A 227,466-nucleotide genomic window follows, 5' to 3' on the forward strand; every position below is an offset into this window, starting at 1 on the left:
TAATCCCAGCACTTTGGGACGCCGAGGCGGGTGAATCACAAGGTCAGGAGTTCAAGACCAGCCTGGCCAACATAGTGAAACCCCATCTCTACTAAAATACAAAAAATCAGCTGGGTGTGGTGGCGGCCTCCTGTAATCCCAGCTACTCAGGAGGCTGAGGCAGGAGACTCACTTGAACCTGGGAGGCAGAGGTTGCAGTGAGCCGAAATCACACCACTGCACTCCAGCCCAGGACACTGCAAGACTCCGTCTCAAAAAAAAAAAAAAAAAAAAAAAAAGAGGAGTAGAGTCAACTGCCCCTGCACTATCTGGGACAGGGGCTCTAGGGGGAGGCAGAGGAGCATAGGGATGGGGGAGTGGGGCAGAGTGGACACCTGCACAAAAAAAGGAGGCAGTGAGAAGGGGCAGGGACAATGGAAGCTGGTGGGGAAGCAGAGACTGTGGGCCATCTGCCAACATCCGTTCTTCCCTCTTCCTGGACACACAACCAGACCACATCTCCCAGCCTCCTTTGCAATGGAAGGGACCTGGATCCCTAAACAACTGTGCCCAAAACTAGGGCCACTCACTCCACCATTGTTACATAGAAGAGAAATTATCATCTTTAAGCTGCAGCAGGGGTGGGCAAACACTCGCGCTGCCTATTTTTGTAAATAGTATTTTATTGGAATACATCCACGATCATTCATCTACATATTGTCCATGACTACCTTCACTCTACAAGGACCGAGTGGAGCAGTTGAAGCAGAGAAGATATGACCTGCGAAACCTAAACTATTTACTCTCTGGCCCTTTACAGAAAGTTTGCTGGTCCCTGCCCTACATCAGTATTGGATCTCTTTGTTACCACAGCCTAGCCCTCCCTTGGCTAATGCAGTACACAACCAACACTGCTAACAAGAGGAGATACATCGAAGTGGTTTTGTCTTCTTTTTTCTTTCTTTTTTTTTTTTTTAAGATGGAGTCTTGCTTTGTCACCCAGGCTGGAGCACAGTGGCACAATCTCGGCTCACTACAACCTCCATCTCCTGGGTTCAAGTGATTCTCCAGCCTCAGCCTCCCCAGTAGCTAGGACTACAGGCATGCACCACTGCGTCGGGCTAATTTTTGTATTTTTAGTAGAGACGGGGTTTCACCATGCTGGCCAGACTGGTCTCCGGCTCCTGACCTCAGGTGATCCGCCCGCCTTAGCCTCCCAAAATGCCGGGATTACAGGCGTGAGCCACTGTGCCCGGCCTTAATTTTTTTTTTTTAGAGGCAGAGTCTCGCTCTGTCACCCAGCATTCACCAATGGTGCAATCATAGCTCATGGCAGTCTCCAATTCCTGGACTCGAGCGATCCTCCTGCCTCACCCTCCTGAGGAGCTGGGAGTACAGGTGCATGTCACCATGCCCGGCTATTTTTTTTTTGTAGAGACAGAGTGCATAGTGAAAGCTCTCTCTGTGTTTTTTGTCAACTGTCACACCACAACAATCATCAACACAGAAGACTTCTGTGACCAAATATGGAGGGTTTTCCCCCACACACCAAGCAGTAGACCCCAGCCAGTGTCCTCTAATTCAGTCCCAACACAATCTATCCGGAGACAGTGTCAGGCCCCACAGGTTGAGGGCTCAGACCCCCAAGACTGCCCCCTCGCCCCACCACACAAACTAGTTGCAAGGCCAGGCCTCCAGAGCTTTTGACTGACCAGCTTCAAGTTTGGGTTCCCATGGCCCCCTCTTTGGGTTTGATTAATTTGCTGGAGCGGCTCACAGAACTCAGGGAAACACTTATTACATTTACTGGTTTATTACAAAGGATATCGCAGAGGATACAAACGAAGAGGCATGTAAGGCGGGGTATCAGGGAAGGAGTGTGGAGCTGCCATGCCCTCCCTGGGCGCTACACTCCAGGAACCTCCCTGTGTTCAGCTATCCGGATAAAAGCTCCCTGAACCCTGTCCTCTTGAGCTTTTATGGAAGCTTCTTGACATCAGCATTCTTTCCCCCAGGGCATAGGGTGGGACCCTTGCATGGGAGAGTCTTAAAATCCACAATCAGAAAGGCGAGGGAATGTTAGAGTGAAAAGAGCTAGGGAGAAGGTCAGAGGCTGCCCCTGAGGCCTAATGCACCCAACATTCTAACAAAAGACTGAAACAAGGGCTATGGGAGTTATGAGCCAGGAACCCTCTTGGACGAAAACCAATCTATTTCATAACACCACACTGGGTGTCCCTATGTTGCCCAGGCTGGTCTCAAACTGGCCTCAAGCAATCCTCCCGCCTTGGTGTCCCAAAGTGTGGGGATTACAGGCATTAGCCACGGAACTCAACCCATCAAAGTGTTTGTTTTTGTTTTGTTTTGTTTTCGAGACATAGTCTCACTCTGTCACTCAGGCTGGAGTGCAGTGGTGCGATCTCGGCTCACAGCAACCTCTGCCTCCCGGGTTCAAGAGATTCTCCTGCCTCAACCTCCTGAGTAGCTGGAATTACAGGCATGCACCACCATGCCTGGCTAAATTTTGTATTTTTAGTAGAGATGGGGCTTCACCATATTGGTCAGACTGGTCTCGAACTCCTGACCTCGTGATCCATCCACCTCGGCCTCCCAAAGTGCTGGGATTACAGGCGTGAGCCACCACACCCAGCCTCTCAAAGTGTTTTAAATTCAGTTAATAAACCACTTATTCCCTGGAAACAGCTCCTGTCATGGCACAGCCCACTTCAGGAAAAGTTGTACCAGGCAGCCTGTGAGAACATTTTCAATAGAAATGAGTGGACCAGGAACAAATTTTATTCCTACTCAATGGCTGTGTTTTCTTTGGCAGAAGCTAGACCAAGTTTCACATCACAGTTGAGAGGAGACGTGCATAGGAACTGCGTCATCTGGTTCCACACTCGCTCCAGTGATGTTTGAGCCCCAGCATAGATCAGCATGCCAGGAAGCAGCCCACCGGACCCACCCCTGATCATGGCACTGGACATTGTTTTCCGTGCTTTTCTCAGGCTGGTTTCTGCCTGTCCCAACCCTGGCCATGGCTGACAAGGGGCCCAGGGACACTGGAGCAGAGAGACCTGCTGGTCCTTGGGGTTTCTTGCAAGGTAGGACTCTACATCCTCCCTTGGGAACTAATTGATCTGTCAGTAAAATGTAAACTTCTGACTCCATGGGTCTGTGAATCAGCTGCCTCTAAAGGGAAATATCCCAGGAGTGATGAAAACTTGAAGATCGAGGATTGGATATAAGCTCAGAGGTGAAGGAGGGAAATTCCTCGGGTCAACTTTAGCGGACTGATCCACGGGGTCTGCCAAGAGACAGGAGCTCGAGGGTTAAACCCAAGCACTCGGGAGTCAGATGTATGAATCTGAATCTCAGCCTCTCGGCTTGCTGTGTAATCTCAGGCAAGTGACTTTTCTGTTCTGTAAATCAGGCTGATAGCGGGGGAACCTCTCTCACAGGGCTGCTACAAAGATTGCATGAGATTTTGCTCAACAAATATTAGCTGTTGGCTCCAGAGTTTAATACCTCTGATCACTACAAGCTTTGAAGGCAAGATAAAATAACTTCAACATGTGAGTACCAGGAGGCCTTGGTGAAAAGCAAGCCTGCCGGGAGATAATGCCTGGCTGGGTCAGGATTCTTGGTGCTTATTGACCACTGGGCACTTCAGAGCAGAACTCATCAAAGCCTCTGTATTGGGACAAGGGCTAGGGTGGAGGGGAGGATTGGGAAGGGAGAGGGGAGACTGTCCTTCTTTCTACTAAAAGTTACTGGCAAGAGAATGGGAATTAACCAGGCCTGGAAAAGTAATTTAGGTATTAGAACTTTGAACTCTTTTTTTAAAAACAAAAGACAAAAACAGCTTTATTGGGATATAATTGACAAATAAAAATTGTGTATATTTAAGGTGTACAACTTGATGTTTTGATATATGTACACATTATGACATGATCACTACCATCAAGCTAATTCACATATCCATCACCTCATACAGTCACTATTTTCTTCTTTGTGTGTGTGAGAGATGAGAACACTTAAGATCTATCCTCAGCCGGATGTGGTGGCTCACGTCTATAATCCCAGCACTTTGGGAGGCTGAGGCAGGCGAATCACGAGGTCAAGAGATTGAGACCATCCTGGCCAACATGGTGAAACCCCATCTCTACTAAAAATACAAAAATTAGCTTGGCGTGGTGGCGCGTGCCTGTAGTCCTAGCTACTCGGAAGGCTGAGCCAGGAGAATCGCTTGAACCGGGGAGGCGGAGGTTGCAGTGAGCTGAGATCGCACCACTGCACTCCAGCCTGATGACAGAGTGAGACTCCATCTCAAAAAAAAAAACTATCCTCTTAGTAAATTTCCAGTATATAATACAGAATTGTTAACTATAGTCCCACGCTATACATTAGATCTCCACAACTTATTCATATTGCATAACTGAAACTTTGTACCCTTTGACCAACATGTCCCCATTTTCCCGCCCCTGAGCTGCTGGCAACAGCAATTCTACTCTCTGCTTCTATGAGTTCAACTTTTTTAGATTTCACATATAAGTGACATTATACAGTATTTGTTTTTCTGTATCTGGCTTATTTCACTTAACATAATGTCCTCCAGGTTCATCCATGTTGCCGAAAATGTCGGGATTTTTTAAGGCTGAATAATATTGCATTGTACGTATATACCACATTTTTAAAATCCATTTATCCATTGAGGTACATTTGAATGGTCTACCCTCCTAACCAAGGCCAACCCTTTAGCCCAACTAAGCTCTTGGAAAATGCCCAAAGTTGCTGCAAAGCCCCTGGCTAAATCCTTCTCATCCTGAGACTCCGCTTCAGCGTTACCTCCCCAGGGAGGCCTGGGCTGGGTTTGATCCCTAAGTCAACCCATACGGCACTTTGCATTGTTAAAAGAAATACTTCAGCCAAATTAAATTTAAAGGAGTTTAATTGAGCAATGAACAGTCAGGCAGCCCCCAAATCACAGCAGATTCAGAGATACTCCAGCGCAGCCACATGGTGGAAGGAAATTTATGGACAGAAAGAGGAAAGTGACGTACAGAAAATAGAACATTTTCATATTGTTCAGTGAGTGTCAGGGGCCCCAAAGAATCATGATTCCACAGCATAATCACAGCTAACATGTATTTGGTGCTCTCTATGTACCAGGAATGGCATAAGTGTTGTCTAGTGAATTCACTCAACAACTCTGTGAAATAGTTTCCCTTCTCACTTGGTTTTTAGTTAAAAAAAAAAAAATTTGTAGAGATGGGGTCTCACTATGTTGCCCAGCCTGGTCTCAAATTCCTGGGCTCAAGTGATCCTCCTGCCTTGGACTCCCAAAGTGTTGGGATGACAGATGTGAGCCACCATGCCCAGACCCCTTCCCACTTTTGCATCTCTAAGCTGCCACCTTGCTGACCCACACACAGCTGTGGGTGAAATCCAATGGGCTCAGCAGCCATGAGCTAATAGCACTGCTCCTCCTGCGTAGAGAAAGATTTATTGTTTCGAACCTTTGACTTAGCTTAGAAAACAAAATCAGTAGGCCCCACTCTTCAATGTTTTTAAGGTATGGTCTCCCAGGTGGATTCTGAGACAGCTTTCATCTCTAGGGTTAATTAGGGTCTGGCCATTGCTCATGCGAAGATAGAAGACTAAAACACGCAAATCTAATGCCCCATCTTTGGCTTCCTTGGGAACAGGGGGAGGCTGGGGTGGGATGGAATGGAAAACACAGAGAAGCAAATAGCCCACCCAAGAAAGTGTGAGCCCTCCTGCCTTCACTACCTCTGGCCACCAAAAGAGACCAAACAAAGGGGCTAGGGGAAGGAAAGAATTGGGTGGGGGTAAAAGTGGGGGTCTTAGTAAACTCTAAACTCTTAGAAATAAATGTAGAGTTCACATTCCACCTGGGCTTCCAATGTCCTTCTCAGAGGCAGTCAGGGACCACCAACCAGGGAGCGCGTATGAGGGCTCAGCTTGGTTCTAGAACCTTTGTAAACTCATGCTTGCTATTTTGATGATCACTTACCTGATTTTCCAGAGGAAAACTAACCCAGGGAAGCAGGGAGGAGAGGCCCATGAGCCTGTGTTGGAAGAAGAGGAGGAGAGGTCAGCACTCCACCTTCAGCCATGTCCTAGCCAGAGAGGGGAGTGACAGCTTTCTCAAAGAGAGGAAACTGGGCAGATCCCTGAGGACTTGATCAAGGATGCAAGGCAGGGGAGCACAGGGGGGCTATGGGCTGAGAGGGGCCTGGAGGGTGGCAGTGGCTGGGCCTAGAGGTGGGCTCCGTAATGACACAGGGCTGGGGCAATGGAAGCGCCTAGCTCAGGAGCATGGTGGATGTGAGTGTATATCCGTCCACCCCTAGCTAGCAATTCACTAGCTGTGTGACCTTCCTCTATCTCCACTGATTGTTTCCAAGCCTGAGTTTCCTCACCTGTGAAATGGAGATAATCCAGCAATTGTGACGAGAAATGTGAGAAAATGCATGTCTGCAGCTATTACAGGGTCTGACCTGGAGTAAAAGCTCCATGAATGCCGGCTGTCCTGTGGCCTCCCCGACACGTCCCCCCTGCTGGAAGGCTTTCCTCACCATCTCCCTCATAAACAAAGCCAAGGTCAAGGCTGCAGCCCATGGTGAGAGCAGGGAGAGCTTGTGGGAAGTTCACTGCCCCGCCATGCCCCTGAATGGTGAGCCTCTTTCTTTGATGTGGGCTAACATCCGTGGACTCAGAGGCCCAGAAAGTGCGAGACACGCCAAGGCTCGGCCCCTGGGCGTCTGTTTCCTGAGCAGCCTGGGACACAGGTTGCCCTGGTGAGATGACCCACAGTCAGCACCCTAGGCCTTGGCATTATGCGGGCAGCTGGTATGAGCCCTGCCTCACCCTGCACAGAATTTGCCAGCTTCACAGCATTCCTGCCAGCCCAGCCTGCTCCCAGACCCAGCCAAGTTTCACTCAGGCAGCCTGCATTCCCATTTTGTGCGCCTTGTCCTGCCCAGAGGCACCGGCTGCTGAGGGAAGCATGAGGTCCTTGGAAAGGAGCTGCCCCAGCAGGCCGGTGTGCTGGGAGCCCTCAGCCTCTTCTACACTCCCGCCACCCCCAGCCCTGCATCCTGCCCCAAGCTGGCTGCCTGCCAGCTTCTCGGGTCTCATTTACTTACTGCTGTTTGTTTTGGAGGCTTCTGGGAAGCAAGGCTCCACCTGAGGAATCTTTGGCTGAGGGGACTTGTGACACCTGAGACTTTGAACTTTCAAGAAAACATAAGGCTCCGCTGGCCACTTCCCCGGGTGTGGGGACAAATGTCACTGCAGTGCCGTGGGCTTGCACCAGGCCCCTCCTCCTCTCCAAAGCAGCTAAGGCAGAGCTCATGGACAGGGACCTGCCTGAAGCAGCCGCCATCTGGGGGTTGACGGCTGCCTGGTCTCTTGCTCTATCTGGAAAAAGAAACCATAAGCATTTCATATTTATCTTATAATTCATTTGGATTTGTTTTCATATAAAAGTAATGTCTAAGGGAGGATTAGTCAAGTAAATTGTGCACATGTTCTTGTGATGACCTATTAGCAGATGCCACAGATTTACCCTAGTTTGAGAAACAAAGGTGAGAAGTATCTTTTGTAGACCAGGTGCGGTGGCTCACACCTGTAATCCTAGCACTTTGGAAGGCCGAGGTGGGTGGATTACCTGAGGTTGGGAGTTCAAGACCAGCCTGGCCAACATGGTGAAACTCCGTCTTTACTAAACAAAAAAAAAAAAAAAAAAATTAACTGGACGTGGAGGCACTCGCCTGTAGTCCCAGTTACTCGGGAGGCTGAGGCAGGGGAATTGCTTGAACCCAGGAGGCAGAGGTTACAGTGAGCTGAGATTGTGCCACTGCACTCCAGCGAGATTCTGACTCAAAAAAAAGGAGTATCTTTTGGAAAACCTCTGTTCAATAATTGACTTTTAAATGCACAAAAAATTGGAAATACACCAATTTTTACTTTTTTTTTTTTTTTTTTTTTTTTAGAGACAAGGTCTTGTTCTGTTGCCCAGGCTGGAGTGCAGTGACAAGATCATAGTTCACTTTGGCCTCAAACTTCTGGCCTCAAGCAATCTTTCCACCTCAGCCTTCCAAACCCCTAAGATTACAGGCATGAGCTACCCAGCCCAGACCTCAATTTTTAAAAATTGTAAAATGAACTTTTAAAATCCCTATTAAGGCTGGGCATGGTGGCTGACTCACGTCTGTAATCCCAGCACTTTGGAAGGCTGAGACAGGTAGACAAGGGGTTTGAGACTAGCATGGGCAACATGGTAAAACCCCATCTCTACAAAAAATAAAAACAAAACAAAACAAAAACACAACAATTAGCCCAGCATAGTGGCATGTGCCTGTAGTCCCAGCTACTTGAGAGGCTGAGGTGGGAGGTTTGATTAAACCTGGGAGGTCGAGGCTGCAGTGAGCCAAGATCATGCCACTGCACTCCAGCCTGGGCAATGAGGCAAGACCCTGTCTCAAAGAAAAAAAAATCCCTATTAAATTTGGTAGAATTGTAATTTAAGCAGGTTTATTATAGTGAGTTTGGAAAGAATAAAGAAAAAGAACTAAGTTACTCCCTCACACAGAGATAACCCTTTTGGTGTACATTTTGGTATATTTAAGATATCATACAATATATACTTCTTTGGTCATAGTTAGCACTCTTATCTAAGTATTTCTTCCCAATCAATCAATTAATGTTCAGCAAGATTTTTTATTTTTATTTTTTTGAGATAGAGTATCGTTCTGTCTCCCATTCTGGAGTGCAGTGGCGCAGTCTCGGCTCACTGCAACCTCACCTCCTAGGCTGAAGCGATTCTCATGCCTCAGCCTACTGAGTAGCTGGGACTACAGGCATGTGCCACCATACCCAGCTAATTTTTGTATTTTTAGTAGAGATGGGGGTTTCACCATGTTGCCCAGGCTGCTCTCAAACTCCTGGCCTCAAATGATTCATCTGCCTCGGCCTCCCAAAGTGCTGGAATTATAGGCATGAGCCACCGTGCCCGGCTGGTAAGATTATTTTTTATTTTTAGTGGCAGCATAGTCCACTGTGTGGACGAACAAAAGTTTTGTTTGTTTTTTGAGACAGAATCTCACTCTGTCACCCAGGCTGGTGTGCACTGGCATGATCTCAGCTCATGCAACCTCTGTGATTCTCCTGCCTCAGCCTCCTCAGTAGCTGGGATTACAGGTGCCCACCACCATGCCCAGCTAATTTTTGTATTTTCAGTGGAGACGGGGTTTCACCAGGTTGGCCAGGCTGGTCTTGAACTCCTGACCTCAAGCGATCTGTCCGCCTCAGCCTCCCAAAGTGCTGGGATCACAGGCGTGAGCCACTGTGCACAGCCTAAAAATTTTTTAACCGTTCATTTTTTGACATTTAAGTTGTTCCTATTTTTTGCTGTTATAAAAAACATTCAATAGCCACTTTTGCACAAACATCTTTGCACATTTATCTGAGCACATACTTAGGATAAACTTCATAAAATTGGAATTGCTGGGTCAAAGGATAAGGACATTTTAAGGTTGTTGGTACACCCTGCCTTGGCTGGTTTCTTCCTTTGCTTCTATGAAAACCATTGCCACCTTGAGATCAGGGACGTATTTGCCTAAATTTTCAGTAGTGCTATGATTTTGTCATTAGATGTTTAGATTATAATTCATCTGGACTAATCATAACACTAATAATAATATGAGGTAATACTTATTGGGTGGGGACTATGAGTTGGACATTGGGCTAAGAAATTCTTATGCATAATCTTACTTCACCCCTACTATTATGTTCAGGGAACTATTTTTATTTCATCTTACATAGGAAGAAACTAAGATTGTGAGTTTAACTTGGGATGAGGCAGGGATCTAGCTTTATTTTTATTTTCCTTTCTTTCTTTCTTCCTTCCTTTCTTCCTTACCTTCTTTCCTTCTTTTGTTTCCTTCTTTCTTTCTTTCTTTCTTTCTTCCTTTCTTCCTTCCTTTCTTTTTCTTTCTTTCTTTCTTTCTCTCTCTCTGTTTCTTTCTTTCCTTTCTTTTCTTTTTTAAAGACAGGGTCTCACTCTGTCACCTAGGCTGGAGTGCAGTGGCGAGATCTCAGCTCACTGCAGTCTTGACCTCCCTGGGCTCAAGTGATCCTCAGCCTCCCAAGTACCTGCAACCACAGGCACACGCCCCCCATGCCCGGCTAGCTTTTCTTGTGTGTGTGTATGTGGGTTTGTGTGTGTTTGTGTGCGTGTATTTTGTAGAGATGGGATTTTGCCATGTTGCCCAGGCTAGTAGCTTTGTTTTTCCATATTATTCCAACATCATTTATTAAACAATGAATCTTTCCATCACTGATTTGAATATCCCATTCAGCATACACTACCAATTTCTTTTTATACATAGGATCTGTTCCTGGGCCTTCTCTTCTTTTCCACTGAGCTGCCTGTCCTTTTTCCATTTCACACGGTTTTTTGTTTTTTGTTTACCACTGAAGCTTTAAAATGTATTTTACTGTCTGGGAATGCAGAACCACCCTGTTCTTTTTCTCCCAGAAATTTTATGATTCTATTCATACATAAATTTATTTCCAGGTGAATTCATTTTGTCACATTAAAAGTAAATCTTAGATATTTTTATTAGAATTGCATAAGACTTATGCATTTGGGCAAATGGCATTTGACAGTGTTGAGTTCTCGGTGTGGTGTGTTTTGCCTTTTATTTAATGTCCCTCAGTGTCATTCAGCAGATTTTTTGTTATGAGTTTTGCACAGTTCCTGTATACTTCATTCCTTGGCTTTGCTATTGTAAGTGGGAACTTTTTGCATTATATTTTGTGGCCAGTTCACCCTAGTGTATAGAAAGCTATGAAATGGGTACTAGTGTTTCTCGTTTACAGATGAAGGAGTAGAAATTAAGGGCACAGTGCCAGGTGAGACTCTAGTTGAGGACAGGGCTATTCAGAGGTGCGGCCGTGTCTGAACCTGCCTCAGTCATAACCACTCTCTTAGAAGGAAGCTGCCCGTGCTCTCCAAAGACAGTGTCTGGTCAGACCCAGCTTGGTGTCTGCTGCCTGGCTTGGTGCTCCTGGCTTGGTGTCTGCTGCCTGGACAGTTCCAGATTCAAGGGCAGCCAAACATTTCTGGGCAGCAAGCTCCCTGGCCTGATCAAGCTCTGGGCCATGGCTGTGCCCCGCAAACCCCAGAACCCAATAAAAGGAGTCCCCATTAGGTGGGCATGGCTGCAGGTGACTGTTGCACAGTAGGACTTTGGACCACTTATTTGAAAGCTGCTGTTCTTACTGTTCAGCATCAGAGAGAATTTGATGAACTCTATGGACTCTCAGACAAATGCCCCAAATGCTGTTGACACTTTCAGAGGATGTATGGACAACCCCAAAACACACCCAAGGATCTTGGGTTAAATTAATATTCCTGTGTTAAAACAATGGCCCAGACAGGGATTCCTCCAGGTGGGAGGTGCCCAGGGATGGGGTCACGTTCAGAGGACAGAAGTCCTTGTGTCTGTGTGACTTTGGATGGGTCACTTCCCTCTCTGAATCGTTATTTTCTCCATGAGAACAATATCTACCCAGTCTAGTTATGGTGTTGTTTGGGAATCGTCTGGTATCCTGTCTTGTGACAGTGCTTTGAAAACTGCAGTTAAGTAACACAAAGGTAAGAAATGACTCATGCCAGGAAAGGGAATAGCATGAGGCCCAGCTCTGATATGCAAAGGCCTCTCAGATTCTTAGAGAATATTATTGGCTCTCACACCACCAGCTGCTCCCAGTGAACTTGGCCTTCGCCCCCAGGAATGGCTGATAAAGGCCTTCACTGCTTTCCACTTCTGAGCTGATGGGACTGTTTTAGCTGACCCAGCTAAAACCATGATTAAGTGGCTGGATTTGGAAAAGAAGTGTTGGGGCTCATGGTTCACAGATACGTTTCTGGGTTGTTATAAAAATTAATAATTAGGCTGGGTGCGGTGGCTCACTCCTGTAATCCCAGCACTTTGGGAGGCCGAAGCAGGAGGACCACTTGAGGTCAGGAGCTCAAGACTAGCCTGGCCAACATGGCGAAACCCTGCCTCTACTAATAATACAAAAATTAGCCGGATGTGGTGGCTCATGCCTGTAATCTCAGCTACTCAGGAGGCTGAGACAGGAGAATCGCTTGAACCTGGGAGGTGGAGGTTGCAGTGAGCTGAGATTGTGCCACTGCACTCCAGTCTGGGTGACAGAGTGAAAATATGTCTCAAAAAACAAAATTAATAATTAATCCTCTCCTGCATGCTGGAGGGGAACTGCCAGCAGCCTCCGAGTTATGGAGAGCACTCCTGGCCACCAGGCTCCCCGTGAGTCCTGGCTCCGTGTGAGCCCAGGCCAGCCCTCCTCTCTACTGCCCTCCACTGGGTCCCCATGGTAAAATAAGGGGCTGCACTTGATGAAAGTGAATTTGCAACTGAAAAAATATGTAATAATAAAGCCAGATCCCTTCTAAGAGACTTTAAAGGTCTTCCAACTTGTCTTCTTCCTGCTCCCAGTAGATTATGTCCCCTGTCCTCATGCCCCAGCGTGAACTTTAGGCCCTGGACACATCAGCTTGCACACACATGTGTGTTTGTGTGGGGGTGGGTGGGTGTGCATGTGTGTCCTTGGGGGAAGCTGGGGGAAAGGGGCAAAAGAGAACCCTCACTGGGAACCTTTTTCTAAATACAAATGGCTGCCCCCTTCTCCCTGGGAAATATCTGAATGGGGTGAGGGATATACTGCTTTGGTCTTCCGACCATCCAGATCCCCATCTCCAGACTCTCCAGCCAGAGGGCAGGGCAGTAGGGGGACTGGCAGGACTATTTTGAACGCCTGGTTCTCAGAACCACCTCCCTGCAGTGCTCCTGTTCAGAGGTCAGAGGTGTGCAGCGTCCTTTCATCCTCTCCTTGGAGAGCAAGCCTGATGAGGCAGGGAATATCTTTCTGACTCCCCGGTTCCTGGCTCCATGGCAGGCATGCAACAGAAGCTCTCGGACAAATAAATGGGACCTTCCCCCATACTTTGCCTAAACCTTCTTATGTCCCTTCTCTGCTCCCTCTTTACCAATGTGGGTATCTCCTCTCCTCCCAACTTCTGCTCAAATTGTAGCTTCTGGGGATGCCTCCAGCTGAACCCCCAGGCCTCCCCAGATCTGTGGCCCCAGCCCTGTGTCCCTGCATCTTTGCTGATCCCAGCCAGAAGCTGCCAGGTATGCATTTTCATCAACAGTAGTGAGGACTATTTATTAATTTATTTATTTTTGAGACAGAGTCTTGCTCTGTCACTCAGGCTTGAGTGCAATGGCCTGAACTCGGCTCACTGCAACCTCTGCCTCCCAGGCTCAAGAGATTCTTGTGCCTCAGCCTCCCGAGTAGCTGGGATTACAGGCGTGTGCCACCACGCCCGGCTAATTTTTGTGTTTTTAGTAAAGACAGGGTTTCACCATGTTGGCCAGGCTGGTCTTGAATTCCAGACCTCAAGTGATTCATCCTCCTTGGCCTCCCAAAGTGCTGGGATTACAAGTGTGAGTCACCATGCCCAGCCAGTAAGGACTATTCGTTAAGCAGCATTATAGATCACCTGTGTATGTCTGCTAAAAAAAAAAAAAAAAAAAAAAGGGCACCCTCTCTACCCAGATGAGCAAAGGTATTTTTTCTGATACCTGTAACAAATCTAATATTGCCACAATTGCTACATGATTAGTGAGAGAAGCATTTGATAGGCTAATCAATTGATTGGTCTGGGGTAAATATTCAGTGAATCCAAAGTTCAACTCTAATGAGCCACTTCACTTCTCCTGGGCCCTCTTGGTAATGTGGTACCAGGAACTCTGGAAGTCCTCATGGCATTGCTCAAGGGAGTGGTGGGATGGGTCCCCAGCTGCTCTTTGCACAGCTCTCTGCTCTAGGTGACTGTCTGGTCCATGAGCTGGGCTGGCCCAGTCTGTCTCTGGCAATCCTGGGGACATCTGCTGTTGACATCCTTGGTGAGTGTAACCTCCAGCTTACACAACCCATTGGACACCTCCTCTGCTCTCAAAAACTCTGCTGACCCCCAAAGTATGGTTGTGACTCCCATTAAGCCCAAGACCCACGTAGACCCTATGCCCCCAGCCAGATCCTCATTGGAAACCCCCATGGGAACATACAAGAAAGTGGATCTCTTCCAGTTCCTCCCACATTACGTGGCATCAAGGGCTTTGGGAATGTCAAACCAAATACTCCCCTGTCCTCAGCAGAGCACCCTCCCCTTTCCCAACGCCCCCCCGCCGCCACCACCAGGCTAACGAAGTTCTAAATGGGGGTCAGGGCACAAAATACTCTGTGTTTGCCTTTTCTCTCAATCTATTCAACTGCTCACCCCACCCAACTCCCACCAATCCAGTCCTCTACCCTGGGACTTTAGCCTGCAGTAGGAAGATCAGCCCACGAGTGTGACCACCCAGGTCCCCAACCTCAGCCCATCTTCTTCCCAGTTTCCTGGGCCTGGAGGGGAGCTCTAATCCCTTTCAGTTTTAGCCTTGATATCCTTAACATCTTTGCCACTAGACAGTGGGCCACGGACGAGCTGCATCAGTATCCCCAGAGCTTATTAGAAATGTAGACTCTCAAGCCCCACCATGGACTTGCGGAACCAGGGCTTGTATGTTAACAAGGTGCCCGGGTGATTCACATGCACATTAAAGTCAGAGAAGCGGTGCTGGCTTGCAGCACATCCTGGCAGCGTGTTCTCCTTAGCTTATGTCAGACTCCTGGATCTGGTCCGCCAGGCCTGGTTCTTAATATGTTAGTGGAACTCAGCAAATTTAGGAAACCCTTCTCTCTCTTGTCAAAGTTTGACTTCTAGATGCTGCAGACTCAACTATCTTGCCTCCATGCCTTGGATGTCACTGGCTGCATAAGGACTTTGTCTTTCTCTTGACATTCTTGCTGTAACAATCCCAGTCCTCCTCAGTCCATTCTTCTTGAAAATGGCACTGGGGAAAGAGGCAAATATACAGAATGGAGAAAGAGAGAAACACATGAACATACTTGAAAACTACTCTCCCAGCTACAATAGCTTTTGCTGACTTGAGCTTCAAGTGATGCCAGCAGGCTACATGGAGGGTAGAGGTGAGAAGGGGTGGCACACACTTCACAGATGTCACAGAGGAGGACGCTCCTTCTACCACACTGTCCCTTGTCTAAGGACGCAAAGGAGAAAAGCCTTGCCTTAGCATCCAGAGTGGTTCAATATTACCTGAGCAAGTGAACTGCCTTTATTTTACAGGCCTCTAGGGCATAACTATCCATTTGCCCTTTTTTGTTTTGGCCACTAGGAAGCTTAGAGACAGATTTGTGGTCCAACAACGGTAAGTGTATGATCATGTCTAATTCTCATGCAGGACTGATCCCTGGCTTCACCCTAGCTTGTCTTCTTCCTCCTTGCTTTTAACATATGCATTTTATTATAACCATGTATTCGTATAAGCCACTTTAAATCTCTCCTGAAGCCAAGTGAAATAACTTTGTAAGTAGGTACTGTTCTAGGTCCTTGCCTATGGCGTATTCCCTCTTGATCTTTGCCATTGTTAACATCCCCATTGCACAGATGAGGACACTGAAGCGCAGAGAGGTGAAACAAGCAAGCCAGGCTCAGGGCAACGGTGAGTGTCCAAGCCAGGGTATCTCAGCTCTCTGTGTTCAGAGTTTGGGCCCCAGAAGGGACCACCTGGATCCTGTCTTGGCAGCAGGCAGGCCAACACGGCGCTGAGAGGGAGCTGAGGGGAGGTGTGGGTCAGATTTCTGGCAAGCCCTGAGGCTGTCAGTGAACCGCTGTGGGGTCCCCCCAGCATGTGCTTTGGGGCCACACCCTAATGGGGGTCTTCTTTATGTTATGACCACTCCTGCAGTTAATCAACCACAAGGTTGTTTTTTGTTGTTGCTGTTTTTTCTGTTTGTTTTTTTTTTTTTTTGAGACAGAGTTTCAGTCTGTTGGTCAAGCTGGAGTGCAGTGGCACAATCTTGGCTCACTGCAACCTCCATCTCCCAGGTTCAAGTGACTCTCCTGCCTCAGCCTCCCGAGTAGCTGGGATTACAGGCATGCACCACCACGCCTGGCTAATTTATGTATTTTTAGTAGACACGGCATTTCACCATGTTGGCCAGGCTGGTCTTGAACTCCTGGCCTCAAGTGATCCACCCGCCTCGGCCTCCCAAAGTGCTGGGATTACAGGCATGAGCCACCGAGCCTGGCCTTAAGCACGAGATTCTTAAGGATAGCACTGGGACCGGTGATTCTGTGACTGGAGCTGATTAACTGCTTTGTGGGAATAAGTAAGGGCTTCAAAGATGTGTGCCCATCTCGGCTGCCAGGCCCTGAGTTCTTGAGGTGGAAGCTGACTCTCCACCTTTCTGGCTGATCTAGGCAGGCTAGTTCCCTGAAGACTCAAGGTAAGCTGCCTTCTAGAATGAACTTGGGATGAAGGTAAATGATGACACAGGGCAGCTGTCTGAAAAAGAAAGGTTTATTTATCTAAACCAACAAGAAAGGATTCTTTTTAATTGGAAAAACAATTAAAGAATAGTGCATGTATTCAGATCCTATTTTTCCCAGTGTGTTTTTGTTGTTGTTGTTGTTGTTTTTGAGATGAGGTCTCACTCTGTCGCCAGGCTGGAATGCAGTGGCGCAATCATAGCTCACTGCAGGCTCCACCTCCCAGGCTCAGGCAATCCTTCCACTTCAGCCTCCTGAGTAGCTGGCACCACAGGCACACACCACCACGCCCAGCTAATTTTTTGCATTTTTGGGTTTCACCAGTTGCCTAAGCTGGTCTCGAACTTCTGAGCTCAAGTGATCTGCCCACCTCAGCCTCCCATAGTGCTGGGATTACAGGTGTGAGCCATTACACCCAGCCTACGTGTGTTTTAAATACACATACTCAGATGGATCCACTCAGACACACACACAGACCCCCATACACAGAGACACTCTATCCCCATCCCGCAACACACACACACACACACACACACACACACACAGAGTCTAGAAAGGACCACCAAACACCAAAGTGTTAATAGCTACTTCCGAAAGCAGAGATAGAAACTAGGCTAATGGGTGAGGAATGTTTACCTTTTAATTTTCACTATATATACTTTCCATATTGTTAGAACTTTTTACAACGATGTTGTCACTTCATGATTTAACTGTTTTGTTTTGTTTTGTTTTTTAATAGAGTGAATCATCTGTGAACACTTCCTGTGAACGTGTGACTATGATTATGGAACACTCTGTTGCATCAAGATGGCCAGAGATTGTCTCAGAGTCCAGGCAGTGGGAGGAGGGGGGATTTGTTTCCTGGCTGGGTGGTCGTAGGGCATCAAGGGATGAGCAGCTTTGGTTGTCTGGGATTTCAGCAGCTTGAGGGGAGCTGTAGGGCCCCAGAGCTGTCGCTGTGGCTGTGGTGTCAGAAATGTAAGCAAGGTGCCTCCATGGAGGTTAGCGAGGGTGCCCCTCTGAATGCCGGGTGGAATGCAACCTTTCGCATGGAGGAGGCCCTCAGCAGCTGACCTCTGTCTTCCCTGTGTAGAGGGAGGGAGGCTGAGGCTGGGGCTGAGCGAGGGGTAAAGTAAGCCACGTGTCTCATCAGCTAGCCTGCAGCAAGCACAGCCCTCTGGGAGGGCTGGTTCTATCCTCCTCCTTGGTGTGAAATCCATCAATCTAATAGGGATCCTTATTTTCCCAGCCACCAAGTCACAATGAGCAATAATCTCTTCTTGTTGGTGCATATAAATTTGCTTCATTCTTTTTTAAACAGCTGCCTTGTGTCGCCTTTTGCATTCAGCCCAAGTCCAGCCTAGGAGGACAGCCTTATCTTAAGTCACTGAGGGAACTAGCTTGCCTAACTGAAAGGGCTTTGCCCTGGAAGGAGAAGGGTCTTCTGGAAACATAAAACGTTTCAGGGGAGGGCAGTCCTGAATGAGATGGCTCTAGGGGGTGGGGGACACTGGACCGCCTGAAGGTACTGGGCATCTGGCCTGGGCTTTTGAGGAAATGCAAAGCCATGCTATAGATGATGCTGAGCAAAGGCGGGAGAGAGACGTGGGGGTCCTACCGGGGTCACTTGAAAACCCCTTCTCCGGCCTCCCCCACGCTAACCCATCTCTCCTGGCACGCAAGTCTGGAAAGGCCACTGGCCCTAACCATGCTGGCTCTGCGTCCACCTTCCTCTTCAATTCAAATGGCTTGGATAAAGCCATGGGTTATGACGCTTAACCCATCACTGTGGGAAACTGGATGACTTGGGGAACAAAGCCAACCTTTTGCTGTCTTGCGGAGGCAGGCAGTGGAGGGTTATTGCCAAAAGCCTGAGCTCCGGAGCTGTGATCTCTGAGTCTCAGTTTCCCCGTGTAAAATGTGATTCGAATGATACCTACTTCACAGGGGTATTGTAGGGATTGAAGGAAATAATGGGGAGAAGGCATTTATCCAATGCCCGGCATAGACTCTCGCAGTAACTCCCAGTTGCTCAGGCTAGTCGGGGAGGGTGGGACTGCGGCTCTAGCAGAGCCATGGCGCCACCTTGCGGTTCTGTCGGCCAGGACAGTCGGTTAATCAGATTCAAATCCAGTGACCCTTTTTCAAGCGCCTGTGAGTAGGCCTGTGCTGGGTTGAACTCATTATTATTTAAACATGTAAACTGTGTAATGGTAAGTACAGTGCTAGTGTCTAACAGAACATCTTGGAAAGATCTTACAGTGCGATGCTGGAGAAACATCGTTTGGAAGGAACCCGCTCTCCACGCCCCCATCAAAGGGACCCCCTTCTAAGCTACCATGACTGCTCAAATACCCCAGACGTTCCCAGCTTCAGCGACTAACTGGAAACAAGGTTTTGTTAGCTTAAGAGCAAGGAGAGGGGATTCATGATCAGATTTAAAATGTCTCCTCAGTTTCCAAGTCCTGCCATATTGCTTCTCCCAGTTTCACTCAAACCCCCGCTCCCCTCCCCAGCCCCCTAGCCCACCACTGGTCTGCTGTCTTTCCTCTCTCCGGACCCGCTCAGGTCTCCCATTCCCTTTGCTTTTCCCCTCCACCCCCACCTCCACTGTAACCTGCTATGGTTAGTCTCCTCCTCTTCCTGCTGCACCCCTCATCACCACCTCTTCTGAAATTGCAAGCCCCCACTCCTGCTCCTCTTTCCCACTTTGCTCTGCTCCTTAACGCTTATTGCTGACATGCCCTGTGGCTGATTAGTTGCTGACTGTCACGCCCCATTTGAAGGGGGCAGTGAGGGCAGGGATTTCAATGTTTCTTCATGGCTGTATCTTCAGCACCTTAAACAGTGCCTGGCTCATAGTGGGTGCTCAATAACTGCTTGTTGGTTGAATTAAGCCATGAATGAAAATAAAGGTGAAATCTGGGATGGGGAAAATTAGAGAAGTTGTCCAGCATGCCTCAGGTTTCAAAGTGAGAAGAAAACGTATTATTTTCTAAGGTAGAAAGGAGTTTCCTAGAGAAAGTGGTGGTTTCACAGCCGAGTAACCTGCACAGCCATACAGGACCCCACATGTAGAAAAACCTGGTATTAGGAAGGGCCTGGCACCTGGAGTCTAGTGCTCTGAGGCTGAAGTCTTGAAATTCTTAATACTTGTATCTTTATATTTATTTATTTATTTATTTATTTTTGAGACGGAGTCTCACTCTGTCAACCAGGCTGGGGTGCAGTGGTGTGATCTTGGCTCACTGCAACCTCCACCTTCCAGGTTCAAGAGATTCTCCTTCCTCAGCCTCCTGAGTAGCTGAGATTACAGGCGTCCACCACCAAGCCCAGCTAATTTGTTTTATATTTTTAGTAGAGACAGGGTTTCACCATGTTGGCCAGGCTGGTCTCAAACTCCTGACCTCAGGTGATCCACCCCACCTCGGCCTCCCAAAATGCTGGGATTACAAGCACGAGCCACCACGCCTGGCTACTACTTGTGTCTTTGAATTTGCCTTTTGTAAGTGGAGTCCAGTGGGACAATGGGAGCCTGCGTGGTGGCTCAGGGCCTCCCCTCATGCATGATCCCACCTCCCATCAGCCCCATAGACTCCCAGGATGATTCTCAGACCCCTCCCTACCCTCTAGTGCACTGGGCCCCACCCAACCTCCCCTTCCCATGACCAGAAGGGGCCTGGGCACAGGCAAGGGAAGGGTCAGCATTGAGTATCTAGGCTCCAATGCATCCCCAGGCAGGTCATGGCAGCAGCTGTTCTGAAGCCATTTCCCCTCTCCCCCATGGCAGCCCCATGGCATGTCTGGTGGCCATGTCTTGACAAGGGCCATCGAGGTACCCTGGTCCAAGTATAAAGTCCCAGCTTGGAGGTTTAAAGATCCTTGGAGGTGGCCAAACTGCCATGGGCTGGGGCCGTTGGCCTGTGCAAAAGGAAGATGCCAGGCTCTGCTCCTCCTGGCCTGGCATTGCATAGGTCTGGTGACTGGAGGAAAGGGGAACTGAGCAGGTGTCAGAGTCAGGGGTTCCCAGATGCCTGAGGGTCTGGTGTGTCTGTCTCCTCTGGTCAACTTGAGGCACCCTCAGAGAAGAGTCACAAAATATGAATTGTGAAATTCATTCCCTATCTCAGCTGAATGCTCTGCTATTTGCATTTAAAATCTGCATTGCACGACATAAATGGTAAAATTCATGCTAATCATTTAAATTTTTAATTTTTCTTTACTTAGAATATTAAATAGCAAATAACATCACAATAAGCAGAGAAAGAGAGAGAGAGAAACCTTGGAAGAAAGGGAAAAGCATTGTAGGTACCTTTCAGGGTACTTGTTTCCTGCTTTTCGAACAAGAGTCCCGCATTACCATTTTGCACTAGGTCTTGCAAATTTTATAGCTGGCCAGGAGTTATACTCAACATTCATGTCAAGGTGATTCTGTTAGGATTAAAGATCTGGTAATCAGTTTCTGATTGTGTTTGGATAGTATCATTTGTACTTGATGGAACTATGCTGCCAGCTGTGTAATAATCCTACATATATAAAGGAGCTATTTCCTCTCATTTATTATTAACCCTTTAAAACTTGGTCTTATTTCATTAAGCTAAAAGGACTAGCATTGCCAGGAAAATCTCACAAAGGAAAAGGCACAGCATAGACTGCTAATTTATACTAAAAGTCAGATATATACATATTTAAATATCCATCAAAATCCAAAATAACTTTCCTTCAAGGCTGAGATATGTCCCAACAAGTTTGAGCTTAGATCAGGTTTCTCAAAAGTGGCACTATTGACATTGGGAGCCGATCATAGTCCCAGGAGATACAATTTTTAATGCCATAATCCCGAATGTCATAATGCTGAAGTCCCAAAAGGTCAAAATCCATAAAGTCTAAAACCTGAAAATCATAATCCTGAAAGAGCAGAATTCCAAAAATGTAATTCCGGAAAATATAATTTAAAAATTCTTTAAAAGATATTTATTTACTTTTTTTTTTACATTTACATGTATTTACATTTTTAAAGGGAATTTATTTGAGAAACATATGAAAACACAGAACACTTCATAGGTCACTTTATGCAATAAAATAGGCAATAATAACATACATTTTTGTGCAAGCATAAACATTCATATATACTAATGAAAGTTGCATAATTATATCAGTAATGAACAGACAAGCCATATTCATAAAGAAATAGGTCATAAAGGGGCTGGGCGCAATGGCTCATACCTGTAATCCCAGCCAAGGTGGGAGGATTGCTTGAGCCCATGAGTTCAAGACCATCCTGGGCAAAACAGTGAGACTCCATCACAGGAGGCTGAAGTGGGAGGATTACTTGAGCCTACGAGGCCAAGGCTACATTGAGCTGTGATCACACCACTGCATTCCAGCCTGGGCAACAAAGTGAGACTCTATCTCAAAAAAAAAAAAAAAAAAAAAAAAAAAAAGGAAAGAAAAAAAAAGAAATAGGTCAAGAAGGGAAATGTAAATGCATATCCCCATGGTTGGTAAATGTGTGCACCCAGTTTTATGCCTTTGGTCATCTGAAATACCATAACAACCTAAGATTCTTTTGATGAGATCTATCAAAAACAGGATGGGTCACTACTGCATATGCAGCCACCTAAAGAGCCAAGATGTTCAAACATTTTACCTTTCACAAATGCAGATGTACAAAAAGGACACCTCTTCACTTACTGAGGATGCTTCAATGTTTTTATGTACAGGAACAATGCTTACACACAGTCAATGCTGTGACAATGTACTTTCATGGAGTCAAATTTGCAAAAAAACAGAACTTTCTAAGTCTCTACACAAATTATGCCTCCAGTATCAGAAATGATTTGAAGATGAATTATATAGCATAGCAAATTGTAAAAAAGAATGCCAACAATTTTAAATAGTGAAAAAAAAACATAAAACAGAAAAAAAAAAGATAATTTGACATACAAAAAAGTGTATTACAGGACTGGATTATGGGCAATTGCATGGAGATAGTCCATAAGAGCTGGCCAACCTCCACAATCATTAACTATATTTTAAAGTCTTGCATCATGAGGAATAGCTGCTTTTTCTCTTTTAGGGCATGGCTCTACTTGGAGAATATGTTCACATTCATTTTCTACATGGTGCTGTTCTTCCTGGCATTCTTCTATGATTCCATATACACTGACAGGAGCATTCCCTACTAAATTTCCCTATTTTCTGTGTCATGCTTCTGTGTTGTTTTGGGTACTCAGAAATCTGTTCTGCATGCACTCATTAGGCCACAGATTTGACAGAAACAGTACTGGTGATCAAACAGCAACACCATTGTGTATTTTCTTATCCTACCATGTACATATTTATTTTCAAAACAGTCAGTAACTTTGCTGACGTCTTCAGGCAAATGTGGCTTTAATTCATTAAAAGTTTCTAGAATGTCATCAGCTGGAAGGAATTCCAAGGCAGGCGAATGATACATTTTTTCCCCATCTCTTAATACATACTGTACACAAGGAAACACTCTTCCCCCACCCCCCACCCACCTGCCCTTTAAGAGACAGGGTCTCTCTCTGTCTCCCAGGCTGGAGTACAGTGGCTTCATCACAGCTCACTGCAGCCTCCACCTCCCGGGCTCAGACAATCCTCCTGCCTCAGCCTCCCAAGTAGCTGGGACCACAGGCACACGCCACACCTGGCTAACTTTTAAAAAAATTATTTCTAGAGACAGTGTCTCACTACATTGCCCAGGCTGTTATGAAATTTCTAAGTTCAAGAGATCCTCCCTCCTTGGCCACCACGCCCAGCTGGAAAGTGCATTTTTAAACTGAAGTTTTTTGTTTTGTTTTCAAGGTTACACAGTAATTTATTGAGAGCCTCCTCTCCCTGCCCTTGCAGTCTCTAGGTCACTTTTTCCGCTTGTAGATTTTGCACGCCAGCCCCAGAAAGATGGCTGGGAGCAGGGGCATTGCATACTGTTCAATGAGACCCATAATGTGGCTGTGGCTGTAACTGTCATCCTCATACTGCAAGAACACGGCCAGCAGATCTAGCTCCTCATATAGTGCCTTCTCCTGGACCACCTTCTTGGCCTCCTTCTGCCCCTAATTCTCCTTCAGGATCTGGTACTGTTTTGGAGTGGCCCATTGCAGACACTGAACCACCAGCCAGCTGCATTTGTTGTCCTAGATGGCAGTGCCAACTTTGTCAGTCACAGTGGAGTCCCCAAAGAGGTCAAAGTGATCATCCTGAATCTTAAAGAACTCTCCCATCTCCAGCAGGATCTTCTTGGCATTGGTGTGTGCCTTCTCACCATCAATGCCTGCCATATGCATGGCTGCAGCTATAGGAAGGTAGAAAGAGTAGAAAACTGTCTTGTACTTGACAATTTGTAATTCTTTTCCTTGAATCTGCGAAGATCCACATTGCCCTGGGGGTGCTGTGATGGGGTCCAGGGTCTGCCCAATCTCAGTCTGATAGGAACTCTGCAGGAAGAGCTCAATCAGGTTCAGGTAATAGGGCTGCTCCCAACAACAGAGCTTCAGCAGGCAGTAGATACATGCTTCCAGAAGCATAGCATCATTGACAGCATCCAAACCCACGCCCAGCTTCTGATACCAGCAGATCTGTCCCCAGTGGGTGAGGGATGAATCCGTGATGTCATCTACCACGAGGAAGAAAGCTTGCAGCAGTTCCACACACCAACCCACCATCAGGGCCCGCTGGAAACTATCAGCATCCTGTTTCCTTGGCTCCACCAGCTCCCGGAATGCTAAGCACCGTCAAACCCCGGTGATAACTTGCCTCCGATGGCATTGTACTCCAGGACCTCCTTGAGCTGGGCGATAGCATCTCCTGTCTCTGGGTGCCCCATCTCATCCTCAGTCAGCACCCTAACAATCCGGGAGAAGTGCTGAATGAAATCCTGTTTTTCTTGGGCATAAGCATCTGATTTTTGATCTCCATTCATTCTGAGGGAGGAGCAAAGGGCTCTATTCCTGGATGCGGGTTCCTGCTTCTAAACTGAAGTTTTTGTCATTGCTGTATCTCCTGGCCTATCTACTCATCTAATTTTCTATCAAATGCATTGGGCTGAATGGAAAAAAAACAAACTTTATTGGTAACACTTTGAAATTCACTTTTAGAAGCTTTGATCACACCTAATTCCAAATCTGTTGTTATGGTTTGGGGATTCAATCGAAAGCTATTTTCTTCTGCAAAGTGCAGCAAATCTTCAAATAATTGTTTAAATGACTAGATAAGTTCTAGAATCTTCAGAACCAACAGGGGCATGAATCATGTATAGTTGATAAAAACCAGTAGGGATAGTTTTGAAAGTGCCGTCCACTAGCCAAAATGAAAACATGCGATAGTTTTTCTGTTAGATTTAGTGGTAAATATAAGCAGTCTATCTTCTTCGACAGTCAAATCCCTAACCAAGAACAGTTTGGTTAATGAGTTTTGTAACACTGGAGGAACCTCAGTATCAGCAAGTGTCTTTGGTTCACAAGGTCGTTCAGCTTGTCGAATTTTATTCTCTGACAAAGGGCATTTTTTTAAGGCAAGCGTGGCACTATTCATGAAGGAGCAGAATTTGTACATAACTGAATAATTTGGCAGGAGAGATTTCTTGTACTTTTCACCTGAAAAGTCGCTTTTATGATCTTCAAAACACTAAACATTGAGGAAAGATATTCCCCACCTAGTCTACTGAGACTCACATATTAACCTCCTCTGGAAACACCCTCACAGACACATCTAAAATAATGCTTTACCAGATTTCTAGGGATTCCTTAATCCAGTCAAGTTGACACATAAATCAACAAGTTCACCCCTTATCAACTCGATATCCATCCACATCTCTTAAACCATACTTAATTTCCAAATGAAGACAATAACAAGGTAATAGTTCTGCCTAACATGATGCAATTATCCTGTATACAGCTGAAACGGCACTAATCCCTAACCTCAAATTCGGCTTTCAGGATTTTAACATCTGGGATTTTAATCTTTCAGGATTGTGATTTTGGAAGTTCACACATTAGGGATTCTGATCTTTTGGGATTTAAGACATTAGGGATTTTGGTCTTTCAGGATTTTCGCATTTGAGATTGTATCATTCAGGATTATGATCCAAACCCATGGACATTTTGTTGTCAGCAGCTGTCCTGTGCATTGTAAAATGTTTACAGTGTCCCTGGCCTGTACCCACTAGCAGCCAGTAGCACCCTACCCCAAATCATGACAATCAAAAATGCCCCCAGACATTGCCAAACGTCTCTTGAGGAGCAAAATCACCCTGTTAAGGACCACTGGCTTACATACATGGATTAATGAGATGGGAGGTAAAGCGCCATACAGTTTAGGACTGGAATGCCACTCCCTTGAGCATCAGATCCATGTTTCCTTCTGTACCCTACAATGAAGACCTACAAATCATAAACACAACTCCCATCAACTAAGAGACCAACAAATGCAAGACACATAACTACAGGGAAACTGAAGAATTCTTTTATTTAGTGGGAAAGAAGTAGGTAAATGACAGACAGCTCATATTCTGTTAAACAGAAAAAAAAAAAGAATACAAACATCACAGTGATGAATTTTCACAAAGCTAACAGATTTGAACTACAGAGCAATGGAATATTTATAAGCAAGATGTCATGGTATTAATGACCAAATTGCATCTAACTGGGTTTTCTAAGCTCAAAAACATTTAAAATCTCAGACTTAAAATTTAAATCTAGACATGACAATTGTAAGCATACCACTCAGTCATTTAAAACTATTCAGTGAGTGCTACTCTTCCTGCATAAATATTTTTTTCCTAACATTATTTTTTCTCCCAAGATTTAGAATGTCACATCTCATGTTCCTACTAGTAATCACACACAGGATTAAAAGCCCAACCAAGAAAGTATTCTTTTTATAATATGTTCTTAAAAGAAGAAAGAAAAATTAAATGTGAACATTTTGTACAATAGTTGCTGAAGAACAGTAAAACCAATTCCGAAATATCATGTGTACTATACAGAAAGGCATGGCTCATGGAACCAAGTATTCAACACTACAGCATTTGAATATCAGTCTTTAAAGGTTGGTAATATTACATCCTGTACACAGCTCTGTGTCTCTCTACCTGGCTAGCGCATGCCCAGGATCTGTCTGCTTTTCAGTTGGTAATTTTTCTCAATATCTGACAGGGCTTGAGCCCGCAGCTGGGCAGCGTGAAGCCTTTTCTTCAGGTCCTTGCACTTGGACTTAGATGTGAGCTGACTCTCAGAATTCTCACTCCTCATGATGTTCTCTTTACTTTCCCCACTGAAATGAACTTTCTTCTTAATTACTGAGGATGGAAGATTAAGAAGTTCTTTAGAAGGAAAAAGAAAAAGGGCTCTGAGTTACTTGAACAGAGTTCAACTCCTTCATACTTATACTTATCAAAAAGTATTTGCTCTTATGGCTCACATTTGAAATCTAGGTGCCTGTTTTATTTTCTCTGGGATAGGAGGTTAGGGGTGTAGGACTTGCAGAAATCAGCCTTTTAATCCACAGCATTGAAAAAATAATATTGGAATGTGCCAAAATTCAAGGAACATAAGTTTTATTCTCTTAACAACCAACAATCAATTTTACTCTTAAACACACTGAGTATTATGGACAACATAAAACTTTTGGAAATCAATGTTATTTATCTCTGTCCTTGAAAATAAGTGCCATTCTATGCAGAACACCTTACCTACAGAAAAGTGTAGAAGCAGAGGTTTTTTTCTGTCTTTGTTTTTTTTTTTTTTTTTAAATAGAGAACACCTACAGTTTTGGTTAAATGTTCAAGAACACTTAGTTCAAAGCATCTTAATGGACGAGAAATCTGTTTCCAAAAAATCTAAACAAATTCAGTGTGGAAAAGGTAAATCAAGTAAGAGTAGTAAAAACTGTAAACTATTCTTTACATGGAAAAAATAAATAATAATCATATTTACTTAAAGTGGCAACACTATTAACTGCTGACAGAATTACTGGGGGCTGGAGGCTTACAGATTCTAGAATCCTTTTATTTTTTGTGTTAAAGGAAATATGTTCGAATATTTACTGAGCTCATAGGATGGGCCACTGTGAACCAAACAAAGGCCCTATTCTAGTAGGAGGAGATAAACCAAACACAAACAAACAAGTACTGGTGGGGAATATTTGATGGTAATACGTGCTATTAGGAAAAATAGCTCTGGAAACAGGGACATGCTGGGTGCTGGGTGCTGGGTGTAATGATACAAAGCCTCATACAGCATTTCTGAAGTAAGAAGCCACAGGGCTGTCTGGATGAAGAGTGCTCCAGGCAGAAGAAATAGGAAAGGCTGGCACACAGATGCACTGCCTTCCAAGGGTCCTGTGACTTCCCGCTTCATACGTCGCTTCTGCTTCAAAGCAAACTGGATTGCTTTTAGACCTTATCTCCACTGTTTCAACTCTATCCACCTTCTTATTACCACAAATACCTTTACATTTGTAAGTCAACATTGTCTTACTAATGGGATAGTTTTATTTTGTTTTTGTTTTTGTCTGAGATGGGGTCTTGCCATGTTTTCCAGGCTGGAGTGCAGTGGCTAGTCACAGGTGCAGCTGTAGTGCACTACAGCCTTGGACGCCTCGGCTTAAGTGATCTTCCTGCCTGAGCCCCAGAGTAGCTGGGACTATAGGTGCGTCACCACACTTGGCTCTTAATGGGACAGTTTTATAAGAAAGAAAGTGTTTTAAAAACATTTTTAAAATTCTTCCATTAAATAGAAGAATGAATATTTCATCAAATACGAAAAGAACAGCTTTTAAAAAAGACACTGCTGCTTGCTGTGATGATTTCAATATACTTGTGATGGCTTCCTCACGTGTGGATTTTATAGCCCAAGGATGGGGAGAGAATATTTCCAACTGTCCTGAGTTCAGAATGGTACCCGCTCCCCACTGCTATGATGCTTATCTTATAGCTCTGATGTGTTCACTACTTTCAGCACTCAATACCCTAAAATGTCTGCTTGCCCCAGTGGATACTTGATTCCTATGGCTCATTTTAAATATTTGCCATGATTCACATATAAGTAGATTCCCATACTTATCTGTGTATCCTATAAAGTAAAACACATCATCCTTACTTAGCTATTTTCATCTTTTGCTCAAAGACTATCAGGGCAAATGTAAATAAACTCTTTAACCGAACAGCCATCCCCAACAGGGTCTTAAGTAATTCTCTGCAATGGGTTTGATGCATGAAATTCATCCAGGTAAAATTTTCTCCTCATTTTATCACCCTAATCATGATTTAAGTCTATTTTGTCTTTATGGATGACAGTGTGGAATCTATGAAAAGCCAGAATAAATATTTTTATAATATTGAAATGGTAGACTGCAATATTGGGAAAAAAGAAGGTATTTTAACAGAGATGAAGCCAAAGTTTCATATAATCCTTGTTTCATTTACTTCTATCAGTAGTTTCATTTCTTTCCATCACTTATTCACTACAAAGTTATTGTGATCATCAATCTAACTTAAGTAGGGTTTTTTGTCTGTTCCATTTACAAAATGCTGCCAATGCTCACTAAATTGATCACACTACATCTCAATTTATTAAAGATGGGAATAATAGCTTTCATATATGCTGTCCTACATGGAATAAGGGAGTTATAAAAACTCTAAATTTTATTGAAAATTCAGATGCTCGATTTTTGAAACCAACAACTTTTAACAGTTAGTTTGTGTCATAAATCAAGCAAAAAGATGTTTCACAGTTTGCATTTTACATAATCTTAAAGAGTCGATTAAATTAGATTGAGGGTTTCTATAAAATGGAGAATGTTAGACAATGGTTCACTGGTATATACGATAACCACATCTCAGTGCGGCAGAGTGAAGGGACAATGCCACACAAAGGCAGGGCCCTGAGAAAGCTGAATATCTATATACCAGACTTTAAATAAAGAAGGAAATGCAGAGAACATATGTAGATATTAAACAATCAAATTTCAACAAATATGTCTTTCAACTTGAAAGGGTGTTAGCAAAGATCCAAACGTGACAGCCTATTCTGCAGGTGGCTTATCATGCCTTTTAAGCCATGCTTTCTATGAAAAATGAGGCATGGCAATATTAAAATGTTTATTTTTACTTGAAATGCAGTTTATCTCTCTGAAATCTGAAACATACAATAGTTTTGTAAATGCCCTAATTTTTAAAAATAAGTATCGGCTGGGCACGGTGTCTCATGCCTGTAATCCCAGCACATTGGGAGGCCGAGGCAGGCGGATCACGAGGTCAGGAAATCGAGACCATCCTGGCTAACACGGTGAAACCCCGTCTCTACTAAAAATACAAAAATTAGCCGGGCTTGGTGGCGGGTGTCTGTAGTCCCAGCTACTTGGGAGGCTGAGGCAGAAGAATGGCGTGAACCCGGGAGGCAGAGCTTGCAGTGAGCCGAGATTGTGCCACTGCACTCCAGCCTGGGCTACAGAGTGAGACTCCATCTCAAAAAAAATAAAAAAATAAATAATGATAATAAAAATAAGTATCAATTACTAAACATGTAGTTTGATAAGGTAAAGAAAATCAAACATGAAATTCTATGACTCATTGCCTCAGGTCTATGAACCCAGGAAATAAATCATTGCTATAACAGAATTTTGTTTCCATTGAAATGCATATATTCAATGAAATCCATCTTAAAATTTGAGATTTGTAAATGAAAAGGGCTACCTAAGCCACTTTGGGAGCAACACTGGTGCACATTTCTTCATTTGTAGCACCAGCTTCTGTTGACCAAGTTGATTCTCATACCTGGATTACTTGCCAGAGACAGGAACTTCCGTTCCTTTAGCAAGCTGTAGTTCTTCAACAGATTTTCTGCTCTAGCCAGTTTGTCCTCTGCTAGTCTCTCACGAACACAAAGCTCCTGTTCTTTCTCTTTAAAAAGAGAATGGACAAAGAAAAAAAAATTAACAACTGACCTTGACTAAAAAACAATTTACATTTGGCAATCTTATCACTACTAGCATGCCTGATACTGATAAGCAATGTTTGGGGAAAGGATTCTCACTATGCCTCAGTCAACCTGATTATGTTAGTTTTTAATTGAGTGTTTTAGTAGGCTGTATGTTATCTTAGATTTTCTTGAAAGGACTTGTTTAAACAAATACAAAGTTAGCTTCAACCTTTGGTCATCTTTTGTGGGAGTAACTCATTTGGGAAAACAAAAAACTAAAGCTATCTCTGCTCTTCACTGAAGATAAGCAACAGCTAATTTTCAGGGCATGATCTGGCCTCACAGTACAAAAATCTCCTTCTTCTGGTTGAATGACCACACCCAAACAAAAGAAAAAAAACACAATTCAGTTAGGTGGTAGTTCATAGGATTAGTATTAATAACAAATGTTACTATTTATTCATGGCCCCAAATTCAGAAAGTATTCAGATTTCAGTTGCTATATGAAATTATGGCTGGTCACAGTGGCTCACGCCTGTAATCCCAACACTTTGGGAGGCCGAGGCAGGTGGATCACCTGATGTCAGGAGTTCAAGACCAGCCAGGTCAACATGGCAAAACCCCATCTCTACTAAAAAATCAAAAATTAGCCAGGCATGGTGGCAGGCGCCTGTAATCCCAGCTACTCAGGAGGCTGAGGCAGGAGAATTGCTTGAACCCGGGAGGTAGAGGTTGCAATGAACCAAGATGGTGCCACTGCACTTCAGCCTGGGCAACAAGAGTGAAATTCCATCTCAAAAAAAAAAAAGAAAAGAAATTATGAAACACTGGGGAAAGTTATAAGAAAAAGCTTTCTTATTTTTTACAGAGGTTTCCAAGTAAGTATAGGTTGTACCTATACAGTAAGCATATCTCACAGGACTATACAATATTTCATTATTTAAAGCCTGGATTGGGCATAAAGCTGCAGAAGTAAAATCAGGTGAGTCATGAGGGTGACAGGTCACAAATACGACCCCATCTCTCGTCTCCTGATGTTAAAATGAAGAACCTCACTCTGTAGCTACCTTGCATAACCCTAAATGCTTGCGAGTAGCTCTCATCTTGGTGGAGTAGACACACTTTCAATATCAAAACTAAATTAGCATCTAATCAGTTAATACTCATAAGTCAATGTTAATACCCACCAGAGTATTATTTATAGACTTAAAATATCTTGTATCTAGATTCTCTATTGAACTGCCTGAACAGACCAGGTGTGGTAGGTCACACCTATAATCCCAGCACTTTGGGAGGTAAGATGGGAGGATCACTTGAGCTCAGGAGTTCAAGACCAGCCTGGGTAATATAGTGAGACCCCATCTCATTTTCAAAAATAAAAAGTTAAAAAAAAAGAAAAGAATTGCCTGAACATATCTCATCTACATACTGTAGGGTTTTAGACCTGGAATTCTGTTGGAGTGGCCATTTCAAAAGACAAAAGTCATGGTTTTTTATTATGGAAAGCAGCAATTTTAAGACCTTCCTTTACAGTGGGAAAACATTAGGGTATTCACAGTAGAGACGAAAAAGAAAAAAGTAACTCTAGAGTAAAATACAAGGCTATCGTATTAGGGCCATCACAGTTAAGGCCCAATAATATATAACTAGCAACTGATCTCAGAGAAAGATGTCCAACATGAAGGTGCCAGCAAGCCTGATTATTAAAAAGTCTAAAATACATATTTTGGTTTCTCAAGTATTTTTCAAAAGCTTCTAATAAGATCTGTATGTATAAAATATTCTGCTCAAAGAGATATTCAGACACATCAAAATAACCCACTTGGTAGTTCTCCTTTGCTTTGACCCCCATTCAGACTTACGCTCCAATCTTTCTTCTCTTGCTTTGAGAGCTCGCTCTCGCTCCTGTAACTGAATTTCCTTCAGTTTCAGCTCACTCAATACAGGGCTGGAATCCTGCGATTTTTCTGGCTCTCCTAATTGTCGCCCTCTTCTCTCAAGATTTCTTCTTTGCTCGTCTGCAACCAAATCTGCTATTAAAGGGTTCTCAAGAATTTCTTCAACAGAAGGTCGATGGTAATCCTGGGGAAAAAATACTCAGTATTATAGTCAGATTGCATAACAGAATAGTCCTCCTAAGACAGCAGTTAAAATAAAAGGACAAAAATGTGTTTCCAAGACAAAAGAAAGGACTCCTTTATGGCTAGGTCTTAAAAACTTGGAAAAATAAGTTCACTGGTGGTTTTAACTCATGAGGTTCTGGGTCCACAAGGTAATGCAGATGTTAACTTACCTTTTTTCCCTTTTCCCCTTTTCACCTTTCTAAGAAGGTTCAATCCCTGAAGATTGGCACATCTTGTGCTGGGGCTTGGTAGCATTGCTAGGGTCTGTTTTAGGGGAAGTACTGCCCTTGCATTTCTAAACTACATTTAGCAAGATACTCTCTCACTGACTCTCAATCCTGTCACTTCATCTGTATCCTTCTCTGTGATCCTACGGCATTTTCCTTCTTCTCTTATGTCAGCCTGGTCCCCAGAACATCTCCTTCCCCATTCTATAGCCAGAGTTTTTCCACATAATCTCTTTATTGATTTTCCCTCTGTTTTTAGCTGTCCTCCGTCCGCCCTCCATCACCCCTCCCCTTCTTCTGGTCTTTAATCTCTCAATTAGAGCTAGAGGCAGAGTAATAAACTCTTATTTCTGGCCCCTTCCCTCACTACCTGCCACTGTGAGGTAGGCAAGGACAAGGGGAACGAGAATTTGAATTCTTTTTGCAATCTTTCCTTGCTACCGACCATCTGTTAGCATGACAGAGTGGGAGGAGAAATAAAGAAAGCGCAGAAGGTGGGCCAGCAAGGATGTGCAATTTGCCAAATTTACATATGTTTTCACTTGTGTTAACACAGTAAATTTAGCTAAGAAAGTATATTTAACGTTTCTTCAGTCTCCATTGATCTACAAGAGAGAATGTATGCTCTGACACTTAACTGACAGCTAGAAACAGACAATATATCATCTTATCATCTTTACCTTTAAGTTTAACATCCTCGTAATAATTTCATTCAATTCATCAGAGTAACGGTATGGAATTCGCCTGAATTTGCCTTCTCTGATTTTCCCAGCGAGTTCTTTCTGGCTAAAAGCTGTAAATGGAGGCCTAGGGTTAAAAAAGAAGAAGAAGACGACGAAGACATTTTCAAATTGTAAAAATGAAAATATACAATAGGAACTAAATCAAAAGCACAGCTTAAGCTCCAGTTTGTATTTAAGTTTCTACTTCTGGGATTTTCTTCTTATAAGTAAGTTTCCCAACCTTGGCACTATTGACATTTGAGGTCATATAATTCTTTGTTGTGGGGGGCTGTCCTGTGCATTATAGGTATTTTGTAGCCTCCCTGCCCTCTACCCTCTAGATGCCAGAAGCACTCCCCAGCTGTGATAACTAAAAATTTATCCAAACATCATCAAATGCCCCATAAGAGGCAAATTTGCTTCCCTTATCCCTAGTTGAGAATCACTGCTCTACAGAATAGTTTCAAAGGGAAAGAAAATGAAAAGAAGAACAAAGGAAAAGAATTGGAGCTCTTCCCTGCTCTACAGATCCCCAGACCTCTACCCGAGTCTTGTTTCATTTCTTCCACATCCTTACAGTAGCTTTACCTTACCTGCCTGACCTATGTGCTCTCCCTTGAGCTAAGTGTCAATCTAATAAGAAAGCACCTAACCAGCCAAGACCCTTGAACAGTCAAGACCCAGCCTCATGGCTTATAGTTTTAATTTGTGAATAGTTTCTTTTAGCCTGTTCATCTATCTACCTTAATTTTACCCAGGGTACAATTCTTTCAGACTTGAATATACTTTCGTTAGCACAGAGGCTCAAAAAACTGAACCCAGTGAAATGTGACAAACAGTACAAACCTTAGACTAGGAATCTGTCTTCATCATACTTACATTAATGCACATAACTCATACAGCAAGCAGCCCAATGACCAGATATCTGATTTCTCATTGTAGGACATGCGATTCATTTGTTCCTATACAGGGAAAAAGGGTAAGAAAGTGGAAGGTGTTAAGAGTTTATTTTGTTTTGAAACTTAAAAAACACATTAAATTACTCCTGAGATAAAAACAGAACCTCAAAGTTTTTAGCTTATACTTTATCTTGAAATTTATAATGGAAAAAAGGCAATGATCTTGTTCCAATACACTCCATCATACATAATTCATTCACTCATTTTCCATTCACAAATGAAAGTGCTTAGTATAGACTAGGCACTGACAATACAGAGGTGAATATGAGAGACTTCTACTCTCAAGGCAAATTAAGAAACACCATTTTAAAAGAACTAGAGGAAATTTAAGAATAGTCAAAATATGTATCTAGTCCACATTTAAATGGATATAGACATAAATAGCTAATTGAATTATCCATTTATATTTTGTCTTAGTCCACTCCATAAATCACAGTAGTAACTAATATTATCCTTACCTATTTTATTGTTTGCCTTTCTTCCACATCTACAGTAACAACAGCCTACCAGAGCTCCTATTCTCAACAGAGGGAATAGAAGCAATCTCTAGTGGCTGGTTAGTGTTTTAAAGTCCAACTGGTGAGTCTGATGCCACTTTTTGACAATCAGTGCCTTAGGAAAGCTGAACCACTCTAATTACAAGGGCAGGAGGGAAAAGGAACAAAAGAATAGGTTTCAAATTTCCCAAGAACCACTTCTGGATAATTGTCCTTTATGTTAAAAACATTCTATTTGGAATTTGATACAGTGAGAAAATGGTACTGTTCTGGCTATTTTTAGTCAAAACCAAAATCATTAATTTACAAAGTTTTATACTATAGTAAGATCTGTTAACATAATTTATAAATATTTGGAAAATCCTAGAAAGGTGAACTACTAAAATACTAACAAATATTTCTTCATCTTTATCTGTTCAGATGTTATATACTAACACATTAGTGCTATCACAATTGACTTAAACTTTTTAAAAGCCATCAGACAATATCTAATAACAGCCATAAACATTTACCCCAGCAATTTCATTTTATGAGCTACACTCCAAGGAAATAACCAAAAAGGAAGAAAGAATAATTCATACAAAGATATGCAGAGCAGTACTTCTAAGAATGGTGAAACATGTTGGAAACAAAATATCCAGCAATAGAGGTAATTGGTGAGTGGACTCAGCAAGATATTTCAGGGATAGGCAACAAAAAAATAAAATGTACAAAAAGTTAACATTGTAAAAACATGCTATCTGAAGTGAGCAAACTTCCTGAGCTCTGATTCTGCATACACAAGAATCATTTACAGAGCCTCTTAAATGCAAAGTCTAAAATAAAAAGTAAAATATTAAAAAAAAAAAAAAACAGAGTTCAAGAACCCACCCAGAGATCGAAATTCACTCGATGGATTTGGGTTTGGGTTTGGGACCCAGAACTCTGCATTTTAAACAAACACTCCAAGTGAGTCTGATGCAGATAACTAGGACCTACACATTGGGAAACAACTCTTGAGGGCAAGGACAAAATCCATTTCATTTTTGTAATCCTTGAGTTTAATGCATCATAGTCATTCCATAAAAGCTTGAACTGAATATGCTTTAATTTGCATGAATGCTCAAAAAATTGAACCCAGTGAGAGATGACAAACGGCGCAAACCTTAGACTAGGAATCTGTCTTCATCATACTTACATTAATGCACATAACTCATGCAGCAAACAAAAACTGATATAGACTTTATTGGTCTGGTGGTCCATGTGGAAAAATATAACAGTATTTTCAATTCTTGGCTACTAGATATTACTAAACAAACAGAAAACTCAATTTCCCTGCTTCAGAATGCTTAACATTAAAAGATGTTTTGGCTGGGCATGGTGGCTCACGCCTGTAATCCCAACACTTTGGGAGACTGAGGTGAGCAGATCGCTTGAGGTCAGGAGTTCGAGACCAGCCTGGTCAACATGATGAAACCCTGTCTCTACTAAACATACAAAAATTAGCCAGGCATAGTGACATGCACCTGTAGTCCCAGCTACTCTACTTAGGAGGCTGATGCAGGAGAATCCTTTGAACCTGGGAGGCAGAGATTGCAGTGAGCCCAGATCGCACCACTGCACTCCAGCCTGGGCAACAGAGCGAGACTCTGTCTCAAAAACAAACAAACAAGAAAACAAAAATAAAAGATGTTTTAAAAAGTAGCTAAATTCTGAAATACTTACAGGAGACATGTAATAAGGTGTGCCAACAAATGTTTTTGCAAAACTCGTGTCATGGTTTAATATTCTAGCTAGCCCAAAGTCTCCAAGCTTGACGTTTTGCTTGCCATCCAGGAAAACATTGGCTGGTTTCAGATCCCGATGCAATACGGTATGACCACCATCACTTCGTCTGTGGCATTCCTTCAGGGCCAGAGTCAACTGAGTCATCACTCGAAGAACAAACTCTTCATCTAAGTATTGCCTAAAACCAAAGCAGTTATACAGCATATAACTTCTAAAAAAATCATTGCCAAGATGGGATGATATAAATTATCCAGTGTACAAATAGGGAATTTATTTATTTATTTATTTATATTTTTTGAGACAGGGTCTTACTCTGTCACCCAGGCTGGAATGCAGTGGCACGATCATGGCTCACTGCAGCCTCGACCTCCCAGGCTCAAGCAATCCTCTTGCCTTAGCCTCCCAAGTAGCTTGGACTACAGGCACATGTCACTATACCTGGCTAATTTTTGTAGAAACAGGGTCCCACTATGTTGCCCAGGCTGGTCTTGAAATCCTGGGCTCAAGTGATCCTCCCGCATCGGCCTCCCAAAGTGTTGGGATTACAGGTGTGAGCCACCACACTCAGCCTATAAATTGTTATTTTGATATAAAATATGGGTGTTGATTCACCAGGAATTTTCTAAAGTACTGTGGACCTACCAAACAAATACAAATACACTCTTCCATATTACTGATCCTAAAACAAGATGCTTAAAATAAATGAAACTAGACCAATTTCAGCTTACATTTTTAAAAGATTATGCTTACCTTTCCTTGGTTCCCTTTGTAATTACACTAGCCAGATCCCCTCCTTCACAATATTCCATTACAATGTACAGTGTTGTATTGGTCCGGTCAATAATCCGATCATAGTAACGAACGATGTTTGGATGTTTCAGTTCACGAAGCAAATTCACTTCAGAAACAAGCATCTGTTTCTCAGCTTCTGTCATGGAGCCATAGTCAAGTTCTTTCCAAACTAATATCTGAAATAAGAATTTCCAAGGTATGAATGAACTCATTATGCTCAAAAACAAAGAATGAAAGTTCCAAGATTTAACAAATTACCTCCCTTTTAATTATATCCTACAATCAAGGTCATTATCTAATTTAGTTCAATGAACTTAAGGAGCTGTGAGTTTACTTCCATAATCTTCCTCCAGTTCTAAGCAGTAAATGTATGTTGTGGGGAGACAAACGGGAATGAGGCACATGAGGACTCCCCCAACCCCTACCCTCAGTTGGTTAGTGGGAAGTTGGCTAAAAGGTACTATAGTCAAAATTGGGGTGAAGGTGGTCAAAGTCCCTGCCCCATTCCACCCCAGTCGTGTTTTCCCAGGATGAGACACCTTGGTAAAGATCCCTCCATCAGCAGCCAGGCAGTTTCCTGTCCAATGTTACTTTCTGTAAAAGTTCTACCTATATACATTGGGAAATATGAATCCAATAATCCTAATAATGGATATTTTGAGGGAGTCTGACTGCAGATACAAAGCTTCGGGTTCTGGTAGTCCTGCCCCTTTCTTGTGCCTGAGAGGGCCACTCTTAGAGCTCTAAAAACAGCTCAGGAATTAGTTACCTGTCACCAATGGAAGGTCCTTAGCAAGCCAAAGCAGGAGAAAGAGAGAAATGGGGAGAGAAACGGGAAAAGATGGAAATACATATATCAAAAGAAGCGGTCTCCCATCCTTTAAGCCACCCAGGACAGGCTGTCAGATGCAGACCCAGGAAAGACGGTTTAGTCTTCCGGGCACCCATTTCCTCAGCCCTGTCGGTTCCCTTCGGTGGCGCAGGGCGCTCGCCCCGAGGCGACGAAACCTAAGCAGGGGCAGGCGCAGGGTAGGTCCCACGCTCACCTTGCCATCACTCTTCCTCCGGATCTTCTGGCAGCGGCCGTAGGAGCCTGTGCCAATGGTGTACAACACTTCATAGTCCTCAGCCCGGGAAGGCATGGCCGGCCAGTCGCCAGAGTCGCGCTGCCTCACGCAGGTTGCGCCGCCAAGTGCGGAGCTCCAGGGACCAGGAACTCCAGGGACCTGGATGGAGAAGCCCCCGAGCAGCACTGACCCGCCACCCCTGCCTTGGGCCCCGTTTAACCGTCGCGGGCCCTGATCTCGCAGTCTATTGGCAGGCGGTGGGCCGCTTCGCCTCTCTCATTGGCTAAGAAGAACACAACAATACCCTAGGCATTTTGGGAAAAGTGTCACTAGGCAACCGCGTCGGCGTCTGCTTTTAACCTGTGGGAGAACCCGGCGAGCTAAGCCAAACGGAGGGCGGGAGAGAGGAAGCGGCAGCTGGCGCCTCTCGGCAACTCTAACCCTCTGATAGAGATCGCCAAGGTAACCGAGATCTAAGGTCCTCCCCTCAGGCTTCTTTGCACACCGCTTCCACCAGATGCCTTCTGACCTTTGCACTCTGGCCCCTCACACTACCTACTCTCCCCGGCACACGCATTCCTCGCTCAGGTTCCAGTACCCTGAACCTGGGTGGGGTCACGTTGAGGATATGCTGAGAGCTGAATACAAATTAGAAATACAGACTCCCGGGTGGGCGCGGTGACTCACGCTCGCCCGTAACCCTAGCACTTTGGGAAGCCGAGGTGGGTGGGTCGCTTGAGCCCAGGAGTTCAGACCAGCCTGGGCAACAGGGCAAACCTCGTCTCTACTGAAAATACGAAAATTAGGCCGGGCGCTGTGGCTCACGCCTATAATCCTAGCACTTTGGGAGGCCGAGGCGGGCGGATTGCTCGAGGCCAAGAGTTCAAGACCAGCCTGGCCAACATGGCGAAACCCCGTCTCTACTAAAAATGAAAAAAAAAAAAAAAAAAGTAACAGAGCATGGGGTTGCAGGCCTGTAATCCCAGCTTCTTGGGAGGCTGAGGCATGAGGAATTGCTTGAACCTGGGAGGCAGAGGTTACAGTGAGCCGTGCGCCACTGCACTCCAGCCTGGGCGACAGAGTGACACCCAGTCTCCAAAAAAAAAAAAAAAAGGAGAAATACTGTCGCTCTCCTACCAAGTACTTTACACGTCTTGTCCCGTTTATGTGTGCCAAATACACAATTAACCCTATCGACAATACTTCATTGAACACAGATTCTCTTTTACGCACCCACACACCAACGTTCTCAGCTTACCCAGCCAAATGAACAGCCCCATGTTTACCAGGGAAGGAGGACTTAGAGGCCTCCATCCAGGGCTTGTTAGAGGAATATGTAAATTACCAGAAAGCTAATAATTTGGAAATGCATGAACAGGCCAGTTTTCTTTAAATATCTGTTCAGCAAAGGATTAAAAGACACCTGATTTTCTATTAATAAGAATTTAAAAGCTCTTTATGTAAAAATAAGGGACTTATTACATGCCCTGAATATAACATAAGATAATTGGAATTGCCAACCAGGAGAATTTTTAAATTAACATTCAAGGGCACTGTCTTACCTCAGGGGAATAGGACCAATTTAGGTTTCAAAAGTTATGTAAGGCACTGCAAGTGGCTGTGTTAATTAGCATCATTTTTTTATTTTTGTGCCTCTTACAGATTGGTATCCATAGAGCTTGCTGTGGTTTGAATGTATCCCCCAAAGTTCATGTGTTGGAAACTATTCTTAATGCAAAAGTGTTAAGAGGTGAGACCTTTAAATTGATTGGGTTATGAGGGCTACCCCTCACGAATGGATTAACGTAATCACAGGAGTGGGTTATCTTGAGAGTCGGTTGGTTATAAAAATGAGTTTGGCTTTCCCTTGCTGTTTCTCTTACCATGTGATGCCTTCTGCTATTTTATGACCCAGAGAAAAGGCTGCTGCCAGATGCTACCCCTTGATCTTGGACTTCCTAGCTTCCAGAACCGTGAGCCAAATAAACTATTGTTTATAAATTGTCCAGTCTGTGGCATCCTATTATAGCAACATGAAACTGTATAAGACAGAGCCCTGGCCGGGCACGGTGGCTCACACCTGTAATCCCAGCACGTTGGGAGGTCAAGGCGGGTGGATTACGAGGTCAGGAGTTCAAGATCAGCCCGGCCAACATGGTGAACCCCGTCTCTACTAAAAATACAAAAATTAGACACAATGGCAGGCACCTGTAATCCCAGCTACTCGGGAGGCTGAGGCAGAAGAATCGCTTGAACCCAGGTGGCAGAGGTTGCAGTGAGTGGAGATCACACCACTGCACTCCAGCCTAGGCGACAGAGTGAGACTCCGTCTCAAGAAAAAAAAAAAAAAAAAAATGAGCCGTTTGGTTATCCTGCCCCAAATCCAGTCCTGCACCTTCTCTCTGGCCACTTCTGCTTTTGCTCTAAACGCACACTTTCTCAGTTCCTCACCACCACCACCATCTTTGCACCTGTGATTGCATTTGTCCAGAATACTGTCCAACCCACTCCCTTATCCACTCCAGTCATGTCTGCCCAGAGGACATAACGTGTCCTTCAAGATTCAATTCCAACTTTTTCTCCTGTAATCTGAGAAGCCTCTCTGGCGTACTTGGACAGTCAATCCTCCATCTACAGTGTTCATAGACCACTTTATACATAAATCAAAACTTATCATTATTTGTTTACATGGCTCTCACAGTAGCTGAACTCCGAACTGCTTATAGCCAGCATAAGTCCTGTAATAGAGAAGGCATGCAATAAAGCTTCGTTAAATAAAAATCTGCGAAAGCCCCTTATTAATAATTATGCAAGGATTTTGAGTGGGCCCTCAAGTACTCAATTGCCAAATGCCCCAGCTCTAGGCAGAGACGAAATATCTGGAAAGGAGCCATCCCAAGAGTATGGAATGTGGCTCCTACGCACATATGCTCATTTAACAAGTATTTATTGAGCACTTGCTATGGCCCAGGTATGATAGGTATTGACATGCTGGCTTTTCATTTAAAAAAAGACAGTGGAGCCCCAAAGACAATAATAAAGAGTAGCACAGGAGGCTGGGTGTGGTGTCTCATGCCTGTAATCCCAGCCTTTTGGGAGGCCGAGGCAGGCGGATCACCTGAGGTCAGGAGTTCAAGACCAGCGTGGCCAATAAGGTGAAACCCCGCCTCTACTAAAAATACAAAAATTAGCTGGGTGTGGCCAGTATGGTGAAACCCTGCCTTTACTAAAAATACAAAAATAGCTGGGTGTGGTGGCACGTCTGTAGTCCCAGCTACTTGGGTGGCTGAGGCAGGAGAATCGCTTGAACTTGGGAGGCAGAGGTTGCAGTGAGCCAAGATTGCACTACCACACTCCAGCCTGCTCAACAGACCGAGACCCTGTCTCAAAAAAAAAAAAAAAAAAAAAAAAAAAAAAAAAGTCCGGGCACGGTGGCTCAAGCCTGTAATCCCAGCACTTTGGGAGGCCAAGGTGGGCGGATCATGAGGTCAGGAGATCGAGACCATCCTGGCTAACATGGTGAAACCCAGCCTCTACTAAAAATACAAAAAAATTAGCTGGGTGTGGTGGCAGGCGCCTGCAGTCCCAGTTACTGGGGAGGCTGAGGCAGGAGAATGGCGTGAACCCGGGAGGCGGAGCTTGCAGTGAGCCGAGATCGCGCCACTGCACTCCAGCCTGGGCGACAGAGCAAGACTCCGTCTCAAAAAAAAGAAAAAAAAAAAGGGTAGCATAGGAATCACTCACATGACAAACCCTAAAGGTTGGCCAGAGTTAGCCCGCATCATGAGTGAGGGCAGGACAGCCCAGCAGAGACCACTAGACACCAGAATAGAAAGAGACACTGGGAGATGAGAAGCATGTGGGAGTCAAACAGGGACAGGTTACAGGGAACATCCTTTCCCCTATAACTTCTTTCCTTTTTCCTTCATATTCCATCCATTCTTTAAGTCTCAGCTCATGCCCAATTTCTTCTCTGAAATTTTTCCTGATTGACTTCAACCCACTATGATCTATCTTCTAATTACTCTTAAGAGTAATCAACTGTGTTTTTACTCATTTAGAATTATACTAGGCCATATTACTAGCTTCTCATGTGCATGTATCTTCTCTGCCTTATTAAATGGAAAATTCATCCTCCAACAAGTATAAATAGAGGCTGAGTCAGGTGCCAGATGCTGAGGATACCACAGTGAATAGGACAGACATATAGTCCTGTAGGTGGAAGAGATGGATGTAACCTAAGTACACAGAGAAACTCCACTGTGACAAATTGTGGCAAGAATTAAGAAGAAAACAAACGAAGAACTGAGATGATTCCATTTAAACAGAGAAAGAAGATGAGCAACTCTATAAGAGTGGGGCCAACCCTTGAACTTCTCGATAACCACTCTCCCCACACCCATGGTCTAATTCACTGTCTTCACACTTTTCTTGCTAACTGTGCTCATGTTGTCAGTTTTCATTTAAATTTGGTGAAATCTCAAATAAGAGAGTATTTGCACTTGCATTTTCTCCCACAGGCACTCTGTACATGTCCATAGAGACACTGATTGCTATTATTATTATTTTTTGAGACAGGGTATCACTCTATGGCCCAGGCTGGAGTGCAGTGGCACGATCACAGCTCACTGCAGTCTCAACCTCCTGGGCTTAAAGCAATCCTCCCACTTCAGCCTCCTGAGTTAGCTGGGATCACCGGTGCACATCACCATGCCTAGCCAATTGTTTTAACTTTTTGTAGGGATGAGGTCTCACTAAGTTGCCTAGGCTTATCTTGAACTCCCGGGCTCAAGCCTCTCAGCCTCCCAAAATGCTGAGATTTCAGGCGTGAGCCACCACGCCTGGCCTGATTAATTTTAATTTTAATTTTCTTTTTCTTTTTTTTTTTTTTTTTTTGTGATAGAGTCTCACTCTGTCACCCAGGCTGGAGTGCAGTGGCGCCATCTCGGCTCACTGCAACCTCCGCCTCGCGAGTTCAACAGATTCTCCTGCCTCAGCCTCCCGAGTAGTTGGCACTATAGGTGCAGGCCACCATGCCTGGCTAATTTTTGTATTTTTAGTAGAGACAGGGTTTCACCATATTGACCAGGCTGGTCTCAAACTCCTGACCTCAAGTGAACCACCCGCCTCGGCCTCCCAAAGTACTGGGATTACAGGTGTGAGCCACTGCATCCGGCACCTAATTAATGTTTAAAAGAAGCTACTTGAAGATTAATGAGCATCCCAGACTTAATGTGCCAAAAATCAAGTTCCTGATCTTCATCCCAAATTTGTTCTCCTCTCCATCTTCTTAGTCTCCAGTAACTAATGTATCTGATTTTGTTGCTGTTTGTTTGATTTACTGCAGTATTCCCAGCACCTAAAATGTGCCTGGAACAAAGCAGGAACCCAGCACTTGTACATCAAATGAATGGATGAATGAACAAAGCCATATTTCATTGCCCTCAGCTTCGTTTTTTTATGTTGCATTAAAGACCCACTAGAGGGCTGTACATCACTGCATAATAAACGAGGAGCTGGCGCCTGCGCGGCAGCACTACTCCGCCTGTCCCTACAGGAAATCCCCAGATTTGCATGTGTAGAATTTAAAATCAGACAAGACATTTGTGTATAAGTCTTATCTCCACAATTACTTGAAGCAATTTGAAGTCAGGGATTATGGCAATTCTTTCGAGTGATTAAAAAAGATTTCTAGAAAGAAAAAAGGAGAGATTCTTTGTTTATAACAATCAGAAGCTAAGAGATGCTTTTAAAAAAAAGATGCATGACATACTATATGCTCAACAAATAACCACGTTCTAGAACAAAGAATGAGGTGTTAGGCAGACTGTTCTTAACAGCCACATACCACGTGAGATAAACAGGACAAGATGTAGACTGAGAGACAGCTTCAGCTAAATGGCAGGCAGCTGGAGGATATGATGAGAAGAAAGTTATCTTTGAAACCAAACAGTGTTTAGTTAAGAGCTCCATCACATTTTAAAAGGCAATAGTTTTGAATTTATACCCAAGGGTACAAATTAGGGAAAAACATTTCTTTTCAATATAAGGATAAACTTTCAGACAAAGACAGACATTCATAATTTTCCATGTTTTTTCCTGTTACTTGTAAATTCAGGATATTTGTTATCTCTAAGAATATTCATCACCTAAATGTGATAAGACAAATGTTAAAACTAATTATGGACGGTGAGGCCTGCTAGAGTCTGAATGCTTGTGACCTCCCTAAATTCGTATGTTGAAACCTAACCCCCAAGGTAATGGTATTAAGAGGTGGAGCCTCTGGGGGAGTGATTAGTGCCCTTATATTAATACAAAAGGCCCCAGGGAGTTTGTTTGCCATGTGTTTGCCCTACCATGATGTGAGGACACATAGAGCATGCCATCTATGAGAAACGGGCTCTCATCAGACACTGAATCTGCTGGCACGTTGACCTTGGACTTTCCAGCCTCCAGAACTGCAAGCGATAAGTTTCTGTTATTCATAAATTACCCAGTCTAAAGTATTTTATTATAGCAGCCTGAACCACCTTGCACAGGACCATAATGTGTTTCTAAGGGACTTAGGAGGTTTTAGAGGACACGCCTACCTTTTCCATCGGGGGCAGCACAGTGATGGTAGGAGCAGTGAGCTTGAGCTCCAGGTTCCCAGGCTCTTCTAGTTCTGTCTTCTTTGTGTGTTTGTTGGTTTGTTTGCTCACTCTGTCACCCAGGCTGGAGTGCAGGGGTGCCATCTTGGCTCACTGCAGCCTCCGTCTTCTGGGTTCAAGCAATCCTCCTGCTTCAGTCTCCCGAGTAGCTGGGATTACAGTTACCCGCCACCATGCCCGGCTAATTTTTGTATTTTTAGTAGAGGTGGGGTTTCACCATGTTGGCAAGACTGATCTTGAACTCCTGACCTCAGGTGATCCTCCTGCCTTGGCCTCCCAAAGTGCTAGGATTACAGGCGTGAGTCACCGTGTCTGGCCTAGTTCTGTCTTAATGAGTTATGTGACCGAGGGAATCCATTTCACCTCACTGGAACACTGGGCTGTTTAGTCATTGGTCTGACCCCGAATGACAATTTTTGTTAAGTAGCTATGTCTGCATTAGCTTTTCAACATCCCTTCTCTGGGCTCTGTAAAATGAAGTTGTTGAACCCTTCCTGCTCTAAATGTTGTGATTCCATCCCCTCTCACCAAAACTTCACTGGAACTGCTGTGTAAATCAGCTCTCTCTATGTAGTATGATAATTGCTCTGAAAGAGCTTTGCCTAAAATGCAAAGAGGAGGACCCAGATTCTGATAAAGATGGCAGGGCATGGGGGTCAGGGCAAATGTTCCTGGGGAGGTGACACTTGAATCCCATCTAAAGGAGCAGTTGGAATTAGGAGAAGGGAAACTGTGGGTAAAAGCATGGAGGCCTGCTGTGAGCTGCAGGTTGGGTTGGTGGACCAAAGGGTACCTGTGGTTCGTTACCTGTAAGACAGGTGGATGGACAGGTGAGCAGGAAGACCCAAGAGTTGAGGAAGTCTACTGAAGGTGATGGACTCACAGTGGAAGCTTTGAGCAGACGAGCACTACTAGATGTGTGCTGTAGAAAGACTTCTCTGGTAAAGAGTGAATGCAGGGCATAGGAATACAGCGTGGGAAGCTATCGCAGCAACCCTGGGGAAATGACACTGGCTAAACTGAGGCAATGGCTGTGGGAATGAAGAGGGGAGTCCAGAAATGCCTGGAAGGTGGGTTAGATGAGACATGGTGATCAACTGTACATAAGGTAAACGGAGGGAAATTCCTGGCTTGAGTGACCAGATGGATGGTAGCGTAGTTCACCACAGGAGGAAATGCTGGGGCAGGAGCAGCTTGGGTAAAGCTGATACTGAGTTCATGTTGAGCCCCAAAGGCCTATGAGGAGCTAGCTGGCCAACACGCAGTTGGATACAAGGTCTCAACAGATTGGTCTAGGCCAGAGACAGAGAGCTGGGAGGTGATAACAGAAGCCACGTTTGAAGATGAATATGCCCCAAGAGTGGCAGAGCAGGAAGGGAGAAAGGAAGGAACCCTGGAGGTTATTCTGTGCAAGCAGAGGAAGAAAACTCAGTGAAGGAGACCAAGGGAAGCATCCAGGGGAGTAGGAGAGAATATGGAAAAAATTGTCACACAGGTTCCCATAGAAGAAATGGTTTCCAGAATGCAGAAGTGGTCCATGATGCCAGATGTTGCAGAAAGAGCAAATAAGGTAAGGGCAGAGTTGTAAACACTCGTTTGGTCATTTGGAGAGTATAGCAACCTCCCTAAGAGCATTTGCAAGTTGAGTGGGGCTGAAGCCAGCCAGCAGAAGTTACAGTGGGACAAGATAGTGAGGGGGGTTGATAGAGTGTGTGTGGACAGCCTGGTCAGCCTTCCAGAGCAGCTGTGGGACCTGCCCTCCTGCCTGTTTGCACCTTGTTCCTGTGCCCCAGGAGAAAAAGAATCCTGCCCAGGAGGCCTCCCACCCCGACATAGGAGGGCACCACCCACATGGCATCAGCCTGCAGCTGATTTCATATTCCATGCTCATGACATAGTACCTTATAGGACATGTCACAACTCACGCCTTCCCCTTATCCGCCATCGGTGAGTTCCCCAAGCAAGCTGTGCCACCATGAAAGTGGTGATCACACCAATCTGAATGCAACCCAGCCCAGACCTTGGGAAGGGCTAAGGGAGTGGGGAAAAGGCGACAGGTGGCTGAGCATCTGCTTAGTGTGAGGAGGGTTCAGAAGGAAGTCAGTGATACAGGGCAGGCAAGGTCGAAAGTGGAGCGTAGCCTGCTGGGTTCCTGGCTTTGCCCAGGAAAGAATTCAAGGGCAAGCCAGAGGTAGAAGAAAGCTTTATTGAAGAAGCAGTGTTACAACTCCATGACTGCTCCTGCGGAGGAGGGCTAACTTAGGCAGGGAGTAGCGGCTCAGGGCAGTTTTGCAGTCATATTTATGCCCACTTTTAACTGCATGCAGATTAAGGGGCAGTTTATGCAGAGATTTCTAGGGGAGGGGTAGGCACTTTTGGGTCATTGGGTCATTACCATGGAAAGGGGTGGTAATGCCCAGGTGTTGCCATGGCTACAGTAAATTGACATGTCTCAGTGGTGGGCATGTCTGATTCAAAGCTGCTTTCACCCCGGCTCTGTTTTAGCTAGTCCTCAATCTAGTCTGGTGTCCAAGCCCCACCTCTGGAGTCGAGTCCCACCTCCTACCTCAAGACAAGAAACTTTTGTTTTGACTTTCAGGGGATAGAACAGAAAGACATAAGCACCGGCATGGGCCTATTCCACAGCCAAGGCAGGCAATGAGCTCTCAGGTACTTGCAACAAACTCGAGTGTGCATTCGGTCCAGGAGGAAGAGCCCGCACCCTTTTTTGTTGCTGTTCAGTGTTAATCCTTCGGTGGAACCCACCAGGACAGCAGTCTCAGTGCTGTTGTTTTTGACAGGGAGAACATCCCAGGGCAGAAAGGAAAGCCTAAAGCTACAGCCTGTTCCTCTAGTTCTTAGAACAGCTGGTTACTGAGCTCTCAGGCCAGACACTGGGTAAGCATCATCTTATTCTGTTTCACAACAGCCCATAGGAATTTACCAATGAGAAACTTGAGGCACAAAGACCTTAAGTATTTGACTCAGGGTGGTGAGTGGCAGATAAAAACTGAAGACCAGCTGGGATCTACTCGAGATTCAAGATCTTGAAAGCTAGCTTATGTGGCTTACCTAGTTTAAGATGTTGGCCAGGCGCAGTGGCTCACACCTGTAATCCTGGTACTTTGGGAGGCTGAGGGGGGCAGATCACAAGGTCAGGAGTTCAAGACCAGCCTGACCAATATGGTGAAACCCCGTCTGTACTAAAAATACAAAAATTAGCCAGGTGTGGTGGTGGGCACCTGTAGTCCCAGCTACTCGGGAGGCTTAGGCAGGAGAATCGCTTGAACCCAGAGGGCAGAGGTTGCAGTGAGCCAAGATTGCACCACTGCACTCCAGCCTGGGCGACAGAGCGAGACTCCGTCTCAAACAACAACAACAACAACAAAGATGCAGGGGATTTTTAAAAAAACAACAGCAAAAACCCAATTTCCAGTTTAGGTTCTGTTGTGATAGCTGTGCTGTGAGGCCTGGCATCTAGCCTCTGACCAGACTTCACCATCCTTGCCAGATCCCGGAGAGCTTGTCCACTGCAACAGTGCAACACGCTAAGGGCTGTGTGGCGGCACAGGGGCTCTGAGCTCCTGACCTGAGTCATGGGGACCTGAAGGCTGACACCCAGCCCTATACCTACAAGCTGGGTGAGACCCCTGGCAGTTGCCTACACCCCTGCTGAGACCCAGTACCTCCCTGTAAAATGGGGGAAATAATGCCTGCCTCACAGGGTTTCGATGAAGGGTGAGTGAAATAAGGTATGTAGTGTCTGACGTGCTTAGATGCCCCAGACGCAATAGCTACTATGGTTTTTAGTATAATTATTTTGGGGGAGGAATGAAGTCATAGAGGAAACCTAACACCCCAAGCTTTCTGCTGACTGTTGAGGCACCGTAATGGGCATTTTACACAACCTCCAGCAGGGCCGCCCAGCCAGCGTTTCTGAGGGTGCACGCTTCCCCAGCTGGCCTGGCTCTGTCACGTGGCTTCTGCTCTGCCTGTCCCCATGTGGCATCCTGCCCCAGGAAGGTCCTCAAACCTGCATTTAGGGGCATTTGAGTGTATAGCTGTCCTGTCAGCCCAAGACAAGGGGAGCGAGGCCAAGGCATGAGCCTTCTCAGGGTGGTTTTCAGTACCCCCCCCAGCCAAGAAGCAGATGTGAGCTGCTCCCAAGTGCCCGCACTCTCCTGCTGCTGCTCCTGTCTTCTCTCTCCCTCTCTCTCTCTCTCTCTTCTTTCTCGTCCCCCTTCAGCTACCCATTTAGGGCAGAGAGGCAGTAGAGGGGCAGCTGAGGAGAGGACAGGCCTTGGTCCCTGGCTCTCGAGACCTAATTTCTTCCCCAGTACGCCACAAGTTCCAGAACTGGCCTCACTCAGATCTGAGACACGATGCAGAGACCTCTCTCTCCTCTTCTTTTTCAGGAAACATTTGGAAACCCCTTGGAGGAGATCTGCCACATGGCCTCCAGTGAACTGTAGACTCCTGCATAGCCTTCCAAAGTTCTTCATTTGGTGAATATTATGAGAAATGACACGTATGACTTTCTCCCAAATACGTGGCTTAAACCCAAAGTACAGTGAAATCAGAACTGACCACACAGAGTAATTGGGGCAAGGGAGTTATTTGTGACACAAAGCCCTCATCACTTTATAAAAGTACTTGCTACTGATTACATTGAAAACCAGTCTTCCTGAGTAAAACATGTTTTTTGTTTTGTATCGTTTTTGTTTTTGTTTTTTTGAGACAGAGTCTCACTCTTTGACCCAGGCTGGAGTGCAGTGGTGCGAACTTGGCTCTCCGCAACCTCTGCCTTCTGGGTTCAAGCGATTCTCTTGCCTCAGCCTCCTGAGTAGCTGGGATTACAGGTGCCCGTCACCACGCCAGGCTAATTTTTTTGTATTTTTAGTAGAGGCGAGGTTTTGCCATGTTGGCCAGGTTGATCTTGAACTCCTGACCTCAGATGATCCACATGCCTGGGCCTCCCAAAGTGCTGGGGTTAGAGGCATTAAGGGAGGAGACCACCCCTCATATTGTCTTATGCCCAATTTCTGCCTCCAAAGAAAGAAAAAGTAAAAACTGAAAGGCAGAAATGAAATCCACAAGCAGACAGCCCGGTGCCACACCCTGGGCAGATCGACCCCTGACCTAATCGGTTATGTTATCGATTACAGACATTGGATAGAAAAGCACTGTGAAAATCCCTATCCTGTTTTGTTCAGATCGAATTACCGGTGCATGCAGCCCCCAGACACGTACCCTCTGCTTGCTCAATCGATCACGACCCTCTCACACGCACCCCCTTAGAGTTGTGAGCCCTTAAAAGGGACAGGAATTGCTCACTCGGGGAGCTTGGCTCTTGAGACAGGAGTCTTGCCAATGCCCCCAGCCGAATAAACCCCTTCCTTCTTTAACTCGGAGTCTGAGGAGTTTTGTCTGCAGCTCATCCTGCTACATTTCTTGGTTCCCTGACCAGGAAGCGAGGTGACTGGCACATGGTCGAGGCAGCTGCTTAGGCAGCTTAAGCATGCCCTGTGAAACATCCCTGTGGGGGACTCCGACCAGCCCAGGCAACGCGGATCCTGAGAACGCTCCCGGGTAGGCATCTGCCCCTGTGGGATGCCTCACCAGAGCAGTGTGTGGCAGGCCCCCGTGGAGGACCAACACAGTGGCTGAACACCGGGAAGGAACAGGATCTTGGAGTCTGGACATCTAAAACTTGGTAAGACTAGTCTCGAGAACTTGCCCACTCCATTTGAGTGGAAGCGTGGCCTGATCACCCATGACATGCATTTATCAGCACTTTGGTTTTGGTTTTGGTTTTGGTTTTGACTTGGTTTGAATTGCTTGACAGGACAGGTATTGGAAACTTGCCCACTCCATTTGAGTGGACGCGTGGCCTGATCACCCATGGTGTGCCTGTACCGGCACTTCGGTTTTTGTTTTTGACTTGACTTGGATTCCTTGATACTTTGGTTTTGGTTTTGACCTGTCTTGGATTTCTGGACACTCTGATTTTGGTTTTGATTTTGGTTTGATGCAAACTGCAAAAGTGTGTGTGTGCCCTTTTTACCTGTTCTTTGTTTTGTGGTGTGCTTGTGGTGTGAGCATGGTGTTTTGTCTCAAGGAAGCATAGGTCAGGCACAAATAAGCCCACCCTACTAGGAACTACGGTGAAAAATTTCAAAAAAGAGTTTAAGGGAGACTATGGAGTACGGTGACACCAGGAAAACTTAAAACTTTCTGTAAGACAGACTGGCCAGCATTAGAGGTAGGTTGGCCATTAGAAGGGAGCCCGGACAGGTCCCTTGTTTCAAAGCTATGGCACAAGGTAACCTGTAAGCCAGGGAACCCAGACCAGTTCCCGTACATAGACACTTGGTTACAGCTGGTTTTAGACCCCCCGCCCCTAACACAGAGTGGTGGAGAGAACAGCAGAATAAGCGCCTGGCAGAGGCAAGGAAAGACCAACAGAGAGAGAGAAAGGAAAGAGACAGACAGGAAAAGAGGCAAAGAGAGAGAGGAAGAGACAGAGAGGAAGAGAAAAAAAAAGAGAGAGTCAAGGAGAGAGAGAGAGAGAAAGAGAGAGGCAGAGAGAGAGGAAGAGACAGGCAAAAGGAAAGTCAGAGAGAGACAAAGTCAAAGAGAGAAAGAAAGAAAGAGATATACAAGTAGTTAAGAAAAAAAAAGTGTACCCTATTCCTTTAAAAGCCAATGCAAATTTAAAACCTATAATTGATAATTGAAGATATTCTCCATAACCCTATAACACTCCAATACCACTTTGTTGTCAGTGTAAACAAGGGCATATCCCGAAAGCACTGAGGGCTTCCTATCAAAAATCCTTAACCCGGTAACCCGCAGATGGACCAAATGCATTCAATCTGTAGCAGCAACTGCTTTGCTAACAAAAAAAAAAAAGTAAAAAAAATAACTTTTAGAGGAAACCTCATTGTGAGCACACCTCACCAGTTCAGAAGTATCCTAAGGAAAAAAAAAGGGAAAAAAAGGGGGGGCAGAATTTATATAAAAAGAGTATTATATGGTAAATTCTTGTCCTGAAATAAATTAACTGGTTGTTTAAAGAAAGAAATATTTGTAATAAGTCAGAAAGTTGAGGCATGTCGAAGAATTGTCTGCAAAAGTCATGAAAGAGAAAAATGTTATAAAAAAGAATTTATGCAAATAATGTTGTATAATTTAAAAGTAACTAGGCCTCCTGAATGTAAAACTATTTTAAAAAAACAGTTTATGTGCAAGGTGTATCAGAAAAGTAAAATATACCTTTAGTAAAAGGATTATAAGGAGGCATAAGAATGCACATTTTTACCTACATTAAAAAGTTTTTAAAAAATTATTGTTTTGAAGATTTAAGCAAGTTTTAAAACGTTAATTGTAAAGAAAATTCTGTGTGTAAACATATTAGCTAAAGTTAAAGAAGTATCATCCAGTTTTTCTGTGAACTGGACATTAAAGTAAAAGCATAACAGGTTTTTCTTAAAGCACCAACCTGCTCTTTCACAAAAATTATAAAAGGTTAAAAAGAGTCTATAAAATCTTACCTTATGGTCAAACATTAAAAATTAGATAAATATGTCTACAAGGTTTTATTAAAATTAGGTTTAACATTACTAACACACTAATATAAAGATAAAATTTAGCTTATCTGGTATAAAAATCATATGAGAAGCATTGTTAAATGTAAAATGGTATTTGGCTTTCTTTGTTTTAAAAACTAATAAAAATAGATGCTAAAGGAAATTTCTCAGTTAAAAGGCACTAAGGACTATAAAGTCCACTGCCAAGGTCCCCACATATAAAACAAAAGGTCAGTTTCTTAAAAATTATATACTTGGTTTATCTTCCACTTTCCTTTCTCTCAAAAACTAAAAGTCTTTTAGCACATGTACCACCCCTAGAATTTCTGGTAAACCAGCACCAGCCTGAAGATCACGTTCTCATCAAACGGTGGAAAGAAGAAAAACTCGAGCCAACCTAGGAAGGACCCCACCTTGTGCTGCTAACCACCAAGACTGCTGTTTGTACAGAAAAAAAAAAAAAAAAAAAAAAAAAGGATGGACTCATCACACCCGAGTCAAGAAAGTGCCACCTCCTCCAGAGTCATGGGCCATAGTCCCAGGGGAAAACCCTACCAAACAAAAGCTAAGAAAAATTTAACTCTTTTCCTCTATTCTATTACTCTTTCTTCTTTCCTCGTTCTATTGCTGACCATCTAGTTATTAACATAACCAAGTCAATTTCGCCTCAAACTATTGCATTTAATGCTTGCCTTGTTATACCCTGTGGGGACTTGCCAAGTCAAAGACAGCTTTCTTCTTCAGAAAAGTACTTCTGTCCCTCCTGACTCTCCTCAGACTGGGAATTAGTAAACTGAACCATTTAATCCCGGGAGATTTCGATAAAGACCCCAGTGCCAACCAGGAGTCTTGCCCCCTGATGTGCAGCTTGCATGTCATAGTTGGACCAACGTTCTGTGGACCACTACAGAACAAGGATGGACTGCCCCAACCGGTTTTTGTAATTTCCTAAAACCATACATTCATTTTACTAGAGGATCATAGCAGTTAAAGACTTAAAACAAACTTTAGCAATTAAGACGGGATACCAAGATGCAACTGCCTGGTTAAAATGGATCAAATATTCCATCTGCATGTTAAACAAAAGCAATTGTTATGCTTGCGCACATGGCAGGCCAGAGACCCAGACTGTCCCCTTTCCACTAAGGTGGTCCTCCGTCGACCAGGTGTGGGCTGCATGGTAGCTCTTTTCCAGGATTCTACAGCATGGAATAATAAGTCATGCCAAGCTCTCTCTGCTATATCCCAAAGTCAGGCACCCTGCAGGTCAGCCCCCAAGGGCCATCCAGCTTCCGTCCCCCAACACTAAGTTCACTTCGTGTTTCTCACGACAGGGAGGAAACAGCATTCCTTGGAGACCTAAAGGGATGCAGTGAGCTTAAGAATTTTCAAGAGCTTATCAATCAGTCAGCCCTTGTTCATCCCCGAGTGGATGTGTGGTGGTATTGTGGTGGACCTTTACTGGGCACTCTGCCGAATAACTGGAGGGGCACTTGTACTTTAGTCCAGTTGACTATCCCTTTCACCCTGGCATTTCATCAACCAGAAGGAAAAAAAATAAGACATCATAAAGTGAGAGAAGCCTCCTATGGGTCTTTCGACTCTCATATCTATTTAGACACAATTGGAGTCTCACGAGGAACAGCAGATCAATTTAAAGCTTGAAATCAAATAGCTGCAGGATTTGAGTCAATATTTTAGTAGGTGACAGTTAATAAAAATGTAGATTATATAAACTACATCTATTACAACCAACAGCAATGAGCTTTTCATGAGTTAAAAAAAACTCATGTCAGCCCCAGCCCTGGGGCTACCTGACCTGACAAAACTCTTTGAACTCTATGTGTCAGAGAAAAAATGGCAGTTGGAGTTTTAACCCAGACTATGGGGCCCTGGCCAAGGCCAGTGGCCTATCTCTCAAAACAACTAGACAGGGTTTCCAGAGTCCAGCCCCCAGATCTAAGGGCCTTAGCAGCAACAGCCCTGTTAGCACAAGAAGCAGATAAACTAACCCTTAGGCAAAACCTGAATATAAAGGCCCCCTTGCTGTGGTAACTTTAATGACTACCAAAGGACATCATTGGTTAACAAATACTAGATTAACCAAGTATCAAAGCTTAAAATCCCCACATAACCATTGAAGTTTGCAACACCCTAAATCCCACCACCTTGCTCCCGGTATCAGAGAGCCCAGTTGAACATAACTGTGTAGAAGCGTTAGACTCAGTTAGACTCTAGCAGGACCAACCTCTGAGACCATCCTTAAACATCAGTAGACTGTGAGCGGTACGTGGACGGGAGCAGCTTCGCCAACCCCTGCAAAGTGACTCTGAAGAAGATGACAAGCCCTGCTCCAGTCACACCCGGAAGCTGACTGGTCCACGCACGGCCGAAGCATGAGAAAACTCATCACGGGACTCATTTTCCTTAAAATTTGGACTTTTACAGTAAGGACTTCAACTGACCTTCCTCAGGCTGAGGGCTGTTCCCAGTGTATGCATCAAGTCACTGAGGTAGGACAAAAGGTTGCTACGGTCCTATTATTTTATGGTTATTATAAGTGTACTGGAACTCTAAAAAGAACTTGTTGGTATAATGTTATTCTATACAAGGTATGTAGCCCAGGAAATGACAAACCTGATGTGTGTTATGACCCATCTGAGTCTCCCATGACCACAGTTTTTAAAATAAGATTAAAGACTGAGGACTGGTGGGGGCTTATAAACAATACGAGCAACGTGTTAGCCAAAACAGAAGAAAAAGGGGTGCCCAAAGAAGTCACCTTAAAATTTGATGCCTGTGCTGTCTTTAATAGTAATGTTAGAAATAAGGTGTGGTTCTCTTAATTAGAAAAGAGGCTATATGGCAGAAAATAAGTACATCTGTCATAAATTAGGACTGTGTAGAAATAAATGTAAATACTGGTCTTGTGTCATTTAGGCCACTTGGATTTAAAAAAAATGAAAAGGATCCAGTCCACCTTCAGAAAGGAAAAAATGGCCCTTCCTGTACTAAAGGGCAATGTAACCCCTTAGAGCTAGTAATAACCAATCCCCTTGATACTCGCTGGAAAAAAGACGAGCATGTGACCTTAGGAATCGACGGGGCCGGACTGCATCCTTGAGTAAATATCTTGGTTCGAGGAGAAGTTTACAAACGCTCTCCTGAGCCAGTGTTTCAACCTTTCTATGATGAACTAAATGTGCCAGTACCAGAAATTCCAGGAAAAACAAGAAATTTGTTTTTGCAATTAGCCGAGCATGTAGCCCAGTCTCTCAATGTCACTTCATGTTATGTATGTGGAGGAACTGTAATAGGAGATCAATGGCCATAGGAAGCCCAAGAATTAGTACCTACAGACACAGTTCCTGATGAATTCCCGGCTCAAAAGAATCACCCTGATAATTTCTAGGTCCTAAAAGGCTCAATTATTGGACAATATTGCATAGCTAAAGAAGGAAAAGAATTCACTCACCCTGTCAGATGACTTAGTTGTCTGAGACAGAAACTGTATAATGGTACCACAAAAACAGTCACTTGGTGGAGTTCAAATCACACAGAAAGAAATCCATTTAGTAAATTCCCAAAGTTGCAAACCGTGTGGACCTACCCAGAGTCACACCAGGACTGGACAGCCCCCACTGGATTATACTGGATATGTGGGCAAACAGCTTATGCCAGATTACCTGGCCAGTAGGCAGGTAGTTGTGTTATTAGCACTATTAAACCATCTTTCTTCCTACTGCCCACAAAAACAGGCGAACTCCTGGGCTTCCCTGTCTATGCTTCCCGCGAAAAGAGAAGCATAGCTATAGGAAATTGAAAAAATGATAAATGGCCCCCTGAGAGAATCATACAATATTATAGGCCTGCTACTTAGGCACAAGACAGCTCGTGAGGATACCGGACCCCCATTTACATGATCAACCGAATCATACGGTTACAAGCTGTCTTAAAAATAATCACTAGTAAAACCAGCAGAGCCTTGACTATTCTGGCCTGGCAAGAAACTCAGATGAGAAATGCTATCTATCAAAATAGATCAGCTCTCGACTACAGCTGAAGGAGAGGTCTGCAGGAAATTTAACCTTACTAATTGCTGCCTACACATAGATAATCAAGGGTAAGTAGTTGAAGACATAGTTAGAGATATGACAAAACTGGCACATGTGCCCGTACAAGTGTGGCATAGATTTGATCCTGGGGCCATGTTTGGAAAATGGTTCCCAGCACTAAGAGGATTTAAAACTCTTATAATAAGAGTTATAATAGTAATAGGAACCTGCTTACTGCTCCCTTGTTTGCTACCTGTACTTCTTCAAATGATAAAAAGCTTCATCACTACCTTAGTTCACCAAAATGCTTCAGCACAATGTACTATGTGAATCACTATCGATCTGTCTTGCAAGAAGACATGGGAAGTAAAAATGAAAGTGAGAACTCCCACTATTGAGTGAGATTCTCAAAGGGGGGGAATAAGGGAGGAGACCACCGCTCATATTGTCTTATGCCCAATTTCTGCCTCCAAAGAAAGAAAAAGTAAAAACTAAAAGACAGAAATGAAATCCACAAGCAGGCAGCCCGGCGCCACACCCTGGGCCTGGTAGTTAAAAATCGACCCCTGACCTAATTGGTTATGTTATCTATAGATTACAGACATTGGATAGAAAAGCACTGTGAAAATCCCTATCCTGTTTTGTTCCGATGTAATTACCGGTGCATGCAGCCCCCAGACACGTACCCCCCACTTGCTCAATCAATCATGCCCCTCTCATGTGCACCCCCTTAGAGTTGTGAGCCCTTAAAAGGGACAGAAATTGCTCACTCGGGGAGCTCGGCTCTTGAGACAGGAGTCTTGCCAATGCCCCCGGCCGAATAAACCCCTTCCTTCTTTAATTCAGAGTTTGAGGACTTTTGTCTGCGGCTCATCCTGCTACAGCATAAGCCGCCAAGCCCGACCATAAAACATGTTTTAAATTAGAAGATGTTCTTTGCACTTTTGTTTTTCTGGAGGAATGTCATGGTACACAGAGTGAAGACCTAACTTAAGGAGGCCTTGGAGCCTGTCAAGCATACAATGATTCAGGTCTGTACCGGGCTGTGGCACTGCCTTCACTCCCCTCCACCCTGGGCAGAGGCAGAGGGCAGGAGAATCTGGTGAGCTGAGGCCACATGTCCACCTGGTGTGGCTGGTGTGGTCCACACAGCTGGAATGATAAAAGCACCGCACTCATCCGTGCCAGGCCCGGTGCTACTCATGCTTCTCCTTCACTCTTCACCACATTCCCAGGACTGAAGCATTGGTTTATTCCCATTTTCCAAAAAAGGAAACTGAGGCTCATAGTGTTTAAGCCTCAAGCCTCAGGCCACCATGAATACTTCTCATCTGCAAAAGAGAACACCCAAATGTGCCCACCCACCCTACAGATTCTTGGAGGTCTGGCTCACTTATCTCCAAGAAAGCCCCCTCTGGACCATCCAGAAGCCACGAGATGGTAACAGTGCTTCCTCTGCAGGGGCTCTGATCGACCTTGGGTCTGCAAGGGGTAGCAGTCAGGGGTCACCTGAGCCTAGCTCAGTGGGTGTGCTCCTCACACTGCATGACCGCATGCTGTGGGTGGGCCTGTGCACATGTGTGTTTGTGCACACAGAGGAAACGAGTGTAGGCGGGGATCAAGGTCATTTTTACAAACAGAAAAGCTGCAGCATCTCCATAACTCAGCTTGTGGGCTAGACAGTCACCACAGAAAAAAGGAAGCCAGACCAAAACTGAACCACTGGACTACTGCAAGCCCGCCCCAGCAGGGAGCCAGTGCAGGACCCCTGTGAGAAATGGGAACTCTGTACTATCTTTATAGCTTTTCTATAAATCTAAAACTCTTCAAAAATAAAGCATTTATTAACAACAATGACAACAAAAGCATTGACTAAGCTCTGTGAACTGAGAATTTTGTTCTTTACCAAATGGGGATTTCTAACACATCTTTTCAAGTGGTTTGGCAGCATCTTGGAGCTTCCCATTGCTAACAGCGTGCTAATGACAACTGCCCTTAAAGGAGGCCTCCTGCAGAGCGCCCGCTGCCCCCGTGACCCTCCTCCAGCTGTCTGTGAGATAAGAGTAGTGATAACATAGCTGCTCTTGGAGGAGCATTGTGTGACGGCCAAGGCCCAGAGGCCCCGAAGAGGAGGCACTGTTACCATCTCTATTTTACAGATGAGGAAACCCAGGCTCTAGAGGGTGAGAAAATGCCAGAGCTGGACCTACAGTTCTGCCTGATTCCAAAGTTCAAATCTTAACCACTGCTAAAGAAATAAAGCGGTATATATACATATATACATATACACACACACACATACATACATACATACATATGTATATATATATATATACACACACATATACATGCATACATATATATATATATATATATATTTTTTTTTTAATTGAGACACGGTCTCACTCTGTTGCCCAGGCTGGAGTGCAATGGTGCAATCATAGTTCACTGCAGCCTCAAACTCCTATACTCAAGCAATCCTCCCACTTCAGCCTCCTGAATAATTGTGATCACAGGCACACACCACCATGCCCAGCTAACTTTTTATTTTATTTTATTTTTGTAGAGGCAGGCTCTCGTTATGTTGCCCAGGCTGGACTCAAACTCGTGAGCTCAAGCAATGCTTCTACCTTGGCCTCTCAGAGTGCTGGGATTACAGGTGTGAGCCACCATGCCTGGCCTCATATATTTTATAAATATGAAGGCTCTCTGTACCTCATCCCAAAGGGTGTGGTTTATTACCATCTCTCAGGATTTTACACACTCAGGAAACCCACATACTTCGAGTTCTAGGAACCAAACCCATAGGCCAGAATATGGCTGCCCTCCAAAAAGTACTGTGTGCAGTCTTTGTTGTGAAGTGCCTTCTCAGGGTGGCCCCAAGGTTTTCCCAGACTCTTCCATATTGGTGAGGTTCTGTGTGTCTCCAGGGCTGTCAGAGCCCTCATGCCTCAGCCATCCCTGTAAGGGCAGGAGGACAGGCACAGACAGGTAGACACTGACTCCCTTTCTACCTAGGTCACATGGCACATGGCAGGGCAGACAGGACCACATCCAGACCAGGGCTGTGGTCACCAGGGAAGTCCATTAAACCACTGCATTATGTGACATTCTCTAGAAGGCACCTGGGCAGGGAGGCCAGGGCAACTTAGGTTTAGGGCCAGGTTAACTGCCATGGCTTTTGGGGAGAGAAAGTGACCTAAAATATATAGATACAGGAATTTAATACAAATATGACAGCACACACTTGAATATGATTTGTAGGTTCTGACAACTCAGATGAACCTGGCTTTTCATGAAATCAGCGCTAACCAAAGCGGGCATGTATAGCAATGGGAGCCCTTTCCTTCATCCCAACCTAGATCATTCCCTAATCCCTTTTCTATCCCATCCCACTCAGAACTCAGCTCTCAAGAAGCTCAGTTTCATGATGACCTTGAATTTAATCTACCTTCCCTCGGTGCTTTAAGAGTATTTTTTCTACACTAGATTGATTTACAATGCCTTGTTTGTTTCTTTGTAAGCATTCTTGAGCCTTTCTCAGGCGTCTATGTCAAGGCTTTACCTAAACTAATTGTATTGGGCCACAGCTGTGCACAGGGTAACCAAGAATTCTGGTCTCCCTGGGACCATCCCAGGTTTCAAGTCTGGGCAAACCTCTCAGCCCCAAGAAAACCAAGAGGGTTGGTCAGCTTAGCTATGAAGCTCCTCTTCAGAAGCCTTTCCAGCTGGTCATAGCTAGAGCAGTATTGTCAGTAAGTGGTGTAGACCCTCACATGTGGTCCTTGGAGAGCAACAAGGTGTCCCCTGGGAGCTTATTAGACATGCAGACTCTCAGGCCCCACCCGGCCCTGCTCATCAGAATCTGCTCTTCAGCACAGTCCCTGGGGGCTCCTATGCTTGTCACAGTGGAGAACAGCTGTGCTGGTGGGGAGACTTCCTGCTGAGAAACACAGTGTGGATGACATCTGCTTTTGAGGCACACTTCCAGGGGAGTCCCCCATTTGAACTTAGCCCAAAGCTTTTGGGAAGCCAGTAAAGCACTAGACTAGACCAATTTGAAACCATCCTAACTGGGGCAGAGATCAGTGATAGTCTCCAACAAGGCTCAGGAGGGCTGCAGGCATGTAGGGCACCCAGCAGAGCCCCCACACAGGCCTTTTCTCTCTGAGAATGCAAGGGAAAGAGAGGAATGGCCTCATATCTGCTCTAATTATACATACATATATATATATGTGTGTGTGTGTATCTCTATATATACACATTATATTATATATATACATTATATTTTTTATATGTGTGTGTATATATATATATATATATATATATGAAATTTTTTTTTTTTGAGACAAGATCTCAGTGTTGCCTAGGCTGGAGTGCTGTGGAGCAATCACAGCTCACTGCAGCCTTGACCTCCAGGCTCAAGCAATCCTCCCACCTCAGCCTCTCCAGTAGCTGGGACTACAGGCACTCGTTGCTAGGCCTGGCTAATTCGCTTTTATTTTTAGTAGCGACGGGGTCTCACCATGTTGCCCAGACTGGTCTCAAGCTCCAGAGCTCAAGTGATCCTCCTGCCTCAGCCTCCCAGAGTGCTGGGATTACAGGCGTGAGCCACTGCCACGGGCCTCTAATTTGCATATAATGACAAATGATTCACAGGTGTTGGCACCTTAACTATTGTTAGCTAGAAGTTATTTTTGACACCTCATTTCTGATCTTAATACCCTGCAGTTCTCAACTTGGGTGTTTATCAGAAGCTCTATAGAGCTTGTTGTTGTTGTTTTAAAATGCCTGGGGCACACCTCATACTTCCTGATTCAGGGTCTGTGGTGAGGGTCCAGGTTTCTGTAATTTGGGGATGTCCCCGGGTGGTTCTGAGGGGCACCCAGGGACAAGGCCACCAGGAGAGGATCCTGCGCCGCGTTCAGCCCTGGCCTCTCGCTGCCATGCTGCCTGTAACCAGGTGGGGGCGCCCTCTCCCTCCTGGAGCTGAAGGGACAGCGCCGCCGCTCACCTACCTGGACCCGCACGCTCTTTTTTGCAGAGGGAGGGAGGTGTGGTTTATGAGTCTGGACTCCGGAGAACTCAAACCCTCGGGAGGCCTAGAGACTGCGCAGTGTCCGGATATAGAAATATTGACCCCGTTACTGAAACAGTAACAGCAGACTGCAGCTTTTCATGCACAGAGATGTTCCCGAAGGTGCCACGGGGCCTGTTGGCCCAGGCCTGGGAGTGCTTTCTCAGAGCCCTTCACTCTGCACTTCAGTTTCCGCCCCCCGCCCCCCGTCCCCCGCCCGCTATGACTTGACTTTGAGAAGAGCTCAGGTGAGGTGAAGGCTCAGTGCAGGACTGTGGGACTTTTTCTCATAAAGTGTCATGAAAGCTCCTCCTAGGAGCCTTTGTGGACACAGCCTCCCCTACGGTGCCCTTGGGGCTTTAGAGGTGAGCTTCCAGGGGCCGGGCGACCCGCACTCCCTTCCCTCTAGACCAGATGGAACTGAAGGCGCTGCGGCTGAGGAGCTGCCTGTGGAGCACAGAGCGGGGCACAGCGACAGAGAGGGCAGGCAGGGGGCCTGGCTCCAGCCCCGGCTTCCTAGGAAGTTGTGACCCTACGGCCCTCTCGGGACTCAGCTGTCCTTTCCATGTAGGATGGGTTGGTGCAGGTGATCTCCGCCTTGTGCTCTGGCTTCAGCAAGCCGTGATTCCCCGAGTGCTTTCATGTGGAGAAGGGTCCCTGTCCGCTAATGCCCCGGCAGAGAATACACGCAGGGCACATGCGTGCAAACAGACTTAGGACCCAGGTTCTGAGGAGTACGTTCCGGAAAGCTCATCTGCCCTTCTTCCCTGCTGGAGGCACAGGCCACTCCCACCCCAGCAATGGTCCCAACACTGGGGACTCTCACCCATCAATGTCCTTGATGTGCCAGGCACTGTGCAAACTCTTTGCACATGAATCTCACTCCACCCTTCCCACAACTCCATGAGGAAGTATCACTATCCCCATTTTGTTTTATCTTAGTTTTAGAAGACAATTTTTATGTCAGTTTAAGCTATCAAATGTACCAGGTCTGCTGAAATGTATAATTTTTGCCTTTTTCCCTGTTGGACTAAAATAGGGCCAATTGTGTCACCATTTGGCTTATAAAGTATCAAGCATTTTTCCATTAAGAATGAACAGATCACCGGGTGTGGTGGCTCATGACTGTAATCCCAGCACTTTGGGAGGCAGAGGTGGGCGGATCACAAGGTCAGGAGTTCGAGACCAGCCTGGCCAATATGGTGAAGCCCTGTCTCTACTAAAAATACAACAATTTGCCGGGCATGGTGGCGTGCACCAGTAGTCCCAGCTACTCGGGAGGCTGAGGCAGAAGAATTGCTTGAACCTGGAAGGCAGAGATTACAGTGAGCCCAGATCGCGCCACTGCACTTCAGCCTGGGTGACAGAGCAAGACCCTGTCTCAATAAGAAAAGAAAGAAAGAAGGAAGGAAGGAAGGAAGGAAGGAAGGAAGGAAGGAAGGAAGGAAAGAAGAAGAAGAAAAAAGAAAAGAAAAGAAAAAAAGAATGAACAGATCTCCCCAGCACTTTGGGAGGCCCAGGCAGGAGAATCGCTTGACCCCAGGAGTCCGAGACCAATCTGGGCAACATAGTGAGACCCTGTCTCTACAAAAAAAGTTTAAAATTAGCTGGATGGGGTAGCACATGCCTGTGGTCCCAGCTACTCAGGGGAGCTGAGGAAGGAGGATCTCTTGAGCCTAGAAGGTCCAGGCTGCAGTGAGCCAAGATTGCACCACTGCACGGCACTCCAGCCTGAGAGATAGATCGAGACTCTGTCTCAAAAAAAAAAAAAAAAAAAAAAAAAAGATGAACAGATCTCAAGGTGGGACCAAATTAAGATTGGATTTTAAATCATCACCAAGTATTTAACACCTCTTTATCACATAACTGATTACCCTTAGAGGAAACTGAACTCTTCTAGAACATCAGTTACAGGCATGATTCAGTGTGACAGTGCATCGCAAAACAATGAATTCTAGGGTTTTTTGGTTGGGTTTGGTTGTTTGGCTGGTTGGTTTTTGTTTAGTTTTGTTTAGTTTTGTTTTGTGGGATTGGTTGTTTTGTCTGGTTTTGTTTGTCAAAAATTCTGGACATAAATGGCTCAAGATTTTGCTTAAAACTGCTGGAGCATCATCAATATATATTATTTCAAACTGCACCCTCACCTGCCCCACCCACCCTTCAGCCTCTGGGAATGGGAGTTGGGTGCTGGATTTTGAGGTCTGTGAAAACTCTTGAACAGTGAGATCTGATGAGCTTCTAGACTACAGAACACATGGAGGTGCTGGAGGGTGGGTGCCCAGAGAGGACGTGGAAGCCCTACCCCCTGCCCCACCCCTACCTCGCCCTATCCATCTCCCATCTAACTGTTCCTGAGTTGTGTCCTTTATAATAAGCTGGTAAATGTAGTGTTTCTCTGAGATCTGTGGGCCATTGAATCTGTGGGCCATTCTAGCAAATTATTGAGCCCAAGGGAGGGGGCCATTGGAACCGCTAACTTATAGCTGTTTGGTCAGAAATACCTGAGACCCAGACTTGCCATTGGCATCTGCAATGGGGGCAGTCTGGTGGGACTGAGCCCTGAAAGTGTGGGATCTGACAGGAGCTGCAGCTTGATAGTGTCAGAATTAAATTGTAGGACACCCAGTTGGTGTTGGAGAATTGGTCACTGGGGGAAATAACCCAGACCTCTGGTGTCAGAAATGTTGTGTGGGTGTAAAGAAACTGTTTTTCTCATCTACCCAAGACCTTGTTTTCTGGCTAACTCCTACTTGACCTTCAAAACCCAACTCACGGCTCACCTCCTGGGGATCCTTCCCTGATCCCCAAGGTGCGAGGTAGGTGGTGCTCTTACGTGTGTTCCCTGAGCACAAGCACATGTACTTACCTCTGTCAAAGCACGGAAGACACTAAATGGCCATGATCAATTTTTTTTTTTCTCTCTGAGTCTTAGAGAGCAAGACTGTGTCTTAGACAACTTGGGATCCCAACACCTGGAACACAGCTTGGCACATCACAAATGGGTAGTTTTGGTTTGTCAGTTCGATTACCTTGTATAGAGCCAGCGCTTGGAATAGCATGAGGTGTGGAAAGGAGCTGACGTGCTCACCTCATCAGTAAGGCGGCACAGCATGCTGGCACTAGTATGGGCTTTGCAAACAGTCAGACTTGGGTCCAAATCTCTGCTTTACCATAACTCACTAGTTGTGTGCCTCTGGGCAAGTGTTTTAACCTCTCTGAACTTCAGTTGTCTGGACAAGCAACCAGGCGAGTGAATAATGTAACTTGCGATAAGGAGGAGGGAGGAGCAGGTCTGGGGAGGAGGATGTCATTCCTGCAGCCTTCTGACTGGAAACTCCTGTAGACAATGGATAGATGATCTGGGAAGAAGACATTAGAGATCTGGGGTCACCAACAGGTAATGACAGTGGAAGCCACAGAGGTGAGTGAGGAGGAGGTGTCTGGAGGGGCAGGTGGAGGGGAGCCTGCAGGGTAGAGTGAGGTGAGCAGAGGGTCACAGGCGGACAGTCACCAGCGAAACAGAGTGTGCGGGGAGGGGGTCTCTATCTTCATGACTTTGCCAAGCTCCTATTCTGATGAATCTGAAACCAGCTAAATTCTGCAACATTCATTAAATGAGGAATCTAAAATAGCTCTCCAATAAATGATTTATGTAATTATTGGCTGCTGCTTTCATTAGGAGCTGTTGTTAACAGTGTTAAAAGTGAGGGTTTTTTTTAGCCTAATTGAATGAGAAAGAAAATTAGAATAGAGGAGCAAATTAGAGGTGTCCTCTTCTCCCCGCAATCCTGTGCAAGTATAAACACTGCCCACTGTGATTGTCTTGGAAGGAAGAGATGGGGGGTGGTGAAAGGGACTGAAATAGGGCCCCTAGGGCATGAGGAAAGATAGGTACCAGACAGCAGCAGCTCAACCTGGCCCAGCTGGGTCCATTTCCCAGAAATGACCTTCCTTTCTTTCTGTGCCAAATGAAAGAGGTAGTGGCGGGGTAGGGGGGAGGGGGTTATAATTTGTACCCACGATGGGACAGGCCCAGAAAGGGAAGTCCAAAATTGGAGGAGAAGCCATTCCTCTGGCCACTTTTGCTCTCGCCACGAGTGCAGCAAGCAAGGCTCTCTGAGGCAGCCTCCTCGGAGGACAGCTGTGTCCAGGACCTGCAGCACCTGAGCCAGGGGGCTTTACCTGGCCCCTCAGGCCCTCAGTCCTTATCTACCTGTCCAGGGAACAGCTGCAGCTGCATAAAAATTCCTGGGTGTGCGCCACTGCACTCCAGCCTGGGTGACAGAGCGAGACCCCATCTCAAAAAAAAAATAAAATTTCCCACAGTAAATGCGCTGCCTGGGACACATAGTCCCTGCTCACACAGCCTAAAGGTAAAGAGCTATGGAGAACAGGAGCCTCCCACGACCTTCTCAGCAGGCCTCACAGGTCACAGCTTCCCACTGCTTCCAACACAGCTTCCTAACAGACGAAAAGCCATTCAACAGAAGGCCTCCAGAAACTAAGGGAAAAGACCTATGTTTGTAAATTTTGCCTAGAAGCACAACTACTAACTATACCTCTGTTATGGGTTGAATTTTGTCCCTCAGAAAAGATATGTTGGAATCCTAGCCCTCAGTACTTCTCAATATGACTTTTATTTGGAAATAGGGTCTTTGCAGATGTATTTAGTTAAGATGAGATCATATTGGAATAGGATAGGCCCCTAATCCAATATGACTGGTGTCCTTATGAAAAGGAGAAATTTGGCTACAGACACACACACACACACACACAACCCCATGTAAAGATGAAGACAGATTGAGATGATTCGTCTCCAAGCCAAGGAACTCCAAAGATTTGCCTGCAAACCACCAAAAGCTAGGGGAGAGGACTGGAGCAGATTTCTCCCTCACAGCCCGCAGAGGGAACCCACGCTGCTGACACCTTGATCTTGGACTTCCAGCCTCTTGGACTGTGAAACGCTAAAGGTCTGTTATGTAAACCTCCCATTCCATTCTGTGCTACTATGTTACTGCAATCCAAGCAAACGAATGCATCTCTGTCCAGATTACTGTGTGGGCAGGACGCAGAGCGTTACACCTTTCACACCTGTGAAAAGGGGGCCTCTTTCAGAAGGAAGGAGGGGAAGCTGAGTTTCCCAGCTTCCCCTTGTGGTTTCTCTATCCAGCCAAATTTTGCAGCTGCTCCCAGCAAGTCACATGTGTCCCTACTCCACGATCTGCCCGTGACTGGCTCTGCACTTGTTTATTCACTTACTCATATTTCTTTGTCCACCTGTGCATTTGTTTTTTCGTTCACCCAACACATTCTCTTGCCCACACCTGTATGCCAGCTGCTGGTCCAGTTGCTGGGCACACAGCGCGAACAAGACAGAAAAGAGCCATGTCCTTGCGGAATATTCATTACAGTGGGAGGAAAGGTCACTGATTAAACAATACTGACATCAGCGTAAAATGACAATGGTGGTTAAGTGCTGCCCATGACAGCAAGTGGATGCAAGAGCAATTAGCTGGCTGTCTTCATCGCCCAGCTAACCCTGACTTTGCCTCTGGCCTGTTTGTGAAGCCTGTGCTTCCATGTGAGGACAAAGACCACTCAGGTGTAGAAGAGCCTCATTGTGCTGTTAAGTGTTCTGCCGGTTGCAAAACATGCATCTTGAGCACAGATGTGAGCATTAGTTTGTGCCTGTCCCCACTGCAGCAGTGTTTTTGGCAGATGACTGAGGGATGCTCTGGCTGAAGTGGCAGGGATGCATGACACCCTTTAGGGAGTGGATTTCCTGGATAAAGACCAAACAGTGATAACACTAGAGGGTTGTAAAAGCCCCAGGTGGTCTCTGCAGGAAGCTTGGGACCCCAAGTGTAGTGCAGCACAGTGCTCTCAAAGGGTGGGTGCCAGACCAGCAGTACTGCCTGAGCTTTTAAGAAAGGCGAATCTGGCCCCATGCAGACCTAATGATTCAGGAACTGGGAGGGCTCAGCAGGTGGCTTCACCATGCCCTCTGGGGGCCACTGATGCAGGATGCTGATGCTCCTGGAAGTTGAGAAGCCTGGGACAGGGTACAAACATGGCTCTGGGGATAAGCAGACTCCAGTTTAAGAACTGGCCTTCCACTTACTGAGGCTTAGTTCTCTTATCTTTTTTTTTTTTTTGAGACGGCGTCTCGCTGTGTTGCCCAGTCACCCAGGCTGGAGTGTAGTTGCATGATCTCAACTCACTGCAACCTCTGCCTCCTGGACTCAAGCAATTCTCCTGCTTCAGCCTCCCAAGTAGCTGGGATCACAGGCGCGCTACCACACCCAGCTGATTTTTGTCTTTTTAGTAGAGACAGAGTTTCACCTTGTTGGCCAAGTTGGTCTCGAACTCTTGACCTCAAATGATCCACCCACCTGGACCTCCCAAAGTGCTGGGATTACAGGCATGAGCCACTGTTCCGGGTCCATTTCTCTTATCTTTAATAAGGACATAAAAATAGCACCTAACTTCTAGTACTGACTTCTAAAATTGCAAAGATTACATTAGGTAATGCATGTCAAGTGCCTGGGACCTAGTACAAGTTCCATAAACATTAGCTAGTTATTATTTTATTAGAATGATAATTCTCCTGTGTGCTTATGGAGAACAGGCCTACTTAGCCTAAACATTGGAGCATTAGGAGGTTATCAAGCAAACCTCAGTATAACCATAGCCCTTTCTTGAGCTGGCTGCCTGCCTGGCCCTGTGCTCTCTGCCCACCAAGCAGAACTGGTGAGGCCGGAGATGCTTCCTGGCTCAGCACCTCCTTAGCCCGAGGGCTTATAGGACAAGAGTTGTCAGGAATCTGGGCCTCAACTTGCTCCAGGAACTGCAACCTACGATCAGGCTACATTTGCAAACTGTCATCACAACACCAGACAGTTCAAAATCAGTGCCTCATGCATGATCTAAACAAGGGTGTTGGCTTTGTGGGGAGAAGAGGGCACAGGAGAGTGACGTGCTAAATAGGTATGTGTGAAGGGCAGAGTGCCATAGAGTTTTCCATGGAAGAGCCTCAGCACTCCAGGGATTCATGTGCCAGAAAAGCCGAGTGTGTCTTGCCTCTTTGACTTCTTGATTCGTTTGTCCCTTTAAGCATCCCTATTTGTTTACCCAAATAGGAGGTTGCTCTAAGCTGTAATAAAGCTCTCAGCTGTGCCACTGCAGAGGACAGCTGCACAGGCAGGTCAGAAAGGCCAAGGGAGGCTTGCAAATGCACTGAGCTAATTTCCAGAACATGCACATTCTGTCCACCCCACTCCTCTGTACTGAAGTTTTAACTGAGTGATACTGGAGGAATCCTCCTGTGTCTATAAGACTTCCAGGGCCTACAGGGCTCAGTGGCTCATGCCTGCAATCCCAGAACTTTGGGAGGCTGAGGCAGGTGGGTCACATGAGGACAGAAGTTTGAGACCAGCCTGGGCAACATGGCGAAACCCTGTCTCTGCTAAAAATACAAAAATTAGCTGGGCATTGTGGTGCACATCTGTGATCCCAGCTACTCAGAAGGCTGAGGCAGGAGAATTGCTTGAACCTGGGAGGTGGAGGTTGTAGTGAGCTGAGATCACGCCACTGCACTCCAGCCTGTGTGATAGAGAGAGACTGTCTCAAAAAAAAAAAAAAAAAAGACTTCCAGGGCTGGTTGCATGGTGCAACTGACTCACGGACACACCTGCTTCCCCCACTTGGGGCCCAGGCACAGCCTTGTCAGAGGACACAGAAATGGGTTTTCCTCAGCACCTTCTAAGAATTCCCTGGGAGGTTGTCAAGTTGTTGGGACAACATATCGGGTTCTCAGGTTCATCCTGTCCCAAAGGAGGAGACACAGACCAGTTTGGAGACGTCTTAGTCTGTGTTGTGCTGCTATAACAGAATACCTGAGACTGGGTACTTTATAAAGAACAGAGGTCTTACGGTTCTGCAGGCTGGGAAGTCAGAGGCGTGTGAACCAGAACAACTCCATCTTGAATAGGAGCTGGGTAAAATGAGGCTGACATCTACTGGGCTGCATTCTCAGATGGTTAAGGCATTCTAAGTCACAGGATGAGATAGGAGGTCAGTACAAATGCAGGTTATAAAGACCTTGCTGATAAAACAGGTTGCAGTACAAGAGCCAGCCAAAACCTGCCAAAACCAAAATGGCAACGGGAGTGACCTCTGGTCGTCCTCACTGCTGCACTCCTACCAGCACCATGACAGTTTACAAATGCCATGGCAACATCAGGAAGTTACCCTATATGGTCTAAAAAGGGGAGGCATGAATAATCCACCCCTTGTTTAGCATATCATCAAGAAATAACCATAAAAATGGGCAACCAGCACCCCTCAGGGCTGCTCTGTCTATGGAGTAACCATTCTTTTATTCCTTTACTTTCTTAATAAACTTGCTTTCACTTTGCACTGCGGACTCGCCCTGAATTCTTTCTTGCGTGAAATCCAAGAACCCTCTCTTGGGGTCTGGATCGATACCCCCTTCTGGTAAGATGTTTCTGGTGACCACAGAAGCGACTATACAGCAGAAACCCCCGACCCAAAGGCTGACTTGGGGTAAGTGGTGGGGTCCAATAACATCTTTCTCTTGGACCACAAAGGGGACAATACTGAGGAGACCCCCGACCCAAAGGAAATAGACTGTTGCACTGATTGGAGGACTTCGGGTAAGTGGTGGGGTACCTGGGTAAAGAATGGGATTGGGTTAGAGGCCCAACTTAGGGGGGTTAGAGTCTCTCCTAAGACAGAGTGGGTTAGAGGCCCCTCTTAATAAAAGGCAAGGACACTTTACCAACCTCGGGTTAGAGGCCCAACTTAGGAGGGTTAGAGTCCCTTTTAAGGTTTACGGGGTTAGAGGCCCCTCTAAGTAAAGTTCCTCTCGGCTAAAAACAGATTACTGCTAATTAATCTGCCTTGCACTCTTTGCTGATAGCCGTGGATGACGGGGGTAGGCAGGTACAGGATCGTGGGACTTTGGCAGCTTTTTCCTCCCTAAACGGGGAAACTTGAGAGCTGATGGGATTGCTGGGAAAGATCCCTTTGCTACCGACAAGCGGCCACCTGAACTTTTCATTGTCGGCTGCAATGAGTGGGTCTTTCTCTGGCCTTCCTAAGCTCTTCACCTTCCCCACCCTGCCACAGCCAATACTTTCCTTCTCTACTTTTCCTTTCCTATCTTTCCTGTTACTCAGTGCAACCATCTTGCCCAGAGACCACGTGTTGAAACTCCAAGCCAGAGGCTGGATTAAAGATGACGGGGCCTATCTGGGGGCAAATTTAGCCCTTGCCAGTTTGATATTGGGTGCTACGCAGAGTGGATAATGTCTATGTTTTATCACACGTATTTTGCGATGGCCAGAATGAAAAAAAATAATTTTCCTTTATGATGCAACTTGGCCCTCAGGGTGATGGTGCCTCAAGCTGGATCACTAGGGCTACTCAGAGAAAGGGAACGCAGAAGCCTGGCATGCTGACAAAAGGGTAAGAATTTCTTACCAGTCAGATTTCTGGCTTCTCTCTCTCTGTGCAAACAGTTGAATGAATGGTTAAAAAAAAATGAAATAAATCAGTGTTTATCTCCTCTGTAAAGTTTTGATTAATGCGAAAAAGAATTCTAAGGCTAGTCTTAAGTTGGTGTATTTTGCGCTATGAATTCGTTTTTCTGTGTTGAAGGGTACTCCAGGATAAAACACGGGCTTAGAACACCTGTAAGCCCACTTTTCAAGATGACCTGCAAGCTGGTCAGTAACAAACTTGGCTGCAGGTCCCTGAAACAACCAAAAAAGTTGGATGAAGTCTCCACCTTGTTTTATGTCCTTGGGAGCTTGACATTTTAACCATGTGGCCATACTTTCTCTTGGTCTCCGCCTTCCAGGGAACAGGAATTTTAGGGTTCGTATCATAGTTAGCTCTAAATATCATATGAGATAGTTAAAAGCCTTTGCAAACTCAAAATTAACTACTCTAGACTCCTTCTGGGAAAGCACCTGGACACGGCCCTGTGCTCTAGCTCAGCAGTGAAGGTTTTGCCCTTTCCGGTGGTGATCTGGGTTCAATTCCCAACCTAGAAAGTAAGTTGTTTCTGGTTTAATATCTTCGTGACCTTGTCTGTTCTCTTCTCCTCCACAGACTATCCTAAATTTTCCTTTCTCTAAGCACCTGGGAGGTTACCTTTGGTAAAATTCAAAAGCCAGAAATAGCCATTTGGCATAAGAAATTCTAAAAGTACTTTATTAAAGAATGCTATGGTTAAAATCAGTTTAATTAAAAGCGAATATTCAAGCTCTAACAGCCTGGACCCCTTGGGAAAAGCAGGAAGCATCAGAGATCCCTTTCCTGGCCCCGTTTTTCCAACGGCTCCACCATAAAGCCAGTAATCCAATTAAGAAACAAAAACTAGCAAATGAAAAATCTTACAACTACCGTAGTAATCTTCTTCTGCCTTTCTGTGTAGCTATATATGTGTTGTGTGTAATGCTTATATAAAAGAGCTCTACTTAATTGGCTTAAACAAAAATAAGCACTTAAATATTTTGAAAGCAAAATAAAAACTGTAAATAAAAATTTAGTAATCTTTGGGAAATAAAAACAGCTTTAAAAATTATTGATAAGCAAGGCATGGTGCCTCGTGCCTGTAATCCCAGCACTTTGGGAGGCCAAGGTGGGCAGATCACTTGAGATCAGGAGTTCGAGACCAGCCTGGCCAACATGGCAAAACCCCGTCTCTACTAAAAATACAAAAATTAGCCAGGTGTGGTGGCGCACACCTGTAATCCCAGCTACTCGGGAGGCTGAGGCATGAGAATCACTTGAGCCCAGGAGGCGGAGGTTGCAGTGAGCCAAGAATGCACCACCGCACTCCAGCCTGGGTGATAGAGCAAGACTCCATCTCAACAACAACAACAACAACAAATTATTGATAAAAACATTTAGTCTAAATTATGCAGGTTAGATATTAAGTTGTTAAATGCTTTAAGGTCATAAACTCCTTCTTCTTCTTTTTTTTTTTTTTAGATGGAGTCTTGCTCTGTCGCTAGGCTGGAGTGCAGTAGCATGATCTTGGCTTACTGCAACCTCCACCTCCTGGGTTCAAGAGATTCTCCTGCCTCAACTTCCTGAGTAGCTGGGACTATAGGCATGCGCCACCATACCCAGCTAATTTTTGTATTTTTAGTAGAGACAGGGTTTCACCATGTTGGCCAGGATGGTCTTGATCTCTTGACCTCGTGATCCACTCGCCTCAGCCTCCCAAAGTGCTGGGATTACAGGCGTGAGCTACCAAGCCCGGCCTAAACTGCTTCTTTAACTTTTAAAAATTGTTCAATTTACCTACCTGAAAGCCATTGGATTCTAGATAAGGCCTGGGACATGTGGAATTAGCCATGGCCCCTAACTATACAAAGAAGATTATAAAGAAAGAGATTTTATATAAGAAAGGATCTTGTATGGTAAATTCTTGTCCTAGAGTAAAATGAATGGTTGTTTAAAAGGAGGGCAAGTCAGAAAGTCTGAGAATGTCTCAGATGGTCTGTGTAAGTCGTGAAAGGATTTGTGGAAGGGAATTTATATAAGAAATGTTGTACAATTCAAAGGTTGTTTGGCCTCCTAAATGCTTCATAAAATGCTACCATGACTCTTACTGTACAACTTTCCTGCTTCAGTAAGGTAAGGCCTGGGGACATGTGGAGTTAGCTTGAATAGGTTAACTCTCCTAGCTGTGCTAGAGCCTCAGCCCTTAGTTGCACTTCTGCCTGGTGTGTCCTAGGCTAGACTCCACACCTAGTACACAATTAAAAGCAAAATTGCTTACTAGGAGAGTTAACCTATTCATCACCGCTATTCAGCCTGAAGAAGTGACAGAAGATGGATCTTTGTCCCTCTGCAACCCTTAGGATTAAGGGATCTCTTATAAAAGGGAGGGGGTCAATGTCAGGGGCATGTGAACCAGAGCAACTCCATCTTAAATAGGAGCTGGGTAAAATGAGGCTGAAACCTTCTGGGCTGCCTTCCCACACAGTTAAGGCATTCTAAGTCACAGGATGAGATAGAAGGTCAGCATAAGGTATAGGTTATAAAGACCTTGCTGATAAGACAGGTTGCAGTAGAAGAGCTGGCCAAAACCTACCAAAACCAAGATGGTGACGAGAGTGACCTTTGGTTGTCCTCACTGCTACACTCCCACCAGTGCCACGACTGGTGTTTACAAATGCCATGTCAACATCAGGAAGTTACCCTATGTGGTCTAAAAAGGGGAAGCATGAATAATCCACCTCTTGTTTAGCATATCATCAAGAAATAACCATAAAAATGTGCAACAAGCAGCCCTCAGGGCTGCTCTGTCTATGGAGTAGCCATTCTTTTATTCCTGTACTTTCTTAATAGACTTGGTTTCACTTTGTACTGCGGACTCACCCTGAATTCTTTCTTGCTCGAGATCCAAGAACACTCTCCTGGGATCTGGATTGGGACCCCTTTCCTCTAACACAAGGTCAAGGGGCCTGTATCTGGCGAGGGCCTCCTTGCTGAATCATCCCATGGTGGAAAGTGGAAGGGCAACAGCGCACTTGTGGGAGAGAGAGCAGGACATCAAACTCACAGCCTCAAGCTCTTTTCTAATTGGCATAAATCCATTCATGAGGGTGGAGCCCTCATGACCTAAACACCTGCCATTAGGCCCCACCTCCCAACACTGTTGCATTGGAGATTAACTTTCCAACATGTGCTTTCATTTTCTAGGGGACACGTGCAAACCACAGCAAGGCCCTTGACTGCTGGGATGAGGTCGTGGCAGGTTGGGATGCAATGGCCTTACTTGAGGCTGATGGACCCTGGGCCTGTGTGTACAACTTGCTCTTGACTTAGGTTTCCCTCTGCAGGGGCTCTGATCCCTTCCCCCACCCCACCCCCTCTCCACCGCTGCACCAACAACCAGCAAAGGCTCCAGTACATTCCCCATGTGCTCCCCTGGCTTCCCCATTGGGGCTCACAAAATGGGGTGAAAGAGCTAATACCCCAGCAAAAGATATGCCAGGCCAGGGTCAAACCAGAGGGAAAAAGAGTTATCTATCCCCTTTGACCTCACATTCAGATATCAATTTTCTCTGGTCATGCTGATTTCTGTTTTATTATTTATGTTTCTTTTGTTACTTGGATTCTTGAAAGCCACCTAAACTCATTTATAAAAAAAGACAGACTTTTTTTTCTTTTTCTTTTTTGAGACAAAGTCTCATTCTTGTCCCCCAGGCTGGAGTGCAATGGCGCAATCTCGGCTCACTGCAACCTCGCCTCCCAGGTTCAAGTTCTCCTGCATCAGCCTCCCGAGTAGCTGAAATTACAGGCATCTGCCACCATGCCCAGCTAATTTTTGTATTTTTAGTAGAGACGGGGTTTCACCATTTTGGCCAGGCTGGTCTTGAACTCCTGACCTCAGGGGATCCACCCGCCTCAGCCTCCCAAAGTGCTGGTAATCCCAGCCCAGGCATGAGCCACCATACCTGGCCCTCTTTTTTTTCTTTTTAAAGTAAGTCTACTCTTATCTCAAAAGCAGATACAGTGTGATTCTGGGGGAGAAAATTATCCCCTAGTATGATGGGGCACAGTTATGTCTAAGACATATGAGAAGGTGGGGGGAGCCTGTGGTGTGTTGACCGCTGTGCTCACTTAGCTTCCAGAAACATCCTTTTACCTTATTCCTCTTCCTTCTCCCTGTTGCTGCCACCTGCTTCCCCTATTCCCCATCCACAGAAGGAGGGTCAGATGCCGCTTGGGAAGAGACAGTTCTCTCCTGCTATTGCTTTGCCCCTCTGAGAGTTCTCACAGAGGTAAAGGAAGAGGGAACCCCCATCTCATGGCCCCCACCCAGGCCCCTCATGCATAGGCCCCACAAAGCTCCTGGTGCACCCACCCTCACACGTGCTTCTGAAACCCTCCTCTCCCCACCTCACCGCAGCCTCAGGCCCCTCAGTGGCCCTCAGGCCTCCCCCTCGCCCCTTGTGTCTGACTCAAGCTCCCCAGCATCCTGTTGGATCTGACGCTCTCTCCCACTGAGAGCCCGGTGTAGGCTGCCAATCCCTGTTGGTAATAAACCCCTAAACCTGACTCTATGCCAGGCAGACACCTGTGTGATGGGGCTCCAGGCTCTGGGTCCATGTGACTTCTGTCCCGGGAGGCAGCCTATGGCACCGCGCACAAAAGCCTCCAGGCAGGAGCCCACTACTTGGGCTTAAATCTGCCACTTAACTGTGTGCCCTTGGTCAAATCACCTGACTGTTTTTTGTTGCTTGCTATTGTTTTTAAATTTTATTAAAATACACACAACATAAAATGTACCATTTTAGCCATCTTTAAGTGTACCGTTCAGTGGCATTAAGTACATTTACAATGTTGTTCAAATTACTACCATCCATCTTCAGAACGCCTTCCATCTTGCAAAACTCTAACTCTAGGAAATTCTGACACAGTCTCCAACACGGATGAACCTTGAGGACGTGTGAGTCGGTCATAAAAAGACAAATATTGTGTGATTCCACTTACATGAGGTACCTAGAGTAGTCATGTTCACAGAGGCAGACAGTAGCAAGGATGCCAGGGCCTGGGAGAGACAAGAGCAGGGAGTTGTTAAACCGGCACAGAGCTTCGGTTTTGGAAGATACAGAGCTCTGGAGGTTGATTACACAACAATGTGAATGTACTTAACTCTAATGAGCTATACACTTAAAAATGTATAAGGTGGTGCCAGACGCGGTGGCTTATGCCTGTAATCCCAGCACTTTGGGAGGCCGAAGAGGGCGGATCATCTGAAGTCAGGAGTTCAAGACCAGCCTGGCCAACATGGTGAATCCCCGTCTCTACTAAAAATATAAAAACATCAGCCGGGCATTGTGGCGTGTGCCTGTAATCCCAGCTACTCAGGAGGCTGAGGCAGGAGAATTGCTTGAACCTGGGAGGTGGAGGTTGCAGTGAGCCGAGATCGTGCCACTGCACTCTAGCCTGGGCAACAGAGCAAGACTCCATTTCAAAAAAAAAAGTGTAAGGTGGTAAATTTTATACTGTGCATTTTTCCACAATTAAAACATTTTAAAAACCCTGAAACTCTGTACCTCATCTCTTTTTTTTTTTTTTTTTTTTGAGACAGGGTCTTGCTCTGTCACCCAGGCTGGAGTGCAGTGGTGTGGTCACAGCTCACTGCAACCTCTACCTCCCAGGCTCAAGTGATCCTCTTACCTCAGCCTCCCGAGTAGCTAGGACTACAGGTGTGTACCACCACGTCTGGCTAATTTTTGTATTTTTAGCAGAGATGAGGTTTCACCATGTTGTCCAGGTTGGTGAACTCCTGGCTTCAAGTGATCCACCCACCTCATCCTCCCAAAGTGCTGGGATTACAGGCATGAGCCAGTGCGCCCGGCCCCCTCATTTCTTTTTGCCTCTATTTCGTCATCTGTAAAATGAGAATAATAAGAATATCTACCTCCTAGGGTTGTGGTGAGGATTGGCCCAGGGAATCATTTTCCTTGGTGCCTGGCCATCTAATTGCCCTTGTGTTGGTGATTATGTTTCATGTTGAGAAGGGCAGGAAGCAGGTGTAATTAGACGATGAACTTTTCTGAGGAAGCAGATGGGGTGGAGTTGTAAGAAGGAAGTCCATTCCGAGTCCTTGGGCATCTACCCTGCAAGAGACAAGAGTTCATCAATGTTTATTTGAACATCTGGATCCCAGGAGAACTGCTGAGTTTTCCTAATTATGTAGACTCTAATAATTTTGAATTTGTGATCATTTATAAAGAGAAGGCAGACGTTCCTGAGTCTTTAACCAGGCAACAGTGAGGCTGACCTCATTTTTGACACGTACTAGACACACACTAGGTTGAGTGCAGAAAATATTTCTAAATTTCTTTCTTTTTTCTTTTTTTTTGAGACAGGGTCATACTCTGTCACCCAGGCTGGAGTACAGTAGTGGAATATTGGCTCACTGCAACCTCTACCTCCTGGGCTCAAGCAATCCTCCCACCTCAGCCTCCCTGGTAGCTAGGACGACAGGTGCACACCACCACACCGGTTTTTTGTTTGTTTGTTTGTTTGTTTTTGCATTTTTGGTAGAGATGGGGTTTCACAATGTTGTCCAGGCTGGTCTCAAACTCCTGACCTCAGGTAATCTGCCCACCTTGGCCTCCCAAAGTGCTGGGATTACAGGCATGTGCACTGGAGCCTGGTAATTCGGTGATTTCTAAATTTCTTAACATAATAAACTGCCTCCCAGACCTTCAGCAGGGGTTTCTAGGAATATGGTTGCGAATTATCTCACCTTCTAGTTAAGCAGATATTCACCGATATTTTTTCTTAATTCATTCTTTAAAAAAATTTTAATAGTTAATTTTGGTAAAATACACATAACATTTACTATCTTTATTTTATTTATTTATTTATTTTTTGAGACAGAGTTTCACTCTTGTTGCCCAGGCTGGAGTGCAATGGCACGATGTTGGCTCACTGCAACCTCCGCCTACCAGGTTCAAGTGATTCTCCTGCCTCAGCCTCCTGGGTAGCTGAGATTACAGGCATGTGCCACCACGCCCGGCTAATTTTGCATTTTTGGTAGAGACGGGGTTTCTCCATTTTGGTCAGGCTGGTCTCGAACTCCCGACCTCAGATGATCCACCCGCCTTGGCCTCCCAAAGTGCTGGGATTACAGGTGTGAGCCACCGCGCCTGGCCTATCTTAACCATTTTTAAGTGTACAGTCCAGTAGTATTAAGTGCATTCACATTGTTGTGCAAACCATTTAAAAATATATATTCATAAAAAGTCTCATGAGTCTCATGAAACTATAAAATGTAATTACATTTAATAAAAAATTTTATTAAAAGGAATAAAATAGCCAGGTATGGTGGTGGTGCACCTGTAGTCTCAGCTGCTCTGGAGGCTGAGGTAAAAGGATCACTTGAGCCCAGGAGTTCGAGGCTGCAGTGAGCAATGATTGTGCCATTGCACTCCTAGCCTGGGTGACAGAGCAAGACCCTGTCTCAAAAAAAAGCAACAAAAAATCAAAAACTAACAAAAAGGAAAAAAAATCATACCTTTAAAATCTGGGAGATGTAGACCCCAATTCCGTGGAATCCCACCATACCAGCCAGAGGCCTGGACTCTCCCCTCCTCCCAGTACTCACCACATGACTGGGAGGGGGCAACTGAGCAGGGTCCTCATTCTAAGGAAAGATCCAGCTGTAGATAAGCAGCAAAAGTAAATGAAGCAAAGAAAGGAGATTACTCCAAGGGGCTTTACAGCATCTGTTAAACCAAATGTTTTCTGACATTTGCAATAACTCTCTTGGGATCTTACTCTGAGGACAATAATGACCTCATTTCCCCCTAATTTCCTCCTCCAGCCAACCCTCAGGCAAGCCTGGGACATTCTCTTGAGGTGAAGGGATTGACAGAGCCTGAGGCTGAGAGGGGTGAGGGGTGGGAGGCGCTGCCTGCAGTCCAGTCCTGCAGATGTATATGTGCAAGCGAGTGGGCTGGCACACTGCCACTGGGAGAGAGACCTCCCAAGCCCCTCAGTGCCTCATCCCCTCCCTCTGCCCCCATCCTAATGTGGTGGCCACAGCACTCATGCTGGGAACCTGGAGACACTGGCTTTTCTTTTTTTTCTTTTTTTGAGCTGGAGTCTTGCTCTGTTGCCCAGGCTGGAGTGCAGTGGTGCAATCACAGCTCACTGCAACCTCTGCCTCCCGGGTTCAAGTGATTCTTCTGCCTCAGCCTCCTGAGTAGCTGGGGTTACAGGCATGCACCACCATGCCCAGCTAATTTTTGTATTTTATAGTAGAGACGGGGTTTCATCATGTTGGCCAGGCTGGTCTTGAACTCCTGACCTCAGATGATCCGCCCCCCTTGGCCTCCCAAAGTGCTGGGATTACAGGCCTGAGCCACTGCACCTGGCCAACATCAGCTTTTATCTTTTAGTTTATAGCTTTACTGAGATTATAATTGACGTACAATAAACTGGACATATTCGAAGTATACACTTTGATAAGTTTTGACATATGTATATACCTGTGAAACCATCACTACCAGATAGTGAACATATACATCTTCCCTGAATGTTCCCTCCAGCCTCTTGTAATCCTTTCCTGCCCCTCAGTACCCCAGCCCCTTCCCCCCCACTCTCAAGTAATCACTGATCTGCTTTTAAATTATAGACTGATATTCTTTTATAGAATCTTATATATATGGAACAGCACATTATGTACTTTTTTCAGTCCAGGTTTTTTCACTCAGCATAATTATTTTGATATCCATCTGTTGTTGCACATATCAATGGTTCATTCCTTTAATAGCCAAGTAGTATTCCTTTGTATTAATATACCATAATTTGTTTATACATTTCACTGCTGATGGACATTTGGGTTGTTTCCAGTGTGGGGATGATATGGTCTGGCTCTGTGTCCCCACCCAAATCTCATCTTGAATTGTAATCCAAATTGTAATCTCCACATGTTGGGGGAAGGACCTCATGGGAGGTGACTAGATCATGGGGGCAGTTCTCCCATGCTGTTCTCATGATAATGAGTGAGTTCTCACGAGATCTGATAATTTTATAAGGGGCTTTTCCCCTCTTTGCTCTACACTTCTCCTTCCTGCCGTCATGTGAAGAAAGATGTGTTTGCTGCCCCTTCCACCATGATTGTAAGTTTCCTGAGGTCTCCTCAGCCATGTGAAACTGTGAATCAATTAAACCTCTTTCCTTTATCAATTACCCAGTCTCAGGCAGTTCTTTATAGCAGTGTGAGAACAGACTAATACAGGGGACATCACAGATAAAGCTGCTATGAACATTTGTGTACAAGTCTTTGTATGGACACATGCTTTTATTTCTCTTGGGTAAATACCTAGGAGTAGAAAGGTTGGATCACATGATAGGTGCATGTTTATTTCAGAAACTATCTCATCCTTTTCCAAAGTGGTTGTACCATTTTATAGTCCCACCAGCAGTGCATGAGAGTTCAGGTTGCTCTATATCCTTGCTAGTATTTGGTACTGAAAGTCTTTAATTTTAGACATTCTGCTAGGTGTTTAGTAATAACTCATTGTGGTTTTGATTTATATTTCCTTAACAGCAAATAATTTTGAGCATCTTATTTGTCATCTGCATATCTTTACTGGTGAAGAGTCTATTTAAATCTTTTGCCTATTTTAAAAATTGGGTTGTTTATCTTTGAATCTTGAGAGCTTTAAAAAATATAACCTAAATACAAGTTCCTTATTAGATATAAAACTTGCAGTCTGAGATTTGTCTTTTCATTCTCTTAACAGTGTCTTATGAAGAACAGAAGATTTATTTTTAAAAGTCTAATTTATCTATTGTAAAATTGTATGGATCATATTTTGGTGTCATGTGTAAGAAATCTTTGCTTAACAGAAGGGCACAAAAGTTTTTCTTGTGAGTTCCTCCAGATATTTTGTAGCTTTGGTTTTACATTGATCAATTTTGAGTTAATTTTTGTATAGTAGTCCCTCTTTATCTGAAGTCTTACTTTCCACAGTTTCAGTTACCCATGGTCTGAAAGTATTAAATGGTAAATTCCAGAAATGAACAATTCATAAGTTTTAATGTGCACACTGTCCTGCTCCGTCTCACTAGAGTTGTGAATCAGCCCTTTGTCCAGTGTATCCACACTATGTAGTATGTATGCATAGGAAAAAACATGGTCTATACAGTATAGGGCCCTGTACTATCCCTATTCAGGCATCCACTAGGGGTTTCAGAATGTATCCCCTTCAGATAAGGGGGGTGCCTACTGTATATGGTAAAAGGTATGAATAAAAGCTTATTTATTTGCATTTGCATATCCAATTGTTGATCATCGTTTGTTGAAAATACTTTTTTCTTCATGGAATTGCCTTTGCACGTTTGTCAAAATGAGTTATGTATTGTATTTGTTTCCTAGTGTTGCATAGCAAATTACCACAAATTTGATGGCTTAAAACAACAGAAATTTATTCTCTCTCAGTTCTGGAGGCCAGACATCTGAAATCGATGTGTCGCAGGGCCACCCTCCCTCTGGAGGATCTAGGGGAGAACCCTTCCTCGCCTCTTCCAGTTTCTAGTGGCTCCAGACATTCCTTTGCTTGTGGTAGCCTCCATTTTTATAAGGCCATCTAGCCATATGGCTCTCAGTGTGGCCCTCTTCTTATAAGGATACCTGTCATTGGATTTAGGGCATATTCAAAATGCAAGATAATCTCATCTTGAGATCCTTAACTTAATTACATCTGCAAAGATCCTTTTTCCAAATAAGGTCATTTTCACAAGTCCCAGTGAACACATTTTTTTGGGTGGGATATAAGTCAATCCACTACACACATTTATGTGCAGGTCTATTTCTGGATTCTTTTTTTTTGTTCCATTTGTCTTTTCTGTCAATATTACACTGACTTAGTGTAAACTGTAAGCAAGGTATGTCTCTCCATTTATTCAGATCTTTTAAAATTTATCTCAGCAATATTTTATAGTTTTCAGTGTACAGGTCTTTCACATCTATTATCAGATTTATCCCTTTTAAAAAAACTTTTATTTATTTAATTAATTAATTTATTTTAGAGACAGGGTCTCCAGCTTATCATTCAGGCTGGAGGGCGGTGGTGCAATCGTAGCTCACTTCAGCCTTGAACTCCTGGCCTCAAGCAATCCTCCCACCTCTGCCTTCCAAACCTATTTCATATTTTTTATGTGCTTAAAAAGGGTACCTGATGGGGTTTGGCTGTGTCCCCACCCAAATCTCAGCTTGAATTATAGCTCCCATAATTCCCATGTGTTGTGGGAGGGACCCAGTGGGAGATAATTGAATCCTGGGGGCTGTTTCCCCCATACTGTTCTCATGGCAGTGAATAAGTCTCACGAGATCTGATGGTTTTATAAGGGGAAATCCCTTTAGCTTGGTTCTCGTTCTTTTTCTTGCCTGCTGCCGTGTAAGACATGCCTTTCACCTTTCACCATGATTGTGAGGCCTCCTCAGCCATGTGGAACTGTGAATCCATTAAACCTCTTTTTCTTTATAAATTACCCAGTCTCAGGTATGTCTTTATCAGCAGTGTGAGAATGGACTAATATAGTACCATTATTTTAATTTCAATTCATTGTTAGCATATACAAATACAATTGATTTGTGTATACCCACCTGAATCTTGCAATCTTGCTAAACTCACTTATTAGCTCTAGTAGCTTATTTGTAGAGTCAATCAGATTTTCTTCATATAATCTGAGAATAAACAGTTTAACTTCTTTCTTTCTAATCTGTGTTTCTTTTCCTTCTTTACTTATGCATTGGCTGAAGTCTCTAGTAAAATGTTAATAGAAGTGGCAACAGCAGACATTCTGATGGGCTCTTGATCTTAGGAGGAAGGCATTCAGTCTTTCACCATTAAGTCTGATACTAGTTGTAGGTAAGGTGACCAGTGAGCTCGGTTTTCCTGGGACTGAAGGGTTTCCAGGGATGCACAACTTTCACTGCTAAAATTGGGATAGTCCTGAGCAGACCAGGATGTTTGGTCACCCTACTTGTAGGTTCTGGGTCTGTTTCAAGGATTAATTTTCCTCCTCATTATGGGTTGTATTTTCCAGTTTCTTTGCATGCTTGGTAAGTTTTTCATTGAATACTGGACATTGTGAATTTTACTTTTTGGATGCTGGATTTTTTTTTTTTTTTTTTTAAACAGAATCTCACTCTGTCACTCAGGCTGGAGTACATTGGCACAATCTTAGCGCAATGCAACCTCCACCTCCTGGGTTCAAACAATTCTTGTGCCTTAGCCTCCCAAGTAGCTGGGACCACAGGCACATGCCACCATGCCAGGCTAATTTTTGTATTTTTAGTAGAGATGGGGTTTCACCATGTTGGCCAGGCTAATCTCGAACTCCTGACTTCAAGTGATCCGCCTGCCTCAGCCTCCCAAAGTGCTGGGATTACAAGCATGAGCCACCACACCCGGCCTGGATATTTTTTGTATTCCCATAAATATTTTAAAATTGGAATTTTGTTCTGGGATGCAGTTAAACAACTTGAAACAGTTTTTTTGTTTTTATTTTTTGTTTTTTGTTTTTTTTTGAGATGGAGTCTTGCTCTGTCGCCCAGGCTGGAGTGCAGTGGCACGATCTCGGCTCACTGTAAGCTCTGCCTCCCAGGTTCACACCATTCTCCTGCCTCAGCCTCCCGAGTAGCTGGGCCTACAGGTGCCCGCCACCACACCCAGCTAATTTTTTTGTATTTTTAGTAGAGACGGGGTTTCACTGTGTTAGCCAGGATGGTCTCGATCTCATGACCTCGTGATCTGCCTGCCTCGGCCTCCCAAAGTGCTGGGATTACTTGCCCAGCCTTGAAACAATTTTATATTTCAGGTCTTCAAGATTTGTTAGGTGGGATGAAAGCAGTATTTAGCCTAGAGCTAATTCTTTTCCACTGCTGAAGCAAGATCCTCCTGAGTACTCTCCCCAATGCTCCGTAGATGATGAATTTTTCCAGGCTGACTGCTGGGGCTGGAAAGTAGTCCCAGCCCTGTGTGAGCTCTGGATACTCCTCTTTTATCCTTTTGGATGGTTCTTTCCTTGCACATATGCTGGTGAGTTCTCTGCTCAATACTTGCAGAGAAGGCTCTGCAGATTTCTGGGGTTCTCCCTCTGTGTGACTCTCTCCTCTTGGGTACTCTGTTCTGTGTGCTGCAGCTGCCTCAACCTCCCCAGACTCCCAGCTCCTCCTCACTTACAAAATCTGCTGGGCTCCACTTTGGTATCACTTCCCTGCACATTTCTCTCCCAAGACAGCAAATAGGGCATTGTAAGGCTTGCCTTGTTTGTTTCCCATCTCTCAAGTATCACTGTCTTTTGTTGCCTGACACATAGGGTCTTGGAAACCATTTCTCCTATATCCCTCCATTGGGCTAGGAGCTCCCAGAGGGCAGGGGCTATGCCTTTTTTTTTTTTTTTTTTTTTTTAATCAGACTGGGTGCTACTTGAGAGCAGGCAAGATCTAAGCCTCTTCCTTCCTCCTCATCCTTCCCTTAGAGCATGCAAAACAAGCCCATTCCAACAGATACTTAACGCCATAGCATTTTATGGAGTGGTTATTCTCACCCAAGTCCATGTTTGCTTTCATGTGACACAAATTAAGCTTCAGTCCCTTCAGTCCGCTGTTTCTTCCATTAGGTGGCTCCTGAGGTTACACATCCTCCAGGAAGTCTTCCTGGATGGAGAAAGATGATGTTTCTTGCCATGTTATCAGCCCAGGAGTTTGCAAATCCTCTTTCCTTTGTTTTCCATTATCACAGAGAACGCCTCAGAACTCCTCTCCCCAATCTCAGGTTTCCCCAGGAACATTTTAATCAACCCTACCAGTCCCATGAAACGTATGTGATTTACAGTTCAAATAACTTTGGGAAGTATTGCTGGCCACATCTCACCCATGAAGATTCACAGAGCATATGATGATTTTAAAGACCCTGATAAGTATGGTAGTACCGAAACCTGTTTGCTTTGTTGACACGTTTCCTAAATGTATTTGATCCCATTAACTCTTTTTGCTCTCAGAACCTCTCTGGATTATTTATTATTCCTAGGAACATACTTGAAGGAACACTAAACCAAATCATCATGAACAAATATGAGATTCTTCTTTTTTTCCCTTTTCCCTGAGAGCTCCAGAGATTGCATCAGATGAATGTTTGTTGGGTAAATGGTTAAATGAAATATGTGAAATCATTCTCAACAACCCATTGTGATTGTAACTGCCCTCATGGATCAGGTTGGATTACCCTGGGACTGCCCTCGGTCTCTCCCACTGCAGGTGCAGCTGCTCCCCCTACCCTGTGTTCTTCAAACCCCACTTTAGTTCATTTCCTCCTGTTTGGAATTGGTTGAATGCAACATGAGTAAGGCTGTGTGCGCAGACTGATAAGAATGCAGCTGAAGGGCAGCACCACAGTATTGCACAAACTCAGGGGACACCCTGAAGTGTCCCTTGGAGTTGTAAGGGAGAGTCTACAAGTAGAAGCTCCATGGCTTTGTCATTTCTAGATCTCTGATCATACTATTCTTCTGCTTGGAATGCTGTTCTGCTCATTTATTTGTCAAAATTCTATCCAACCTTCATGGCCGGGCCAAATACTAACTCAATGAAATCTTCCTAGGTTCCTCAGGCGGCATTAGAATCCTCTATGTCCCCCCATGGCTTATCAGAGTCTGTCTTTGAACATGATTAGTTGTGTCCAGGCTTTTCTCCCAGACTAGAGTATGTATTTCATAAACATAGGAGCTATGTCTTACTCATTTCTGGATCTCTGGTTCTTAACACAGCACCTGGCCTGGAAGAAGCTCAGTGGTTGTTTCAGGAGTGAATGAATGAACAAGTGAACTGACACCCAGTGGAAACACAAAAGAGCAGGCATTCTCAGCCCTTCTGGGAAAGTCTTAGGCGTAGCATAAAATAATTTTCAGGAACTCATGGCAGACTGACAAGGGAGGAAGAAAGTTTGGGACATTAGGGCACATGTCCATGTGTCATCTCTGGGTAAAGCCAGGGAATTGGTGAGGCCCAGTTCAATGTCCAGCCTGCTGTGTGGATGTCGTCATGCTGCTGGACATTAAAACCTGGTACATGAACACTCAGTGTGTTTGCAAAAAAGGATCCAGAGTGCACACAACTATGCACACTCATGTATGCACAGGGACAACTTAGGCAAAAACAGGAACTGTCATACGTGATCACACCCACATGGATATCTGCAAACGTACACTTGGATGGCAAGCCATGCAGAGATACTTGTAAAGTGCCCATGAACACACACACGCTCAGCAATCTTTGTGGCCCAAGAAACAAAGCTGAGTGTGATAACGGGTGTTAAGGGGCAAGGACATGAGAGCCCCAAGCAAACATCTGAGCTCTCTCTTGATCACCAAAGTCAAATAAAGTTGTAAAAGCTAAATGTTGAACTACTCCCCACCCTCCTTTCTCTTTTCCAGAAAGTAGGACTTCAGGCAATAGGCAGGCGAGATCCTTACAGCTATTGCCTCCTATAAGGAGCACAGCATCCTGTGAGGATGCCAAGCAAGCAGCAAGCCAGTTCAGACCTTTATTTGCACAGCTCTGCACTAGATGGTAGGGAGGCCTCAGGGAGGTGGGCAACTTCCATGCTAATCTTCAACTTTGGGCCATGCCCCTACTGCAGTGGGGTTAGTTCTGCCTCCTGTTCAATGCTTATATCTTGCCTGTAATTCGTTCCAGCTCCTATCAATAGCAATCATGGTGGGGTGTGTGTGTGTGTGTGTGTGTGTGTGTGTGTGTGTGTGTGTGTGTGTGTTTGTGTGTGTCCATGTCCTCTGTCTGGCCAGGAGCTTCCTAAGAGCAGGGGTCATGCCTCCCACAGTTAGGCTGAGCATCTCTTTAGGGGAGACCATGCCTCTCCTGGGATCCTCCAGTGGGAAAAAAGCATTGTTTTTTGTTTGTTTGTTTTTGAGATAGTCTTACTCTGCCACCCAGACTGGAGTGCAGTGGTGTGATGTCAGCTCACTGCAATCTCCACCTCCTAGGTTCAAGCGATTCTCATGCCTCAGCCTCCTGAGTAGCTGGGACTACAGGTGTATATCACCGTGCCCGGCTAATTTCTGTATTCTTTTGGTAGAGACGGGGTTTCACCATGTTGGTCAGGCTGGTCTTGAACTCCTGACTTCAAGTGATCCTCCGGCCTCAGCCTCCCAAAGTGCTGGGATTACAGGCATGAGCCACCATGCCTGGCCAGAAAAAAGCATTGCTTTTTCCTTGTCTTCACACTCGCCAAGGGCCCTGAATAAGCGTGGTTTCTGAGTCGGGTTTCTGTCAATGATCTGTTGCTGTCTCACCCCTACAGATCTTTTGAGAAACGCTTGCTGCAGATAGCTTTTCACATGGGGCCCTCGTGAGCCATCAGACTTTGGGATTCAATCTTTGGCAGGCTCAGAGGCCTGCAGGCCTGGGAACTGTTGCCAGCTCAATCCTAGCTGCAGCACCCCAAGGGCTGAGCGCTCTCAGGTTTCTTGGCATATTTGGATCGCTAGGGAATTGTTGAGAACCTGAGATTTCCTTAATAATTTACATCCATGTTCCTCCCTTTACAGGATCACAGGGCCCTGGACAACGTCAGTGAACATTATCCTGGGGTAACCCAGTCTCCTAGGTCTGGTAACAACAACAAGGGAAACAATCCAAAGGATTACCTTGAACTCTGGCCAGCACCGTGGGAGACTTGGACCTAGTGAAGGCCGGTGACCCGGAAGGGCCCCTTAACTCTGGCCAGCACCGTGGGAGACTTGGACCTAGTGAAGGCCGGTGACCCGGAAGGGCCCCTTAAGCTCAGTAATGGGCCTCCACTTGCTGGGAGGTAAAGGGTAATTCAGAAAAAGAAAGCCAAATGCTTTGGGAGACTTAGGAGAAAAGATGGAGGCTCTGTTTTTCCCAACCTCGTAGCCTGGTGGGAGGCTGAGTGAGGTTACTCTCACCTTCTAGGGCACTGTCTAAACTGGAGTGTCTGTTGGTCATTCTTGTGCCTTTTCCTTCCACCTGTGCTCTGGGACCTCCCCTTGTCCCATGGTTTTGCTTCTACTCCCTCCTCCTCCTCTCTCTCCACTGGCTCCATCCCCTCAACATAGAAACACTCCAGGTCTTTGGAATGTTAAAGTCCCTTTTGTCCTTCCAGTTGCTACTTTACCTCTGTCCTTCCCTTCCTGGATAAGCCACTGGAAAGTGACTAAGGACTCTATCCCCTTCCTCTCCTCCCACTGCCCACTGCCCCCTGGTCTCCTCCTCTTGCTCCACAGAAGCAGAGCCCCTCTGTGATTTATTTTATTTTTATTTTTATTTTTTTGAGTTGGAGTCTTGCTCTATTGCCCAGGCTGGAGTGCAGTGGCACGATCTTGGCTCACTGCAAACTCCACCTCCCAGGTTCAAGCGATTCTCCTGCCTCAGCCTCCCAAGGAGCTGGGACTACAGGCATGCACCACTAGGCCCACCTATTTTTTTTATTTTTAGTAGAGCCAGAGTTTCACTATGTTGGCCATGCTGGTCTCAAACTCCTGACCTCAGGTGATCTGACCACCTCGGCCTCCCAAAGTGCTGGAATTACAGGCATGAGCCACCACGCCCGGCCCCCTCTGTGATTTAAATACCCAAATACATCACAGACACCTGGGTGTTCCACAGGAAACTACAAACTTGATATTCGTCAAAAGCTGATTGAACACCTCCTCTGCACCAGACATTGAACTATAAAGTCAATACAATGAGGGTCAAGAAGCTTATGACTTGATGGTAAACAGAGATGTAAACTGACTATTACCAGTCTGGTTGCTAAGGGATACAATTGATATATGCCCAGATGTTATGGAACCCAGGGAAGACCATTGTACTGGGAGAGGAAGAGCAACTGGTCCTTCAGAGAAGGCTTACTGGAGGAATGGGACTGGAACTGAGGTCTGAAGGATGTGTAGAAAGTGAGAAGAAGAAATTGGGATTTTGGATATGGAATGCTTTCAGTTTCAAATGACAGAAACCTTACTCAGGCCAGAGGAAGCAAACCAGGGAACTGTATAACTGGGACGACTGGGTGAAGCTGGCCTCAGACACACAAGCATTCAGGTTTGCGGCTCTCCTCAGACTTACCTCTGCTGCTTCTTCCTCTGTGTTGGACTCATTCTCTCCTAATCAGGTTAGCTTCCTCCAGGTTTCAGGGGCAGGAGGGCCCTGGCCACAGGCAGTTCCAGGCTTATATTAACCGAGTTTTTTGGCTCCAGAAAAAAGAGAGAACTTTCCCAGCACCCATATGTAAAATCCCACGGAAGGGCTCTGATTGGCCCAGCTTGGGTCATGTGCCAATCCCAGGTCAATCACTGTGGCTGGGGGATGGGTACTGTGACTGAACGGGCCTGGATCTGCTACCCAGCACTGGGAATAGGGGACAGGATACTGTGGTTGGCAGTTCCATTAGGACCACATGGAATGAGGGGGGATGCTGAGAACACTAAAGCAACAGATGTTCATAACAGAGAGCTTTCTAGACAGAGAGAATCACACATGCAAAACCATTCAACAGCCAGGGAACGTGGCTGAGAATTACTAGTAGTTTTGTGTTGCTGGAACTAAGGATGAACTTGGGTGAGTGACAAGAAATAAACCTAGAGAAGAATGAATGTGGAGGGCCATACATGCTAAACAATAGAGTGTGAATGTTATCCTGAAAGCTATAGAGAATCTTTCAAAAATGTTATATCAGATATTTGTATGATCAGGTTATATTATTTGTGGAAAAATCCTTTTGCCCATAGATCTATTCTCTTGCTTTCTTCCTTCAGTTAATGGTATCCTCCATCCCTGCAACGTCATGAACTAGAAACTGGGGGAATCTTGGGGCAATTTCCCTCTGCCAAGTCCTTTTTGGGGCCCCTCTCAAGGAGCCATTCCTTTCTATTCTGTGACGCTGCCTGTGTCTGTTCAGGCCTCTGCCTGTTCTTGCCAGGACTACTATGGTGGGCCCCCCTAACTTGTACCAAGGCATCTGCTCTTTCAGGGAATTTCCTGTTCCCCAACCTAGCCTGGGGCAGACTGGTTCTCTCTGCTTTGGTAGCTAATACGGTTGGATGTTTGTCCCTTCCAAATCTCATGTTGAAATGTAATCTCCAGTGTTGGAGGTGGGGTCTGGTGGGAGGTGTTAGGGTCATGGGGGTGGATCCCTCATGAATGTCTTAGTGCCCACCTCGCAGTAATGAGTCTCATTCTATTAGTTCACAAGAGAGCTGGTTGTTTAAAGAGACTGGCACCTTCTCCCTTCTCTCTCTTGCCCTCTGTCACCATGCGATGTGCCTGCTCCCGCTTCGCCTTCTGCCATGATTGTAGGCTCCCTGAGTCCTCACCAGAAGTAGATGCTGGCGCCACACTTCCTGTACAGCCTTCAGAACCATGAGCCAAAATAAACTCTTTTCTTTATAAATTACCCAGTCTCAGGTATTTCTTTTTAGCAATGCAAACAGACTAACACAGTAGTCCATATCCCTCTCCTAGCAGTTATCACCCTGCCTCATAACCATTTACCGTCTGGCTCTGCACCGTGTGCTGTGTGTGCATATGCTCTAAGGATGCTCTGTTTTCACTGCTCAGCCCAGCTGCAGGGATAGCACCCAGTGCACTATAGATATTGCATACACGAATAAACCAACCCCAGCCCTTTAATAAGATTGGCAAATGAAAGCACCCTATAGCTTTAAAAAAAAAAATAAGAAAGAAAAAAGTTCTAAGGCCTTAGTGAACCACTCTGAAACAAAGGTTTTTCCTCATCAACTTCCAAGCTTCCAATGCTCATGTTCTTTTTTTTTTTTTTTTTTTTTTTGAGATGGAGTCTTGTTCTGTCAGCCAGGCTGGAGTGCAGTGGCATGATCTCGGCTCACTGCAACCTCCACCTCCTGGATTCAAGTGATTCTCCTGCCTCAGCCTCCCAAGTAGCTGGGATTACAGGCATGTGCCACCACACCCAGCTAATTTTTGTATTTTTAGTAGAAACGGAGTTTCACCATGTTGGCCAGGGTGGTCTCGAACTCCTAACCTCAAGCGATCCCCCTGCCTCAGCCTCCCAAAGTGCTGGCTTACAGGTGTGAGCCACTGGGCCAGGCTCATGTTCTTTTTCTCTATCCTTCTCTCTCCCCTATGTAACTCTCTACCTTGTCCGACTATGCATGATATAGAACTGAAATCTGCAGTGTGTGTGGATGTATGTGTGTGAGTACATGCAATGCTTTATTTACCTGTTTTAATTTGAAAATGTGAATAGTCATGTAGTTTTTCTGAATTGTGTGGTGAGTTTGAGTTTTAATTTTCATATTACAATAGCCCTTGGTGGTTTTAATTTTCATATTACAGTAGCCCTTATAGTAGGAATACACGTTTTGTATTCCTAACATAGCTGTATAAAAAACACTCCTTAAGCTATGCACAGGCGTGCGCGCGCACACACACACACACACACACACACTCATAGTCACTCACTCTATCCTTGTTGTCCATGTTACAGGTATTGATGTAAAGTCCTTTAAGTATTTTTGTAAGAAAACGTTTCTAAGTTGAATCCTCTGAACTGAATATCGTGCCATAGAAAAGATATTCTCAAAAGCATCTCTTTGCAGCTCATGGGACTGAAAACATCCATGGGCTCAGCACAAATGCACCTAACACATTCCACTCCTTTTTCAGAGGTAACCATACGGAAATAAATGATAGGAATAATGCCGAATATATTTCAGTTATTTAAAAGCAAGTTATTTACATACTTAAGTACTTTGAGTACACAGAACAGCACCTTGACTTCACTTCTATTTGTTTATTCTGTTGATTTTAAAAAAATTCTGTCTGCTTTTTATGTAATGGGACTTTTATTATCAGAGTTGAATTCAGTATCTATTGCTTTGTAACAGATTACCCCAACATTTAGTGGTTTCAAACCACACGCGTGTATGATCTCCCAGTTTCTGTGTGTTGGGAATCCGGGCATGGCTTCGCTGGGAGACTTACCCAGCTGCAGTCAAGGTTCAACTGGGCACTGATCCGCTTCTAAGCAGTTGGTGGCAGGATTCAGTTTCTTACAGGCTGCTGGACCAAGGGCTTCAGTTCCTGGTCGGCTGTTGGCGGAGGCCACCCTCAGTTCCTGGCCATGTGGGCCTCTCTAACATGGCAGCTCACTTCATCAAAGCCAGCAAGAGAGAGAGCCTGCATTACAACCTCTTGTGACCTAATCACAGATGTGATATTTCATCAACTTTGCTATATTCTACTTGTCAGAAGCAAGTTACCAGATTCAACTCACACTCAAGGGAAGGGAATTACACAAGGATATTAGTATTGAGATATGGGGGGTCATTGGGGAAAATTTTAGAAGTTGGTCTTCTACAAGATGAAGCCATTAAAAAAAGAGACTATTTGAATATGTCACCTTTGCTCTTTTATATTGAATGAGAGCTCCATCAATACTTTTTTGTTAACCCCCTGATTAAAACACACTGGTTTACTTAAATACTTTATTCTCAAATATTAAATGGAAAACAAAACATGATTTCTTTATTTTTTATTTTTTTTTTAGATAGGGTCTCTTGCTCTGTCACCCAGGCTGGAGTGCAGTGGCACAACCATAGCTCACTGCAACCCTGACCTACTGGGCTCAAGCAATCCTCCTGCCTCAGCCTCTTGAGTAGCTGGGACTACAGGTGTGTGCCACCATGCTCAGCTTGATTTCTAACATTGCCCGGCTTGATTTCTTTTTTTTACTGATCTCTTCATTACCAACATGAGCTAACATTTATTTTTGCAATGCGATGATAATTCAGACTGCTGTGGTTGCCAGTGACAGAAGACAAATGTGAACCTGTTTAAGCAAAAGAGGGAAAAGGGGAAATACGTTGGCTCAAGTAACCAAGGCATGGGAAGGGCCTTAGGGACAGCTGCAACTAAGATCCCCAGGTCCATCAGGCCTCCCTCTGCAAGCCCTGTGTCTGCTCTTCTCTCTGAAGGCCTTGTCCTCGTGGCCACCAGCAGCTTGATCTCCCAGCTTTGCCATTAGGATGGAACTGAGACTCACACTGTCAGGCCCTGATGTCTAAATTGCCAATTGGCTCTGTTTTCCTCAACTTGAATCACACACCCATCTCTGGACAAGTTGAATGCAGTCAAAGGTGTCAAGGGTTGGGCCCCAGGGAGCCCCTGTGCCAGGAAGAGGGCCCTACTAGAGCATGGTGGCCGCCATGGAGCCACGTGATTGGAAAAGGCCAAAGCTGATCTGCCAGAAGAAGAGAGAGGAGAGCTGGACAGGCAAGATAGCAGCTCTTTCCTGCCCTCAGTGTCTGTCTTCCTTGCACATAACATACATACAAGGTGTATGTACGTGTGTAAAACTTGGGTGAGGGCTGGGCACTGTGGTTCACACCTATAGTCCCAGCTACTTGGGAGGCTGAGGCAGGAGGATCACTGGAGCCCAGGAGGTTGAGGCTGCAGTAGGCTATGATAGTGCCACTGTACTCCAGCCTGGGCGACAGAGAGAGACTCCATCTCACAAAACAAACAAACAACAACAACAACAAAAAACAAAAAACTTGGGTGGGGAAACAGTCCTGGAAGAGGAATTTAAATCTGGGATCTATTCCCACCAACTAACTATATAACCATAGGCCAGTTAACTTCTCTTCTCTAGACCCTGGCTTTCCAACTTATATAAAGGCAATAATAGTACTTGTCTTTCTTGCTCCAGTGGGCCACTGCAAAGATAGAGTGGGTTGAATAGTGTCCCCCTAAAATTCATGTTTACACCTCAAAGTGTGACCTTATTTGGAAATAGGTTACTTGCAGATAAAATTAATTTCGGATCCTAAGAGGGAATCATCCTTGTTTTAGGGTGGGCCCTGAATCCAATGACTGGTGTCCTTAGAAGAAAAGGAGAGAGCACAGAAAGACTCAGAGAAAGGGGTGATGTGCAGATGGAGGCAGAGATTGGAGTGATGTGTGACAAGCTGGGGAAAGCCAAGGATTGCTGGCAGGCACCAGAAGCCAGGAGAGGCCTGGATGGTTTCTCCTCGACAGCCCTCAGAAGGGTCCAACCTTGCTGACACCTTGATTTTGGACTTCAGGTCTCCTGACCTGTGAAAGAAAAAGAGTGTTGTCTGAAGCCACCAGGTTTGTGGTAATTCATCACAGCAGCCCTAGGAGAGAGATTAATACCTAAGATAGAATGAAAAGTGTGAAAAATGCAGTGTCATGGGATCAAGGATGTTATTACAGCAAGCACAGTGATTACATAGGCTCTATGAAACTCACAGTTACTGTGCCTGATTCAGAGCACAGATCTGTGCCTATCTGTTGCCACACCTTAATCCAGTCAGCAGCCATCTTTCATTTGTGCAGGAGTGACCTGCAGCTTGGAAGTCAATGTTCAATGAGAGGCAGATGTGAAATGGCCTCAGTACCAGCTCAAGATTCTGTTTACTGAGTGTTTGCTACATGCCAGCCATTGTTCTAGGCACCCCATGAGCACACTGTGTGCTTGGTGCTCTTCTGCAGACAGGGGAAAAGGCACAACAATTAGTACATGGTTGAACTAAGATTTGAATCCAAGTGGTCAGGCTCCAGAACTTGTGCACTGACCGCCTCGCTATGCTGCTTCAAGGCAGAGGAATCATCCCTTCCTGATTCATTGGGCACAATACAGCTACCGCCAGAGCCCTGGGCTGCCAGCTGGTCCTTCCTCCTCCCTCTGTCTCTTTCCCCATTACCTAAGGGGAGAACAGGCTCTGAACTCCCACGTTCTCTAACCCAAGTCCTGCTCAGGCCAACCCCTGCCTTTCTTCCTCTCACTGGATGTCTAGCCCAGTAGCAAAATATCTTTTACATAGGGAAATTAGCTGGTTAGAAATACGAGCCAGCTATAATCCAGCTCAGGTGCTTAATGTCAGGTGGGACAGAATGAGGGCCTGGAGGAGCTCTGGATGGGCCCCAGGCTGGGTGGTAGATCCTGTTACTCACGGGGAGGCTGGGTTCCTGCAGCATCTGCAGAGCAGGGCTGCAGGGGGTGCCTTCTCAGTTTCTAAGCCCTGAGATTCCACATTTCTCAGATCCCCTTTTACAACTCTCACAACCAGAAACATCAGCTGCCTCTCAGCCTATACTCCCACCTCTGTGGACCCTGTCTGCACACCCAGCCTCTCTTGCCACAACCCAGTTCTGTCTGAATCCTGCAGAGGTTCCCAAGTGCCCACCAACCTTCAGGGACCTCATCCAGTTTAATTGCTTCTCAATTTCTCTCTCCAATTCTGACACACCCCTGAGCTTGATTCATGTATTCATGAATACATGTCCTTAGATATTTAGCAAGTGTGTGAAACCTAACATGGTCATAATTGTCCTGCCCTAGTCATCCCCATCTCAGCAAATGGCAACACAATCCATCCAGCTGTTTCAGCTCAAAACCCCGGAGTCATCTTAATTCCTCTCTTTCACTTTCTACATTTAATTCATCAGCAAATCAAGCTTAACTCTTCCTCCAGAATAGACCTGAATCTGTCTCCAGTGCCACAACCTTGATGGAGGCTATGCCGTCTCAAGCCTGGATAGTGCAGTCACCTCCCAACGGGACCCCCACTTCCAGTCTGGTCACTTTGGCTCATTCCCCACACAGCAGCCGGGTATCTGTGAACACCATAGATCAGTTTCGTTGTTCCACTGAAAACTTTCCAGTGACTTTCATGGAACTAAGAATCAAAGCCACAGTCCTCATGTGGCCCTCAGGGGCCTTCTCTCTGCCTCCTCTTTTATTTTTATTTTTTAAATTCTTTTGAGATGGAGTCTCACTCTGTTGCCCAGGCTGGAGTGCAGTGGCGCCATCTCGGCTCACTGCAACCTCTGCCTCCCAGGTTCAGGCGATCCTCCTGCCTCAGCCTCCTAAGTAGCTGGGATTACAGACATGCACCATCACGCCCAGCTAATTTTTGTGTACATATATATATATATTTTTGTTTGTTGGTTTCTTTTAGTAGAGATGGGGTTTCACCGTGTTGGCCAGGCTGGTCTCAAACTCCTGGCCTCAGGTGATCTGCCCGCCTTGGCCTCCCAAAGTGCTGGGATTACAGGCATGAGCCACTGTGCCCGACTCTCTGCCTCCTCTTGTGTGATGCTTTCCTCTTCCAGTTGCTCCACCGTCCAGCTGGGCTCTCAATCTGCCCCAGCCATGCCCACCATAGCTTTCCCACCCCAGGGCTGGTGCCCCTGCTGTCCCCATCCCCTGGAATTCTCTGCAAAGGTCCTCACGTGGCTGCCTGCTTCTTGTCATTGGGTCTTAGCTCAATTGTCACCTCCCCAAAGAGCCTCCTGGATCACCAGCCCCCTTCCAATCATACTCTAATCTATCCCCACTTGATCTTCTTTATTGCACTTATAAATAAAATTACTGTCCTTCCTCATTATTTGGGGTAGCTATGCTTTATAAAGTCACCATGAACACTGAGCTAGTGAGTACTGAACTATCGGGTAAATGGAGGTTAGGTTTTTGCAAGCCACTGGCAACAACATTTCCATCCATCAAGCAATATATAACCTTGTTTTATGTGTGTTTCTGCTTAAAGACACCTTAGTTAATACAGTTGACCCTTGAACAATGAGGGAGTTAGGGGTACTAACCCCCACTGTGCATGTCAAAATCCATGTAGAATTTTTGACTCCCCAAAACTTAAATTACTAATAGCCCACTGTTAGTTGGAAGCCTTACTGATAACATAAACAGTTGATTAACACTCGTTTTATATATGTATTATATATACTGTATTCTTATTACAGTAAAGTAAGCTAGAGGAAAGAAAATGTTATTAAGAAAATCATAAGGAAGAGAAAACATATTTACTATTCATTAAGTAGAAGTGATCATCATAAAACGCTTCATCCTTGTCTTCACCTTGAGTAAGCTGAGGAGGAGGAAGAAGAGGGGTTGGTCTTGCTGCCTCAGTGGTGGCAGAGGTGGAAGAGGTGGAGGTGTTGGAAGGGGCGGCAGGAGAGGCAGGCACACTTGGTGTAACTTTTATTGAAAAAAGTTTGCATATAAATGGACCTATGCTGTTTAAACTCGTGTTGCTCAAGAGTCAACTGTGTATACTGCTGATTCATTTGTAGTGAACTCACGGCCAACAGCACTAACTCACACCTGAACGAAGCTTATCTAACATACGTATTTTCTCTGTCGGGCCTGTCACTGCTTCCTTGCACTCAGAAACACGAGACAGCACTTCAGCACTAAGCTTGGGGGCCTTTTTAAATAGTGAACTCACCAAATAAAAACACAACAATGCAAAAAAACTGCAGCATCAAACAGACCGTGAAAAGGATGATTGTTTATGATATGAGAGCAGAAACAAGAAGGTCTCGAGCAACTCAAAATTACTGCTTCTCTGCACTTCCGCGAATGACTCCGAAAGTCTGTGAGTATTGATTTTGGTGTTTCAAGTAAGTTTCATTGAGTGGGCAAATTTGCAAATATGGAATCTGTGAAGAAGGAGAGTCAACCGTATTTTATTCAGTTGTTTTCCATCTCTCCTGAGTAGAATACACGCTCCAGGAGACCTTGTCTGTTTTGCTCCCTACCGTATGCCCAGCACCTGGCACAGTGCCTAGCATGCAGTAAGTACTCAGTACATATTGACTGAAAGGAAGTGGAGAAGGAAGAATAAAATAATAAAGTCCAGGCTCCTTTTCACTCCCGATGATTGGTGATGCCTGTGCAGGAAGCTCCTGCTCCCAGAGAGACCAGAGGGCCACTGCCCACCTTGTCCCTTCACACAATTATATACCATTTCAAACCACCACCATGGTTCTTTGGCTCCTTCCAGGCAACCTACGTCTTCCTTCCTTTCTTTGTCTCTCTACTGCCCATCTATACGAGCCTGCATGTGCCAGGGAGTCAGTGGCCCCATGCTTGGGAAAGACTGCCCGCCCTTGCTTTACGCTTTCTCAGCTTTCCCTCCTTCCCTCTAGGTGCTTCTTGCGTGGTGCAGGAACAAACGTGCCACCTCCTTCATCTGGCCAGCTCCCCAATCCCGGGCTGTCTGGTCCCCTGCTGTCTGGCTCCTCCCTTCAGGTTCCTGCCAGTCCTCCCAAGACTTCTTGACATTTTCTTCTTCCTTTCCTGGGACTCAAATTCCACTCCATCCCCTCCCCTTTTCTTTGTTCTGACCCATAATAACCTTAATACAACCACCACCACCATAATGGTAAGGACTAATGTACTCCTGCCTAGGAAGAGGGTGAGTATTTATTTTGTGCACTAACTCTCAGATGTTCCAGAAAATGTTTCCAGATCTTGTCTCTGCCTCCCGGTCCACATTAGGCCTGATGAAAGGATGTGTGCTGTGGAATCAAGGTAGAAAGCTTTTCCCCCCAGTCATTACCCCCCGCATCTCTGCAGCGCTTGACCATCTAGCACGCCCCTGTGTAGAACCATTCGCATCTAGCGTGACCCTCCTGGGAACCCGGGAGGCAGACAGGGCAGGCATAATAACCTCCTTTGTCAGATGAGTCACGAGATGAGTCACAAGAGGCGACAGAAAATCAAGGAGTTTGCCCAAGGCCACGGAGCTCCGAAGAGCTGGATCTGCGCATTCCTGGCTCTGAACCAGGATCAAGTGCCCCTGCAGGCCTGAGACAACCCACAATCGGCCTGTTTGAGTGTCCAGTTTAGACTCCAGACCAATGGGAGTTTGCCAAGATAATAAGTTCCACATAACAAAGCCCACTGTGTGTGCCACGGGAGAGCGTAGGAGAAGGCACAACAGCAGCAAACGGTGGTTATTAAATGTTATGTTTACATAAAACTCCATTGGTTAGAAAATTCCATTCTCAGGTGCGATTTCATTTGATCTCATGGCAGCTGATTATTGTCTCAAGATGTGGAAACTGAGGAAATGTGACCCATCTGGCTAGAAAGGAGCTGAGCTGGGGTATTTCCCTAAGATTCCTGTTTCCTATGCCTGGATCCTTCCCCCTCGAAGACTGATTAATAACTATGATCAGCTTGCTTCTCTGCTCGAAGATTCAGGGGTTCTGGCCTGGGTAGTTTGCCAGCCCATTTCTCAGAACAATGTGGGAGGCAACAAGGGCCTAGAAAGTGGTTTCGAGGAAATGTGGCCAAGAAAGAGGGCCTTGGGGATGGAAGAACTTGGCAAGGAGATCTGAGCTGGCCTGCTGGATCCAGAGCAGTGTCAGGCAGGCAGCCAGGTGGAGCCTGGATGCGAGCTGCTGCCCGGGCGACTGAGGATGGAGGCAGCACGAGTCTCCAGCATCCTTCTGCCAGCAGTGAAATGTGCTCTGAACCTTTCCCTGAGCTTTGTGCCTCCCTCTCTAGGCAGCCCCTAGGGATTAACCCCTGCCCCAAAGCCCTTCAGCATCGCCACAGCTAATCTCTGTGATGCCATCTGCACATGTCAACATGTGACTGTAATGGTGGCAGAGCTTGTGTCCCATCTCTAGGCCCCTTTCCAGTCTACCCAGTAGACACATTCTGCAAACACTAGCTGACTGATCCCACCCCTTTGTCCTGCTTTCTTGTGCAACCTGGTTGTGGTTCCATGGTGTGACTGCACAGTGGGTGGGAAAGGGGGCAGCTCAAATAATGGACAACTGCAGTCAGTGAGGAAAGGAAGGGCACGTGAATTCACAGAGCACCACAAATGTTATTTTGTTCACAGACCTTGCAGACCCCACCCCATGCTGCACTGGGAGGCTGGTTCCTCGGGAAGTCTGGTGGCCCCTGTGCAGATGTCTTAGGCGCCCCTGGCCATGTTCCCTTGGCTCAGTGTTCAGCTGCCCTGTGGCAGGTGGCTCCTGCTCCGTGGGACTCACGCTTACCCCAGGCAGCATCTTTCCCACACCTAGGGCCTTTCAGCTTCAGGCCTTGAGGCTTCTCTGGTGCCATGGGAGCCTTTTCCACCCACTGCAGGGGCAGCCCTTAACCACCGGGGGATGGTCGGTGGATGCCTGGTCTCCTGGCCTTCAGGGCACAGTTCTGGGATGCCTTGGCGGGCTGAGCTTCCACACCCTACAGTTTGCTACTCACATCTCCTCCTCTCTAAGAACATCTTGTGCAGTGCCTTGGCAGGAGGGACAACAAGGGGACATGGACCACCCCCAGGGGCCTGGCTCCTTCCCATTCCTCATTTCCTCCTTCGTGGTTCTCATGACAGGGCAGCCTTCATGAGGTGCCTGCGTTTTACTGCTCTTCTGTTGCCGACTTGAAATTCGTAATGCTCTTTGAACAGGGAGTCGCATTTTCATTTTGTACTGGGTCACACAGACAACGTAGCTGGTCCTGCCTGGTAGTTTGCTGCTTGGGGAGAGGCCTCTGTAAGTGATGAGAGCAAAATGAGACCTGTCCTCTGGCCAAGCTGAGCTCATTGTTTCTTCCCTCCTCTGAGCACAACAGAAACCCAGGCACAGTGGGAGCTTTTATCAGGGTCCCTGTGACAACGGCGCATGGAAGTTGGGGGCTGGGGGGAGACAGGCCTTAGGGGCCAGGGGGAGACAGGCCTTAGGGGCCAGCTGGTCCATCCCCCAACCAGAGTGGGTTTTCCCACCCAGCACCCTGGCACAGGCTCACCCAGCCTCTTTGTGAATTCTTCTAGTGACAAGAAAGGGCCTTTTTTTATTTTATTTTATTTTTTTATCGTGGACTCGAATTGTCATTGCCCCTCACTCTGGTGAAGTGTTACAAGGTTCTCCAAACCCTTCCATGAGGATTATCTCACTGGATTCTCACCACCCTCTCCTTGTGCAGCAGACATTTTCTAAAGAGTGGAAATTAAGGAAATTCCGGTAATTTTCAGATTAGCAGCCCTTGCACCTCCCACTCAGCCTTTTCCCTTCCTTCAACCAGCGATGGAAATCTCACCTAGGAAGCCTTTCAGCCTGTCAAAAAAGAAAAAATGCCTCCTAATTCCTTGTACTAAATTATTCCCTCCCCGCTCCACCCTGGGCTGTAGGTAATGTAATGTCTTTTTTCAGATGTCCTTCACTTTGAATAACAGTCAGAAAATGGCATGAGGTAGGCAGCCTTTTCATAGGCTTGTTAAATGTATTAGACCCCGGTGGAAAGATGGGAGAATAAAGGAGGATCACAGAGCCTCCCTCTCCTAGTGATGACGGTAGAGCACACACCTTTTAAAGTGCCAGTCAAGGAAAGAAACAGAGGCTTCTAAAAGGCTGTGGCTTTTACGCCACCCCCACCTGGAGGAAATACGCCCACCAAGAACATCCTGAGCACTTCACCAATACCTGTCAGTTAGGAAAGCGACTGCCAGAGGGGATGGGCAGGGACGGTACCCAGAGTGGAGGTCCCCACCAGCTTTAGCTTATGTCTTCCAGTGGGCTGCAGGGTTGAGGGGAAAAGCTGGAGCCCATGCCAGGAGCAACCCAGGCAGAGGAAGCCTCACCATGAGGCCCCCCTGGGGTACACTGGCAGACAGACACACACACTGAGCCTTGAGATGTCTGAGGCTGAGGCTGTGGCAGGAGCCCCTGGAAGGAGACACATGTGTCCACTCCCACAGGCCCAGTGCTCCTCCTGCTAATGCAGCTTACAGCAAACCCTCAGATCTTTACTTTCACTTGCTTCTTGTCTGTGGTTTGCAGATTCCTAGTACCTATGCTCTGCCCACCCATGCCTGCCCCTCCTCTCCTCCCACTCTCCCCTAACAGTAAATACCTTTCAAATGAGAAACCCTCTGAGCACCCCTGCTTGCTGGCACCCTCTGTGCTAGAATCTCCTGCTGCAGTCAGACAGGTACCTGGGCGGGGGGTGAAGGGGAGCTGGAGCTGGGCTGGTGAGGTAACCCTGCTGTCCTTCCTCTCCAAGGCCTAATAAAGAGGAAGACAGAGTCTGAGGCAATGCTTCCTGTGACACCAGGTTTCTGCATCCCTCAGACATCGCTCCAATGACAATTTCAATTATTATTCCTGATCGGACATGGCACAGATTCTGAAGGCTGGCTTTCAGTAATCAGCTGTTCCATTTCTCTGCCTCCAAGAAGAAATGCTTTATTAATTCCACATTCATTAACTCATTCATTCCCTTGCTTTTTCTAGCCATCCTTTGGGAAAACAAGGACGGGTCTTCTTTATAATAAGCTAGCCCAGAACCACTCTGAATATCGTAATGCCTGAGCAGCCATCTCCATATCCATGAGTTGCTGTTTATGCCAAGCTTCCCACCAGATGATGGTTTGAAGTATTTCCAAATCTTCTCTAAGAGAACTGTTCCATAACCTCATCATGGCCCTGAAGCCTCTCTCTCTTGGAATTCCCAATTTCTGGTGTTACTCTGAAGTTCCGTGAATGGTGGGCTGGACAGCTTGTTGGATATTTGTCTGGGGAATCAAAGGCTCTTAGGGCCAGATGGGGCTTTGAAACATCACCTGCTTCTCATCTCCTCACCCCCACCCCCAGCAGGGCAGAGTTTCGAATACACACCTGCTAATCCAGCTTTGCCTCGTTTCTTTGTGCTCTACCATGATAACCTCAATAGCCATAAGCAATATCTTATTCTAATCTGCCCACTTCCTTCTGATACCCACTAAGAACTGAGCACCCAGAACTTACCACTGGAAGGTAAAGTGTCAATTCTCAAGATATAAACTTCTGAGACTTCTGCAACTAGAAAGGAGAAAGGTTTTCAAAATTACTTTCAATTTCCTGAAGCATTAGGACACTTTCAATGTAGTTTTATATTTAGAATCATATGAATTATACAGAGAACCGTGGGCTGGTGGACAGCTTCCAAATACTAGAAATTATATTTCCCTCCATTTTGATAATTAGTTCAAGGTCTTCACCACAAGTGACATCATGTCTCAGAAGCAAAAATAGGTCCCTATTAAGCCTATGTAATGTCTTGTCTAGTAGATCTGATTTCCTCTTTATGCCCCCGTCTCCTCACCTTCCTAATTGGCGCTCCAACCTCAAAGCTTTTTCTCACTGCTGTCTGGAGCCTTAGATATATTAAATATAGTCTGACTGTGTGGGGTTAGGGACTTGGCTATGCTGATTGCATGTGTCTAACTTAAAAACCAAGAGACCTAGGGCATGATAACAGCTCATTGCAGCCTCAATTCTCTCAGGCTCCAGTGATCCTCCTACTTCAGCTTCTCGAGTAGCTGGGACCACAGGTACACACCACCATGCCTGGCTAATTTTTTTTTTTTTTTAAGTAGACACGGGGTTTCACCATGTTGGCCAGGCTGATCTCCTGTCAGCCTGGTGTCAAACTCCTGGGCTCAAGTGATCCTCCTGCCTTGGCCTCCCAAAGTGCTGGGGTTATAGGCATGAGCCACTGCATTGGGTATGCATGGAACACATCACTTGCAGTTTAGGCACATCTCAATATGAGAATAACTTACATCCTCTGTTAAACCCAGTTGGGGTGAGATAAACACAGCCTCCTTACTGCACATTCAGTACAATGTGCCAGTGTCTTATGTGCTTCCTGTATATAATCTCACTTAATACTGAAAAGAAGTCTTGGCCAGGCATGGTGGCTCACGCCTGTAATCCTAGCACTTTGTGAGGCCAAGGTGGGCGGATCATGAGGTCAGGAGTTCAAGACCAGCCTGGCCAACATGGTGAAACCCCGTCTCTAATAAAAATACAAAAATTAGCCAGGTGTGGTGGTGCACACCTGAAGTCCCAGCTACTCAGGAGGCTGAGGCAGGAGAATCACTGAACCGGGACCCGGGAGGCAGAGGTTGCAGTGAGCCGAGATCACGCGGCTGCACTCTGGGCTGCAGAGTGAGACTCCGTCTCAGAAAAAAAAAAAAAAAGAAGTCTTTGAGCGTTTCCCATTTAACACATAAGGAGAGTGAGGTTGAGAGGATAAGAAACTTGCCAAAGGGCCAAGGTCGAATTGAAGTCCCCGGTTCTGCTGCTCCTGGGCTCCTACTTGGACAAGCCCTTAACACTTGATGGCGCCATGACAGAGGGATATTCGGGCACTAGTGGCCATCGTGGCCTAGAATTTATTACCTACTCTAGTTCCACACTAGAATTCAGAAAAGAAAGAAACTATTATGAGATTGAAATCTGTATCCCCTTTGGTCTAACATAAAAATGTTCTTTTTATCTTCTACTATATAGGGCAAAATTTTTAAAATGCACTTCACTTCCACATCCAAAAAAAAAAAATAATTAATTTCAGGGCTTTTTTCATGGTTAATTGTATCTCTGCAGCAGCTGAGAGGAACATTAATAAAAATTATCTTTTGGGGTTTTGGGATTATTAAAATTGAGGATAAGGATGTTATGGAAGCTTTAGCTTCTAGATCCATCGCCCTTTTAACAAATATACTTGTTCCTTTAGATTTCACTCTTATTTACGAAATACATAAATCTGAACCAAAGCAATATGCTGTTTTGGGGAAAATATATGAATGCAAATAAAAGAAAGCTGATTCTAGTCCCCACAATTCTACTAAGTAGCCATTTGATGCTACCAGCAATGCACCAAAATTGTATCAGAGTGAAATCTGCCATCCCAAAACAAGGTGACTACTTGCTCTGAAATTCTAAGAGCCAATCAGTCATGCATCAATCGGTGCCAAAAATAATATAATGTCCAAACAAAACCTCCATTCTTTTAGCTAGGTGTCCATTTGATTAATGTGACTTATACGAATGAGGGATGGATCAACAAATCTAATCCTCTTAAGGTATTTGGGAACTCGAAATATTTCTAACTAATGGAAATTATGGGCAAGCCTGCCAAAGGGCAAGAACTCTTTTAGACCCATCTAGTGTTCTTTATTCAAATAGCTTAGGAATTTTTTTTTTTTAACTGTGGTAGCTGATCTTCAAAGACAGCTCCCAATGAAGCATGCCTCTCAGTATTTGATAGTATTCTACCCATTTATAGACCTTCCCACATTGAATCTGGACTGGCTCTGTGACATGTTAACTAAAGGAATATAGCACCAAAAGTGACTCTGTGCCAGTCTTGGACCTATGCCATTAAGAAGTCCTGGTACCTTCTACTTCTGTGAGCCCTGAGCTGCCATTGCTGCCACTGTCCCACACTAAATATATCAGAATTCAATACAGCCAACGCAGGCCCAAATGCACCATTTCTAATGCCATCCTTTGTCCTTACTGAAACAAGCATAAATCAGAGAAACACAAAAAGCCTGATTGTGGGCTAAGATGCCTTGATTGAAAGAAGCTTCTGTGTCATCAATATTTTGAATTGTCCCTTTGTCACCCTGGAGGGGCATCCCTACTGGCTGAGGTATGCCTTTCCTCAGTAAAATGGGCAGTTATCTGAAATGGGAGGTGGGATCTTTTACAGGTGAGTTCCCAGGGAAGACACTCTGGGTCAGAGTTCTCATGGAAGTTGATTTCTTCCTTGGAAGTGTTTGTGTATCAAGGATATATGTACCTGTTTGTGGACAGCAGGCTCTGGTCTTCCTTTTGTCTTCCAGCACTCCTGGCTTCCTCTTCCTAGCACTCCAAGCTCTTCTGATCTCTCCACTTCTAGGTACCTATTTGCTTTTCCCTCAACTGTCCATCAGCTGGCCCTGATAGTGTGCACTGCTAAGAAACTGAAGGTAAGACCCTTTTCAGGGAGATTTTCCCATCAAAAATGCAACAAGGAAATAAAGATGCAACCACTGATATTTTAAGGGAAGTATCCCAGTGCCAGGTTTTTTCAATGACACCACACAGACAGCTGCTACAATCAAAGAATGGCTGAGTGTTCTCTTGCCTCGGTAAGTCAACAGTGAGAACTTTACCATCTCCATCTCTAGTGCTCCCACACCCAAAAGGCAAAAAGTATTCCAAAGTGGGGCACTAAAATCTTTCCAGGGGAGAACTCAGAAATGAGCTCTGTGATGTGCTCCTTGCTCACTAGTAGAAAACATTGTTCCAGTTTCTTCCTTTGTACCTACTAGAGAGTGCTTTTCTGATCATGAAAGGGGCCCATCTCATTTCCAGCGGTTAGCCAACCCTCCTCCCACGTTCCATATGTCTGTCTGTTTCTATGTGATCTGAACTGTTGAGACTTGGTTTATGTTTCTCAAGCCTCTAGGAGTTAAGAACAAGGTTACCCAGATCCTGAGAGGTAAAAATTTATTGATTTCTATCATATCAGCATGTTATGATATGGTCACGCCTGCTCATACAGCTGACTTCTTAGAGCCAAAAGAGAATTTTTTTCCTTTTAAAAATACATTTGTTCAGCAGGAAAAAACATTTTAAAAACAAGCATTTTCATATTAAGTGGAAATTAAAAACAATGGCTTTCCCCCCGCCAACTCATGAGGAATAGGGCTGGTCAGCAATAGATCTCTGAGTGCTTCCAATTTGTTTTCAGGCCTCTGTCCCCAGTCTGTTCCTTGTCTTCCACAGAAAGTAGTTCCAGGGGAAAAAGAAATTAGAATCTCACCAAAACAGCAGCCTAAATACAGATAGAAAAATAAGAGGTAGACACGACTGTAACGATTTAACTCATTTGGTAGACTGTGCAAGATATTTTAATATTTAAATTTTTCAGTGGGATTTAAACAATTGTTTAAACATCAATAAAACAATTGATGTTTTAAATGCTAACATCTTAGAGATGCCTATACCACAGTTTACTTAGCTTTGAGAAATGAAAAGTATAAAGACAACTTTAGAAATATGCAAGCTTCCCATGTATTTCAGTAAATGTTTTCTTTCTGTCACATTCTTCTAAATCAAAAGTTCGCTGTGTAGGACTGACATTAATGCTTTTCCTACCCTTTAAAGCCCTGGCCAGGGTCAGTGATAGGAATTTCCTGAGTTCAGCAAGTAGATTAACTATGAGAAGTTTATTCAACACTAATAGTTAAGAAAAAAAGGATGGGGCAGTGGTGTGCTGGATACAGCCCCTACTGATTCCCAAGACCCAGTGGTCACATTTTAGAATTTTGCCTGCAGTTGTTAAGCATTGGTTATGAAAATTGAATCATATAAATTTACAATTAATGTTAAAGCTAAAAGTGGTTTCGGCTTAATGAGTCTAATATGTACCATGGTAAGAAACAGTTTTAACAGTAGATCACGTATCAGATTGAATGATAATAAATTTATTGGGAAATGAGTTAGATTTGGACAGTCTGCCATTTTTCAAATCACAGTTGAAAGACAATCAATCATAGGTTGACTGTAGGAGTTGAGCAAAAAGCAATTAAGTATCCTTTTAAAAAAGCATTTTAGTTCTTTCCTGAGCAACTAAGTATACTGTGAGAATCAACTGGCTATATGGGATTTACAATAAAGTATTTGTATCTTATTATTTGTTAATTGTGTTATATGTTCTTGCTATCAGCAAAATTTATAACAAACATGTATAGTTGAATACATAATTTTCTCCCAGAAGAGTGAACTGCTAAACATTTACCAGCACACCACTGGATTGGGAGAATGGGGAGAAAGGGGGAAATATTTTTAAACCAAAGAAGGAAGTCTGATGTTTTTTCATTTGGTTTTTCAGTTTGCCTTCAGCATCCAACTGCCACAGTGTGCTTTAAGTACTTGCCTGCAGATATTAATGCCCAAATAGCTCTGGTAAAACACACATGCCCCATCCCCACTGCTAAGAATTAAAAGCACTTTAATTGAAAAAAATCAACTTTATTTTTTCTAGGTTTAAAAAAAATAGAACCAGCTATTAATTTTTGTTGAGAAAATGCTTCTTTTGGTGTTCACATCTAAATTTCTGAAAAGGTGATCTGGTTACCAAAATCATCCCAAATGCATTCATAAACCAGATCCACGTGTGACCAGCCCTTTACAAAAATTAATTACAGTTGCCACAGCCTTTACATTCATTCTTATCACACGTTACAACATGCAGATAACACAAAGAAAGGTCAACAAGCTGAAGTAAACATTACAGCATCAGGAAAATGAAAACCCATCTGTATAAAATAAATACAATTTTATAATAACTGTAAAGAAAATGAAAGCACTTAATAAAAATAATGGCAGTTGAAAGTATAACTGTCTCATCACCCGATCATAAAATAAGTTACTGTAAAATGCATAGACTCCTTACACGTAAAGAATTTGTGCATCACAGTCATGTGTTCAACAGTTTTACACAATAAAAATAAAGCCATTCAAGATATGTGTGCATACTTTGCAACTAGAATACACTTAAAAAACGTTTGCTCTTTAAACTGTCTTAAAAAAATATTAAATGTAAAAACCCTCAGATGGAAATTTTGCAGAAAAACCCATATTTTATCTTCCATGTGGCTACAGTCACCCTTCCCCAACAGTTCAGCACCCTCAGCTTATTCCCAGGGTCCAGTTCCTAATTGTTGGGGATTGGCGCAAAATGATTACAATAAAGCACCAACCAATGACTGCTCCAGAGAATGCCCAGCCCCTCTGTGATCTGGAAATCTCTAACTTAGATGGTTTTGGTCCCAAACATATTAGTCTCTACCCTTCCTGCTATCCACTGCTGCTTTTGACTTTGTCCTTCATATTAACAGATATAAGGCTCATAGCACTGCAGAGCAAAAAAACATAACAAACCATTTTTATCCATCCTCTGTGGACCAGAGCTGAACACACTCATAATGGTAACTCTGGAGTGAAGTCCTGTGTAATGACTTCAAAAAAAGAACAAAGAAAACAATTAACTCTTCCTACTCAGTAGTGCAAATAAAACATTTTCTTTTCAAATATAAAAATAATCCAAGAAGACTATCCATGATTAAAGGCTACTCTCTATGATTAACCAGGTCCAACTAGTTCAGAAGAGTCTTTAAGGAAGTGATTGTCAAAAAACACTCAGACAAATCCACAAGAAGTGGGCAACATGAGCAAAGAATGAAGACGCTTCTTAACATGAATCCAAGACAGCAACACTAGAATAATGTTCCCAGGTTTACATTTGGTGATTTCAGATTTCATTTTCATAAAAAGGCTTGAGAACAATGCCAATACTGCCAATTTTTGATTATTCAGGGATGCTTTTCTAACCCATAGATTATTCAGGCTTCTGTATTTCCTCTTCCTGATAGCTGTCTTTCCGCATCATTTCACTACTCATTAACACAGTCATAAATATATAGGCAAAAAACCCCTAAGAAACAACTTAAATCATTTAATTAGTAAGCGTCCCTAGAAAAAAAATGTCTGATGAGAGTAAGAATTCAAACTCCTAAATAAAAGTAATTTTTGATTTACCTATCATTTATTACCAGATTATCTATCCAGAAAGTAATCAATCTAGTAATCCTTCCTTTATAGTGGAAAGTTAAGGATTGGTTGTAATATTAAAGACCAATAAGATAGATCTGAACTCATAGCTATCTTCTTTTTTAATATACTTTTGGAATTCTCAGTGAATTTGTTTGCTTGCCCAAAATATTATTTTCCATTCTGTAATTTTTCTTTACCTTCCATTACTTACAGGTTTCTCTGCAATTTAAGTACAGTTCACCACCAATAATTGTTTCTGAAGTTAAGGGTGACCTGCTGGCTTGGTCACTTTTGCAGTGACTGGACCTGCCTGTGGCCAAGCACATGTTCCATCACTGTAACTCATCAATACCAAGATTCCAGCAATGGATTCTCAACCTTGTCTGCTGTGGGAATCTAGGCAGTCTAGCCAAGACCAAGAAGAGCTGAGCTTCTACAAGCTATTGATATAAAACTGGCATAGTTTTATCTTCTTTCCTCTTGACAAAATATATATACTTTAAACGTCCTTTCATCTCCCTTCACAAAGTACAAATTAGGAACTTTTCTTCAGTTTTGTACAGTGGCATATTGCTGCTTCCCCAGATTGCCATATAAGAATACTGATTCTCTCTTTACCTTCTCTAGTGCAAGCAGGAGAACTCCAGTTACTGATAAGGAAAGCACTACCAATGCTTTCAAACATATTTTGCAAACAGAAGAGAGAGAACATGTTAAAGAATCAAAGAAGGATAGGGCAGATCAAATACACATCTATTTACAACTCACGGAGATATTTAAAAAAATTAACTCACATATCTATTGGCATTTGTCACCCTGGAGACTGTGAAAATGACACCGTACTTGAAAAGTAAAGCATCTTATAGAATAGTTTAATGTGTACAGTATATTTAACAATATCATGTTCCTTTGGAGCACAGTGATGGCAAAAGTGGCCCTCAGCCACATTTATGTATGCATGTTCGCATTTATTTTTGGATAGGAGAACTGGTCACTCTACCCTGTGGCTTGCTGTAGCAATGAGGAAAAGGTCTATCAGCTAGGACCGTGCATGCTGTATTTGACAGTGAGCAACTTCTCCCCCAGATGGTTGACTAATCCCTCAAGTGAACAATTTCATTTCATCCAGTAATTTAGTGGTGCTTGCTGGGCCTCAAACAGAAGCATCATTAAGCTTCTATTGGGCTTTCTGTCATCATCCATACCTCTAAATTGAGATTGGTTTCATTTATTCACCGACACTGTAGAACACATAATGAAATGCTTAGATTTAAAAAAAAATTGCATTTTATAACAACCAGTCCCCAAACCAAACACATTAACACTGTCTTCTGCATTTTACCAGTAGTAGTATAATATTCAATGAGGTATTTCAGTTAATGCATCATTCTCTTTCACATATGCACTGAGTTATCGTAAAGATGAAGCTGCTGTGGGCTTTTATTTGGTGTTGCTTTACCTTTCCCACATAACTGGGGAAAATTCACATCTTTTCTGTTTTTTTTTGGTTTATTTAAAAATAGAAAACAGCAACCTTTTTTTGTTTTATAGCCTACTTCTCAAAATTGTTGTGTGATTAGTGACAACGGGGGAATCTACAATGCTCACATCACAGTAAACTACCACTGACTTACTAGGATCTTAATAGTCTTACAATCCCAAACAAAAACCCTACTCATCTCACTGATGCAGTACCAGCACTTTTGGAGAAGGGTGTGGTTCTCTTATGAGGTAAATTGTACAAACATCGCAACAAATTTCTAAAAAATGTTTTCTAGAAATAGAAACTTGACTTTACCCTCTTCAAAAGCAACTGGAGGCCGGGCGTGGTGGCTCACGCCTGCAATCCCAGCACTTTAGGAAGCCGAGGTGGGCAGATCACCTGAGGTCAGGAGTTCGAGGCCAGCCTGGCCAACATGGTGAAACCCCATCTCTACTAAAAATACAAAAATTAGCCAAGCATGATGGTGGGTGCCTGTAGTCCCAGCTACTCGGGAGGCTGAGGCAGGAGAATCGCTCGAACCCGGGAGGCAGAGACTGCAGTGAGCTGAGATTATGCCACTGCACTACAGCCTGGGTGACAGAGTAAGACCTGTCTAAAAAAAAAAGAAAAAAGAAAAAGCAACTGGAAGAGATTGGGGGGAGCCTTATGTGCTGGTATCGTTCCTAATTACACTCACCCTGACAGGGGCAGCTCCTTGATGTAATGATTCAACAGACTACTGTCTGCACAGGTCCTAGGGGTGCCACATGAGAACCTGTCACCATTATAAGCCACTAGCTCTTATTTTTCTATAAACTAGCCTATTTCCCCTTAAACTGATCATTTAAATGTTCTATAGTAATTTGTTTTAACCATCCCCAAATGCATTTAGTGCCAATGTCAAAATGGAAAAAATAAAGCCTCTGAGCTGCAATAGAGGCATCACGTCAGGGTGGTGTCCAGGGCAGGATGGCGCTGGAGAGCACTGGCAGGCAAATAAACACACAGAGACAAGACAGTTCTCGAGAACCTCACACACTGCTATGCTCCCATTTGTTTTCAGGCTATATTACTAATCCTTTGCTATATCTGCATCTCAAAAAAGTGCATTTTGCAAAATTATCAATTTATGATATGCCTCTGATACAAAATGAGAAGTCAGATAAGGAAAAGCACGAGTGTATGTAAACACAGTGTTGGACTGAGCTAGCCTTTGTAAAGAACACATCCAGTACCAGAAGGGGTCCAGTGGACACTGCTTTTCCCCCACAGAGAATGTCAATATTCTAGAGTTTGTTACTGCAACAGACTGGAGTTTGTTACTGCAACAGACTGGAGTTTGTTACTGCAAACGACAGGGAAAGAGTTCTTCACGAGGTGCCAACCAGCTCCCCTCAAGTTTACTGAGTTGGTGGAAATGTGGGCGTTCTAGAGAACTGCCCTAATATAGACTACAGCTAAGAGGGATGAATATAACTTTCTGAGCTTCAACTAAATTGTCAAGTATAACTGGTGGCAACAGAATTTCTCTCAGATAGTCTTCTAGGATGATTTTATGATTTCCTCTTCTCCAAATGTGATGTTTGCTTAAATATGTGATAGAGTGTATCTTTTTAAAACATGTTCTTAAAATATATTAGCAGGTCATTATATTACTAATCCTCATTTTAGTAGATTTTAAAATATCCCAAAGGGGGATAAATATTAATCCATCCATTGAATTTCTTTTGCTTTTTTTTAAATATATTCTGATTTGCACATGTAAAATAATGCACACTTATGAAAGAAAGTCTGAACTCCTACGGTGACCTTGACAAGTCCACGTCAATTCCTAAAACAGGCAATGGTAAAAATACTGAATGATGTTGTACCACATATAGCCTGACAAAAATGCAAAAGACTGTATGAGAAATATCCACAAGTTGCTGAGGGTCATCTCCCTGGAAACAGCTTCCTTATGGCCCTTGGAAGGTGGAAAAGCTCCTAAAAGACAAGATAGAAATATTAGTTTGTTTTACTGTAATGGTAGGTCTCCTGGAATAAAAGTTGAATATTAGCTTAACTACATTTGTACATGTTAAAGCACCTTCAGTGACTTTCCAGTGCCCCAGAGGAGAGATTTTATTTGAAATACAATTTCTGTACTACCTAGCCCCTTCTTGCCTCTGAGCCTTTGCCTTTTCTCTGCCTGCAATGCTGTCCTCCTCCACTTAATGAATAGCTGGCTCATGTGCATCCTTTCCATATCAGAAAAGATATTCCCCCTCCCATCTCTGTTTATCTCCTTCCTGGAACTTTTTCCAATTGGTCATGATCCCAATTATCTTTCTTTCTGCAGACTTGTTTGCCATGTCTCCCACTGGAATATAATCTGCATGAGAGCAGGCACTCTAGCTGCCTTGTCTCTGCTGGATCCCTAGAGATTCCCACAGTGATCAGGACCCAGGATTATGTGAGATTGACATGAAATAATTTCTGAAATAGCACACTTTATGCTGATTCCTCTATTTACAAATTTTTTGTCAAAAAAGTAGTTGTATAACACTGACATTATTTTTAAAAGGCAATATGCTTTATGAAATGTATCTTAATAATAAAAGAAATACAAAGTAAACAGATGTCTTTAAATTCGTTTCTGGAAAGGAATGCTAGATAACTTCATACAGCAATATTACCTAAGGTCATCTTGATAACACTCATCAGCATTTCAAGCAGTCTTTGTCCTTGCTGATAATCCCCAGGGTAAGCTGATTCATGAGGGGATTTGCTTCTCACAGGCAATTTACAGAGTGCATTTTCAAGTTTCAAGATCTAATATGCAAACAGCTTTCTTTAAAAGAGGCTTTCATTACTGTTGCTATAATTTAGCAACTATTTAAAGGTTACTGTGTACCTGTTTCATAAAAATGTGATAAGAGGTCTTCTTTTTCAACAAACCGCTGATAGAGCCAAGTGGTAAGGTCATCAGTCTCCAGGGGTACATCTTTAATTGGAAAGATCCTATTAAGGGTTAGAAGAAAAGAACAAAAACTATTTAGTTCAGAAGTCAAAATCATTCAGAACCACAACTTATGATGAAAAGCTGAATAAAATTGTGTTGTCATCTTTTGCTTTAACAAGGGTTGGTTTCTTCAGCTTTTCAGGTATCTTGGTTATTAAAAATTGTTGATTACACAAGAGAGTTAATTTATGCATTAATTCAAACATTTACTAGTCTACTATGTTTAGGTCCAGTGTTAGATGCTGAAAACATACTATTAAATTACCTTATATCTATGAATAACTACAGAGAATAATTATGTCTTCCCATGTTTGTGGGTTTAAGTAGAAATGGTATTTAGAACAGATGAAGTTTTAAAATGCAGTTAAATCAGGATGTTCAGTCATTTAGTTAAATGTCAGGCAATATTCTTTTGGTGGGAAAGTCTGAGAAGCACAGAGACTCTGCCCAAATCGGTAATATCAGTAGTATCAGAGATACTGCTTTCATGAATAGGGGTAACTTTTACCGGTTGGGAGTGGCTACCAGAACACTATTCTCAAGATCTGAGACCATGTCCTGACTCACCAGGAAACACGATTGTGATTAGTGATACCCATGGACTGAGAGGGGACAGGCAGCATGAGGACTACATATTTGCTGACCTTGAAAAATAGTTTTATTTTTTGTTTTCTAATTTAGTGGGGGATTTTTTGTCCCCTTTATCAAAGGTATAAAGGCACATGGTTTAAAAAGTCAGCAAAAAATATATTTGTATGAAAAATGGGAGTCCTGTCCCTCTTCCCTTCATTTCTGCCCTCCCCAGAATTGATTATCACCTCTTTTAGCTGATTATCTTGGTATTTATCACCATGTTTCTTCTGTTTTAGGCCTTCTCTACTGACTTCCCAGTATGGAAGATGAGGATGAAGTTCTTTCCTCTTCCTATTCCCATAACATATGCACATTCTTCCCATCTTCCCAATACAATTGTAGAGTAATTTCAGTTAGCTCAATATTAGGCATTTATATTAATACAATCATGTAAATATATTCATTGCTAAGCCACGGAGTAAATCGTGGCTACTTTTCCTTTCTTTACCAATTTTTATTTTCCCTGGATTGAGAAATTATGTATCATTTTTCATTTGCTTAATTTTCCATGTACATGTAACAAATTCAACCACAAACTCTCAGGCAATTGTCTATAATCAATGCTCTAAATCAGGTCTGTAAGCTTTTTTTTAAAGGGCCAGACAGAAAATATTCTACGCTTTGCAGGTATAAAAATAAATAAAATTTAAAAGCTATTGGAATCCCCAAAACACTTTAAATCTTGAGAGAGATGTGACCTTGATCTGAGTCACGAAGCATGTAGTTGCAACTTCTGCTTCTTATAGATTAATTCTCCTCCTCATTGTTCTTGTTCTGTAAATGACTAGGAGACACCAGAGACCAGACCTCCTGCCCTTCTAATCTCTGACCTTTGTTAGAGATTAACTACCTCCTTTATTGTCCTGTACCTAACTCAGACCAGATGGTACAAAAGACCCCACGACAGTTACACCTTCGGTGGGGAATGCTAAATATACCTTTCTGGAAAGAAAAAGACCACCTTGCCCAATCAGATCACTGTAACTATGCATTAAACCTTATGTAGAAAGGTGTTGAAATTTTGTTAAGCTTCCCTAAACCTTTTCTATATAAACAACCCCAAACTTCTACACTTTGGAATACTGACTTCCAATTTTTGGAATCTGTGCTTCCTGGGTGGCTGTCCTCAAGCTTTGTGCCTAATAACCTTTACATTTGACATATTTCTTGAATCTTGTTATTTAAAGTTGACACAGGCTATACTATCCTGTCACAACTACTCAATTCTATCTTTGTAGTATGAAAGCAGCCAGAGACAATGTATAAATAATACACAGTAGCTGTGTTCAAATAAAATTTTATTTAAAAAACAGGCAGTGGGCAGGCAGACCTGTGGTCTAAATCTTCCTCCTAAGCAATCCCCTTGCATCAGACATTCTTTCAATTTCACCTTCCTAAAGAAATTTCACCCAGATGCTGCCTGTAGTCTCACATTAGGAGGTCCCTTCACCATTGTCCTGGTGAGTCCCTGCACTCCTAAATCGAATAGAATGTTAACTATACCTCATGTCTCTTTCACTGATTACTTTTGATGAGGACATCCTTTAGCAGTTTCTTGACAAACAGTATTTGAAATCTTGGAGGTCTGCCAATGTCTTTTTTCTGTCCTCGAACTTGGTTGATAGTTTGGCTAGATATAGGATTCAAGGTTAAAAACCATTTTCTTCCATCTCTTATCTTTCTGACCTCCTTTCTGGAAGATTTCTTATTTAACTTCTAAATGTTTTATGGAGTTTTTATTTCCTTTATTGTATTTTATTTTTTTGCTTTTTTTCTTTTTATAAATGAATAAATTGCTCACACTCAGGTCTTTTTAATTTTTAAAGAGCTCCTATTGTTCTCAGTCTTTTTTATAGTATGCTATTATTGTATTATTGCTACAATATCTTATGTTTATAATAAGTTTTTTAAATTATAATGGAAATTTTTAAACATTCACAAGAGGAGAGAAAAAGGTTAATGAACCCCCATGTACTATTAGGAATTCTAGAAGCAGACCTTGCCCTGTATAGTCTGGTCCTCCATGTCACCTTCTTGTGTTTGCTTTAGTCTTTATCTTTCAAGAGTTCAGGTCCATTAGATTACTAGTTATCTGACATTCTTTGTTGTTCCATCACATTTACAGATGTGGGACTGAATGGCTGATTGAAAGCTCTCAGCTTACAAGTGGAGTCTGTTGCCTGTTACCCTCACTGAGGATTATCTCGGCTGGGCCATTAAAATTGGTCTCTTCTCTTAAACTCATCCCCTTCCCCAAAGAAACATCCTCTGATTTCCTGCTTAGAGAGTGAAGGCCCGATTGCTAGCTTTCCGGTAGCCAGTGAGATAAGAGGGCTGGGAATCTTAGCACTCAGCACACTGACATCACTTCACCATGCTGTTTTAATTATGAGACCTCTGCCTCAGTTGTATCTGTTGTTCCTCAGTCCACAGAGCCCCTATTTCCCTCTCCAGAGTAAGCCTCCAATGTTTGCCAGGGTAGGGAAAAGTAATTACCCAGCTGTGGGATATAGGGTAGGGGCTGCGGGATCTGCATTCTTCTTAGATTTCAACCAGTCTTCCCAAGTTTAGTAATGCTTTCAACCTCATTTCCACAGGTGCTGATGCTGCCAGACTTTTGGAAGTTCTATGGTATAAGGTTGGCTCCTGGCTTTCCCACAGCTGGCTTGGGGTTCTGTTATGTTATTTACTGCTCGTTCTTTTTTCCAACTTCCCAACTTTTGCCGCCATTGTCTTTCAGGCTGTTTTCCTCATCCTTGTGGGTTTACACCTTTAAAAACCCATTTAGTGTTATTTTATGGGGGTTTTAGGAGAGCAGGAAGTAAACATAAGTCCAATCTACTATGTCTTTTGAAAAGTTCACCTGTTATTTCTGAAAGATCTAAGATGATTTGCTATCTTTGGCCAGGGCCTACCACTTATCATTCTTAAAGGGGCCTCCATTGCTATTTTGGGTTTAGGCAAAATGAGTGTTAGTTCCTTACTAGGGATTTGAAAATTATAATGATGCATACCATTATAAAAACATCTTAGGCCAGGTGCGGTGGCTCACACCTGTAATTCCAGCACTTTGGGAGGCTGAGGTGGATGGATCACAAAGTCTGGAGTTCAAGACCAGCCTGGTCAAGATGGTGAAACCCCGTCTCTACTAAAAATAAAAAAAATTAGCCAGGCGTGGTGGCAGGCGCCTGTAATCCCAGCTACTAGGTAGGCTGAGGCAGAGAACTGCTTGAACCCAGGAGGTGGAGGTTGCAGCAAGCCGCAATGGCGCCACTGCACTCCAGCCCAGGCGACAGAGTAAGACTCAGTCTCGAAGCGACAGAGCAAGACTCCGTCTCCAAAAAAAAAAAAAAAAGCCAGGCGAGGTGGCTCACGCCTATAATCCCAGCACTTTGGGAGGCAGAGGTGGGTGGATCACGAGGTCAGGAGATTGAGACCATCCTGGCTAACACGGTGAAACCCCGTCTCTACTAAAAATACAAAAAAATTAGCCAGGTGTGGCAGCATGCGCCTGTAGTCCCAGCTACTTGGGAGGCTGAGGCAGGAGAACTGCTTGAATCTAGGAGGTGGACGTTGCAGTGAGCCAGGATCGCACCACTGCACTCCAGCCTGGGTGACAGAGCAAGACTCCGTCTCAAAAAAAATAAAAATAAAAATAAATAAAAAATTTTATAGTATAGATAGTAGAACATGATGTTTAGACCAGCAAATAAATATTGAAAAAAAAATCAGAAAAGAATATTACTTATGAATTACATTATAATGATACCTCTTTCTCTTGTTATTTAAACATTTAAATATCAGATTGGGGGAGTATTTTAAAACCCAAATTTAAGTGCGAGTAGACAGAAAAAAAATAGAGGAAAGAAGGAAGGAGTGTGGCATGAAAAATCTATTAAAAACCAATTTGAAAATCACACAGGGCTGGGCATGGTGTCTCACACCTGTAATCCCAGTACTTTGGGAGACTGAGGTGCAAGACTCCATCTCAAAAAAGAAAAAAAAAAAAAGAACTCACATGCTTTTGATTAAAATTTTACTTTCAAAAATTTGAAAGGATGAAAGATAACCAAAATAGAGTCTTATTTACACAGAAAATAACTCTCCCATTCTTAATAACCTTCTATCTCCCAAAATACAATACTACATTGCTCTACAGCAGTAATATAAAAGCGTTTTGGTTGATGAAATATTTTAATGGAGTGGGAGATCCTAAGGTCCAGAAACTTCAAGTTTCAGCTTGCTGCTGTAAAATCCCCTATTATCTGCCTCACGCCTATAATCTCAGCACTTTGGGAGGCCGAGGCAGGTGGATCATGAGGTCAGGGGTTTGAGACAAGCCTGGCCAATATGGTGAAATCCCGTCTCTACTAAAAATACAAAAACTAGCCCGGCATAGTGGCACGTGCCTGTAGTCCCAGCTACCCGGGAGGCTGAGGCAGGAGAATTGCTTGAACCCAGGAGGTGGAGGTTGCAGTGAGCTAAGATTGCACCACTGCACTCCAGCCTGGGCAACAGAGGGAGACTCCGTCTCAAAAAAAACCAAACCAAAACAAAAAAAATCCCCTATCATCCCTTATTATTACAACTTGAATTTACCATTGTTCTGAATAAGCTAACAACAGAAAGATGAATTAAAGAATGTCTTTTTTTTTGTCTCACTCTGTCACTCAGGCTGGAGCGTAGTGGCATGATCACAGCTCACAGCAGCCTTGACTTCCCAGGCTCAAGTGATCCTCCCACCTCAGCCTGAGTAGCTGGGACCACAGGTGCGCATCATCATGCCCAGCTAATTTTTTTGTTGTTGTGTTTTGTAGAGACGGGGTTTCCCCATATTGCCCAGGCTGGTCTCGAACTCCTGGGCTCAAGAGATACACCCTCTTCGGTCTCCCAAAGTGGTGGAATTGAGTGAGCCACTGTGCTCAGTCAACTTTTAAAAAAAGAAAAAATATTGGAAATGCTGATGCCACATAAAATCATCCTATAGGTTAGCATTCGTAGCCCTTTTAACACCTTTACTCCTAAGTAATTTAAAGATCTCTTTCAAACTAAACATTTTTCCTCTGCATTCTCCAGCTCAGGTTCTGATATGCCTCACTGAGTGAGTGAGTGGGACTCCCTGGCTGAGATTCCCTTCTACAACAGTGTTTGCTTTGTTTTTTTTTTTTTCTCTCTTTTTTTTTTTTTCCACACATGGAGAGTCTTTGCTTTTTGGGCACAATTAAAATAATCCCAGAAGACAGTGTGGCCTAGTGATTAAGCATACAAACTATCACGCCAGGTGCGGTGGCTCACACCTGTAATCCCAGGACTTTGGGAGGCTGAGGTGGGCAGATCACGAGGTCAGGAGCTCGAGACCAGCCTGGCCAACATGGTGAAACCTCGTCTCTACTAAAAATACAAAAATTAGCCAGATGTGGTGGCAGGTGCCTGTAATCCTAGCTACTCGGGAGGCTGAGGCAGAATAGCTTGAAACTGGAAGGCGGAGGTTGCAGTGAGCCGAGATCGTACCACTGTACTCCAGCCTGGGCAACAAGAGTAAAATTCTGTCTCAAAAAAAAAAAAAGCTATTGGGCAGACTGCCTGGGGTTGAATCCTGACTCTACCACTTGCCAGTTGCGTGACCTTGGGAAAATTGTTTAACTGCTGTATGACTTACTTCCCTTGTGTTTAAGATGGGGCTAATCATATTACTTACCTTACAAAGTTGCTAAATATGTAAAGTGCTTACATATATACATATATTTGGCATATGATAAACACTCATACAAATGCTAGTATTGGTTGTGCTGATTAAGTGCCAGATCATTTAAGGTCAGCATTATTGTGCTTCCAGGTTTTTTGGGTTCAGCAATAGTTGTAGTGACTGCACTGGATCTGCAGGTGTCATGGGTTTAGCATTCCATGACTATTTTCATATAGTCAGATAATAAAGTCAATACCAAGAATTTAAAAGATGAAGTCTTGACAGAGATTCTGAAGACGCTGTTAATATCAATATTGATGTAATCAGAGGAACAGAGACAAGGAGATAAAATTTCAAATGAAGAGTCTCTGCCTAATTAAACAAGTTTAACTTTCCATCTCTTCAAAGGGTAACTTCCATCTTTTGAATTGTAAGAAATGCTCATGTTAGAAAAGATGTCTCAATAATTTTATTGCCTCCTCTTTGTGCCCCCTACATTTTAACCAAAAATTCCTATGGTGGGAAAGTTATAGGATATAGAAGATCCTAAGTTTGCTTTGATAGGCTACTTCGCTTGCAGTATATATGAAATTCTACAGAATTCAGCCACCAGGCAAACATGTTTCCATGGAAAAATGTTCTGTGCTCACCATATAATGCTAGGCTTACATCTCCTCACCCTGCTGTATCTTGGCTCCTTGGCTGCAAAAGGCCAAACTCCTGCCATCATGTCCATTTGAAGTGGATTTGAAAAGATGATTTAAAAATAGTTTCATAAAGTGCCTTTTCCTAACTTCTTTTCTAAGAAGTTTCCAGGTATCTGGTTATATGAAATAGCCATTTACATATAAGGGTTAGGCTCAATTTGAGTCAGTGAATGATTGAATGTCTGTACCTACCAAGGAACCTTACAATTTTAATTTGCAGGTAAAAGACAAATTAATGCAAATAGTGACAATTTTGTTTTTACCTTTCCTATGTTAACACTTTTATTTTTCTTGTCATATTGCTCTGGTAAGAACCTCTAGTACAGGGCCGGGCATTGTGGCTCACACCTGTAATCCCAGCATTTTGAGAGGCTGAGGTGGGCAGACCACAGGGGTCAGGAGATGGAGACCATCCTGGCTAACACGGTGAAACCCCATCTCTACTAAAAATACAAAAAATAAACCGGGCATGGTGGTGGATGCCTGTAGTCCCAGCTACTCGGGAGGCTGAGGCAGGAGAATGGCATGAACCCAGGAGGCGGAGCTTGCAGTGAGCCAGGATCACACCAATGCACTCCAGCCTAGGTGACAGAGTGAGACTCCGTCTCAGAAAAAAAAAAGAACCTCTAGTATAATGTTCTAGTACAGTGATAATAAGCATCCTTCTCTTTCATTCTTAATCTTTCAGGGATAAATATTCAACCAATTAAGTATATTATTTGCTGTAAAATTTTTTATAGATACCATTAATCAGATTAGCCTTAATAGAAGAAATTCCCTTCTATTTCCAATTTGCTAAGAGTGTTTTCTTTTTTATCATCAATGAGTTGCATTTTATTAAGAATTTTTTTATCGATTGAAATGGGTATGTAATTTTCCCCTATATTTTGTTAATATGAACTACTTTGATTGATTTGAATTTTAAACCAACCTTTCAATCCTAGGATGTATGCTGTCACTATATAACATTACATATTTTAATATATATTGCTGGGTTTTATCTTGCATCTATAACCATGTAAGAGGTCTGCCTGTAAATTTTCCTTTCTTATAACATCTTTAGTTCAGGTTTTGGTGTCAATGTTATGCTATCCCGATAAAACAAGCTTAGGAAGTATCCTTTCTTCTTCTATGCTCTGGAAGAGTTGTGTTTAATGTCCTTTTACTATTTTGTTTTGGTTTTTTTAGAGACGGGGTCTTGCTGTTGTTGCCCAGGCTGGTTTCAAAGGATTCTCCTGCCACAGTCTCCTGAGCAGCTGGGAATACAGGTGCACATATACCATACCCAGCTCCTCTTTTTAGTAACTATAAGATTTGTAGTGATATCCCCCTTTTCATTCTTGATATTGGTAATGTAGTTAACAGTGTTTTCAAAGAAATGAAATTTTCTGGTATTGCTATTTCTACCATATGTTTCCTATTTCAACAAATTCTCCTTCATTTTTCCCGCTTTCTACTGTAATTGGATTTAATTTGCTTTTCTTTTTCTTATTGAGATAAATATTTAGATTACTGATTTTTAGCTTTCTTACTTTCTATAATATTAGCATTCTAAGGCTATAAATCCTTCCTATGCATAGATTAAGCTACATCTCACAACTTTTGATAGATAATATTTTCATTATCATTCTGCAAACAATATTTTTGAATTTTCATTGTAATCTCTTAATACACAGTAAACATTAAATTCCTCTTATGCTCTACTGATAAACAGTTTCTCATCTTTTGTTATTAGAAACAATGTGGCAACAAATAGCATTATACAAATGTTCATTCATATGTAAGTTTATAGGATAAATTTCCAGAAGTGAAATTGCTGTGTCAAAAGCTAAATGTAGTAGTAATTTTGAAAGATATTGCTATATTATCTTTATAAAGATTGTACCAATTTATATTTTCATTAGCAACTTGTGAGACTGATTCTTACTGAAAGATTTTTAAATTGGAGAATTACCAAGTCAGAAGGTTCTCACTTAGGTATAGAGGATGGCTAGTAGTGTTTCTTAACTAACTGGGCTATGCCTGACTGGGGACATATTCGTGGAAATCCATCCATGAAGTCTCTTTAAGAATAGAGATATCGGGCCGGGCGTGGTGGCTCACGCCTGTAATCCCAGCACTTTGGGATGCCGAGGTAGGCAGATCACCTGAGGTAGGGAGACCATCCTGGCTAACACAGAGAAACCCCGTCTCTACTAAAAATACAAAAAATTAGCCAGGCGTGGTGGCACATGCCTGTAGTCCCAGCAACTCGGGAGGCTGAGGCAGGAGGATCACTTGAACCTGGGAGGCAGAGGTTGCGGTGAGCCGAGATTGCATCACTGCACTCCGGCCTGGGCAACAATAGCAAAACTCCGTCCCCCCAACCCCCCTCAAAAAAGAATACAGATATATTGTGTTTTCATTTCAACATTAATCTTCATTAATAAAAACATTCTGAATCATAAGATAAGTATCTATAATTAAGTACTACCATTGGAATTTGGTGCCTATATTTATAATAATTTTGGTACAAAGCAGTACTAAAAAGTAAAGGTCCAGAAAAGTAAATGGGTGCATACTTAAAAGCAAACTCTATTTTCTCACCTCTTAAAATTGATGACCTCTGAACTATGTATGTATGGGGCAGACTCCGAGCAGAATAAAGCTCCGCAATTCTTAGCTAATACATTACGGTTCTAGACAGAAGGGTGCTCGGAGCAACATAGGAACTATTAACTATTCAGGAAATCTAATTGTTTCTTTCTCTTTCCTCCAATTTAAATGTCCTTAAATGTTTGGATATTTAGGAAGGTCAATTAACTTCACCTTGATATTAGAGGCATGTCTTAAAATTTAAAAATCAGATTTTTCTTAAGTGAAAGGTATTACAAATTACTGAGTTTTTACTTTTAGATAATTTAATATGGTCTTAACACATTTTTGCAGCCTATGTAGCGCTTTTTTAACTATTCACCTTTACCATCCTGAGTAGCAGCCAAATACTTGAATTACTTTTTGACTCCTAAAACTATTCTATTTCTGCTTTGTTGACACTCACTGCTTAGTATAAAAGGCTTATGCATGCCACCACTTGCAGGAATCCTCTCACCAAGGGAAAGGATTATCTAGCTTTTCTTTAAAAAACAAAATAAATTTATCCCAAGCAAATGTCTGCCAATCTATTATCACTCAGCCAATTCTGGTAGTCTTGGCACCCTTCTCATTAAAAACCCATGTCAGACCTGTCATCATATATCATTCTCTTCATGACAAGTATTGGGGTGTAGCAATGGGCTCATAACCAATTAGGGCCATGGAGATGATAATGAAAGTTCTGTGGGGCTTTAGGGAAAAGTTAAAGAGGGATTACAAGAAAAAAAAATCTATTTTTTCTCTTGTCTTTATCTTCATGGAAGTGTGAGGTCTTACATTTCCTCAGAGCTACTGGCTGAGGATGAAACCAACACAGAGGAAAGCAGAACTGGGAGAAACAGAGCTTGAATCACCAGATTAAGTACATCATCCTGTTCTATTTTCAATGTCCAATTATGTGAGCTAATAAATTCCCTTATTGTGAAAGTCTGTTTGAATTGGACTTTGAGTTACTTAGAGATACAAATAGTTAGCTTGGCTTTTAAGGTATACCAAAATCTGAACTCAACTTTCCAACCATATTTCCCAGAACTTCAATTTATGTATGCATATTACAGACAACTTATTGTTTCTAACACGTGTGCTATACTTCCATAGTTCTGTGTGTTTGTTCATAGTTACTACTGCACAAAATGCCCACCCATCTACCAGTCCCATCTCTAGCTACCTAAATTCTATCCACCATCTTCTAAATCCTAAAATAAATAAAGCTTCCATAAAGTTTCCTCTGGTCTAAGAAGGCCATAGTCCCAGTGGTTAGCACAGAATAGGTACTCTTTGTAAGACAGATAAAAACTTGTTGACTCACATCAGATAATACTTGCAGTATGTAATTACTTTATAAGATTAATTTAGCTTCTGTTAATATAAAATTAGGTCTAATCAACTTAAGGATAACTTAGCAAGGGCCACAGGGCTAAAAGAGATCTCAAAATAGTATCTAAAATATCTTTATAAGGAGAAAATTGACATTAAAAATAAAGCTGAATTAAAGCTGAATTAAACAGAAGAACATTAAAAATAAGGCTGAATTAAACCGAGGAAGTTTGGGTTTACCAGTTGAATTCACAAAAGAATGCTGGTGAAGTATCTATTGCTTCAATGGGGTTGAACACGGGGACGGGGCTATGTGTTGAAAGACAACCTCTTCTACCATCTGCCCAGAATAGCTGGGATATTCTCTTCTCTTAGGAGACAGCCAGGAGGGCAGAACAAATGCTCCCTCAAGAGCAATCTACTTCTATTACTCTGATTGGTCACCATAGGATTAAAATATTAAAATGACTAATCCCCTAATATGGCAAAGGATTAAATACATTGAATACCAGTCCTCTTGAAATCAAATCAGAGGAGTGCTTGTGGGATTTAAATAAGTAAATACATATACACCAGAAATAAACCTTTACAATACCAATAGCTACCCAAATGAAAAACTAGCTCCTAATTTTCAAGAAATGAACATTCTTATTATCAGTAATTCAGAATGTGCTCTTAAATAGAGAATATACTACCAAAATCCATAGTCAGATTTAAAAGCACTAGATGAAATTACACTTTCAAAAAAAATGTAAAATAATACTTAGCAGCTGGCACCCCCTATACTGGAGTTGGAGCATTTGAATTTTTACGTCAAGACTCCAAAATGTGAGCTGACAAACAACATGGCTAAACCCTCAATTCAATTATGTCAAGATTGTGTAAGGAACTAAGCACCGAAGAAGATTCTGAAATAAACAATTCCTGCTTTCAAATAGCTAATCATCTAGCTGAGGGAAAAGAAAAGTAACAACCAGAATATGATAAATATTGTGTGAGGATTTTAGAGAACTACTGCGTGAGTTTAAATGAGGGAATGTGTGTATCTACTTATGGCATGGGACATATAAAAGAGATATCACTTGAATTTGGCCTAAAAAAGTAAGAAGAATGCTATGGTTTGAATGTGTTTGTCTCTGAAACTCAAGTTCAAACTTAATCTCCAATGTCAGTATTAAGAGGTGAGGCCTTTAAAAGGTGATTTGGTCATGAGTGTTCTGCTTTCATGAATAGATTAATCCATTCAAGGATTAATGGATTAATGAGTTATCAATGGAGTAGGTTAGTTATCACAAGAGTGAGTCTGTTCTAAAAGCCACTTTGGCTCTCAGCGCTTCTCTCTCACCCTGTGATGCCTTCTGCCATGTTATGAAGCAGCACAAGGCTCTCACCAGAAGCCAACTAGATGCAGCCACCTGATCCCAAGATCAGCCTCCACAACTGTGAGAAAGAAACTTACATTCTTTATAAATTACATAGTCTCAGATATTTTATTACAGCAATAGAAAATTAACTTAGATATAGGATTTTTTTTACTTTGTTAAGTAACATACGTATATAATTTCTAAAAGTCAAAGCATACCACAGGGTAGACAACAAAAAATGATGGCCCTATACTTTCCTCCCTCAGACACCTGTTTCTCAGATACAACCCCTCTGTTTCTTTTGCTATTTCCATATAGATTATAAATGTTTTAATAGCACTATTTCCAGATTATCCTATTTAAAATTTATTTGTTGGTTTCCTACTACGGCAGGTAAGAATTTGACTATCTTAAACCATTGTCCTCTTCTCCTTCAGCTTCCTCCTTCTCCTCTCCTAGATAATTAAAAATTCCTTCTTGGGCTGGGTGCCATGGCTCATGCCTGTAATCCCAGCACTTTGAGAGGCCAAGGCGGGTGGATCACCTGAGGTCAGGAGTTTGAGACCAGCCTGGCCAAAATGGTGAAACTCTGTCTCTACTAAAAATACAAAAATTAGCTGAGCGTGATGGCATGTGCCTGTAATCCCAGCTATGTGGGAGGCTGAGGCAGGAGAATCACTTGAACCCAGGAGGCAAAGGTTGCAGCAAGCTGAGATCATGCCACTGCACTGCAGCCTAGGCGACTAGAGAGAGACTCCATCTCAAAAAAAAAAAAAAAATCCTTCTCAGTGCCAACTGTCTTTTGTAACTGTGTCTATGATTATACCTATTAGTTTGTGCTCTATTTATTTTCTCATGTGCCTGTTTTGTCTAACAGACTGCGCTATTCTCAGCTTTGCACCCAGTGTATAAATCAGTGCCTAGTCCTTAGTAGGAACTCAGGTTTGCTGAACAGAATTAAATTACAGTAATCTGTGAGCACAAAACTTTATGTGGTGTCATCTGTAGACAATCATCAATGTTCATGGACACTACCAGGGTTAGTGTGGCAACAATAACTCAGAAATCCAGAAACTACTTGTTACAAAAAATAGATTTATGGACAAAAACAGAAACTGTCAAATTTAACGTATCAGAATATCTCCCAGCATTCAATTCCCAGAAGTTTTACTTTAAGCCATTATCCTGAGCTAAGCTGTTAGGCCTAACAACATACTAAAATGTAATATTTATAGCTTCCCCCTGGAACTATTAGAACAGTTTAAAAAAGAAATCACTCAGTTATCTGAAAATAAATTTCAGAAACTCAAATATGAACTTTTACCTACTTTAATACAGGAAATAAACCAAGGCAGGTATTTCCAAAGACTATACAGGTAGCAAACCTAGGGACATACCAGCAGATACTTTTGAGTGACTTTAAAGTTTGTGTAGATAGGAAGATGGCAAATACTTAGCACCTAGGCCACTGCTTCCCCTTCTCAGTCAAGGATAACTGAGCCCTCCTCTTGAGCCTTGTTCCTTGCAACAGTCAAGAGCCCTCAAAATGCCATTTGGAGATACAAACAATGAGATGGCATTTTTAGAACTGGAATTTATTATATCTTTATTAATTTTATATCCTTTGAGACACACAGTAAGATGCTTAACAAATGCTTGCTGATTGAGCAGAAGTGAACTCTCCGGTAAGCAAAATCTGACATTGGTTTCTCTGCTTAAGAGAATCACTATTACACTTTCCATGTGTCTAACGATGTTTTTAAACTTTTTATTTTGAAATAATTTCAGACTCAAAGAAAAGTTGTAAAAATAGTATAAAAATTCTCATATGCTTCACCCAGATTCCCCAAATGTTAATATTTCTCACATTTGCTTTACTTTGTCATTCTCTCTATCCATATCTATTTTTTCTGTCATTTTTTTCACTCAAATTTTGAGAATAAGTTAAATGAAAAGGTTAGACAAAAAGATCTAGGTAGTCCTTCCATTTCTCAGATTCAATGACTAAGTAAAAAATAAACAGCAATTATCAGTGAGAATTATGTTTAACCATTGTCCAATTAAAATTAAAACCCTAGGAATTTTTGTATTTGGGGGCATAATATTTCCAACAAAACTATATTAGAAAATAAGAGGTATTTTTGGAATAACAATGGCACTTTGCTAGACCTTAAGAAGACCTAAAAGTGAAAAAGACATGGTAAACCCCCAAAGAGTCAAGGAGGTGGGGAGAGAATTCTTTATTTCCAATGCTTATTTCCAGTTACTTACCAAATTATAATATTTTCAAGATCATATTATATCCACATTCATCTATTGATAATAACCCAGTAAATTAGCTTTGTCTGTTATTATTTTAGTTCTATGTGTATAGGTTAATTTTTCATATCTGGGCTAAGTCTAGACTGGGCTAAGGGATGCCCAGATAGCTGGTAAAACATTATTTCTAAGTGTGTCTGTGTGTGTGTTTCTGGAAGAAAATAGCATCTGAATTGATGAATTGAGTAAAGTGGACACTCCCTTCCCCCGCAATGTGGGAAGGCAACATTTAATCCATTGAGGGCCCAAGGAGAACAAAAAGGTAGAGGAAGGGCAAATTTACTCTCTCTGCTTGAGCTGGGCCATACATCTTCTCCTCCCCTTCAACATCAGTGCTCCTGGTTCCTGGGCTTTCAGACTGAGACTGGGACTTACACAGTTAGTACCCCAATTCTCAAGGCCTTTTGACTTGGACCAGGACTTACACCATCAGCTCCCCAGTTCTTCGGCTTTCAGACTTAGACTAGAACTGACAACGTTGGCTCCCTTGGTTCTCAGTCCTTCAGGCTTGGACCGGAACGACACCACTGGCTTTCCCAGGCCTCCAGCTTACAGACAGCAGACTGTGGGACTTCTCAGCAGCCATAATCACATGAGCCAATTTCTCATAATAAATCTCTTTCTACATATCTTTATACAGATGATCCTTGACTTACAACGGGGTTACATTGTGATAAACCCATTGTAAGTCGAAAATGCATTTAATACACCTAACCTACTGAACATCATAGCTTAACCTAGCATACCTTAAATGTGCTGAGAACATTTACATTAAACTACAGTTGGGCAATCATCTAACACAAAGCCTATTCTATAATAAAGTGTTTAATACTGCACACAGATGGGCATTTTGTAGAGATGATGGGATGTGAAAACAAAAAACACAATATCCAAAAAGTACTGGCAACACAGTACACTGTGGAGTATTGGTTGTTTACCCTCATGATCATGTGGCTGACTGGGAGCTGCAGCTCACTGCCACTGCCCAGTATCTCCAGAGAGTAGTGTACCGCATATCACTAGCCTGGGAAAAGATCAAAATTCAAGATTCAAATTGTGGTATCTACTGAACGTCTATTACTTTCACACCATCATAAAGTCAAAAAATCATGAAGTTAACTACCTTAAGTCAGGGACCATCTATATGTCCTATTGATTCTGTTTCTCTGGAGAACCCTGACTTATTATGGTAACATAAAAAATTTCTTTCATGTATACTTTTTCTAAATATCTGAAATTAGGCATATCTTCCAATTAGAGAATAGAAATTTTACCTTATTTGTAAGGATGATTCACCTGATTCTTCAACATCATTACAGAAACACAGAATTTGATTCACAATATAGCTAAACCTCAATTAAGACCACTTATTTCATGTCTCCATCCTGAATGACATCAAACTGAAAAGTTTTTTTCTTTTTTTCTTTTGAGACATGGTCTCACTCTGTCACCCAGGTTGGAATGCAGTGGCATGATCTTGGCTCACTGCAACCTCTGCCTCCTGGGTTCAAGTGATTCTCCTGCCTCAGCCTCCCAAGTAGCTGAGATTAGAGGCACATGTCACCATGCCCAGCTAATTTTTTTTTTAGTAGAGATGAGATTTCACTATGTTGGCCAGGCTGATCTCGAACTCCTGACCTCAAGTGATCCATTCACCTCGGCCTCCCAAAGTGCTGGGATTACAGGCATGAGCCATCATACCCAGCCTGAAAAGTTTTATTAGTTTTTTTTGAAGCAAAGGGGGAAAACCTGCTGGTGTGGAAAATAAAAACTTTTAGGCAGTGAACATTTAATAACAACAGTGAAGCAGAACTAAAAACTTGTTTAAAGTTAATATGTAATTTTCCATTTTCCAACTGGTAGCTCTGAACAGTGACTGATGGCGAAAAACATACAGACTTCTCTAGGGAAGAGCAGGATATGGAGGCAAAGCAATAAAAAACAAGTGATGATAAGAAAAGCAGAAAAGAAGAAGAAAATTATTAGATAGCTGAAGTAGAGATGAAATTATCAATAATTATAAGCAATGATAGAGAAAAGTCCTAGCATAAGAAAAACTAAAGATAGGACACTGTTTCCTTCTACTGGGGAAAAAATGAAACTATTAGCTCAAAAATCCTTAAAGGCAATATTATCATTAGGTGAGTAATTTTGGGGCTGGGGCTGAGGGTGGCAAAGACCTGAACATATATCATTACTGTACCCGAGGGTGTATACCTTAGAGTTACTCTCAGTTATTACAAAAAGTTGACCTAAAAGTTGGTCCCCAATATGTTGAATAACTGATTTTTACTATATTAATTTTATTTTACTTTGTTCTAACTTTTATGTCAAAAAAGAATTATGTAAATTAAAATCTCTTAAAGCTCAGTTTTAAATTATGGATAAAACACTAGAATATGAAAATCTAGACTATGTAATTTGAGTATTTCAATATCCTTGATTTAAAAGGGAAAAACCTATTTAGTATCTTATTAAATGGTATGCATTTGAAATGTGAGCTTATTAAATTTTTATACCTACCAGATGAAAATGCTTTTGTTGCAATTATTCAAATAGTTATTAAACCAAAATCCTAAATTCTGTGGGCAATTTCTTTTTTGAATTAGTTATTTTTAATTGAAGAATACATGCATATTGTAAAAAACACTCAAATAGTACAATGAAAAGTACGAGTCCCTCCCCAGAGGCACCCACTGTCAACAGTTGAGCTCTAACCACATGGCAGCCACTATGCTGCCTGCTCTTTTTTTGTGGGGCAGGGAAAGGAACAACATTTATCGTTTAGACTTTTGTTTGAAGTGCTGCCTGCCAAATGTCCAATTAAATTATAGCCAGTGCATTATTACATTGATTTTAAGATGTCTCCCAATTTCAGAGACGTTAATATGTGTCAAAACACATATCTCTATCGTGTGGTTTTCAGAGCTTAATTCTGGTATCTATGGTGTGACATTATCTCTATGAAATGAGCTTTGAATACCATTTTTATAATGCTCAAATACAAGAAATATCATTAGAAAATCATCCCAAATCCTCTTAAGCATATTAGACTGAGGGGAACAACTGCAATTTGAAGTAGGGTGGTAAGAGGACATTTGAGCAGGCCTGAAGGCAGTGATGGTGATTTTCATACAGATTTCCAAGGGAAGACTTCTCGTGGAGGAGGAAACAGTCAGTAGGAACATGAAGTAGGAATACGTTTGGGATGTTCAGTAACAGCAAGAAAGCCAGTATAGACACAGGGGAATGACTAAGGAGTAGAAGGAAGAGGTCAAATAAGGCCTTAGATACCACTCTAAGACTTCAGGGGTTTTTAGATGGGAAGCCATGATGGAATTCTGAGCCTAGCACAGACACAATTTGACTTTTAAAAGGAGCACTCTGGATACTATGTTGGAATTCTCCAGCGGACAAAGGTAAAAATAGGATGACACACTAGGAGCTTATGTAGTAATCTAGGAGCAGGGTAGAGGTGATAGTGGCTAGGACCAGGATGAAAAGAAGTGGTCAGGGGATATGTATTTAAATTTAGAAGCAAAAAGATTTCCTGACTGAGTGGATGTGGAATATGAGAGAAAAAGAGGAGCCATGGACGACCCCAAGGCTTCTGATCTAAGTGACAGGAAGGATGGAGGCTGCTATCAATAATGAGATGGTAAAGGCTATGAAGGAGTATATATTTTTAGGAAAATCCACAGTTCAGTTTGAGAGAGTGTTATGGGAAAGGGGTCCTGATCCAGCCCGCAAGAGAGGATTTTTGGATCTCGGGCAAGAATTCAGGGTGAGTCCATAGACTAAAGTGAAAGCAAATCTATAAAGAAAGTAGAGGAATAAAAGAATGGCTACTCCATAGACAGAGCAGCCTTGATGGCTGCTGGCTGCCCATTTTTATGGTTATTTCTTAATTATACGGTAAACAAGGGGTGGATTATTCATGCCTCCCCTTTTAGACCATATAAGGTAACTTCCTGACATTTCCATGGCATTTGTAAACTGTCATGGTGCTGGCAGGAGTGTAGCAGTGAGGAAAACCAGAGGTCACTCCTGTTCCCATCTTGATTTTGGTGGGTTTTAGCCAGCTTCTTTACTGCAGCCTGTTTTATCAGGAAGGTCTCTATGACCTGTATCTTGTGCCATAACCTCTTATCCTATGACTTAGAATGCCTTAACCACCTGGGAATGCAGCCCAGTAGGTCTCAGCCTTATTCTACCCAGCCCCTACTCAAGATGGAGTTGCTCTGGTTCAAATGCCTCTGACAAGAGGACTATTAGACATACTAGTGAAGGAGTCAAACACTCAGAAATAAAAATCTGTTAAGTATATTCCTTTGAAGAATACATGATATTTTTAATGCTCTCATAACAAAAAATAATACACAATATTTTATTTAGTCATCCCTCTACTAATGGACATTTAGATTATTTCTAATTTGTTACTCTTACAAAATATCTTGCAGTAATATCCTGTCTTTCTCTAGGATATATAGCCCCAAGTAGAACTGCTATGTCATAGATAATTTAAAATATTGCTAAACTGCTCTTCAGATTGGCTGCATCGATTTGTGTGTGTTAATTTCCCTAAAAGCTCACCAATATTTGATATTGATGAGTAAAAAATAGTATTTTGCCCTGTTTTGCATTTCCCTGATCTTTTCATATATTTTTATTTCTATAAACAATGAAAAGTCTTTGTGTCTTTTGTACATTTTTCTTCTGGGTTTTAAATACTATTATTGATTTGTAAAAACCATTGAGCTGTTTACATACATAGTCATGTGCCACATGACATTTCAGTCAACGACGGACTGCATATATGACAATGGTTCCCGTAGATTATAATGGAGCTGAAAAATTCCTGTTGCCTAGTGATGTCATAGTCATTGTAATGCCATAGCACAATTACTTTATTTTTAAAATAAATTTAGTGTAGCCTATGTGTACAGTGTTTATAAAGTCTACAGTAGTATAGGGTAATATCCTAGGCCTTCACATTCACTCATCACTCACTGACTCACTCAGAGCAACTCCCAGTCCTACTAGCTCCATATATAGTAGGCGTATCATTTTAAGACTCTTTTATACTGCCCAGGCACCGTGGCTCACACCTGTAACCCTAGCACTTTGGGAGGCCAAGGTGGGTGGATCACTTGACCCCAGGAGTTCAAGATCAGCTTGGACAACATGGTAAAGCCCCATCTCTACTAAAAATACAAAAATTACCTGAGCATGGTGGCACATGCCTATAATCCCAGCTACCCGAGAGGCTGAGGTGGGAGAATCACTTGAGCCCAGGAGGTGGAGGTTGCAGTAAGCTAAGATTGCGCCACTGCACTCCAGCCTGAGCAACAGAGAGAGAGACACTATCTCAAAAAAAAAAAAAAAACAACTTTTATACGGTATTTTTACTGTACCTTTTCTATGTTTAGATACACAAATACTTACCATTGTGGTCCAATTGCCTACAGTCTTCACTACAGTGATATGATGTACAGGTCTGCAGCCTAGAAGCAAAAGGCTATGCCATATAGCCTAGGTGTGTAGTAGGTTATACCATCTAGGTTTGTCTAAGTACACCCTATGATGTTCGTACAATGATGAAATCACCTAATTTCACATTTCTCAGAAGGTATCCCTGTCATTAAGTGACACATGACTGTATACTCAATACTTATTTTTGTTATGTGCACTTCAAACACTTTATTGTGTCTCTTGAACACTCTAGTTTTTAGATTTTTTTTTTAATTGGACATTTTATTTTTATTCACTTATTTTTATTATTATTATTTTTTTGAGACAGAGTCTCACTCTGTCACCCAGGCTGGAGTGCAGTGGCGCTATTTCAGCTCACTGCATCCTCCGCCTCCTGGGTTCAAGCAATTCTCATGACTCAGCCTCCCGAGTAGCTGGGATTACAGGCGCTCACCACCATACCAGCTAATTTTTTGTAGTTTTAGTACAGATGGGGTTACCACATTGGCCAGGCTGGTCTCAAACTCCTGACCTCAAGGGATCTGCCTGCCTCAGGCCTCCCAAAGTGCTGGGATTACAGGCGTGAGCGACCGTGCTGCCCAGCCTAGTTTTTAGTTTTGATGTACTCATATTTATCTTTTCCTTAATGACTTATGACTTCTGATTTCTGGGTCTTGTAAGGAAGGGGTACCCTACTTGAAGACATTAAGAGTCTCCTATATTTTCTTCAAATACTTTATTTTTATTTTTTAGAGAAACCCTGTTTCACTATGTTGCCCAGGCTAGCCTCAAACCCCTGGGCTCAAGCGATCCTTCTGAGTAGCTAGGAATACAGGCACGGGCCATTGCACCCACCCAAATACTTTAGGGTCCCATTATTGTTGTTGAGATAAAATCCACCGGGAATTTATTTTGGTATATGGTATGGAGTAAAATTCTAACTTTTCCTCCCATATTGTGAATCAACAGTCCCAAAGCCATTTATTGGATAGTTTGTCGTTTCTCCATTGATACGAAAGGGCTACTCAATCATAACGTGAGTTCACAAATAAATCTAGACCTGAACTTTCTAATCTCTCCATTGATGTGGACTTCCTCCTATAACTACACTGTTTTAATTACATTAGTGTAACTAAACTTGACATCTAGTAGGAAGAACTCCTTTGTTTTGTTCATCTTCAAAACTATCTTAGCTATTCATTTATCTTGACTCTCTCAAATGAATTTTAGAACCAAATTTTTGTCCAGTGTCTTGAAAAACCATCCCGAATTCTGTTTGGAATTACGTTAAATTTATAGGTTAATCTGGAAGAACTGTCATCTTTATAATATTGAGTCTTCCTCTCTGTGAACACAAGTATTATCTTTCCATATATTCAGGTCTTTCATGTTTTTACATTTTAGAGAATACACAATGAAATATTTACAAATAACATTATATGATGCCTGAGGCTTGCTTCAAAATAATCCACTGGGGTCTGAAAATAACGTAGAGGAAATAACATTGACCATAATTTGGCAATTGTCGAGGGGGTGTGATGTGCACATGAGATTTCATTTACAAGTCTGAAATTTTCTGTAATAAAAAGATTTTGAAGGAATAACTATTTCTGAAATCACAGCCCCTAAAATGTATAAAAACTCATGACTGTTTTGTTGTCTTAGGGAGTAAGGGTAAAAGCAGAAGGAAAGACCAAAATGATATATTAATCAAAAATACATACAGGTTTAGGCATAAGATTATGAAATATTATTCTCTGTTTTTAAGTTTTGGTAATTTTTCTCATAAATAACTTTTCCCTCATCTCTTTGACAATAATTCTCACTGTGCAGATGTAATTTTAATAATACTCTGCAAACTAATGTAGGCTATGTATGTGCCCAGCCATGGAAATTGCTAGATCACAGAGTATGTGCATTTTCACCTTAATAAGTATAGTCAATTAGTTCTCAAAGTGGTCACAGTAGATTATAATCTCATTAGCAGTATATATGAGATCACCTTTTCCCATATCGGTGTCAAAGTCACCATCTTTGATTTTTCCAAATCTGATCGGCTTGAAATGATATATCATTTCTTTTATCAATTACAAATACCCTAAAGCAAATATGTCAAAATGTTAATGTTTGTTTACCCTTGCTAGACAGCATATGTATCTTTAAAAAATATTAATATTTCTTTTCCAAATTAATTCCCCCTCCCCAAATTAAAATAAGTTATTTCCCAAAGTTCATACTTGAATGCCTTCTCCCAAGTAACCAAAGTCCTAATCAAGTTACACATGAAAACAACACCTCTGCTTTTAGTAATCTATCTATGCCACTACACTTATGGTTATATCTTTTCTCAAGATTTTAAACATGAAAAGATAAGCTACTTCTGCACAAGGATCGTTTTCTCTAACTCACTGTCCTAATTGAAGTGAAATGGACATTTATATCAAGGACAGACATTACTTTTGCCTTTACCCCTATAAATACTCTCCCTGTAATTAAAATCTAATCATGTTTAATTTTCCTATTAACCACTGAACAGCAGTGCACTGTGCCCACTACTTGCTTAGCAGGAATAAGCTGTCTTCCAGTTTGATAGAAATAAAAAGAGGAGAGGAGGAGGAAAAAGTTCTTTACTCTCAGATGTTTCCCTTAGGTAAGTCTTAGTTCTTTTAAAATAAGCATTACTTTTGAAAAAGTTCAATAATGTAGTTGTATGCATGCTAATAAAAATATTTACCTAGTTAAACAATAAATAATATTGGTAAGAAATGAATTTTTTAAAAAGCATCTTTTCTCTTAAAGTAATAAATGGCTGAGATACAATATATGGAGAATGCTATTTATAAACACCAGACTTACCAATAATCTATCATTCTTTATATATCTTAATAATGGTGCTTTATATTTACAAAGTGCTTTGTGTTTTTTAAAAGTCTTTTTTTTTTTTTTTTTTTTGAGACAGAGTCTTGATCTGTTGCTCAGGCTGGAGTACAGTGGCACAATCTCGGCTCACCACAACCTCCATCTCCCAGGTTCAAGAGATTCTCCCGTCTCAGACTCCTGAGTAGTACACCACACCTAGCTAATTTTTGTATTTTTGGTAGAGACGGGGTTTCACCATGTTGGCCGGGCTGATCTTGAACTCCGGCCTCAAGTGATCTGCCCATCTCAGCCTCCCAAAGTGCTGGAATTACAGGCATGAGCCACTGTGCACAGCCTGAAAGACTCTTTTACCTGTACATCATTTGCATCTCACAACAATGCATCCGCCAAAGTCAGGGCAACTTCTGGCCACCAGAGTCCCAGCATTAGCAAAGTTGCCTGGGCACTTAATCACCATTTGCCACAAATTTTCTGAGGAATATGCTCTAAATGCATGCCCTAAAAGTTCAATTTTTGAAACACAGCAATACTACCTATTTGTAAGACAGGCTCTAGTATACAACTCTGTCACAAATGTTTACTTTCTCATCTATGTGGTATTTTAAGTACTTCAGTAGTATTTTATATAAAAATAATGTGTATTTTATGGTGTTTCATATATAACATGTCATCTCTTCTAGAAATCCTAAAAACCAACATAAGCCTGAGTAGTAAATTAACGGAGAAAACTGCTATTGGAAGAAATAAACAGTTTCAGAGTATTTAAAATAAGTTATTACATTCTTTTGCTTTTTCCTAAGTGTCAGTACAGAAATTTCGAATCAAGAAAAACATTCTGCTCCACATTCTGGCAATCTAGATATTCTTTTTCTACTTAAATAATTTTTTTTTAAAAAAAAGAACTTATTAACACAGTATGAAGGGAGTTTTACTCTGTGGGAAAACGCCACTTTTGCTCAGAGATCTCCATATACTTGCTTGTCACATTATGTTCCAGTGAGGTACAGAACAGGTAGTGGAATTTATTTGGTAGCTTGGACTATAATTTATAAGAAGTGAAAGTAAATGTATTATAGAAAAATAAAATCTAGCCAGGCGTGGTGGCAGGTGCCTGCAAACCCAGCTATTTGTGAGGCTGAGGCAGGAGAATTGCTTGAACCCGCAAGGCAGAGGTTACAGTGAGCCGAGATTGTGCCACTGCATTCCAGCCTGAGTGACACAGCAAGACTCTGTCTCAAAATAAATAAATAAATAGACAAACCACTGATTAATGTTAAATAAATTATGCTAACTATATTGTTTCCCAAGTGAATTCTGACGGTAAGGAATGCTATTGCATAACAATGTAATATCCCAGCCACCCAGAGCCACATTTTGTGGCTCTCAGCAGACACCAAGATGTACTACATAGGAGAGGACAGTTATTGCCCTCTATGAAATCTACCTAAAATATAATAAAAGTATCTCAAATATATAGAAACTTATTATAGATTTAATACTTATGAATTGTTAACCTTTCTCTTAATCTGTACTTTCAACTGGGAGTTTCTCTTAGAATTGTTTCATGGCCGGGCGCAGTGGCTCATGCCTGTAATCCCAGCACTTTGGGAGGCCGAAGTGGGTGGATCACCTGAGGTCGGGAGTTCGAGACCAGCCTTACCAACATGGAGAAACTCCATCTCTACTAAAAATACAAAATTAGCCGGGCATGGTGGTGCATGCCTACTGTAATCCCAGCTACTCAGGAGGCTAAGGCAGGAGAATCGCTTGAACCTGGGAGGCGGAGGTTACGGTGAGTCGAGATCACACCATTGCACTCCAGCCTGGGCAACAAGAGCAAAATGCCATCTCAAAAAAAAAAAAAAAAAAGTGTTTCATTTAATTACTACTACCTATGAATTTGTTTTGATTTGATCCATAATAACTGCCTTTTAAGTGGTACTAATGTTCTAGGACTTATCTATGTTGGCTCTTTTTTTTTTCTTTTAATTACAGAACTCTAGGCTTCTCATGCTTGTCAGCTCTATAGATAACATTTTACCAACTACATTATTTCTTTTAAAATGGAGAAATTAAAATACATGAAATATCTTAAGTGGGATCTAATAAAAGCTGAGCAGGATGGATTAACTACTTTCTGACTGTCATATGTCACATTTCCCAAGATTACACTAAAAAACTAGCAACAGGCCAGGCGCATGGCTAAAGCACTTTGGAAGGCCGAGGCTGGCAGATCACTTGAGGTCAGGAGTTCGAGACCAGCCTGGCCAACATGGTGAAACCCAGCCTCTACTAATAATACAAAAATTAGCCAGGCATGGTGGTATGTGCCTGTAATCCCAGCTACTCGGGAGGCTGAGGCAGAAGAATTGCTTGAACCCAGGAGGTGGAGGTTGCAGTGCCCACTGCACTCTAGCCTGGGCGACAAAGTGAACCTGTGTCTCAAAAAAAAACAAACTAGCAATAGTACTGACTTGCCCAGCTATATACCAAAATCACTAAGTGATCACTTCAGTTAAATTCTCAAGAATGAGGGCTGCTTTATTTATTTATCTTTTTAAGTCTGCTAAGATGAAAACAAATCCTTTCTACATCATGTGAAACAAAATTGGCTGGTACCATATGGCTTAATGTTCTAGAGTTCTGGAGAAATTATGCTTAACTGCAGAAAAAAAAAAAAAACCTTCATGAATAGTTTTTCAAATCTCCCCATAGGTGAAGATAAGGAAGCCAACACGAAACAAAACTACAATTTTTTAGTGAACTTTATAGTTTCCAGACAACCTTTTCCTACACTTTGGGCACCCACTCCCCACTTTAAGCAGTTGATACTACCCAGTTTTTCTTGCCAACCTCCTCACATTACAAGAGAAAGGGATCTAATCCCAATTATTTATATTATTAACATTTGTATATATAATGTGATTTCTAATGCTGCATTTAAAAAATTTTATTGAAACACCTTGTCCTTGTTTAAAATTTTTAAAATATAACCAAATGAACGAAAATTCTGAATTAAAACCATTCTTTCTTTCCCTACGCCCCTTGGTGTCCTGATGGCCAAAAACAATATACGAGAAGTCACTCTACAGTTGATAGACACTATTCCTGGGAGCTGCTAAAGACATGGCCCAAATCCCCTCTCACAAGTTTCTTGCAAAACCACAGTACTATCCTGACACCAGGATACCTCTGTTCTTTCTTGCTGTTTTCATTTGCTCTCCATTTCTGAACACAGGTACTACCTCTCCTCTAATATTGGTTAGACACTAATCTTGATTAAACCCTGGGAAGAAAAGAAAAGTATATCTCCTCACTTGTCCTTGGTAGTTGCCACGGGTTGAGGTCTTTCACATGGAAACATAGTAAGGCTAAAAGGCCTATAAAGTGATCAAAACCAAACAGGCCTTATCATGAAGCCTATGCTTCATACAGATACCTGTCATATTTATATAAACTCCTTAAAAAAACTACATTAAAAAAACAAGAAGCTAGCATAGATAGTCAATAAATGTTCTTGCTACTGTTGTTTATGCAAATGACATATTAAAATGTTAAAAATTTAAAAGTGTAAGTCATAGCAAAATTACCAATTTAATCATTCAGAAAATCTTATGTGGATTAATGATTTAAAAACAAATTCAATTTCTATCACAGGTGTGTGAACCAGAGCAACTCAATCCTGAATACGGGCTGGGTAAAATGAGGCTGAGACCTACTCGGCTGCATTCCCAGATAGTTAAGGCATTCTAAGTCACAGGATGAGACAGGAGGTCAGCACAAAATACAGGTCATAAAGACCTTGCTAATAAAATAGGTTGCAGTAAAGAAACCAGCTAAAAACCACCAAAAGCAAGATGGCCACAAGAGTGACCTTTGGTCATCCTCACTGCTATGCTCCCACCAGTGCCATCACAGTTTACAAATACCATGGCAACATCAGGAAGTTACCCTATATAGTCTAAAAAGGAAAGGCACGAGGCTGGGCGCGGTGGCTCACGCCTGTAATCCCAGCACTTTGGGAGGCCGACGCAGGCGGATCACAAGGTCAGGAGATCGAGACCATCCTGGCGAACACAGTGAAACCCCGTCTCTACTAAAAATACAAAAAATTAGCCGGGCATGGTGGCGGGCGCCTGTAGTCCCAGTTACTCGGGAGGCTGAGGCAGGAGAATGGCGTGAAGCCGGGAGGCGGAGCTTGCAGTGAGCCGAGATCGCGCCACTGCACTCCAGTCTGGGCCACAGACTGAGACTCTGTCTCAAAAAAAAAAAAAAAAAAAAAAAAAAAAAAAAAGGAAGGCATGAATAATCCACCCATTATTTAGCATATCATCAAGAAAGAACCATAAAAATGGGCAACCAGCAGCCCCCAGGGCTGTTCTGTCTATGCAGTGGCCATTCTTTTATTCCTTTACTTTCCTAATAAACTTGCTTTCACTTTACAGACTCGCCCTGAATTCTTTCTTGCTCAAGATCCAAGAACCTTCTCTTGGGGTCTGGATCAGGACCCCTTTTCTGTAATATCTCTATTAATACATACCTTCTTAACCCAAGTGAGTATATATTTATCCTTGATGTTTGCCCTTTGAGTTAACTTTTACTCAAAAGTGTCAGGCAACCGAATAATCATAGTGCCTCTAGAATATCACTTTTAGAGATCTTTATAACTGAGCGAAATACCTACTTCAAATGATATTTTAATATTAAAAATGCAGCATAAGAATGAACTTGAGCCAACTATTTCTACTGTGTGATTAAAAACTAAATATTAAGACATTCATACTATTCTGAGGTAGTATTGTTGGATATATACTGAGTACTAATATAGAATTCTTACCTGTAATGTACATGTGTGACTGTTGGTTTCCTGTATCCAAGGATCCAGGTTTGAATATCTATAGGTTCAGCTTTGGGATAAGCTATCGTTGTATCTATTATCCACTGGAGGCCTTTTGATTTGCTGTCTGAGAACAAAGAAAAAAAGACTTAAAATTAAATCAACTTTTATATTATCTGCAGCAAATAACATAGATTACTTGACCAGTGTAAGATATATCACTATACCTTTTGCATTAAGAAAAATTCTAAGGATGAACTTTGGTGCTCCTGTTCTATAACACTCTTCAGAAGAAATTAAGGATTACTTATGTTATAAAATGGATGAACCTCGAAACAAAGAACACTATTATCTACTGGACATGCACCATTCAAGTATCTGATACAATTATGCACTATGAAGGTCTAATTTATATTTAACACTCCTATAAAAAACTAACCTATGAAAAGGTCAGAAGCTAAACTCACATCACAGAAACAAAAAACAGACTTCGAAACAAAACAAAATCATTCACTAAATATAATATAATATAATATAAACACCAAGACTTATGATACTGAGGATGGGCATTAATAAATATTGGAACATGGCAACAAAATTAAGCATTCTTTATGTACACATTTTGTTGCTGCTCTTGTTTAAGACAAAGCAGGCTGGGTGCAGTAGCTCACGCCTATAATCCCAGAACTTTGGAAGGCAGAGGTGGGCGGATCACCTGAGGTCAGGAATTCAAGACTGGCCTGGCCAGCGTGGTGAAACCCCATCTCTACTAAAAATACAAAAAATTAGCCGGGTATGGTGGTGCATGCCTGTAGTCCCAGCTGTTTGGGAGGCTGAGGCAGGGCAATCACTTGAACCCAGGAGGTGGAGGTTGCAGTGAGCCAAGATCGCCATCACTGCACTCCAGCCTGGGCACAAGAGCAAAACTCCGTCTCAAAATAAATAAATAAATAAATAAATAAATAAACATAAAAAATTGGCTGGGTGCAGTGGCTCACGCCTGTAATCCCAGCACTTTGGGAGGCTGAGGCGGGCAGATCACCTGAGGTAGGAAGTTCGAGACCAGTCTAACCAACATGGAGAAACCCCATCTCTACTAAAAATACAAAATTAGCCAGGCATGGTAGTGCACGCTTGTAATCCCAGCTACTCGGGAGGCTGAGGCAGGAGAATCGCTTGAACCCAGGAGGTGGAGGTTGTAGTGAGCCGAGATCGCACCATTGCACTCCAGCCTGGGCAACAAGAGTGAAACTCCATCTCAAAAAGATAAAATACATAAAAAATAATTAATAAATAAATAAAGCAAAATATCTCCCTCAGTTTTAGCAAGAGTTATATACACAGAAAGCAATAAAGCTTCCTGCCCTTTGGAAGGTACAACTGGTGACTACTGTTGTAGAGAGAGGATGGTAAGTTCTGCTAAGTTTGATCCTTTGCACACTGTTTTTATCCCAGCATGGGGTACAAAGGTGAGCGAGAACTGAGAGGGGAAACATCACAGAGGATACTGATGGCCAGACTTTAGAGTATAATGGTCCATTCTTTATTTGAAGTATGTAAGAAATCCCTAAAAAAAGAGAACTAATTTTCAAGCATAAGTTCAAATGTGCATTAGGAATCAATGATATATTACTTTTGTATGTCAAATAATTTAAAACTGGCCTTAAATTCTGTAAAGATTTTAGAATAACATTGTGAAGGAGAAAAATATACTTGTAAAACAAGTAAAAAATTAATTTTTAAATAACATATTGCTAAATCAATGGAGTTTATGTAAAGAAACACACTTTACCAAGCTACCAATGATATACATGCTGAAATGTTTAGGAGTAAAGTATACTAATGAAGTTTATTTTTAGACACATTAAAAAATGAAACAACCAAGATGGATTAATGGATAGATAGAAGGATGAAGAGATAATCTAGTTAGTCAGCTCACAGATATCCACTGCAAAATTCTTTCAACTCTTATGTATGTTTGAAAATTTTTATAATTAAATGATGAGAAAAAACACCAAAATTCAGTTTAATATCTGTTAAATCATGTGATAACAAAAATACTAATCCTTTTAATCAGACAGAACTTAATTTTGGTATATATGTATGCATCACATATTAAACACAAAGGCATGGTTTGCGTATACATGGCATAAAATGCTAGTGAATATAAATGCAAAAGAAAATAAAATGCAAAATACCAAAATATGGAAAAGAAAATAATATAGGTAAAACTAGTTTTCAAGTACACTTATAATTTTTCTTCTAAACAGGTAGAATGAAAAGCTTTCAGGTAGGATTAAAAAATAAACTACTCTGCTTTAGTTATAAACTAGTTCTCTGTAAAAGAAAACAACCATTTTTCTTCACTATTATGCAGTCAGTATAACAACTGCCCCTACATTTGAGATCTAGACCACTACAGGGTATTGACTGGGTGGAACTATTTTAGAACAGCAGTCTTTATTAGTGCAACTAATCCTGTTTGGAAGACATTTGCCTTCAAGCTTTGGCTCGGCTGCCATTGCCACAGTGTCTCTCCAGTAGTGAAACTATTCTGAACTTTCCTTTTCTATTAAAAGACTCTTTCAATTTGTCTTTTTAATAGATGATGAAAGATTAAGAGAGCTGACTGCCAAGCAGCTGCTTGGGAAAAACAAATAAAAGGAAAACTCAGTTAAATCTGAGTTAAATCACAGACATTATTTCTACGTCTGGTCCTGATTGCCACTTAAAAACACATTGTTTCTGAGGGCCAATCATTTCAATTCTTATTTTATTTTATTTAAAGAATATGAATAGAAATAGCAAAATACTGCAAAGGAAACAGGCCTAGTGAATGCCTTTCAGCTTTCTAACTTATAATCAGACTTTCACAGTAGTATCTTAGATAGCTTGTTCAAAACAGTCTCCATGCTATGGGCACAAATATCTTCTGCAAAACTTTGTAATTTACCAGACTATCTGCAAGATAGTTGCATCTCTGAGAATGATTTGCCTTTTCCTGGTGAGAAGGTAATACATACATATTATTTTTAAAAATGGAAAATTCAGAAAAGCATTAATAAATAGAGAAAAATAATACATAATGTTACAACTCAGAAAAGCAATCACTGCTAACATTTTGGTGTCTTTCCTTTCACGCATTTCCTACTGCCTTGTTGTTTACAGACTTGAATTCAAATCGTTTTCATAAGAGTTGTATGTTTGTCCACCCTATTAACATAAGAGCACAAACGTTTTTCCAAGCCAATACAAACACTCCATAAACATCATTTGTAACAGCTGTGTTGTATTCCGTTGTATGGATATTTGATAATTACTAATCCATTCTCATTTCTGGCTAATTCCAATTTTTTGGCTATTATAAATAATTGGCTATTATAAATAATCTGTAATAAACTTCTTTGCCTGCATTTCAGATTATTTCCTTTTGATAAATATTTGCAGTGGAATAACTGAGTCATTTATTAACACTTAATGCTCTTAATACTATCAAATTGCATTAAATTAGTTCTCTGCATTAAAAACAAACAAGGCTGGACATGGTGGCTTACACCTATACTCCCAGCACTCTGGGAGGCCAAGGCAGGAGTATCACTTCAGGTTAGGGGTCTGACACTAGTCTGGTCAACACAGTGAGACCCCATCTCTACAAAACAACTAAAGAATTAGCCAGGCATGGTGGCATGTGCCTACAACCCCAGCTACTCAGGAGGTTGAGGTGGGAAGATCGCTTGAGCCCAGGAATTCAAGACTACGGTGAGCTATGATCATACCACTGCACTCCAGCCTGGACAACAGAGCAAGACTGTCTCCCAAGAAAACCCAGAAAAAAAACAAAAACAACAACAACAAGAAAAACCCCAGAAAACCAAAAAGCTTTCTCAATTTGATAAATGAAAATATGTATTATTTGATAAATGAAAAGATTAGTTTTTCAAACATGTTATTTCTATAGTTATATCTTTTAGCCTAGCAATTCCACTTCTAGGAATCTGTACTACAGAAATAGTTCCACCAATATGTAAAGATGTTTATAAGAATGTTTACTGCAGCGGTGGGAATGGCTCCGTATAAGTAGGACAGGAGAAAGATATCTTTGACTTTACGCATTTCTGTATTATTTGAGTAAATTATTATAAGCATGGACTACTTTTGTAAATGGAAACTTTTTTAAAAAATTACAGTTTCATCTTCTCCCTATTATTTTTAACAAAAATTATAAATATAAAAAAGAACAATGATCATCTTCTGTAACTCCAGAAAATCCTTTAACTCCAACAAGGTAAAAAATGCTAAAAACCATCATACCTAATTCTTTAGCATCTCCTCCTGCTGGACTTCCATTTTTCTGTTGTGCTACAAGTGCATTCAAAATAATTTTTGTTGCCCCAGACCTTGGCAGAGTAACATTTGTAAGAAATGGCAAGTTATTTTTCTTGGCAAATGCCTGACTTGTTTCTCGCCTCTTCCTGAGGAAGCCCCCTTCTGGAAACAAAACAATCCATTTTCGATCTCTGCTCCTGTAATTATTTTCTAAGTGCTTCTTGAGAAGCAGCAGCTGTTGGTCACGATAAGATCTTCCCTAGAAGGTACACACACACGTAATAAGTACAGGTATATCCAAAATTAAAATGCCATAAAATTAAACAGAAATTACAGCTTCTAAATTAAAATCCAATCACAGAATAGAATAGTGATTCCCCCACCCCACCCCAACTTACTGCCCTTTTTGACCACAGGGGTAAAAAGAGAGAAGTTATTAGCATTTATATAAATAAACCTTTCTTTCTGAAGGAAAAGGAAATTGTTCTGATTGCCCTTGAAAGTGCAGTCATTCATCAATTCAGTCACTACTTACTGAGTGCCTGCTATGTGCCACGCATTGTCCTAGGCACTAGACATAGAGGAGGAAATAAAGAGACTTTCATGGAGCTTACATTCTAGTTTGGGAAGATGGTAAATGTGGAGTGCAAATTCAACTAGTAATATGTGTTAGGAAGAAAACAGTAAAAGGATAGAAAGGGTCAAGAGGGTCAGAGAAAGCTGCTATGAGGAGGTGACATTTGAGCAGAACTGATAATGTGAGGGAATAAGTCATGTGAAGATGCAAGCCATAATATTCCAGGTGACAAAACAAAAAGGACAAAGGTCATTTGGTGGGAACGAGTATGGCATGTTCAAAGAACAGCACCAAGGCCAGTGTGGCTGAAGTGTGATAAACAAGGAAGTCAGGGGTAGGAAATGAAGCTGCAGAGGGAGGTGGAGACCAAATGAGAAAAGCCTTATGCATGGTAAGTAGTTTTGGAGAGGACATCTTTGGATAGTTTTGAACAAGGAAGTGTTATAATCTTATTTCTGTTTAAAAAAATCTGACCAGCCTGGGCAACATGGTGAAACCCCGTCTATACAAAAAATACAAAAATTAGCTGGGTGCGATGGCACATTTAGTGGTCCCAGCTACTCAGGAGGCTGAGGCAGGAGGATCACTTGTGCCCACAAGTTCGAGGATGCAGTGAGCCCTGATGGTACTACTGTACTCCAGCCTGGGTGATAGAGTGAGACCCTGTCTCAAAAAAAAAAAAAAAAAGAAAAAAGAAAGAAAATCTGCTGGTTCCTGTGACCAAAAGACCACAGGAGATAAGTTAGAAGACTTGCAGTATTCCACACAAGGGAATTTGATGAGATTCAATTATATTGTATTGATAACAAGTAGTTACATTTAGGAAAAATGTGAAAGTAAAGCTAAAAAAGACATTCTAATGGACTGTATCTTAGTTGAGAGGGAAAGAGAGAAAAGAAGATGACCTGAAGTCTAAAAAGAAGAATCCAGAAAAATTTGTAGGAAGGCCCAAAGCTTACAACTAAATATCACAAAGGTTCTTTCTTTTTTTTTTTTTTTTTGAGACAGAGTCTCGCTCTGTTGCCCAGGCTGGAGTGCAGTGGTGCGATCTCGGGTCACTGCAAGCTCTGCCTCCCGGGTTCACGCCATTCTCCTGCCTCAGCCTCCCGAGTAGCTGGGACTACAGGCGCCTGCCACCACACCCGGCTAATTTTTTTTGTTTTTAGTAGAGATGGGATTTCACCGTGTTAGCCAGGATGGTCTCGATCTCCTGACCTTGTGATCTGCCCCCCTTGGCCTCCCAAAGTGCTGGGATTACAGGCGTGAGCCACTGCGCCCAGCCGGTTCTTTCTTTCAGTGTGATCAGTTTGCCAACATTTTCCAGCCAACAAAATTACAGAAACTCCTCAAAATAATTAGTATGCTTTCAGTCTTTAGATCAAATGTATCCCAAATGCAAAACATGTAAGACATTTTGTTAGTCAGTTTGCTGAAGTGAACTGATTATGATTAAGATAGCTATTAAGTTCTCAAGATTATACGTAAAATATTTTTACTATTCTTGGAAAAGCTTGTCAAAATGGTCTAGTAGCAAAGTCTCAAGAGAATTTTTCTTTTAAACATTAATGCTTTTTCCCTTCCTTCCCCTCATGTTATAGATTTTTATTACTAATCTATCGGGGAAAAACACGTTGCTCTTTAGAAATAAATTTGTAAACTTTCCAGAAACTTCGAAATATAATCTTTATGTATGCAAAACTTCACATAGTAATCACAAGAAAATATTTTGGAGTACCTAATTTTCAACTTTTATCTAAAAGTACACCGATAATCTAGTATAATTTAGCCTCTTTTTTTTTTTTTTGAGATGGAATCTTGCTGTGTCACCCAGGCTGGAGTGCAGTGACGCAATCTCGGCCCACTGCAACCTCTGCCTCCCAGGTTCAAGCGATTCTCCTGCCTCAGCCTCCCAAGTAGCTGGGACTACAGGTTCATGCTACCATGCCCAGCCAATTTTTGTATCTTTAGTAGAAACAGGCCTTCACCATGTTGGCCAGGCTGGCCTCGAACTCCTGGCCTCAAGCAATCTGTCCACCTCGGCCTCCCAAAGTGCTGGGATTACAGGCATGAGCCACCGAGCCCAGCCCCTCTTCTTGATGCCTGATGATCATCATTAGAATCAACTGTTACACTACACTGTAAATTCAATTATTTCCTAAAGCTGGAAATGAGGTAAGGTGCTCAGCTAGCTTTTCGGATCCCTGAGACTGCTAAGCTTTCTAATTGTTGGTTCCGCTGCCTTCTCTGAGCTATTACACTAGGATCTTTGTTAAGTTGTCCTGATCAGTTTATTTTGTCTTGACCTTGTGTCCACTCCCCATTGCCACTTCTTGTGGTTCCAGGGTATGCTTATATTTGTTTCTCTGCTCAGAAGAACAAAGGATGTTTCCAAAATGAAATGATATAATGTCCAGTACATAAAACTGTCTGGAGTAAAGTACATGTGTTTTGTGACACTTATTTTCACAGAACTTAGAAGTTTCTCTACTCAATTCCAGCTTATTTCTGAATTTGTGGTTCTTGGAAAAGGCTTAATTAGATTCACCAATTATTCATTAAGTAATAATTATGTGCAAAGCACGGCACAATCCAGGTTGTTAAATATGTAAACACCAAATAACTGTGGTATTGTCATGCATAAAAGCTCGTACATACCATATTTCAGTTATCCATTCTGGTGAAAATAAAGCATATAATACTAGTAACAAGTCAAGAAAATAATGTAGTGCTGATAAGAGGCTATCATTCTTCTTCCTACACTAAACTATTCCTAATGCTTGGGACTTCCCAATTCACCTTCCTCCATCAAATCCATACCTATTCTTTAAAACTTGTGCCAAATATCATCTTCTCTGAAGTTTTTCTGGATTCACATAAAACTGATATACTTATTTTTCCTACTATGAATTCCCAAAACATCTCCCATTATTATTATTACATTAACTTATTTATTAATTTATTTAATAATCTGCCTACTAGTAATTTAGATATCTACTATATTATACAACAGTGCCTTGTAAATAAAAGTAATAGTGATACAATAGTAGTAATCAAGATAAAAATGATGATGAAGGTAGTAGGCACTGTTCTGAGTGCTTTATAGCTATTACTTCATTTAATCCCCACAACAACCATTGTGGGGGATACTACATATTATTCAAGTTTGGAAAACAAGAAACTTGAGGATTTAAATAATTTGCCCAATTCACATAGCTAAGAAACTGAATAGTGGGGAATGTTTACTAAACTAAAAATGTACCTTCTAAATGGGAGAAGAGTAGAGATTAGAATATTTGCATTTTAAGTATTTTAATACTTATCCATACTCAAATTTAGATTGAAATAAATGGTTAGGGAACAAAGATTCCGAGAAAGAGCTCCCTGAGCCTGGCACAGTGGCCAGTGGCTCACACTTGTAATCCCAGCACTCTGGGAGGCCAGGCGGGTGGATCACTTGTGGTCAGGAGTTTGAGACCCTAACCAACACAGTGAAACCCCATCTCTACTAAAAATACAAAAATTAGCTGGGCGTAGTGGCATGCCTATAGTCCCAGCTACTCCAAAGGCTGAGGCATGAGAATCACTTGAACCCAGGAAGTGGAGGTTACAGTGAGCCGAGATGGTGCCAATGCACGCTAGCCTGGGCGACAGAGCGAGACTCTGTCTCTCAAAAAAAAAAAAAAAAAAAAGCTCCCTAAGACTGGTTAGAAGCAGCCCTACCTATTATAATTGGTTTTGTTATACCTCTTTTTATAATCAAGAATCAATTTGACCAGGCTATCACTGCGGGGAAAAAGTGCTCATTACTTACCTGTCTTATAAAGAAGTCTCCATGAACTAGAGAAACAATTCCAAAGTTTGTGTACTTAAAAATATGATCCATCAACCACATCATCTGAGCAACAACCTAAAATATTTAAAAGCAAGAAATAATATTGGATAGAAGAAACCTGACTATAGTTGAGCTGAGTCTCCAAGCTTTAAATATAATCATCCAAGCATACTTTTAATTAACCAAAATATCTTAAGTCTAACTCTATTTCTACAAACAAAGCACAGTTACTAATAGTGTCTACATGAAAAATTACAGGTCTTGATTCCAAGTCTTCGAATCCTAAGTCACAGGTACATATATCACTATATAAAAAATGAAACTCAATTAACTTCTTAAATTTGGACTTAATGATTTCAAATTTGTTCTACCCCAAAGTCTCTGATAATTCTTATATAACTTACAAAATTATTTTGAAACAATATAATAAAATGGTTAAGTTATCAAACAAGACTATATATTTAATGAACATTCACTGTGGCTTTATAAAATCTGAGTGTAGCTTCATGGCAAAGTATAAAAATGTAGTGTCCCAAATAAAACATTTAAAAATTAATAGAATGATTTACATATTCTATTATGAAGAATATTTATTAGTTTATGTAAAATCATGGTCTTTGCCAGGATAAAAATATTTGTAGTGCCTCAGTCCTTAAACAGAAAAATATTATCCACTGCTGATAAGAGTTAATACCAATATTGAGGGCAGAAGACTTTCTTTCACGCAAATTTAAAAATTAAAACTACAGGCCAGGCACAGTGGCTCACGCCTGTAATCCCAGCACTTTAGGAGGCAGAGGCAGGTGGATCACTTGAGGTCAGGAGTTTAAGACCAGCCTGGCCAAAATGGTGAAACCCCATCTCTACTAAAATACAAAAATTAGCCAGGCGTGGTGGTGCGTGCCTGTAATCCCAGCTACTCGGGAGGTTGAGGCAGGAGAATTGCTTGAACCCGGGAGGCACAGGTTGCAGTGAGCCAAGATCGAGCCGCTGCACTCCAGCCTGGGTGACAGAGAGAGACTCTTTATTAAAAAAAAAAAAAAAATTAAAAGTACAAACGGGATCTAATTAATGAATCGGTTAATTGTTCTTTCCTGCTGAGGAAATAGCATTCCTTGTTATAAGCCTTAACTAAAGTGAAAGCTACAACCTCAGTCAAGAATGCAATAAGCTCTACTTTGGTTTCCCAGGGGAACAGTAGATGTAAACATCATCTCTAAGAACCAACTGATGTGAACCTACACATATGGAAAAAACTAAAACACTGATATCCATGTGCTGCTTTTATAAAAGCATTATAAAAGCCCACAGATGATATAATATTACAGCTTCTGCCTTAGTTTTCCAGCTACACAACTCCTACTCCATCAGCTTTACAATATTAAATCTTTTTTTAAAAATGAAGATATATGCCTAGTAAAGAAAGAACTGATTCCTCAATCAATTAATATAGAGTAAGATAATCACCAGCATCCCATCTTGTTTTGCTTTGCAATGATGATTACAGTACTATGTTTAAATAAGCTGAGATTTGGACTAAATGAAATTTGTTGAACAGTGTCCCCAAAACAAACAAAAAGCAGTGGATTCAACCTATAAAGCATTTTAGCTTTAGATACATTAAGAAGTGTAGTTGTAATTTATTGACTTCTGGGTTTTAAATGCCAAATAACTAGCTTTTATATTTAACCTTTCATTCATGGTGGATTTATCTCTTCAGTTAGAAGGGTCACTTAAAACATAAATTCAGTAAAGATACCCAAACTATTTCCTGAGATTTGTAAGGACAGCTCTGTTCCAACTTATTTTAGGGGAAATGTTATAAGTCAATAAATGTTTATAAAACATTTAATAAAGTTCTTTTGACAGAAATAAAAATTCTTAGTTTTATCATAAATTGTCATAAAAGGCCAAGACAATTCACAGACACTTATTATAAGGGTACCAGGCTGGGCACGATGGCTCACGCCTATAATCCCAGCACTTTGGGAGGCTGAGGTGGGCGGATCACGAGGTCAAGAGATCGAGACCATCCTGGTCAACCTCGTCTCTACTAAAAATACAAAAATTAGCCGGGTGTGGTGGCGGACACCTGTAGTCCCAGCTACTCAGGAGAACTGAGGCAGGAGAACTGCCTGAACCCAGGAGGCGGAGGTTGCAGTGAGCTGAAATGGCACCACTGCACTCCAGCCTGGCGACAAAGCAAGACTCTGTCTCAAAAAAAAAAAAAAAGTACCAACACTTTCAGAAAACACAATTAATCCTTTGTTTCATATTCTTCAAAAGAAGGATGAGTAAACATAAGCTGCCTAAATCAACTCTGTCAATGTTTGATAGGTCTGTCCCTCAGAACTTTTCCATTATTTCTAAGAGACAAAATCAATCTATATCAATTATTCTTTATCTGGATGCACAGATTTTCTACGTATCAAAACATCGTCTAGAGACTTAAATGACTGCACTCTTTCTGTCCTTTTGAAATTATAATAAGGTCAATGGTTTTCCATTGGGTGAGTATGGAAACTGCAGGATAATTTTGGTCCTTGTGACAACAAGGACTAAGGAGTGCTACTAGCATTTAGTGTGTGGCAGTTGGGTACACAAAACGTCTGGCAATGCCCAGGACAGTTCTCAGCAACACTGTTGTCCTATTAAAATGCCAACAGTACTCCCACTGAGAAACTAATGGGGGCTTCAAGAAGTCCCCTGAATTCAAAAAGCTATGTTATAATTATATTACCATCAAAGCAATATTTTTCAACTGGCCCACAATATAGCCTTCCTTATTTGAAGGTATCCATAAAGTATAAAATAAATCAAGTAAACATTCCTACTAGTGAATACAAATTATATTGCTCTGTAATTATTAGGCAGCAGGGAAAGATTATAATGCTTCCACCCTTATATTCTGTTACTCCTTTATGAAAGAAAATAAAATATTCTTCTAGATTTCAAAGTATTCAATATTATCAGAGCATTATTTAGTATTAACTAATCTCAAAATAAAAAAAAATTACTTGGGATAGAAAAATGAACCTAGCCTAACTAACTTAAATATTTTTATAAAGGCAAACAAGCCAACCAAACTTTCTTTTGTCCACATGACTGGGGAATTTTAAATTACCTAATATTCTAGTTAATACAGTTATCATCTATGCCAAACTGGTGTTAGAATACAGTTAGACATATTTATATTGACCATTTTAATCACGAGTTTCAAAAAACACTTAAGGACATTGTAGGCCCTCAGGATAATCACTATAAATGTAATGATCCTATCTGTAAGAGTTACAATGTTAACTAATTGGAGATTCTCTTTTATAGAAAGCCAAATCAACTAGTTTTGCAAAATTTTAACGTCATGAACTTAGAGGACAGGCAATAAATATTATTATAAATGCAAATATATCTACATGGTGATACTCTTAACAATTCAAGATCCTGAATCTAAGAAAGGATTTAATTTTTCCACATTCCAGTGAGATTATCCCTCTGCTTTTCAGATAGACAAGAAAAACAGATTCTGCAATAATAAAACATATTTTTATTTAATCTCCTCTCATTTTCTGACCCTACCCTAACCTAGTGAATCAAAATCTCTGGAACCTAAACACACCAGGGCTTATTCTCACTTTGATGTTTTTGCCAAGATTGTTTCATTAAGAAAGAAGTCCTTGCTTTACCAGTCTACCTAAATTCTACTCATCCTTCAAGGCCAAGTTTATGTCCTCTCCCCTTCATAAAGTTTTCTATGTCCATGAGGTACACAGTGCACTTACCCTCCACTGAAGCCATCTCACTTGTCAATTAAGTATTGTTTATGGCTCATGCCTGTAATCCCAGTACTATGGGAGGCCAAGAGTGGGTGGATCACCTGAGGCCAGGAGTTTGAGACCAGCAGCCTGGCCAACATGGCGAAACCCCGTCTCTACTAAAAATACAAAAATTAGCCAGGCATGGTACCCGTGCCCATAGTCCCAGCTGCTTGGGAGGCTGAGGCACAAGAATTGCTTGAACCCAGGAGGCAGAGGTTGCAGCAAGCCAAGATTGTGCCACTGCACTCCAGCCTGGGCAACAGTGCAAGACTCCATCTCAAAAAAAAAAAAAAAAAAACAAACAAACAAAAAAAAAAAACAAAAAAAAACATTGTTTGTGATACCCTTCTTCTACCTGCCACTAGGCTGTCAGCACCTTGATAAGATGAATTGTATCTTACAGGATGGTGTTTACACTTCCTATAGTCACTGATCATAACTACTAAGCCCTTAATGAACTTCCATTAGGTCACACATTAACTCCATTAATTTATACACCTTATTTAGTTTTCTATGAACATAACCTCTTTAACTTCTAAGGTGATAATTCTCCTAAGGCTAAAGACTGAATTTATTTTTTAAATCCACTCAGTTTATAAATATTTATTCTATCATAAGCAATATTCCCCCAATCTTTTGTTTTAGAGATGGGGTCTTGCTGTGCTGCCCAGGCTGGAGTGCAGTGGCTCTTCACAGGCATGATCCCACTACTGATCAGCACAGGAGTTTTGGCCTGCTCCATTTCCACCCTGGGCTGGTTCACCCTTCTTGTGTGACCTAGTTGTTCACTGCTCCCAGGAGGTCACCATATTTATGCTCAACTTAGTGCAGACTGCCTATCAGCATAGAGAACTACAGCCCAAACTCCTGGGCTCAAGCGATCCTCCTGCCTCAGCCTCCCGAGTAGCTGGAACTACAAGTGGCACCACTGTGCCAGGCTAAAGCTGCTTTTTGTGTTTGTATTTTTCAAACTAGCAATCCACTGCTTCACCTCCAGACAGCCCTCAATTTGAACTATATTAACCTGCTTTCCTCCCAGTTACTATTTTTTAAAACAGTCTTATTGAAATATAATTCACATTGTCCCAGTTTTTTTTTTTTTTTAAGTCTCTACATTCCCACTTCTGGGTGACTTAGAATGATATATTTTTTCTTTTAATATTTTCTAAATTTTTATTTAAAGTATACATATTAAAGTCTATGTCTATATTTCAAAGCACAGTAAGATATTTGAATTGATTCCCTTTTTTTTTTTTTTTTTTTGAGATGGAGTCTTGCTCTGTTGCTAGGCTGGAGTACAGTGGCGTGATCTCGGCTCACTGCAATTTCTGCCTCCCGGGTTCAAGCAATTCTCTTGCCTCAGCCTCCCGAGTAACTGGGACTACAGGTGCACACCACCACGCCCAGCTAATTTCTGTATTTTTAGTAGAGATGGGGTTTCACCCTGTTGTCCTGGATGGCCTCGATCTCTTGACCTCATGATCCACCCACCTCAGCCTCCCAAAGTGCTGGGATTACAGACATGAGCCACCATGCCCGGCCAAATGGATTCCTTTTTAACCTTCCTTTCTGGATGTCTATCTACTGCCTTCAGGGTAGCTTACCAGTCCTTTGTCCTGGAGGCACATCATCAGTGTGCACACATCTCCTGTTGCCTGATGATTCACCAACATCACTGCTTCATCTTTTGAAACTGCTTTAATATCTTCTCCCCATTCCATCACTGTAAGAACAAAAAAGTTTCAAAGCTGTCATTTTAAAGATTTTTATATTATCACAAACCTTATATTAGAAAAAATGATGTATATTAATGATGATATGTCACCTAGCTAAAACATCCGAAAGTTTAGAACTAAGTTTATTTCCTGTGCAAATCAGAATGTTAATATAACTTTTATAGAGCCCCCAAATATACATTAAAATATAAAATTATCATTATTTATTTATTTATTTATTTATTTATTTATTTATTTATTTATATTTGAGACAGAGTCTAGCTCTGTCACCCAGGCTGGAGTGTAGTGGTGCGATCTTGGCTCACTGCAACCTCTACCTCCCGGGTTCAAGCAATTCTCCTGCCTCAGCCTCCCAAGTAGCTGGGATTACAGGTGCACACCACCACGCCCAGCTGATTTTTGTATTTTTAGTAGAGATGGGGTTTCACCATATTGGCCAGGCTGGTCTCAAACTCTTGACCTCAAGTGATCCACCTGCCTTGGCCTCCCAAAGTGCTGAGATTACAGGCGTGAGCCACTGTGCCCAGCTATGGTCATACCTTTGATCTAGAAGTTCTATTTCCTAGAATTTATCCTACAGAAACTTGTTCAAATAAGCAAAGATATATGTATAAAGAATGTTTATCACAACTTAAATGTTCACCAACAAGGGAATGGACAAGAAAATTATGATGTAATAGGAGAGTATAAACCCGTTAAAATAATGGAGGATATCTCTTATTCACTAACCCAAAAAAGATGTATTATCAACTAACAAAGCAAATCACAAAACAGTAAATATAGCATGATCCCATCTTTTTAAAGCAGGAATACCATCCATGTGTTGTTCAATGCACTGAAAAACGTCTAGAAAAATAAATTTCAAACTGTTAATACCGATCATCAATGAGAGGTGGTTCCCAACCCTTCAGATTCTATTTTATAAGAAAACATTCAGACATAATAATGCATACTTTCACCTTAAAATAATAAAACTAATACAAATGCCAAATTATTTGAAGTTATCAGATGAAAAGTCACTGCGCCAAAATCTATACGTACATTCTAAGGGAAACAGTGGTATTTCTATGTAGTTATGCCTCATTTCATTTTATATTTATTTTTAACTTTTTTGAGACAGGATCTTGCTCTGTTACCTTGGCTGGAGTGCAATGGTGCAATCACAATGGCTCACTGCAGCTTCAAGCTCCCTGGGCTCAGTGACCCTCCTACCTCAGCCTCCCAAGTAGCTGGGACTATACAGGTGCATGTCACCAAGTCCAGCTAACTTTTGTATTTTTTTTGTAGACACAGGGTTTTGCCATGTTGCCCAGGCTGATCTCAAACTCCTGGGCTCAAGCAATCCACCGGCTTCAGCCTCTCAAAGTATTGACATTACAGACATGAGCCACTGCACTCGGCCACCTCATTTTACAGTAAATTTATGTCAAGCCTCAGTTTTCAAACATCAGAATTCTGCAAAGAATCTTCTAGCATTTTTTGATATGAATTATCAAAGGCCAATTCTACATTAGTATTCTTTACCCTAACCTTATCTCACTCACTGCTGCAAGGAAAGAATTCAAGCCACCTGTGTGTAAAAGCTCAGGATGAAATAGGGATAGGGAGACCTGTTTAGAAGCCAATTTTGCACTATATTTCAAAATTAATAAATGCACAAACCTTTTTACCTAGGAATTCTACTTCTAGAAATGCATCCTACAGATATACTCATTTATGTGCAAAATGACATGTACACAAGGCTACTCACTGCAGCTTTGATTGTAAAAGCAAAGATGAAAACAACTAGAAAGAGAAGCTAACTCAAATTCATAGAAATGGTGGTTGCCAGGGGCTGGGGGAGGGGGAAATTGTTGTTTAATGAGTACAGTGTTTCAGTTTTACAAGATGGAAAAGTTTTAGATATCGGTTCCACAACAATGTGAATATACTTAACAAGACTGAACTGTACACTTGAAAAATTAAGATGGTGAATTTTATGTTAGCGTATTTTACCACAATTAAAAACATTTTTAAGGGAGACTACCTAAATAAATTATATCTATGCAATGGAATATTATGCAAACATAGCACTTATGTACTAAGATGAAATGATATACTTTAAGTAATAAAAGCAAAGTGTAGAATAGGATGATGGATGCCACTAGTTGTGTTTTTTGTTTGTTTGGTTTTTTTGTTTTTGAGACGGAGTTTCGCTCTTGTTGCCCAGGCTGGAGTGCAATGGCGTGATCTCAGCTCACCGCAACCTCCGACTCCCAGGTTCAAGCGATTCTCCTGCCTCAGCCTCCCAAGTAGCTGGGATTACAGGCATGCGCCACCACGCCCGGCTAATCTTGTATTTTTAGTAGAGACGGGGTTTCTCCATGTTGGTCAGGCTGGTCTTCAACTCCCAACCTCAGGTGATCCGCCCACCTCGGCCTCCCAACGTGCTGAGACTACAGGCCTGAGCCACCGCGCCCAGCCTAGTTATGTTTTTAAAAAGGACAGAGAATATACTAACCAAATGAAAACTCCCCATATGCCCCTGTTGACAACCCTCCAATGGAGACACACGGACATACAAACACACAAACACACACACACATGCACAACATTCTTTCATTAATACAATCTTCATTCAATAAATCAGCATCAGGCATGGTTAGGTGTTGTGGATATAAAATAAGTAAGAACATTTCAAGTATTATTCTAAAGTGAACAGCAGTTAAAACTCAAGAAAAGTCTAGCTTGGTTCTATAAATAGTGGGCTATTAAGAGGTAATGTGGACAGTTTTCTGGCTCTCCATCTGTATTAATAGATGTCTCATCACCAAATAGTCCTTTAACGCAATCTGTGCTACATGAGTGGAAAATACTAGATACCTAGGCCCATGCAGTGGGAAGGCATATATGTCAATATAACTGCAAATAAGAATAAGTTTTTACATAAAATATATCTTACCTGTTTGCTTTATATAAATCAGATAAATCTAGTAAGTGTGACTGGTTTAAATATGAAAACATAAATTGAATTTGGAACCCTCTGTACTGGGTTGAACAGTATACTCCAAAAATTCATGTCCCCCCAAAATCTGTGAATCAAGATGAGGTCATACTGGATTAGGGTGGGCCCTAAACCTAAATCCAATAAGACTGGAGTCCTTATAAGAATAGGAAAATGTGGGTCAGAGAGACACACAGGGAGACCACCACGTGATGACAGAGGCAGAGATTGAAGTGACGCACCTACAAGCTGAGGGACACCAAGGATGGTGGACAACCACCAGAAGAAGCTGGAAGAGGCAAGGGAAGAGCCTCCCTGAGAGTCTTTCGAGAGAGCATGGCCCTGCTGACGCCTTGATTTCAAGACTTCTAACTTCCAGAACTGTGAAAGAATAAATATCTGCTGTAAAACCCACTTTGTGGTAATTTGTTATGGCAGCCCTAAGGAATTAACATAACCCCTCCCTCAATTTTCCCCATCCTCTCTCTTCCCTTTCCATTCTATTTTCCCCAAAATTATAGTCTTTCTTTTCTTATCAAGTATAGGAAAAGAATTGCATTATCTTTTAATATTCAGCACATTATATATAATCTAACATTATGTATTATAAATGGTTTTTAATTTTCACTTCTAAATACTTTCAGAAATTATACTTTAAAGTATAATTATTAAGAGTTAATCCACTACATGTTTTATCTCTCAATCAGAACTTAGCCAAAATTTATTTTCAGACCAAATGTCAATTTACCAAGACTCACATAGCATGCTGAATCAAAAAAGTGAAGGTGGTCAGGTGTGGTGGCTCACGTCTATAATCCCAGCACTTTGGGAGGCCAAGGTGGGTGGATCACTTGAGGTCAGGAGTTCGGGACCAGCCTGGCCAACATGGTGAAACCCTGTCTCTTCTAAAAATTACAAAAATTAGCAGGTGTGGTGGCATATGTCCGCAATCCCAGCTACTTTGGAGCCTGAGGCACAAGAATCGCTTGAACCTGGGAGGCAAAGGTTACAGTGAGCCAAGATTGAGCCACTGCACTCCAGCCTAGGTGACAAAGCGAGACTCTGTCTCAAAAAAACAAAACAAAACAAAATGAAGGTACCTAGATCAACTTTTCTTTCCTTTTCTTTTTTTTTTTTTTTTTTTGAGTCAGGAACTCCTGGGCTGAAGCAATCCTTCTGTCTCAGCCTCCCAAGGTGCTGGGATGACATGCATGAGCCACCACACCCAGTTTGGATCAACTTTTTGCCAAGAAATTATCCTGAGGTAGCAATAAGGTCGTGTTGAATTTTATAATAATTCTAATTTTATTCAACAACAAATTTAATTTCCAATATATATGGTATTCTTCTTTTAGAGCATAATTTAAGGACCACTATTAGAAAGTTAAATGACCAACAAAATCAGTATTAAAATGTTTGTAGTGAAAGAGCAATTTATTACACAGATGAAGTAGCTATGCTCCTCAGATTATGCCTTGCTATTCCAGGACCAGTAAATATAGTAATAAAGCTAATATCTTAACCAAGGGATAGAAAAGAAATTATGGATGTCTACAGTTCTTACACTGCACTTGATTAGAAGAACAAAAATATTCTAACACGCTGCTCTATGAAATGAATTCTCAAAAAAGAATTGGGTCAGGTCCACTATTTCCAAAGGGAAAAAGGACAACTGAATAAAAACTGGAGGAAAAATTTTCTAATTGTAATAAATTTTAAAATTCTTATTGAAAACCAAAGCTAAAGGTTATCATCTACTACATACACACAACACACACACATACACACACACATTCTAACATGTATATCAATATACTTTTCCCAAAAGTTATAGATTAGAATTAATCTGGACAGTTCACATCTCAAAAAGAAAATAGAAACAACCCATCAAAAACTCCTTAACAACAGTGACACTAAAGCCATTATACTGGCCTACAAAACAGAATTAACAGAGAGAAGAAAGGTTGCTTATTATGCCCGCAAGCTGATGCAACAAACTATTTTATCCTTCTGTGTCTTCATTTTCTCACTTATGAAACAATAATATCATTAATGCTACGTAAACATGTTGCAAAAATGAGGAAGATCTAATTGACAGTACCATAGAGATCCTGAGTAATGGGATTAAAGTCACTTTTGGAATCACTAGTAACTAAAAGAGCCCTATGCCTACTGTGTCATATGAAAATCAGTCTAATAGTAAAGATTAAAGAGCCAGCTGGGCACAGTGCCTCATACCTGTAATCCCAGCACTCTGGGAGGCCGAGGCAGGAGGACCCCTTGAGGCCAGGAGTTCAGGACCAGTCTGGGCAACAAAGTGAGATCTGTCTCTATAAAAAAATTTAAAATTAGCTGGGTGTGGTGGCATGTACCTGTGGTCCTAGCTACTCTAGGGGCTAAGGCAGAGGATCTCTTGGGCTCAGAAGCTCAAGGCTGTAGTGAGCTGTGATCATGCCACTACACTCCAGTCTGGTTGACATATATAGACACTCTCTCTAAAAACAAACAAACAACAACAACAAAAAACAAATAAAAAATTAGAGAGCCAAAATAATCCATAAGTGAATTTCACATAGCTGGAGAACTGTGGCTTTCAGCAGTCCAGGTTTGAGGCAGACAGGATTGGATTCATCCAAGGGAGGGTGTTAGTTCATTAAAAGTGGCCATGAGAGAGTGGCTTAAAGTACTGATTAATGGAGTGGAGACTGGTGAGGAAAAGCAGCCTTGCAAACAAACAGCTGACTACCTAGAAAAGAGAGGGAGGGAGGGCAATCATACATAGAGATGCTGATGCCACCCCCATCTCCATAACATTCTAGTCAAGCTTCCCAAGGGAAGGCCCAGACTTTTGAAAAACCTCCTAATACATACTTCTAAATAAGAACCACTGGAATTGAAGTGCTGATAAGTTTAATTTTATTTTTTTTTAAGCAAGTACATTGTACACACTAGGAAATCATGGTCAGTGTCCCTTTGACTCTTAAATTTTAAGAGGTTAAAATTTGAGAAAGCAAGGCTCAAGAGGTAGCTTTTGGAGGGGTTACATAACTAAAATAATAATAGTAGCAGATATTATTAAATAGATATATAAATAATAATCTTAATAGCTAACATTTATGGAATGTTTATTATGTGCCATGCACTAGTACTTAGTAATAGAAAATAATTTACATTATTTTCTGATTTAATCTTCACAAAATTCCAAATATGCAGATAGTATCATCCCCAATATGCAAATGAGGAAAATGAGGCACAAAAGGTTAAGCACTGTTTTCAAACTTACATAGTTAGGAAGTAGGGGAACTGGGATTCAAAACCACAATATCATATTGTCACTGCTGGCATGCTTCATGTCAAAGAACCTTAAGGACAGGAACTTGGATAAATGCCCTTGCAGCCCCTAAAGTTGCCCATGATTATGCCAGGGAATAGGGTGGACAAGCCAAGTCCCAAAGTCCTCAACAAATAAGGATGGTGGATGGCAACAATAAGGAGGGGTAGAGAGGTATATAGCCAAATAATCAAGCATTTTTCTCAATGACAGTTGAATAATAACCAGGTCTAAAGGGGCAGGTATCTAAGAAAAAAAATCAACATTGTCTTTGGACCCAGATGGGATTGTCTTAAATATAATATGCTCAATACAGAACTGGCTCTTTTCCCTAGTCTTCCCCATCTTAGCAAAGAACACTGCTGTTCACCCAGTCATCTGAAGATGAAACCTAAGACTATCTTTCATTTCTCCCTTTCCTTAATCTTCCACATTCAATCCATCTCTAAGTCCAGTGGACTCTACCTTCAAAATACATTCAGATCCTCTATTTTTCTTCTTCTTACTACTACCATTCTTTATTATTATTATTATTGAGACAGAGTCTCGCTCTATTGCCCAGGCTGGAGTGCAGTGGCACAATCTCGGCTCACTGCAACCTCCACCTCCCAGGTTTAAGTGATTCTCCTGCCTCAGCCTCCCGAGTAACTGGAACTACAGGTATGTGTCCAGCTAATTTTTTTTTTTTTTTTGTATTTTAGTAGAGATAGGGTTTCATCATGTTGGACAGGTTGGTCTTGGTGATCTGCCCACCTTGGCCTCCAAAGTGCTGGGATTACACGTGTGAGCCACCATGCCTGGCCCTCTCTACTACTACCATTCTAATCCAAGCCACCAATAACTCTTGCCTAGACTTCTGCAATGACTTCCTAACTAGTCTTCTTGCTTCCACTCCGCCTATCTATGTAAAACAAATCTTTAGAATTCCAATTTCAAATATCATTAAAATCAGAAACACCACTGTCAAGCATGAATTAGGGAAGAGCAGGAAAATCAAAGATAATAACTGGGAATTAACTTTCACTGTCATTAAGATTTAGTTTAAGTTAAACTTGTACTGTTTTCAAAAGGGGAGCTAGTGGCATTTTGGGTGAAGCAATTCTTCCCCCTACAGCTCATCAGTACTGCAAAACTTTTAGCTTGCCTGGCCAATAGTCTGTTACAATCCAAAAGGTAATTCCAAACATCCTGACTCCACCCCAATCTCCTTTGAGAAGCACTAAGTTAAAATTATGTCAATATAAGCCTGTGGTAAAATCAGGGTGAGGTTAAATAACAAGTGAGAATCATCCTAACAACATTAGGACTAAATAAACACACGTTTATAGCAAACAAAGATCCATCTCTATGATTCCCTTCCCTTCACCCACTAAGCTCCCAGGATATGGCAGCCAAGAGTTTGGAACAATCTCCTCTAGGGAATTTGATCACCTCAAGAGGAAAGACCTAAAAATACTGACATTTGGGGTTCCCCAGTGAAATATTCCAATAAGATTACCCTACAGTGAGGCTCAATGTTGATAAGCCACAGCCACTTGCTTGGCTACAAATCAACATTTTAATCTCTCACTCTTAAAACAAGAACAGACAGTTGAAGGGGATGAGAAAAGCAGATGTGTGAAGGGCTCTATGTTATCCCCACTTCCAGCTTGAAACAAGGCATAAACTCCCCATGCAAAAGTTACCCTCCTGATACTAGGAAGAAAAGAATATTCTTATCACCAGGAATGGGGAGTCAATGCAGGGATGAGTCTGCACAACAAACCGTACTAAAATAATCCTTTCCTTCCATTAGTTTCCCCCATGTAGTTCCTAGTCACTTTCCTACAATTTGCCACCCTTAGAAACTCAAAACCCTTTCCTTCATCCAGTCATTTCTCTTCAATTTATTACCCTTTGTTAAAATGGTATATAAAGCCAGGCTTGGTGACTCACACCTGTAATCCCAGCACTAAGGCCGAGGTGGGAGGACTGCTTGAGCCTAGGAGTTCAAGATCAGCATGGGCGACAAAGCAAGACCTCATCTCTACAAAAAAAATTTTTAAAAGAACTTAACTGGGCATGCTTATAGTCCTAGCTATTTGGGAGGCTGAGAAGGGAGGATCACTTGAGCCCAGGAGTTCAAAGCTACAGTGAGCTATAATCACGCCACTGCACTCCAGCCTGGGAGACAGAGCGAGACCCTGTCTCTTAAAAAAGGGAAGGGGAGGGGAGGGGAAGAGAGGGGAGGGGAGGAGAAAGAAAAGAAGGGAAAAGAAAAGAAGAGAAGAGAAAAGAAAAGAAATGGCACGGTGGCTCACTCCTGTAATCCCAGCACTTTGGGAGGCTGAGGAGGGTGGATCACTTGAGGTCAGGAGTTCGAGATCAGTCTGACCAACATGGTGAAACCCCATCTCTACTAAAAAAAAATTTTTTTTTAAATTAGCCAGGCATGGTGGCACACACCTGTAGTCCCAGCTACTTGGGAAGCTAAGGCAGAAGGATTGCTTGAAACTGGGAGGTTAAGGTTGCAGTGAGCCAAGATTGCACCACTGTATTACAGCCTGGGTAACAGAGTGAGACTCTGTCTCAAAAAAAAAAAAAAAGAGAAAAAAAGAAAGAAAGAAAAAGGTATATAAAATCCTGAATCTAAATGCTTCTTTGGAGTTTTCACTTCTTTTCTATGAAGCCCCCTGTGCCACATAAAAAATGCTAACATCAAATAAAATGTGTATGCTTTTCTCTTATCAATCTGTCTTTTGTTAGCCTAATTAGGCTAACAAAACAGGCGATAGCTACGAAACCTGAGGGCAGAGGAAAAGTTTTTCCTCCCCTACATAGTCATGTATTGCCGGAGACCTGAAAAAGGCTGTTAATGTGAAAGAGAGCAAAGCAAACAGAAAAATAAAGAATCTGAGGAAACAGAGGCATTACACAAAAAAGAAAACTTCAAGAGACCAGCATTAATATCTATATTGAGGTAAGAGATGAGATGATGATAATAACCATGAGACAAGAATAAGAAAAAAAAGGACCTGCTGGAAATTAACATAATTGTAAAAATAAAAGTCTCAATAGAAAAACCGAGAGATAAAGTTGAGATAATCTTCCAAACACGAGATTTAAAAACAAGATGAAAAACAAGAGAAGACTTGAACATTAGAAGACAATTCCACAAAATCCAGCCTTCAAATAACAAGAGTTCCAGAAAAAAGAACAGAGAAAAAGAAATCAAAGATGTAGTTAAAGAGCATTTGAGGGTGTGGATTTCCACTCTGACATGGGACATCAAATGGCTAGCACAGTGGATAAAAACAGACCTATACCAAGACATACATCCCCATGAAATTTCAAAACAATAAATCAAAGAGAAGAGCCAACAAACTGTCAGAAAGGAAAAAGAGGACACATATAAGGATAAGGAATCAGATTAACTTGGAATTTCTCAATAGCTTCTGAAAGCAAAAAATATTGTAGAGATTATTATTAAAATAATAATGACTTCAAAATTGTGAAGAAAGGCTGGTCTAAAGGTAGTGAGTTATTTCAACTGATTGTTCACAAAGACTGAACTTGTTTTCCTCACTACTGCACTTGACCTGGGGAAAAAAAAAGAGAAAAAAAAATTCCAAAGAAAAACTACTTTCAACCCAGAATTCTCCACCCAGCCAAATAACCAATCAGGTGCAAGCACAGAAAAATATTTTCAAGTGTGTGACATTTTGAAAAATTAACCTCTTGCTCTCATGAAGATATTGGATGGTATGTTTCACTAAAATGAGAAATAAACCAAGAAAGAGAAAGACATGTGAAAAAAGAAATTGGGAACACAGCCAAGGAGACAGGCAAAAAGGATTTTCAGGATGATAGGGAAGGAAGATAATCAGGATGTCGGCTGTATACCAGGCTTAGTGGATAACCAGTCCAAATTGGAGCAAGTTAGGCACTTCCCAGACAGACTTTCCAAAAAAGATGAAATTGGCAGAGTAGCATCTGAATGACTTAAGAGGAGATCTAAAAATGAAAAGGAGTTGGGGGTGAATTAGTGATCATTTCATACCAAAGCAAGCAAAAGAAGAAACAAAAATTATTAAATCTAGGAACAACTCTGTGCAGGAAAGTAAAAGTGAACAGTTTTATACATAGCTCAGCTCTGAGTAGATTTACATCTTCATAATAAAGAAAAACTCCAAATACTGACACTACCAAAATTACAATAAAATTCAAATACAAACTAGAAAATGTATTTATTTTTCAGTTTTTCTTTCTTTTTTTTTTTTTTTTGACACAGTCTTGCTCTGTCACTCAGACTGGAGTGCAGTGGCACAACCTTGGCTCACTGCAGTCTCCACCTCCCATGTTCAAACAATTCTCCTACCACAGTCTCAAGAAGCTGGGACCGCCAGCATGCATGACGAAATACAGCTAATTTCTGTATTTTTAGTGGAGATGGGGTTTTGCCATGTTGGCCATGTTGGTCTCAAACTCCTGACCTCAGGTGATCTGCCTGCCTCGGCCTCCCAAAGTGCTGGGATTACAGGCGTGAGCCACCACACCCAGCCCTCAAAATTGGCTTATTTTTATTTTTATTTTTGAGGTTGGGTCTTACTCTGCTACCCAGTTTGGAGTGCAGTGGCACAATCAAAGCTCACTGTAGCCTCAACCTCCCGAGCTCAAATGATCCTCCTGCCTCAGCCTCCACCACCATGCCCTACTAATTTTTTTTTACTTTTTGTAGAGACAGGGTCTCGCTTTGTTGCCCATGCTGGTCTCAGATTCCTGGGCTCAAGCGATCCTCCCACCTTGGGCTCCCACAGTATTGGGAATACAGGTGTGAGCCACTACACCTGACAAAAATTTATTTTTAAAATATTATTTTAAATAGGTTTCTAAAAAGATAAGGCTTTCTGAATATTAAAATAACATACATTCATTGTAGTAAATCAGAATACTAAAAAACACAAGGCAGAAAATTACCCCAAATCTCACTATCCAGGGATAAGAAAACACTATTAAAATTTTATAGTATATCTTCCAGTTATTTTTCTCTGTGTATAAAGACAATTTTTTAAATCAAAAATGAATGATTCTTAAATTCTGTTTTATACAATTTGAAATTCAATATATCATATAAAATTGGCTGTCATTATTCTCCCACAATATGATTTTTAATGGCCACATAATAATGTATTACATGTAAGTGCAGAGATTAGTTAGTTCTCTAATGTTGGGTCCTGGCTATTGATTACAGTAAAGTGCTAGACCAATAAGTATACAAACCAAAGAACTAATGGGTGTGTGTTACAAAAAGTACTATGACTTTCCTAAAATAAAGAGTAAAAATATTCCTACCCACAAACGTTAAGTCACAAAAGCAAATAAATCAAAAGTATAAAAATTTAGGAGGTAATGGGACTGTGGTAGTGGTCATATAACTGCACATTGTAGAAGACATGAAGACTTTTAAAAATGTTCTTCAAGCCAGCCATTGAATAAATTCATAGAGAAACTTAAAATTGGGGGGATGTAAATAAGTTCCAGATTGACAGAATACTAAATACCAAAGAATCAAAAAACAAAATACCAAAGTCAAAAGCAAACACAGAAATCAATGAAATGAAAAAAAAAATGGAGAAAATCAATGAAAGCAAAAGTGACTCTTTGAAAAGGCCAATACAAGTTATCAAATTAATTTTTAACCACAAAAAAACACAAAAACCATAAATCACCAATAACAGGAATGAAAGAGAAGACATCACTACAAACGTTCCTTGATTTATCATGGGGTTCCTGATAAACCCATCGTAAGTTGAAAATACAGCAAGTCAAAAATGCATTTTAACACAAAGCCTATTTTATAATAAAGTGTTGAATATCTCATGTGATTTATTGAATACGGTACTAAAAGTGAAAGACAGAATGGTTGTATGGATACAAGCATTACTGAATGCATGTCACTCTCATCCCATCATAAAGTCAAAAAATTGTAAGTAGAACCATGAAAAGTCAGGGACCATCTGTACTATGAACTACTTTAGAAACTATAAATTTGACAACTTAGGTGAAATGGACCAATTCCTTGAAAACCACAAATTACTATCAAAACTCATCTAAGATGAATAGATAACCAATTTCTATCAAAGAAATTGATTTTATAGTTAAAAACCTTCCAAAAATAATTTGGCCCAGATGGTTTCACTGGCATACTCTACCTGACATTTCAAAAAAGAAATAATACAAACTGTATGCAATCTCTTCCAGAAAACAGAAAAGGAAGGAATGCTTTCAAGTTTATAAGGCCAGTATTGCCCAGATACCAAAACCAGAAAAAGACAAGCAAACAAAAGCTACAGACTAAAACCATCATGAATAGAGGCAAAAATTATCAATAGAATATTAGCAAATGGAATCCAACAGTATATACCATGACCAAGTTAGGTTTACCCCAGGAATGCAAGGCTGGTCCAATATCCAAATATCAGGCCGGGCGCAGTGGCTCATGCCTGTAATCCCAGAACTTTGGGAAGCCAAGGTGGGTGGATCACTTGAGGTCATAAGTTCGAGACCAGCCTGGCCAACATGGTAAAACATCATCTCTACTAAAAATACAAAAATTAGCCATGTGTGGTGGCACACGCCTGTAGTCCCGGGTACTTGGGAGGCTGAGACACAAGAATTGCTTGAACCCAGGAGGCAGAGGTTGCAGTGAGCCGAGATTGAGCCACTGTATTACAGCCTGGGAAACAGGGCGAGGGTCTGTCTCAAAAAAAAAAAAAAAGAAAATCAATCAATATAATTCACCACATTAACTGTCTAAAGAAGAAAACCTTCCACAGCAATAAAAAAAAAAAGAATGAAATCATGTCCTCTGCAGCAACATGGATACAGCTGGAAGCCATTACGCTAAGCAAATTAACACAGAAACAGAAAATCAAATACCGCATGTTCTCACTTATAAGTGGGACCTAAACATTGGATATGCACAGACACAAAGATGGGAATGGTAGACACTGAGGACTCCAAAAAGGGATGGGATGGAGGAAGGGGGAAAGGATGGAAAAGCTACCTATTAGGTACTGTGTTCACTACCTGGGCTAGAAACCCAAACTTCAGCATCATGCAATATACTCATGTAACAAACCTGAACATATACCCTCTGAATCAAAAATTTAACAAATAAAATTTTTTTAAAAAAGAAGGTCTCATGATCATATGAATTGACGCAGAAAAAGCATTCAATAAATTTCAGTATCCATTCATCATAAAAACTCTCAGCAAACTAGGAGTAAAAAAATTTCCTCAGTGTGATAAAGTTTTAAACGTAAAACCTACAACAAACATAGTATTTAGTAGTATTTAGAATGCTTCTCCCTAAGATTAAAAATAAGGCAGAGATGTCCACTCTCATCACTCTTATTTAATATTATACCAGAAGTCCTAGCTAGTTTAATAAGAAGAAACAAAAAATGGGAAAGGAAGAGATAAAATTCTTATTCACAAATGACATGATTGCCTATGTAGACTATCTTAAATGATTTACAAAAAACGCCTATTCCCAATAAGTGAGTTTAGCAAAGTTGCAGGATACAAAACTGACATAGCTATCAATCATATTTATTTATATGAGAAATGAACAACAGGAAATTGAAATTTTTTAAAAATACTATTTACAAAAGCTCCTCCCCAAATGAAATACTTAGGTATAAATTTAAAACACATGAACAAGATCTATATACTCAAAACTACCAAACGCTGAGAAAGAAATCAAAAAAGCTCAAAATGAAGAGACATACTATGGTTATGGATTAAAAGACTCAACATAGCAAAAATGTCTATTCACCCACAACTTGATCTACAAATGTAACTCGAAGCCAGTCAAAACTGCATTAAAAATTTTTGCACATAAGTGAATTTTAAAATGTATATAGAAAAGTCAGCAAACTAGACTAGCCAAAATAACTTTGAAAAAAAAATAAAGTTGGAAGAATCGCACTACCCAGTTTTAAAACTTACCATAAAACTACAATAATTAAGATGGTGTGGCATTGGTGAAGGGACAGACACATAAATCAACAGAACAGAAAAGAGGATCCTGAAATAGACTACGTAAGTATGGTCAAATGATCTTTGACAAAGATGTAAAGTCACCTGAATGGAAAAAGAATAGTCTTTTCAACAAATAATGTTGCAAAAAAAATGTGAACCTTGACCCAAACCTCATACCTGATAGAATGATTAATTCAAAATGGATCACAGAGATGTATGTAAAATGCAGAACTATAAAACTCCTAGAAGAAAACACAGGAGAAAATCTCCATAACCTGAGTTTGGGCAAAGTACTCTTAGACATGACATGAAAAACACAAGCCATAAAAGAAAATAACATCAATGAACTGGGGAGTCTCTCTCAACCTATTCTGGCTTGGGGGCTGCCCAATTTTTTTAAAAAAATCAATAAATTAGACTTTATCAAAATGTAAACATTTTAATGAGGAAAAGACACTGTTAAGAGAATAAAATGAGAGAAAATAATATGCAATCACATATCCAACAAAGGGTTTATATCCCAAGTATATAGAAAACTCACGCCTGTAATCCCAGCACTTTGGGAGGCCAAGGCAGGCAGATCACTTGAGGTCGGGAGTTCGAGACCAGCCTGACCAACATGGAGAAACCCCGTCTCTACTAAAAATACAAAATTAGCCGGGTGTGGTGGCACATGCCTGTAATCCCAGCTACTCAGGAGGCTGAGGCAGGAGAATCACTTGAACCCGGGCAGGGTTGTGGAAATTGCAGTGAGCTGAGATCACGCCATTGCACTCCAGTCTGCGCAACAAGGGCGAAACTCCGTCTCAAAAAAAAAAAAAAAACCTCTCAAAACTCAGCATTAAGAGAACAAACTACCCAATTAAAAAAATTAAGAAAAGACTTGGACACTTCACCAAAGAGAACACAGATGGCAAATAACTATATGAAAAGATGTTCAACATCATTAGCCACTAGGGAAATGAAAATTAAAAACATGACAAGCTACCTTTATACATTTACTAAAATGAGTACAATTTTAAAATATTGGCAATACCAAGAGCTAGTGAGGGTAGAGAACAACTGGAACATTGCTGATGGAATGTAAGATGGTATAGCCACTGCAGAAAAGAGTTTGGCAGTTTCTCATGAAGTTAAACATACATTTACAACGTGACTCAGAAAACCCACTTCTGGATATTTACCCTGGAGCAGAACTCAGCAAACTTTTTCTGTAATGGGCCAAACAGTAAATATCTTTTTTCCTCCAGATCAAAGTAATAATGGGAGGCATTACTAAATGGACTGCACTCTTTTTGTTTCGTGTTTATTTTCTTCCATTTACTATCTAACAACCTCTCCCCCAAAGTAGCCTGGTTCAAATTAATTGTGTTGGCCAGGCACGGTGGCTCACGCCTGTAATCCCAGCACTTTGGGAGGCTGAGGTGGGCGGATCACGAGGTCAGGAGATCGAGACCATCCTGGCTAACACAGTGAAACCCCGTCTCAACTAAAAATACAAAAAAAAAAAAAATTAGCTGGGTGTGGTGGCAGGCGCCTATAGTCCCAACTACTCGGAAGGCTGAGGCAGGAGAATGGCGTCAACCTGGGAGGTGCAGCTTGCAGTGAGCCAAGACCACACCACTGCACTCCAGCCTGGGCGACAGTGCGAGACTCCAAAAAAAAAAAATTAATTGTGTTAAACCACTGAGAGCTGAGGTAGCTAAGACTTCACATCTTAAGTTTCTTTCTATAGTATGTCCCAATAACAGCACTTCCACCTGTACAAAATCCCCAACTTGCTCAAAGGTTTCTTGTCTCACCCTTTTAAATAACTCCTTTCATTTATGTATAAGTTGAGCAACAACACTGAATTCAGAGATTCAAATGTAAATCAAAGGTCTTTTAATTTTATAACATTGGGAAAACTTTAACTAAGTAATGGAATTTAGCAGTATCGGCCTTAGATTCCTGATATGGTTTGGCTGTGTCCCTGCCCAAATCTCATCTTGAATTATAGCTCCCATAATTCCCATGTGTCGTGGGAGGGACCTGGTGGGAGGTAATTGAATCATGAGGGGCGTGTCTTTCCCATGCTGTTCTCATGATAGTGAATAAGTCTCACGAGATCCAATGGTTTTATAAAGAGGAGTTCCCTTACACAAGCTCTCTCTTGCCTGCCGCCATGTAAGACATGACTTTGCTCCTCATTCACTTTCCACCATGATTGTGAGACCTCCCCAGCCATGTGGAACTGTGAGTCATTCAAACCTCTTTCCTTTATAAATTACCCAGTTTTGGGTATGTCTTTATTAGCAGTGTTAAGAACAGACTAATACAATTCCTAAAATGAGTAAATGGAAAAAAGGAAATTCTAACATCTCCTAAAGGTAAAGGATTACACCAAATTGCCAGGAATACGTGTACAACATGAATACCTCTCTGTTTTGCTAACAGAGCTCTAAAAAGCTTTAGAACTGAACTATTATATATAGTAAGGGTTTTGATCTTAAAGAAATGTAGAGCCGGAAAGGAATTTTGAGATATTTTAAGTCAAGCAGAAGAAACGTAACTCTATGGTTCCTCCCTGCCTGAATGAATTAGTTGAAAAGAAAAACACAGATGGTAAATATAATTAATTTACACCACCTCCTGTTCACTATCCCCCAAAGCACTAATTGATATGTTCATTCATTCAACTGGTTTTATTTTCTTCAGAGAGACACAGGGTTCTACCACTGCAGAAGACATAAAAGTATACTAGAATTCTATCATGAAGTAATTAATGCAATTCAAGAGAAAGTAGAACGTGACGGAAGATAGAGGGTGGAAGGAAAAAAGAAAAATTAAAACAGATAAACATTTTAAATAGTATACACAATTTGCCTGCCTTTCCAGTCAACAGATGTATGCCCTGGAGTACAGATAGACTGGAATCTTGAATATGCTGTTCCCTGTCATATTCAGCTCTCATGCCCATCATCATGTCAGCATCTCATATGCCCATCATCATGCCAGCATCTCACTTAGCTGTGTGATTTTTGCTTTTTAAAGGTATGTTTTCTTCCATATAAAACTTAAGTCAACTTTTTAATTGAGGTAATACAATCCCTGTCTTCAAGAAGTTTGCTCACTTATTGGGAATAAAAAACAAACTGTGAAATAATACAATACACACGAAAATATGTACGTACCACAGAAGCTAGGAAAAGAAGTCATTGTGAGCTGAAATATGAAGGGAAGAGATACAAAAGACAGCGAGAACATGCCCGGGTAGTAACCTTCCTGGGGAGACAGCTGGTACTGAGAAGAAGAGGAAATAAGATTATATCTATAAATACAAATTCAGATTATAGGATTACTTTTAAAAGTCAGATACTAGACTTTAGGCCAGGGAATACAAAATTCCTGTTTTATCACCACACAGGTGACAACAGAGGGAAGTAGGCTTCCTATATGACAATAGGGAGCAGTGGGACTGTGTTTAAATAAAGAGAACATTCACCACCCAAAGTGGGGAGACACTATTCAGCTCTAGTCTCTTGCTGATATTTGGAAACACAGACCCAGGCTACCATATCCTCCAATTCTTTAAAAGTAATTGGAAAGTCAAGAGTTTTTATGAAAGTTAAAGAAAGAGGACATTAACAATGAAGGAAGGTTTATGAGCAAGCAGGGAGGAATGAAATCCAAACAAAAGGACTGGGTCTTGATAGGAGGGACATTCTACACTGCAGCAGAAAGAATAAAGGGAGGGAGCACCCAAAAGATAAGGCAGGCTTGGGCCAGGTTATTAAAGCACGAGAATCCTTAACATTATGTTATAAACAACAGAAAGCCAGTAGGTAAAAGGAACTGATAACATACGGGTCAGAGGGAAGGAATGAAGAGCTGTCGGGAATGATGGAGGCTAGTTTGCTAAATGGGGATTTTTTTTAAAGATGGGAGTATCTTGGCTCAGCACAGTGGCTCATGCCTGTAATCCAGCACTTTGGGAGGCCAAGGTGGGTGGACTACTTGAGGCCAGGAGTTCAAGACCAGCCTGGCCAACATGATGAAACTCCGTCTCTACAAAAAATACAAAAATTAGCCAGGCATGGTGGTGTGCACCTGTAGTCCCAGCTACTCAGGAGGCTGAGGCACAAGAATTGCTTGAACCTGGGAGGTGGAGGGTGCAGTGTGCCAAGATCCTGCCACCCGCCACTGCACTCCAGCCTGGGCGACAGAGTGAGACTCTGCCATCCCGCCACTGCACTCCAGCCTGGGCGACAGAGTGAGACTCTGCCATCCCGCCACTGCACTCCAGCCTGGGTGACAGAGTGAGACTCTGCCTAAAAAACAAAAAAGATGAGATTATCTTTATATCCTGGAGGATAAGAGCATTCATGGTATAATGAAAACACATGGGCTTTAGAGCAGCCCTTCACTCAAAGACTAGCTCGGCTCTTGCCAGCTCTATCACTCACATTGTGCACATTACCTAACTTCCACAGATCTTCATTTGCTCACTGATACCACTTCCCTTGACAGGATTGTTTTCAACATTAAGTAAGAAGCCATGTGTAAGCACTTGTTAAACGGCCTGGCACAGCAGATACTCAATCAAGGTGTTTCTTCTCACTAGAAGCATTACTGGTTATCTGTGTTGGCACAGAAGTTAGTCTCCCTACTGCAGAATGAAGTAAAAAGGCTTGGGAGGGCTTTCTTTTTAACAAAAAGTCTTATCAAAGGATAAAAAGTTTCTAAGGGAACCAGAGAAATTAACCTAACCAGGAAACTATACATGGAAAAATCTAAGGTTACAAGAAAAAAACATCATTTTGAAAATGGTATTAATAGGATGATTAATGTAAGCATATGACACAGAGACAGGAAAGAATAAAGAGATTAACTAGAACACACTATAGGTATAAGGTTCTCACTGAGCAAGGAGCCCAAACCTAGAGTCCATAGGATCCATTAATGGACTTCAGAGTTGTGACTCCTTGAAACTGTAAAATTGTGACCATGTGCAAAGGTTCTATGGAAAGCTGAAAAATGCACCCCTCCACAACCCCAAAGATATCCATGTCAAATCCCTGGAACCTGTGAATGTTACTTTATATGATAAAAAATGTGATTAAGTTAAGAATATTGAGAGGAAGTGCTTATCCTGGATTATCCAGATGAACCTTAAATCCAACGACTCGAGTCCTTGTGTAACAGAGATACACAGAGAAGAAAGGGCAGTAATGTGACCCTGGAGGCCGAGGCTGAGTGATGCAGCCACAAGCCCAGGAATGCAGCCCAGATGTTGGAAGAGGTGAGGGATCTCCCCCAGAACCTCTGGAGGGATCTTGGCCCTGCTGACACCTTGATTTGAATGTCGGGCCTCTAGAACAGTGAGAGAATAAGTTTATGTTTCTTTAAGCACTTCTGTAGTAATTTGTTTTGGTAGTCACAGGAAACTAACACAGGTGCACCCTTCTAGAGGGAGGGGCTATTTACTTTCATCAGATTCTGAAAGAGGTTCTAATAAACCTCCAAAGGTAAAAGAACTACCACTGCAGAAAGTAAGCAAAACTGTCTATAAATAAAAGAATTAAAAAATTTTTAAACGAGCAAAACAAGTAGTTATTTGGATAAGGTCTCATAGCTACTAAATGCTGAAGTAAGAATTTATCTATGAATATAACTCAATATTCATTTCATTATCTCTTGGGGTTCAACTCTACGAATGCATTAAAAGGAAGTGATTCCCAAACAATTCAATAATTTGTTAAAAATATAAGTTCCCAGGCTCCACCCCGATGTACTGATACAGAATCTCCAGGGTACAGGAATATATATATTTATGCTTATAAATACGTATGTTTTCTTACTTAAAGCTCCTCAAATAATTCAGATGTTTAGACAAGGTTAGAAATTATGACTACGAAGCAGGGGTCCTCAAACTTTTTCTATAAAGGATCAGAGAGCAAAATTTTCAAATATGCAGGCCAAGAGGCAAATGAGGGTATTATGTCGGTACTTATGTAACAAATTTGTTTTCTAACAAATTTCTACGAAAATTTTATTGACAAAATTCAAAATAAAAAATTAATAATAATTGAATACAATTTATATAATGCAGGTCTACTAATGACAAGAATGGAATTATTTCTCAGGAGAGAACATTTTGCTTAACTGGAGTTCAAAGTTAGTGTTCTCTTAGCATCAGGTTGATTGCAAATGTTCATCTGTACAAGCTTCTTAGCTGGAGGGGAGTTATGAAACAGGCAGTGAGCTGGATTTGGCCCAAGGGCTGTAGCTTGCCAACCTCTGCAGTAAGGTACATGAAAGAAGAAAGAACCACAACCCCTGCCCTTAAGCAATTTACAAGTCTGTTAAAGAGACAGGAAAAGAAAAGGTAATAGTCAAGAACATGAAGGAGAAATCTGAATGTTGTAGAGCAATGATTCCTAACCTTGTCAAGTATGAACATTCTTTTTTAAGGTCAAAAAATGTGTCCAGCCTTAACATATCAGTTCTTTTAGAATTGAGTGAAAATATCCATAATAAAAGTAACAACAAAATTTAAAAGCTTTTAAAGGATTTCTTATTAATCAAAACAGCAGCCACATATATTTGAAAAACATTAGCACATATTTACAAGACACATTATTTATTCATCCACAGATGGTACTTAATATGCGTATGGATTCCTGACCCCCTGAGATAACTCTGAAGCACTGGAGGAAATCTCAGCCCAATAGTTAGGAACCACAACTACAGAGTTGATGCCAAAGAGGTTCAGAGGGAGGCAAAGAGTGGAAACTGGAGCAGTGTGGAAGGGTGTCACAAGGTTAGACAGGCAGGTAGAAATTTTCAAAGAAACAAAGAACAGATTTTGGGGAGAGGAAGAATGAAACTGAGAAAATGAGGAGGGGTTGCAGGAGAGCAGCCTTACTAAAGAGCTTGGAACAGGACCAGATCCATGGGGGCTCTGGACCACTCAGCCTGATTCTGCCAACAGAGCCAACATTTAAGTGCTTTCCATGTATGGAGTGCTGATATGCATTCTTTCATTCAATCCTCACCAAGAACAGTTTCCTAATACACTAGCTGTGTAAGTAAATGATCCCGGTTTCATCAGGTACAACCCTAAGTGGGTCAGGATCTAGACTTTTCCACCTTAAAAAATAAAAAATGTAAAAAGTCTTCCCTTGACCCTATATCACTCCCTCCAGTATCACCCTCTACTCCTTCACAGCCAAACTTCTGGAAAATCATACATTCTTGTTTCCATTTTGTCCTCTCCCATTCATCATTCATCTTCGACCCACTCCAATCTAGTTACACTTCTACCACCTCAACAAAGCTGCTCTTGCTAAATACAATAAAAGATATGTCAGCTCTCATCTTGGAAAATGTAAATAAATGCTCAGCTGCATTCAGCGGGTCCCTGCATTGAAACACTGTGGACTTCTGTGACCCCACACTCTTAAGGCTGGCATTCCTTCCACTTCTTCTCTTCCCATCTTCCTCTCTTAACCTCCAAATGGTGGCATTCCCTCACAAGTTAATCCTGGGCCTCTCGTCACTTCGTACTGAGATATCCCTAGGTGATAGCAGCTTTAAACACCATGGATAATTTGCCGATTTCTCTTTCTAGCTCAAGTTTCCCTTACAAGTTCCAGACTGCACATCCATGTCAATTTCACAGCTCCACTTGGATGTTTTTCATCTACCCTATGCTAAATTTTTAAATTTTTAAAATCTTTCCTCTCAGTTACCTCCTCTCTAAACTTCCCCATCTACCCAGCAGCTCACACCAGAAACCTCAGGGGCATCCCTGTCACCTCTCTCTCTACCTCATCCTCCATGTCTAATCTCTCAGCAAGTCCTGACAATTTTCCCTCCTATAAAACTCTCCAATCAGTTCACTTTCCATCTCCACTGCCATCATCACTAGACCAACCATCACCCTCACCTGATAAGGTGAGAATCTTCCACACGGTCTCCTGGCCACACACACTGGCTTCTCTTGAGTCCATTTCTACAAAGCTGCAGAGTAGAATTACAAATGGGAATCTGATTTCATCATTCCCTTACTTAAAACTCTTCGATGGTTTCCTCAAGATAAATTTCAAAATCCTTAATATGCACTACAAAGCTTTAAAGGATTTGGCCTCACCAGCTTCCCTCAACCACTAAACTCCTCTCCCCCTCACTCCCTCCCTGCTGCAGCCACTGGCCTTCCCTTTGTTCCTCAAACATGACAAATGCTTTTCTTTTTTTTTTTTTTTTTTTTTTTGAGACTGAGTCTTGCTCTGTCACCCAGGCTGGAGTGCAGTGGCACAATCTCGGCTCACTGCAAGTTCCGCCTCCCATGTTCACGCCATTCTCCTGCCTCAGCCTCCTGAGTAGCTGGGACTACAGGCGCCCGCCACCACGCCCGGCTAATTTTTTGTATTTTTTTTAGTAGAGACGGGGTTTCACCGTGTTAGCCAGGATAGTCGCAATCTCTTGACATTGTGATCCACCCGACTCGGCCTCCCAAAGTGCTGGGATTACAGGCGTGAGCCACTGCGCCTGGCTTTTCTGCCTTTGTGCATGCTGTCCCTCCTCCTAGCTTCACCTGGCCAACTCCTACTGATTCCTCAGGTCTCAATTTCAGTGTTCCTTTCTCAAGGGCATCCCTCCCTGGCACCACTAGTCTCAAGCTCAAGTCCTCTGTCTCATCCTCTCATAGCCCTTTTCACATGTGATTCCGTGGTTATGATGTGACTCCTGTTGTCTCTCTCCCACACTAACATGTAAACTTCTTAAGAACAGCAACTATGTTGTTTTGTTTGCCACTGTACTCCCAGCCACCAGCACAATATCTGACACAGAGAAGGCACTCAAATTTTTGCATTAGAATAGGTGACTGAATTAATAAATTGCTTTGAAGCACTGCAAAATTTACAAACATAAAATCTAATTAGTTAATATTTTATTCAGACTACGGCCTAAATTATTTTTATTGATTGATTAAAGCAAGAACTCGATTGAGCTACACTACTAGCTAGGCCTGAATAGCCTCAGATATATTTCTAAGACTACCTCATAAGTTAGCTTTTATTCATTTACACATGCCTTTTCCCAAAAGGCTAACATAATTATTTTCCTAGACATTAATATAATAATGATCATTCTAATAATAATGAAATTATCATTTATAGAGTGCCAAACACCAGGCTTCACTTTACATTCAAGTTTCATAACCTCCATTTTTACAGATGATGAAACTGAAGCTCAGAGAAATTAAGCAACTAGCTCAAAGATAAAACTAGCAAGTGGGAGAAACAGGATCCAACCTCATACTAGCTCAAAAATCAATGTTTTTTCCCCAACACATCATGCTATCTCTAATATACTTATTTTGCAATATCTATTATTTGTTGAAAATACATCTGTATACAAATATCTGAGGCTTAACACAGCTTAGAATGATTATTTACACTTTATAATGGCTGCTCAATTCAGAGTCTCATATACAAAAACAAATTCTATCCCAACCGTATAAAACAGCCTGCAACAATTATTCCAAATGACATCCTAGTTCCTTATCCATGTAACCTATACTTATAAATTTAGCCCCCAGTTAATTTTCTTCCCTTCAAGGACCTCAATTAACTTTAATAAATGGAACCATCATATTAGGGGGAAACGTATATATTGATCTCTGTTTTTCAAAAAACTTGTCACAAATGCATTTTGAACATGCAGTTCATAACGAACTCAACTATTCATAAAACCATCCGTCGCTGGGCATGGTGGCTCACACCTGTAATCCCAGCACTTTGGGAGGCAGAGGCAGGTGGATCACCTAAGGTCCGGAGTTCGAGACCAGCCTGGCCAACATGGCAAAACCTCGTCTCTACTGAAAATACAAAAATTAGCCGGGCATGTGGCCGGCGCCTGTAGTCCCAGCTACTCAGGAGGCTGAGGCAGGAGAATCACTTGAACCCAGGAGGTGGAGGTTGCAGTGAGCCGAGATCGCACCACTGCACTCCAGCCTAGGGGACAGAGTGAGGCTCCATCTCAAAAAAAAAAAAAGAAAGAAAGAATTTTTAATAATCTAGATTTTAGATAATTATATTCTTAAGAAGAAATGAGACATTCTACTAACTAATGAGTGTATAAACAACTGGCAACATTTTACCATGTCAGTAATAGGATACATGAAACTTGAAAAACCTTGTGACCACAGCTTTTGGTAATGGTGCTTCATTTTTTCGTTCCTATTAAATGCCTCTGCTTCATAAAATCAGCAGTTGAGATTACTAACAAACTTTCAGGTTTTTTGTTTTTGTTTTTGTTTTGAGACAGAGTCTCACTCTGTCCAGAGACAGGCTGGAGTGCAGTGGTGCGATCTCAGCTCACTGCAACTTCTGCCTCCTGGGTTCAAGCAATTCTCCTGCCTCAGCCTCCCGAGTAGCTAGGACTACAGGTATGCACCACCACACCAGTCCAATTTTTGTATTTTTAGCAGAGACGGGTTTTCACCATGTTGGCCAGGCTGGTCTCAAACTCCTGACCTCAAGTGATCCACCCGCCTTGGCCTTCCGAAGTGCTAGGATTACACGCGTGAACCACCGTACCCAGCCAACTTTCAGTTTTTAATGGCAGGGTTCATTAGTCTTAGGCACTACTAGGGCATATAAATGCAAAACCATGCTTAACAGAAATAGACTAGTAATTATAATTTAAATATTTTAAAATGAACATCACCCAAGTCTCTGGGATCCAAGCAAGTATCCTTAATAAGTAAAGTAGGCCCAAAATAAGACAAGAAGCAGGATCTTGGATAAACTGGACAGTAAAGGGGGTGGTCATCATGCAGCTCCAGCAAATCGTTACTATGCAGGAACAAGGGCTCAGCATGGCCAGATCTCTAATTTCTCAAGAATAGCTGGAAATGTGGAATTTGTTTTCATGTTTTGTGAAATCTCCCTAATTTGAAATGTTGACAACTAATTTAAGTTTAAATAGTGCTAAGACAAAATAAAACAGATCAGCTTCTGAATATGGCCACTAATTTGCAAACTCTGAAAAGAAACTCCTAAAACAAAGCCTAAATACTCAGCAAACCCTAATTTTAGATTAGGAATGGTAAACTCTTATGTAACAATATTTGTCAAACTTTGGAGTGCACTAGTGATCTTTAAAGTTCTCAAGGCAGACCAGACCCTAGAGCTTTACTGTATTAATGTCACATTTATTTCATATTCCTTACTAAAGTACCAAAGGTAACTCACTCCTTCCATTCGTTTTGATGACATTTTCTTACTGCAGCCAAATGGAAATAGAGTGGATGTCTTAAACATATGCTACTGGTAAGCAGTCTAAGAATCAAAACACGTTGGAAACCACTGGGAGACAAAAGAAACACACTTTGGAGCCTACTTTATGCTTTTCAACAGACCTCAAAGAAAATTAATTAGATGGTAAAATTGCTCTCCATTCTATAATAATCAACCAGTGTACAATAGGATGGTGGCAGTGCTATTTTAATTATAATTACATAGTTAAACAAAAATCTTGTGTTGTACTTTTTGGTATGGACATAGCAGCATTATAGGCATGAATCTTCTGGGAAAATACAGATAGCAACAAGGAGAAAAAACTGCGCAAAACTGCTTTTTCAGAAAACCTAGGAGAAAAACAAAAATATAAAAATCCCAGGCCGGGTGCGGTGGCTCATGCTTATAATCACAGCACTTTGGCAGGCCAGGTGAAAGGACTGCCTGAGGCCAGGAGTTTGAGACCAGTCTGGGCAACTTGGCAAGGCCCCATCTCTACAAGAAAATTAAAATAATTACCTAGGCATGGTGGTACATGCCTGTCGTCTTAGCTACTTGGGCTGAGATGGGAACGATCACTTGAGGCCAGAAGTTTCAGGCTGTAGTGAGTTGGAATGCACCATGGTATTACAGCCTGGGTGACAGAACAAGACCCTGTCTCCAACAACAACAAAAAAAACCAAAAAATTTAAATCTAAAAAATAAAACCACCAAAGTACCTGAGAACAAGGCTGAGATCAAACAAGGCATACAATCTATGCTGGGGTGGAGAGCAGCTTATAGGGCAAGACAGTGTGGCATGTGATGAAGAGGGCCTGACAGTGGCAGATCTCAGAAAGCAACAGAACAATACCTTTCCTTAAGAAAAGAGTTGCCGCGCACGGTGGCTCACGCCTGTAATCCCAGCACTTTTGGAGGCCGAGGCGGATGGATCACCTGGGGTCAGAAGTTTGAGATCAGCCTGGCCAACATGGTGAAACCCCGACTCTACTAAAAATACAAAAATTAGCCAAGCATGGTGGCAGACGCCTGTACTGCCAGCTACTCGGGAGGCTGAGGCAGAGAATCGCTTGAACCCAGGAGGCAAGAGGTTGCAGTGAGCCAAGACTGCACCACTACACTCCAGCCTGAGCAACAGAGTGAGACTCCGTCTCAAAAAAAAAAAGGCAGGCAGGGGGGTGGTTTACATTGGCATGCTGGAGCCATGTCCCTCCAATCACAGCTGCAAAGGAAGGAGTGGAAAGTTCAGAATTAGCGGCAAAAGACCTTCTAGAAGGTCTAGACATTTTTTTAGAGAGGCAGAAGACTTGTGGCCACACAGAGAAACACACCCAGGTGTCATATGTGAAAAAGACTACCTCTGAGGCAGAAATCTGGAAATCTACCCTGGCCCCATACAAACCTCCTACAAATAACAGATTGAGGAAAATCCAATTCATTAAGTCACAAGGAAAAAAAGGTAACTGGCATGGTACTGACTGAGAGATACTTTAAGAAAAATGATAGATAATGTACCAACTGTCAGAGTACACTAAAAAAAAATTACAATGGAGAAGACAAAAATTATAACTGAATAATTTTGCTTGATTTTAAGAAAATCAGTGAAGCCATCATCACTAAGAACAAGACCACAAACAAGAAATACAAGAACTCAAGGGAGAAATGTCTAGATAACAGGAATAGGGAAGCATGAATTGGTAGAACTAAACAAAAAAAAAAAATAGAAGAATAAACAAAGCCATCACAGAAATGAAGAAGAAACTGATAGGAGAACAAAGAAGAGACGTTGCAGAAAACACAGTAAAAGACATGAAAGAAACAAACAAATGAAAAACGGTTTAAAAGGATTAAAGGAAAAATAACAGATATAAAAGACATACAAAAGGAGATTCAACATACATATAACTAAGGTCTCCAAAAAGGAAAACCAAAACAATGAGACAAAGTAAATATTTAAAGATATGATTAAAGAAAACTTTCCTGAAATGAAAATACGTTTGAATCTAAATATTAAAAAGGCACACATGTACCAGGAAAAATTGAGCTACACAGTCAATACCACTATATCCTAATAAAGTTACTAGATATGAGAGATAAAGGGAGAATCCCTTTGGGCAGACAGGCAAAAAGACCAAGTCAATAATAGGAAAAAATTCAATCTGGCTTCATATAACATTTAATATCAGAAGACATTTGTATAATACCTGTAAGATACTCAAAAAAAAGAAAGTGTGAGGCAACATGGCAAAACTCCATCTCTACTAAAAATACAAAAATTAGCTGGGTGTGGTGGTGCATGCCTGTAATCCCAGCTAATTGGGAGGCTGAGGCAGGACAATTGCTTGAACCCAGGAGGCGGAGGTTGCAGTGAGCTGAGAACGCACCACTGCACTCCAGCCTGGGAAACAGAGTGAGACTCCATCTCAAAAAAACAAAAAACGTATAAAGCAACAAAAGACAAATTCTGAAAATGTTGTAAGAATAATATCCTCATCTTGTTCCCCTGAGCCCTTATTGAGAAACTACTAGAGGATAAACTTCAGCCAACCAAAGAATGACTCTGCACAAAGTACCTGGGTGAACATTACATTTAACTAAAGAATTAAGACAAAAACAGATGGAAATGAAGCTGATAAAATAGAATGTAAATATTATAGGCTATAACACTGTATAAACTCAAATAACATAAATTGAAAGAAGGGAGAAAGCAGAGAGAAGTATAATAAGCTTACTGATTACCTTGATGTAATAGCTGGGAGTCAATGTATAGTCTTAAAGCTCAAGTAGTAGAAGCATAAGCATACATAATAGCACAGATGTATACGCTATTTTAAATAAATATTACTGACTAAGATTGGGTGAGGAAGAAGAGAAAGGGGAAGACACAAGGATTAAAAAGAGTTTTACCTTTGGTCATAGAAGAGAATGAATGGTTACTATCAATAGAGAACTAAGAATATTAAAGTAATAAGACTGAAATACAAACCTTCCTAAATATCAGAACTGAAAAGCAAAGAAAAAGATACTACACAGTGAAAGACTTAACATTCATATGTATATATAAATAGAAAACATAAAATACAATGGCAGAACCATGACAAATTTTTGACATATGAATAAATATAAATATGGATTCAACTCATATTAACAGAGATTTTCAAATTCACTCACAAAGCAAAACCTAACTCCATGCTGTATACTAGAGACACATCTAAATCAAAGCAAATTATAAAAATTGGAGTTTGAAAACAAAAGGATTGGCAAAGATATGCCATGCAAATGTAAACAAAAATAAACCAAAAACTATTTTACCCAGCTCTTTCTGACTCCAGAACTTGAGGTCTTACTACAAACACTACAAATACTGCCCCCTGAGCTTCTGTAATAGTCTATGTGAAGGTGTGTGCATGCATGATTATATATATATTTCAAAATAAGTATCTAAAATAAATTATTCAATTATAAACTATCTTTGAAATAAGGACATCAAATTTGTAGTACCACCAAATTGCTGAGTTTAAAGCATTTAGTAATATTTACCTTTAATTACCTACCACAGGGATGGAGAAGAACAAAAATATTTCCTTTCATGATATATTTTCCATAGAAAAATCAAAACACTACTGAAAACTCTTCTCCTGGATTTACGTCAAGATCAGTCGTCGGCCAGGCGCAGTGACTCACACCTGTAATCTGAGCACTTTGGGAGGCTGAGGCAGGTGGATCACTTGAGGTCAGGAGTTCGAGACCAGCCTGGCAAACATGGTGAAACCCCATCTCTACTAAACATACAAAAAATTAGCCAGGCATGGTGGTACATGCCTGTAATCCCAGCTACTCGGGAGGCTGAGACAGGAGAATCACTTGAACCCAAGAGGCGGACGTTGCAGTGGGCCAAGATCGTGCCATTGCACTCCAGCCTGGGTGACAGAGCAAGACTTCATCTCAAAAAAAAAAAAAAAATCAGTTGTCAACCTAACATCATGCAGTAACTCCTCACTCTGATGACAATCTACTTTCAAGCACCCAAAACCAGAAATTCCAGTGGAGTTTTTGTTCTCCACATGAGTAGAGAGCCTTAAGGAAGTTAGATTTTATGAAATGTCCATTATACTACAACATTTCCATTGAAGCACCAAGTTTTTAACCTCTTGAAGAAATCTATAGCTATATTACTTTCAGATGTTAAAGAGTTGCATCTTCAGAAAGAGATTCCATGCCTCAAAAGCAAAAGGGCATATGGGTAGTAAAAATTAAGAAACACTCTAGGAACATTATCTAAAGGTCAAAATTGGCTCTTCAAATACAAAAATCAACTTGTGGCAACATCAATCCAGTTAATGCTTCTGGGGAAGTAACTGTGAAACCTCTTTCAATTTCAACATCTATAACAAAAGGAGAAGTGATAACAGTACCACCCTGATAAAATTATTGCGATCATTAAGTGACCGAAGCACTTTGGTCACTGCCTGGTTTATTTTTCAATAAATCTTAGCTAATATAATCACCACAAATATACATATTCCATCTCTTAAATGAATTATAATTATTAAGAATTCAAAGGAATTCAAATTCCTTCAAAGCCTCTCCCTAAGTCCCCTATTCCCTCCCTGTCACCACCTACCACTGATGCTAGATCAGGAGCCCCTCCTTTTACCTCCCCTTGTACCCCTGTATATTTTCATTGTTGGTGCAGTCTCCCCACCAAGGCTGCTGTGAGCTCCTTAAAGTCACTGATTACGTCTTGTGCCTATCAGGTACCTCCAGGGTACCTGTTCCCACAGATAACTGAAGTTCAATAAAGGTGTGTTAAATTAGTAAATGTGGCCAGGCATGGTGGCTCATTCCTATAATCCCAGCATTTTCAGAGGTCAAGGAAGGAGGAGCCCTTGAAACCAGGAGTTCAAAACCAGCCTGGGCAACAGCAAGATCTCATCCCTACAAAAACTTTTTTTAAATTAAAAAGGCACAGTGATGCACACTTAGTGTCACAGCTACTTGAAAGGCTGAGGCAGGAGAATCGCTTTTGAGTCCAGGAGTTCAAGGCTGCAGTGAGCTAAGATCTAGCCACCACACTCTAGCCTGGGCAACAGAGTGAGAATCTGTCTCTCAAAAAAAAAAAAAAAATTAACAAATGTGGTATTTTAAGAGATTATATATATTAAACATGATGTGATTCAAGGTTTCATATTTTGTGGACTGCAATGACCTTGATAATAGACCTTTCAGGAAGGTAGGCAGCTAGGGAATCTCAGAACCAGGAAAGGAAAAAGAGAACATTCAGCCCAGTGCAGTGGCTCACCACGCCTGTAATCCCAGCACTGTGGGAGCCAAGGTGGGCGGATCACTTGAGGTCAGGAGTTCAAGACCAGCCTGGCCAACATGGTGAAACCTTGTCTCTACTAACAATACAAAATTAGCCGGGCACGGTGGTGGATACCTGTAATCCCAGCTACTCGGGAGGCTGACACATGAGAATCACTTGAACCTGAGAGAGAGAGGTTGTCGTGAGCCAAGACTGTGCCACTGTACTCCAGGCTGGGCAATAGAGTGAGACTGTCTCACAAAAAAATAAAAAAGGATCATTCAAGAACTAGACACTTACTGAGTACTCTGTGAGCATCAGGTAACAAATCAGACCCTAGGGTTATAAGGAAGATCCATCAAGTGGGCCCAGAGTAGGTAAGGATCTCACCCCTACCAGTGATAACAGATTTAAAGTTAAAGCTAGACCACTGACTCCCAGAGTTTTCCAAAATCCCAGTGCTCTTTCCACTAGAACAATGCCTCTCAAATGTTGACTGCACTTATAGTAAAAAATACATTCTGAAGCACCACTCAGTATAAACACATGCATTTCTGATATATTCTATTGAATTCTATTTTATTTCACATTCTTAAAATGTTCATCTTCACATACTAAATTGGTTTTACGGCTCAAAGGTTACAAGACATTGCTCTCGAAATACATTTTTGAAACTTTCCGTAGAATTTCAAAGTCAGAAATAATTCCTAAAAATTACTTTTTGTCACACAATGAATATGTATCCCTCCCCGAAAAGCAGGACACTATCAAATAATCACATAACCCAGAAAGACAGGGCAGCTGTCAGTTGGGGAGCAGGAGGTAACTAAACGTAATCTCCATCAGCTTTCCCTAAAGCCCCCCCCAAATAATGCCCCAATTTAAGGAAAACTGTTTGCTACGTAAAAACAGCTTGGCAGCAAGTCCCCTGGCATTTCAGCTCCCTTCCAGCCAGACTTTGGCCCATGACTCTCTCTCACCCTATATAAAAATAAAAATTCTGGAGTTTCTATTAACAGTAAATATTTTTAAAGTATTTCATGCACAGTCTTCTTTTTTTTTTTTTTTTTTTTTTTTTTGAGACAGGTCTCTGTCGCCCAGATTGGAGTGCAGTGGCATGATCACAGCTCACTGTAACCTCGAACTCCTGGGCTCATGTGATTCTCCCACCTTGGCTTCCCAAGTTGTTAAGATTACAGGCATAAGCCACTGTACCTGGCTAAGACTTTAATTAAATGTGTTTGGATGACAATTCCTTTATTAAAATAAGTAAATGAAAATAAAAATAAACTATTTTAAATAAATAGAATACATTTTGTTTGGTATGAAATCTTTCTCTGACATTTACCAATCATCACTTAAACTCCGGGGGGTGGGGTACTGATTTATCCTAGATCCAAATAAAGCATGCAGAAGTGGATCATTAGTTAAGCTAGTATCTCTTTTGGTTTGCCCTTGAAATATTAAGACAAAGGCAATATAAAGCATTTCCTCAACGTGAGATATCTGTACAGCACTTCCTACTAAAGAAAATGTGAAAACAGGCCAGGGGCGATGGCTCACGCCTATAATCCCAGCACTCTGGGAGGCCAACGTGGGCGGATCACAAGGTCAGGAGTTTGAGACCAGCCTGGCCAACATAGTGAAACCCCCATCTCTACTAAAAATACAAAAATTAGCTGGGTGTGGTGGCACACGCCTGTAGTCCCAGCTACTCAGGAGGCTGAGGCAGGAGAATCGCTTGAACTCGGGAGGCGGAGGTTGCAGTGAGCTGAGACTACACCATTGCACTCTGGCCTGGGCAACAGAGCAAGACTCCATCTCAAAAAAAAAAAGGAAAATGTGAAAACAACAATCATTACTACTTTAGTAGCAAGCCGGGGATGAACAAACCCCAGTGTCTTCAGAGTACTTTTTAAAATGTGTAACTTAAAGTCAGAAACAGACCAGAAAATCCCTTTTCCATCTTCTGTGCCTACAGACAGTTCCCCAGCTCTGAGAATGCAAACTAAAGTATAAGAATGTTCATTTAAGTTCTTGGGCTTACTGGCCTCACCATTACTCATCCAAGAAGCATGTATGAATTTACAGGGCTCATTTTTGTGATGAGTTAAGAGATAGTTTAATAAAACTTTAATAAATCTTCTTGTCTTTCACAAAAAAAATCTGTTTAGAACTAAGGAAAGATTTTTTAATAAAAATAAAATTTAGTTTTCCTAAGAAAAGAAAACCATGCTTACTATATCAGCTTTGTCCAGTAGTACTTGCTGTGATGATAGAAGTGTTCTGTATCTGCACTGTCCATACAGTAGCCACTAGCCACCTAGTACTGAGCACTTGAAATGTGGTTGGTGTGCCTGAGGAGCTAAATGCTAAATTTTATTTCATTTTAATTAATTTAAATTTAAACAGTGACATGCAGCCAGTGGCTACTATATGGGGCTGTGTAGGTTAGATAATCAACATAAGTCCTCATCAGCAGAGCTGAGTAATTCACTCATATTACACGGAATGTCATAATTTGGAAAAAGATATATATATATATATATATTCATTCTATACCAATATACCAATATTCAATTTTTAGCTTCCTAATTAGTATTTAAGGTTTCCTCATAAGTGGTTTCTCAACAAAGTTTTGGCAATTTTTATTCTAAAACATGAACATACTTAATCTGCTGAGCAGAATTCCTTTGGCAATGTTCAATTTTCCATCTGTGAAACTTGGGCATAGGGAAAAAAGAACTTCTTCACAAGCCCACCCTCCTATTGATGTAAAGGGAAGAAGTGAAATATATTATCTAAAGAAAGGCTAATATAACACCTGACATTATTTTATGGGTACACCTGTTCATCAACCTCTGCTTAGATGTGCTTCTTTAAACTCAGCTGAGGCTTTCAACCAAATTCATTCCTACATTTGTTTGACTTCTTGACTATTTTCTTTTATGATCAGACTATGACCAGGCTCTCTGAAATCAAGTATTCTACCTATAGGAAAACCTTTTAAAATATATACATTAAAACAGTCTATATTTAAATGAGACAAACTGATCAAATTGTCAAAATTCAGTAGCCTGAAGAAGAGCAGATGCTTCAGAGAGACTAAAATATGCAGATCATGCCAAGACCACATTCCAAGCAGGTGGCAAAAGAAATTACACAGTTCTATAGTCAGCAAGGAAGAGATACCCCAAGAAAATATGCTGAAAAATACATTGCAGCTATGCTATGGCCATAGGACAACTAACTTTGACTTCAAGCAGCACCACTGCACTCCCAATCTCAAGGTCAATGCCAAATTAATTTTACCTTCCCACCATGCTAACAATTAAATACACTATACACACGCACAAACATTTCAGTAATTTCATTTTAAGCAGAATGAACTTCTAGAACGGGTTTCTGAAAATACTATAAGCTAATTTAAAACAAGCAAACTTAAGTATACTATACAAGAATAAAGCCACTAGTACCATATAACATATATTTGGGAACACTCAAACTATACCAAGCCAAGCAACTCTAAGACAGCAGTGCAATTCAGGTAAGAATTCAGCACCATAGATTAGAACTTCGTTTTTTCTCTACCACTGCTATTGCTACCACCAAGTCCTAAAAAAGGGCTAGAAGCACACCTACTATATCCAAAAAGCATTGGAATCTCAACAAGACAGATGACAAGGAAGCAACGCATACACTATCCCAGGGGCTTCAGCTCTTGCATTATTATGCCACTGCCTGAAGGAGAAATAAATAAATAAATGCCACTGCCTGAAGGAGAAAAGGCTTCATCTGGGGCAACTGAGAATACTCAGACATAGCAAGGGTCTGTCAGACTCCATAAAAGCTGTATACTATCAGTCCTTCTCTTGCGTGTGTGGATAAAATGTGCAGGTGCAGCCTAGGCAGGAAAGAGGGAGACAGAATTTCAGATGGAGAACTGCCATACTGCTTGACCCTGGGAGTACCCCTCCTCACTCTGCCAAGCTATGAACTACAGCCTCTACTGACCACAGCATCTGCATGATCTTCAAGGAGCCTGCCTATCAGGTAGGAATTTCTGTGCTAAAAGCCTCCACATCTGACAAGTGCTAAAAACCTCTATGATTTTTTCATTATCTTAATTCTTAAGGGAAAAAAATCAAATAAATACAATAAACGATACAGAATTTTCACAGCAAGGGCATAAGTTCTCAAAGCATATAAGGTTTATCTCAGAAAATAAACACTTCTCATTTAGTTCTATAAAAGTCCACTTCTGAATAGTGTTACTCTTGCTTCCCCAAATGCAATTTAAAGGCAGAAATCACAATCTATTTAAAGACACTCAGAAGATAAATTAGCTTAACAAAGTTAACTTAATTTTTTATATTTAATACTCTCAGATTTATGAGATAAAATATAGATTCTAATAAACAAAAGAAACATACGTAAGAGAAAAGAAAGCCATTTTTGCTTGCTCAAAAGGCTAACAGTACAATATCACGTTAAATGATGAAGAAACTTATTAAACTATCTTAGCACAAATATGGTCCCATTCTTTTTCTAAATTTCCAATGTTTATGGGCATCTTCCATGAAATAGATGAAATATCTTACATCTTCACTTTATAAGCTCTCGAGTCCTATACAACGCACTCCTATTCCTCTACCAGAGCTTTTGCAGACCAGTTTTAATAAATGTATGTCAATCACAATAAAAACACTAAGAAATTTACCAATACATAATTATGAAATTATACTTCTGAAAACATTGGTCTTCCTGAGATTCTGAAGAGAAACCCAATAGAACTGTTTTCTTTTTATTTTTTTCAATAGTGAAGACATGAAAGCATCCTCAACCCAAAGTGTAATATACATTTAATCATGGTTCCTGACAAATTTTTTCTTATGCATTAAAGAAAAGTGTTCTCACTCTTACCTGTATATCCAGCATACCATCCCCAGGAAGCTACCATTCCTAAAAGCCATTTATACATGATTCCTTCGATATACCAGAACCGCTTACTGTCCAGCACTCGAAGGGGCTGAAGTATAATTACATAGCAGATGTAGGATGGAATAGCAACCAGGTTGTTGACGACCATGAAGGCAAACCTCATCAGTGCTTTCACCAAGAGCCAGCCCAGCCACGGAGCTTCTTCCAAAGTTATAGCCATTCTCACACTGGACTCCGTCCTGTCTTTCTGGGGTGAAAGAAAAATTCACTTAAAAAGGAAAATTCATTAAATACATCTAAACAGTCACCAACATAGAAATCGCCCCCAGCACAAAATAAAACAGCGAGGGTCGAAGCTTTCCGGGTGTAGTACCTCGGTGATCTCTCAGGGGAAATTCCAGAGGGGGACAGAGAGCGAGGGAGGAGGAGCCGCACAAGGTCAAGGGAGCTGTTCACCGAGGCACGAAGTATGTCACAATATATTTAGCAAATGATAACACAATTCCCATTCAGTAATCGGTGGCCGTCCCCGCACCGTGTCTCACTGCGGTCGTCTATTGGACTTAGAAAAATAGATCCACTCGCTTCAGACAACCTCAGGATCTCCAAACTGAAGACACAAGTGACATGACCGAAACAGGGTCCCCTCAATAAGATTTCCCAGATACTGAGGACCTCAGTCTCCTCACCACCACGATTCCTGCACACCGATGCATTCCTTTAAAAGGTCTCTGGCTCTAGCGAAGAGTTACCCTCAAAATTCTCATTTGTAGCAATAGGGTTTTTGTTTCCCTTTTTTTTTTAAGAAAAAAAATGGGGGGCCTAGAAAAAAAGCTTACAAGGTGAGAGGAAGAAAGTAGGGGGTTATAATGCGAAAAAGAGGAAGGACAGGAGTAGGGGGAAGGGAGCAAAAGCCAGAAAGAGGTAAAAGCCAAGGAACTGGGGATGAAGAGAATGAGATTTCCGACCAGAGGGCAAGGAAGCAGGGGATGATGAAAGGGGCAGAGAAGAGGCGACCGCAGCGCGGGGAGCCGGTGGAGCCTGCAGCGGTTTCCGCGGATGTGGAAGGGTCGTGGCGGCGGGCGCGGCCCGCGCGCCGGGCTCACCTCGGCGGGCGCGGACGGCGGGCGGCTGCGGAGAGCGGGGGCGGGTGTCCCCCGCCGAGGGGTCGCGGTCATGGACGCGGTGGCGGCCCAAGCGGCCCGAGGCGCTGCGCGAGCGGGCGCGCTGGCGCCCTACTCCCCTCGCGGCTGCCTGCGGACAGAGGGACGGCGGGGACTCAGAGGCCGGACCTGTCACCCGGGCGGGTCCCGGGGAGGCGGGCGGATGCCCCGCGCCCCCGCCTCCTCCCCGGGGCCTACCGCGCCCTCGTCCCTCAGGCCGCTGCCGCCTCCCCGGGCCACGCGACGACGACACCCCCTTCCCCGCCCCCAGCGCCTCCCCTGGCCCGGCTCCGCTGCCGCTCTGGGGCCTGCGACCGCGGAGCCGGAGGTTACCTCGGGCTGGCCGGGCCCCAGCCGGGGCTTTGGGAGTCAGAGGAGCCGGAAGAATGCATGGCCGGCGGCGGGGCCGGCGGAAGAAGGCGGTGGCGGGGCCCTGCCCCGCTCCGGCTGTGGCGCGGCCCGCGCCCGTTCCCCGGCGGCGCCGAGACTCGGTCCCCAAGGGCCCGGCCGCGTTCGCCCGGACTGGCGGGGAGGGGCGGCGGGAGGAAGCGGCGGGAGTCGGGACTGCGGCGGAGCCGCTCCCACAGCGCCCTCTAATGAAAGCGCCGCCGCCGCTGCCTGGCCCGCTTGCCCCGCCTGGCCCGCTCCCCCTACCCCTGCGCCAGCGAGTCGGGGCCCTCGGGGCTACCTGGACGCTCGGCCAGGACCTCAGTGAGTCCAGAACATACTGAGGGAAAGGGCCGCTCGGAAAGATCTAGGAATGAACACCCATCCTCACACCCCAGGAGTGCCTTGGTTTCAGTTGAGAGCCCCCTTTCAGCCAACACGGCCGCCTTTCATTGTTAGGGCTCTCTTCTCTGCCCAAACTAGGAACCTGTCTCCTTGACGGCTAAATGTCCACTTTTCATTCTTAATGAAACCCGGTTGCACTCATGGCTTTTCTTCTTAACCTCTGCAGTGTATTATTGTCTAGAGTTTCAAATTCATTCTTTTTACGGTCAAAAGTCTTGTTTCAGGAAAGCAGCTGGAACATTAATGGCAATTCCACTTTCCCATTCATCGCCCCCGCCCCCACCACCCCACCAAGAAACTCAGTGGGAATGAATGGTCTACACAGAGAAACTGAAATCTGGTTAGTCAAGAAGGAAAAAACAACCAAGTGCCTGGCATTAAGTAAGTACTCACCCGCCCGCCCTCCCCCGCCCGCCATAAAAAGAAAAACCGAAAAGACAAAAAACAGTGGCCATGGGAACTCCTAGACAGACCCCGTCACTTGGGATACTATAGCTGCATTCTGGTTCAAAGGCTGGACCACCTGAAGGAAAATAGAGAAATAGTCCATTGACCTACCCCCTTGAGCATTCTTAAATGATCTGCCTAAATTTTAGTTTTTAAAAATCCTGTTTATAAAACCTTATGTCCCTTAAGCACATTTGTAAATGGAGGGGATGGGGCAGGGCAGATTTCACACTCCCTAGGGAACTGCCATATTTGAATCAGAATGCCACCTATTCTGCCTATTTTGAAAATGTTCATCACAGCGTTTGCTCTGGACTCTCAACTTTCTCTAATTTCAGTTCCTCTTAGGTCCACAGGTGAAGGAAAGATATGCCCCATTCTATTCCTTGCATTCTCTCTTTATTGACAAGGTAGTAAGATCTTTAAATAAATCTCATGAGAGAGATAATATATATACTTTATTATTCAAAATATGTCATTATATTCTTCAGTAAGATAGGTGAGGTACATATTTATTTCCACAATCAAGAATAAACTCTAAGGATTCCATCTGGTCCATGCAATTCAGCTTTCCCACATGCTGCGTAAACGTTGGCTGACACCTGGAGAGAGATAACCTACAATGGGATTTACACGTGATTCCTGGATCAGGGACCATCTGCCAGAGGACCAGACACAGCAGCACTTGATGAAATGCAATTAGTACCAGGCCCAGAATTCATTTTCAGGCTCAGAAAAGAGCCAGAGGTTGGGCAGGACCTCTGGCTCTTTAGTGTACAAAAACAACACTTGAAGTGTCTACCAAAGAGACAGATTCTTCAGCATCATACCAGAACATTTTAATAATCTAGGTCCAGTGGACCTGAGAACCTGCTTTTTAAAAAGCGTCATAGGTGATTCTGATGCAAGTAGTATGCAGACCTTGCTTTAAGAAACCCTGACTTAGAGGTATTCTGAGATGATCACATTCTCTTCTAGACCCTTCATAATTTTAAATCATTTGATCATATGTGTTCTCATGTGTGTTAGTCAGCTAGAGCTGCCATAACAAAATACTGCAAACTGGGTGGCTTAAACAACAGAAACTTATTTTCTCGAAGTTCTGAAGGCCAAGATCAGAGATCAAAGTGTGGGGAGGTCTGGTTTCTTCTGAGGCCTGTCCCCTCGGCTTGCTGATCACCATCTCTCATTGCAGAATTCTGCCATTTCAGTACCTCCTTATGGAAGGAGTAGGGAATACCTAATCTCCTTGATCTTTTCAGATATCCTCATATTAACTGCTTCCAACCTCATTGGACTTTTCTTGAAACTCAACCAACAGTACAACACATTATGTTCCAGGTATAGATATGCCCTGGTTTTGTGCCAAGAGTGTAGGAGAGGGGTTATCTTCTTAACTTTCTGACCACAATATCAGTTTCAAGATAATTCAGCTGCTATAATAGATAAGAAACTGTTAGGGCTGACTTCTTAAGGGAACAATTTCAGATGATGCTTGTGTTTATTTCTTGCATTTCGAAGTTCGTTTTAGTTAGTTTTACCTTCCTCTTGCCTATACTACAATTTTTTTGCCCTGCCTCCTTTCAACCACTTAGGAAGCCTCCTGAGATTGTTCCATAGCCTATTTTATTGCACCATGGACAGAGAGATGTATGAATGCTCTGAATGACTGTAACAGGAAGATTGGAACAGCCAGTTCTCCAGGGTAGACTGTTCTGTGGAAAACAAGGATCTTCTTCAATGACTAGTTAGCTTCTAGTCCCCTATCCTGCTACCTTAGAGCCATCTTTATCAAAACACAAACATGAAGCCAACAATTTCAACACCTTCATGTACACTCCAATAGAGAAAAGAGGGAAATGAACAGACCCCACCCTATAGCCACAGACATTATTGTTTCTGTTTCAAAAGCCCACATTTGAACCACAAGAGAATGGTCCTTTGAAAAAGAAAGAGGATTTCTTACATTTCTTGGAATCGCCAGTCATTTGAAAGCAATATAACCACAATACCTTAGAAGGTTGAATTCCACCCATCTAGTCCACATACACACAACAAATTAGGTTATAACCAGGGAGAGGTTCCCTTGGGCAGAAGAGTACCCCCTGGGCCCTCTCTTTTTCCTAGTGGCAATTATAAAAACATTTTACCTACCTGTGTTGGTTTCTGCACTAAAGCTCCAGTGAACTATTTCCTGTCTAGGGAGAAACCCTACCAGCAATAACCTTCAATGACTTGGCACAGGCCCCCTACATTGCTAGGAAACAGTTGCAGGCTTGAAATCAGCAGCCCAAAAGAGTCATGCATTCTGACTGTTGTCAGCTTTAACTTCAAACAAAAAATGGAAATATATATGGATGTTCTCTTCTATATTCATGTCAATAATTATTTTATATAAAATGCTCCAGGGCTTATAACCTTAAAATTTTTCAGATAGGGTGAGCCAAATCATCCACACTTGGCTGAGTGTGGTGGCTCACACCTGTAATCCCAACACGTTGGGAGGCTGAGTCAGGCAGATCACTTGAGGTCAGGAGTTTGAGACCAGCCTGGCCAACATGACGAAAACCTGCCTCTACTAAAAATACAAAAATTAGCCGAGCGTTATGGCACCCGCCTGTAATCCCAGCTACTCGGGAGGTTGAGGCACGAGAATTGCTTGAACCTGGGAGACAGAGGTTGCAGTAAGCCTAGATCATGCCACTGTACTTTAGCCTGGGCGACAGAGCAAGACTCTGTCTCAAAGAAAAAAAAAATCCTCCAGACTTGACTGCAACTCTCAGCCATTTCAGCAATTCTTTTTATTAACATGATTGACCCTAAACAATACTATAAAGTAAACAATTGTGTCTCCTCCATGCTCCTCTCCTGTTCGGCTAGCTTCTCTTTTCCCTTCTTAAGGCTAAAATTATCCCTAGTTTCCAAAGGGCCCTGAAGACTCCACATGAGGCCTCCCCCTGCTCCCCAAACAGATAATACTCTAAGCTAGAACCTTCTTTCTCACCTGTCCAATGTTATGTTTCCTTGGCTCAATCCTTATCTCCCCTTCCTGGTGTGGTCAGCTAATCCATGACAAGGGGCTTATGGCTAAAAAATGGAAGAGAGAACTCTCTTCCTAAAGCATTAGTATTTTATACAGAAACTAAAACCCCCAAAGCCTTAATGTATTTCTGCTGGCAGATTATCAGGTATTGTAATGGATGAGTATATTTGTAAGATGTTTTGGAGAAGGATATTTTGGCAAGTTCTTCTACTCACAGAACCTATAAAATCACATAGTACACCTATGAATAAGACATAGTTCACTCACTCATAGGTGGGAATTGAACAATGAGAACACATGGACACAAGAAGGGGAACATCACACACTGGGGACTGTTGTGGGGTGGGGGGAGCGGGGAGGGATAGCATTAGGAGATATACCTAATGCTAAATGATGAGTTAATGGGTGCAGCACAGCAACATGGCATATGTATACATATGTAACAAACCTGCACGTTGTGCACATGTACCCTAAAACTTAAAGTATTAAAAAAAAAAAAAGAATCCTAACATTTAGAATAGAATTTTAAAATGCCAAAAAAAAGCAAATTCAAAAAAAAAGACATAGTTCAGATTTAAACTTGCATTTTCATAACATAAGATTCAAAATATTACGTTAAAATAATAATAATCACTGGCACTTATTGATCACTTTCAACAATCCAGGCCATGTTCTTGGTGCTTTACATACATTAATTCATTTAATCTTCACGATGACTTTTTTTTTTTTTTTGAGACAGGATCTCGCTCTGTCTCCCATACTGGAGTGCCGTGGCCTGATCTCCGGCTCACTGCAACCTCCACCTCCCAGTCTCAAGCAATCCTCCCACTTCAGCCTCCCAAGTAGCTGGGACTACAGATGCATGCCACCACGGCCAGCTAATTTTTTTGTATTTTTTGTAGAGACAGGGTTTTGCCATGTTGCCCAGGCTGGACTTGAACACCTGAACTCAGGAGATCCACCTGCCTCAGCCTCCCAAAGTTCTGGGATTACAGGCATGAGCCACCGCACCTAACCCACAATGACTTTAAAAGGACCGTATTGTTACCCACGTTGTACAAATGGGGAGATTAAGCTATTTGCCCTGATTTCTACCCTGTTCCTCTGTCCTCACCTGCATCTCCAGGAGACCACTGAATCTCACATCTCAAGCTTTCTTTCATGTTGTAACTTCAAGTCCTATCATTGACAGCAAGCCCCTAACTTCTGGAAACTTTTATCTCCTAAGTACCTAAGTTTCTGAATTTCCCCACAAATATATATATATATATATATATATATATATATTTTTTTTTTTTTTTTTTTTTTTTTTTTTTTTTGAGGCAGAGTCTTGCTCTTTCACCCAGGCTGGAGTGCAGTGGCGCAATCTTGGCTCACTGCAAGCTCTGCCTCCTGGGTTCACGCCATTCTCCTGCCTCAGCCTCCTGAGTAGCTGGGACTACAGGCGTCCGCCACTATGCCTGGCTAATTTTTTTGTATTTTTAGTAGAGACGGGGTTTCACCCTGTTAGCCAGGATGGTCTTGATCTCCTGACCTCGTGATCCACCCACCTCAGCCTCCCAAAGTGCTGGGATTACAGGCGTGAGCCACCGCACCCGGCCCCCAACAAGTTAAAAAAAAAAATAATTGGAACATCTTTGTTCTAGTGTTGGGGTGGTGTAATTTAGTGGTATTTGACAAGAGAAAGGAATTTTTTTTTCTTTTTTGTAGAAAAGGAAGACAGGGCGGGATGTGGTGGCTCACGCCTGTAATCCCAGCACTTTGAGAGGCTGAGGTGGGCAAATCACTTGAGTCCAGGAGTTCGAAATCAGCCTGGGCAACATGGTAAACCCCATCTCTACTAAAAATACAAAAATTAGCCAGCTGTGGTGGCACATGCCTGTAATCCCAGATACTCAGAAGACTGAGGCATGAGAACTGCTTGAACCTGGGAGGTGGAGGTTGCAGTGAGCCAAGATCATGCTACTGCACTCCAGCCTGGGTGACAGAGCGAGACTCTTCTCTCAAATCTCTCTCTCAAAAAAAAGAAAGAAATAAAGAAGGAAAGAAGGAAGGAAAGGAACACAGAGTAATTCCACTTATGAACGGGGAAAATAAGTTGTGGAGAACTTATGCAGCTTGTTCATCATAGAGTAGACCAGAAATCAAGTTGGCATGGTATCGAGGTGACCAGCTCATCCTGGCTTACCCAGGACTTTACCCATAGTTTTACTATTGAAAGTCCCGCATCCCAGGAAATTCCTCAGTCCTGGCAAATGGTTGGTGGCCCTACGTGTGGTCTCCTGACTCCTGGGTCCCCATACAGTCCCTTAGGTTACAGAGATCCAGCCTCCCTGCTCCCCTCCCTCCCCACGTTTTGATCTGCTCTACCTATTCCCTGATGATCTGATGTATCAGAGATTAACAAGACATTCAGGGTTGATAGTGGTGTTTAATGTTTCCTCTAAACCATATTAGTTGTCCTTACCTGGGTTAAATTTCCCCCTCTTATCCAAGCCTTCTGTCGTATAGCTTGGCTCTTTCCATGCTTCTCATCACATCGGCTTAAATCGTAAGGGATTTGAGCAGAACTTTTCTCTCTGTTCCTACTCCAACTGTATGTTTAAGATTAATTTATCATTTTGGGGCTAAGCCTATTGGCTAATACTCTGTTGTAATGAAAGTCATGCCACCTTGCATTTCTCCAGTGCTTTTCAGTTGACAAAGTTCTTACACACACACACACACACACACACACACACACACACACACACACACACACACAATCTTGTTAGATGCTATCAATAACTCCCTTAAGTAAGCAGGTACTTATTGGTTAAAAGAAATAAGAATAAGGTTAAGGAAAGAATTTCTTTACAAGTGATTTTCTCTTGAAATGTCTTCAAGAAATATTTTATGAAACACAATTTCAAACCTTTTGTTTCTCTTAAATTTTATCTTCAAAGCATAAGCTGAAGTAGAGATCTGAATTAATTTGGAACCAGCTGCTGGGAAGCCTACAGCCATGAGAAATCCCAAAGTGGGGCGGGGGAGGTTCTCCTGCTCTAAGTGCTATGAATCAAACAAAGCTATGGGCAAAAGAGTGATGCTAAAATGCTGCAGCTTAAAGTATGGGATTTAAAAAAACTTAGAACCATTCAAGTTATATTAATACATTGTTCAGTTTCTTAAGTTTTGGTAGTTTCAGTTACTCCATGTTATGCTGAACTGAATGGCATTATTTCGAAAAGCTGCCTACTCATAAACAGGCCTAATCATAAAAATCATCTAGGGTTCTTTTTAAACTCAGATATTAGTGTATATGAAGATCTACTAGAGAGTTTGCTAAAATGCAGATTCTGGGGTCCCATCTCAGAGATTCTGATCCCATAGGTCTGAAGTGAGATCCAGGGATCTTTTGCTTTAAAATGCATCTTCATGTGATCTGGGGCAGATAATCTGAGGATCTCCACAGCCTTGCTATTTACATCTGCCAACATTGGCATCACCTTGGATATTTTATTTTATTTATTTTTTATTTATTTATATTTAAGTTTATTTATTTATTGAGACAGGGTTTCACTCTGTTATCCAGTGGTGTACTGGAGTACAGTGGTGTGATCTCAGCTTACTGCAACCTCTGCCTCCTGGGCTCAGGTGATCCTCCCACCTCAGCCTCCCAAGTATCTGGGACAACAGACACACACACTACCATGCGTGGCTAATTGCATGTTTTTTGTTGTTGTTGTTTTTTGTTTTTTGTTTTTTGTTTTTTTGGTAGAGGCAGGGTTTTGCCCAAACTGATCTCAAACTCCTGGCCTCAAGCGATCTTCCTGCCTTGGCCTCTCAAAGTGCTGGGATTACAGGCATGAGCCACTGCACCCAGCCCCACCTAGGATATTTTAGAAATACAGAATCTCAGGCTCCACCCTGGATCTCCTGAATCAGAATCTGCATTTTAATAAGATTCCTAGGTGATCTGTATGCATATAAAGTTTGAGAAGTAGTGCCCTACAATATAGCAAATACCACCACATCGATTCAGAAATTGAAACCAAGTGAGAGCTCTAAGTGGATAACCTGGAACAATGGGGGCTTTCAACATGTACTTAATGGTGGAGTGTGATGGCTCCCACCTGTAATCCCAGCACTTTGAGAGGCCAAGAGTTTGAGAACAGCCTGAGCAACATAGCGAAATCCTGTCTCTACAAAAAATTAGCTCAGCATGGTGACATGCACCCGTAGTCCCAGATACTGGGGAGGCTGAAGCAGGAGAAGTGTTTGAGCCTAGGAGTTTGAGGTTGCGGTGAGCCATGATTGCACCACTGCAGTTCAGCCTGGGCAACAGAGGGAGAACCTGTCTCCAAAAACAATAAAATAAAATCAAACATGTACTTAATAAATATTCATTAGGTGCCTGTATTTTCACAAGAGAAGGGGAGAGGGACTACACAAGTCCCCTGGTGTAAACTAACACTGAAAAATCCTGAATAAAGCAGTGTTCCACATAAGAATTAAAGGAGTTAAGTAAGGCTATTTTATATATTAATCAGTAAGTATTTATTAGGTGCTTGCTATGTACCCACAACTTTGCTTTTTCCATTCTATTTGGGGGACAGAAAGCTAACATAGAGGAAACTTTTAGAGGATAACCTCCTCTAAAATGAGCTAATCAGTAAAGTGTGGGTAGAATTTATGTAGGTTGACAGGAAGCCCTCCCAAGTAGGAGAAAAAGCAAGGAGAGTAAAATAGAAAATGAGTTTGATATGTCTGGGAAACAGAGAGGTGAGTGGCCCATTGTGGCAATGGTTTAAAATGACTGAGAGGTGGAAAACTAGAACATTATGTAGGATGAAACTAAATTGTAGATAATTTTGAAAGTCATAAGTAGAACCTGCTCTAGCGTGTGTTTGGCAGATGCTGTTATTTCCCCTAATGTCCATTCTTTCTTTCTTCCTTATAGGAGGATTTTTTTTTTAAGCTCAGCCTATGGACAACAAAAGCATGGACTGTATTTCTCAGCATCTTTTGCAGTAAGATCTGATCATATGATTATAATCTGGCCAATGAAATATAAACAGAAGTGTCAGCTGTGACTTCTCTAGGGTATCCTTAGAGGATGAGGGACACATCTTCCTTTTTCCTGTTAACTAAATAGGGATGAGGAAACTGGAGCCCAGGTAGCCATTTTGGACCTGAAGGTGGAAGTCAAGCTAGGGAGAGCAAACAACACGTGTGTGGATCCCTGATGATCAGGTCATCCTAATCCTGAACTGCTTTCCTCTGGTCTCTTTAACAGGAGAGACCAGAGGAAAACCATGAGAGAGAGGTAATTTTCTATCCCACTTAAGCCACTATTGTACTTTGGACTTTCTTGTCATGTACAGCCAAGCCTAATTATAACTAATAAAACATGCAATTGAAAGACAAAAATGCAAGGGTTTATGCATCAGGTACCATTCTGGTTGCATCTCTTACAAACTCTATGTGGTAATGGATTAGTTACCTAATCTCTTTAAGCCTTTGTCTCCTCGCATGTAAAATAGGAAGAATGTCCCTCAAGGGTGATTGTGAGGTGCAAATTATATTAAATTTATAAAGTATTTAGCACAGTGCTGGTGCATAGTATACTCTTAATAAATGTACCTTTTCTAATTATATACAAGGGCAGATCAGCAGACCAGTATGGGACACAGTGATATCTGTGGAAATATACAGGGCATCCACATCTATAAGATTACCATGACACTAATGGGTATTATGATTTGGAAGGTGAATAGATTAGAGGCAGGGAAATGCTTCAGAAATCTCAAGTCTGACCTGTGACATTAGCAGTGGAACTGAAGTGGATATTTATTGAACCCCTTTTTATATGTGCCAGGCACATTCTAGGAGTCAAATCCACAGTGATAAACAAAACACACATGGTTCTTACACTCAAAGAGTTTACAGGCTGGTATGGGAGTCAGACATAAAACTACTAATGGAAAATTATAGAATGACAAACTGAGGCACGTGACCTGAGGGAAAGGAACAGAATATTCTGAGAGCTTGTACTAGAGGAACCTAATGTAGTGAATTGCAATTAAGCTGGGATGTGAAGGATGAACCTGAGTTAACTAAGAGAGGCAGAAAGTACATCCTCTGAAGGGAAATGAAGGGCAAAGGCCATGTGGTGAAAAAGATCACAATGAATTCTCAAAATTAAGATAAAACCAGTGCACCCACAGTGGTGAGTCCAAGGGGATCCTAGTCTGAGATGAGCTGGAGAGGTAGGCAAGAGATACACTCTATGGGGCCTCACAGACCATCATAAAGGGTTTTATTCCAAGGATGACTGGAAGGTGCTGGCAGGTTTTGAGCAGAATCCTGGGGTGCCCAACCATCCCAGTTTGCCTAGGACTGAGGGATGTGAGACTTTCAGTGCTAAAATTGGAACAGCCCCAGGCAAACCAAGGGATTGGTCACCCTCACAGTTATATGATCTGATTTTTTCCTAAATATTACATTTTGGCTGTCTTACAGAAAACTAGCTGTAGGAAGGAAGGAGTGCAATTGATAAGACAGTTAGGAGATTATTGCAGTATCCAGACAAGAGAGGATGGTAGCTTGGGCTAGGGTGATGACGGTGGAGTTGAGGGAAAAAGGATGGGCTTGAGAGAAATTTAGGGGTAAAATTGGCAGGTCATGGTGAGAGATGGAAATGCTGCTTCTAAGACTGCATGGATTAACTCAAGTACAAGAGTGAGATCTGGATTCAAATTCTACATAGGACTACTCTAATTTATTTACTCTTGAGCACTAAAACACTGGGGTCTATATAAGAGGATTTTTCTTTATCCAAAGTACAAGCATACCTCTGAGATAATGCAATTTTGGTTCCAAACCACTGCAATAAAGCGAGTGATAAAATATTTTTTGTTCCCAGTGCATATAAAAGCTATGTTTACATTACGCTGTAGTCTATTAAGTGTAAAGTAGCATTATGTCTAAAAAATTTTAAAATACTTTATTGTTGAAAAATGCTAACAGTTATGAGTCTTCAGCAAGCTGTAATTTTTTGCTGGTGAAGGGTCTTGCCTCCATGTTGATGGCTACTGGTTGATCACAGTGATGGTTGCTGGAGGTTGAGGTGCTGTGGCAATTTCTTAAAATAAGACAGCTATGAATTTTGCAGTATTGATTGACTCTTCCTTTCATGAAAGCTTTCTCTGTAGCATGCTATGCTGTTAGATAGCATTTTATTCGCAGTGGAATTTCTTTAAAAATTGGAGTCAGTCCTCTCAAACCCTGACGCTGCTTTATCAACTAAGTTATGTAATATTCTAAATCCTTTGTTGTCATCTTGACAATGTTCACAGCATCTTCACCAGGAGAAGTAGATTTCATCTCAAACAATTACTTTCTTTGCTCATCCATAAGAAGCAATTCCTCATCCAATCAAGTTTGATCATGAGATTGTGACAATTAAGTCACATCTTCAGGCTCCACTTTTCATTCTAGTTCTCTTGCTATTTCTACCATATCTGCAATGACTTCCTCCATTGAAGATTTAAATCCCTCAAAGTCATCCATGAGGGTTGGAATCAACTTCTTCCAAACTCTTGCTAATGTGGATATTTTGACCTCCTCCCATGAATCACATTCTTAATGGCATGTAGAATGGTGAATCCGTCCCAGAAGATTTTCGATTTACTTTTCCCTAATCCATCAGAGGAATCACTATCCATAGTAGATATAGCCTTATGAAATATATTTATCTTCAGTAATAGAAACTGAAAGTCAAAATTACTCCTTGATCCATGGGCTGCAGAATGGATACTTTGTTAGCAGGCAAGAAAACAACATTAATCTTCTTAAGGAAAGAAGCCATTTCCATAACATAAAGTGCAAAGTGAAGCAGCAAGTGCTGACGTAGAAACTCCATCTGATGGAACAAGAGCTCCATCAGAGCTCTTGGATGATCAGGTGCATTGTCAATGAACAGTAATATTTTGAAATGATTTTTTTTTCTGAGCAGTTAAGTCTCAACAGTGGGCTTAAAATATTTAGTAAGCTATGCTATAAATACATGCACTGTCATCCACGCTTTGTTGTCCCATTGATAGAGCACAGAAAGAGTCAATTTAGTGTAATTCTTAAGGGCTAGAATTTTCAGAATGGTAAATGAGCATTGGCTTCTGCCCAGTCATCAGTTACATTAGTCCCTAACAAGAGCCTTAGTCATCCTTTGAAGCTTTGAAGTCAGGCATTGACTTCTCTCTAGCTGTGAAAGTTCTAGATGGCATCTCCTCCCAATATAAATCTATTCTGTCGACATTGAAAATCTAGGGTGTAGTGTAGCCCCCTTCATCAATCATCTTAGCTAGATCTTCTGGATAACTTGCTACAGTTTCTACATCAGCACTTGCTGCTTCACTTTGCACTTTATGTTATGGAAATGGCTTCTTTCCTTAAACCTCATGAACCAACCTCTGCTAGCTTTCAACTTTTCTTTTGCAGCTTCCTCACCTGTCTCAGCCTTCATCAAATTAAAGAGTTAGGGCCTTGCTCTGGATTAGACTTTAGCTTAAGTAAATGTTGTGGCTGATTTGATCTATCTAGACCACAAACTTTCTCCCTATCTGCAGTAAGCCTGTTTTGCTTTCTTATTCATGTGTTTACTACAGTAGCACTTTTAATTTCCTTCAATAACTTTTTCTTTGCAGTCACAACCTGGGTAACTGGTGAAAAAGGCCTAGTTTTTGGCCTGTCTTGGCTTTCAACCTGCCTTCCTCACTAAGCTTCATTATGTCCAGCTTTTGATTTAAAGTGAAAAATGCAACTCTTCCTTTCACTTTCACTTAGAGGCCATTGTAGGTTAATTGGCCTAATTTCAATTTTGTTGTGCCTCAAGGAATAGGGAGGCTCAAGGAGAGGAAGAAAGATGGGAATGGCCAGTTGGTGGAAAGAACAGAACACACACATTTATCGATTAAGTTCACCCACCTTCTATGAGCAAGGTTCTTGGAACTCCAAAACAATTACAATAGTAACATCGAAGATCACTGATCACAGATCACCATTACAGATATAATAATAATGAAAAGGTTGAAAATATTGTGAGGATTCCCAAAATGTGACACAGAGACAAGAAGTGAGCACATGCTGTTGGAAAAAATGGCACTGTTAGACTTGCTTAACACAGCGTTGCCACAAACCTTCAATTTGTAAAGACTTGCTCAACACAGCGTGGCCACAAATCTTCAATTTGTAAAAAGCACAATATCTGCAAAGCACAATAAAGTGAAGTGCAATAAAACGAGGTATGCTCAAATAAACTATCTGGTCTGAGCCTTGGTTTCCGAAATCAAAGGCTATAAAGAAAAGTTATGTCTCTTTAACTTGCTGCCTTTAGGCATTTCAACCACCTCAGATCACTGTGTTCCCCAAGGAAATTGATCTTCTTTGTAGCCTAACAACCATACCTAACCCCACACAGATTCGCTATAAATGAAGCCAAGAAAATCTTTCACCTAGATATGCTCTAAAATGTTTTTTCCTCCTGCTAGTAAGTGTTCCAGTCGTTTCCATGAGCTACTTATCTAGGTTTATTGGTATGAGAACTGTGCTTCTGGCTGTACTTGCAAATATTCATTGGTTCTATCAGATTTCTAAACTCATGCACTAAACATAGTGAAGGAAATTATTGTTTACTTATGGTTGTCATTGTGGTTTTGTAATAACCTTAACATTCTTTGAATATTTTTCACCTTTTTAATAGGTATAACAGTGTATATGAGTGGACTGCAAAAAGTTCTTAGAAAAATGGAATTAAAAGATAAAAATAAAAAATATAAACTTTATTTCTCAACGTAAGCTCCATCACATTCAAGACACTTTTATCAGTGATGATGCCAGCCATTTTGTCCATCTCTAAAGAACTGAGGGTCCTGGGAACTTAACCATGTCAATGCAGTCTTTTTACTTTACTAACTGAAGAAAATGGGTGCCCTAAGATTGTTAAAGATTAGGAAACAAAAACAAGTCAGAAGGAGCCAAATCAGGACTGTAAGGTGGATGTCTAAAGATTTCCCATCAAGGCCGGGTGTGGTGGCTCACGCCTGTAATCCCAGCACTTTGGGAGGCTGAGGCAGGCAGATCACCTGGAGGTCAGGAGTTTGAGACCAGCCTCAACATGGAGAAACCCCGTCTCTACTAAAAATACAAAATTAGCCAGGCATGGTGGTGCATGCCTGTAATCCCAGCTACTCAGGGGCTGAGGCAGGAGAATTGCTTGAACCTGGGAGGTGGAGTTTGCGCTGAGCCGAGATCATGCCATTGCACTCCAGCCTGGGCAACAAGAGCGAAACTCCATCTCAAAAAAAAAAAAAAAAAAAAGATTTCCCGTCAAAACTCTCACAAAATTGCCCATGTTTGATGAGAGGAATGAGCGGAGGCATTGTTGTGGTGGAGAAGTACTCTCTGGTGAAGCTTTCCCAGGCATTTTTCTACTAAAGCTTTAGCTATCTCTAAACATTCTCATAATAAATAAATGTTGTCATTCTTTTGGCCCCCCAGGAAGTCAACAAGCAAAATGCATTGAGGATCCCAGGAAACTGTTGCCATGACCTTTACTCTTTTTTTTTTTTTTTTTTTTTTTTTTTCAGATGGAGTCTCACTCTGTCACCCAGGCTGGAGTGCAGTGGTGCGATCTCGGCTCACTGCAACCTCCGCCTCCAGGGTTCAAGCAATTCTCTGCCTCAACCTCCTGAGTAGCTGGGATTACAGGCGCCCACCAACACGCCTGGCTAATTTTTTTTTTTTTTTTTTTTTGGTAGAGACAGGGGTTTCACCATCTTGGCCAGGCTGGTCTTGAACTCCTGACCTCATGATCCACCCGCCTCAGCCTCCCAAAGTGCTGGGATTACAGGCGTGAGCCACCATGCCTGGCCTGACCTTTACTCTTGACCAGTCTGCTCTTGCCTTGACTGGACCACTTCAACCTCTTAGCAGCCATTGCTTTGATTGTGCTTTGTCTTCAAGGTCATACTAGTAAAGCTGTGTTTCATCTCCGGTTACAATTCTTCAAAGAAATCCTTCAGGATATTGATCCCACTTATTTAAAATTTCCATTGAAAGCTCTGCTCTTGTCTGCAACTGTTCTCAGCACAACAGTTCTGGCACCCATTGAGTGGCAAGTTTGCTCAACTTTATTTTTTTTTTGAGACGGAGTCTTGCTCTGTTGCCCAGACTGTAGTACAGTGGTGTGATCTCGGCTCACTGCAACCTCTGCCTCCCAAGTTCAAGCAATTCTCCTGTCTCAGCCTCCCCAGTAGCTGGGACTACAGGCACATACCACCACGCCCGGCTAATTTTTGTATTTTTAGTAGAGACGGAGTTTCACCATACTGATCAGGCTGGTCTCAAACTCCTGACCTCACGTGATCCACTTGCCTTGGCCAACTTTAATTTTTCAGTCAGAATTATGTAAGCCAAACCAATTGCGATGTCTATGGTGTTGGCTATTGTTTGTGCTGTTAATCATTGGTCCTTTTCAATTACAGCTTGAACAAGATTATTTTTTCCTTGAAAATTGACATGGATGGTCTGCCACTGTGGGCTTTATCTTCAACATCGTCTCACCCTTCTTATTAATAACACAAGTTATCCACTTGTAAACTGCTGTTTTTTTGGGGCTATCCACTTGTAAACTGCTGTTTTTTTGGGGGCACTGTCACCATAAACTTTTGATAAGGCATCAGTGATTTCAACATTCTTCACCCAAGCTTCACCATAAATTTGATGTTTCTTTTTGCTTCATTTTAGCAGAATTTGTTCCAATAGGGGCTCTTTTCGAACTGATTTTTTTTTTCATTTTTTTCCACTGGGATTTTGAGAAAATCAAACTGATAGCCTTCTTAGTGCCTCAAACTAGATCCTGTTCAGACACAAACAAGTTAGTATGAGTTTGTTTCAGTGAAAAAAAAATTTGAAATTCATGCATAGTTTTTCATAATGTGAATTTTTCATGAACTTTTGGAAGACCTTTTGAATACTTTTTTAATTGCAGCACTCTTTTGCACCATAAAACTAATTGGTGGCTTTACCATTAAGAAGTTGAGCCAAGCAAACAATAATGAAAATGCTTTATGTGGAATAAAAATTTACACTTAAATGCCTTTTTTGCTTCCTTTTTCTCCGTTTATATTTAATCTATTTAATCTATATTTAATTTAATATATTTAATCTGTAATAAGCCCACAGGAGCACTTCTTTGTACTTTTTACATCAATGAAGTACATATATGTTTTCTTTGCAACATAATAATTAGCACATCTTAATTTTATTATGTATTACTATAAAAGAGCCCAATTTCATCCTGCAGCATTTAGTCACTTTAGCTTGAATTAACTTTATTGTAAAATACATGAAAAATAATGTGAATGAAATAATTCTGAAAATCTTATGATTGTGACCAGTATACATTTAGATTACTTGGGAGTCAAATGCATATATGGCAACGGCAGATATGTTTCTCTCTACTTTTAAAAGGTAGTGATAAATCCTGCCTCCAGCTCTGGCATAATTGATTAAGTCAAAAAGCTAAAAGGCTGCCCCATCATCTAGGGGCTCCAAAGAAACAGATTTAGGAATTATATGGCATCCACTCTCAGGGTCACCTTGGACCTGGTCACCACCCAGAACTGCTTTGATTATGACATCTTAAGCTCCATTATTTAGGCCTCTGACCACAACCTCCTGGTCTTCTATTTCTCACTCCCTCACTGCTGCTACCTTGAAACACCCCACTCTTCTTTCTCCCACTCCCTATCTCTCCTCTGGGCTTTTATTACCTCACTTGTCACTTTAATAACTCATTATTTCCTTCAACTTACCTGTTCCCTAGTCTATTTTTTTTGAGACAGAGTCTTGTTCTGTTGCCCAGGCTGGAGTGCAGTGGTGTGATCTTGGCTCACTGCAACCTCTGCCTCCTGGGTTCAAGAGATTCTCCTGCCTCAGCCTCCTGAGTAGCTGGCATTACAGGCACACGCCACCACACCCGGCTAATTTTTTGTATTTCTAGTAGAGATGGGGTTTCAACATATTGGCCAGGCTGATCTCAAACTCCTGATCTCAAGTGATCCACCCACCTCAGCCTCCCAAAGTGCTGGGATTAGAGGCGTGAGCCACCGCACCCTGCCTCCCCTAGTCTTTATATTACACCTGCCCCACAATACGAGGGATGGCCTTGAATCCATTTTCTTTTTCTGTCATACTCATATACAGGATGTTGGGCTCAGTTGAAAAAAATCACACAACTCTGTACAGAAGGGCAACACAATACAACATGGCTTCCAAACTCGATTAGGCCCTGAGTCACTTGGAAAGCCTTTTATAGCTCCTTGATCAGCTTCCCATCCCATTTGTCTCTTTTTCTTTTTTATTTTATTTTTTTTTTTTTTTTGAGACGGAGTCTCAATCTGTCGCCCAGGCTGGAGTGCAGTGGCGCATCTCCGCTCACTGCAAGCTCCGCCTCCCGGGTTCACGCCATTCTCCTACCTCAGCCTCCCCGCGTAGTTGGGACTACAGGCGCCGGCCACCACGCCCGGCTAATTTTTTTGTATTTTTTTTTTTTTAGTAGAGACGGGGTTTCACGGTATTAACCAGGATAGTATCGATCTCCTGACCTCGTGATCCACCCGCTTCCGTCTCCCAAAGTGCTGGGATTACAGGCGTGAGCCACGGCGCCTGTCCTGTCTCATTTCAAATACAATGTCTTCTTTACTTTAAACTTCAATCTAAATTTTCTCCCCTCAGTCTCAACAAAAGGACTTGTCTTCTGACCCCAACTGGAAAGCTATTTTCAGCCATCTTTATGAGCTTTTGATCAACTAGGTAAGTTGTAATTCATGCATCTTAAGACACATTAAGCAAAAGAGTTACTAGGAGTTTCCTCTGATAGAGTTTGGCAGGGCACGATGGCTCATGCCTGTAATCCCAGCACCTTGGGAGGCCGGAGCAGAATCGCTTGAACCTGGGAGGTGAAGGTTGCAGTGAGCTGAGATGGCGCCACTGCACTCCAGCCTGGGCAACAGAGCAAGACTCTGTCTCAAAAAAAAAAAAAAAAAAAAGAGTTTGGATATTTGTCCCCACCCAAATTTCGTGTTGAGAGGTAATCCCCAGTATTGGGAGGGGGGGGCCTCATGGGAGGTGTTTGGATCATTGGGGTGGATCTCTTATGAATGGCTTGGGCCATCTTCTTGGTGATAAGTGAACTCTCACACTGTGTTCACGAGAGATCGGGTCTTTAAAAGTGTGTGGCACCCTCCCCCACCTTGCCTGCTCCTGCTTTTGCCATGTGACGTGCCTGCTCCCCTTTTGCCCTCACCATGATTGTAGGCTTCCCAAGGCTTCCCTAGAAGCCAAGCAGATGCCAGCACCGTGCTTTCTTAAAGCCTTTAGAAACGTGAGCCAATTAAACTTCTCTTTATAAATTACCTAGTCTCAGATATTTATTTATAGCAATGTAAAAATGGCCTAATATATCCCCATTTTGCATTACTTTTTTTTTTTTTTTTTTTTTGAGATAGAGTCTCACTCTGTTGCCCAGGCTGGAGTGTAGTGGCATGATCTCAGCTCACCACAACCTCCACCTCCTGAGTTCAAGAGATTCTCCTGCCTCAGCCTCCTGAGTAGCTGGGACTACAGGTGCATACCACCAAGCCCGGCTAATTTTTGTATTTCCAGTAGAGACAGGGTTTCACTATGTTGGCCAGGCTGGTGTCGAACTCCTGACCTCATGATCTGCCCATCTCAGCCTCCCAAAGTGCTGGGATTACAGGCGTAAGCCACCGCGCATGGCCTTGTATATTTTATTTGGAGAAATCTCTATTGAGATGCTTTGTTTTAATTGGATTATCTTTTTATTGTTGAGTTGTAATATCTTATATATTCTAAATGCGACTTCTTTATCAGGTATATATGGCAAATATTTTCTCCCATTCTGCAGATTTTCTTTTCACGTTGTTTTCACATTCTTTTCTTTCTTTCTTTCTTTTTTTTTTTTTTTTTTTTTTTTTTGACAAGGTCTTGCTCTGTCACTCAGGCTGGAGTGCAGTGGCACAATCACAGCTCAGTGCAACCTCAACCTCCTGGGCTCAAGCTATCCTCCTACCTCAGCCTCCTGAGTAGCTAAGACCACAAGTGCACACCACCACACCAGGCTACCTATTTTTTTTATTTTTTATTTTTTTGGTAGAGACGAGTTCTTGCTATGTTACTCAGGCTGGTTTTGAACTCCTGGACTCAAGTGACCCTCTAATCTTGGCCTCCCAAAATGCTGGGATTACAGGCGTGAGCCATCACTCCTGGCTTCTTTTCACCTTTTTGGGGGTAAAGCACAAAACTAATTTTAATGATGTCCAATTTATATTTTGTTGTTGTTGTTTGTGCTTTTGGTGTCATATCTAGGAAGCCATTGCTTAATTCAAGATCACAAAGATTTATACCTACTTTTTCTAAGACTTTAAGTTTTAGTCCTACATTTTGAATAAATTTTTATATATGGTACAAGGTTGGGAGGTATCCAACTTTATTCTTTTGCATATGGGTATTTAGTTTTCCCAGTACCACTTGTTAAAAAGACTACCTTTTCTCCATTGGATGGTCTTAAAACCCTTGTCAAAATTCATTGACCATAGATGTGAGGGCTTATTTCTGGTCTCTCACTTCTTTTTTTTTTTTTTTTTTTTTTTTTTTGAGACGGAGTCTCGCTCTGTCGCCCAGGCTGGAGTGCAGTGGCGCAGTCTCGGCTCACTGCAAGCTCTGCCTCCCGGGTTCACGCCATTCTCCTGCCTCAGCCTCCCAAGTAGCTGGGACTACAGGCGCCCGCCACTATGCCCGGCTAATTTTTTGTATTTTTAGTAGAGACGGGGTTTCACCGTTTTAGCCGGGATGGTCTCGATCTCCTGACCTCGTGATCCGCCCGCCTCGGCCTCCCAAAGTGCTGGGATTACAGGCGTGAGCCACCGTGCCCGGCCCGGGTCTCTCACTTCTATCCGTTAATCTGTATGACTGTCTCTCCTTATGCCAGTACCATACTGTTTTGATTACTGTAGCTTCATAGTAAGTTTTAAATCAGGATGTGTGAGTCCTCCAAATTTATTCTTCTTCTTCAAGATTGTTTAGCTATTCTGGGTCCCTTGAATTACCATATTAATTTTAGGATCAGCTTGTTGATTTCTGTAGAGGCCAGATGGAATTATGATAAGGATTGTGTTATATCTATAGTGCCCTGGGGAGTATTGCCATCTTAACAATATTAAGTCTTTTCATTCTTTTGTCTTCTTTAACAATATTTTGTAGTTTTCAGAGTACAGGTTTTATACTTCTTTTATTAAATTTATTCCTAAGTATTTTAGTCTTCTTGATGCTGTTGTATATAGAATTGGTTTCCTAATTTCATTTTCACAGTTTTCATAGCAAGCATATGGAAATATAATTAATTTATGTATATTAATCTTGTATCCTTCAACTTTGCTGAACTCATTTATTAGTGCTCATGGTTTTTAAGTGGATTTCTTAGGATTTTTTATATAAGATTATGTCACCTGCAACCTGAAGGTTCTTATGGAGGATTACAACAACTGTGCTGTCGTGGGGCTAAGCTGGGGGTGCTTCATCAATCTTTTCAAAATAGTGGTGTGTTTTTTGCCGAAAGCTTTTCATTTTTCTCATTAGAAAAGATGAATCTCTCAACAAAAATTATTACTAACTCTTTATATATTACATTTCAGCTGGCCACCGCTGAAAAAACACGTTTTTACTTTTTACTGCAAGGGTTGCACTTATCAATCTGCACAAACACATGAAAGCACATGAGGTCATGATTCCAACAAACTTTCAGTATTGATCTCTTTTATTCAGGAGGCATTGTGGTTTATGGAAGAGCTTGGCTTGTGGAATTGGGAGGCTGGTTTTCAATCCAAATCTATCCATATTATCAGTGAGACTAATGCTCACCCAACTCAATTCACAGGCTTATTGTTGAAAGTCCAGTGAGCTACCTCAGGCTTTTCTCTGTGGAATGACTGTTGCAGAGAACTGCACCTCAGAAGAATGGAGGTACCAAAAGAGGCTGAGCTGTACCCTGGGCAATGCTTACTTTTTATTTTAGTCAAGTCACTTCCTGGGTTTCATCGGGGACAATTCCTTTCCTAGTTTAAAACTGTGATGACATTCTACCTCATTGAAGAAATCCTCCAGTGCCAAGGGTGGATCTCTAAAGAAGGTATACCCATATCTCACCCAGCTTGGTACCTGCAGGCTGAAGAGTATCTAAGGTTCTGCAATGGGAAAATCATAGTAGTGCTCAGGAAGAAACAACAGGCTGTATAGCCTTATCTTAGTCACAGAGCCAAGGCTTTGTCACCAGGATGGAAGATTAGCAGGGGGAATTTTATGCCTATCATAATGTTCATTGTATTAGCTGCACCACTCCTTCCTTCCTTAATATGCAATTAAAGGCTGACTTTAAAAGAGATAAATAACATGTCAATTTTATGATAGCCAAAGCCAATAACCTTACCATGTGGTTTCCTAGCAAGGCTCAAAAGCAGAGTGGCAAAAGTATGGCCCTAGAGTCAGATTGTCCTTGGGTTCCAATCCTGGCTTTATCCCTTAATAGCTATATGACCTTGGCAATGTATGTAATCCCATTTCCTTAACTGTAAGGAGTATAATTATAGCAATTCATAGGAATTATTGCAAGAATTGAATAAAATATATATCGTTCTTACCACATGATAAACACATGATACATTTTAGCTAGTAGTAGTATTCTTCAAGGCATTTAGTTGATTAAGCTAAGAAAATGCATTGGCTTGAAGGAGGGCAGGTGGACAATTAGAAAATTTTTTTTTCTTTTTAAGATAAAAAATTTAAAAGATAAGAAATGGAATAAAGTTTAAAAGGTTTCAAGTTTTAAAATCTTTTTCAAAAAGAAAAGAAAATGCATTGGCCAGTGAAAGCATTATAATTATGATTCTTTCGTTTGTTTCTGAGACAGGGTCTCTCTGTGTTGCCCAGGCTGGTCTTGAACTTCTGGGCTCAAGGGATCCTCCCTCCTCGGCCTCCCAAAGTGCAGGGATTACAGGCGTCAGCCACTGTACCCAGCCACATTATAACTGATTTTTTTTTTTTTGAGACAGAATCTCGCTGTGTTGCCCAGGCTGGAGTGCAGTGGTGCAATCTCAGCTCACTGAAGCCTCCGCCTCCCGCGTTCAAGCAATTCTCTTGCCTCAACTTCCCAAGTAGCTGGGACTGCAGGTGTGTGTCACCACACCCAGCTAATTTTTGTATTTTCAGTAGAGATGGTGTTTCACCATATTGGGTAGGCTGGTCTTGAACTCCTGACCTCACGTGATCTGCCCACCTCAGCCTCCCAAAGTGCTGGGATTACAGGTGTGAGCCACCACACCACAACTGATTTTTAATTGAAGTACACTCCCAATGTTTTTCAAACTTTAGTATACATTAAAATCACCAAGAATGTTTTTGTAAATGAAAATTTCCAGGCTCTAACCTCTCCTGTCCACACTCCCTGAATTTCTGATTCAGTAGTCAGTGGCAGGTCCCATGAATCTGCATCTGTAGCAAATACTCCAGTATTCTGATTCAGGTGATTCATGGATACTTTTTAAAATTAACTTTTAATTTTGATATAATCTCAAATTTACAGAAAAGTTGGAAAAACAACCCCAAATTTTTCACATATGCTTTACTAAGATTCATCAATTTTAAATATTTTGCTATATTTGCTTTATCAATGTTTGTCTCTGTCTATAAAAATGTTTTCCTAAATTATTTGAGAGTAGGTTGCATATCATCTCTATAGCCTTTAAAACTTCAGTGTATATTTCCTAAGAATAAGGATATTCTCTTTACATAACCACTGTTCAGTTATTAAATTCAGTGAATTTAACATTAATAAAATACCTATATCTAATATATAACACATATTCCAATTTTATTGATTGTCTCAATAATGCCTTTTATAGCTACTTTTTTTTCCCGTACAGGATTCAATCCAGGATCACATCTTATATTTACAATAACATGCCTTTTTTCTCCTTCAGTCTGGAACCGTGTCTCAGTCTATCTTTGTTCTTTATGACATTGACATATTTTAAAGAATAAAAGCCAATTCTTTTATGCACCATCTCTTATTGTGTGTTTGGCTGATGTTGTCTGTTGATTAGATTCAGGTTATGCATTTCTGACTGGAATCATACATAAATGATGTCCTTTTCAGAGTGTTGTCTCTGGAGACACATGATATCCACATGATATCTTCTTGGAGAGACAAACCACACTTAAGAAATATTTGACTACTTCGAGAGATATTTGACTTGCCACTTTCTGCTCCAAGAGGCCTCAGAATCTAAAGTAGTCAAAAAAACAAGACTTCTCTCCTGAATGTTCTGATTGATTGTAATTTGTTAAGGGGCTTATTTAACCATTGCCTAATTACTTTAGAATATGATCACATATTAACCACAGCTGCTATTACATTCAAAACCACAACACACCTTCATATTTATTAATAACTTATGCAGTTTCCCACCTTTCCCCCCAACCATTTCATTCTTAGTAACTCTGGATCATAACATTTATTTCATGGTTAATACAGGTAATCTATGTGATGTTTCATATGACATGACTAAATCAGTTAATGCATATGTCAGTTATGTCATATGACATAACTAAATCAGTTAATGATGGTATTTTGAAGCTAGTAGAAACCACTTAATTCCTTACATCACACATTTTACAATGTGTAAGCTTCCTCTTCAATGGTGTGTTTGGAAATATTCACTTATTTTTTGTTTAATCCTAAAATATACTTATCCATGAACTGCAATTTATATTTTATCATATCACTTAAATTTCCCTGTAAAATTTTTAGCCAGCTGCCTCAGTGTACCTACTGCATTGCAGACTATATATTTCTCTTGGAATTCAGTCATTCATTTACCTGAAAAAGTTCAAAGACTGAAGAAGAATATGATTTAAGTCTTAAAGAAGCTAGCATTTATTGAGTACTAGCTTTATGCCAGCCACTGTTGAAATGGGAATTCCCTTGTCCCCCTTGCAGGGCGTGCGATGGGAGTGTGGCTTGCTTCTTCAGTGCACCACTGCACAAACTTCTAGGGGAGCATACAGACGGGCAGGCTGTGGGGCTCCAACCTCAAGGCAGTGTCCAGCAGTGAATGTTTACAGCTGAAGCCCCAGTGGGTGTGTGTTACAGGGTGCTCTTTTAGTTTTGCCACCTATAGGCGGCTTGTGTTAACCGGCTCAATTAGACCCTCTAACTTGTCTCAAGGACAGAGGGCTTTCTGTATCCTGGGTTCTTGCCTTGGTGTACTGGATGAATTGGATCACACGTGGGCTTGGAGAATGAGTGCAAGGTTTTATTGAATGGAAGTAGCTCTCAGCTGATGGGGGAGCCAGAAGGGAGATGGTTTTCCCCTGGAGTCTGGCCGCTGGGCAGCCCCAGATCTCCTCCAACTGCCCCAGGCAAACCTCCTTCTCATCCCGCCTGTCGATGGCCTATCGGCATGCCAACATCTATTGATGTGCTCTTCTGCCAGCATGCTCCCCTTGACATCTTTTCACCATCCAGCCACTTGTGTCTTCTTCCACTGACGTGCTCCTCTTGATATCCTGCCGCCTGTGTCTGCCTGCTAGGGTCTCGGGAGTTTTTATAGGCACAGGATGGGGTTGTGGCAGGCCAGGGTGGTCTTGGGAAATGCAACATTTGGGCAGGAAATGCCTGTCCTCACTTAGGTCCATGGGGGTGGAGCCCTAGCCAGGGACGAAGCCCTCCTCTACCTAGCACTTCCCTTCCCCCACGCCCATTCCATATCCTTTAAAGGGTCCATGCTCTTCCCTTCCCAGCACTTCCATACCACTATTACATATTACCTCACACCAACCAGAGAGGAATGTTTTTGCTACCACCATTTTGCAGACAAAAGAACAGAACTAAATAATTTGCTTAACACCAAACAGCTAACAAATGATACAACTAGGATTTAACCCTAGGTCTGATGAACTCTGAATAAACTCTTTCTGGCTACCTCCCATAAAATCGCAATGGTAAGGATAGAGTGAAAAGATTAAATTCACAAATTTCAGAATTCCATAATTAGGGCATGCAATCTAAAGTCAGATGAAATGGAAATGCAACTTAAAGTCAGATGAAAATATTACCTTACTAAATGGTCAGGAAATGGTAAGGAATTTTTTTTTTTTCAGTTGCAAGATTTAATAGAGTGAAAACAGAGCTCCCATACAAAGGGAGGGGACCCAAAGAGGGTAGCCGTTGCCGGCTCGAATGCCTGGGTTTATATCCCAATCATTGTCCCTCCCGCCATGCTCTCAGGCAACAGATGATTGGCTATTTCTTTACCTACTGTTTTTGCCTAATTCGCATTTTAGTGAGCTCCCTTTACTATCTGATTGGTTGGGTGTGAGCTAGGCTAGGGATTCTTAGTCGGCCTAGGAAATCCAGCTAGTCCTGTCTCTCAGTTCCCCCTCTCAACAGGAAAACCCAAGTGCTGTTGGGGAGGTTGGCCAACGACTGCTCTAACTGCTTCCTGCTGAATTGGGGCATAGTAGGGGCTGTGCAGTTGAGATTTCCTTGGGAGGGGTGCCTTCGATGTCATTAACATCGGAGCATGGGCTAGCAGGCCGGTCCAGGGGTCCGCAGTAGATCTTAGTCGTGGACTGCATCTGGAGCTCCATTTGAAGAACCATTTGTAGTTGCACAGCTTCGATTCTGGAAGAGACAAACTTAACAAGGAGGTTAAAGACACACGGTCCAAAGAGGAGTAGCAATATTATAGCTGCTAGAGGTCCTAAGAAGGGGAGAATCCAGGGCATCCATCGGCTGAGGAGGCCCCAGGTCCAGTGTTTTGAAGCTCCTCTGCTCTACATTGTATTCGATCTCGAATTTCGTTAACTTTCTCTCGGTGACGATTCCGGATTGATTAACATAATAACAGCATTCTTCCCCTAAAAATAAACAGGTTCCCTCTCTTTTGGCAGTTAGCAAGTCTAAAGCTCTTTGATTTTGAAGGACTACTGCTGCTAGGGAGTTAAGTTGATCTTGCAAGGTGACCAGGGAATTGGTGACCCGTTCCATGTCATCATTTAGTTCTTGAGATAGTTTGTAGTAGAACTGAGTAGAGGTTGTGGTACCACCAATGCCAGTACCTAGTCCGCCTAGCACTCCTGCTCCGATAACAAAAGGAAGAATGGGCACTCTTTTGTTGCAGGGCTTAGGTGCAACATGATTGTATAAATCTTGTTCAGTGTAGATGGTCATGCGGGCACTAAGAATGAGAGGAAGCACATAGATTCTGAAGAGCCATTCAAACGATAGGCTGAGGTACCACAGACAAAAAATATTCCTGAGGATAAGCAGACTATTCCTGTGGGAGGAGTTACCCACCTTATGCATTGGGAGTTGGTTCTATCTATAGTATTGCTAAATTTTATAGAGATGAGGTTTGAGGTATGGGTTATTTCCAGATTGGAAACAAGAGGTCCTACTAAAACGGAAGTAGTGTTTATTTTTGTGCTGGAGTTGTTCCATTGTTCAGGTACAGGGATTGAAATGTATGGCCTGAAGTGCAGGGGGAGGCACATCCAACAGTTAGTAGGGTTTTGGGATGAGGATAAGCCAGTATAGGCTGGATACGTTCCTCACTGAGGGCCCTGGTGCCTTTGGATAATTTTAGCTGTAAGTATTTAACCTGTTGTGAGCAGAGCTGAGCCTTTGGTTTGGAAACCTGTAGCCACAGGTGGCGAGGAAATTGAAGAGTGCTTGGCTGGCTTGATGGCACAAGGTTTCTGAACAGGCGGCTAAAAGTAAATCATCCATGAACCGAAGGACAAGAGTGTCCAGGTACGAAAACTGGCTCAAGTCTTGGGCTAATTCTTGGCCACATAGATGGGGGATATCCCTGAATCCTTGGGGTAAAACAGTCCAGGTGAGTTGAGACGTTGGGTTTGAAGGATCTTCAAAGGCAAACAAGAATTGAGAGTCAGGATGTACAGGGATGCAGAAAAAGGCATCCTTAAGGTCCAGGACTGTAAACCACTCTGCTTCCTCTGGTATTTGGGAGAGCAGAGTATAACGATTAGGGACAGCTGGGTATAGAGGGACAACGGCCTCACTGATAATCCTGAGATCTTGCACTAACCTTCACTGTCCGTTGGGTTTCTGTACTACTAAAATTGGAGTATTGCAGGGGCTATTGCATGGTTTTACTAGGCCTTGCGATTTTAGGTCCTTAACAATTTTTTGGAGTCCTTGTTGGGCCTAAGCCTACAAATTATTCAATGATGTCCATTATAACACAGGGAAAGGAAGAAAATCCTACTGCCTTTCTGGAGAGACTAAGGGAGGCATTGAGGAAGCATATCTCCCTGTCACCTGACTCTATTGAAGGCCAACTAATCCTAAAGGATAAGTTTATCACTCAGTCAGCTGCAGACATTGGGAAAAAAACTTCAAAAGTCCACCTTAGGCCCGGAGCAAAACTTAGAAACCCTATTGAACTTGGCAACCTTGGTTTTTTATAATAGAGATCAGGAGGAGCAGGCGGAACGGGACAAACGGGATAAAGAAAAGGCCATCGCTTTAGTCATGGCCCTCAGGCAAGCAGACTTTGGAGGCTCTGGGAAAGGGAAAAGCTGGGCAAATCAAATGCCTAACAGGGCTTGCTTCCAGTGTGGTCTACAAGGGCACTTTAAAAAAATTGTCCAAGTAGAAGTAAGCCGCCCCCTCGTCCATGCCCCTTATGTCAAGGGAATCACTGGAAGGCCCACTGCCCTAGGGGACGAAGGTCCTCTGAGTCAGAAGCCACTAACCAGATGATCCAGCAGCAGGACTGAGGGTGCCCAGGGCAAGCGCCAGCCCATGCCATCACCCTCACAGAGCCCTGGGTATGCTTGACCATTGAGGGCCAGGAGGTTAACTGTCTCCTGGACACTGGCGTGGCCTTCTCAGTCTTACTCTCCTGTCCCGGACAACTGTCCTCCAGATCTGTCACTATCCGAGGGGTCCTAGGACAGCCAGTCACTAGATACTTCTCCCAGCCACTAAGTTGTAAATGGAGAACTTTACTCTTTTCACATGCTTTTCCAATTATGCCTGAAAGCCCCACTCCCTTGTTAGGGGGAGACATTCTAGCAAAAGCAAGGGCCATTAGACACCTGAACATAGGAGAAGGAACACCCATTTGTTTTCCCCTGCTTGAGGAAGGAATTAATCCTGAAGTCTGGGCAACAGAAGGACAATATGGACGAGCAAAGAATGCCCATCCTGTTCAAGTTAAACTAAAAGATTCCACCTACTTCCCCTACCAAATGGTAAGGAACTTTTACTGCTTAGGGTCCTTTGAGAAAATCAGAAGAAATTTCATAACAGATTATTTTGAAAACCTTGAAAACAGAGTTGAAGTCCTTATGTTTCCCTTTGCATCCCACCTACTCTCCTTCTTCCTTCCCCATAAGTTCCTGTTGTTTTTATACCTTGCATAAATAATGTCATTAAAAAAAATCAATAAATGCAAAAATGGTATGTTATACATAATACTGGACAACTTGGTATTGTCACTAACCACTACGTTTTCAAGATCTAGCATTTCAATTACATTTATCTAATACACAATGTCAAAATACAAATTTCTAATACATTTATTTTCATGACTATATAGTAAGAATATATCAAGTGGGATAAATTTTAACACTTTATCTTTTCCCAGAATGAGAAATATTTGGATTTATAATGTGTTCTTAGAAAAGCTAGAATTGATTGGAAAACACTTTCAACTTTTGAAATTAGCATTATGAATAACCCCCCAATAGCCAAACAGGGTAAAGGAGGCCTGGAGTTTTCATCTGATGTTTGGAAAACCATTACCAAAATACCAGGGGTTCCCTCTAGGTCCTGCTGTGCACCACACAGAAAGCCAACCACTGAGACAATAATTATTGCCAAATGATTATTGCCAAAGAAGAAGGCTTTAATCGGGTGCTGCAGCCAAGCAGATGGGAGATCAGTCTCAAATCCATCTCCCCAACCAACGAAAATTAGGGACTTACATAGCAGGGAAGAAATGTAACTATGGGTAGGAAAAGCAGAGGGGTAAGGAAGCACTCATGATGTATGAGAGGCCTGGCATCTCATTGTCTGGATGAGACGATCTGGTGAGTTTCAGTTCTTCAATACTTTTTGAGAGGCCTGGGGGCCCTTTCCTGAGGAAGGAACTCAGATAAAATAATGCGAAGTTTCCGCTTTAAGACCAGAAGGGTCAATTTCCATGTTTATACAAAAAAAAACTGTCTATGGGACTATTGGGTCAGTTTCAAGACCCTTAGGTTTGAGCCTTAAGATCTCAAAGGGGGCCTCAAAATTAGATTCTATTTCTGTATTTTTTAATGTTCCAGTATTTCAACACTATGTATTAGGAAGAAAAGACAATTTCAAAGCAGGTGGTATATTAAAGACTAATTAATGTCATGTGTACTCTCTCTCTCTCTTTTTTTTTTTTACAAGATAGGATTGAAGAATTTGAAACTGAAGGAAATAAAGGGTGGAGGCCCCGCCAGACAGCAGCGAGGGGCAAGGAGGTAGAAACAATGGCAGGGCTTGGGAAAGTAAGGGGCAGGACCAGGGGAAGAAGGAAGGAGGCTGGTGTTGGGGGGATGAGGGGAAGACTAAAGAGGATGGGGGGAGTGAGAAGCAGGTGGGTAGGGGCGGGAGGGGAGAAGCAAGGGGGCAAGTGGAAGCAGAAGTAGCAAAAGAGAGGATGGAGGTGGGGGAGAAGCAAGTGGTAGGAACAAGGAGGATGAAGGGAGGGAGCAGGTGGGAGGAGAAACAGAAAAGCAAGAGAAAGGATGGGGAGGTGGTGAGAAGTGAGGGATGGGACCAAGGGAAGAGATGCCAGGCCAGGAGGGAAAAGTGAGGGGACAGATGGGGAGAGAGGATAGGAAAATGTTATATGTACTCTCATATGTACATATCACCCTTATTTATTTAATACATTTTAGTTTTTAGAGCAGTTTTAGGGACACATCAAAATTAAGCTGGAGATACAGAGAGTTTGCATATATCCCCTGTCCACACATATTCACAAATTCCCCCACTATAAACATCCCACACCAAAGTAGTACATTTGTTACAGTGAATCTACATAGACACATTATTATCATTCAAAGTCCATAGTTTACATGAAGGTTCATTATTCGTGTGTATTCTGTGGGTTTGAACAAATGTATAATGACATGTATCCACCATTATAGTATCATACAGGGTAATTTCACTGCCTTCAAAATCCTCCATGCTCCACCTGTTCATCCTTCTCTTGGCAACCACTCATCTATTCACTTTCTCCATGGTTTTGCTTTTTCAGGAATGTCATATATAGTCATGGGCTGGATTAATGACATTCTAGTCACACATACTTACCATTGTGTTACAATGCAATGGTCTACAGTATTCAGTACAGTAACATGATGTATACAGGTTGGTAGCTAGGAGCAATTGTCTATACCATCTAGGTTTGTGTAAGTACAACTTACGATGTTTGCACAATCTCCTAATGAAGCATTTCTCAGAATGTATCCCTGTCATTAAGCAATCCATGACTGTAGTTTGTACAGTATGTAAACTTTTCACACTGGCTTTTTTTAAATGTACTAATATGCATTTATGTTTCCTCCCTGTCTTTTCTGGGCTTGATAGCTCATTTCTTTTTAGTACTGAATAGTATTCCATTGTCTGGATGTACCGTAGCTTATCCATTCACCTACCAAAAGACATCTTGGTTGCTTTTCAGCTTTGGCAGTTATAAATAAACCTGCTATTAACATCTGTCTGCAGGTTTTTGTGTAAGCATAAGTTTTCAGTTCATTTGGGTAAATACTAAGGAGCATGATCGATTGAATGTATGGTAAAAGCATGCTTCATTTTGTAAGAAATCGACAAACTGTCTTTCAAAGTGACTGTACCACTTTGCATTCCTATCAGCAAAGAATGAGCGTTCCTGTTGTTCCACATTCTCACCAGCATTTGGTGCTGTCAGTGTTTGGGATTTTGGCCATTCTAATGATGTGTGGTTTTAATTTTCAATTCCCTAATGACATATGATGTTGAACACCTTTTCATAGGATTACTTATCATCTGCATATCTTCTTTAATAAGGTCTCAGTTCAGATCTTTCACCCATTTTTTATTGAGGTTGTTTTCTTATTGTTAAATTTTAAGACTTCTTTATATATTTTAAGTAAATAGTAAATATTTGTTTTTGGTTTTTTTTGAGATGGAGTCTCCCTTTGTCACCCAGGCTGGAATGCAGTGGTGCAATCTCAGCTCACTGCAACCTCCGCCTCCAGGGTTCAAGCAATTCTCCTGCCTCAGCCTCCTGAGTAGCTGGTACTACAGGCGTGCACAACCACACCAGGGTAATTTTTGTATTTTTAGTAGAGATGAGGTTTCACCATGTTGGCCAGGCTGGTCTCAAACTCCTGACCTCAAGTGATCCACCCACCTTGGCCTCCCAAAGTGCTGGGATTACAGGTGTGAGACACTGCCCCTGGCCTATTTTAAGTAAATATTTAAAAATACAAAAAATATTTAAGTAAGTATTGACTTAAAATATACAGAGAATACCTTTATCAGATGTGTCTCTTGCAAATACTTTCTCCTAGTGTGTGGCTTGTTTTCTTGTTCCTTTGGAAATATCTTTAGCAAAGCAGAAGCTTTTAATTTTAATGAGGCCCAGCTTATCAATTATTCCTTTCAGGTATTGTACCTTTGGTATTGTATCTAAAAAGTCATTGCCAAACCCAAGGTCACCTAGATTTTCTCCCACGTTATCTTCTAGGAGTTTTATAGTTTTGCATTTAGGTCTCTAGTCAATTTTGAGTTAAATTTTGTGAAAGATGTAAGTCTGTGTCTAGGAGTTTTTTTTTTTTTTTTTTTTGGTGGGTTGTGGTTTTTTTTTTTTTTTTTTTTGGCATGTGGTTTTCTAGTTGTTCCAGAACCATTGGTAGAAAATACTTTCTTTGTTCCATTATGTTGACTTTGCTGCTTTGTCTTTGACTGTATTTAAGTGGGTCTATTACTATTACTAGGCTCTCTATTCTGTTCTATTGATATATTTGTCTCTTCCTTTGCCAATACCACATTGTCTGTCTTTCTTTTGTTTTGTTTTGTTTTGTTTTGTTTTGTTTTTTTGAGAAGGAGTCTCGGCCGGGCGCAGTGGCTCACGCCTGTAATCCCAGTACTTTGGGAGGCTGAGGCGGGCAGATCACAAGGTCAGGAGATCGAGACTATCCTGGCTAACACGGTGAAACCCCATCTCTACTAAAAATACAAAAAATTAGCCGGGCGTGGTGGTGGGCGCCTGTAGTCCCAACTACTCGGGAGGCTGAGGCGGGAGAATGGCGTGGACCTGGGAAGCAGAGCTTGCAGAGAACTGAGATCGCACCACTGCACTCCAGCCCCGGCAACAGAGCGAGAGTGTGTCTCAAAAAAAAAAGAGAAGGAGTCTCGCCCTGTCACCCAGCCTGGAGTGCAGTGGTACAATCTCTGCTCACTGCAACCTCTGCCTCCTGGGTTCAAGTGATTCTCCTGCCTCAGCCTCCTGAGTAACTGGGATTATAGGCACTTGCCACCATGCCTGGCTAATTTTTGTATTTTTAGTAGAGACGGGGTTTCACCATATTGGTCAGGCTGGTCTCAAACTCCTGACCTCAGAAGATCCACCCGCCTCGGCCTCCCAAAGTGCTGGGATTACAGGCGTGAGCCACCGCACCGAGCCCACCCTGTCTTGATTAATATAGCTTTACAGTAAGTCCTGAAGTTGGATAGTTTCAGTCCTCCAACTTTGTTCTCCTTCAATATTTGTTGACTATTCTGAGTCTTTTGTCTCTTTCTATAAGACATACCCACAAGATAACTTCTGGGATTTTGCTTGGGATTGTGTTGAATCTACAGATCAAGTTGGGAAGGACTGACATTTTAACAATATTGGGTCTTTCCAACCAGGAATACAGAATATGTCTCCATTTACTTAGTTCCTTTTTGATATCTTTAATCAGAGTTCTGTAGTTTCCCTCATATAGATTTTGTACATATTTTGCTAGATTTATACCTAACTATTTCATTTTTGGGGGTGCTAATTATGTGTTTTTAATTTCAAATTCCATTGTTTATTGCTAGTATATAGAAAACTGAGCCCGGGTGTGGTGGCTCATGCCTGTAATCCCAGCACTTTGGGAGGCCAAGGTAGGGGATCACCTGAGGTCAGGAGCTCAAGACCAGACTGGCCAATATGGTGAAACCCTGTCTCTACTAAAAATACAAAAATTAGCTGGGCGTGGTGGCATGTGCCTGTAATCCCAGCTATTTGGGAGGCTGAGGCAGGAGAATCGCTTGAACCTGGGAAACGGAGGTTGCAGTGAGCTGAGATCACACCACTGCACTCCAGCCTGGGTGACAAAGCAAGACTCTGTCTCAAAAAAAAAAAAAAAAGAAAACTGATTCACTTTTGTATATTTACCTTGTATCCTGCAGCCTTGCTATAATTGTTTATTAGATCCAAGAGGGTCATTTTTGTCAACTCTTTTGATTTTCTACGTAGATGATCATGTCATCTCCAAACAAAGACAATTTTACTTCTTCCTTCTCAATCCATATACCTTTATTTCCTT

The 227,466-nt window shown here is 42.1% G+C and overlaps 2 protein-coding genes, 4 long non-coding RNA genes and 2 pseudogenes across 19 annotated transcripts, besides 14 other annotated features; 3 read left to right on the top strand and 5 right to left on the bottom strand.

The window, feature by feature from the left end:
• Window positions 1-3,001: 3,001 nt before the first annotated feature.
• On the top strand, window positions 3,002-17,816 carry NTRAS (non-coding transcript regulating alternative splicing). Its single transcript, NR_131925.1, has 3 exons — window positions 3,002-3,083; window positions 3,413-3,554; window positions 17,238-17,816. It is a non-coding gene; the product is annotated as a non-coding transcript regulating alternative splicing (long non-coding RNA).
• Window positions 5,785-6,620: an enhancer, noted in NCBI's record as "H3K27ac-H3K4me1 hESC enhancer chr1:211815933-211816768 (GRCh37/hg19 assembly coordinates)". NCBI's record gives its function as "activates a minimal SCP1, AML or CMV promoter by ChIP-STARR-seq in primed H9 embryonic stem cells {active_cell/tissue: H9 hESC(primed)}" and the evidence as "EXISTENCE:reporter gene assay evidence [ECO:0000049][PMID:30033119]".
• Window positions 12,201-12,495: an enhancer, noted in NCBI's record as "tiled region #10021; HepG2 Activating DNase matched - State 4:PromP". NCBI's record gives its function as "activates a minimal TATA promoter and a strong SV40 promoter by Sharpr-MPRA in HepG2 cells {active_cell/tissue: HepG2}" and the evidence as "EXISTENCE:reporter gene assay evidence [ECO:0000049][PMID:27701403]".
• NEK2 (NIMA related kinase 2) lies at window positions 21,450-38,815 on the bottom strand. Of its 3 annotated transcripts, none has more exons than NM_001204182.2 (8): window positions 38,578-38,815; window positions 37,490-37,707; window positions 36,677-36,917; window positions 34,396-34,478; window positions 33,475-33,601; window positions 32,307-32,526; window positions 30,300-30,425; window positions 21,450-21,906 (listed from the first exon to the last, which is right to left on the bottom strand). In NM_001204182.2, the coding sequence occupies exons 1-8, from the start codon at window positions 38,671-38,673 to the stop codon at window positions 21,851-21,853; spliced, it is 1,167 nt and encodes a 388-aa protein (NP_001191111.1). In that variant the 5' UTR covers window positions 38,674-38,815; the 3' UTR covers window positions 21,450-21,850. The 3 variants fall into 3 exon arrangements, with proteins under 3 accessions (NP_001191111.1, NP_002488.1, NP_001191112.1); NM_002497.4 differs by lacking the exon at window positions 21,450-21,906 and adding an exon at window positions 25,966-26,846; NM_001204183.2 differs by lacking the exon at window positions 21,450-21,906 and having other exon boundaries at window positions 29,611-30,425.
• Window positions 23,327-24,493, bottom strand: FDPSP8 (farnesyl diphosphate synthase pseudogene 8; annotated as a pseudogene).
• Window positions 38,519-38,778: an enhancer, noted in NCBI's record as "active region_2489". NCBI's record gives its function as "activates an Ori minimal core promoter by ATAC-STARR-seq in GM12878 lymphoblastoid cells {active_cell/tissue: GM12878}" and the evidence as "EXISTENCE:reporter gene assay evidence [ECO:0000049][PMID:35858748]".
• Window positions 38,801-39,095: an enhancer, noted in NCBI's record as "tiled region #55; K562 Activating DNase unmatched - State 1:Tss". NCBI's record gives its function as "activates a minimal TATA promoter and a strong SV40 promoter by Sharpr-MPRA in K562 cells {active_cell/tissue: K562}" and the evidence as "EXISTENCE:reporter gene assay evidence [ECO:0000049][PMID:27701403]".
• On the top strand, window positions 38,956-50,653 carry NEK2-DT (NEK2 divergent transcript). The gene is made up of 4 exons (NR_148994.1): window positions 38,956-39,060; window positions 40,261-40,348; window positions 48,760-49,000; window positions 49,664-50,653. It is a non-coding gene; the product is annotated as an NEK2 divergent transcript (long non-coding RNA).
• Window positions 58,453-58,952: an enhancer, noted in NCBI's record as "H3K4me1 hESC enhancer chr1:211868601-211869100 (GRCh37/hg19 assembly coordinates)". NCBI's record gives its function as "activates a minimal SCP1, AML or CMV promoter by ChIP-STARR-seq in naive H9 embryonic stem cells {active_cell/tissue: H9 hESC(naive)}" and the evidence as "EXISTENCE:reporter gene assay evidence [ECO:0000049][PMID:30033119]".
• Window positions 62,160-62,219: a silencer, noted in NCBI's record as "silent region_1791". NCBI's record gives its function as "represses an Ori minimal core promoter by ATAC-STARR-seq in GM12878 lymphoblastoid cells {active_cell/tissue: GM12878}" and the evidence as "EXISTENCE:reporter gene assay evidence [ECO:0000049][PMID:35858748]".
• Window positions 67,342-67,843: an enhancer, noted in NCBI's record as "NANOG hESC enhancer chr1:211877490-211877991 (GRCh37/hg19 assembly coordinates)". NCBI's record gives its function as "activates a minimal SCP1, AML or CMV promoter by ChIP-STARR-seq in naive H9 embryonic stem cells {active_cell/tissue: H9 hESC(naive)}" and the evidence as "EXISTENCE:reporter gene assay evidence [ECO:0000049][PMID:30033119]".
• LOC105372904 (uncharacterized) lies at window positions 76,247-79,194 on the bottom strand. Its single transcript, XR_922555.3, has 3 exons — window positions 79,050-79,194; window positions 77,445-77,643; window positions 76,247-76,568 (listed from the first exon to the last, which is right to left on the bottom strand). It is a non-coding gene; the product is annotated as an uncharacterized LOC105372904 (long non-coding RNA).
• Window positions 87,981-88,275: an enhancer, noted in NCBI's record as "tiled region #10839; K562 Activating non-DNase unmatched - State 16:ElonW". NCBI's record gives its function as "activates a minimal TATA promoter and a strong SV40 promoter by Sharpr-MPRA in K562 cells {active_cell/tissue: K562}" and the evidence as "EXISTENCE:reporter gene assay evidence [ECO:0000049][PMID:27701403]".
• Window positions 98,521-99,020: an enhancer, noted in NCBI's record as "H3K27ac hESC enhancer chr1:211908669-211909168 (GRCh37/hg19 assembly coordinates)". NCBI's record gives its function as "activates a minimal SCP1, AML or CMV promoter by ChIP-STARR-seq in naive H9 embryonic stem cells {active_cell/tissue: H9 hESC(naive)}" and the evidence as "EXISTENCE:reporter gene assay evidence [ECO:0000049][PMID:30033119]".
• On the bottom strand, window positions 106,651-193,957 carry LPGAT1 (lysophosphatidylglycerol acyltransferase 1). Of its 10 annotated transcripts, none has more exons than NM_001375841.1 (9): window positions 193,767-193,957; window positions 193,377-193,524; window positions 192,253-192,513; window positions 156,266-156,384; window positions 150,826-150,921; window positions 146,423-146,696; window positions 142,112-142,238; window positions 114,155-114,261; window positions 106,651-113,244 (listed from the first exon to the last, which is right to left on the bottom strand). In NM_001375841.1, exons 3-9 carry the CDS (start codon window positions 192,488-192,490, stop codon window positions 113,093-113,095), a joined length of 1,113 nt encoding a protein of 370 aa, NP_001362770.1. In that variant the 5' UTR covers window positions 192,491-192,513; window positions 193,377-193,524; window positions 193,767-193,957; the 3' UTR covers window positions 106,651-113,092. The 10 variants fall into 10 exon arrangements, with proteins under 10 accessions (NP_001362770.1, NP_001362773.1, XP_047292088.1 ...); NM_001375844.1 differs by having other exon boundaries at window positions 192,253-192,517; XM_047436132.1 differs by having other exon boundaries at window positions 192,253-192,517; window positions 193,239-193,524.
• Window positions 106,943-107,112: an enhancer, noted in NCBI's record as "experimental_3231 CRE fragment used in MPRA reporter constructs". NCBI's record gives its function as "activates a minimal promoter by MPRAs in K562 erythroleukemia cells, with activity observed for both the introgressed and non-introgressed 1:211917176 or rs2298095 variant alleles {active_cell/tissue: K562}" and the evidence as "EXISTENCE:reporter gene assay evidence [ECO:0000049][PMID:34662402]".
• Window position 107,028: a transcriptional cis regulatory region, noted in NCBI's record as "Neanderthal adaptively introgressed variant 1:211917176 (GRCh37/hg19 assembly coordinates) or rs2298095 in the experimental_3231 CRE". NCBI's record gives its function as "modulates activity of the experimental_3231 enhancer by MPRAs in K562 erythroleukemia cells {active_cell/tissue: K562}" and the evidence as "EXISTENCE:reporter gene assay evidence [ECO:0000049][PMID:34662402]".
• Window positions 128,757-128,926: an enhancer, noted in NCBI's record as "experimental_3241 CRE fragment used in MPRA reporter constructs". NCBI's record gives its function as "activates a minimal promoter by MPRAs in K562 erythroleukemia cells, with activity observed for both the introgressed and non-introgressed 1:211938990 variant alleles {active_cell/tissue: K562}" and the evidence as "EXISTENCE:reporter gene assay evidence [ECO:0000049][PMID:34662402]".
• Window positions 155,305-155,600, bottom strand: RN7SL344P (RNA, 7SL, cytoplasmic 344, pseudogene; annotated as a pseudogene).
• Window positions 192,831-216,897, top strand: LPGAT1-AS1 (LPGAT1 antisense RNA 1). 3 transcript variants are annotated; one of them, NR_135820.1, is made up of 6 exons: window positions 194,155-194,234; window positions 194,450-194,606; window positions 202,658-202,727; window positions 214,715-214,800; window positions 214,897-214,966; window positions 216,756-216,897. It is a non-coding gene; the product is annotated as an LPGAT1 antisense RNA 1 (long non-coding RNA). The 3 variants fall into 3 exon arrangements; NR_135819.1 differs by lacking the exons at window positions 194,155-194,234; window positions 214,715-214,800; window positions 214,897-214,966; window positions 216,756-216,897 and adding exons at window positions 193,040-193,112; window positions 209,241-209,856 and having other exon boundaries at window positions 194,439-194,606; NR_135818.1 differs by lacking the exons at window positions 194,155-194,234; window positions 202,658-202,727; window positions 214,715-214,800; window positions 214,897-214,966; window positions 216,756-216,897 and adding exons at window positions 192,831-192,997; window positions 209,241-209,856 and having other exon boundaries at window positions 194,458-194,606.
• Window positions 193,382-194,141: a silencer, noted in NCBI's record as "silent region_1792". NCBI's record gives its function as "represses an Ori minimal core promoter by ATAC-STARR-seq in GM12878 lymphoblastoid cells {active_cell/tissue: GM12878}" and the evidence as "EXISTENCE:reporter gene assay evidence [ECO:0000049][PMID:35858748]".
• Window positions 218,423-218,602: a silencer, noted in NCBI's record as "fragment chr1:212028571-212028750 (GRCh37/hg19 assembly coordinates)". NCBI's record gives its function as "represses an EF-1alpha promoter that drives an FKBP-Casp9 reporter gene in an ReSE screen in K562 erythroleukemia cells {active_cell/tissue: K562}" and the evidence as "EXISTENCE:reporter gene assay evidence [ECO:0000049][PMID:32094911]".

The sequence above is a fragment of the Homo sapiens genome, chromosome 1 (genome assembly GCF_000001405.40).
Source record: "Homo sapiens chromosome 1, GRCh38.p14 Primary Assembly".
NCBI lineage: Eukaryota > Metazoa > Chordata > Mammalia > Primates > Hominidae > Homo > Homo sapiens.

What these genes read in the sequence shown, in the direction of transcription:
- NEK2 (NM_002497.4), bottom strand. Translation starts at nt 38,673, where the DNA reads ATGCCTTCCCGGGCTGAGGACTATGAAGTGTTGTACACCATTGGCACA. An exon ending in GGAGGAAGAGTGATGGCAAG is followed by an intron (nt 37,708 to 38,577) that starts GTGAGCGTGGGA and finishes TTCTTATTTCAG; the next exon opens with ATATTAGTTTGGAAAGAACT. An exon ending in GTCTCTGGCAAGTAATCCAG is followed by an intron (nt 26,847 to 30,299) that starts GTATGAGAATCA and finishes TTCCTTCTAAAG; the next exon opens with AACTTCTTAATCTTCCATCC.
- LPGAT1 (XM_047436132.1), bottom strand. Translation starts at nt 193,448, where the DNA reads ATGACCGCGACCCCTCGGCGGGGGACACCCGCCCCCGCTCTCCGCAGC. An exon ending in GAGACTTCTTTATAAGACAG is followed by an intron (nt 146,697 to 150,825) that starts GTAAGTAATGAG and finishes TGTACCTTCTAG; the next exon opens with GGAAGATCTTATCGTGACCA. An exon ending in GTCACACATGTACATTACAG is followed by an intron (nt 114,262 to 142,111) that starts GTAAGAATTCTA and finishes AACCCTTAATAG; the next exon opens with GATCTTTCCAATTAAAGATG.